This window comes from Aricia agestis, chromosome Z, assembly GCF_905147365.1.
Source record: "Aricia agestis chromosome Z, ilAriAges1.1, whole genome shotgun sequence".
In the NCBI taxonomy this organism is placed as follows: domain Eukaryota; kingdom Metazoa; phylum Arthropoda; class Insecta; order Lepidoptera; family Lycaenidae; genus Aricia; species Aricia agestis.
The window spans coordinates 31,281,805-31,570,162 of NC_056428.1; the positions used below are offsets into that span (position 1 = coordinate 31,281,805).

The 288,358-nt window shown below is 35.9% G+C and overlaps 2 protein-coding genes and 1 long non-coding RNA gene across 4 annotated transcripts; 2 read left to right on the forward strand and 1 right to left on the reverse strand.

Annotated features, from left to right (window-relative positions):
* Positions 1 to 87,924: 87,924 nt before the first annotated feature.
* On the forward strand, positions 87,925 to 239,410 carry LOC121738849 (adenylate cyclase type 6-like). 2 transcript variants are annotated; one of them, XM_042131104.1, is made up of 29 exons: positions 87,925 to 88,286; positions 105,812 to 106,009; positions 149,594 to 149,690; positions 172,912 to 173,054; positions 186,771 to 186,958; positions 187,742 to 187,905; positions 192,011 to 192,131; positions 195,088 to 195,244; positions 196,840 to 196,989; positions 201,620 to 201,741; positions 202,559 to 202,651; positions 209,172 to 209,318; positions 211,503 to 211,661; positions 212,876 to 213,020; positions 215,156 to 215,253; positions 219,932 to 220,088; positions 226,537 to 226,634; positions 226,961 to 227,045; positions 227,247 to 227,363; positions 229,342 to 229,419; positions 231,838 to 231,998; positions 232,866 to 233,005; positions 233,724 to 233,833; positions 235,083 to 235,302; positions 235,621 to 235,752; positions 236,036 to 236,160; positions 236,577 to 236,729; positions 236,974 to 237,106; positions 238,056 to 239,410. In XM_042131104.1, the coding sequence occupies exons 1-29, from the start codon at positions 88,182 to 88,184 to the stop codon at positions 238,436 to 238,438; spliced, it is 4,179 nt and encodes a 1,392-aa protein (XP_041987038.1). In that variant the 5' UTR covers positions 87,925 to 88,181; the 3' UTR covers positions 238,439 to 239,410. The 2 variants fall into 2 exon arrangements, with proteins under 2 accessions (XP_041987038.1, XP_041987039.1); XM_042131105.1 differs by lacking the exons at positions 236,036 to 236,160; positions 238,056 to 239,410 and having other exon boundaries at positions 236,974 to 237,017.
* On the reverse strand, positions 214,716 to 230,670 carry LOC121738856. The gene is made up of 3 exons (XR_006037349.1): positions 230,656 to 230,670; positions 225,368 to 225,370; positions 214,716 to 214,813 (listed from the first exon to the last, which is right to left on the reverse strand). It is a non-coding gene; the product is annotated as an uncharacterized LOC121738856 (long non-coding RNA).
* A 16,264-nt stretch (positions 239,411 to 255,674) lies between the features above and the next one.
* Positions 255,675 to 283,830, forward strand: LOC121738853 (alpha-tubulin N-acetyltransferase 1-like). The gene is made up of 7 exons (XM_042131114.1): positions 255,675 to 256,012; positions 258,388 to 258,540; positions 270,929 to 271,100; positions 276,431 to 276,585; positions 279,502 to 279,583; positions 280,435 to 280,490; positions 282,665 to 283,830. The coding sequence occupies exons 1-7, from the start codon at positions 255,909 to 255,911 to the stop codon at positions 282,963 to 282,965; spliced, it is 1,023 nt and encodes a 340-aa protein (XP_041987048.1). The 5' UTR covers positions 255,675 to 255,908; the 3' UTR covers positions 282,966 to 283,830.
* The last annotated feature ends 4,528 nt before the right edge of the window (positions 283,831 to 288,358 follow it).

The following is a 288,358-nucleotide window of genomic DNA, read 5'->3' on the forward strand; positions in this document are numbered from 1 at the left end:
GGAATTGATTTCATCCTGTCTGTCTATCCACATCAAACAGTAACAAGGAAGAAGATAATTGGAAGTGTTAATTATAATAATAATTAAATTATAATGAAGTTGGTAAGTTTAGTATTTCATTACCCGCGCGCAATTTGATATTACGAGCTATAATTTTGATGTTCAACTGCAATAAAATGAGATTAAAAATATTTTGCAATATTCGTTTTAAAACAGAATTTTCGTGTACTTTTATTATTTGAAAAACCTACATTTCGTATTGCGCGAGGTCCTTATATTTTTCTGGCATCCATTACACGGTAGGTTTTGCTGTCAGTTTTACCACAGTCATGACTGTGATTGTTGAATAACCTACCGTTTAATGCAGTTACTGATGGTTGCATGAAATTATTGACGAAAATCTGGATATATCTTGATTTTTGCTTCATGTAACCATACAGATGGGCAATGAAAAATTTCCCGAAAGGAAAGAAAAGAAAAAAAAAATTTACAATATATTTTTCCAATTATTCAAATATTTTTCCAAATTGAAATGTCAATCAAGATTATGTATCCAACAATTCCGTACCCAAAGGGTAAAAACGGGACCCTATTATTGAGACTTCGATATCTGTCAGTCTGTCCGTCTGTCTTTCTGTTGCCACTATAACAACAATTAATACTAAAAACAAAATAAATTAAATATTTAAGGAGGGCTCCCATACAACAAACGTGATTTTTCAAACATTCGTGACTGATGGGTAACCATCAGTCACGAATTTTGAGTGAGTGTTGTCACATCTGACAAAATAGAAAAAAAATTAGAAATGTATACCGTACCTTCGAAAATTTTGGCTTTGACTGACATTTAAAACTGAAGAGAACTGAGTGACCGTCTAATACCATTCGTCAGTCCATCAGTCACCATGAGTCAAACATAACTCATGATTGACGGAATTGACTGTCGCTTGCATGATAGTATAATAGATGGATGGAAGCTTTTTTAATTTTCACTTTTCCTGAGCGCGTAGTTCGATAAGGGATTAGAATTAGGAAAAATTGTATTTAATCTAATTTATAGAGAATTTTATAAGCTTTAATTTCATCATAGAATACTTTTTGCTACAATGAATCGTTTTTTAGTTATTGGCAAAAAACTAAAAATTGAAACCTTTGACGCCCCTCCCCTCTCCGGCTCATCTCCTAGACGTCAGGACTTTTAGTATCTTTTGTCCTTAACTACCCTGATAAGTTTCTGCAGAAATTGCTTAGGTTCCCACTTCCCGCTCACGCATTCTACAACTACTTTGTTGATTGAGCTATTACGAGTCATGATGTTATCGTATGGATGGATGGATGGCAACAGAATTACATAATCTGTGAAAATTTCAACTTTCTAGCTATTACCGTTCTTGAGTTACAGCCTGGAGACATACAGACAGACAGACGGACTGACATTGAAGTCTTAGTAATAGGGTCCCGTTTTTACCCTTTGGGTACGGAACCCAAAAAATGAGGATTTTATGTAGAGCTAGAGTTTCCCAAACTTATTTTGTCTACCGCCCAATTTAAGATCAAATTATATTGAGCGCCCATGGAGCGCCCCCTCTGTTTCAATTTAAAATGCATCCTGATAAAATTAATCAACCCCATGCCTCTACACAACGCCCCATTTTTTTTCTGGTCCCACACCGCCCCCCTTCAGACCTTCAGCGCCCACAACGCGTGTTATCGCCCACTTTGGTAAAGGCTGAGCTAGATGATGAAGTAGGTATAGGTAAGCTTTGATTATATACTACCCTAGGTAAGTTACAAAGTTTTCTCAAATTATGAGGGAAGAAATGAGTTATTGTTCTTATGTTATAAAATGTTAGCTGTATCCACTCCATCTGTTTATATCTTTAAATATTACAGTAATCTTCCTTCGTGCAATGTTATTATTCGTCGGAATAAAATTATCTATTTTTAAAAAGAAACTAGTTGACCTCCGTCACACGTACCAAAAAATCTAGCTGGCCTTCGTCATCCTCACTTCTTGTACAACAATACACAGTTATATGCAGTAAACTGTTTTATTTTATTCAACTAGCTGTGCCCCGCGGTGTTACCCGCGATTTATTAGGTAAACTAAATTGTGTTTTAATAGGTAAATAGTTATTGGAAATTAGAGACAAAATGAATTAAGTTTCATCATCGAAAATCGGATGATTCGGAATAAATTTTTGATGACTGAGAGATGGAAGTTGATTATCCTGTCATATGCTATTGTTTTTAACCGACTTCCAAAACGAAGGAGATAAAAATATATATTTTATGTTCAGATGTGATTTTTTTATAATTTATGATTAACTTCGCTGTCTGTGAAACGATTTCCAACATTTCGCAGTGTAAAGGACTGTGACACGGAGGACGGGACGAACGGGCGGCACATCTATACTTATATTATAAAGCGGAAGAGTTTGTTTGTTTAAATGCGCTAATGTCTTAACTGCTGATCCAATAAAAACAATCAGCACTAACGACGCGTGTCGTACACTATGATCTTTTACGTAGTCTACTTCTTGTCTGTACCAAATAACATAAAAATTGCTCCGGTAGATCGCGAGATAAGCCCTTTCAAATAATTTCCCCCGTTTTTTCCACATTCTCCTATTAGTCTTAGCGTGATAAAATATAGCTGATAGCTGTCCTCAATAAATGGGCTATCTATTATCTAACACTGAAATAATTTTTCAAATCGGACCAGTAGTTCCTGAGATTAGCGCGTTCATGTTAAGCCCTTTCAAATAATTTTCCCCGTTATTCCCACATTTTCCTCTATTTCTTCGCTCGTATTAGTCTTAGCGTGATAAAATATGGCCTATAGCCTTCCTCGATAAATGGGCTATCTAACGCTGAAATAATCATCAAAATCCGTTGCGTAGTTTTAAAAATTAAAGGGAACAAAGGAACATAAGGAAAAAAGCGACTTTGTTTTATAAGATGTACTATACAGGATGTAGCAAAACTATGTGATAATACTTAAGCGTGTGTACATGTTCCTCGTAGAGAGTTCAGTGTAAAAGTAGCAGTGCAGAAAGACCAAATATTTTTTCACTTTTGCATGGGCAAGCGCCCCAGTGTTGAGAGTTACCCCATACAAAAGTGAAAAAAATGTTGGTCTTCAAGAGCTGCTACTTTCACACTGAACTCTCTACAAGGAAGTCTCTTAAGGGTGTGCACGTGACACAGCCTTAAGGTGACTCCACGTTAAAGTAAAAAATCGTTTTGGATATATTTTAGATCAATTGTCGCGTAATTTAAAAACCATAAACATATTTCACATAAGCTATGGGAAAATAACAAATTAAAGTGTATGCTTGAACTAATCTATGTACAAATTTTGAAAGCTTAAATCACTCTCCTCTGTTGGCAAAATTATTAGAATCCCTGTTTTTACAGAGGTCTTTTTGATTAATTATTCTGTGTTATAAACGTTGACCAATCGTGTTATGCTATGGGCAATTCAAAGATAAAGACATTATGAATACTGACAATGAACTTTAATTTCTTAGCTTTAGTCATTGTTGAGAAAAATCGATATCGCTTCAGTCAAGTTATCAAGGCGTCACCTTAAGTATTATCAGTTATTACTTTGTTTTGTTACACCTTGTATATTATGCAGATGGTGGACCTTAGTAATTTGTTCGCGTTAAGAGGAGTCCACACCACCATTTTTCCATACAAACGTTGTCCCCTGTTTCCTCCCTGGATAATGCCGGTAGAGTTATGATTTTTTTCCTGAATATCTATGGCCACTATTAGCATGTCCCTATGTTTTCTTTTTTTTCATAATTTTATTATAAAAAAAGATAAGAGCGTTCAAAAACCCAAAAAAATGGCCAGATTTTCCTCTGTGTTCAAACACCCAGAAAACAAAACTGGCTAAAATATACAAAAAAAGGAAAACATAAGAACATAGCTCAAGCCTTGCTTTAATTTTTAATGAAAAAAGTACTTAAATCGGTTAAGTTTTGGAGAAGGAATCAGCGGACAACGAATCGAAGATTTTCTGTTCTTTTATTAGAACTTTTGTCGTGTTGTCTTTATCGCGCTCTGCGGTGGGAGACTTGAGATTGGTGAGACAGCAATACATTTTCAAATACCTATTTTCAATTTCTCTCGCCCCTGGTGTATCCTCTTAAGTCGAACCCGGCCGACGGATCATGAGCATGACCATTACGCGCTTGCGCTGCGCTGTTTCGCCGAGTGAGTGAGTTTACCAATCCCCTACCCTATTCCTTTCCCTACCCTCCCCTATTACCCTATTCCCTCTTAAAAGGCCGGCAACGCACTTGCAGCTCTTCTGATGCTGCGAGTGTCTATGGGCGACGGAAGTTGCTTTCCATCAGGTGACCCATTTGCTCGTTTGCCCCCTTATTTCATTAAAAAAAACATCAAATTGCCAATTAATATAACCCGTTCAAATGACGTTGGTCCGCTATTTGCCTATGAATTAATTTCTTAGATAAATAATAATCATAAATGGTGGTACAGTGCGAGTTTCTTACGCCGATTCTTCTCACAATGTTAGTTCTTGAACCTGTCAAGTGGTAGCTGTGTCTTGTAGTTAGATTATATAATTCTATAATATTAAATTGATTGAAAACTATGGTTATAAACTAAGGGCCTGTTTCACTACTTCCTGATAAGTACCGGATAGGCTATTCACCACTTAACTTGACAGACAAAGTATGGAGAATCTGTCAAATAAGTTGTGGATAGCCTATCTGGCACTTATCAGTAAGTAGTGACAGTGGTGTCCGTGTCTTAGTTCCTCATGTTTAAACCATGGCAAAAAATATTTTTACCGTACTTAGGTATACCTAAGTATTAATATATTGTATTCTGTGCTCTGTGGTATACCACAGAGCACAGAATACAATATATTAATACTACTTATACTACAGATCCGCGATTCTGGAGTTCGGCATGTACGGTATAAGTATTTTAGAGTTCCGGAAAAGATAACAAATTGTCTTGTAAAAAGTACAATTCCAGCCAAAATAGTGCAGTACACATACGGTTTCTCAATAATATACGAATTTCTAATTTGAAATAAGAAAATACAGAGTATCTTAGTATTATGTACACAATAAACACAATCGCGATAATCGTTCAAAATCGATATCAGCATACTACTGAACATATCGACGGGTGAAAGCGGAAGTGGCGTAACTTGAATTTTGGCCAAAATCACTTTTTAATTGATTGTTGTATAAAAAAAATTCTGCGTCGAATGGTCGATATCTCGTTTTTCTACGATAAATTCTAGTAAATATACGACCATGGATTTTTCCATGGTCGTATATTTACTAGAATTTATCGTAGAAAAACGAGATATCGACCATTCGACGCAGAATTTTTTTTATACAACAATCAATTAAAAAGTGATTTTGGCCAAAATTCAAGTTACGCCACTTCCGCTTTCACCCGTCGACCACCTTTTAGCACAGACCTTAAAAAAAATTGTCGTAACTAGACGAAAAACTGCAATTTTTGGATAAAAGATAGATACGACAATGCGTGAGAAATTAGAAAAAGATACGATACAGGTTTTTTAACGCTCGAATTTGATTTGAATGAGTTACGACATTTCTGTCGCCTAAAATACAACATTCCCAAGGATACGACAATTTCGCTGCGGGAAATATTGTGTACTTTTATAGATACGACAATTTATTTCATACTTATTTCACAGGTATGAAAAAGTTATTACATTTTAAACACATAATTTTAATCTTAAACCTATACTTACAACCAACGAATATAGTTGAGTTATGTGTACAGAGATAAGTAACGACATTTCATTTCCCTCCCGCCCCTCTAAGATACCTTCGCTGGCGCTCAATATACGCCGGTCTTAACGCCTTTTAGTTGATGCGCGAGCGTCGATTTGAGAAAACGATTTTGTTGCTGTATTCTTAACACTATTGTATCAATGCACGTTTATTCGTGTCATAAATGAAGCTTAATCAAGTGTAGTGAAAGCAGAGTGGGCCTTTTTTTGATGGGCAGGGCAACCCATCATGGGTGCCCCGGGTTGAGGGTGTGCCTCAGTTAAGCTGAATAACCCCGGGAGTATGTGGGACTATTACCCACTAAAACCACCTGCGGTTTGTCTTCAGCCGTATACGGAGGGATATCCTGGACTTCCTCCAAAATAAGGGAACGCTTTGGCAAACTGAAGCATTCCCCTCGGCGCCGAGACTAGCTAAGCCGGTCAGGTTCCCATCCTAAACCAGGGCCCCGGATTAGACAGAAAATTGGAGGTTCGCGTAACGACGCCTCCGTACTCCCATCCTACGCCAGCGGAACGGAGGATGGATCATCCTCTCGCACGCAAGGACGGTTTCACAGAAAGGGACCGCCGCCTGCCAGGCCTCATCGCTCTCGAGCATGCAGCGAACCATGCTCGAGAGCGAGAGGTCTCACCCAAGCTCCGCCAAAAATCATGGTGCTGCATGGTCCAACAAACGCACACCTCGAGATTGTACTGGGACGTGCCCTCCGCAGCACCGCACTCATGGCAGGCTGGCGTTGGCTCCCTTCTGGCGACATTACACAAGTACGCACCGAAACATCCGTGTCCAGTGAGTACCTGTGCAAGGCGGAAGGTGAGGGGTTTTCTCTTGCGGTGCCGCAAGAACTGGATGCAGAGCCTGAGCAGTACGTTAACCGTACTGGGCCTGCGCCAGGCCCTCACCCCACCTCCTCAACAGCCACTGCTATCCCAGCTTTCGGACCCGCCGAAGCTCCTTCCAATGTAGGTCTTCGCCCCGTGACCTCTCTGAAATGAGGAGGTGCAACTCGGAAGAGACCGTCGCAACAAGCTCCCACGCCGGGTTTTCCATCAGGGCAGTGGCTGCCACCCAAGACGCTCACCGCAAATACCCGCTGCGCTCTTCGCAGCTGGGCCTCTCGTATATTCTAACGAGCGGTGAGGGAATCTGCCCAAATTGGGGCACCGTACAGGGCTATACTCTGAGAGACTCCGGAAAAAAGCCGCTTGCAGACTTTGATGGGCTTTCCTATATTAAGCAGAGGCCGGCCCAGCGCTGACGCCACCCTCACGATCTTCGGTCCCAACTGTTGGAAATGTGGGCTGAAGGTCCACCTCCCGTCCAGGATGAGTCCAAGACATCTAAGCGTCGCACTCATCCAGACCTCTATCTCTCCGATAAGGAGTCGTGCTCCGGGTGGGGGACCTCTCCACCCGGGTCCGCGGAAGAGTAGGGTTTCGGGCTTGCTTAGGCGTACCCGAAGCCCAAGCCACTCTATGCGGCTAACAATGAGGGATGCTCCCACCTCAGCCAGCCGCGCAGCCTCCTCGAAGGTCTTCTCTCGGAATATGACATAGGTGTGGTCGCAGTAACAGACGAGCACCGTGCCCGAGAGAAGAGCACACCGCAGGACCCAGTCGAAGCAAGAAACATCCAGAAGCGAACCTTGTGGGACACCGCACTCGACTTTCCTCCTCTCTAAGGACCCCTACCCGTCCTCGTAGAAAGCAGAGTGGGCCGGCTTCTATTGTGTTGAAAAAGTGTGCTCCAGAGTTGGCTCCGGTCTAAACACGTATTTTTCGTTTCTTCTACACTTCTGGCATTATCCCGGCTTCTTGAAAGACAGCTTTGGTGTACCTAGTGATGGGTAATTTTCCGAAAAATTTCAAAGCTCGGAAATTTTTCAATTTATTTTTCTGAAAAATGTAAAAAATGGAAAAATAATGGAAAAATATTTATTTACTGAAATTATTAGTTTATATGAAATAGTAAATAGTAATAATCGGCCAAGTGCGAGTTGAACTCGCACACGAAGGGTTCCGTGCCATTATAGAGCAAAAATAGTAAAAAATTGTGTTTTTTTATGGGAGCCCCTCTTAATTATTTATTTTATTAAAATTTTATTATTAATCACGTTTGTTGTATGGGAGCCCTCCCAAAAAAATTAATTTATTTTGTTTTTAGTATTTGTTGTTATAGCGGCAACATAAATACATAATCTGTTAAAAATTTCAACGCTCTAGCTATTACCGTTCTTGAGTTACAGCCTGGAGACAGACGGACAGACGGACAGAGATCGAAGTCTCAGTAATAGGGTCCCGTTTTTACCCTTTGGGTACGGAATTGTTGGATACATAATCTTGGTTGACATTTCAATTTGGAAAAATATTTGAAAAATTGGAAAAATACATTGTAAATTTTTCTTTTTTCTTTTCTTTTCTTTCGGAATTCTTTCCATTACCCATCTGTAGGTGTACCCGATCCCCAAAACAGGTGACCGCTCATATCCTTCCAACTACAGACCAATCGTTATAACCTCGGTCTTCTCACAGATTATGGAATCCATTATCAAAAGCCAGCTCTTTCGATACTTGGGCGGCTTGGGATTACTAAGCGATAAACAGTACGGGTTCCGAAAGGGTTGCTCGGCTGGTGATCTCTTGGCGTACCTAACTCATCGTTGGGCTCAGGTGATTGAGTCAAAGGGAGAGACATTGGCTGTTAGTTTGGACATTACAAAGGCCTTTGATCGGGTTTGGCAAAAAGCGCTGCAATCAAAGCTTCCATAATATAGGCTCCTCGAGAATTTATACAAATGGGTCACAATTTTCTTAGCAGATCTATGACATGTTACAGACCAACGGCATTAATTGCTATGCAATCATAGTACAGTTGATTCCCTATATACCAGCTCCCCCTTATTTTTCTAAATGTCATTGTGAGTCGAAACAAACTTGTGTCTGAAATAGAGAATTCACAGGAGAAAGTCTCTGAATAGGATCGACGTTACTTATTCCAATTCAACCCCGCCAAGATACAAGTTTACACGTTCACCACTAAAAAGTCACCAATAGTCATATATCTCCTTATTTTCAAGGTACCTCTTTTACAATCTCCCCCAGCATTGAAATACTTGGCGTAAATATATCGAGCTAAGTCCAGTTCCGGTGTCATCTAGAGGGTGAAGCCAAGCTAGCCTCGAAAAAGCTTGGTGTTTTTAACAGAGCGAGACAGTATTCCAGTCCGGGCTAACGTCTACAACTCTACAATTGGACAGGGGCGCCAAATACCAACTACTCCCTTTGGATCGTATCCAACGAAGAGCCGCTTGAAGTGTTGACTGCCATAGTATTTCAAACAGGCTTGACCCCTTGGAATTACGCCGAGACGTATTTTGCACTCTGATTCCTCTATCGGCTGTATCACAGGGAGTGCTCCTGCAACTTTTCGCCATCATTCTTCACGGTGTAAGACTGCCACTCATAACCTTAATGAGTGGCAGTCTTCCACCGTGCGTTTTTCACGTAATTTTCTGCTGCTCACATGTAAAATTCCCTGTTTATTTTCTTATATTATAAACAAATAACAGTAAATAATCGTATTATTTCTTATAATATAATGTTATAATGACATTCTTTTAAAACAAACAATTCATTCACTTTAAGATACAACATTCCATTATAACAACGTCTGTCACCGATTTTGCACTTAAACCAAAAGTTGTAATGCAATTTAATTAAGTAAACAAGATACGGCGAAATGAAATTTGTAGCGGCATGTCATATTTGAGATACGACAGATCCGTCGCTCAAAAAAAAAATGCTTTTTTTAAGTTGTCTATACATTTCCTCTCAAAGATACAACATTTCTGCTGCATAAAATAGAAAAATACTTTGTCGTAACTTGTTAAAAATCAATGAAATATCAACTTTAGAACAATTTGAAGAAACTCATCGTATAGGCCTCAGATTAATATAAATACGTTCCAATTTTTAACTTTCTATGTTGATAAATATAGAAGTTATGAATTTTTTAAAAAGTTTTTTGGCTCTACTGTAAAGTTGGGTTTTTCGAGATACACCACTTCTGCTTTCACCCGTCGATATTAATATAGTTAGTCATCATGCAGATTCCTCTATTTGAAAATACTTAAACTTGTTACTAAGTTAAGATAAGATATCACCAATAATAATTGGACATGAGTGAGTATAGATATTGATATATTGACAACGAATGTTGGTTCGATAATGTTGATAAACCTATCAGAGAATGATTATTATCTAGATTCTAGTGGCTTATATTTCGATTACTTTGTATCCTACTAATATTATAAAGGCAAAAGTTTGGATGAATATTTACTTTATTTTAATATTATTAATTATTATTGAAGTACAAATATAATTAAGGATATTGTGAAAATTTTAAGTGCCTAGCTGTTTTATTAATTAAAGGTAAAAATCACGTTTCTTGTATGGAAGCCCCCCTGTAATATTATCTTTATTTTATATAGCGCACATCATCTAAAATCTAGATCAGCCTTTTCCAAAGTGGGCGATAGCGCCCCCTTGTCGGCGCTGAAGGTTTTCAGCGCCGCGGGGTAAAGGGGGGCGATGTAGGATCCAGAAAAAAAATAGGGGCGTTTTTTTGAGGCTTGGGGCTAAGGTATTAATTATATATTCTGTGGTTGGGGGTGATTTATTTCATCTGGATGCATTTTAAATTTGAAAAATGGGGGCGCTAAAACATATTTTGTTCCCAAAGTGGGCAGTAGACAAAATAAGTTTGCTAACCCCTGGTCTAGATTATAAATATTATAAATTCGACATACCTGAGTAATGAGTATGGCAGAATATTTTATAATATTATATTATGTAGCGTCCCGCCCAGGTTTTAAATTACAATAACTAATAAACAATGCATAATATTATTAATGAGGTCGAAAATCGAAATAACATAGTTATTTCGCTAGTCAACAGTTACAATAATGTTGGGGAATAATAATTGACAGATATAAGCAATATCTCATTTATATTCATAGTATTTCGTATATTGTAATCCATACCAATCCTATTTATATTAAGCTGCGTATCCATTTGATGCAGACTCAAGGCAAGCCAGCCGCTCGACCCGAGGCCGCACAAGTGGAGACGCTGCCTCAACCTGAGCCAGCGTCTCCACTTCCTCTCTCCACTACCTCGGTTTGCCTCAAGTCGAGGCTGCTCTAAAATGTATAGGCGCCTTTAGAAACGCTAACTCTGTTACTCTTTCACGTAAAAACTACTGAATGGATTTATTTTTTAATTAAACTTCAAGAATAATAAATAAGCTACGAATCCGAAAGTGTCTGTCTATCTGTCTGTTACCTCTTCAAGCCCAAACCGCCAAACCGATTTTGCTGAAACTTGGTATTCTGCATACCGAATTTCAGCATTTTTTTTTTAATGAAATAACGGGGCAAACGAGCAAACGGGTCACAAAAAGCAACTTCCGTCGCCCATGGACACTCGCAGCATCAGAAGAGCTGCAGGTGCGTTGCCGGCCTTTTAAGAGGGAATAGGGTAATAGGGAAGGGTAGGGATGGGAAGGGAAGGGAATAGGGGAGGGTAGGAAAGGGAATAGGGTAGGGGATTGGGCCTCCGGTAAACTCACTCACTCGGCGAAACACAGCGCAAGTGCTGTTTCACGCCGGTTTTCTGTGAGAACGTGGTATTTCTCCAGTCGAGCCGGCCCATTCGTGTCGAAGCATGGCTCTCCCACGTCAAAATCAAATCGAAATCCCAGCAAAGTCCCAAAATGATTCTAAGGAAAGATCAATGTTTTGTCCCGTAAGACGTACGGTTCCCGCGCTGTAAACGAACTATGGCACAACGGAGTTGCAGGTAATGTAATAAACGCGAAGCTAGCCTCTTCACCATTCTTCACTCTTCGGCACAACATTTAGAAATTTCTCGCTTGTTCGGATTCCGTATAAAGTAATGCAATTTCCAAACAAGCCCACCAAGTGATTCTCAAGTTCAATTCACGCGGAAGCTGAATTTTTATGCGTTGCGATTAAATCATGAATACATAAAATTTCAAGGAACACATACTATAACTTTATGAATCTTTATAAATATGAAAAAATCGTAATCATAATGAAATTAACAATTTAAAGATTACGATTAAGATTAGGGTTCCGTAGCCAAATGGCAAAAAACGGAACCCTTATAGATTCGTCATGTTTGTATGTCTGTCTGTCTGTCTGTCTGTCTGTCTGTCTGTCTGTCCGTCTGTCCGTCTGTCCGTCCGTATGTCACAGCCACTTTCCTCCGAAACTATAAGAGCTATACTATTAAAAATTGGTAAGTAGATGTAGTCTGTAAACCGCATTAAGATTTTGATATAAAAATTGAGAAATTATTAAAAATTTTAGGGGTCCCCATAGGTACAAGTGAAACAAAAAAATTTATTTTTCATCTAACCTATACGTGTGAGGTATCTATGGATAGGTCTTCAAAAATTATATTGAGGTTTCTCATGTCATTTTTTTCTAACCTGAATAGTTTGCGAGAGAGACTCTTCCAAAGTGGAAAAATTCGTGTCGCCCCCCCCTCTATCTAACTCCTAAAGTAGGGGCATGATAAGTCTAAAAATAATATATGATGTACATTACTATAAAAACTACCAACGAAAATTGCTTTGAACGAGATCTAGCAAGTAGTTTTTTTTTATACGTCATAAATGGTAAACCTTAAATTAATTTTCATTAAATCAACTGAAATATAAAAATAAATCAAAAACCTTTTAATTTCATTAAAATAAACTTTATTACTGCTGCCGTGGCTCATCGCAAAAATCCGCCTCCATACAATTTGTATGGAAGCGGATGCGCGTATCGCCCACTGTCGGGGCGCAGCGGATTTCCGCTTCCATACAAATTGTATGGAGGCGGATTTTTGCGCTGAGCCCCGGCACGCTGAGCCCCGGCACGGCCCGTCTCAGTGTGCTCACTCCTTTAAGGGTGAGGTCACACTGAAACGAAACGTGACGTTAAAACGCAATGTATTATTATAATTTTAGTAGCGATTCAAAATTGAACTATATTAACTACAACAATAATTTTAGGTAGGTAGTAAATAGTAATACAAGAATAGCACTCGGACCATCACAGTCTTTACTTCTCTTCCATATCCTTTAATTACTAACAATGAGACGTGTCACGTGGCGCTATATAACGAAACATAAAAGCTTGTCGCGAGACTTAACAATCTACAACATTTAATTACTATAATAAAATAAAAAATATAATAGATATCAGTTTACTCAGTTAAGTTCGCACTTACTAGTTTATTATTAACAAATCACGCGACAAGCTTTTATTATCATGCAAATTGTATAATATATTGAGGTTATAACTAAATAGTTAGAATTTTTAAGGGGAAATTTATTTTATTTTTAAAGTAAGTATTTAAATAAAAGCTTCTTTCAAAAAGTTTTTTGCTTATAATTTATTTTTTACAATGCGACGGTCCAAGACATTTTGCCATAAGATGACTAAATTCTTATGCCCAGCTTACATTATTATAATCCAGTAATCTAATCCAGCATTGGATTGCTATAACTGGAATAATGTAAACGGGTAAGTACTAAAATGCAATGTAATGAATTGCATTCCAGTGCATTCCAGTACCCGTTTACATTATTCCAGTAAGAATCCAACGAAGGATTGGATCCAGCGTTGATTTGCCTGACCTCGTTCAGCGCAACGATTCTATTGGTTCTTGTAAAACACATTCTTCGCAACGCATTAGCTTAGCTTAGCTCACCTCCGGTAGAAACGCAGCCTTATAATCCAAATCATAGGTAAAATTTCAGACGTTGAAAATTTAGACCATAGCGAAAACGAAGCATAAATATTTTTACACAAAACTGTTACAGTTCATAGGACTGAGAAATAAATATGAGCAGAAAATAAACTTTTAACTTGAGGCACAAGTTCCCGTTAAAAAGGAAATTGAAAATGTATGGCGTTTCCTATTCAACGTGGTTTCCAACATAAAGGGATGTGTTGTTATTTCTAAGTATTCCCAAGAGAAGTTTTAATGCGGGCTAAACTAGAGATTAGTCAACTTCCGTCGTAGTGTGATAGCAAAATAGTTTCTATAGCGGATAAGGTAAATAGAAGTTAAGATTGTGGCCTAGCGGGCTAATCTCGTTACTATCGGTGAAAACATCCTGATTCCATTTTTAAATTATAAGTATCCTAGCCTCTGAAAAAATGGTTAAAATCGATTCAATATTGTTATACTTCTCGCAATTTTTAAATCTGTAATAATGCTGTACAGGGCCAAATATCTACATAAATCAACGATGTATTTAAATTATGCAATTGGATAAGGTAATTTAAATACATTGTTGAAATTGTAATGCTGTATTTATTAAAATTGCTTCGAAAATCAGCCATTATTTGTCGTAAAAAGAAACGACAAAAAATGTTATTGTGGGATATCCATAAGAGATAGACATAATATATACCATCGCGGAGTTTTGTAGACCTTTTCAATGTGTACAATACTTGGTAGTCTTGGTACATTATTTTGATAATGTAGGGTTCTCATAGGGTTCAGCCTGCGTTTGCAATTTAAGCGGAAAAAAAATGTAATTATTTACGACATCACATTAGAAACCCCAACAATAAGAGTATTTCTCCACTGTTTAATGAATGTTATTATACCTATAACCTTCCCCTTGAATCACTCTATCTATTAAAGAAAACCACATCAAAATCCGTTGCGTAGTTTTAAAGATTAAAGAGAACAAAGGGACATGAGGGAAAAAAGCGACTTTGTTTTATAATATTATGTATAATTGTATGTTTCGTTATATAGCGCCACGTGACACGTCTCATTGTTAGTAATTAAAGGATATGGAAGAGAAGTAAAGACTGTGATGGTCCGAGTGCTATTCTTGTATTACTATTTACTACCTACCTAAAATTATTGTTGTAGTTAATATAGTTCAATTTTGAATCGCTACTAAAATTATAATAATACATCGCGTTTTAACGTCACGTTTCGTTTCAGTGTGACCTCACCCTTAAATGAGTGAGCACACTGAGACGGGCCGTGCCGGGGCTCAGCGTGCCGGGGCTCAGCGCAAAAATCCGCCTCCATACAATTTGTATGGAAGCGGAAATCCACACAGTGGGCGATACGCGCATCCACTTCCATACAAATTGTATGGAGTCGGATTTTTGCGATGAGCCACGGCACGCTGAGCCCCGGCACGGCCCGTCTCAGTGTGCTCACTCCTTAAGGTAACCTATTTCGAGTCGTACGAAAATAAAAGTTCAAAGTAATTGATTGCTCGATTAGAATTCAGTGTTTGAACGGTAAAATACACTAGACGTTACTTTGTTTGTTTTGCTTTTATTATGTATGCGTCAACACATACGTTTTATTTTTACTGGTGGTTTTCTGCGACTTCGTTTTTTTATGAAGTAACGCAAACGCAAAAGCAAACGAGCAAACGGGTCACCTGATGGAAATCAACTTCCGTCGCCCATGGACACTCGCAGCATCAGAAGAGCTGCAGGTGCGTTGCCGGCCTTTTAAGAGGGTAATAGGGGAGGGTAGGGATGGGAAGGGAAGGGAACAGGGGAGGGTAGGAAAGGGAATAGAGTAAGGGATTAGGCCTCCGGTAAACTCACTCACTCGGCGAAACACAGCGCAAGCACTTTTTCACGCCGGTTTTCTGTGAGAGCGTGGTATTTCTCCGGTCGAGCCGGCCCATTCGTGCCGAAGCATGTCTCTCCCACGTTTAAGCATGTTTAAGGAGTTATTGTGGGGTTTGTTTAGAAATGGTTTAAAGTTATAATAATTTGTTTGTTCGACTAAAAGACTATGTCTATCTACGGACTGCGTATTTTATTCGTAGGTATTTTAGTAAGTGTGAGGCCCGCCACTAAGGCTTCTTACAGACGAACGGCACTTGTCGACGGTAGTCGGCGACTGCCGTCGACTGCCGTCGACGCGTGCCGTTCGTCTGTAAGTGCTATAACGCCATGTACGGTATAGAGATAGATCGTAATCTACAACTACTAGATGAGTACCATACCATTGAACTATATTTTGTAAGTTCGGTGACTATTTGCACCCACTGTCAGTATTAAGAATGCCGATTTTTAGAACGCCTTAGTATAATATAATTTATTCAGTCTTATAACATATTAAGAATACCATTGCTTGGCTGATCACATTTTATATTTATATCAAGATACCGCATGTTTCAATTTGTCAGTCAAATTAAATTACGAATATAATAATGAGTTACGTATACATATTATAGTATCTACATTTTTGATGATTCAACTAGACAATAAAATTACGGTTTTGCTACACGTGTGTGTACTCAAACCAATCTTTTCCGTCGTTCCCAATTAATAAGACGGTTTTTAAACCTAGCATTATCTATACTAATATTATAAATGCGAAAGTATCTCTGTCTGTCTGTCTGTCTGTCTGTCTGTCTGTCTGTCTGTCTGTCTCGCTTTCACGCCAAAACTACTGAACCGATTGCAATGAAATTTTGTACACAGTTATTCTAGAGTCTGAGAAAGGACATAGGCTACATTTTGATGTGGGAAAATATCTTATTTCCATGAAAATATCGATGAAAATTTATTCGCATTGCGCAGGCCAGCGCTCATCCCGGGGGTCCTGGGTTCGAGTCCCGCAGGCGGAACAAGTTTTCAATGTTCCTGGGTCTTGGATGTGTATTAAAATAATACTAATATTATAAATGCGAAAGTATCTCTGTCTGTCTGTCTGTCTGTCTGTCTGTCTGTCTGTCTGTCTGTCTGTCTCGCTTTCACGCCAAAACTACTGAACCGATTGCAATGAAATTTTGTACACAGTTATTCTAGAGTCTGAGAAAGGACATAGGCTACATTTTGATGTGGGAAAATATCTTATTTCCATGAAAATATCGATGAAAATTTATTCGCATTGCGCAGGCCAGCGCTCATCCCGGGGGTCCTGGGTTCGAGTCCCGCAGGCGGAACAAGTTTTCAATGTTCCTGGGTCTTGGATGTGTATTAAAATAATATTTCAAAAATCTTAAATATATTTTATGTATAATATTATAAAAAATCCAGAAATATATCGATGCAATTTAGTTCTAATACGATTCAACAGATGGCGTTTTATTTTTTACTTAAATATATTTTATGTATCTATACTTCTATACTAATCCATACTAATATTATAAATGCGAAAGTATCTCTGTCTGTCTGTCTGTCTCACTTTCACGCCAAAAACTAATATTATAAATGCGAAAGTATCTCTGTCTGTCTGTCTGTCTGTCTGTCTGTCTGTCTGTCTCGCTTTCACGCCAAAACTACTGAACCGATTGCAATGCAATTTTGTACACAGTTATTCTAGAGTCTGAGAAAGGACATAGGCTACATTTTGATGTAGGAAAATATCTTATTTCCATGAAAATATCGATGAAAATTAATTCGCATTGCGCGTGGCCAGCGCTCATCCCGGGGGTCCTGGGTTCGAGTCCCGCAGGCGGAACAAAAAGTTTTCAATGTTCCTGGGTCTTGGATGTGTATTAAAATAATATTTCAAAAATCTTAAATATATTTTATGTATAATATTATAAAAAATCCAGAAATATATCGACGCGATGCAATGAACATTTTAGTTCTAATACGATTCAACAGATGGCGCTTTTTTTTTTACTTCGTTGGAACATAGAACTAATCATACTTATTAGTTATTATGTTTTTGTTTATAATTTTTAATACGTTAGAATATTATGTTTAATAATATTATCACTTGCTATAATAATAATAATCAATCTATCTTATCTTATAGAACTCCTACTGCATTTCTAAGGAGTTCGAGTGTGTTGTGTTGGCCTATATTCCATCCAGAAAATATATCAATGCAATCAACATTTTAATTCTAATATATGAAAACAGATGGCGCTTTATTTTTTACTTCATTATTATAACAGAACTAATCATACCTACTTTATTATATATTATTGTTTTTATTCATAACTAGCTGTTGCCCGCGACTTCGTCCGCGTGGACTTTAGTTTATAGCGCGCGGTGTCAACAAAATGTGTGTCAAATTTAAAAACTTTTTAAAACCCTGGTAAGTGGTACCCCTCTTAGGGCCGCGCTACACCGGAATGGCAGCGCTGAAAGTGCTCGCCTCGCCGCTGCCATTCCGGTGTAGCTCGGCCCTTAATTAATCAAAATACCCAAAAACAGCTGTGCAGTGTGCACATAATCTGTACTAATATTATGAATGCGAAAGTATCTCTGTCTGTCTGTCAGTCTCGCTTTCACGCCAAACGCCAAAACTACCGAACCGATTGTAATGAAATTTTGTATACTGATAGTCTAAAGCCTGAGAAAGGACATAGGCTACTTTTTTACTGGAAAAAAGGGTTGTAAGGGTCGTAAATTTGTTCAAAAAATTCATAATAGATGGCGCCGTGCGTCTTCTACATCGCGCTGACGCTTGCTCAAAAGTCTTTCTATAAGAGGTGGTATCATCTTACATTTAAGTCTCGATTTTTTTCGATTGTTATATCTATTCTACGGTATTAAATAACTCAGTACTTTATCTGTGCAGGCAGTGACGTAACCTTAAGACCAAATTTCACCAACGACTGTTAAAGTTAATGCTCGAATTAGTATCACGTTAGCTGTTTTGTTTTTCATATGAATGAAAGAGAAGACAGGATATTTTAACAAGCTGTTAACACTAACAGACGTTGGTGAAATTGGGGCTAAACCTATCAATGATAAATAGTTTATGGGTAAAGTTGTGTAATTGGGGGGCTAAATAAGCTTTAAAATTTGGCATAATATATAAAGTTTAACATACAAAAATGAAGTACTTATTGTTTGCACACTGCACAGCTGTATTGATTTAAGGGGTACCAGGGTTTTTTTATAAAAGCTTTTGACACCAATTTTGTTGACATCGCGCGCTATAAACTGAAGTCCACGCGGACGAAGTCGCGGGCAACAGCTAGTAATTTATAATAGAAAAGATAAGACGAGACGATGCGCGACAAGAACGCGCAAACAAAGAAAATGTTCAGCGGCGTCATGTTTTTTTGGCATCAAATTGCATCGTTGGGGTCTAGACCGCAATGCGACGCGTAGATGCATTTCTAAATTTCGCCGTGTAGCGGTATGAATTGACCCTTAGACGCCAAGCTCCGTGGAAGTGGTTGAAGTAATTTCATCTATCACTATTTATCTTAAGCTTCCGGGAGTGCTCCCTGTAGTGCTAGCACGGCGAAAAGTAGAAATGAGAAAGTATAGACAAACTGTGGACATAAACTTAAGGTGCCGTTCCGTCCGTTTTGTCGGTCGCGATTAGTCGCGGTAAAGATACCGCGGCTAATCGCGACCGACAAATATTCAATTAAAATGCCACTTTATGACAGACTATAGTATATGTCATAAAGTAAGACGTTATTTGAATTTTTAGGACTATATTCTGCCATAAAGTGGCATTTGAATTGAATTTTTCGGAACGATAAAAGATCGGAACGGCACCTTAAGTTTATCTCCACAGTTTGTGACTATAGTCTGTCATAAAGTGGCATTTTAATTGAATTTTTCGGAACTAAAAAAGTTTGGAAAAGTTTATCTCCACCATCATAGTTAGCATAAGCACGTAGACAAACGAAAGAAACTAAATTTTGACAGTTTTACCGGAAAAACATTGGAGTAAAAGTTTCTTTCGTATCTCGATATCTTTCGCTTTTGAAAATCTATAAGTCAAGCATGACGATCCGCTTTTGACATTTAGTTTCTTGATTCTGTTTTTATTTTTATTATGGCACTTGGCTATAAAACCATAGCCAGTGTCGAGTAAATGGCGGCAAATTCAAAAAATCGATGTATAGCAACCCTGTCTATAGCCGGAATTATAGTTTTGATTTACAAAATACGAATAATAAAGTTCCTTAGTTTTTATTATTACGTATTTCGTAGATCAAAACTATAATTCCGGCTATAGACAAGGTTGCTACACGTCGATTTTTTTAATTTGCCGCCATTTATTCGACACTGGCCATGGTTTTATAGCCGAGGTGCCATAATTAAAAAAAAAGAACCAAGAAACTAAATGTCAAAAAAAAATAATTGCCGTTGCTTTAATGGTTGCTATGGAAAGAGTTTCTTGTCTTTGTCCACTGAAACTGTCGATGGGTGGTGCCATGCTCGGGAATAAGATATGTAGACATGGGAAAGAAACTGCCATTACTTTCTTCCGAAGAATCGACTGGGAAACCCCGTGCTAGCTACGATCTCCACAGTTTGTCTATACTTTTTCATTTCCAGTGGTTACCATGCTAGGGCTACTGGGGTGCTTCCGTATTAAGCCGATTCGTGCTATCAGACATATAACGCCTCCGTGGTCCAGTGGTTAATAGCGTGGCTTGACTGGGAGGTCGTGGGTTCGATTCCCGCGTTGGGAACATGTTATTTCCAAGTTTGGTTAGGACAATGCAGGCTGATCACCTAATTTTCTGACAAGTAAGATGATCCATGCGTCGGATGGGCATGTAAAAAGTCGGTCCTGGGCCTGATCTCTCGCCAGTCGTGTCGGTCTACCACTGGGTTATGAGAGTAAAGAAATAGAGAGTGCTCTTGTGTACTGCGCACACACTTGGGCACTATACAATTACTCCTGCGTACCTGGCCTGGTTTCAATAAAACCGGCCACCATCACTGAAACCGGTGTGGGGGGTATTATTATTATTATTAGACATGATATTATGTACAGAACTACAGACGAAAGACAAATTGGAGACTTTTTAATATCCTCAAGGAGATTTAAGACCTTCAAAGATATTGCAATATTAAGAACAGAGTCTTAGGGCCTGTTTCACCACTTCCTGATATAAGGTTAAGGGGTGAAACAAGCCCTTAGATTCAATAAGTTATGAAATAAACATTGCAGGAGACGATTTTTCTGTTTCCAAACCTTACAGGTCGTTTCTTGCAGCAATTTTGCTAACTTGAACGCAACCGGGAATGGAACCTGTATCTTTACTATATCGAGAGAATTCGCAAAAAGATTTGTTGGTTAACAATAAATATGGGCTTTGGCAATGGGATTTGAATAAGGTTGACTTAGGTGTACATGTCTAAATTAATTCGACCCACACAAAGGCTTGCGTTGAGACTGAGAGTCCTGAATGAGTAAACAAGCGTGTAGAGGGGTCGTTCCAAGCAAACACTTAAGGTAGAGGTGCCTTAACTATATCTCTATTAAAAAACAGAGCGCCCGGCTACCTTTAAGGTACAAGTTTTTTTATGTAATAAGGGGGCAAACGAGCAAACGGGTCACCTGATGGAAAGCAATTTCCGTCGCCCATGGACACTCGCAACATCAAAAGAGCTCAGTGTATTCATAATGCATGAATTGGTAATCTATAGAATATGATTTAGCTATCGTAATTCGTAAGGCATGGATATCTCTTTTTTACTACCCGACTGCCAGGAGGGTTATGTTTTTAGCGCGTATCTTGTATCATATTGTATGTTTGTAATATTCTTTATTACCTCGTATCTTCAGAAACGCTAAGTGGATTTTCACATCGAGGTATCGTTAGATTTGTCTTAATAGCCAGTGTTCTTAGATAGGTGATATTAAAAAAATGGCGGATTTTAGACGATATAGTGTAAGGTAAAAAAAATCTACCATGCATATCGAGTATGGTATCAAAATGAAGGATTTTAAACACTGATTCTAAATATATAACTTTTAGTTTTAAAATTAAATAGAGCGATAAATAATATTAAAAAAAACCCTTAAACTGATTATCGAAATGATTAGATGACTACAAACTAAAAAGTCGCCAATAAAATAAATTACATAATTCAAAAATAAAAAAACCCGACTGCAAAATAATTTTAACTAAAAAGACCGAAACAAGACCTAATTCTGCCGGAGGCGTCTAATCCATGTTTTATTGATTCATATCATTAATCTCTTTCTTAGGACTGCATATTTTTGTCGTCCACTTTCTTTTTCTACATTCTTCGATGTAGTCTTCTATTCATCTTGGCATGAAACTCGTAAGCGAGAGTCGTATCAATTAAAACATGGATTAGACGCCTCCGGCAGAATAAGGTCTTGTTTCGGTCTTTTTAGTTAAAATTGTTTTGCAGTCGGGTTTTTTGATTTTTAATTAATTTATTTTATTGCTCTTTTCTTTTGCGCTTGGTATTTTTATGTGGACAAAGGATGTTATTTTATAGCTGGTAACTTATTTTGGTTATGACATTGTGAACAGATTGCATGTGCGCTGAATAATGCGGGGAACATGAGGTGAGGCTGGTACCAAATCTAATTGTGCGCTGTGGTAAACGAAATAGAAGCCTAACATGGTTAACTTTGATTACATTTAATTATTATTATCACTGGATGACGCCCGCAACTCCGTCGCGCCAAATTTCGTATATCGCGCGGGAACCGTGCATTTTTCCGAGATAAAAAGCATCTTATGTCCTTTTCCGGGACTCAAATCTCCACACCAAATTTCAGTGAAATCAGTTCAGTGGTTTTTGTGTAAAGATGTAACAGATAGACACACTATCGCATTTATAATATTAGTATGGATCATAAGCCTAAACTGTCCAACTGCTAGGCAAAGACTTCCGCCATTCGCAAAAGACTTAAGAGGATTCCACACCGCCCTTTTTTCCATACAAACGTTGTCCCCTGTTTCCTCCCTGGATAATGCTAGTAGAGTTATAATTTTTTTCCTGAATATCTATGGCCACTAATACAATGTCCCTATGTTTTCTTTTTTTTTCATAATTTAATTATTAAATAAGATATGAACGTTCAAAAACCCAAAAAAATGGCCAGATTTTCCACTGTGTTCAAACGTCCAGAAAACAGATTTGGCTAGATTATACAAAAAAAGCAAAACATAGGAACACAGCTCAAGCCTTTTTTTAATCTTTAATGAAAAAAGTACTTAAATCGGTTAAGTTTTGGAGAAGGAATCAGGGGACAACGAATCGTTGATTTTCTGGATTTTCTGCAGTTGTCTCTATCGCGTTCTGCGGTATAGGCTTGAGGTAAGGGAGACAGCTATAGATATTACACGTACTTTTTTTCATTTCTCTAGCCGCTGTTGTATCCTCTTAAATAATTATTATTACATTAGTTATATTTTGTTTACTAATGTAAGAAAAATTGTTACTAATAAATAACTAATACTTATGGATGGATGTATAGTGTCCGAAATAAATGATTATTATTATTATTAATGCAATAAAACTAAGTCATAATTTAGGATATTATGTATATTGTATGTGTCCGTTATAATTGAATTCCCTGTGAATGTTGCAGCGTTAAAAGTGTTACTTTGTTTTTATAATACCTAGCTATTTGACCGAGCTTTGCTCGGTATTCGATAAAACACGAGTAAAATGTCATTTTCTAAAAATGATTCCTAGCTAGATCAATTGATCGCCCCCGAAACGCCCTATATACTAAATTTCATAAAAATCGTTGGAGCCGTGTGGCTGTTTTTAAATGCTCAGAACGCGTCATGGCTTTACTCGATTACCACAACGCGTTGTGGTCGAATAGCACGTCAACCACGACACGAATTTCGCTTTGTGGTATTTCTGTGATTACCAGAACGCGTCGTGGCCGTTTTCACTAGGGCCACGACGCGAAATTAGCGTCGTGGCCGTTTCACTATTACCACAACGCGTTCTGAGCCATTTTTTCGCTCACTGAGCGTTTTCGGTCTTTGAGCGTAACATATATACAAGAATTGCTTGTTTATGGCGCATTTTTACTGGTCGATAGGGCCCGCATACGGGGTGCGGGAGATCATGCCACGACCAATAGACATGCGCCATTCGTTGTCATAGACTCCCCGTATGCTGTATACCGTACGAGTTAACGACTAATGAAAATGCGCCCTTAAAGATAAAAAGTCAAAAGAAAAGATAAGAAGTCAAAAGTGACTCTATTAGCACTGTTACTTCCGTAGTGAATTTTATATAATATAAGGTAAACATAATATTTCATATTATACAACACACCAAATGGTACTTTTGTTACAATCTGTATAATATAGATATTATATTAATGAAGACAATATTAACGTAGACATTTAAATTGCTCCAAAAGTACAACAAAATATCTAAGTAATTAAGATAAGGCTTCGCGAAAATCATATTTTTCTTTTAATTATTAAAGTCTTGTTTATTAGTAAATAATCTAACAGGGCTTTTGTCATATTTCACGTTTCACCTACTTGTTATTAATAAAAGGCGATAAAAACATGGATTATCTCCTCAAAAGGGATGAACAAAAATCGTTGTTACTCTTTTTCGCTTGCGTTCTAAGTAGGTATAAAGTATTGTTACTTTCAGTAATATTACTGTGATCAGTGTTGTGAGCGAAAACTTAATGAAATATTAAAGCAGACATCACTTTAATTAATATCCACTCCGATGAAGATGAGTTCTTTGCATTATGTATACGAATATATTTAGCAATGGCGGATTTCGTAACGAAATCTGTCCGCTTTCAAAGTTCAGTGTTAACGAATCACGGTCACGCTCATATAATATTCCTTTGCTTGTTTGGACCTTACTCCTAGAAATTATTAAAGCTTAGATTAACATCATATTATTGTTATTAAAAACTAGCGGTCCCGACGGGTGTCATCCCGTCATTACTATGAAGATAAAAAAATATACTTACTTAATATAAGCAAAGAACTTTTTGAAAAAAAAAAGCTTTTGCTTAAATACTCTAAAAAAACTTCTTCAAAATTTAGCTATTGAGTTAGAACCTCAATATAATTCATTATTATACGATTTGCATGATAATAAAAGCTTGTCGCGTGATTTTTGAGTAAACTATGTAGTATCAATTTAACAGAGTACATTGATATTATAATAAAATTAAAATAAAATAAATAATAAAATAAATCCCATACAAAAAAACACTATTTTTTCCCTACTTTAGCTCTATAATGGTACGGAACCCTCTGTCCGCGAGTCCGTTTCGCACTTGGCTGATTTTATTTTAAATTGTATGCTTTGGCTTTTTCAAAATATTATTAATAATATAATTTAATTATTAATAATATTTTTTCAAAATATTATTAATAATTAATATTAATAATTGTTTGATTTAATCTAGTTGCCAACAATAATCGACATAAAAATGTAAAGTAAATAGAGATATCAATTTATGTCATAATATTATTACACTTTTCGGGCTTTTCAAGACCCCTGGGCCTGTAGACAAGTGGCAAAGCGCTAACGCTAATGCTAACGGTAGCGCTACAAAATGTATGCGATTTGACAATAATTAAGTCATCGCTTCGCTAGCGAATACTAATGTCAAATCCATACATTTTGTAGCGCTAGCGTTAGCGTTAGCGCTTTGCCACTTGTCTACGGGGGCTGGTGACCGAGCGACGGGACGGCGTAATTTTATTTTTAAAATGCGACCAACCGAGGTTTAAGCTGCGAGACGATTTGGAGATTTTTCGCGTCCCGGTAAAGGTGTATAACAATGGTCCCCAAACACAAATATACAAACATGTTTTAGTCTGGGTTGAAAAATCATGTTCTTCAAAATTAACAATTTTAAAGTCGAAAATTCCACGGCTTTCACGACGACTTTACATTTTTTTTACCGGTGGGTGTGAATTTCCAAATGGTATCACGCGGGCCACAAATAAAGTACGCACGCGGCCCGCGGGCCGCAGGTTGGGGATAGCTGGTCTATAGAATAGCTGTTTTTAACGGAATTTATGGTAAACAAATATTTGCGCAAGAAGTAGTGGGAAACATGAAAATATTTTACTGACTTAGAGAATTCGAGGTCTATACTTCCTAGCTAATAAAGAATGTTTATACTGCGGTTATTCCACAGACATAGATCAATACGTTGTTGACGATTCAACGTTGTTTTCTGCTACTTGGCATTTTAAAAAGTCGCTTGACCGACGGATCTGTATTGGAGTCATCTTGTTCTGTAAATGGTTTTTATTAACCTGGGTTAAATTAACATTGCAATGTCAAGAGGAGTGGAGGACGAGGATACTATGCATTTTTAATTAATGAGCCATTCGAAGGAACAGGCAGCTAAAAACCGCGGGCGCCGAGTCTGTACCTAAATTCTAGTGTAGTAAATAAACTCTGTTCCGTTTAGAATAACTTATAGTATAGAAATTTCCCACGGTTGTTTACTTGATTACGTGAATCGGGAAATTTCTGGAATTCGTCTCGCCATATAAAAAGAGCCGCAGGCAGGCCCGGCAAGTCAGTTCGGTTCGAGCGATCATCAAGGCGATTTCCGAGTGACAACAAGTGATCAATAGTGAGTGAACCAGTGAAACCTTCGACTTGGCTACTACAGTGATAGTGCTACCTAGGACAGTGATAGTGCTTAGTGATTGGACCTAGTGATTAGTGTTTGGACTTAGTGCTAAGTGTTGTGACCTAGTGTGTGCTTGTGTGACCTAGACTTAGTGAATAAAGTCTTCAAGAGAGTCACCAGGTCTTTCTCTCCAAATCCTTCGAACTCTAGCACGTAACAATATTAATTAAATAAAAAAAACATATTTAATAAGCCGGATGTAAGAAAACTAAGGGATAATACTTTAGGGTGTGTATGGGTATCCCATTTGAGTTCGCTGTAAAAGTATGAGCGCTGAAGGCGTTAAAAGTTAAAACTTGAAGAGAAAGATAAACTTTTTTTACTTTTGTATGGGAAAATTGATGTCGCTCGAATGCTCAAGCATATAAATCACAAAAAATATATTTCAGCACTGCTGCTTCCACAGTGAACTCTATACCATAAGGGACACATCCAAATCTTAAAGTATCATCATTCATCACTTAGTTTTGTTACACCCTGTATACGGTCGACTTGAGAAACCTTTTGGAAGTCGGAAGTGCATCACAATTCACAACGCCTCTCATGGGCGTAGCCAGCCTTGGGCTCATGGTGGGGCAGCAGTCAACCGGGGTAGGTTGACTGCTGCCCCACCACCAAAGGTATTTTTTTTGTAACTTGAGCCGTTTGAGCTCTGCGCCTATGCCAATTTGTGAATCTGTTTCAGGTACATAAAATAAACAATTACACACAGGTTCGATATTACAGTTTAATTTATGTATATTCGGTGTTATGAATTACACGTTCTATTAAATGTAATACTTATACAGTCATTCTACGGTAATACGGCTCGCTTTCAAAAGACCGCCGCGCGCCACGATGCGCGTGTAAATCTGCGCGCTTTTTGTTTTGATCACACTTCTTTTCATGTCGACAAATTTTTTTGTGTTACAACTTTCTTATGCCCGGGCCGCACCTGCGTAGTGCTTCGTGCTTAAAACGATACCATTGAACGATCTGCGTGTATCGTCCAATGGTATCGTCTCGTAGCACGAAGTTTCGTACGATAGACGCATGTGCGGCCGTGGCATTATGGATATTAAGTAGTTGAAATTTTTTTTTTTGTTTTGTTAGACACCTTATAAGTTATAGGTCAGAGCCAGGGTGGGGCAAGCGCCCCAGCTTGTCCCAGTGTGGCTACGCCCATGAAGCCTCTCGACGTTTCAATACGAATTGGCCCTAAGATAGCAATTACACCCATATCATAATTATTTGAATACTTTTATAGTTAATCGGTCTCAGCCAGACATCTTATATGAATTAATGGCTAATCATGAATAAACCACATTGTGGTTCTTGACAGCATTGCGCACAGTACAGAAGCCTATACTCCGGTATACCGATTCTACTATTCCAAAGAAATATTATTTATTTCTATTTTTTTATTATTCTATGTCAAACAAACGATGATATACGAGGGATGAGGAAATTTTTTGATGATTGATAGGAAACGGTCAACGGACTGGATCCAACAAGGAGTACGAGTGCTTTAATTATGCATTAATGTTGCATAAAATTATAAAACTATAATATTCGGGGAAATATTTTTCTGACCATAAAAAGACATAGAAAAAATCCTTTTCATTAATACTCAATGTGGTTGTGTTTTGGTGGTGGATGGTGGGTTCACATATATTTTTCCTCGGAATATCTTTGAACCGAGACCTAAGTAAAATTGCCAACGCCAATTAAAAACCGCGGGCGTAGGACCCTCGTAGTCGGACTCAATCTTTATGAATTAGTCTTAATTAAACTTCGAAGTGAAGCAATGGTTAAAAATTAATTTTAATGTGAGGGGAGTTCAATTATTCGAGATTGGGAACATTAAAATGAAATCTGGCTGGAGGTCCACGGCTCATGCGCGAAGCAACATATAAATCGGAAGGACGGGCGAGTCCGCCTCATTCGCGCGCTTACCGTCCGCCTGCTCGGACGTATTATCGGTGTTCCGAAGTTGAGCTGCGAGCGATCGTGTCTCCTCTGTGAACATTGACGGTAGGTGTAAAATTGAGATTTTTCTTGCTTGATTTTTATTGTTGTTTATTTTTGGTTCTTTATTAAGTACATACTGTATGACCATAATGTTTTCAAATTTTTTATTTGATTTTTAGTTATTGTGATGTAATTATTTTATTATTCTTTTTTTTTATTATTTCTTGTATATTCTTTTGTATTAAAAAAATACACACCAATATTAATTTGTTTTTTTTTGTTCAAGTTTCCCTTTATATTTTTCTCCTTTTTTGCAACACTTTTTTTAGCACGAAATATTGTAATAATGATGTACATTGCTCCTATTATTATCAATGGACATAGAAATGTGAACAAAACTTTTCTCTTAATAAAGTTAAAAAAAAGCTTTGAAAATGTCAGTATTGGAAAGGGTATTTTAAATGTACCTACAGCTAGGTATCTTTCTGCAACTAGGTTCTATTAGATATTTTGTTATTTTATCCTTCCATGTAGTTTTATGGTGGCATCATAAACATTTACATAAAAGAACACGATATTTTGTGCACCGTGCAGCAGATATATTTAGATACGTTTTTTGGGGTTCCGTACCCAAAGGATAAAAACGGTACCCTATTACTAAGACTTCAATGTCTGTCCGTCAGTTCCTCTGTCTGTCAGTCTCGAGGCTGTATCACAAGAACTACTATAATATAATAGCAAGACTCCTGATTTTTTTTAAAACAAGCTAAAATTCTGAATATTTAAGGGCTCCCTTTTGCTCGATCATTTATCAATACGGCAACAGGTAGGCACTTAACCCTCGGTTGGTCGCACTGAAATAACGCCGTTGGTTGAAAGCCCGAAAATTAAATGACATAAAAATGGCATAAATTTATATACTTCTTAACTTTTTTCTGTAAATTATTGTTATATATTTCAATATTAATCAGTTTTAATAAAAAAATAATTCTATTTTGAATACTTAAAACCAAAACTCACAATTTATAAATAGAAGTAAAAAAAATCAAGTGGAAACCGTAATAATGGAAAATTAAAAAAAAATCAACAATTTTAAAACTGTAGTAAAACGTGTAGATAACTGAAATAACAGTTAAATTTCCCAAACTTAGATAGGAATTTAAAAAGCTAAGTCCAAATAACATAATTGATAATATTATAAACTATTGAATATTAAAGATTGACAAATTTTCAGCACCAAAACCTTATAAGTATATTTTATACATTTTCCTGTTCTAATACTTTAAAAGTATGATAAATGTACTGACAATTAATTGCTAATAGTCTACATAGCAAAATACTCGTTTCTGGAAAAGTGCGTCTAAATCTTCTATATAAAACAAAAATATTAAAGAACCAACACACGAACATTTTCATTGATTTATTTTAAAATACAGGGAAAATCACAAAAGAAATCCATTTCGGTGTGAAAATTGTACGACAATATCAAATCAAATTTAGTTAACGGCTGGTCACCTGGTCACCTGGTCACACACAATACATGCATGCGAGCTAAAATTAGTGGCAATTATATCGAAATATAATTCTTTTAGAAAGCTATCTAAAGAACGGAGTTGCTACGACTCATTTAAATAATTTAGTTTTTTCTCGTTTTCGCAAACTCCGGGCTTTTAAAGACCCCACGCGACCAACCGAGGGTTAAAATATTGAGGCACTTGAAATAAAATCCTCAATTTTAGAGGTATTTTCACTTTAATAGTAAATAATAAAATTTAAATAAAATTAATAATTCCCATTAAAAAAACAATGTTTTGCCTATTTTTTCCTGTATAAGGGTATGGTGCGAGTCCAACAGCTTAAACTTGGCCGATTTTTTGGTTAAATAATATTATATATTTTTATCAAATACATATATATATATAAAATTCTCGTGTCACAGTATTTGCCCGCGAACTCCTTCAAAACAGTTAACCGATTTTAATGAAATTTTGTATGTACGTTCGTAAGGCCTGAGAATAGTTTTTTATCTTCTCTTTATATTGATGCCTACTAAAAATAAATTATTTGGCAAAACAACATTTACCGGGTCAGCTTGTGATATTTATAAGGAAAAACTTAAGGCTTCTGAGCTGTGTCTTTATAAAATCGAATTCGCTTGACACGTATACGCGAGTGGGCGCGTGCTAGAGTATTATTTTGTTTTGCTAATACATCAAATTATGCACAGTATTTGTATCCGATTCGGAAAGTCTTTGTATCAAGATTCCAGATGATATTCTCTATCCATACTAGTATTATAATATTAATAATAATAATAATAATGATTTATTTTCTCACCACAAGATTCAATTACATAATTAACTTAGACTATAATATAACAATCTTAGGTTGTTGTGGGAGACTGGTGCCTAAACTGGGCGTGAGCCTGTATTTCAGGACACCAGGCCTCAATCCCAAATATACACTTTACACAGTCTTGATGTACTGTAATGTACTAATATTATAAATGCGCAAGTGCATTTATAACCTCTTCACGCTTAAGCCGTTGAACCGAATTTGCTAAAATTTGGCATGGAGATAATTTGAGTCCCGGGAAAGGAAATAAGATAGTTTTTATTAGTTTCTGTGCGATAAAAGAATTTTGGCGCAACGGAGTTGCGGACATCATCTAGTTACAAATAAAGACATAAGCAGCATAAAAAGTTAGTTGTCATTGCCTGTAATACGACTGTTCCAATGCGCCGGACATTCGGACAAACACAAGTAGACGTTGTACTCAGTATAAAATATTTTTTATTAATATAATAAAAATAATAACTCAGTTGAATGCACCGTTTTGGAAAGAAATTGAAAATTAATTGGTATGACAGACGGTCGGACAGACAGAGTTACAACTTACACGAGAGGGTCATAGCCAATTTTATCCAAAACTGCTCGACCGAATAAGTCGTGATTTGGTACACATAATTATGTAAATTGATGATTCGAACACGGATGTGTAACGTAAATTATAAACTTGAAGGCCACTTTGGGGGGGGGGGGGGGGGGGGGGGAATGTAAATTAAAAAAAAAAAGAAGAAAATGACGCACACCCCGGAGGGGGGGGGGGGGGAGGGTAAAAAAAAAAGAAGAAAATGAGGGGAGGGTAGATTTAATTATTATAATATAAGTATTATATTCAATAGTTTAAATATATAAGTTATATTTAAACTATCGAATATTAAACATTGATATATTTTGTGCAACAAGACTTTACGTCCGTACAGACATTTAATTTCTCATAACTACCAAAGAAATAATCATCATCTACTTCGTCTGGTAGTAAAATATGCAAAAAAGTGTGTCTGAAGCTTGTTAAAATTTATTTTAAACAATATTAACCAACATACGAAATTTTTTATTGATTTATTATTAAGTTATATGTTTATTAAGTTATGTATAAAGTTTAATTAAAATCTGTTCAGTAGTTTTTGCGTGAAAGAGTAACAAACATCCATACATCCAAACAAACTTTGCCTTTATAATATTAGTAGGAAGGATAAGGATCTAAATGCGGTAAATTACGGAATCTCCGTAGGGAAGGCCTACGGCCTTAAGCGCAATAATTTCTGCGTATTTCGCATTAAAATCAATTTTACGTTTTCATCAATTATATTCATAAATTATATCTCTAATCTTATATATATAAAATTCATGTGTCACAATGTTAGGCCGCGTACTCCTCTGAAACGGCTTTACTGATTTTAACCAAATTTCATATGCATATTCAGTGGGTCTGAGAATCGGCCACTGGGTACTTTTTATATTGATAAGTGCATTTGTTGAATAAATAATAGTAAATTGTTACAACACGAGTCTGACGGCGACCATTGATTGTGTGACGGGATAGCGATGGACGTTGTCATGGTAACATACTTATTTAGTCACTTTAATAAAATAATATGGGTGAAATACTTAATTTATATTATGGCAAAGCAACGTTTGCCGGGACAGCTAGTTTTATATATAAAATTCTCGTGTCACAATGTTAGGCCGCGTATTCCTCCGAAACGGCTTTACTGATTTTAACCAAATTTCATATGCATATTCAGTGGGTTTGAGAATCGGCTACTGGGTACTTTTTATATTAATAAGTGCATTTGTTGAATAAATGATGGTAAATTATTACAACTCCAGATTGACGGCGACCATTGTTTATGCGACGGGATAGCGATGGACGTTGCTATGGTAACATACTTATTTAGTCACTTCAATAAAATAATATGGGCGAAATACTTTATATGGCAAAGAAACGTTTGCCGGGACAGCTAGTATTATATAATATTTTCTATTGCCCAGATGAGACCATTCATTTTAGATTACGCCTTGTTTAAAATAATTACACCTTAAAGTTGTTTAAAATATTAATTTAGCTTAATTATGTTCAATTATTCAATCTAGAATCTAATTAGGCTGGTAATTATTAAGACCCCACAGTTTATTACACAAAAAATTTGTATTGTTTGGGAATAACAATAAATATTTTTTGTTAAAAATAAATTCATTTTAAATTATTTACTCAGTGAAACAAAAGGTTCGAAATAAATGAACTTGATACTTTTAAGGCTTCAGTCTGGAATCAGCGGGAAGCGGGACTGGAGCGGCGGCGGCGCGTTCCAATGTATTATAGATTTATATGGACAAGCCTCGAAAGCTAGATGCCTACGCGCGCCGCCGCCGCCGCCGCGCAGCCGTGCCTCGCCGCGGCGATGGCATATCCATAATTTAAATCTACATTGGAACGCGTCGCTACCGCGCCGCCGTCGCTCTCGCCCCGCTGTCCGCTGGTTTCGAGAAAGAAGCCTAAAACTGTCGCATCGCCTCCTAAAATATAAAACTCCTTTTAAAACAAATAAATCACAATGAAAAACGGGCACGTACCGTTTTTAGAAAGGATGTGCTTGTTTCTACAATTTAAAACAGAAAAATTGGCCAAGTGCGTGTCGGATTTGCGCATGAAGGGTTCCGTACCAGTTAAGAGTAAAAACAGGTCAATTTTCTTTATATGGGAGCTCCCCTTAAATATTTATTTAATTTTATTATTAATTATTGTATTATACCTAAAGACGTCATACGAACAGATAAACAGATAGACGGGCCTACTGCGAAATCTTATTAATAGGGTCCCGTTTTTACTCTTTGGGCATGGAACCCTAAAAATTATTCATTTTAATTATTATACCCGTAGAATCGAAATGAAAATTACTATCACAATATACAATATGCAAGACTAATGCTTCGGCAAGAATGGGCCGGCTCGTTCGGATAATTATTACGGACACTTAAAAAACTGGCGCAAAACTACGTCTAATATTGTATTGGTGACTTCATTGCTTATGATCATAATAATTATTTTGATGTTTGGACTTTTTAAACATAATTTATAATTATGATAACGCCCGTAATTCCGTTGCGCCAACATTCGTATATCGCGCGGGAAGCTGTACATTTTTTCGGGATAAAAAGTATCGTTTGTCCTTTCCCGGGACTCATAGTATCTCCATACGAAATTTTATCAAAATCGGTTCAGCGGTTTGGGTGTGAAGAGGTAACCGACAGACAGACGGACACATTTTTAAATGTTATAATATTAGTATGGATTAAAAGTTTTAGTATGTGATTAGACCCGACGTACGGAATTTTTTTGTAAAAAAATGACTGGATAAAAATTATTTGGATTTGATTTGATACAATTTCTACCATAAAGGTACCTAATTAACTAGGTATGTCCATCACATTAATCTTAGTCCAATAGGCAATAACCGATTAAAATTCAATTAGATTTGCCTTTTGTCTGAGTCAAGCCCTTCGGATGGGACCATAGATTCTGGACCTGAATAAGGTATAGCTGTGTTTGCAAAAATATAAATTAAAAAAATATTATAAGGGATTCGAGTTTTTTCTACTAAATTACTCGACCACTGAGCGATTGAAGCAAAGATTATTTTTAATAATAATAATACACGATAGTATACTATTATAATTAACACAATAATTTAGTAGTTAATAGTAGCATCATTATGCCATTAATAGTAGGTATCAGTAAAATATAAGAGTAGAATCTACTTTTTACTTAAGTATCTAAATTATTTTAGCTCAGGTACGGGAGCCCTAGAACATTTTTTTATTACTATCAAGCTAATATTTTGTGAGTAGCTTTATTTTGATAAGACGAACAACTTTTTTATCTGCGAATAATCTTGAAAGTGGTAGCTAACAGAAATAGAAATAGAAATAGAAATAGCGGATTCCTAACGATCAGATTTTTTGTATATTGATAGATTAATAGTCATTTAAGAGTAGGTAACCTTGTCCTACAAACAAAACAGTCCATATTTTAGGACCATCAATTCAAAGTATAAAATCCTTTCTATCTCTGTTAGCTACCACTTTCGAAATTATTTGCAAATAAAAATGTTGTTGGTCTTATCATAATGAGCTACTCACAAAAAATTAGCTTCATAGTAATAAAAAAAATGTTCTAGGGCTCCCGCGGTACTAGTATGTAAAGTAGGTATGCTACGTTTCCTGACGGCTAACGCGTGACATAACTCGATGAAATTACGAAGTTCTGCCATCTAAGTATCTATTATCCAATTTCTCTGATAGTACAACGTACACTCAAAATAATAAACATTAAAAGAATTCGCTGGAGGGGAATAATCAGGAGAGCTTTCGGTGACAAAGAACAGTCATCAATATTTGTCAAATGAGATTGATGGTCCTCAACACACAATAGGCCCAGAGTAAATAATATACAGCTTTAGTCAGTAGAATACCTTCTCACTTGATTGCCGAATCGGGTGCACGGACACAAAAGCATAATCTGCACCTTTATAAGTTACTAGATGTTTCGCGCGGCCTCTCCCGCGTAATTTAATAATTTCACGGAAACCATATTTTTCCGCAAAAAATAGCCTATGTCCCTTCACGTTGCCTATTATTCATGTGTGATTCTTCGCTCCTATTAGTCTTAGCGTGATAGATATAGCCTATAGAATACCTTCCTCGATAACTGGGCTATCTAACACTGAAATAATTTTTCAAATCGGACCAGTAGTTCCTGAGATTAGCGCGTTCAAACAAACAAACTCTTCCGCTTTATAAATTTATAATACTCGTAAGTATAAAGATAATACATATTATAGAGAGGTAAAGCTGATGGTTTATGTCCGTCTCGTTGCAGGAGTTTTATTTCAAGTATACGGCTGAGTTAGACTACTGTATATAATATTTATTTTATGCAATAGGTGTACGATATATCGACGCTGTTTGGAGAAGCTAATGTTATTTGTTTTTACGTCTGATTTTATCAATACCCATATTTGCAATATCACAATTTAATTGCTTCCACAATAGGAGATCTCTTACTTAAATTGGATGACCAATAAATGCACAGCAGTCTCAAAATAATATAAATGAAAATTTACAGATTAGTAATTTTATTATTATTTTACAAATTGATAAATTGACTGATAAAATAGAACCTTGATTTAAACCACCAAAGTAGCCTTGCATCTTAAAATTGTAATTTACAAAGTAAAAAAGTAAAAATGTCAAAATGAAGACCACTCGAGAGTTTCAGCAATAATCGGAATTCCGTTTTAGGGTTCTGTAATCAACAAAACTTGGTCGACTACTGTACCCTAAAACGGAACCCTAACCAGCTAATTTTTTGTATATTGGTAGGTTAATAGTAATTTAATTTAAGAGTAACCTTGTCCTATAAATAAAACAATCCATATTTTAGGGCCATCAAGTCAAAGTATGAAATCCTTTCTCCTTATTGGCTACCACTTTCGAGATTTTTCAAAAATAAAAATATGTTGTTCGTCTTATCAAAATTTAGCTACTCACAAAAAATTTGCTTGTTAGTAATCACAAAAAAATTTGTTGTAGGGCTCCCTCACTACTCGTATTCATTGAATGACACTTGCCTGCTTAGCATACGCCAACGAGATATCTCAGTCTCGAGATAATTAAAAACTACTCGTCTCATAATGACAAAATCTCGACATTATCTCGACAAAACTCTATAAAAATGTGTTATTCGATGATAGATCTACGTGAGAAAAGTTGTCATGCTAGGGTCAATAGAGATGAAGAGGCAAACCATCAAACATCGAGAAAACATGTAGAGTGAGATATCTCGTTGGCGTATGCTAGGCAGGCATGACTATGACTCTCTCGTGTATCTCTGTTTATCCGACCGTCTGTCATAGCCAATTTTATCCAAAACTGCCTGACCGAATTAGTTGAGATTTAGTACACATAATATGATGTAAATTGATGATTCAAACATGGATAAATAAATTAATTATTATAAACATGAAGGCCAGTTTTGGGGGGTAAATAAAAAAAAAGAAACAAAATATTGCAAACAATATCGTCTTGACCAGTACAAAAGTAAGCTAAGACTTAAGGGGCCGAACGATTTTCCCATAGATATTATTAAAATATCTGACACCTAATATCGAAATATTAAGTATAATGAAGACCATTGGACAAAATATAAGTCCAATAAGTCCAACAGCTCCAGCTGCAGCAGTAAACAAAAGGTCCAGTATAAAAGTACCGACTTCACCTTTAATTCGACGAAGTGAAACCCGCTATACATAGAATTTCGAGGTGTGATTTTAGAGAATGATTCAATGTATAATCGGCTAGACGTAAACTTTCGGCATAATTATAGGTATGATATGAGAGCAGATTTGTCCAAATTATTATTCAGTCGCATGATTCAGATAGTTGAAAATTAATAACTATCGCTAAAGTGTAACTTAAATCACTATAAATATATTTAATAACATAATTTAAAAACGTATCCTGCAAACGATCGACTTTGGTTTACACTTTTCAATTTTTCATATTATTCTTTGAAACATATAAAATAAGTATAGCAGTTTTTTTTTTTTTTTTTTTTTTATAAAAAGTAGAAGAGTTTTTAGAGAGAACCTCAATAAAATATGGAATAATTTACGAGCTAGAATTTTTAAAAATAAACAATACGTTTACGCCCACTATTTAGGGTCGAATTAAGGGTGAGGAAAATGGGGGAAAATTAACCATGTCCCCAATTTTCAGGCCCAGTATTTTAGAAATAAGGGCGTCCCTTATTTCTTAAATACTGGGCCTAAAAATTTGAAAAAAAAAAACACACACAGAATAGTTCTATACCTACCTATAGATTACTGGATAACATATCTATGATATTTAATAGGATAACAAAGTCTATGGTGTTTAAAGTAACACCGTATAACGAGTACAAATGCTAATATATCGCTGACTGGTCGCATGAAATACATTTAAAAATAGCATACTGCATATCAACAGTAACAAGAAGAGTTTAAAAATAAATTATACCTTTTTATAAAGAAAATATACTATTCCTCACTTTTGTCATATACATATCTTGGTGGTGGCGTGAAATTATTGAAAAAACTATACGATTAGCAAATAAAATGGATAAATTATTAAACTCGTTCGTATTTGGTGGCAGAGTGCGCTGAAACTGTAAGTGATATCGCTTTTGTGTGTATGAGACAGCGTTGCTAGATTTTTTTGTGCCAAGTCGGGACTTTGGAACTTTTTGAGTGAAAAAACGGGATTCTTCGGTCAAAAGCGGGACAAAGTAAAAATAGGTATAAAATCAAAAGTTATTTTGAATTCTATCTTTTTATTTGCGTTAAAATAACGTTTACGCGACAGTAGATAACTAAAGTAGCCGAAGAAAATCCACCCCTCTACCTCTTATCTTCATTACGCACCTTTCTTTCTCAGCACGCTGCGCGTACGTTCGGGCTTTCCCCGAAAAGCGGGACTGAGCCTGTCCCGCGCGGGACATTCAATTTTGATGAAAAAATCGGGACGTCCCGCCAAAATCGGGACGTCTGGCAACGCTGGTATGAGAGGTTTATAGTATCAATGCATATTTCGTTCCTACATACTTTTTATGTATCGAGTATTACTACGTTTCGGGACATATTCGAGGGCGCGGGGAGGGTGACGCACACCCCGGAGGGGAGAGGGGGGAGGGTAGATTAAATTTATCTTTACTCTGTTACCTACATGTCCTGATAGATAAAAGTCGTACATTATTTTTGCCAAATTTTCCATACATTTGAATTTAATTTTTTTTAACTATATTGTATATGACGGTGCGACCGCGCCGCTATCTACACATTTGCTTGTGAACTGTGATCTCGCGGTGTGGTGTCACTGGTGGCCAAGCCACGCGTTCGTGCCGCTGCACGTAACAGTGTCTATCCAGCCTTATATTCACCTTTCAGTAAATTACAAGAGACATTCAGGGGCGTTTGAAGTTCAATAGTTACCCTCCCTTTGTGGCAGTAATGTTCTTAATGAGGATCAATACTATCATTCCCTTTTATATGTTTGTTTACAAAGATCGCGGAGTTTTCAGACGTTTTTCCTAACGCACACTCATACAACTTATCTCACATCAACATTAGCTTGAACGAAATTAATTACATTAGGGTCCAGTTGCGCTTGTCTGGGTTAAAGTTAATCCTTGGTTGAAATTCTCTCTTTCGTTGGATATGAAAGAGAAAGGATGATGTTGAAAGGATTAGCAATACAGATTGGCAGCAGTCAAATCAATGTAAAAACGGCAAGGAGTCGGACGTACACAGGAAAAAGACCAGTGAAAAGTGAAAACACGTTTTGTTTTATGGGGTATATGCTGGTATATGTATAATATTTAAACTAGCTGACCCGGCAAACGTTGTTTTGCCATATGAATTCTTATTTCTAGTATCAGGCCTAACGAATATACATATAAAATGTCATTAAAATCGGTTTGAGCCGTTTTGGAGGAGTTCCCGCACAAACAATGTGACCCGAGAATTTTATATATTAGATATTAATATTAATATTTTAATATCTTCATAGTAGAAATAATATTATATCAGTGTAAGTTTTATCTATTTTATATTACTACGAATGTGCCTGGTGATACAAGAAACACAAAACACGATAAACCTACGAATAATAGAGAAACTTAAATATATTTTTAATGTTTTCTAAAATTATTAAGGACGAGGCAAAGTTCTCATAATGACTGAATGAAAGAAGGGCATTGTTATCTTATCTTATATCTTTAAACGAGCAATTCTTGTATATATACAGGATGTTACAAAAATAAGTGATAATACTTTATGGTGCGTACGTGTTCCTTGTAGAGAGTTCAATGTGAAAGTAGCAGCGCTGAAAGACCAAATTTTTTTTTTCACCTTCTCACTCCAACGATTTTCATGAAATTTAGTATATAGGGAGTTTCGGGGGCGATAAATCGATCTAGCTAGGAATCATTTTTATAAAATGTCATTTTATTTGTGCTTTATCGAATACCGAGCAAAGCTCGGTCAAATAGCTAGTTACATTAATAACAGGATAAATGAAACGTGATCTCGCATAGTAATTATTATTGTGTTCAAAAGAGTGTAGGTATGACAAAAGTTTACTTATTTAAATTTATATAAACTGTGATTTATCGAATACCTAAGCAATAATTTGATCATTTTCAAATATGCTTACTTACTTATTTCAAGTAAGTTGACCAAACTACTTTCCGAATAAAATCATAATAATCGGCCAAGTGCGAGTCGAATTCGCGCACTAAGGGTTACGTACCGTTTTAGAGCAAAAAACGTCCAAAAATTGTGTTTTTTGTATAGGATCCCCGTTACATTTTTATTTTATTTTAATATTATAATTAATTATTTTATTACAGTTCATATATTCCATATAGAAATTATATTAATTGTTACATAAGCGGCAACAGAAATGCGCTTCTATGAAAATTCACAGTCTAGCTATAGCGCTTCTTGAGATACAGACTAGAGGCGGACAGACAGACAAACGGACAGACAGACGGACAGATAACGAAGTCTAAGTAATAGCAACCCTAAAAATGGACGACTTCAATAAATACGTACTTATTCTTTGCAGTCTTCAGAGCACTGAGCAGGCATACATTTTTGCCGCGCGTACATCCCCCGTCTTACGAATTTTCGATCAGTTCACGTGTCCTGATGAGAGTTTAACTATTTTACCCATTCCAAAAATGCGCACAACATCGCTTAAGAACGTTCTCTACTTTAAACAAAACAAAATCTCAAGTACAATAAAGTAACGCGAGTCGTAAATGTAAAAAAACGTAATGCAATCTATTTTAGTCCATCAAACTCTTTTAAACGAATTGAGCGAACCCCGAAGTGCCTTTTTGCGTGAAGTTGATAAAATCTTAGATGGTTTTCTGACGGCAACTTTGCGCTTTTAACATGAAACTAAATAGCATTAAGGCATTAGCAAAAGGCTTTCTGCTCTACCTTACTTGATGTTATAAGCAGTTTTTATAATAGTTGGGGAGGGTAAGAGGGGATTTCTGGACAAGCTCGAGCGTGTCAGATTAAGCTTGTATAGGCTTCCGACATGTGTCTAATTATCATGGTATAGAAATTAGATTTCTCAGGTGGTGTGTTATTTTTTTTTTTAAGTATTGAAATGTCATCGGATCTGTCAGATTAAGATAGGGGATGTTTAGTATATCCCAAAGAAGCTTTCATATAAAGCACTGACGATTGAAAGGTAAGGTAAGCCTGTAGGAACATTTTAAAATATAAAAAAGTACCTGGATGACCGAGCTTTGCTCGGTATAGCAAACACTCATTTTAACCTAATGCAAAAAAACCTACTAGGTCTCCATGACGCTCGAGTGACTACACAAATAGCACCCTCCCCTCCCCTACTATAAGCATTTTACAGGAATTTTGCTACACGGTAATATCATGAAATGATATTAAATTTTGCTGGTATTTTTATACCTGGTTATGTTTAAAAGTGTTTCAAATGTGTCTCTGTCCATCTGCCTTACAGTACACAATTTTGAAAGTCTAGACAGGTTTTTTCCTAAAAAAGTTGATTTTTTCACAAATTGTGTATATCTGTTGCCGCTACACCAATACTAAAAAAATAATTAATATTTAAGGGGGGATATTAAATATTAATATTATTAATATTTAATATCCCAATTCCCGTACAACAAACGTGACTGAACTTGAATTTTTCTCAAAATCCTTAGTTATATTATGTATAATTTAATATTTAATAATAATATTAAAATAAAATTAAAAATTAAGGGGGGCTCCAATACAAATTGGAGCTGATACTTTGACAGTGAACTCCATATAAGGGACACATTCACATCCTGAAGTTATTATCACTCGTATCACTCAGTTTTGTTACATTTGTTTATTAGTAATTAGTATGGAATAGATAATTTATTTTAAGTAGACCGTATATTCTTTGTATATCGGAGAGTACCAAGATTGTGTCGGTCAGCTTATCCCCGTGATCTCCTAAGCTCGGGGATTACGTACAGCCTCGTCAATATCCCAAACAAACATTAATAGAGTGGTTCTACGCCTAGACTGTATCATTCTATCGACCTTGTATACTTTTTAGGGTTCCGTACCCAAAGGGTAAAAACGGGACCTATTATTGAGACTTTGATGTCTGTCCCTCTGTCTCCAGGTTGTAACTCAAGAACGGTACTTAATAGCTAGAGAGCTGAAATTTTCACAGATTGTGTATTTCTGTTTGCCGCTATAACAACAAATAATAAAAATAAAAGAAAATATATTTAAGGTGGTCCCATTACAACAAACGTATTTTTTTGCAATTTTTTGCTTGGTGTCCATGATGGCAACAGGTAAACCTGAAATGTTCACAAAATACTCATATTTATAATTTAATAATTAATAATATTTGTTAATTAAAGAAATAGTTAAGGAATGCTCCCATTCAAGAAACACAATTTTTGCCTATCTTTGCTGTATACAGAACCCTTCGTGAGCGAGTCTAACGCACACTTGGCCGATTTTTATGTACTTTATGTCAGTGTTTTTCTTTTTTGATGATGCGACCCCCTGGTATAACCTGGTATGACCTCCTAGGGTATCTTGGCCCACACGCTGAAAAACACTGCTTGTTATAATATTTTTTACTTCACTAAACTTCACTTACCGCCGTACTCAGAGACATTTAATTATGATTAACCTTAAATTTAATAAAGAGTTTGACAGATAATGTATGGAGCTTATGTCAAAATTTTGAATTAATTACAATTAAGTAATTAATGTTCCACTCTGAGTGCGGCAGTAAATGACTTTCGCAACTCCGTTGCGTCAAAAGTCGTTTAACGCGCGGCAACTGTACATTTTTCTTATATATTATAGAAAAAAGTATCTTATTATGTAATTTTCCGGGTCTTAAAGTATCTCCATATAATTTTTATATAAAAATTATATTATATAAAAATTATATGGATGTAACAAAACAAAGTGAGAAATTGATAATACTTCAGAGTGTTAAGTGTCCCTCATGTTGAGTTCAATGTGAAAATAGCAGCGCTGAAAGAGCATTTTTTTTGCGTTTTGTATGGGCATTGGGCAATGGGCAAGCACATCAACGTAATGACTTCACCCATACAAAAAAAGTTACTCTCTCAGCGCGGCTACTTTCACACTGACCTCTACAGGCAACTCATAATATACACCCTAAAATATTATCACTTCGGTTTGTAACACTCTGTATAGCTAATAATCTGAAAACAATGTACTCCTGTAGATATATTTTTATTGCAAAATTGAATCTCTATAAATCATCAAAATTAGTTATATAACAGACCGAAAGACATAATATTATTATATTGTTAGCATGTATTACTATATTTCGGTATATTCGACAACAGCTGCATGCATCTCAGAGTAAATATTCTAAAATCTAACTTTTTGTGTAGAGTAATTGTAGAAGTTGATTCATAGGTAGATTGGTGAACCTACGTTATTTTGTATCTTACAATACTTAAACGTAATTTACGTTATTTACTCAGGTAATATAGTAAACATGTAACCAATTTACACGTTTTATTGTAACGTCGTCTTACAAATAAACTCCTAAAAACCTTTTAAAAGCATGAAATACAAACACATGCTCATTTAAAAGGGGTTTTAGATGTAAAGAGGGGTAAGAGGATTTTAATTTTCTCGTTTCCGGCACAGACAGACATTCCGACGGAAATGGTCCAGGGATTTCGCTGTTCATTATGACATTGAAACAAGTCATGTTATGATGTGCTAACATTTATGACTTCTCTAAAAACAAACGCGTAAAAAAATTATATAGCCGTGGCACGCGCGCGCAGAAATTCGATTATCGTGACGGAACCGTGTATTTTTCTGAAATAAAACATAATATCTTACGTCCTTCCCCAGGACTCAGAGAATCTGCATACCAAGTTTCATGTAAATAGGTTCAGCAGTTTAAGCGTGAAGAGGAAACAGACAGTCAAACACAATTTCGCAATTATAATATTCATGTAGATAGTTATAACTTATGACTATATTTATTTTAGAAAATCTTCTAAGCAATCCAAACTAATATTATAAATGCAAAAGTCTATCTGTCTGTCTGTCCATTTGTCTGTCTGTCTGTCTGTTACCTCTTCACGCTCAAACTGCTGAACCGATTTTGCTGAAATTTGGCATGGAGATACTTTGAGTCCCAACAAAGGAGGGTTTTTATCCCGGAAAAATGTACGGTTCCCGCGCGATAAACGAGTTTTGGCGCAACCGAGTTGCGGGCGTCATCTACTACTTAATGAGAAACACAGTTAAAGCAGTAAAGTTTACATAATATTATTTTCTGCAGTCTGCACTAATCTTGCACGTTTAATTTTTGTAGACGTAATAAAAATGTAAAAATGGAACTGCAAAAGTTTTGAAAAGCCAAAAACGTGTACACTGACACTCCACTCCACAGAATCTATTTTTAAAACTCGGTTTAAGTTGGACATTTTTATCTAAATCCAGACGGCCTTTAAATGCCGTTCTGAAATAGAGCCGTATTTATATTTTTAACCGACTCCCAAAAAGGAGGTCTGTTTAAATATTTTTTTTGTTATATTAGTTGACGCCCGTAACTCCCGGTGTTGCACCAAAATTTGTTTTTCGCGCGGGAACCGTCCATTTTCCCGAGACGAAATCTATCCATGTGTTTTTACAAAAGTATTCCTTGGCATTAAAGTATCTCCATAGCAGATTTCATCTTAATCGGTTCAGCCGCTTAAACGTGATTAAGTAAAAGACATACACACTTTACCGTCAATGCACACCCTTACAATAATTTGTTAGGAGCGAAACTGGTAAAAAAATGCAGTATTATAATATATTGCAGAAGTATAGAAAAATATACAGCGATCATTACTTTCCTTTTAGAGCAAGATTTTCCTTTTGAAATAAAAGGGGAAACAATGAAGATTAATGACATAAACATATTATACGATAAAAGAATTTTACATAACCTACATTTTGTATGCTTATCGTCTCATCACAAAATAAATAAGTAAAATACAGTAGAATCAGCCATGTTCTTTTTAACCCATATATAATATACGTGGGGGAGCTTCGGCACGAATGGGCTGGTTCGACCGGAGAAATACCACGTTCTCACAGAAAACCGGCGTGAAACAGCACTTGCGCTGTCTTTCGCCGAGTGAGTGAATTTACCGGAGGCCCAATCCCCTACCCTTTTCCCTTCGCTACTCTCCCCTATTCCCTTCCCTTCTCTTCCCTACCCTCCCCTATTACCCTATTCCCTCTTAAAAGGCCGGCAACGCACTTGCAGCTCTTCTAATGCTGCGAGTGTCCATGGGCGACGGAAGTTGCTTTCCACGAGGTGACCCGTTTTCTCGTTTGCCCCCTTATTTCATAAAAAAAAACCCCGACCAAAAAGGGGAGTGTTATTATTTTATATCTACTGGATGACGCCCTCAAAATGCGAAAGTGTGTCAGTCTGTCTGTCTGTTACCTCTCCACGCCCAAACCACTGAACCGATATTGCTGAAATTTAGTAGATACCTAGTCCCAGGAAAGGACATAGGATACTTACTTTTTATCTCGAAAAATGTACGGTTTCCGCGCGATAAACGAATTTTGGCGCAACGGAGTTGCGGGCGTCATCTAGTACAGACTATTTCGAAAAGGTCGGAACAGAAGGCGCTATAACTAGCACTTACGGTAAATAATCCGACCAAAATCCGACAAGTTGCACACGTCACGTTCTTTGAGAGTGTAGTCTTTGGCAAGAGGAACGAACTACAATCATGCTGAACAACCTATATTGTAAATGGATGGAATATTTGAACGCCTCCGTGGTCTAGTGGTATAGAGCGCGGCTCTTGACTCGGAGGTCGTGGGTTCGATTCCTGCGTTTGAAACATATTATTTCCAAGTTTGGTTAGGACAATGCAGGCTGATCACCTGATTGTCTGATAAGTAAGATGATCCATGCGTCGGATGGGCATGTAAAAAGTCGATCTTGCGCCTGATCTCTCGCCGGTCGTGTCGGTCTTCCGTCCCACTGGGTTATGAGAGTAAAGGAATAGAGAGTGCTCTGGTGTACTGCGCACACACTTGGGCACTATAAAATTACTCCTGCGTTTGGCCTGGTTTCAATGAAACCGGTCACCGTCACAGAAACCGGTGTGGGAGCTATTATTGTAAATGGAGTCACTTACTACCAGATCTCGTGGACAGCGCTAGGAACTTTCGTGCTTTCAAGCGTTTTTGTCACAGTTACGTCTTATTATTCGCGAAGGTCAAACACAAACTGCAATATTCTACTGTAACTTTATATCTGCTTCCTCCACTCACGTCTTCAATTACTAATTAAGCAACGCGTTACGTTACCTAAATCCCATGTATCATCGAAGAAATTAATTTTTGATTTGAGGCGGAACTGTAGTTCCGCCTCAAACCATTTGGTCGGAATATGTCATTTACTTAGCCTCAGCTTTTAGGCGTGAAGAGGTTTAACAGACAGATAAACAGACACACTTTCGCATTTATAATAATAGTTATTAGTATGGATAATTTACAAGATTTATCTAGAGAAACACAAATCCATAAACATCTAAAAAGCTCTTACGTTGAATAACAGTACGAGGATGCTTCTAATGGATTTCGACAGGTGTAATCCATACATTGACAGTTTTCTATAGAAAAACAAAGATAAAACCATTAGCTCCTGATCATATTTGATATTGTACATGATATTATTCTAAGACGAATAATAATAATCTTTGTAACGTAATACAACATCGAAAACACCTTTTACTCGGAGCTAACCTTTGTAATAAACCTATTAGTCGCCCCTTTGTTAAACGTTTGTATTATATTGTCAAATGTTATACCTACTATATTATATTATTATATGTATGCTATAGTATGCGTAGGAAGACCAGACGCCATAGCCAAAATCCCTTTCGTTAAAAACGATGACAAAATTCGTTATCAAAATGTATGGGATTTGACATTAGTCTTCGCATGCGAAATGTCATTTAACGATTACTTATGTCAAACCGCATACATTTTGATAAAGAATTTCGTCATCGTTTTCGATCGTAATTTGTCTAAGAGGCTTGGGGCTGTAGCCAAAATACATTTCGTTAACAACGATTACGAAATTCGTCATCAAAATGTATGCTATTTGACATTAGTCTTCGAAAGCGAAATGTAATTAAGCGATGACTTATGTCAAACCGCATATTTTTTGATGACTAATTAAGTCATCGTTTTTAACGAAAGATACTTTGTCTAAGAGGCTCTAGTCTTTGCCGATAAAGAAAAGTGGATGTTTTACACCGACACATTGTTACAACATTACGTTGTTCGCAACATCGTTTATCACACCGCAGACCTACATTTTGCGATTTATACGTTACATATTATCACAATAATATGACTCACCAAATTTCAAACTTCAAAATATAACCTCTAAATCAGATTTCTTTGAGAATAGTTTATCGGTTTAAGCATAGAGGTGTTTTATATAGCACTGTATTTAAGTTGTGCTTTAACATAGTAATTTTAACTTATATAGATGTGTTATCACCAGTCAGTCAAGGCAGAGTCAAGGTGTGACGACGCCAGCTCTCACAAAGCTCGGCTATTAGCTGGTATATTTTTAAATTAGAGTTCAAGAGCACTTATAAGTTTTTAGCGAGCAATTCTCGCGTATGAATCTTAAAAAATCCCGAAGAGTGTAAGCTCGCCACTAAGTGGAGGCGACCGTCGAGGCGACAGTCGAGGGAGGCCCTTTGCCTGATATTTCAACGCTCCTCCAACATTTAGGCCAAGGATTTATTGAGTAGTCCAGACGCATCTTATAATTATTGTAATTGTCCGTGCTCTAACGAAATATCATTTGTAGCGAAGACTGCACATTCTTTCGAGATAAAAACAGTCCTTAGATATCCTTTCAAGATACTCCCACTATGTTCACGCGAAATTCATAAAATCTGATCAAAGGCAGCAGCAGATAGGCAACTAGGGACTGTGTATTTGTATGACAAACATACACAATTTCTAAATAATAATGGATACGAAGAAAGATTTGATATTATGTTTTGGCATATTATGTACTACTTATACTTTTTGCATGTTACATACTATACATATAATATGGTTACATACTGGATAATAATTTGGGTACCTGTAGGATATACAGTGTGTTAGTGAAACCATCAAATGAGTCCGACAAAATGAACAACTTTTTCTATGAGAACAATGCTGGGAACTCAAAAAAAAATGCCGTCTTCATACCCATACGGATGCCCGGATCGGCAATTTGTATGGGTATGAAGACGAATTTTTTTGAGTATCCAGCATTGTTCTCATAAAAAAAGTTGTTCATTTTAACGGGCTCATTTGATGGTTTCAAGGATAACGGTGTTTACACTAACATCTTGTATAATAGATACACGGTCTACAATATACAGGGTGTAACAAAAATAAGTAATAATACTTTAGGGTGTGTACGTGTTCCTTGTAGAGAGTTCACTGTGAAAGTAGCAGCGCTGAAAGACCAAAATTTTTTTTCACTTTTGTTTGGGGAAATTCGTGACGCTCGGGCCCTTGCCCATACAAAAGTGAAAAAAAATTTCGTCTTTCAGCGCTGCTACTTTCACAGTGAGCTCTCTATAAGGAACACGTACACATCCTAAAGTATTATCACTTATTTTTGTTACACACTGTATATTTTGTATGTTTCAACAACATAAAAACGTTAACAAGTAATTTGAGCAGCAATGCCCTACAAAATCAGATATGAAATTTACTTCCTTGGAAAATTATGTCCTACTCAAGTTCCTCTTGACTCTTGACGGAAATTAAAAAAAGTTTATGAATCGTTGTTAAAGCGAGTAGGTTGCCGTAGAAATATAGCAGTAAACTTATTTAATTATTTGTTTTCTTTCGTACTTTTTAATTCCTCGATTCACTTTCCTTGAACTGTTTCCAATATATATTTTTTAAAAGATTGAATTTATCGTAATAAGGCATTTATCTTCTTATACATAAAATTCTCATGTCACATTGTTAGGCCGCGTACTCCTCCGAAACGGCTTTACTGATTTTAACCAAATTTTGTATGCATATTCGGTGGGTCTGAGAATCGGCTACTGGGTACTTTTTATATTGATAAGTGCATTTGTTGAATAAATAATAGTAAATTATTACAACTCGAGACTGACGGCGACCATTGTGTGGGCGACGGGATAGCGATGAACGTTGCTATGGTAACATACTTATTTAGTCACTTCAATAAAATGATATTGGCGAAATAGGTACTTTTTTATGAAATAAGGGGGCAAACGAGCAATCGGGTCACCTGATGGAAAGCAACTTCCTTCGCTCATGGACACTAGCAGCATCAGAAGAGCTGAAGGTGCGTAATAGGGTAGGTGCGTAGTAGGGAAGGAAGTAGGGGAGGGTAGGAAAGGGAAAAGGGGAGGGTAGGGAAGGATATAGGAGAGGATAGGGTAGGGAAAAGGGTAAGGGATTGGGCTTGATTTTATATTATGGCAAAGCAACGTTTGCCGGGTTACGCTATAAATTAATTTATTAATACAGAAAAAGTACCTAATCTGTACCAAAAAGTAGGTCAATTTTAAAATTAAATACGGAAATTAATACCTATAAGCGAAAGTACTAAATATTACAAATAAGAAAAATTCTCCCTATTTTCGTCAGTTAGGTCTTCACACCAAAACAGATGGATCGGATTAAGGTACGAAAATTTTTTCAGTCTCAGGAAAGAACAAAAGATAATTTTGATAAATAATTTTGATCACCACAAAAATGTACGGATTCTGCGCTATGGAAATCAACATAATATTATTATAGTAGCTTAAGAAATATGAAGTCAAAGTGAAGAATAACGTCTTCAGAATAATCAGATAAAGTATTTAAAAATACTTAAGAGTTGGTTCGTTATAATTGAAGCTTTAGCTCGGAAATAGCTTGCTTCATTCTAGATTACGTGAGTTAGTGACGTATCGCTGCCTCTGTGTTCATGTGAACGAGCTAAGACCACAGCCTAGTGAAAACGGACAGAGGTACAGCTTGTGCAGCTTTATTATTAACGTTAATTTAATCAAGATTTTGACTTCAGCTTCATATTGTTTCTGGAAAAGACTTCATTAAAGTTAGGTTAGGTTAGGTTAGGTCTCTGAGGGCAGCCGATTAGTTTAAATTTGATTTTACTACTTCAAGCATAACTGTGTTCTCCTGGGCCAAGGCACTTAACTTACATAATAGATATATTTTCTGTCGAATACTTCATTTAATTAACGTTGGATAATCATCAAAATCTGTCTCTGTAGTGTAGCCGATTGCTTTAAAGGTTTCACTATTTCAAGCATAACAATGTGTGCTACTAGGCCAATATATTAAACCACGTAGGTATCAAAGAAGTTGATTGATAGGCCATAATTTGGCCGCTTTACGTCAAAACCAGCTGTATGACCACGACTAACATTGAATTATTGACCTAACCCCACCCGTAAGTCCGCTATCTGCATAATATTATGAATCAATTTCTTCGACGGTACATAGTAGAGAATATGTACACGTGTATGTTTGTATACTGCACTCGGGCTAACTTGTCGCTAGCGGTCATTGACTCACTGTCAAAAACTTGTCATTTTCCATATAAAACCACGATTGACAATATCTGACACTTCATTGTCAATCGCGGTTTATATGGAAAATGACAAGTTTTTGACAGGGAGTCAACGACCGCTAGCGACAAGTTAGCCCGAGTGAAGTATAGTAGTGAAATTGGGAGTTCTCTACATAAGTCATAAGTTTTTACTCTATGCTGTTGACATTCTGAAGTGTTTCGACGTCTTAAACGGTATAAAATCATCTACAGCGAAATTTTTTTGTTTTGTTGCTTGAGATAGAATTAAAGACTCTTTAGTCGGTAGGAACCCTTAAAGTCACCACAAAAATCAGACTTTGAGGTGGTCTAGCAGTGGGAAGCCACTGCCATCCGGCAGAGGAAGACGAGATTCCTATAACAGTTATACTGAAGAAAATAAGATAAAAAATCAAAAATTATTATAGAAGGTTAAGTAGACCTTCAGAACTGGCTACCTCCTAATGTAGCCGCGACCGAAACTCTATAATTTCTGGTCATTCTTATCTCAAGATGCGTATTTCTTGTATGAATTTGACAGATGACATGTCACGCAATTGTAGTCGGTCAATTCAAGTTTGCGTTGCGGTCTGAATTGACCCTTATACCTAGCATATTATACATATATATGTATACTAGATGTCCCGCGCGGCTTCGCCCGCGTAAATTAGGATTTTTACGGAAACCGTACATTTTCCCATAAAAAATAGCTTATGCCCCTACTCCCTTCACGTGGTCTACTCTATATCTGTGCCAAATATTGCCATAAAAATTGCTCTAAACCCTTTGTAATATTTCCCCCGTTTTCCCCACATTTTCCTGAGTTTCTTCGGTCGAATTAGTCTTAGCGTGAATTATTACGCTAAGATAGAGATATAGCCTATAGCCTTACTCGATAAATGAGCTATCTAACACTTAAATAAGTTTTTAAATCGGACTACATTCCTGAGATTAGCGCGTTCAAGCAAACATACTCTTCAGGTTTATAATCGTCCCAATATTATTATAAACCTGAAGAGTATGTTAATATATGTATAATATGGTAGTGATGATGATGATGAATGTAATTTGCATAGTAGCATATGTTTTCCGTTCTTAATACAACGCCAAAACTCCCAAACTTGTATCTATAAAGAATCAGGAGTTCTCTTAGCACCCTCCGAACCACGGTATACCAGGTACACCTCGGTGCAAAATCTTACTTGTTGGTAGCATATGCTTAGAATACTTCTCACGAAACCGAAGTTACCACATGTTTCCCTATAAATATTGAGGAGTTCCCTCATTACTTATGGATCCTTCATCAGATCACCACTTTTGGGAATATAATACTAAATTGAGATGATACCCTATATACCAAAAGAAAAATTTTGAAAATCGGTTAACAAATGGCGGAGTAATCGTTGACCATAAAAAAACGAACTTAACACCTCCCCCATTTTGAAAGTCGGTTAAAATTGTAGCCTATGTGTTATTCTGATGTATAAGCTATATTATTGTAAAGTTTCATTAAAATCCGTTCTGTAGTTTTTGCGTGAAAGAGTAACAAACATCCATACATCCAAACAAACTTTCGCCTTTATAATATTTCTCCTTATAAATAAGAAATTAATTGAAAAAACATTTTCCAGTAGACCAAACTGTAAATCTAAACCATTCTCGAATCTCCACGAACACACACAAAAAATTTCATCAAAATTGGTCCAGTCGTTTAGGAGGAGTTCAGTCACATACACACGCACACAAGAAATATATATATTAAGATATAATTCTTTCAAATTTATTCGATTATTTTAACTGATATTCCTATCCAAGTATCCACACACAAAAGCGGTATATTTTAATTTTTAAGGCGTGAAAACCGCTTACTGTTAATTTTTAATAGGCTTAAAATATTTAATGGTGTTTGAATCGATTTGAAATCCGATTATGATATAAAATCTACATGATCCACAAAATACGTTAATTGAAAATTAAATTATCCATCCCTAATCGGTTGTTAATTTAGATGTAAGTAGTTTACAAAACTAATCGTTATATTTGGTAATATTATAATTTTTACACTTTGTAACAAAACTGAGATAATATAAGTATGTATGTGTATTGTGATGTGTGTACCTTAAATACGAGTTTTTGTTAATGTGGAAGGGCTGAAAGAGTTAATTTATAGTACCTGGATGACACACAAACACTCATTGACTTCGTGTTATTTAAAAACACCATCTGCTGGTCGTTAAAACAATTAGTTGCGGAAGACCGGCGCTGAATATGCCCCTGGGTGTACCAGCACATGCCGAGCATGAGCCAATTTGCGGCTGCAATTTGGAATTGTCTTGTTTTAAAGTATGTGTGCATGTATCATTAATGTAGTTGCAAATAAACTTTATTATTATTATTATTATTATTAGTTGCTCACAAAATAGTATAATTATTCGCCAATAGATGTCAGGAAGAAGAGTCATATTTTTCAATTTATCGAATATCGAGATCGAGATTCCGAGATTCCATATATATATATATATATATATATATATATATATATATATATATATATATATATATATATATATAATTGTAATCTCGGAATCGGCACCAACGATTTTCATGTAATTTAGTATATAGGGGGTTTCGGGAGCGATAAATCGATCTAGCTAGGAATCTTTTTCAGAAAATGTCTTTTTATGCGTGTTTTATCGATAATCGATAAATTGAAAAATATGACTCTTCTTCCTGACATCTATTGGCGCAAAATAATACTATTTTGTGAGCAACTAATTGTTTTAACGACCAGCAGATGGCGTTATTAAGTAACACGAAGTCAATGAGTGTTTGGTATACCAAGCAAAGTTCGGTCATCCAGGTACTAATAATAATATATGTTTTTTTGATATCACAAAACGTCTAGTTAATTTTTTACACCTTATAATAATGGATTTGGCCTTTCTCACACAATTTGTAACTCATACATTTTATAGCAGATTTCTTTCAAAATAAATCACACCCGCTCGCTTGAAATATGAGTTCAAAGTGTCCAATATAACATTCAAGTAAAAAATAAATTACAGTTACAGACATTTTTACGCATCAGTTACGGTAGAAACGAACGCAATCTTTCCGCGGGTCGAAATGAAAAAGTTATGAAATTATCAGACCATCTGTCAGTTCTCACGGAATTTATCAACCTCGATGCGTTCATTATTACGACGTCCCTAAAATATTCCAATACCAGCAGGCGTAGCATGGTCACCACAGAAACGGTTTCTTTCGACGGAAGAAGAGACAAAGTGACATGACAAGACAATGTGACAGGCAATGGAAATTCGCCATTTTGTCGATAAAATATGTCAGTATGTCGAGTCTTTCTCATATCTACTGTTGTTATACTAGCTAGCCTTGCAACAGGCGTAACAAGTCACCAGAGAAACTGTTTCTTTCGACGGAAGAATAGACAAAGTGACAGTTAGACAATGGAAATCCGCCATTTTGTCGATAAAATCTATCAGTATGTCGATTCTTTCCCATGTCTACTGTTGTTATGCAAGGCCCTGCAGGAAGTGGCAGAGGGGACGTACTAGAACTACATGTGGCAGCTCATGCAAAGGACATTGAGTACTAGTTTCGGGTTAGCCACATGAGTTCGCAGCATAACATTATTATGTAAGTATTGTAAAACTTACTTAATATCGTCTTATAATAATTTTTAACTTTTTTGTTTGTATACTTAGTGACCGACAAGAAAAGCCTAATATGTAGTTCCTTGTCACCGACTGCTAGATTCCATGGTTTATCTCCGAAGATCTCGATCATGTCTAAAATATAATATTGTATGGCTAAAATCTTACCTGATAAATGATTTATTCAATGGTGAAACCCCATTTAAATAGCATACACATCTTTTAAGAAAATCTTTGACATATACAAACATAACACTTCTTTTTTAGGGTTCCGTACCCAAAGGGTAAAAACGGGACCCTATTACTGAGACTTTGAGTCTGTCTGTATGTCCGTCTGTCACCAAGCTGTAACTCAAGAACGGTAATAGCTAGAGAGTTGAAATTTTCACAGATTATGTTTTTCTGTTGCCGCTATAACAAAAAATACTAAAAACAAAATAAATTAAATATTTAAGGGTTGCTCCCCCTAAATTTTTTATTTTAAAATAAAATAAAAAGTTTAGGGGGGCTCCCATACAAAAATACAAATTTTGGCCTAATTTTGCTCTACAATGGTACGGAACCTTCGTGCGCGAGTCCGACTCGCACTTGGCTGGTTTTTTATGTTTTATTTATATCTTTTCCGTTTTTATCTTTTTATTTTCTTTTTTATGTAATTTTTCTTTTAATACTTTCTTACATGGCTAATACATCGCATTGTCTTTTATTTCTTACAATATTCTTATTCTCTATTCCCCTTACTAATAAACGTTGTATAAGCTTTGAATAGTTATACAGTGTTTTGTTCCTGTCACACAAGTTACATTTTTAATTGGATTGAAGAAGACAAAACACTGTATAATTACTATTCAAAAATTATACAGGGTTTATTAGTAAGGGGGTTAGTCTTTACAATATTCTTTTGTTTTCTTATTTACATTTTTACATTTTACTTGTTCATTATGTCAATACATTATATTTATTACACATGTAATTCGTCATAACAATCATTATTATAATATGTAAGTAATTAGGTTATTCAAAATAATACGTACTCGGAGCCTCTAATTACTTTATAATAGTTGAGTCATTTATTATAAAATGTCAAATAAGCCGCTTGTTTACGTTTTATTGAAAATAATTGGTTCTGTGTACAAGTCGCTTGTGGACACTATACTGACAGAATTTATTAAACGGCTATTATTGGTTTTAAATTAATTCTCTTTTAACGGGAAAGCCAAATTTGGAAAATCTTTACATTTATATGAAAAAATATGTAAGGGGCTCCTCTTTAAATATTAACTTTATTTTATTTTTAGTATTTGATGTTATAGCGGCAACAGATATACACAATCTGTGAAAATTTCAGTAGTCTAGCTACACGGTTTTTGAGTTACAGCCCGGAGACAGACAGATGGACAGACAGACATCGAAGTCTCATGAATAGGGTCCCGTTTTCACCCTTTGGGTACGGAACCTTTAAAAGCTGATGAAAGTCGATGAATCCTGGTAAAAACGGGTTGTAATTAAAAATTGTACTGTGTGTGTTGTGACTGTACAAAGACTGTTGCGTCTTCAATGGAGTGAAAATCGAAAAAAATTGCGAGATGAAAACTAAAACATGTCCTGTTCCGGGACTCCCTCAACTAACGCGCGCGCAATTAATCACTGGCAGATGTCGGACCTGTGCAATGAGGGTGTTTGAATTTAAATTAAGGGGGCGACTAACCCTAAAGTGTCAATTTTATAATTCATTTTTATACTTGAAATTAAGCCCCGAATTGTTTCATTTTCTAAAATTAGATTCTACATTATATTTCCGAGAATTCGATCTGAGCAAAAACACGATATCTTAAAATTTTCTCGATAGAAAAAAAATCACAAAGATGCAGCTAATTTTCACGAATGTTTCATTTATTGCCATAACCGTGCATTGAACTAAGTTAATAAAACATTGTATAAAATTCTATAATTGAGAGATCGACCTAGCGGATTTTTAAAATCGAGCCGGATCGGATCAAGTTATTGAGAAAAAACTAATTTGCCGATGAATCCGCGTACGTACCTGGCATATGAAAGACGGGCGTGAGTGTGAAGAGAGAAGGACGATGTTTAATTTTTGGGGATAGTCGCCCTCTTAAGGTATGTTACGATCAGTCTGATATAAACATTTTAATTTTTATTCATTTATTTAAGTATATAAGGAATACATACACATCCTAAAGTATTATCATAATCTTAGTTTTGTTACACCCTGTATATTTTGTATAAAAAGTTATCGCGGTGAAAAGTGGCCCGATTCATGTTTCCTGTGAGCTCAATGAGTGAGCGCAATGCGTCTGCTATCGATTCGACACCGGTGCCAGATATCCGCTGTGCCAAGGGCGAAATTTCGTTTTTATCGTGACCTACCGATCTCCTAGCCTGTTACACAAATGGGTCGGCAGAATAATGTCCTGGAGTCAAGGTTCCGTTGGCGAAATTTGCCTACAATATTTGGCGTTAAAAATAACAAACAACACATAGAGTTCCACGAACAAAAAAGTACTAACTGTTGATGTATGATGTTTGGGGTTTGCCATAAAACTTATAAAAATATTCATGTCCACACTTAGTACACAATACTATGAAAGAAATAAATAGAATACTATAAATAAAATATGAAAAATGCATCCATCTCACTGCTTGTCTCCTGTACCTACAGTGTACTGTCTGTTTTTTAGGGTTCCTTACCCAAAGAGTAAAAACGGGACCCTATTACTAAGACTTCGCTGTCTGTCTGTCCGTCTGTCTGTCTGTATATCTGTCTCCAGGCTGTAACTCAAGAACCGCTATAGCTAGACTTCTGATTTTTTTACAGATTATGTATATCTGTTGCCGCTATAACAATAAATACTAAAAATAAAATAAAATAAATATTTAAGAGGGGCTTCTATACAAGAAACGTGATTTTTTGGCCCTTTTCGCTCGTTATCAATAAGGGAACCTGCTAGGCACTTAAAATTTTCACAAAATTCTTGATTACATTTGCATTGCATGCAGGTAGATATTATGACGTAGGCATCCGCTAAGAAAGGATTTTGATCAATTCCAACTCCAAGTGGTTAAAATACGGGATGAAAGTTTGTATATAATAATACTTCTTAACGCGAGCGAAGCCGCGGGCAAAAGCTCGTTAATAATAAAATTAAAATAAAGTAAATATTTAAGGGGGGTACAAAAAAACACAAATTTTTGCGAGTACGACTCGCACTTGGCCGATTATTGAACTCTTTGGATTGAAGCTGCTGAACCAATTTTTATGAAATTTCGCATTGTGGTATATTCGGCATATCAACATTCTAAGCAATGACTTTTCATCAATGTATCATTTTCTGCCTACCTAGCATACGCCAAAGAGATATCTCACTCTACATGTTTTTTTCGATGTTTGATGGTTTTTCTCTTCATCTCCATTGACTCTAGCATGACAAACATTTTTTCTCGCGTAGATCTATCATCGAAATAACACATTTTTATAGAGTTTTGTCGAGATAATGTCGATATTTTGACATTATGAGACGAGAAGTTTTTAATTATCTTGAGAGTGAGATATCTCGTTGGCGTATGCTAGGCAGGCTGGAAAGCATGCAGTTTTCACCTTCCGTTTGGGTACAAATATTAAATCTAATGTGTCACGTGCTTGGTTATTATTTTAGGAAAGAAAATAGCGATAAGAACATAGACATAATATATACTGTCGTAATATTATGTCTATGGATAAGAAATAACGCGCGAAAATGTCATAAGTACTTGTATTTTTTTTTCTTATTATGGCACTTCGGTTATATAACCATGGCCAGTGTCAAGTATTAATGGCGGGAAAACAATATTCATATGTAAAATTTTCTGCATCGTTTCTCTTTATCATCAGGTCAAAAGTCTGAGTAAAAGTCAATACAGTCAAGGAGTCAAATCGATCAATTCAAAGTGGTAGACGCTTTACTGAAACTTTCGATGGAGTTTTAGAGGGAACTCAAAATAGCACGTTTCTGGATATTGCATCACTTTAATACACCTGTGCATGATAATAAATATGTAATGGTTAATATTCTACCAATATTACACATTAAAAACCCAGTTAACACAATTTTGGGAAAATAATACAATAACGCAACATCACTCTTTCACATTCCCGGCAAAACTCCGTCATACTTGACAGGTATTCTCTAAGCTTTTTATTATGCACGATGGTGAATGGTATTCATTTATATTTTGGCCTTTCTAAAATTGAACCAAAATTTACCTTTCTGGGACATGATTATTTTGTATTGTTTTAGGAGACGCCCTGAGCAACGAATCAAGTAAAAACTTCAGTTATAGTTAAAATGGGTACATGATAATTCACCCCGTCAAACTAACTTATTCCTTTCCATTTAAAAAGTTACATTGAAAATTAGCTATGTAGGATTAGATGATTGCCTTATAATGCGGAGAACTCTCTGAAAATTTAATTTTTCGAATATTGATTTTTTGCCTACCACAATGGAAGTATTTGGAACCGACGCAAACAAATTTTTGCAGCGTCTTTCCAGTCTATTACTACATCATTATAGCCAGGAATGAGTGTTAAAACTACTTTAGGGGGTAAATACTTTCTGTATGTGTACCTTTTACAGAGTTCCCTGTGAAAGAAGCAGTGTCAAAACAGAGACTTTCCTGTTCTGCGTTTCTACGAGAAATAATTTTGTATGATATTCCCCGTACTTTTTGCATGAAAATAATTTAATACATCTTCCAGAACAGAATTCACAACCTATACGAGTAAACACGGATCCATAATTTTTAAAAATTAAGGTTAACAATGAAGCAATAATTAAATTCGATTAAAATATAAATTGTAATCAGTACTGCGATACACACTCCTTGCTCGATGGGAGTTTTAAGTTATCACATGAAATAAGGTTTGCTCCTTTCCTGCGAGGAACGTCGAGAGTCGAGACGCTTACATCAGTGCTGCTATGTGTTCAACGGCAATGCTAAAAATGACCACCTACAAGTATTACAGCTTAAAAGTCAATAATTCAATATGAAAATAATAATCGACTCAGAACTCAGAAGTATTTACGTTACGTTGTCCACCTACAGAAAAGTTATAACGTGTCCTGAAAAGAACAGAAAAAAAACCTTCAAAAAAGAAATGAAATCCCACCAAAAACATAAAATGTAAAAGGAGCCAAGCAAAATATTGCATAGCTATTCAATACTTCTGTCGTAAAAAGCCAGTTGCAAAGCCACCATAATGATTATTAAACAAAAAAGCAATATATTGATACGTTTACTGAATGTTGATTTAAATAGCAAAATAATTTGCATAGCATGAGTAGAATCTATTACTGACATATTTTTGGCCGTAATATCTATTACTATTAAGAGGTCTAAATATAACTTTAAAAAATCATGTAATTGATGAGTACGCCATGTACGAGTAAGTGTGGTATTATAGGTATTTTTAGTACTTAAAAGGTCTTGTGAAAATCTTTCTAGATGCTAATTTAAATATAAATATTAGTAAAAATAAAATAAAATGCAGAGGAAATCTCTGTTAATATAAGAAGAAATTCAATCTACATATTGCATAAACCGGCCCTAGGTTTGTCGTAAGATTTGACTTATTGATATCACTCATGTATATTCAGCGCCGCGAAATTGTACGAATATCGGGTAAAAGGGCGAGTGCTCACTTGTGTCTGACTTTGAACACAATATATTTTAGGGTCAGCTCAGACCGCAACGTGACGCGTAGATGCCGTGAGATGCGTTTCTTAATTAAAGACATGAGTGGATGAAGCCGGTAAGTGACATTTTAAAACGTAGGGACAATTACTCAAATTTTCCCTTATAATATGATCAAATCTTGTACCTACTTACCTACTTCTTATAGTATGTAGCCACCCTTTAAACTTAATTCGATTAGTCGGCGTCAACAAATAATGAAAAAATAATTTTCCCCGTTTTCCCATATTTTCCACTGATTCTTCGCTCCTATTGGTCAATTGGCGCCGTGACGCGTATAATCATAGCCTATAGAGTCACGATATTAAATACATAATGTAGTATCCCCTTGGCTGTCCATGCCCATAAATGCGCCAGCTCACAGCTGCTGGCGTTTTGCAAAATCGGCGCCAGCTACTGGCCGATTTTTGCCGCCGTATTTTATTTGCAGAAATGACTGTTAAAAACTGTGTATATCCTGCTCAAACTTGCAAAACATACGGAGAGTAAGACAAGGATAGAATATACCATCACATGTCAAACATGTTCCCGCCGCACAGTGGATCGAACATCGAGTTTCATTGATATAGGAACTTGAGTTTCCAGATGTCATTTTTTTAGGCTGAAATATGTTCTCCTAGTTGTTATTACATAACAAAATGTAAAAAGACTCAACTACGTGTAATAATAAAGGAGTTATAATTTTTTAAAGAAATTTTTGTATGGAGCCGACAGGAAAAATGAGCATATCTCTGGAATCGCATGGTTGGCCGTTATATCCTCACACACTATTATACTACTAATTATTACTCACATTTTGGCATATTTTATATTACGGCACCATTTGCGATTTTTTATCTAAAATTCATCAAAATTAAAAATATTTATTCTATTAGTATTTGTTGCAAAAGTTTATGCTGTGGTTAAATGAGGTATTTTTAATAATATTTTAATACCATAGGATCACATAATTGGCCAAGTGTGAGTCGGACTCGTGCACGAAGGGTTCCGTACAATTATAAAGCAAAATTAAGCCATAAATTGTGTTTTTTCTATGAGAGTCCCACTTAATTTTATATTTTAGTGTAATATTATAGTTAAATATTAAAGTACACATATAACTAAGGATTGTATAAAAAATTCAAGAACCTATCTATTGCCATTACTGATATCTAAGAGCAAAAAAGTCCAAAAAATCACGTTTGTTGTATGGGAGCCTCCCTTAAATATTAATTTTATTTTGTTTTTTGGGTTCCGTAGTCAACAAGGAACCCTTACAGTTTCAGTCTGTCCATCCGTCTGTCCGGTCTGTCTGTCCGTCTGTCTGTCTGTATATCCGCGGTTTTGCTCAGAGACTATAGGACCTACAAATCTGTAATGGGGGCTACCGTTTTTTTGCTCATTAGATTGCGCAACTTCCGACTAAGGTCCGAAGTATAGCTATTAAAGTCGACTTTATAATAATCTAGAAACCCATTTATTGATTTAATTAAATTTAAATTATATCTCCTTATGTTTGCTATTTTTTAATAACCATAAGGTTATTAAAAAAATAGCAAATAGCAAAAATATTATTTTTTTTTTCTTAATTTCACTCTCGTTTATGTTTTGTAACGTATTTAGCCGTTAACTAAGTGGTAAGTGAGAATGTTCTGCTACTGTAAATAAAACTTGTCGGAGATCGAAATTTTGATTTCTATGTACCGTATTTTGAAAGTGGTCGTTCTAGTTCATTAATAAATTAATGCATACACGATGTTCGAATAAAATAAATAATATTTAATATACTATAAGATTGTAAAAGTGAATTAACATTATTCCTATTAGAATCTGAAAAAATCTAATTAATATCAAATTCTATCTCAAAACATGTCCTGTCAAACCCGGTCTGTTACGCATACCGGGAAATGGTTTGACATGTAGGAAAAATGTAAATTGTGACAGCTGACAGATAAGGGGGTAAGCTGAGCCATTGTGAAGCGAACAGAGCGAAAGTAGGTAAAAATTGTGTTTTTTGTATGGGAACTCCCCTTAAATATTTATTTGATTTTAATTTTATAATAAATTGTGAAAATAATAATATAATTAAAGATTTTGTGAATATTTCAAGTGCCATTTATTCCATTTATAATATTATTAATTATCATAAATTGATTATGAGCAAAGAAGGCCAAAAAAATCACGCTTGTATATGAGCCCCCCTTATATACTTATATTTTCAAAGTGCCGATAAGTGCCGACTGGACGTCAAAAAGATGAAAAAAAATGGTTCTGTTGTCATGTATAACAGGTGTCTTTATACCACGCAGACCGCAGTGTTACTGAAAATTACATCTCGCTTGCTCAGCCCTTTGTTTCTCTATTCCGCTAGGTATATTAACTTTATGGTTTTTCATTTTTGGTGGGATCTCTCTTTTCAATTTTGTAATGACGTACACGTCATTCAAAGTTTAAGCATTTTTTACTATTATGAACGAGTACGTAGTATAGGAGTATTTACTAAAAAATATTGAAAACTTATAATAAATATAGGTACATTTTATCATAATAATATCTTGGATGGAAATCTCTCGGTGGCGTCACAAATCGTAGCCTATTACAATGTAATACTTGGAGAAAACAGTTTGAGCCCCATTTTAAATTTAAATTCCCTTCAGGATGTTGATAGAATCAGACGACAGTCTATATTTAGACAATTTATTAGTTCGCTATTTCCATAGTAATAGTAGGTCAGGTCTCGAGGTACGATTTTAAATATTAGATTATGTTGTAGGGGCGTCTTTCACGATAGATTTTTAGGAGCCTCTTCATTGTAAAATTAATGAAATAATCAAATTACAAAAAGTCGTCCCATTCTCTCAAATTACTTACTAAACGAATGGTCACCTTAGTTAATTTGCCATGTAACCAGTTGGTTAAGCGTCGTCTGACTGTAGTGTTGAACGTTGCAGTCAATAAGTCGGCTAAACGACGTATAGACGTGTGATTGAATGGCGTTGTTCAAATGGCTATCTTTTTGATTGAACGGCTATTTTAACCAGTTAGCTGCGACAGTGCGACATGTTTATTGTGTTCACACAGACATAACAGGGGAAAGCAACCTTGCATTAAACAACTGACATTTACCTCATCCCTAGCCATTATCCTAACCCTTACCTTCTTCCTTGTATTATTTGAGATTTTTTATTCCCTATTGTACAGTAATAGCTTATTATAAAAAGAAAATAGGACCCCATTGTGTATTACATCCTCTATTTTGTTTGCTCTCGGTCTAATACGATGCCGCACAATGTTCGCCGACGTAGAAAACACTTGTGTCTCGACGTTGTATTGTCAGTTGATAAAATTGGACTGATACCGTGAAGCTTTTAAAAGGGATTCTCGTATAGGGAATGTTTAATGAAAGTTAAGTATCCGTGGTCCTCCGAGTACAATGGATAATGAAAAATGAATAACATTCTTCGTAACATTTTTATTCACAGCTGATTGATACTAATATTTGGTAAAGGCAATTAAATTAAAATTTTTACATATTATCTATGCATATAATATAATAAAACTGTAGAAATGAAAATTCTGTACTTACATTAAATATATTTAAAAAATAATAAGCGGGGGTGTCACTACATCGCTATAGAAGCCAAAACTGTGGTTAGTTTTTGTCTGTCTGTCTGTTTGTATGTTCCAGCATCATACGAAAACTACTGATCCGATTTGCATACGGTTTTCACAGATATATTTGTCTTTTTCCAACATCTGTGTATAAATTTTTTTCTCCCACCCCTTTAAGGGGATCAAAGAGGGTGTCAGATTTTATATCAAACTTTTTCTTGAATGGACTTACTTCATAATATTATTTACTGTGTTTTCCAACTTAATATCTGGTGTGTAAAAAAAATTCCACCCACCCCTCTAAGGGGACAGAAGAGGGGGTAAGATTTTGTATCAAACTTTTTTCTTAAACACGAAAACTACTGATCCGATTGTAATACGGTTTTTGCAGATATAGTTGTCTTCTTCCAACTTAACATCTGGTGTACAAAATCTCTCTCTGTCCGTCTGCTTGCCTGTCTTTCTATCTGTCTGATAATGTGGTGTGGTGCTGGTGAGCAAGTATTTATACCTCGGATACCTCTGATACCCGATAACTTCCCGTTCAAATTCAAACGCTTACAGTTCCATATATTAAGTGTATGTTTCGCCATGACATTAATAAGGCGCAAGGGCAAACATTGGGTGCTGCAGGGTTAGATCTGTCCACCAGCTGTTTTTCGCATGGTCAACTGTATGTGGCTCTTTCACTCGTCAGCGACGCAAATAGTCTATTTGTATTTTTGCATCAGACAGTACTACCAATAACGTTGTATATGTGTCGCAGCCGACTGGTCTAAATAGCCGTTCAATCAAACAGCTAGCCCTTTGACTGAACAACGCCATTCAATCACACGGCCATACGTCGTTTAGCCGACTTGTTGACTACAACGTTCAACACTACAGCTAGACGACGCTTAGCCAACTGGTTTGTTTTTGTTTTGGCGGGGGGCTGCGCCTCTCGATCCCCCCTTTTATTTGAGGACGGTCGCCGGCTGCTGCCGCAGCACGCTCGCTGCGCTCGCTCGGCTCCCTCTGTGTTGTGGTCTAAGTTCTAACCTAACCTAACCAACTTTTGGACTTTCTGGATTGTGTTTGTTTTTGTTTTGACGGGGGGCTATGCCCCCCGAACCCCCCTTTCGGGAGAGGCTACGTCCATCCATTTCATAATCCCGTAATTTCTCCTCGAATATTTGTTGAAATTTTAATTAGCTCGTATGTGCCTCCACAATTTTTGTCTCTTTAATAACATTTGTAACTTTTATTAACTACTTCCTTTCCGAAAAACAACCACAAACACCAACAAACACCTGCTAGTTGACGCCATATTGTAAATAAAAGGCACCTAGCGCCACAGCGGTGCGCGCTGAATTACTTCAATTAGACGGCGGCTTTTGAATCAGCTGTAGTGTTGAACGTTTTGAGCGACTAAAATATTCAATATAAAAGCTAGACGTGTGATTGAATGGCGTTGTTCAGTCAAAGGGCTAGCTGTTTGATTGAACGGCTATTTAAACCAGTCGTATAGAGAAGCTCTATGTACCAAATAAGGTGTAATTTGTAACTTATTAATAGCGTTTAGCGTTTTAAATCCTATTTTCTATTATCCATACTTCCATACTAATATTATAAATTGGAAAGTGTGTTTGTTTGTTTGTTTATATTTATTTGTTTGTTTGATTATTTGTCCTCCCTTCACGGCCAAACCAATTGACTTGATTTTTCGCATAAACTTAGTTGTAAAGATGGAGAGCAACATAGGCTACTTTTGGTCTTAGAAAAAAAACATGATCCCAAAGGAGGCTTACGAGATTGTCGAATTTCACGCGAGCGAAGCTGCAGGCAAAAGCTGGTTATGTAATAATCTGGTTCTAAGATCGCTTGTGGGTTACCAGTTACCACACACGGCTTGCAATAAAGGCGTCGTTACATAAAATGTTCATAAGCACGGAATTGCGCGATGTAAGCACAGGAACCGAGCGGTGCAAGCACGGGGACCGCACGGTGTAAGTACGAGAACCGTTCGCACAGAAAGCGAGTGGAACAAGTACAAGACCCGAGCGATACAAGCACAGAAAGCGAGCGGAACCAGCACAGGCACCGAGCGGTGCAAGCATGTGGACCGCACGGTGTAAGTACTAGAACCGTTCGCACAGAAAGCGAGCGCAACAAGTACAAGATGCGAGCGATACAAGCACAGTAAGGTGTAAAACCGCGGCAACCGCACGGCTCAAGTTCAGAAACCGAGCGGCACGGGGACAGTAAGGTGTAAAACCGCGGAAACCGCGCATTTCAAGTACAAGAACCTAGCGGTACAAGCATTGTGAATTCACGGCGTATACGCGCGATTTCTGTTGTCGGAATTTAAGCTCTAAAACTAAAACGCACGCAGTAGAGTTAAATCTACGTAATTAAAACAATATTATGACTGGATATTCCTAGAGATACACAAACAAGCCAATTCCCATGGCAAATATTAAACAGACTGCGAACGGAGGGTAGTGGAATAATTACTAATGGAGGTTCATCTGTAGCAATATGGTAATGGCGATGGATTAAATTGGGATGGCGTTAAGATTCGATTCCCGGATTTCGCATAATACTACTTAAGCCAACTTTTTAAATCTTAATGGACTTAAAATGAGTAAAATGAGTGAATTACAGCTGCCGTCCGCCATGCCATCGTTGTCTGTACCTACTGATAGATAAATTATTAGCCGACATATTGTAATGATAATTAATAGTACAGACTAGTGTAGCATTTTAATGGTGACAAAATATTATAAAATAAGATTCAGATACGGTTTTGCTCGATCGAGCAATAACGTCGAGCAAAATGTGGCTCGGGCTTTCGTCTACACATTCAGCATTGCTGAATAAAGGCGCTAGTGTGCATTGTGAAGACGACGGGGCGGGCCGGTCAACATCGTCTGTGGCTACCCGTGCCGTGTTACCAAAGCACACGCCGTCTGCGTTACTGCATGTAAACTGGTTTGTGTGTGGCGGCGCATGCCCGCGACTACCAGCCGTGGACGCCGGGCAGCCGCGGACATGCGCCGCCAGTGCCCGCCGGGCACCTGCGGCGCGGTCTTTTTGCCCACCGTGTGCGTTGGTAATATAGGATTACCTTTGTGCTTTCGTTCGCGGCGAAACTGACCGCTCCGCCCCGTCCCATCGTCTGCAAAGCGCCTTAAGGCGGGGATTAATCTCAATCCAAAACGATAACTTTGCACACAACCAAAGACCAAGCGCATATAAGATTAATTTTAGCTTAGCATAAAACTGTAGTCACTCGAGCGGATCTTCTCTATTTTTCATGTTTTTTTTTAAATATCTTTGGAAATAAACATTAAAAAACAAAATTGTTCGGTTAAAGAGTTTTTAATATAGACTTACTAACAATTTATTCAAATAAAATGTATAATTATCCTAGTTAATACTTATATTTCGATGAAATAGATTTTTATCGGAGGTGAGTTTGTAAATTAATTACAACCAAAGTATTACGTTTTATTAAAATGTTTATGGTTTAAGGTACTTTAAATATTGTGCTTTATATCTCATATTTTTTAAAACTTCGTTATTATATTGGAACTAGGTAAACCGAAAGTCGCGGAATAACAAATTGGGGTTTATCCTCGCCTTAATCGATATATTTCATTCCATCAAGCCGGCTCGATGCGAGCCTTCAAGTTGGCTCGATGCGAGCCTTCGAGCTGTGAGTTTTGCGGTCCACACAGTAATTATTACTCGATTTGGAGTAAAACTATCGAGCAAAACCGCATTGTGAGTACTTAGCAGAACAGGTAAAAAATAAAACCAAGTCAAAAGCCCACCTCAAATAACAAAGTCAATCAACGAGAACGAAGACAGTCTCGTAATTAACGTTGTCAAAATGTCTTTGTCGTAACATTTCATACTTTGTAATGGAATTTGGCGTTGCCGCGTCGACGAATTCTAACTAAATACAAAACGAGACCCATTATATTATTGGAACACCTCAATTTTAAACAGTTGAAGATTTCTGATTATTTTTAGTACTTACCCTTTTTGTCTGCAGGAAAAAAGTTATGTATAAAGAAGAAAAATTGCACTCTAGAGTTGCCGGCAGATATGACAAAGAAACAGCGGGGAATTTTGTCGCGCAGTAGTAAAGGGAGTCTAATATTACTTCACTTTCTACGCTGCGCCGACTGTCTAATCCTCGTCTTACGAATTTTGAATCAGATCAATTCATTGTCTGTTCATCTCTCTCTAGAACCTCTATAGCTAGACTTCTGAAATTTTCACAGATTGTGTATAATAAAATATTGTGTTGCCGTTATAACAACAAAATCTAAAAACAAAATAATATTATTATTTAAGTGGGGTTCACATTCAACGGGCCTTTTTTGCTCTATATCGCCGGTACGAAATCCTTCGTGCGCGAGTCCAACTCGCACTTGGCCGATTTTTTATCCATAAAAAATAAGCCTTTGGGAGATATATTTATTCTGGTGTATGGTATATGTTTTAGTCAAATCTAATCAGCGAGCAGCTCTTGCGTCAACGTCCCAACTCCCAGCTGACGCCATATTTTAAGATTTGGAAAATCAATAAAATATATTTTGGGTATATCGATGAACAGTTGGTTAAGTACAGACACATACAGGTTGTAATAAAACTAAGTGATAATAATTTCCAGTTAGGTCCCAAACATCGCAGTTAATTCTTTCAAAACTCATACAATTGCTTTATAGGTAAAACTTTTTGTAATCCTACCCATAAAACATTCTTAATGGGGTGAGAATGTAACAAAGAAAAAACAGTCTTTGTTGTACAATTTTCTAAAATAAGATTCGACAAATGAAGGTAAAGTAGATAACTAATAATTAGAAAATTTTCGTTTTTTTTAATAAATGGAAGTCTGAGGACCGGAAAATAGTTTAAAATAAAAAATGACGATTTAATGTATAGCCAGATATATTAGCCAGATGATGAAGTTGGTAAGTTACAAGGTTTGTTGAAAATTTTAAGGGGAAAAAGGAGTAATTAACGGTATAATATGTTAATTATCCTCTTCATCCGCTTATGTCTTAAAATCTGTTTGTATCCACGAAAATAAAGCAAGTCTTAATCCTCAGAAGATACTATGGAGCCAAGTGGAGCCTTAATCCGGTTATTAAGGCTTCATTGTAGATTACCAGCCGGATTAATTTTGTCAAAGGATGTGCTGCTACATTGCTCCGTATCGTCTAGTCCACAGTACTGTAACGCTTATACAAAACTTTGACGGTATTTGCGAGGTGTTTGGACAAACTTTAGTCTTTACAACTAGCCGTCTTTGTAACACTAATAAACATTAGGTATGTTTTTTTGTAGTCGTTTTCAAGTTTTGTTGATGAGATAATAGATCTGAATAGCAAATTTAAGCAGCTCATTTATAATAATACTAGACTTTCCGCGCGGCTTCGCCCGCATAAATGAGGAATTTTACGGAAACCGTACATTTTCCCGCAAAAAAGTGACTATGTCCCTTCCCTTGGTTACTCTACATCTGTGCCAAATAACTTAGATTTCATCCAGTAGTTCGCGAGATAAACGGCTTAAAATAATTTTCTCGGTTTTTTCCACATTTTCCTCTGTTTCTTCGCTTCTATTAGTCTTAGATAGCCTACAGCCTTCCTCAATAAATGGGCTATCTAACTAAATCGGACCAGTAGTTCCCGAGATTAGCATGTTCAAACAAAACAAACAAACTCTTCCACATTGTGATTATTATTAGTATAGATTATAATATTAGTATAGACGAGTATTTTTATCTTTTATGGTTGTTTAGGTTCTTATTTGATAACTAGATATTATGGCCCACAACTCTTTGCGCCAAAATTCGTTTATAGCGCGGGAACAGCGCATTTTGCCGAGATAAAAAGTATCCTATGTCCTTTGCCGGGACTCAAAGTATCTCCATAGTCCATACTAAGTTGCAACAAAATCGGTTCAGTGATTTGGGCGTGCATACTGTTGAGGTAACAGACAGATGCACAGACACACTTTCGTATAATTTATAATATTAAGTAGTTATTTACATTTGAAATGTTGAATTTTTCAATTTGGTTGCTGTTTTCCCTGTTTTCATTCATATTTTACAATCTAATTACGTTCTTAGATCTTAAATGATTATACTACTAACTAACTGATTGCTCCTCATAACTGCTTAAAAAACCTTTCAGTCAACAAAAATCAAAATTTTAAATAAAGAATACAACATTAATTTGAAAACAATAGATTGAACCAAGACAACCGGTACCGTGCAACGTTAAGAATCATTTTGGCTGAAACAAAAGAATAATTGTTTACAGTGTTGCGCGAGCAGTCATAGCGGATGCGCGTGTCCTTTCTAAGGCGAACCGTCGTGTTTTGTTTACGCGTGATCTTTTACCTACGCACAAGTGTCTAATATAACGCAAATAGGGTATCTCCTGGTAACAGGAGACCCTATATTTTAAAATGTATTCTACCCCAACGTATTCAAACCCCCCAATGTCTCAAAACCCCACAACGTCTCAATACCCCTCAATGTCTCATCAATTACCTACTGAAACTCAAGTGCCCCAAGCTTCGAATGTCTCAAGTTATGCGAACGTGACATCCACAACAGTTTTCCCCAAAAAGGATCAAGCCATTATCTTGGACTCAATCGAAGGAGTAACCCTCAGGGAGTACCTAATTGCGCTGTCATCTATTACACCAGCTTCAACTATACGGTTTATATCCCGCATATCAAATGCTCGAATATGTATTTATTTGGATAGCAAGAAAACCGCAGATTACCTTATCGAAGAAAAGAAAAACGTAATTCTAAATAAGAATTTACTTGAAATAAAATCACTAATCAGCAGAAATAAAAGAATAGTATTATCGAATGTTTGCCCTGTTATACCTAATAAAATCATAGAACAAAAATTTGAAGAGTTTAAAATAAAAATTTTGTCTCCTATTACGTTTATGAAGATTGGTGTGAGTGATCCAGGCTTTTCCCACATTATGAGCTTTAGAAGACAGTTATACGTTAGCCCTGAGGATGAATCACGTCTTCCGGAATCAATTCAACTATCCTACGAAGGGACCAACTATTGGATATACATCTCTAATGACAGCTTGAAATGTTTTTCATGTAACTCAATGGGCCACTTAGCGAAAAATTGTCCCCAGAATGCAGCAATATCACAAGCTGATTCCGGCATAAAAGAAACTGAGATTAATAATCAATTGGAGGAAGAAATTAATCAAATATTTGAAAGAAACGATGACCGTGTATCGGACAAGATATCCACTGTCCAAAATAATATAATAGAACCACCATCTCAATCAATTACATTGTCTCTAAAAGGTAAAAAACGTATTCATTCTTCAACTACTAGTGATTTATCGATACCAGATAATATACAGTTGAAACAGTTCGAAAAGGAGCAAGATTCTGATATCATGGAATCGGAAACCGACGGCACGGAAAGCAATGTTTCTATGGATGATATTACAGTTAAATCGAAACCGAAGAAGAAGTTAAAAAAAGAGGATAAGAGAACTGAAGACGAAGTTTGGAAAGATATCGAAAGAAATATGGCAGAAATAAATAGCGACAATTCATTCCCTATCAATTTAGATCAATTTATTAGTTTATTGGATAATGTAAAAGGAAAACAGAATGTAAAAGAATTAACTTATGACTATACAAATAACATTCACGGTTTAATTAAAATGTGTAATAAAATTCATAGTAAGTTAAATAAGAGCTTAAAAAATAGGTGCTCTCGTTTATCTAAGAAATTACATGAAATATTGATTAGTGACTCGACAAAACCTACATTATAAGATAATTAGTAATAATAAACTAGGTTGATATACTTATATTTAAAAAACAGATTGTTTAAGTTTACATATTTATTATATTATATTCAATAATTTCATGGATTTAATACAGTGGAATGTAAATGGTTACTTTAAAAGATTGGAGAATATTAAACTATTGATTAATCGTTTAAGTCCAACATGCATATGTTTACAGGAAACAAACTTTACTTCAAATTACTGTGCTTCTATTAATGGGTATGTACACTTTTTTAAAAACCGTTTACAAAGTAATAGGGCTAGTGGCGGCGTTGCAATATTTATCAAATCGTATACTTTTCCAGAATTAATTGATATAAACACTAACTTAGAAGCAGTTATAATTAAAATTAAATTTCCTTTCACTGTTACTATATGCAATATATACCTTCCCAATAGCTGCACACTTAGTTTAGGTGATTTAAATAATTTACTTAGTCAATTAACTCCCCCTTTCATAGTTATGGGTGATTTTAATAGCCACCATTTTTATTGGGGATCCGATAAATGTGACACCAGAGGTAGATTAATAGCTCAATGGCTCGATGACCATAATGATTTGTTATTGTTAAACAATGGACAACCTACACATTTCAATAGTAATAATGGTAGCATGAGCAATATAGATTTAACTTTGGCTTCACGAGATATATCATCATATTTTGAATGGAACGCCTTAGATGACCTATATGACAGTGACCATTTCCCAATTTTTATTAAAACGTTAATTAATCAAAATTCACAACATGAAATGTGGTTACCAAAAAAATGGAAATACGATAAAGCTGATTGGTTAATGTTTTCCGAAATAGTTAATCAAAATATTCTAGAATTATCATCTTTAATTTCTTTGCCTCACTGTTCTATTAATGACATTGTTGGAAAATTTACTAAAATTATTTTAGAAGCAGCGAACTTGTCCATACCTAAGTCTACTGGTCGCATGAGAAATAGTAATTTACCTTGGTGGGACGATGCTTGTAGAATTGCTCTAAGGGCAACAAAAAAGGCCTTTAAACTTTTTAAAAAACACGCAAAAAATGACCCCCATTCATTGTATAAAATTGACTACAAAAAAAAGAGAGCTTTTTATAGGAGACTTTTAAAAAATAATAAAAAGAAGTATTGGGAAAAATGGGTATCCTCAATAAATAATCGAACGCTTATTGGCGATGTTTGGAAAAAGGTACATATTCTTAATAAGTGCAATATTAGGCTTGATAAAATTGTCCTTGAGAAACCGAATGGCTCATTTGCATCTGACCCAAAGGAAATATCTAATATTTTAGCAACTACTTTTGCGACCAACTCTTCCTCCTCCAATTACGATGACTATTTCATTCAGTACAAAAATTTAGAGGAAAGTGAACACAATTTTGATTTTTCAGATAATTCTGATTCAATTAATAGTATTATTTCAATGAACGAAATGAGACTAGTGTTATCTCAAGTAGGAAATTCAAGTCCAGGACCTGATAACGTTTCAAATATTATAATAAAACATTTACCGGAAAGTGCCCTAAGTTTTTTACTTCTGTTATATAATTTTATTTGGCAAAAACAAGTTTTTCCTGACAGTTGGAGAGAAGCCTTAGTGGTTCCAATATTGAAACCTGGTAAAATTCCAAAATTGAATACCAGCTATAGACCTATTGCCCTAACATGTAATATGTGTAAAATATTAGAGAAAATTATTGCCAAAAGAATGAGATGGTACGTTGAAAAAAATAACTATTTATCCCCTTTTCAATACGGATTTCGCCAATTTAGATCCACTACAGACCTTTTGATGAATATTGAGAGTGAAGTTATTGATAGTATTGCTAATGAATTTTTTATGGTAATAGTTGCGCTTGACATAGAAAAAGCGTATGAAATGACATGGAGACATAAAGTTTTAAAATCACTGCAAAAGATAAATATTAATGGAAATACTTTAGCATTCGTTAAAAATTTTCTTACAGCGAGATCAATTAAAGTAAGAATTAATGACACATTATCAAACCCTGTTTCCATAGAAAATGGTCTTCCACAGGGCTCGGTGATTAGTGTTTTATTGTTTTTAATTACAATTAATGACATTTTCTCTTATATAATAAGTCCTGTTAAAGGATTCTTATTTGTTGACGACCTAACGTTGACATGTTTTGGTAGAACATTAAAACCTATATTTACATTAATACAAAAAACCTTAGACAGTTTACAACAATGGGCCGAAAAATCTGGTTTTAAATTTTCCATTACTAAATCTGAATTCTTAATTTTAACTAAGAAGAGAAATAAAACAAGAAATTTAAGGTTAATTTTAAATAATGCACAAATTAAAGAAGTTAAAAATTTAAAAATACTTGGTTTGACTTTTGATCGGAAATTAACATGGGTAACTCATATAAATAAACTTAAATCTGAATGCTACAAGAGACTGAATGTTATTAAGGTTTTGTCATCGATTTCTTGGGGCTCTGAACGAAAATGTTTAATAAATATTTATAATGCTTTTATTCGACAAAAATTTGACTATGGATGTATCATCTACGATTCCGCAAAGAACAGAACTTTGAATTCTTTAGACAGTATTCAAAACACTGCTCTCCGCCTATGCATAGGTGCGTTTAAGACTAGTCCTATAAAAAGTATTTTAGCTGAAGCCGGAGAAATGCCTTTAGAAATAAGAAGAAAGCAATTAGTAATCGTATATACTGTTAACATACTATCTCAGCCTCAAAATCCTATTTACAATTATTTTACAAAGTTTTCATCAGTAGATGCAGTGTATCGTTTGCAATCTAGTCTTCCCCAACCCTTACGCATAAGATCTGCTAAATATCTGGAGGAAGTTAACCTTAGTATCCCAGCTATATTAAATAAGAAAATATTGTCATGTGCTCCCTGGGAAAATCATGAATTTCCTATTAATTTGGAACTGGCAAACAATCTTAAGGATAATACACCGCGTGAAGTTTATATAAATATTTATAATGAGATTAATAGTAAATATAAAAACAGTAAACTTTTCTTTACTGATGGGTCAGTTGTGAATGAGAGATCGGGTTTTTCAATAGTATCAAATAATTGTTGTTATCGATATAGAATTGGAGACTACCACTCTATTTTTAGTTGTGAATCATTAGCTGTACTCAAAACTTTAGAAATTATATTTAATGAACCTAATTCTATAATGTACTTAATTTATTCGGACTCTAAATCATGTCTTACAGCTTTGCAGAATAATAATAATAATAACCCATTAATAATTGAAATTAAAGAAAAAATGTTAAACCTCCTGAATAATAACTTCAACTTTCAAATTGTATGGATCCCGAGTCACATAGGAATAACTGGGAATGAATTGGCGGACTCTGAAGCCAGAAATGCAATAAATGAAAATGAAATTTACACAGAAATAAATTCACCCCCTTCAGAAATACAAAAATACTGCAAATATAAGGTTAAAATTTTTTGGGATGATTATTGGAAAACTGATAACACTAGTAAATTAATAAATATTAGAAATTCTATTTTTGAAGAGTCCCCCATTTCATTCAGCAGAAAAGATCAAGTTGTAATAACGAGACTTCGCATTGGACACACTAACTTCTCACACATACATTTAATAACAAAAGATGAAAAGAATAAATGTAGGTGTGGGCAAGATATGAGTGTCTCTCATCTTTTAGTGGAATGCTCAGCTTACAATAGAGAAAAACAATTATCTTGTTTACCAAATAGTCTTAAGGAATGTTTAAATAAAAATGGCTGTGATCAGACCTTAACATTTTTGAAAATGATTGATGTTTATAAATTAGTTTAGATGTGCCTATTTGTTACATTTTAAGTTCTATTGTCTTCTATTGTTAATTATTGTGGTCGTTAATGACCTTTGTTGTTAAAAAGCGACCTTAAATAAATAAATTAAAAAAAAAAAAAAAAAAAAAAAATTGTTTAATCTGTTTGGCTGCAAATTGTTTTGTTTCGAATTGGCCTGAGGCGAAGTACAGTATCTTGTGTCTTGATTAAAATCTCAGAGAAAATCTTGGTCAAAAATGAAGGTGGGCTAAGATGCTGTTCGTAACTTTGATAAGTTTCTCGTTAAATTAAATAGAATTATATTGGGAACACAATAAGGACGCCCACGCCCATCGGTGATTTCATTTACGCGCACTCGTTCGAATATTATGTTGTTTAATGTTGTTTGGTAATGAAATAAAAAGTTGCCGAGATTAAGATTTTTCTTATATTTTCTTATAGACAAAAGTAAAAAGTATCTATATACCTGAATACGGCTCTTTGGAGTGAGGTTGTTGACAGTTTAAAAAGGTTTTACAGTTTGTATTTAAGAGATAGAATAAACACATTTAAATGATTCCATCCAAATATTAACGCAGTTATATTCTTTAGATGATTTAGAACAAAACATTAAAAAAATTGGGGGTTAGGACACTAATATTTAAAAAAACTAGGCCTTTACATCCGTTATGGATGATCTATACAGTATTTTTCAGAGCGAAGTAACTACTCCTCAAATACTATAGTGCCTGGGATTCGATTTTTAAATGTCCGTATGGTAAGCGCATACGGCATTCTCGCATCATAGTCGGCCTAGTCCAGAGGAAAAAACTAGTCAATACGTCTGGGACCAACTATGTGCGTGTTTCCTCACGATGTTTTTCCTTCACCGTACGAGCGTCCGTATTATGTACTTGAGATCAGAAAATGTCTCATAGGCCTCCACCCGGGTTGGAATCTGCACCCTCTAAGAGTGCGAACCAAAGGTCTACCCATTAGGCCACGGACGCTCACTAATATTTAACAGCGACTATAATTTATATAAAATACCTACTTGTGTCAAAAAAGATTTTTCGTCAGCATTTTTTTCACAAGTATACTTACTTTTTGATTGGTTAACCATTAATAAAATGCAACAATAACAACTAATTTTCTTATATAAAAATCGAGTATTGGAGTTGGAAAATTGAACAAAAGAATCTCCATTATTGTAGACCGTGTTTGCTTGAGCAATTAGTAGTAAATTACTGAGACGGTGCAGTTTTTCTAAACCACTCTGAACGCCCCTGGGTGCTCAGACTTTCTACAATAAACAATAATTACGTCCAAGAACCTAGTAAAATCTCTCATAGAATTACAAAGAGGATATTAATTGGAAATAGAGACAGGACAAGACCTAAATTTGTCGAGTGCCCACACCATTATTGCTGAACGATTAGATACGTAATATTATCTTAATATATATATTTCTTGTGTGCGTGTGTATGTGACTGAACTCCTCCTAAACGACTGGACCCATTTTGATGAAATTTTTTGTGTGTGTTCGTGGAGATTCGAGAATGGTTTAGATTTACAGTTTGGTCTACTGGAAAATGTTTTTTCAATTAATTTCTTATTTATAAGGAGTTGTTGATTTTGGAATGTTTTACATTAGATCCGGATGGACGTTGCCATGGTGACATAATTATTTAGTCACTGCAATAATAATATGGGCGAAATACTTTATATGGCAAAACAACGTTTGCCGGAACAGCTAGTGTTATATAAATCTATTTGGTCTGTGTGAAATTTTATGAACTGTGTCGTGGTTTGAATCACAGATTAAAGTGGTCTACGTTGAATGTTTAACCAATCACACAGTAACAATACTGTTGAAAAGAAAATCCTGACACAAGTTATAACAGTGTTGCAACAATAGACATAACGACCAGTAGTTCTACTGCAAAGAGACGGACAGGTTTCAATATCTGTCAAATTCGTCGGGTTTCACTAGGATTATGAACGGAATGTGCCTCGCGCTGGCTGATATAATTTATTTTTAAATATTAAAAATAAAGATTTCAAAATTGGATTCTGACAATTTTAATCACATGTGCCAAAACACAAACAACAATACGACCAAAGAGGAACACGTCCAGCGAATATGTCATAGTTTTAAATTCGTAACAAGTTAACAACCCTAGCGACGATTTTCGTCATAATACGTCAAATTAAAAAATTTCAACATCAGTTCTAAGTCGGTATACTCTATCATTCTGTCTACTCTGGTGTTGCGTTAATATTTTGACGTTAGCCAATATCAAAATTTATGATTACTTGACAATCCTGGGAAAAACCCGCTGAAAACTGAAACCGGGTATAAAATTTTATAGGGTGTACCATTATTGTTTAATACTTCAATCATGCATAATACACAGTGGTAATGCATTAGGATGTATATGTCCTTTATACAGAGTTTACCGTGAAAACAGCAGCGCTGAAAAATATTTTTAAAGTTCTATAGAGCAAACTCGTGATGTTGGTAGGGCGCTTGCAAATACAAATCACAAACAAAATGCTGTTTCAGCGGTACTGCTTTTACAGTACACTTTAAATGAGGACACATACACACCCTAAAGTATTATCACTTTGTTTTGTATCACCCTTTATATTTCGTTAAAGCGTGATTGTGCTAAGGATTTAACGTCACCCGTCATTTCAAGCATTTTCATTTAATATCGCCATAAGAGTAGCTTTTGATGTTAATAGCTCAGAGAATTAAGGGTAGTAAATAGGATACATCGTTATACGTTTTATGCCCGTTTACATTGTTAACATTATGTTTCAATATAGAGCTCATAAAGGAAATTATCTACGCGTTTCTTTTTATATTACTTAATCGACTAAGTAGAGGAGCGGTATGAGTTTGAAGTGTCTGTCTGTGTGTCCGTGGCATCGTCGCATCGTCACGACGTGGGAGAGCCATGCTTCGGTGCGAATGGGCCGGCTCGACCGGAGAAATACCACGTTCTCACAGAAAACCGGCGTGAAACAGCGCTTGCGCTGTGTTTCGCCGAGTGAGTGAGTTTACCGGAGGCCCAATCCCCTACCCTATTCCCTTCCCTAACCTCCCCATTCCCTTCTCTTTCCCTATTACCCTATTCCCTCTTAAAAGGCCGACAACGCACCTGCAGCTCTTCTGATGCTGCGAGTGTCCATGGGCGACGGAAGTTGCTTTCCATCAGGTGACCCGTTTGCTCGTTTGCCCCCTTATTTAGGGTGGACCGATTTTGATGTTTTTTTCTGAATATGTAAGAATCGTATATCGCTAAAAGAAATTATGTCACGTTGCGCGTTCGTCTCGTTGCATTCAGATGTGAATCCTGCGCTTTGTTTGCTTGTATGTTTGACTATAGCTGGCAAGCACAAGTAACAATTTTCTCCGCATTTTACACGAAAAATAAACTCATCGACTATCGCCGATACTTTCTCCAAGTTGGAATACAGCGACATATTCAAAAAGCAAGTTAAATCATATTATAAGGGGCCAAAATTCAATAAGGTAAAGATGTTTGAGTCAAATAAGGCTTGACGGGGGAAACAGCTGAGTAGCTCAGTTGATTCCAACGTAAGTCACTTATACGGAGACACGGTTTTATTTGATTACACTACTAGATAGTTTACTTTGGTGTGTCTATTTTAGGGGTTTTGGGGTGGCACAGTGTGATAAAAACCTCGATTTTGTTTCACAACGTTTTTATTTCAAAATACTATAGTTGATAGCTATATAAACATTAGAGTAAAACTCCGAGATCGATATTCTTTGTAGTTATTTTTTTAAAGAGTGTCAAAGTTGGCGTTTTTCTGGGTAAAAAATTTGCATAAAAATTAATAAAAAAAAACTAATCAAGTAACATTAATTTTGTTTATACCAATTAAACAAGCACTTAATACTTGACTTTTTCTCCGAATTTGGTTAACCTACTGTGATCAAGTGGGCAGATATTTATTTATTTAGTAATTTTAGTTTTTTATTTTTTATTTCGCGATTAGATCGAATTAGAAAAAGTTTTAAGCATGAAATGATAGTGTGAGTAATCTTTTATCAATGTTATCAAAAATCACACTCTAATAACCTCTGTGTCAGAAGTAATATCCAATTCAATTTTTTTTTTATAAAAATTCGGATTTTTTATACCTAGGGTTGTCACTAAAGTTGATATTTTATTTTCCCCGACTACATCAGAAGGTGATTACTGATTAGATACTGTTTGAGCATATAAAATCATTAATTTACGTCATATTTTTTCACTTTTTAGATTTTTTATTATTAGACCTACCTAAACGTGATCCTGATATTTTTTGTATAGGATATCGATTGCGAATTTGCGTATCAATCGGATAAATCAAACAAGAGACCTTTAGTGACAACCTTAGGTACAAAAAATCCGAATTTTTATTAAAAAAAATTTAAATACGATATAACTTCTGACACAGAGGTTATTAGAGTGTGATTTTTGATAACATTGATAAAGAATTACTCACACTATCATTTCATGCTTAAAACTTTTTCTAATTCGATCTAATCGCGAAATTTAAAATAAAAAACTAAAATTACTAAATAAATAAATATCTCCCTACTTAATCACAGTAGGTTAACCAAATTCGGAGAAAAAGTAAAGTATTAAGTGCTTGTTCAATTGGTATATACAAAATTAATGTTACTTGATTAGTTTTTTTTTAATTAATTTTTATGCAAATTTTTGACCCGGAAAAACGCCAACTTTGACACTCTTTAAAAAAATAACTACAAAGAATATCGATCTCGGAGTTTTACTCTAATGTTTATATAGCTATCAACTATAGTATTTTGAAAGAAAAACGCGGTGAAACAAAATCGAGGTTTTTATCACACTGTGGGTGGTTAAAAATTTTAGCGTTATACGCGACAAGGCTTAGCATGGTCACCATAGAAAGGTTTATTCTTAAGGTAAAGTGGAGAAATCTGTCAGTTTGTCCGCAAAAACCGTCAGCGTTTCTATTTTTTCGTATTTCTACTGTGGTCATGTTGTGTGGATCGAATAATTGTAAGGCGAAGTAGAGTTGAAAGGCGGCGCGTCTTCAGAGGGGGAGTAATTAAGGAGGATTACTTCTTCTTATATTATTACTAGTTGACCCGGCAAACGTTATTTTGCCATATTAATTATTTCTGTATCATTACAAAAAGTAGATAAAAAACCTATTCTCTGGCCTAACGAATGTACCGTCGAGGAAGTTGATTCCTATGCAATTGTCAGACCAAAGTTATTTGGTCGAATATGTCAATTCAATGTTAATAGTGATCTGTCAGCTGGGTTTGACATAACGCAACTAAACTACTTAGGTCCCCGATTTGTATAGGAATCAACTTCTCTGATAGTACATAACATACAAAATTTCATTAAAATCGGTTGAGCTGTTTTGGAGTAGTTTGCGAACAAATTATTACTACTCTAGTGTGTGATTACTGATTACGAATTTATGGTCTAACGTCTGACATAATTTATAACTGACATTTGACATTTTCAATCAATACATAGCTTTTTGTGTAACTTCAAATGTATGAGCTAAAACCAAATGGGCTATTTAAAAAAAAAAAATATTTCCCTATTTGAGGGACCTTTCATGTTTCAATGTTTTGATCCATCATTATCATCGTACATGAGGCGTCGTATTTATGGAGCTCAGATCAAACATCGCGTTGCTCATTAAAAATGTTACCACAGTGTAAACATCATACAGTAGAACGGGTCAGTTCATATAGCAACATAATATAGGGGTTATGCGATAAGTTATATTTTTAAATCACTCTTTAAAAGCATATTTATTTAATACACTTTTCTGCTGATGTTATAATAGCAGGCTCATTTAAAAATGTGTCCCAATGCCAATATGTTCCATAGTGATCTGACCCTATATCGGCCGTGTACTTTGGCTGCGTTTCCACTGAAGCGGAGCGGAGCTTAGCGGTGCCGAATAGACCAATCACCACGCTCGAAATCTTCGCTGTCATTCCGCTGGAATAGCACAATTGGTCAATTCGGGCACCGCTAAGCTCCGCTCCAGTCCGCTTCAGCGGAAACGCAGCTTTAATCTCGTTCAGGGATTTTTCGACTCTACAAGTTTTACTCGCGATACTATCCAGTATTGCGAGTAAAACTTGCGAGTGTTCAGCTATCTTACTCCTGACAGAATCAGAATCGAATCGAAAATTTAATCAGCTCGATCTCAAAGCTTTTGCTACTTCCGAGTTCCGACATAATAATATAATATACTAGCGCAGAATCGTGCTACGGCTCAATTTGGAACTAATTCGATCTCAAAGACTTTTCCCACTCCTCACAGCTGCACTAGCGCACGATCGTGCTGCGGCTCAATTTGGAACTAATTCGATCTCAACGGTTTTTCCCACTCCTCACAGCTGTACTAGCGCACGATCGTGCTGCGGCTCAATTTGGAAAGTGCAAAGATTTACTGTATAATGTTTATACTGTGAAAATACTAAGTATACCACTTAGACATTGCGTACGTAATTGTACCATCTCTGAGGCGCTTAGTACATACATGAATATTTATGAACGATTTACATCAGTCATCACATACAAAACAACAGCTTACATGAACACTCGGCGATAGAATTATACGCTTTTTTATTCCAAAAAACCAAATTTTCAGAATATAATTTCACTGTACTATCTCCAATGTAAAGTTCTGTGTTTCTCAGAAACCTTAAAATATTTATGGTTTTTCCATAGAAGACAGAGCGAACTATTAATAATGGAATATATTATATACAACTTGTATTATTTATATAGAACTACAATTGGTGCAAGCACTCTTTCAAACTCTACCTTATATATCTACCTACCAAAACAAAAAGACTCACATATATAAGTAAACACCTGAGCTCCGTACGTTTTGCGCGGTGTTAATGAAACAAAAATATCTCGTGCTGCTCTAACAGTAGGTATAATACTTTCCGTATGTTTTTAAAATACGCAATGTATAGCTAGGATACTTTAAACGGGTAAGGTACACGGGTACCTTGTTAAACCTTTTTAGAACAATACTCGTAAGCTCAGTTCAGTCAATTAAAAAGCTTCAAAATTAATCTAATTACAGACAGATAGATACCTACGATTCGATTCTCTTTATAACTTTAAAGTGCTAAGTTAATTTAAAAATATATTATTTTATCCTGAGCTTCGAATTTAATAACATCATGTTAACATCAAAACAGCATATTATTAGCATATTTTCATATTTATTTTTCGTGTACCTACTCATTATAATTTATAGACGGAACGTCGCTTCGCCCGCGTAAATTAGATATTTCACAGACAAATTAGACCACAAAAATAGTCTATGATCCTTCACGTGGTCTACTTCTTATCTGTGCCAAATAACAGAAAAATTGCTCCAGTAGTTCGTGAGATAAGCCCTTTCAAATAATTTCCTCCGTTTTTTCCACTTTTTCCTCTATTTCTTTGCTCCTATTAGTCATTGCGTAATAAAGTATAGCCTTTAGCCTTCCTGGACAAATGGGCTATCTAACTCTGATTTTTTTTTTAAATCGGACCAGTAGTCCCTAAGATTAGCGCGTTCAAACAAACAACAGCTCTTCCGCTTTATAATGTTATACTAGATTAAAACCATTTCAATTTATCTGAAAGAAAACATTAATAATTAACAAGTTATTTTAAAAGACACTCCTCATTATAATATACTTCATGCCTCCAAGCTTTCACAATTCAGACCAAATTGGGTGCAAAATGGTCCCAATAAAATTTTGCTTACACGTTGCCTAAAAGCGTTTCTCGTTTCTTCAGCCCATGACAAAGCTAATTTGCATTCAGATGATACCAATTTTAGCCAGTGTTAGCACTGGTGATTTCGTATGTACATAAACGCCATAATTTTCACTTCAAATGACAATTTATGCTTATATTAACAATTACTAGCTGTCCCGGCAAATGTTGTTTTGCCATATAAAGTATTTTGTCCATATTATTTTATTGAAGTGTCTAAATAAGTTTATTTAACCATGGCAACGTCCATCGATATCCCGTCGCACAAAAAATGGTGGCCGTCAGTCTCGAGTTGTGATAATTAACTATTATTAATTATTCAACAAATGCACTTATCAATATAAAAAGTAGATGTTGTCCGATTCTCCACCCTAGCCGATATGCTCGCTGAGATTCACGAAAATCGGTCGAGCCGTTTCAGAGGAGTTCAACCACGCACACCGTGACACGAGACTTTTATAATAATTATTATATTAGATTATTATCAGATGATATTTTTTTGCAATTTAAACCACGATCAAAATATTTCTCTACCAACAACAATGTTTACTCCGATGGATTTTCGACACGAAAATAATTATTAAATGTCACGAACTTTGATCGAGGCAATTAAAAATTTAAAACGAACAGTTTCGAAAAGGCTAACAATTTTTGAACATTGTACGCCTATGTTGCCCAGAAAATATTTTATATGAAACGTGTCGTATATTACAATGATAAAAAATATTACATTTCCATACTATTCTATATAGTATAAGATCTGTAGATATTATTTTGGCTTCATATCTACCAAAATGGCGGAAATTTTTCTTAGCAATTTGCGTATTGACGCGGGGCAATTTGATTAAAAGTAATGCCCGCTCCGCTGTGAGATAATGGGGTGACATCTTGTATTATATTAAATACGTTCAATTGTATGGATAAGGATTTCATTTTGTAAGAAACTTGCATATTTTGTTCCCTGCTTCGCTCGCGTGAATAGTATTTATGGATTTGATCGCCATGGACGCGCGGTGGATTTTTCAAAAGCTCTCTTTTCAAAATGTAGAATTTTTCATAGCTACGACACTTTCAGAGAACGTGTTTTTTTTGGATTTGGATTTGAATATTTAAAATGAGTCCTTTAATATCTTAATAATAATATCTATGGACGCTTCACACCACGTCAGTCTGGCCCCGTGCTAAGTACCAGAAGGACTTGTGTTACGAGTACCAGACAACGGAAATATATCTAATCTTTTTATACATATATATTTAAGATTTTTATTAAATGATACACATATTTAATACACATCCATGACCCAGGAACTTTAAAAACTTTTAGTTCCGTCGGTGGGATTCGAACCTGCGACCCCCGGCTTGAGCTACAACAGCCCACCAACTCAACAGAGCCACTGAGATCGTCAAAACCTTTAAATCCAAAAGTGAACAGAAAATGTATGAATTTTATTTTAAAATCTTTGATGTGTGACTACTTAAGTGATCAGTCTCTGGGTGCGTCCGTTTGATCCAAAAGTGGTCCTTACGCCGGATCTGTCAGCGATCAAAAGCTTGCTTCAATTTTCCACGATCAAAAATCTATTATATTTTATTTATCCTATCCTAAGTCCTTGCCACAAAAAAAATGTATAAAACACTTATTCAAATTCAAATTGTTTATTTCAGACAGCGCATAATTATAGTCCATATTAAAAATTATATAAATCCCAATAAATGCACAACATAAAATACCTGACTACAAATTACGTGCATGCATTATTATATTCTTGTTCTTTTCTATCAAACAACCCTAGTCATCACACATGAACCAATTTTTAACCGGCTTCCAAAAAGGAGGAGGTTATAATATGTTCGGCTGTTGAGTTTTTTTTAAATTTAATATTGGAAAAGTTAAATTACAGATAAAATATAGCAGACCTTGATCAAGCTACACGATGTTTATATCGTCGTATCCTACAAATAAGGGCGCTGTTGCAAAAACCCTACTTTACAGGAGAAGGTTTTTTGTGTTTATTTCAAAATATTGTTAGACAACTTTTAGAAATTAATTATGAAATTATCGCATGACTACGTAGCGGTTGCTATGAAATTTTAAATGAGACGTTTAATTTGATAAACCAAAATTTAATTTGGTAAACCAAAAAAAAAAAACAATATAAATAGGCATATGGAAAAAAAACAAATATTAAATTAATAATATGGAACGTTTTATAATATTAATTCTCAACCCTTCAGAATTGAGAACCAATAGTTATTGTGATTGCTTTCAAGCAATCACAATAACTATTGGTTTCCTTCAACTTGTAAAAATAAAACATATAACGTGATGAGACTTTACAGTTTTATGCCAGTAATTTTAAATTACCAAATAATATTATAACTAACGACTCTGACTGTTATAATATTGGTTAACTTTTATGACAATTAGATTATCCAAGAGCCAGCGATAGACAGCCTTTTGTCATTTTATAAAAGCTGAAAGTTTTCCTGTATGAACAAACAGCAACTATAGAATTTCGATCGCGTTTAGGAAGTATCCAGTTTTGAAGGTCTACCTAGCCTTCGATACAATGTAAAGCGCTTTTTTTTTCTTACTTCTTTCGGAAATGTAGGCATCTCATCTCAGAATGCCTTAATTATTCCCTAAAATGCCAAAAGTATTACACTTTAAGGCGGTATGGCAGTGGGAAGTAACTGGCTATAATATATATGGCTATAATAAGTTGTCTGGAAATAGGGAGCAATTGTCATAAGGATCCGTCAGTGGGAGACGAGATTCGAGAGAGAGAGAGAGTGGGAGAGAGGAAAAAAAATTACCTTAAATTTTATCGAAGGTACGGTAGACTTTCAAAATTGGATACTCCTAAAGTATCCGCGACCGAAGCTCTATAATAGTTGGTTGTCGTTCTTACCTCTATATGAGTTACTAGCTTTTGCCCCCGGATTCGATCGCGTGAAATTAAAAAATCGCGTGAAACACGAGTATTTTAGGAGCATTATGTTTTTCAAAAACCAAAAGTAGCCTTTGTTACTCTTCATTCTTTCGACTTAGTATGTGCTAAAAATCATGTCGATTAGTTAATTCGCTAGGGCGTGAAGGAAGGACAAACAAACATACTTTCCCATTTATATATAGTATAATTTATATATAATATATAGTATAGCATAATGATTATAGGTAAAAAAAAACTCTGGTTTAGCTTATGAGTAGTTACAATATGACGGAGCGGTGCCTATTCTATTTCAACATCAGCTTAGCATGATAACGCTAATATTTTGTATTCTTAATCAAATTCTTTTATGAGACGATATACGACATCCCTCGTGTCCTTTTGCAAGAGTTTGATGACCGATGATACATCATCAGCACAGCTCAAGAGATGTACTCAAAATTTTGGGTACGTTCAGTTACTCAGAGTTCGTCCAATAAACCAAAAAAATTAATGGTAACAAAAAAAAGTTTCGTTACACTCACTCTCGATACACCAAAAGCTCTTTTCCTAAATTAAAAAAAAAAGAAACTTTTTTTTCAATTCTTTCAGGCACCGGGGACTGTTTTCGTTTTCTAGATCCTAAAAATACAAAAAAAAAAACTCAAATTATATTGTGGAATATTATTTTATATTTAAATATTCTTGTAGCACACTACCTTTAACTATTTTTCTATACGGCGGAAAAAGCCACAAAGTTCACTGTGGCTTTTTAACAAAATTAAAACAAAACATTATAAACTTTCGATTATATACTTTTCGAAATGTTTAGAATATAAAAGGCAAATTCATTTAATAATTTTTCCAATAATAACTGTTCAACTAAAGAAAAATTAACGAAATAAATTTCGTACATAGAAAAAGGCAACAAAACCCATTAGGGCAAACGATTCCCACTAGTACTAAGAGACGATTCCGTGGAAAAAGGCCACAGACGCAATAGTGTCTTTTTTCCAGGAAATTACTTTAAAGAATGTAAAATATTTTTTATACTTACTGTGTGTTCCCTTTTACGGTTAGCACAAAGTAATTTAAACAAAAGACAATGCAATGACGCATACGTGAGTTCGCGGAGTAAGGGCGTGGTGGCGCGAGCGCCTCGTCCCCGCCCCGCGCGTCCTTTCACGCACTCCAAGAAAACGGTCACTGAAGCCTTTGTTGCTTTTTTCGCCGGGGAATTTAAGAGCTAGCAAATGTGGCATTTTTTAAAACTTAATTTACTGGTTATTAAAATTAACTTTTTACTATTTTTTACACTGAAGGATATAGATAATGAGCTGCCGATTTCGATTTTGCAATAAAAATAAAAAGCCATAGTGACCAGGGCGCCCTTATTCTTAGGATACGACGATATAAGTTATATAACTTCATTAGTAAGGGGGCTGGTGTGTACATTTTTATTCGTAATGGGGCTCAAGGTATTATTACGATACATCATTAGTATTAAATTATCAATTTGTATGACAGTGTTTACAAGGTGTATTAGTCCATTCATACCGGATATTATTAGGTGTAATATCATTAGAGCATGACAGGCACACTGTGTTGGTTATTGGATAACTACCACGTCGATTTACTATATTAGGGCTGATGTGCATTGTGCATCCTCAGGATTAGTTCACATCGCAACGTGAAGCAGCGATGAAACTTAAAAATATTTGTGATGGATACTTATCATGCTGTACAAGTAGTTTTTGCCTCTTGTAGATCGGTCACAATCTTAGTTAATTCTTTGAAATAAACTCATTTTGATAGCGACTTTGATGCAACTTAAATCCATGCGAAAGACCAAGATCGGGACGGAGGCCCGCCGTATGTCATTCCCAATGATTGATGAGAAAGAACAGTTTGGAAACTGCCATAATATCTAAAATTGATCTTTACGAACTCAGCTGTAGTTAAATCGTGTGATATAAGTTTTATTAAATTATCTTTCTTTTGTTTCAGATGCGTGTGGATTGAACTAATTCGTGAAGGTGCATAAACAGTTCAGTGCATTAAGTTCGTGAACCTGGTGCATTAACTGTTGTTCTGTACATACAATTCGTGAATTTAGTGTATAAACTAACGTTTAGTGTAAGGTGTATATAATAGGTACCATTCTGTGTATAAATCTTAGTGTATAGATATAACTAATAACTATATAACTTTCTGTATAAAAATAGTGCGTAGTGAATAACTTTCTGTACATTCGTTAAACTAGTGTATTAAGTATTAGTGTATAAAATGTACATAAACCTACTTTTCCTCTTGTATTTTCAGACATTAGTGTTTATTAGTGTTTGTTCCGTGACTTTACGCGTGTTATTTGTTGTGTGAAGATGTAAAGATTTTTCGCTGCTAGTGATACTTATGGCGCACGGACGCATAGTGTTTGAAGGGTTGTGAAATTGACTATTGTGCAACCATGTCGCAGCCAATGAAGCGATCCTTCAGTTCGGAAGGTGGTGCCACCTCCAAACGGGACTGGAAAATGAGACTCAGTCTTCGCAGCCGTAGCGGGCATAGTGTGGTACGTATAATAGATTCTAGAACCTTTATTGCAGGATATAACATGTATAGTTTAAGTTGCGATTGCGATACAGTTCCCGCAAGGTAAACGAATTTCGGCATAACCGACAGCGGGCGTCATATTCTACTTTATTCTAGTAATATAACAATGCCACGGATTTCAGTAAAGTAGTGCTACTGCCAGGTATAGTCTGTCAAAAAAGTGAAGAAATTAAAAAGTGTCAACATCGTAGTGTACTTTTTTACAGACTATAACAGTACTACATCTACGATGGAAACGATCTTTCGTTTCCACCGTAGATGAAGTTACCTGGTTTTTAAGACACTTCCATCAGGAACCAATTAACTTGCAACGGAATGAATGAATGAAAAACTTTGTTCGGTAAATCAATAGATGAACATTAAAATAATCAAGAACATTTAAATTATTATTAAGGTCTTACCAAACTGGCACCTACTCAGTATGTTGCGAACACAGTTCGCAACGCTGCGCTGGTTTTCAGTAAGCGCCAAAATAATAAAAAATAATAAAAAATAAAACAAAAATATTTATTTAACATTTAAGCATTTGACAATATTTTGATACGTAAGCACAAAAAAAAAAATAAGTAAAGCTCATTTAAAAATAACAAAACTAATAACAGAATATAACGACAGCGTTTTATATAAGTTTAATAAAAAACTAATAAAAACTTACAGATTTGTGTTGAAATATAACATTTTAATATTATCTTGTAATATGCGAAAAGCTATCATTCTGTGCTATTATGTTAAGTACGGTTTTGCTCGATAGTTTTACTCGAAATCGAGCAAAAACCACCGTGTGGACCACAAAACTGACAGCTCGAAGGCTCGCATCGAGCCAGTTTGAAGGCTCGACTCGAGCCGGCGCGACAAATTTTTTGGCACGGTTACTCTTCCTTAGTTTTTATTATTCGTAGCTAATTTCCTTCGAACTGGAGTAAAACTATCGAGCAATGCTGAATGTGTGGACGAAAGTCCGAGCCGTGGTTTTTACTCTACGTGATTGCTCGATCGAGCAAAACTGTATGTGAGTACTTACACTTAGATTCGCAGTTCGCATTCGAAATATGTGATGTTACATTATTATTTCATAACGTCGATGTTCAACGTAATCGCCCTATACTAACTTTAAAGCGGCTTGAGCGCGAGCCAAAGTACTTAAATTACGCTTATTTTATACGCAAAGTAGCACTTTAGTATACTGTATACTCAACGAGCAAGTTGCTACAAGTTCAATGCATATTTGTGATATTTTGTAACAGTATTTACCTACGAATAATAAAAGCTAGAAAAGTAACTCCGTCAAAAAACATGCTCTACAATACTTGTCAGAAATGTGTACCTAAGGTACATTTCAATACATTTTGCGGCCATTACAATGTGCGACCGGCCAAACGGTATACGTTCCTTAGTTTTTAGGGTTCCGTACCCAAAGGGTAAAAACGGGACCCTTTTACTGTGACCTCGATGTCTGTCTGTCTGTCTGTCCGTCTGTCTGCCTGTCTGTCTCCAGGCTGTAACTTAATTACCGCAAACCAGACTTCTGACATTTTCACAGATTGTGTATTTCTTTCGAGTTTCGACTCGTGTAATGTCTATTCCATTCATTATGATCGGCGATTCTATAAAGAAACGATAAAGAAAACGTCTTGGCTACCAGGCTCAGGATTTTTTACATGCCCATTCGACGCAATAGTTTGTGTCGGCTGATCAAAAACCAGGTGATCAGCCAGCATGGTCCTATAGAAACAATCATTTTCCCAGCAGCGCTGGAATCGAACCCATGACCTCGACGCATCGTGATTCGTGCCAAAAGCTGTAAACTACACTTCACCAATTGGCGTGTTTGAAATGTCCGTTATGAGACATTTTGCGTTTGAAGCGCTCAAATTGAGTTTTGGTATTCGTTTAGTGCACGCGTCGTAAAGTTGGACATCGATAACACTCGGGTAACGTTATGAATTGATATTTTTACACCCTCGTCCGGTTGTCTTTAAATGTGAAATGACGTTAGTCGTTACCAAAATGTGCCTAATGGTAATGTTGGATGGATAGAAATACGGAAAAAGGTACCGTTGGGTGCCGTTGGTTCGACACTAAGCGTGTTTACACACGCGCCGCAGCGGCAGCGGCGATTTTTTTATTTCGGCGAAAAACGCTGCTGCTGCGGCGCGGTGTGTAAACACGCTTAGGCTCGTGTCATACCAAAATGAGGATCGGTAGGTACGGTAATCGATGCAAATAATAATGTCAAACGGTGTCATTTGACATTTCAATCGTATATCACATGGTATCGTCAATTCGATAGACATTTAATACGCGGTTACTCATACTTTAAAATAGATGATATTATTTTTATTTCAAATTACCTATTATTAATTAAAGATCCCAATACTCTTTACCAAGAATCGTTTCGTAGCTTCAAAAAAGTTGCTGCTCCTTTTTTGTTTTGCTCAAGTTTGTTTTTGTGTACCTAGTTCACAAAGCAATATGAATATTTTTTTTGGACCTTTAAAAATATTTGAGTCTTACGAACGTATTATAGCAAACTTTTAAGTAAAATAATAATTATGAGTGAGCATTAAACTGATAACATTATGCTGTGTACTTTAAAGCATGTTAAAGGACATCATCAGAGACATATTTTAACAATTACGTAATTTTAATTTAATGAAGGGTTTTGACGAATGTATAATATGGAGCTAATGTCAAAATCTCCATACAATTTTTAAGCTATTGCATAGTTTATATCGCGGGCTTTGATCGCGACGACCGAATCAAGAAATTCCGTAACGAAAAGCACCTAACATTCGTCTAACGTCGTTCCAGTTCGGCAGACTGCTAGGTGTGGCTCAGGGTGTGGTGCTCGCCACACCGAGCGGCATTATATTTAATTGCATAAAGGTACAAGTTGGAAGGCGGCTACATGAAGTTGCAGCAGACGACGTGTCGTCGCGACACTACTGGTTGTGGTTTCTATGTATTTCTTAAGTAATATTATAATACTATGTATTTCGTAAGCTTCGTAAGACGCATGTGCGGCCGCGGCAATAGAAATTAGAAGTAGATAAACTTATATTATAGAAACCAGTAGTGTCGCGACGACACGGCGTCTGCAGTTGCGGATCGCTCAGTTCCAACTTGAACCTTAAGTTTACCGCGGCAGTCCACGAGTGCTATGCGTATTTTTTGTTAAGTAATCATATTTTATGATCTCTGAGTGCTGCTGTACGCTGCACAACCCTGGATTGACAAACAAAAGTCAAACAGTTACTGAAACATCTCAATTAAGCCATAAAGTCTAGTGCTTTATCCCTTTTCAAACAATTCACAGTCCAAAATAATTTTCATTAACAGTACTATAATCATTAGCATGTACCTACCTAGATAATAATATGTACTAATGATAATACTGTGTAAAGGTATAATTTTTGGTATTAGTTATTTGACTTCTGGTAAAGAGAGTATATATTATTATTATAATAATATCCGGTATAGTTTTTGACTCGAAAATATTTGTGGATGCCGCGCGTAAAACCCAATTGAGAAAATGTAAATATAAGATTAATTAAAACATTATTACAATATACTACAGTATGAATATGCGTAAAGTGTTGCATATTTTATGTTACACTTTAGTTAATTAGTTTTGCTAATTTGTATTCATAAAGGTTACTTCAGTGTTGGTTTAAATCGCAATTTTAATGAAAACTCATAAATTCAAAGTGCACAAAGTACAAACTATGAACTTTGACTAGATCAACTTCATAATCAAATTAAATTTTTCTACTTTATAAAATTTATTCACGAAATGCATATTATTTACAAGTATCCCTTACTAAAAGATGATATAGAAGATATAGAAAAGAGAAGAAAATTATAGTAAAGTAAAGTAAAGTAAAGTAAAAAGTCATTTATTTGCTCAAATTACATATGTTCCTTTATAATTTGTACATAATACAGAAATTCAGGCTGTATGTAACTATGTACATTGTACACATTTAATGTTCTGCTGATACTTAAAATAGGATAACCTGTGCTATAAGTATCAGCTAACAATCAGTAAAGGTTTTCCAAATTCGTTTTACATTAACATAATGTAAGAGCAACTAGGTTAGTACATGTTAGTATGGTTGTGTGTGTGTGTGGTTGTGTGTGTGTGTGTGTGTGTGTGTGTGTGTGTGTGTGTGTGTGTGTGCGTGTGTGTGTTTATGTTCATGAATGTTTAAATCGAATATTGAGATAATATATTCTCAACGGATAGGTCAAATAATACTTTCTGATTCATTGTATGACAGTTTTTGTAGCCATTCTGTAACCTTCTTTTTACAACTATGTAAATTAAGTGTATGAATATTCAGAATTTTATCAATTTTGTTGTAGGTGTAGCGTCCAAGGAAATAGTAAAACCTTTCACTAAAAGTTGTCCTGTGCCTTTTACCTGGGGGAAGTTTTTTGCGCCGTCCAGTCACAGGCAGATTCGATGCATGATATTTAAGGGCAATTTGCAGTATAAATATTTGCCTCACAGAGAGCACTTCGCAGTATTCATAAAGTTCCTTAGTTGGAAATATATATCATGTACAAAATATACATTAATACAATTGCTTTGTCTGTTTACAAAATGTATGATGAAAGCATAATTTTAAAATATTATTAGCTCGATGCACTCCTTCACCATATAAACTATAACTGTGCAAAATTTCATTCACCTACGTTTCTGCATTTTTCGTCAAAAGGGATCCAAAGTTTTTCGCTCGTGTATTAATATAATAATTTTGCTTTTTTTATCAACTTATGCAATCATAAGGTGATAATAAATTATAAACAAAAACTTTTTGAAAATAAGCTTTTATTTAAATAGTCTAAAAAGAATAAAATAAATTTCTCCTTAAAAATTTTAACTTTTATGACAAGCTTTTATTATCATGCAAATTGTATAATACATTGAGGATTTTAACATAAAAGTTAAATTTTTAAGGAGAAATTTATTTTATTCTTTTTAGACTATTTAAATAAAAGCGTTTTTTCAAAAAGTTTTTTGTTTATGATTTATTTTTTGTTGGCTAGACTTCTTAGTCTGTTTGATAGTACATAATTTGTTTTGTTTCAAGAATTTGTTAAAATCTGATCAACTTAAGTCCTTAAGAAATCGTACTCGACTTTGACTAGTGAAAAATCTATATTTAGCGAGTTGTTCTATTCCGTTTATTTCTGCATGACTAAAAAGTTAAATTTCGTTTAACAAAAGAGAGAGTTGCAAAAGTGCATTAAAAATAACTATTCCCGTATCTTAGATGTGCCGTGGTGCCGCTATATTGGATGTAAAATGACATTACATTCGTTTTCGAGTTACTCTCAAAAAGCCCTTCCATTTAATATCCATATTGTAGAATTGCATTGAAAATAACTATTTCGCCGTATTGGATTGTCGGCCATATTGGATTTAGAGTGATGCCACATACCATATCGTGTATTGTCATCCAAACTAAACGTGAATGCAAAATTTCAGCTCAATCGGTTAAATATATCTGCTTCAAAATTGAGTTCCAAGATTTCACCCGAACATACATACTTACATACATACTAGGGTGGAGCGAAAAATGTTTTTTTGATATTCGTTTTGGCATTCCTATATAAAGTTGCTGTTACTGTTCACAAATATTCGTACAAAATTTTATTTAGATCATAATAAATTTAGAGGTGAACGTCAACGTCATGAACTTTAGAGAAATTCGAAAAACTTTGTCAAAAACCACCAACTTCTAATATTTCCAAATTAACGCTGAATTTTATTATGTGTATTCCGTTACGTTCGTAACTGTTTAAGCTTCAATATTGCTCAGATAGATGGGGAGATTGAGGCAGGAGAGGTGATTTCATTGCACTTTTCAATCGTTGTCTGAACGCCATAAAGTGCGCGCTATTATTGTAATTCTGCTTGTGAGAAACAGTGATTTTAAGCACTACTCACAAGAAAATAAACTCCTATATGTAATATTTTTAAATTCCTGTTCACTTATTTTTGATAAAATACTATTTTCGATATAATTTATACCTAGTATTTCTCCTTATTACAGTCATAATATGTCGTCAAAACACGAAAAGAGACATGTTATCCGGTTTTTGGTTTATCGGAGAAGTTACCAGTTTCTCAACTACCAACTCATATTTCTGTTATAAAAATTACATAATTATTAATTAATATGAATCAAAGCTGGACAAAACAACAAAAGAGCCGACAGTTCATCATTCATGATGTATCCCAAAGACTGGCTACGGAAATTTTACATCTGGCGAAAAGCGTCGCTTCCCAAAAAAAGAAGTATATTAGGTATTTACTTGATTAAAGAACTGCAAGAAAAATGATAATAGGCCGCTTAGATATAAATGCGACTAAAAAATATGAAGAAAATAAAAATACAAGACAAAGAATGACTTCGTAACAAAGAGATAATGGATTCTAACCAGACGTCTTGTTCTCGTTCTTTGCATGATGACTTAACATCCGAAAGAACGAGTTCCAGCGATTGTAGCTTCTTCTTGTAGCTTCTACAAGCTAATCAATCGCCAAAATAAGTAGCTGCTCAGCCACCCAAGAAATAGACATTCAATTTTCCATCATTAGCTCTCGTATGCGATCGTACCTGAGTCTCTGACAGAGCAGCTGCTATTATAGCTTTATCTGCTTCTTTATCTGTGTTAAAAGATGTTGATTGTTGGTATTATTATATCAAAGGATTCTAGTGCTGTCATTGATCGTTAAAAATGCGATTAGAAATAATGAAAAACAGATCAGCACACACGATGCAGATCGCAAATATAAAAGTATACGCAGAATTTATTTTGATGGCAGAAAAGGTGGCTGTGATGGTAGAGTTGTGAATATAGTTTTCAAAGGAAATGTTATTCCTTTTATGGAAGAAGTAATTAACAAACTATTGTAGTAGTTTTTTGTTTGAAATGCCTAATTGTGAAATAAAAAAACAATTTAATACCAAACAATCTCCTTTTTTCTGATGATCATTCCTTGATAATATATATTTAAATTTTTTCGATAAAAACATTGATACCACTAACCAGAGCCTGTATTCAAGACCTTTGCTTTATCGATTCTTTATAGAATCGTCGATCAAAATGTATAGAATTGACATTAGACGAGTCGAACGTCAACGTCATATTCGCGAATTTTTAAGACAATTCCATACATTTTGATCGGCGATTCTATAGAAAAGCGATAAAGAAAAGGTCTTGGCTAAGGCATCAGGCTTTTATTTAATGTATTACAATGTAGTTTTTTTACAAGGAACAGCAAATATAGAAAAATACTATTAGTCAAAACTAAACCAATGATACCAAAAAATTCGTATTTTTCGAATTTTCAATTGGGTTGGGGCACCTCATAACATCAAGACAAGAAAACTATATTTTGTATGCAGAATTTACTTATCAAAGAGCAACTTTTTATTGCTATGCCATTAAAAAAAATTAAAAAAAAATCTTCATACATTATCGCTCCACCCTAATGCATACAGAGCAAGTTAAATAAAAGCTTTTAAAAATGCTATGCAATAGCTTTACCGCAGCAGTCCCCGAGTGCCACACGTATTTTTTACACAAACACTTTGAAAGCACCGTGTATAACTTTTCAAAATTACAACACAGTATGGCTCATTTTCATTGGTCGTTAACTCGTTCGTTATACAGCATGCGGGCAGTCCCCGCAGCCGAGATAACGACCAATGAAAGTTACAAGTCGATACGTGTTCGTTACACCGCCTGCGGGGATTGCCCGCATGCTTTATACCGACCGTGATATCGACCAATGAAATTCATCGGTCGATAGACAGGGGTGCGGGACGCGAGTTGCCACGCTTAAACAAGCTTCTGTAAGAATCTCCAGTAGCTAAATAACGTAATGTGAGCGCAAGTTTTAGGCTGGTATAAATAGTCAGTACTCAAGATGCATCTCGGTCTCAAGACACAGTTCAGGCTCTGTGATTGGTTGAGACCGGGTCGCATCTTAAGTACTGACTATTTATACCAGCCTTAATCTTGAAGATAATGCCTCATGAAATTGAGTGTCTTTTTTCTGAAGTCGTGTTTCTATTTTATTTAATAAATCTTCAAATAAGTCATTAGATAATCTAAAAAAATTATCATGATCCTCTACTGTATCACACTCCAAATGCAATTGTAACTCCTTACACAATGTTTTTGACGCGCCATGCCTGTTTCTATTTTTCAGTAAAGTTTGCACCCAAAATCTTTTTCTCTTCTTCTTCAGTGACGCCAATAGTTTATTCTTTAATAAATTACAGACAGTCAAAATTGCTCCGCGTAACATCATTTGTTGTTTCATGGCAAGGAGTCGCCAGTTACAGAAACTAATGAAAACGGTTCCCCGAATGCGGGCCCTGTGGCATGCGTTTCAGAAATCTCCCGCACCCCGCATGCGGGCCCTATCGACTAATGAAAACGGTTCCCCGAATGCGGGCCCTGTGGCATGCGTTTCAGAAATCTCCCGCACCCCGCAAGCGGGCCCTATCGACTAATGAAAACGGTTCCCCGAATGCGGGCCCTGTGGCATGCGTTTCAGAAATCTCCCGCACCCCGCATGCGGGCCCTATCGACCAATGAAAATGAGCCATATAGTTGATGGTTGTCTGGTAGAAACCATTTAAAGCGGTAAGGCCGCCATTTTGCACATTTTATAAAATTGTATTAAATTGTTGTTCTGTTTATTAAAATTTGTGTTGTTTTGTTTTGTGTTATTTTGTATGTTTTTGTGCAAATACTTAATGGATCTATATAAAAATAAAAATAATCAAATAAAATATATTTTGTCAAATCGATCACTTATTTAGGAATTCGGGTGTTTATTATATGGTGAGGGCTTACAAGGGTTTAATCACTCGCTCGTGTAAAACCCACATTTGTCGAAATTTTCATCTGAGATTAACCGACGGAGTGTATCCGTATAACTGAATATCCAGTGAAAACGGATATAAGCCGCCTACGGGAAGCTTAAATAAATTACCTGCAGTAGATTTCCATCTGAACGGAAGCAAATATTGTGCCGTATATGTTTCAGACGTCGATATCTTTCATCATCAACAACGGGATCTGGTAGGGTAATTTTATCGTATCTTTTAAGATGATAATATAATTTAAGGGGAGGGGAGGGTGCTATTCGTGTAGTCACTCGAGCGTCATGGAGACGTTGTAGTTTTTTTTACATTAGGTAAAACTGATAAAAAAGAAAGTTTCTAGGGTTCCGTACCCAAAGGGTAAAAACGGGACCCGTTTACTAAGACATTTTATTGGCCTTTTTTGCTCGATATCAATAATGACAACAGGTCGGCACTTAAAATTTTCACAAAGAACTTAATTATATGTCTAATAAATAATAATAATTTTTTAAAAAAATAAGAGGGGCAGACAAAAAACACAATTTTTGGCCTATTTTTGCTCTACCTCTATAACGGTACGGAAGCCTGCGTGCGCGAGTCCGATTCGCACTTGTTAATTTTAGCTGTGGGTTCAGAAACTGCAGCAATTTTAAAGTTATAGAAAAGAAAATATAATAATTATACAGAAAATTGCTTATTCGGGTAAGTTATAACAAGATTTTAGACAACAAGGACTAAAGGTACAATTCCGTGCATGCGCGGCTTACGACTGTCGCGATGCACGGAGTTGTACCTTAAAACATAAAATATATTCAGCGACATGACATTTCAATTTTCGAAAATAACTTTTTTTTTAACCCACTACGTGAGAAATCTGATTTCTATACTATGATAAACATGTCGAATTAGCTTTATCTGACACTCTCGAGCTTGTCGCGAAATCTTCTCTTCCCCTCCCTAAATATAAGATATTTGAAATATCATTATATTTGTTTATTAACAAATAGAACTTAAAAGACTGTGTCTAATTGACCGTATTAGCGAAAAGTCTTCAATCTGTCCACATTAGTATCGAGTGAGTGGAATATAAAATGCAGTTCCGAGTGGTGGTTAGAGTGTAAATCCGCAGTGAATTCGAGATATCAGTGTGGAGAGACAGCCGTCGCGCTTCAGAGCGCTTCATATTGCCACCCCTTCCGAGATGATCCACAAAAGACTCCATAGGTTTCATAAAATATAAAATTTAATAATAGTCTCTATCCCGGAAAAATATATTGTAACGATTTTATTAAGTTTCATTTTATTTTACTTAATGAAACATACTGAATAAAATAAAACAACATGAATTAAATATACAGCTTTGAGGCCAATTTTTTTTCCATGCGGAGAGTTTCATAATAAATAATATTAAACATTATGTAGATCCTTGGAAGAAAGGCATCAAAACTGTATTGACACATAATATCAATAAACCGATATAAACCGACAATGATGTGGGTACCGGAAGTTTTTTACATTCACAGAAATACCTTTTAAGTTTGTTTATTTTTACCAGACTAGTCAAAAGTATACATTTCTTTGGTACGCGACTAGTTTTTATAGGGGAAACTTCTTTAGCGTTGTGCACTTTTTTGGGGCGGGTAAAAGAAAGTTTGAATTCGCAGATATGCCGTGACGTGATCGAATTCGCTATCAATCCTGGCGTCACAGGAGATGCAGAATACGGTGGAAATGTTTGGTGTGTCAAAACCCTTAATGAAGACTGGCATGTAAAATTCGAATCCGCGCCTGATATCTCGCTAGTCATATCGGGAATTTTTCCCTCTGGAAAGAGAGAATGAGAAAGATGGTGGTCTGCAAAATTTGAATCTACGTCTGATATCTCGCTAGTCACGTCGGGAATTCTTCCCTCTGGAAAAAGAGAATGAGAAAGATAATGGTCATGTGTACTGCACACGTAAGGGTCAATTTATACTAGCGCAGAGTGGTAGTGCATCGAAGCGAATTCCCAAAAACTGAACATGGAAAATTCAACCTTGACTCCAGAGTGTAAATATGTACACATTACTTCTGCGAGACCGATCAGAGTCGGTCGGGCCTTTTAAAATTCTCAGAATAATCTGTGCGCTAACGCTTTGGAGTTAAAGTTGAATTTGTTATGTCCAGTTTTGATAATTCGCTTCGATGTGATTCGACTCTGCGCTAGTATAAATTGACCCTAACAGCTTTGAAATTATTCCTGCGTAGCTGATCTGGTTTTAATTAAACGAACCACTGTCATTGAAACGTGCGTGGAAGGCATAATTACTATCATTAGTTAGGCAGCTACTCATAATTATAATAATATGACTAAATTATACATGATTTAATTAAGTATTTATTTAACCATGAATATTGAATGCATTGAAATATTATCATAAAAGGTTTTGAATGTAGCTGTTACACTCACAAATAACTGCAACGTTATTATAATGTTACTGATGCCTTCAAATTTAAAGCCTTAAAAGTTATGACACATGAAAATAATACTTTAAAAGCTAGAATATTAGCCAGTAATATTTTTTTAATACTTTTTTTTCTTTTTGCATTTTGAATGATTATTATTTTGTTATTTATTGTTTTAGTTTTTTAAGCATATTTTTATAATGCCTCTTCATAGGTCTTATCATTCTATACCATAATTACCTTTTCATTATCAGATTGAGTTCTTCTATTTTACCGACTTCCAAATAGGAACCCTATTAAATTTATAAAGGATGTTTAGTTGTTACACATTATATTGTCATGGTATATTTACAAATAGGTATATGACTTAGTTAAACCATCGATTATATATTTTATCTCAGCTGTTTGTTACCATTGTAACTTGTAACAAACAAACACTACAACTTTCCAAACGCAAATAAAGTCGTCGAAAGAAAGTTATTTATTGAGGAAAAGCTTCTTTTTATTGACACGGAATGGCGAGATAAATATATCGATATAACGATACGTCAGTCGGTTTTTGTGTATGAATGATGATATTTTTATACAGCAATCTAAAAATAGTTTTAAAATGAATGTCCTATCAGAGACGACCTGACGACGACTACGGAGTACGGTGGACCTACGTTATTTCGTCGGGCTATGTTGGGTTATGACGTATGAAGCTAGCAGATTATAAATTATGTTGTCTTGATATAACCAAATAAAGCAGCCCCAACTGCCTATAAAATATTTTTTGTCAATCTCAAAAAAAACGGACCTTTGGAATTTATCAAAAATTCCTACAAGGATTAAAAAAAAATTAGAAAATCGCGGAGCCTTGCGTAGCCGTAACTATTCGTAGGCCGTAGCGGACTGCTCGCGTAGCACGCTTCGTAGCAAGCGCTACGAAACGCGCTACGCAAGCTACAAAAAGTCAACACAAGTTATTTTGTCAGCTTAAATATTATTTACAAAAACGGCAGGATTTGCAATTTAAATATTGCTTAGCAAAATATTAAAAAAATGTTAAAAATTTCATTTATCACCTATGCGAAAAAACCCTGAAAATCAGGCCATGGCTTTAACGGTGGTTTTCCATTTCATACACTGTCATTCAATTTCCCGATGAAATAGATGGATTTGTATGAGAAAATAAGAAATATCTGTACATTTTACATTGCGCGAACACGGATGATCGGATGATAGATAAGCTTCATCTATCAACGTCAGCTAAATTAAAGTATTTGAGCTTTCAGATGCTATCTGAATTACTGTCCCAGCCGAAATAACGGCCGATGATTAATACTAAGTTCGGTAAATTAATATAAATTATCTGTTTGTCACCTGTTTCATCAGTATTATCGAGGGACTTTTGAAGATCACCGTTGGAGGTTGAGTGGATGTTTCTCGCAAGAAAAACAAAATAAAAAATAGTACGGCAGAAAGCATGCTCATCATAATCAATTTCTGCTAAGAACACGTCTTGATCATTTCTTTAACATGGCCTTTTTTTATTTTGCCTATTATTTTACACGACCATTTAAAAATCGGCCAAGTTCGAGTCGGACTTGCGTACGAAGGGTTCCGTACCGTTATAGAGCAAAATAGGCCATTTTTGTATGGAAGCCCTTTTTTCACTTTATTTTAATTTTGTCATGAATTCAAAGTACACATAATAATATAATTAAGGATTTTAATTGCCTGTTTGTTGCCACTATCGATATTGAGCAACAAGTTTGTTGTGTGGACTTCCCCCTTAAGTATTAATTTTATTTTGTTTTTAATATTTGTTATTATAGCGGCAACATAAATACACAATCTGTGAAAATTTCAGAAGTCTAGCCGTTCTTGAGATACAGCCTGGAGCAGACAAACATACAGACAGACGGATAGACAACGAAATTTTAGTAAAAGGGTCCCGTTTTTACATTTTGGGTTCGGAACCCTAAAAATATATTAACTCGGCCCACTCTTTAAACATAGCTACTATGCCACGAGTCACGACAAACAGAAATATTGTCAACTTACAAGTTTTTATCGATGTTTAAAATGCATAAAGTTTATAAGATGCATTAAATAGACTTGAACTTTCAATAAAGCTTTGTGAATTGTGTGTAACGTGTGAAGTAAAGCGTTTCATATTGATATTCGATATTGCACTGCATTTATTATACCTTTGATGTTGAGCCATAATACATACAGACTCTCGAGACCAGTAGTTCAGCTGCCGTATAAAATAAATATTTAATTTCTGTAAAAACCATACATGCTCGAATCGAATAAAAATCGGCAAAGCTATCTTTTCAGGGAATGCGAGCACCTGTTTTGAACTATTTTTGGTTTCTTTCTATTTGGATATGTTATTAATAAAGCCCACGCATTTTATTTTAGACTACATAGTATATACTTTTTAAAGAGCCAAGATTTTATTCTGAGCATCCAATATCTTATATCTTTAACCCATTTTGACCCAAATGAAACTGAGCCGTGGAAAATATGAAATTTCTTTATTAATTTATAGAAACCAATAAAATTATTAGGAAAACACAAAAAACTTTATTTTATTTTATTTTTTATATTAAAAAAAATGCCGTCCTCAAATGGGGCCAATGGGATCAAACGGTGTGAAAATTTTCGATACATTCTTTATGATTATACCGTGTTTTCACACATTTCTCAAGTTGAATTTGACCTTTTTCATGACGTAATGCTAGCCCACCAGAACAACGCAATTGTTGGGACAGTTTTTCGGGAAAGTGACCTTTCATGCTGCAGGTTTGGCAGTACAGATAATATGTATTGCTGATTACAGGATTCTACCGCTTGCATGTCTCAAGTAATGACGACCAAATGCCGCCAAAATTGGAGCTGATTCAATTCTTGTTTTTATTACTTTGATGATGCAGCCACCGTGCGTTTGCCACATCTACATTCAGCTTGTGCGTATACAGTACCTACCAGTTACCACCAATTTTTGTTTCGTATAATAGTGCGAGAAAATCGATTGACCAGTTGACTTGACCCCACGCATATCCTTGTTATAGCATTGATAAAAATGTAGGAAGCTAACGTCCACATTCTTTCAACAGTAATACATCTGTTTACTTTTCCCAGAAGAAAAACGCTGTAATGGCTTGCCCCAATCGCATAGACATTATAATCCATCCGATGTAAAACAAATTCTGATTTAGTTGGTTGAAACGGTATTCAAACTCGTCGTTTTCTTTTTTTTTCATAGCCTTGACGCATACGAGATGACACTTCTCTATACTGCCTTGGCCAACAGTATCAGTTGCAAAATAGCCAGCTTCCCATTGTAGTAATGAAAAACTGGTAAAGAGACACATGGTTGGGAAGGAAATACGACTAAATATATCTTTCCACTATTATTTTCAATCATGGCAACTTCCTGAAGTCCATAGTATTTATCATAGCTATAGAATTTCCTTTAGTTAATTGATTATACGAAATTGGTCGGTGGATAAAAATTGGAATAATTTACATCCAATGTGCCCATTGGCCCCAAATAGGCCCCACTTGTATAAAACTACTCCTAATCTTATAAAGACTAAAGCTTTTCGCACTCATATGTATATTTTTATAGGTTATAGTGTAATGAGCTCTTTCAAGTAAAAAAATATATATGCCTAAAAGAAAAACTTAAAAACATTTCGGATGTTAGAAACAGCTTCAGAAAAATCACTATAAAACACTACGAAGTATATTTATATTATTCCTTCTAAGGATAAGAAAATACACTTTTAGCAAATTGACACTTACAATAAAAATAAGTATAAACTTGAATGACAAAAAATTTAAGTAATTTTAAAAGTATCCTCGTTTGGGCACGGTGGGTCTATATGGGTTAAACGAGCAATTCTTATATATATATATATATATATATATATATATATATATATATATATATATATATATATATATATATATATATATATATATATATATATATATATATATATATATATATATATTTTTATATAAATATATATATAAAATATATATACATTTTCATCGAATACCGAGCAAAGCTCGGTCAAATAGCTAGTTATTATTTAATAAATTATTATAGTAAAGCTTTATGAATGGCAATTGAAAAATATTAATAAATAAATGCTGGCCACATCTCCGTTCGCGTGGTAATTCGTTTATCGCGTGGGAACCTACATTTTCCGTTATAAAACCTCCCTATATACTTACCCGAGATAAAGTAGCACCATAAAAAATTTCATCAAAATTAATCAGCAATTTAAGCTAAAATAAAAGCGTGCCTTTATATTATTCCTGAATTAATCGTGTCAAACTGTTTATACGTGGGAGAGCCATGCTTCGGCACGAATGGACCGGCTCGACCGGAGAAATACCACGTTCTCACAGAAAACCGGCGTGAAACAGCACTTGCGCTGTGTTTCGCCGAGTGAGTGAGTTTGCCGGAGGCCCAATCCCCTCCCCTATTCCCTTCCCTTCCCTTCCCATCCCTACCCTTCCCTATTACCTTATTCCCCCTTAAAAGGCCGGCAACGCACCTGTAGCTCTTCTGATGCTGCGAGTGTCCATGGGCGACGGAAGTTGCTTTCCATCAGGTGACCCGTTTGCTCGTTTGCCCCTTTATCTCATAAAAAAAAATTCCGTAAATAACACTTTATTTACTAATTTAACAATTTAATTATTATCATGGCCTTATTCTGCCTAGGTTCCGAAATAAAACCTAGTATACTGGCGCCTATAGATTATAATAAGTCTATAATGGCATTGCGAAATGGTGCTCAGTAACGAGCATTATTATGCACCGCTCGTGATTTAACATTAAACAAACATCATTAAAATACTCCTATGGGATAACTCCTAGTTAAAATTAATTTACATAAGCATCCACGTTGAATGCTTCGAATTATAATTTTAATAGCCTCGGGGGAAATCATGTTATTCTGTTAGCTTTGTTTGTTATAGGCCAACCTTTTTCACCTTTGTATTTTATTGAATATCATTATTTATATAACGAAACTATAGCGAGTTTCAGTAAATTTGCGGTAAAACGGATAATTAGTAAAGACAATAACTGTTAACAAAATGTTAGCCTAGAGAGGCTTTAATGTTTAATTTGTAATTCAAAATTATTACGTAATAATTTTCAAATTAAACTCTCTCCAGACTTAAACTCTTCATAAGTGGGATATTAAAAGTGCTCTTCGTTTTTTACGCTTCTAAAGAACAGGAATATTATGCTGCTTAACATTTTATGAAGTATATGCAAGCTAAATTATTTTAAGATGAATAACATAATATATAGGTCTGTGTTTCTTCGCAGAATTGAAACTTGTTTCACATACTAATTCAATTTACTATATTCTGCTCCTTGAGATTATATTGGTTCCTACATACCACCACTTTACACGCCCATTCAAGCGATGATAATATTATAATATGTCAGTCTGCACATTTAGGGCATGTTTCACCGGATGCTTCACTGATAAGTGCCGGATAGGCTAACCACAACTTTTTTAAATCTATATTTTATTTGACAATCCACCTCCCTAACTGAGTCAGGGCTTGTTATCTGCTATACATTAATTATTTGCTAATTACTTTAAGTACAGTTTTAAAACCAATAAAATAAATATACCCAGTATAAAAAATAGTAAATACTAATTACAAATATAACCAAATTAGATAAAACAACAAATTAATTAAAATAAAATCCAGTTAAAATTACCAATTAAAATAAAAAAAATCAATTATATACAATAAAATAATTTAACCAAAAATGTTGAAATTATCTGACAGATCCTTCGTACTCTATCTGTCAGATAAGTTGCGGATAGCCTATCAGACATTTATCAGAAAATAGTGAAACAGGCCTTTAACATTTTTAATTTTTTAGTAGATTTATGCTCCATCCGTCGTCTATTTCCACCTCTGTATGCATCGACCTTAAGGGTCAATTGAGACCGAAACGCGACGCGTAGAGGCATTTCTAAATTTGATTTTGATTTCAATTGCGTGAGACATTATGCAAGTCTGTCAACTCAATACAAATTTAGAAATGCATATACGCGTCGCGTTGCGGTCTGAATCGACCCTAAATCCTAATAACTTTGTGTTTCAGGACGCGCTACGCGGGCGGCGCTGTGCGTCACTGCGTTCAGCCGCCACCCCGCTCCGCGCCGACGACTCGGGGCGAAGCACCCCATCCGTACCCCATCGGGCGCTCCCATCCCCCGTTGAGGTGCAACCTCCCAAGAAATCCAACTGGGAGGTCATTGAACATTTCTCCTCCAGCCGGAGCAAGAAGAGCCCCACTTCGGTAAGTTTAGGATTAAGTTACTTTAAGGGTTGATTCGGACCGCAACGCGACGCTTGATTTCTGTACTGATTAATTGACAGATTGGCATGTCGCCTCGCGCAATTGAAATCTGTCAAATCCATAAAAATTTATGCCGCGTCCTGCCTCGCCTCGCCTATCGCGTTGCCGTCTGGCAACGCGACGACTTCAATCGACGACGATCAACCCTTAGAAGAAATAGGGGATCAAGTTTACTTGATCACCTATTTCTTCTAAGGGTTTACCCTCTAGTTGATTTAAGAGTTTTTTTGGAATAATTATTAGGATACATCATACATGTTTTCTATATCGCCTGTAATTTCCATGCTGACGGTCGTCACGAGTACGAAAGAATACTAAGTAATTATTATAATCACCAAAAATTAAAAATATGAAATAAGCCAAATCTTCTTTTAGAACATGATCACAGCTGTAACTCTACTAACTTTCGTAGAAATACAAGTATAATAAAATTACTATCTGTTACTAAGCAAAACGAATTATATTTTTACTACTAAAATAATTGGGTACACGAGTCGAAACAATGCAATAAGAACTTTAGTTTCATAATGATTTTAACCTACAAACCTTTTATTACGTTCATTAGTTTTAAAACTGCTCTATTATTTTTATACTTTTCTATTGTAGCAACAGTAATATTGTTATGATTTGACGACCTCTGTGGCTCAGTGATGGGCGCGTTGGTAGCTCAAGCCGGGGGTCGCGGGTTCGGATCCCGCCGACGGAACAAAAAGTATTCAAAGTTCCTGGGTCATGGATGTGTATTAAATATGTGTATCATATAATAAAAATTTTAAATATATGTATAGTATAAAAGTATTAAATATATTTCCGTTGTCTGATACCTGTCACACAAGTCCATCAGGTACTTACCACGGAACCAGACTGACGTGGTGTGAAGCGTCCATAGATATTATTATTATTATGAATATGTTTTAACGGCGTCGTAGAGATGAAATATCAATTTATTTATAATTTTATCTCTCTACATTGGTTCTAGGGAATGCAATCACGTTCTCGCGAGATCTCGACCTTTTTTGGCGAGATTGATCTCGGACGAAAAAAAGGCGAGATCTCGCGAGTTTGACGAGATTGCACTTGAGCATAAAAACGTCTTATTTGAAGCGCAAACTGACACGGGCGGAGTTGCGATCACGGAGTCAAAACAAAGAGGAGCTGGCCTAAGCAATTACTGTGCACTGTGATTCTCAACTAGGTCCTGAATTTTGACTTCTCGTTGTTTTGTTTGTTATAAAAGAACTATTTTATTACTAAAGGATATTTTGTGTTTGATAGAGCGCTTTTATAATTCTGGACGTCACGTTATCGTGGACGCCGGCTTCCACGATAAAACGTTGGGTGTACGTTAAGTGCTCTTTTGTTTGATTTACGCACCGCGGATGTTTTGTGCGGTTCAGACTTCAGAAGTGTAAAAGTTGTGATGTCCTATAACGTACACGTTAAAAAGTTATCGTTGACGGAAATTCAAAAGCGTCTCCATATATTTCCATACATTTTACTTCTAAAAATGAATGTTAATCTTATATTTACTGATAATATTTATTACTTTTTTTTCGTAATTTATTCAAATATTGTGATTATTTGCAAAAAAACCTATCAAACTGCTAATCTCGCGAGATCTCGAAATTGGCGAGATCTCGCGGTATTGTATTCATAAACTCGCGGGATCTCGCTTGAGCCCCAATCTCGCGAGATTTGCATTCCCTAATTGGTTCTTGATTGGCCAATACAAACTACTAGAGTCGAAGCAATTCGACCTTACTTGCAACGACATTAGGACTGCTACGGGCTACCTATATTTCGTAAAAAATATTGACTTCATCATAGTTTTTTTCAACTCTTGTCTCTGGGACTCAGCTGATCTCAGACTGGCCTTTTAAGCATTGTCTAATGGTATCTAAAATTAAATAAAAAAAACAATAATCCATTTTCAATTTGTCAACTTGTTGTCAACAGACTTCAACCATAAATAAAAGAGTATAATTCGTATGTATAGGCTTGTCACTCAAAAATCTGTCATTTTCCTAGTAGTAGTGTTGTAAGTGTGTGTAACGTTTTATTTGTTAAAAATATATATGAGAAAAGCATAATTTTAAAATAATATTAGCTCGATGCACTCCTTCACCATATAAACTATAACTGTGCGAAATTTCATGCACCCACGTTTCCCCATTTTTTCGTAAAAGGGTTACAAAGTTTTTCTCTCACGTATTTATATTATATATAGATTACGAACGTAGGGTATTATTCGTCGACGCTTGTTTAGGGAACAGCTTTGTAATGATAGTTAACCCTAATTTCCCAACGTAAGGAATGACCTAAATTTGCGCTGAAACGGTTCCAGATCGATAGTAACTGGCCCTTTTAATAAAGTACAACTAACATGTACTTGTTATAAGATGAGAAAAAAATATTGTAATCGCTTACACATCTTTTTAGCCTTGATTAAAAATTAAAAGTATTCTGTAAAAAATCGCTGAAAGCTTTTGTAAGACAATAAACAAAGAGAGTCAATATTTAATTACGATTTTGAAAGGAAAATATTGAAGGAAACTAAGTTTGAGAGAGCTTGTTATAAAATGTTTTATTAATTTAAGAAAATAGATAATATTTTCTTTGGGCTCCAAATGTAACTGAATATTCTAATAATAAAACAATATTTGGCTGAAAATAATATTTCCTTTTAAAGGAATATTCTTCTCTAATAACGAGAAATATTGAGCCCCAATAAAACGTAGATTATTGTGTTTGAATAATTTACCATAGCTGCAAGTTACGTAAAAGTACAAAAAATATTCGTTCGCTCGTGTGCTCGACCGAACGAATATTTTTTTTAATGAACATGATAATTTATATATTATGTAAATAATAACATTATGTTGCGTGTATTTTTTATTATTGCATAAAAATTGAACATTGCGGCTTGTTTAAGCTCTTATCACAAAACGAATTTGATCATCGATTTTCATTACTCTTTGTTATACAAAATACTTCAGGAGAGTGCTATTAAGTATTAAATTATCCATTGCATTGATGATTTATCGATTCTCATTTCCAAACACAAATAAAACATATAAAATACACAATGACGTTGGTAAATTATATTGGCAACTAACATTACAATAATTACTATGAAATACACGTGTTCCGAAATCATAACATTGTCTGATGTGTGTTTGATTTTGGAAGCAGAAATTTCATTAACGATCAGTTATTGTTATCTCTAGCTGTTGCTAATAGATAAAATTATTGAAGATATGAGTGGATGAACACGCGATAACGAACAGTAAAAAACTTGCCGTTTTTTTGTATAAATGGAGGCAAGGCCCGGAAAAATAATTTGAAATTAAAAAACTGTGCCATATAATATTATGTGCAGCCAGATATATTAGCCAGGAGGTGAAGCAGATAATATGTTACAAGGTTTGTTCAAATAATAAAGAAAATAATCGGTCAAGTGCGAGTCGGACTCGCGCACGATGGGTTCCGTACCATTATAGAGCAAAATTAGGTTCCCATACAAAAAATTGTGTTTTTTGTATAGGAACCTCCCTTAATTTTTTATTTTATTTTAATATTATTATTATTATTTAATGATAAAGTACACATAATATAACTGAGGACTTTGAAAAAAATTCATACCTACCTGTTGCCATTATTAATATAGAGCAAAAAAGGCAAAAAAAATCACGTTTGATGTATGGGAGCCCCCCCCCCCCCCCCTTTAATATTAATTTTATTCGGTTTTTAGTATATTTTGTTGTTATAGCGGACACAGACATACACAATCTGTGAAAATTTTAACTCTCTAGCTATTACCGTTCTTAAGTTACAGCCTAAAGACAGACGGACAGACGGACAGACATCGAAGTCTTAGTAATAATGGTCCGGTTTTTACTCTTTGGATACGGAACCCTAAAAATCAGTAAATATCCGTATGTTCCAAAATGTTAGTTATCGTGTTCCTGCACATACGTCTTCAATTATTAATAACTAGATATTTGACCGAGCTTTGCTCGGTATTCGATAAAACACGAATAAAATGACATTGTCTAAAAATGATTCCTAGCTAGATCGATTTATCGCCCCCGAAACCCCCTATACGCTAAATTTCAGGAAAATCGTTGGAGCCGATTCCAAGATTCCAATTATATATATACATATATTATAATTGGAATTCTGTAATCTTTGTCACCTGTATTGATGATGTGGACAAAGGAATGTATGACACAGTGTATTTTTATTGGTAAGGTGATAAACATACATACTGCACCAAACAAATTTGTGGAAACAAATTTCTTTCCGAAATAAATCGTGGTTATTTTAAAAAAATTAACGACAAATCGTAGAAAACCTGGCTGAGCTCACATTTTATGAAAGTTGAAAGAGAAGTTTTGCAAATAGGTAACTTGAGCCACAATAAGAAACCACATTGAAACATCAAACAAGGGTAAGAAACAAGTATACCTTTCCTTAGCTTCTTATTGTTTTATGAAGAAATAACCCGCAAAACAATAACTCCCTGGAACAAAGAAACCGAGAAAACCAAGTTGCGGACACGTTTTTGCAAATAATGCTCATTTCTTTTTAGAATCGGAGGTTCAATCAAATATGTTTAAAAAGCAAAGTGGTTAAGAATTAATTTTTATTTTTTGTTATTAGAAAAGCGGCTAACTAAACGTCTTCTTGTTAATAGCGATTAATGTTGACTGCCTCTATCAGTTTACTGAGCAATAAGGTAAAATTGTATCAGATAAATTTATTTGTAGGCAGATGGTGGACCGGTAACCGATTATTTGATTACCACTGACATAACCCGACCAAATTATTGTGGTCATCCATCCGTCGACGAAACCATTTCTCACATAAAATGGATGAAACTTTTCACTACTAGCTTTCTGTTAGATAGGTTTACTACCAGTGTACCTTTCTGATTCCACTTATGGATCAATCTCATAGATCCAGCCTCCAGGTAAACTATAAGGAGGGATATCCACTAATATTATAAATATAAAAGTTTGTCTGTTACCTCTTCACGTCCAAACCGATGAACCGGTTTCTCTGATGGTAAAGAGATACTTTGAGTGCCGGGAAAGGACATTAGATACTTTTTGTCCCCGAAAATGTACGGTTCCTGCGCGACAATCGAGTTATGGCGTAACCGAGTTACGGGCGTTATCTAGTAGTTTACTGACGGAGACAAAAAGAGATTCAATTTCGTAACGACATAATATCCGGCTCGGCGGGAAAAGAGCTGCAATGTACGTGAGAGGGAAACATATTTTAATGGCCTGATTCTGCCGTTTTGATTCCATAAAATGCTGCTTCGATACGGTTCCAATGCTGTCCCAGACTAACTTGCGCGAGTCTGGGTTAAAGACTAAAGTTAACTCTGAGTTTAATACAGGACTAAATTTAACCTGGGGTGCACCTGGCCTTAGTAAACGAAATCAATATGTAATTAAGTATGTATTAAAATTTAAAAATCACATTCCAATAAAACGTCAAAACAATGAAACTCGTTTTGATTTGTCGAAACTACTTATAATAAAAGCTTTGAAAAATCGGTTGTTTGACCATTCTTTGTCGTGCCTTATAAAACTACTAAAAACTTTAAACTACGTAATATGTTTTCGAAAAAAATTACTCGTCAGTTGCGTACGAAACGGACAGAAACGACCTGGCAACGTAGCAATATTAATATTGAAGTAGGAGAATCAGGACACAGATTAAAAAGTTACGGCGTTATCGACGATTCGAGAAGCGATTGACTTTATGTTATGTTTCAGCTATATCCTAGCAATATTAACATTTTATATAAGCGTTTTCTTAGGATTTATTACGTCTAATAATTTATGACTTGTATGAGCTATTTAAGATATATTCTTAAAAGATTATTTATTATCAATTTAAATTTTCTCACATAAAAAATCGTAATAGGTCGCTTTAAAAATATGATTTCGTTGACAAATAAATATATTATACGTTATTTATAAATAAATATACAAGATTTTAGCTAGTGTAAACACCGTTATCCTTGAAACCATCATAATGAGTCCGTCTAAATAAACAACTTTTTGTATGAGAACAATGCTGGGAACTCAAAAAAATCCGTCTTCACACCCATACAAATTGCCGATCCGGGCATCCGTATGGGTATGAAGACGGCATTTTTTTGAGTTCCCAGCATTGTTCTCATAGAAAAAGTTGTTCGTATTGACGGACTCATTTGATGGTTTCAAGGATAACGGTGTTTACACTAACACATTGTATATCTACTTACGTTCGAATTAAATTAGTTTACAACATGTAACATTATATTTTCAAATATATTATATTATGTTTCAAATATATTATATATTAAATTTTCACTAGATGACGCTCTCAACTCGTTTATCGAGCTGGAACCGTAAATTTTTCTCAAACTATCTCCATACAAAATTTGGGCAAAATCGGTTTTACCTCACTAGTCACTCTAGTTGATTTTTCAAAATAACTTTTTTTTATGAAATTAGGGGGCAAACGAGCTAACGGGTCACCTTTTGGAAAGCAACTTCCGTCGCCCATGGACACTCGCAGCATCAGAAGAGCTGCAGGTGCGTTGCCGGCCTTTTAAGAGAGAATAGGGTAATAGGGGAAGGTAGGGATGGGAAGGAAGTAGGGGAGGGTAGGGAAGGGAATAGGGTAGGGGATTGGGTCTCCGGTAAACTCACTCACTCGGCGAAACACAGCGCTAGCGCTGTTTCACGCCGGTTTTCTGTGAGAACGTGGTATTTCTCCGGTCAAGCCGGCCCATTCGTGCCAAAGCATGGCTCTCCCACGTATGAATATAACTGGTAAAAGTCAAACTATAATCGGGATGACAAAGCAAATTTGCAAAAGTATGCGTCTGCGTAGCTCGAATAGTTAGTGCTTGTTGAAAACTATGTCCTAGGGTTACGTCAATGTAGATAGTTATGTTGACGTGATTCGAGAAGTTTATAAGTGCTTAACAATTTATGCCTGGGTTACACGGTGCGAGTTAACATGAGAGGTGGCTAAGTCAGTTACTGAAGGATAGGTTACACAGTGCGAGTAGCTGAAGTGACAGCAGGCTGCTACTGTGCCTGTGTACTCGCACGAGAGCCTCGGCTCGACTCGCCTCCCTGGGTCACACCATGCAAGCTGCTGACGTTGCGGTAGATAGGTAATCTCCCAATAACATCGCCTAGTCAAGTTTTATCTGTGGTGGGGGAAGGCGAGTGGCGAATGAAAACAAAAAATAGTGTAGTAACCCGCACCCTAGCAAGAAGCAACTGACCCACTCGCACATGAAAGTAACTCGTATGATGCGGTCACACGGTGCAAGTACGCTGCACTTCAGTAACTGACTAGGCCAGCTCGCATGTCAGCTCGCACCGTGTAACCCAGGCATTACTCACAATAACTTTTTGAAGTGAAAACTTCTTTAGCGGCGTTGTTATGGCGAACTCACGTGGACACGTGACCTGCTTAAAATTTCGTAAGACGATGGGAGAGTATGCCGCCGCCGCGCCGCGTCGTAATAGGGTCAATTCAGACCGCAACGCGACGCGTAGATGCGTTTCTAAATTTGTATTGAATATTGCCCCGTCTCTTAAAAACGTGGCAATGTATATACGCCTACAGCTGCTGTTTTCATAATATACAACTTTATCACATATTATACAGAGTGTAACAAAAATAAGTGATAATACTTTAGGGTGTGTATGTGTTCCTTGTAGAGAGTTCACTGTGAAAGTGGCAGCGCTGAAAGACGAAATTTTTTTTTCACTTTTGTATGGGCAAGGGCTCAAGCGTCACGAGTTTCCCCATACAAAAGTGAAAAAAAATTTTGGTCTTTCAGCACTGCTACTTTCACAGTGAACTCTCTACAAGGAACACGTACACACCTTAAAGTATTATCACTTATTTTTGTTACACACTGTATAAGACTGATGCGATAGACACCTAAACGAAATGTTTCTTCATCTTTAAGTAAAGGACCAGAATATCCGCCTCTTTATACCAAAATATATATTTTGTTTGTACCTACTCGATTTCCCATAATAAATCCATCGCATCACCCCCATTTATATACATTTCCGTCACAATATAAATTCACACAGTAAACCATCTTCATAGTATCAACTATTAGTGTGCGTGTGATACACATTAGGGTGTGCAGTGACGGTTCGTCTTTTCAACCAACCAAGTAGGGCAATTGGTAACCCCAAAAATGCGCATTTGGGTGGTACTCAGCCATGTCTGTGTTAATTTATTTGGGTAATCTTTTAAATTACTGTTTTGTCAATGCTCATTAGTCATCATCTTTCAAATTTATCATTGTGTTGCGTGATTTGTTTTCAAGAACAGGTCTGATTTTACTGTATGATATTTATATTGTGTCCCTACCCTTGACCGTAATGTTCACTGAATATTTCGCCGTGGCCCGAAGCCGTGGCCCTAAATTTCATGTTTTGACTGTGTCGAATGGTCTGAATAGAGGGTATAATTTTATTGATGGGGTTATAGCGACGTAAAGCTTTATTATGATAAATTAATGTTTAAATAAATAAATAAATAAATAAAAATTCGTTTATTATCTCACCACATTAAGATCAAATACAATGTTATGTAGTACATACTCAACAAACTTGGCACTGGTTATGTGGGAGACTGGTGCCTAAACTAGGCGTAGCCTGTATTTCAGGACACCAGGATCTCCAAGCAAGGTAAAAGTATTCCAACTACATATTTACAACAAAGCAGTGAAACAATTATCAATGTGTTGCCTATAGGGTAATAGTGTGACAGTATAGTGTGTGTGTGTGCGTGCGTGCGTGCGTGCGTGCGTGCGTGAGTGCGTGCGTGTGTGTGTGTGTGTGTGTGTGTGTGTGTGTGTGTGTGTGTGTGTGTGTGTGTGTGTGTGTGTGTGTGTGTGTGTGTGTGTGTGTGTGTGTGTGTGTGTGTGTGTGTGTGTGTTTGTGTGAGTGTGTGTATTAGTCAGGTACAGTAATGAGAGTTTCAGTGTTTATGTAAGATAGTGTTAGCAGCCATTCATTAACTCTTTTTTTGCATGCTCTCATGGTTAGGGAGTAAATGTTTATTGTCTTATTAATTTTTTTGTACATATCCCCCCAGAAAACTAAAGAAACGATTGGCGAAGCGTGTGTGAAAACGGTGCGTGGTTGCATCAAGGTTATTACGTCTTTTGCAACCGGATGGTGGGATGTAATTAAGGAGGCTATGGTGTTTGAGGACTGCATAGGATATATACAGTTGGCGTACCGTCAATGCTTTTGTTTGCTTATAGAGAGACTCAGTTGGGTAACGGAATGGAAGGCTGTTTGATACTTTGAGGATTGCCCGTTGCGCTCGTTCCAATTGTAACATAGTGTCTTTGTGTGTGCCGCCCCATGTTGATATACAGTACGTGAGTAATGGTTGGCAAAGAGTGAGATAGACCACCCTCCTCAGTCCTCCGTCCGCCACATTTCTTAAGTTTTTAAATATTGGTATCAATTTTCTTATTCGAGACGTAAGCGCCTCTACGTGTGGACGGAAGCTGAGTGAGGGGTCCAAGATAACTCCCAGGTATTTGGTTGAGGTTGTTCTTTCCAGAGGTTCACATGTACATGGCTCAACATGGGGGTTACAAGTGTGTGCGGTGATACTATGGAATGTCAACGAGGGGGGCGTTCGTATCGCGAATGGGATGTATTTGGTTTTTTGGGTGTTAACGGTAAGAATGTTTTTGCGTAACCATTCTACTACAGTGTCGAGGCCACTTTGTGCCGTATTAAAAACGCTAGTCCAGGAATCTGAGTGGAACACGAGAGCCGTATCATCCGCAAACGTGAAAATTTTTCCATCACGTATGTTGAGCGTACACAGATCATTAATGTAGATGAGGAAGAGGGTTGGAGCAATTGCGCTTCCCTGAGGGACGCCATGCGTAGTAGTGCGTTCAGAACTTAGGTACTCATCTACCTTAACACTCTGTGTACGCTCAGTTAGAAAGTCCTCGAACAGTTTGAGCTGGGTTCCTCTTATGCCTATGTGGAACATCTTCTTTAGAAGGATAGGAACCGAGACCGTATCGAAGGCTTTTGCTAGATCTAGAAATATTCCTATGACTTTTTGTCCAACATCAAGCTTTTTTACTATGAAGTCTGTGAGTTCGTGTACTGCTTCACCTGTTGATTTGCCTAGGCGGAATCCATACTGTGATGTGGAAAGAATATTATTGTTTTCTAGGAAGGATATTAATCTAGAGTTCATGATTCGTTCTAATATTTTTGCTAAGGTTGGTAGGACAGCAATTGGTCTGTAATTCGTGATTTGGTCTCTGTTACCCGCCTTGTAAATTGGATGAATAATTGCTCTCTTAAAAGCTTTTGGAAAAATGCCTGTTGAAAGGCACAAATTTAAGACATGAGTTAGGGGTGGAGCAATAACTTCTATGTTATTTTTTATGACCCCTGCTGGTATATTGTCCCAACCCACGGCACAGTTACTTCTTAAGGACATTGCAACTCTTGTAACTTCCTTAACGTCAGTCGGGAGCAGCACCATTGAGTGACAGGGAGTAGGCGTAGTACTATTAGGGCTTTGTGGTGGCTGGGGTATTTTTTCAGCTAGAGTTTTTCCTGTATTGATAAAAAATTCGTTGACTAAGTTCACGGAGTTTTCCGGTGAGGAGGTGAGTGATAGTATATCCGTCGCACTGCTACGATTTTTAGTTCTGTTTGTAATTTTGTTAATGGATTGCCATAACGTTTTCGTATTATTTTTAGAGGCTAGTAGCTCGGTTCTGTAGTATTCTTGCTTCAATTTTTTTAGAATTTTGGTACAAAAATTTCTATAACGTGAGTAGGTGACGGAAAGAGTTTCATTATCGGGGTTTTGTTTTAATTTCTTGTGCATGTTATCTTTGTTTTTTAAACAGCGAAGAAGACCGGGCGTGACCCAAGGTTTTAGAATTTTTTTCCGATTTGCATGTTTTATCTGTTTTGTGTTGGTCTCTATTTTTGAATAAATTAAAGAAACGATCATGTCTGCTGCCGTGTTAGGGTCTTCCGATTCATAGATTGGGGAGAAGTCTGTTTTAGATATGTCAGTAGCAATTTGTTGGTAGTTAAGTTTTGTAGTAATTTTACGAGTCTCTGTCTTTATTAGTTGTGTCGATAGGAACAACATGATGGTATCATGGTCAGTAATGGTAGAATGAGCAACACGCACGTTAGCCGGAAGTTTAGTCTTTAGCATTACATGGTCAAGACAGTTGGTAAGCCGAGTTGGCAGAAGGTGAGCTGGGAGCAATCCAAATGTTGCAAGTAAAGTTAAGTATTGGCTTTTATTCTGATCTTGGGAGTTGTCAGCTATGTTTATATTGAGGTCACCAACTATTATTATATTGTTTGTCCGGTCTATTTTTGTTAAAAAGTCGTTTAATGAGTTAAGAAATGGGGCTATATCTTTTGTCGATGGCGATCTATATATTACCAGTACTTTTGTGTTGTTTTTAAGGGATATTTGCAGGCAGTTTGCGTCTGTTAAAGGAAGCTCACTCACCGTTACTGATAGGTATTTTTTTGTGTAGACGACTACACCGTCATTTTGTAGTCTGTTGTAATTGGTTGTGTAGCAATTATAATCCTGTAACTGCGGTGTAGTCTCGACTCCTCGCTTCCAGCACTCTGTCAAGGCGATCAGATCCCACTGGATTCGGGTTCGGGCAAGAGCGATTTCAAATTCCTGCATATTTTTGTTAATGCTTCGGATATTTTGACAAATTAATTTGAGATTTTTTTGTAGATTTGCTCCAGATGGGATGCAATCGTCCAGATCACAGTAAGCAGAGTCAGCGACGAATGAGGAGTCAATGTCGTTTATAGCTTGGTTTATGTTATCGAATAGTAAATTATGTTTGTGTTACGCGCTGTTATATTATCTCCCGACCATTTATAAAGTATCCCCAGGGATAGATAACTACTATTTTAAAAATTTATGTAAGACTAGACGATGCCCGCAATTTCGTTGCGTCAAAATCCATATATCGCGTGGGAGCTGCACATATTCTCAGGATTCAAAGTATTGTAAATATATCCTTTCCCGGGACTCAAAGTATATTCATACCAAATAACAAGACGTAACAAACAGACAGAATGCTTAGTTTATAATATTACCAGCTGATCCGGCAAATGTTATTTGACCATATAAATTATTTCTAGTATCAATATAAGAAGTAGATAAAAACGTATTCTCATGCCATACAAAATTTCATTAAAATCGGTTGGGCCGTTTAGGAGGCGTTCGCGCACAAACACTGTGACACGAGAATTTTATATAGGTAATATTAGATTATGGAAGTATATAATAATGTAAGTATATTGTCTTGCAAGCTCTTATCAAGGTGGTGAAATTGTAATATGCTATCCAAAATAGCACTTTTGTAAAGTTGGGGGTACCTACAATAGAAATCTCAGAAAGTGTACAAGCACATAAAACATTATACTGATGAAAAGTACTTAGTACGTGAGCTATTACTCACGAAAAAGGAAAAAGGTATGCGACACATACATTTAAGTGACAGAAACACACATCTGTCTCAACCAAACATGTGCACCCATGGGAAATTTACGTAATAAAACCAAGTAACATAGAATATCATTGAATAAAACTCTGCTGACGATAATATACCGGTTCGAGGAAAGTGAAATTTTCTTAAGTAATTTCAGTACATGTATATTATGTGACCAAATTGAAAATACCGTGAGCTCGTAAATTACCTAAGTGATTGATTGTAAATTGATTTTTCGGTTATTTTGATTTTGTGTTAAAAGTAAGTTTCAGGATATACCAAAAATTGTCGTAGGCTTAATTTATACCGGCGCGGCATGGAATGGAAGCGACTTTTTTAAACGAAACTGTACATAGCACATTGAACTTTATGTCAACAGTATAACACACAAATTAAATACGAGCCGACGCGCGTCTTCCGCGGAATTCTCAAGAATTCTCCGGTGTCAATTCGCTCGCATGAGGAGAAATTGACGCTTCCATTCCGCGGCGTGGCCAACGTGAAGAGGCCTCCTCTTAGGCTGCGATCACACCAATAGGCTATTTACCTATGTTTTTTCTTATTGGTAATTAGAAGAACACTCAAAAATAGAAACATTGGTGAAAGAATGACTCTGATATCTTAATTTAACAATTTGAATTTTGAAAATCACATAAAATAAATCTTCCCAAAATGCTCTGTATAAAATGTCAGCACGCTTATGATACGTGACGTCTTGTCACTACGCTTCTGTTTGTACGCATCGGAAGACTTTGTTCGATGGCTATGTTAAATGTTGCGTTTATGAAAGAAAAAAAAATGTGTATTGTTGTTTACAAATTATCTAAAATATATATAAAAAAATCGACGTGACCATCCAACTAAGAAGGCTCATAACAAAAAAATACAAAAGTTACGAAGCTGAAATTTTGGAAATGCTTATTTTGACTTTTATAATATCTTTATTTTATTCAAATAATCAGCTAATCACACCTAATCCACAATACGTTATTACGCTGTTCTATTGAGCTAGTGTGCTTGTTCATAAACGGTGACTGAAAGTCAATTTGGTGTGAACGCAGCCTAAGTTATATTATATAAGCAAGTCGCCAAGGCTTGCGACGCAACGCAGCCTAAGTTATATTATACGTGGGAGAGCCATGCTTCGGAACGAATGGGCCGGCTCGACCGGATAAATACCACGTTCTCACAGAAAACCGGCGTGAAACAGCGCTTGCGCTGTGTTTCGCGAGTGAGTGAGTTTATCGGAGGCCCAATCCCCTACCCTATTCCCTTTCCTACCCTCCCCTATTCCCTTCCCTTCCCTACCCTCCCCTATTACCCTATTCCCTCTTAAAAGGCCGGCAACGCACATGCAGCTCTTCTGATGCTGCGAGTGTCCATGGGCGACGGAAGTTGCTTTCCATCAGGTGACCCGTTTGCTCGTTTGCCCCCTTATTTCATAAAAAAAAAGGCCGAAACCAGAACAAAAGGTAAATCCTTTCCCTGTAGGAACTCTATTTTAATACAAAAAGTAATGAGCCAAAACGTTTACAGGCTTTAAAAATAGAGAAGCACACTAAAGGCACCTAAGACGATGGTGCTATGTAGCCGTCAGGTCTATCGTGTCAATCGTCGTGTAAAACGGCTGTCATATTATGTCACGTAATAGCTTCCACATTTTTATTATTCGTAGTTCTAGTATATTACAATATGTCTGTCTGTCTGTCTACTGTTCCTGTAGTGTCTGTTCCGCCCGCGCTCACCTGCTCTCACCCAAAGCAGGCCCACGCTGTTGGGGTTATTTGAAGACCTCTAGGCCGAACAGGGGCCCCACATGGAGGGCTTGCTTAAGCCCTTTGTCTTCTTGGTATCGCGATGCGCAGGAACTCAGTGCAGTGGGTGGACGCATCCCCATACCGTCACCCAAAGTTCCCTGGCTAAGGCAGAATGTCGTGTCTATTACGACGTCTTCGTCTTGGCCTTTTACTCCGGTGGTCGTGCGCCTCTCGCTGCCTCGTGCGCTCGGTCTCCTCTTTGGTCGAGAATAGAGATGACGCTATGAGCGAATATATGTATATTATATGAAATTCGTGGTTCAAATTAACTTATCAGATTATAAATTGTAACATTTCCAACGGTTTTTCATTTTGCTTTAATTACATTGTTAAAAAATATTCTACTTTATTAGGATCATTTAGGACGGCACAAATTTTTAAAAGCTTTCATATCAGCTATAATTGAGTTATTTAAGGAATTCTGTTCTCACTTAATGAAGCGTTTATGTATTATATGATGGAATTTGTAAAATATGATTTTACCTCGCTCCGTCCCGTGTCGTACAATATGTTAGAGAGTTTTTTACAGGTCGTTGTGTAAGGATAATAAACGGTGAGTTTAGACGTGCGCGTTTTCTGTTGTAGCGTTTGGGAAAACATGTGAGCAGCGCTGAATCCGCACGCACATAAAACGCGCACGTCTGAATGCGCCCTAAGTATCGTAAGCGATGCGATGCTAATAACGTAGATATTATGATTCTCATAATACGCAGTAAATTGGAATAATTAAGCTACGAATAATAAAAACAAAGGAAAAGTAACTCCGTAAGAGATTGTAAGCTTAATATTTAAATATCCTCATCTGTTATATATAAAACTCGCGTGCCGCAATGTTTATTGCCAAACTCTTCCGAAACGAGAGGATCAATTTTGACGAAATTTAGTACGCCATTTGAGTATGTCCAAGAATCGACAACCTATTTTAGATAGACGAAAGACCTTGGCCGGGTTAGTACCTACCATTATATCCATTTTTACTACCATATAAACATCCAATTGGCTTTTGGTCCTTAAATTGTAATCATTAATCAATTTAATCACACACTAACTGATTTCAAATCGCAAAATAATTTTACAAAAAAAGCGACTCCAAATTTTGTTTCCTTATTAATTATTATTATAAAACCACACGTGAAGCATCCTTGTTCGAAAATAGAAAGGATCATCAAAATCTATTTACGAATGGCGAGGGTAACAGGCATAATATTTAATAATACTGTACCTACGGTCGAATTTCTACCTTCTCCTTTTTTAAAGTGTCGACTATATTTTAATTTAAAAATTACTATACACTACACTATTTTATATTAATTAATAGTTAAAAAATTGGATTAATGTCCGCTATGTTGAATTTAAGTCACGTGATATTTTTTTCGTATTCCTGACAGCAAACCCTTTCATTTGATACCCATTTCATGGGGATACATTTCAAATAGCTTGTCCGCCATCTTGGGGAGACCGCCATAATAATATATTGTAATGACGTTTCTTAGCTAGTCAATAGTCATCTATAATTATCATTAGAACTCTGAGCGTGTGCAAAATTTCATCCTAATCAAAGACCGGGAAGTGGGTCAAATTAAGATTCCAAGATTTTCTTATATGACATAATATTGGCTTGTAATTAACTGATCACCAGAAATAGTAACATTTCACAGACAAAAATTTTATCATTTTAATGATAAACAAAGATCTTAAAACCAAAAATAGTAAATGATCACCAACGTTATACTCGCATTTTAATGTAAAATGATCAACAAAGATTTATTTATGGAGTAATTTTGCATAAATAGGATAGCGAGATGCTATCCTATTTATGCAAAATTACTCCATACGAGTATAATTCATTGTTAAACCAAAAGTAGTAAACGATCACCAAAATTAGTAAATGATCACCAACATTATACTCGTACGTTAGCATTTTAATGTAAAATTATAACCAAATATATTTTCATTTAGCAATCCCATTAAAGAGAAGAAGACAGACAGACGGACAGACAGATATCGAAGTCTTAGTAATAGAGTCCCGTTTCTACCCTTTGGGTATGGAACCCAAAAACGGGACCCTATTACTGAGACTTTGATGTCTGTCCGTCTGTCCGTCCGTCTGTCTTTCTCCAGGCTGTATCTCAAGAATCGCTACAGCTAGACTTCTGAAAATTTCACAGATTGTGTATATCTGTTGCCGCTATAACAACAAAACTACTACTACTAAAAACAAAATAAAATTATTATTTAAGGGGGGCTTCCATACAACAAACGTGATTTTTTGTTCGATATCAATAACGCCAACCGGTAGGCATGTTGATATTTTCGCAAACGCCTTAGTTATATGTGTTCTTCAATAATTAATAATAATATTAAAATAAAAAACACAATTTTAGGTCTAATTTTGCTCTATAAGGGTACGGAACCCTCCATGTCCGACTCATACTTGGCCGATTATTTTGTTAATAATATACTTACATTTTTTGTCAATCGTAGTGATTTATTTGGGCAGAAATATCGCATTGATTTGCTCACAAGGATTTGGTGATATTTACTATATTTGGTGATCATTTACTATATTAATTTTGTTGAACATTTACTATATTTGGTGGTCATTTACTATATTTGGTGATCATTTACTTTATTTGGTGATCATTTACTATATTTGGTGGTCATTTACTTTTGGTGGTCATTTACTTTATTTGGCGTTTGATTACAATTTAAAGTGTTGTCATGACTAAAATAGCTAATATAAATAATAATAGGTATTGCAATTTTAGACTTTATTTTTTTGGTGTTAAGTATCTTTTTTTGGTAAACAAGTTTAGGGTTTTAGTGCATTTTTTGGTGGTCATTATATTTATTCCCCATAATATTTAGTTACAAGTGAAGCTAATAAAAAGCGTGTAAAATTACCAATTTTGCATAAAAATGTGTTACAACGCAACAAATAAATAGGCAATGTACACTCCAAATAAATGTTCTTCGGCTACTCTCGTCTTTTCTGATACACGTCACGAAGTTTCCATCCATTCAGAATATTATTTTCCCAACATGGCATCAGAGATGTTTCTACTTTGCGTGTATTGTTATTCAACTTGTATTGAACAAGTTGTGGACTTCTTTTGCCGAATAATTTAAATATGTTTGGAGACTAGAGTTACTAGTTTTTCGTGACGTAGGTCTTTCCTACTTGGTTATGAATCAAATTCTCTGATAGTAGATGTTTGAGCACAAATAAAACACAATATTACTTGCACTTTTTCCACTATACTCATTAACTAGCTGTTGCCCGCGACTTCGTCCGCGTTAGCATAGTATAATAACAGAGATAGATAATTTTCTCCTTTTTATGGTCCCTTACTCAAAGAGTAAAAACGGGACCCGATCACAAAGATAAAATATCAGCTTGTCCGTCTGTCCATGTCCAGGCTGTACTATTTTGTTATAAGCAACATTTCCGTATATTTAGTTTAGGTTTGAATAAATTCACTTTTAATGAATAACTTACTTTGTTCCTAAAATAGTAGAATGATAACAACTCCACACTAAAGACGCGACACCCTTTGGTTTAAAGCAACATTTTCAGGAGCGGGGGAGGGGGGAGGGCTAAGCCCCCCAAAGAATGGGCCGGGGGCTAAGAGTTTAGTTTAGGTTAGAATAAATGCACTTTTAATTAATAACTTAGTTTGTTCCTAATAAAGGAGAATTAAATCTCAACATTAACGCCGCGATACAGTTTTGTTTTAAGCAACATTTCCAGGAGAGGGGCTGCGCCCCCCCCCAAACTCGAAATCTTTATGTTTAGCTTATATCAGAATAATTTCACTTTCTTAGTATGTTCCTAATAAATGAAAATGAAAACTCAACACTAACGCCGTGACACAGTTTTGTTTTAGCAACATTTCCAGGAGAGGGGCTGCGCCCCCCCCCCCCAAGTAGGGGCCAGGATCAAACTTGAAATCTTTATGTTTAGCTTAGGTTAGAATAATTTCACTTTTAATTAATAACTTAGTATGTTCCTAATTAGGAAGAATGAAAACTCAACACTAACGCTGCGACACAGTTTTGTTTTTAGCAACATTTCCAGGAGCGGGGGGGTTTGGGGGGGTGCAGCCCCTCAAAGTAGGGGCCAGGATCAAACTCTAAATCTTTATGTTTAGCTTACGTCAGAATAATTTCACTTTTAATTAATAACTTAGTATGTTCCTAATAAATGAGAATGAAAACTTAACACTAACACGGCGACACTGTTTTGTTTTAGCAACATTTCCAGGAGCGGGGGTGGGTTTGGGGGGGCGCAGCCCCACCAAGTAGGGGCCAGGATCAAACTCGAAATCTTTATGTTTAGCTTAGGTAAGAATAATTTCACTTTTAATTAATAACTTAGTATGTTTTTCATTAGAAAGAATGAAATCTCAACTCTTACTCTGCGACACAGTTTTGTTTTTAGCAACATTTCCAGGAGCGGGGGGGTTTGGGGGGGCTGCGCCCCCCCAAGTAGAGGCCGTGGGGCAAACTCGGAATCTCGATGTTTAGCTTACGTCATTTTTTCACTTTTAATTAATAACTTAGTATGTTCCTAATATATGAGAATGAAAACTCAACACTAACGCCGCGACACAGTTTTGTTTTAGCAACATTTCAAGTACGGGCCAGGATCAAACTCGAAATCTTTATGTTTAGCTTACGGCAGAATAATTTCACTTTTAGTTAATAACTTAGTATGTTCCTAATAAATGAGAATGAAAACTCAACACTAACACCGCGACACAGTTTTGTTTTAGCAACATTTCCAGGAGCGGGGGCCAATATCAAACTCGAAATCTTTGTGTTTAGCTTAGGTAAGAATAATTTCACTTTTAATTAATAACTTAGTATGTTTTTAGTTACGAATAATGAAATCTCAACACTTACTCTGCGACATAGTTTTGTCATCACTTATTTTATCCCCATTGGGGTTGAATTTGTCAAAATCCTATTTAAGTTAACTTTCATCTCCTATTTCATCTCCTAGTACCCCTAAGGGGAGAAATTCTACCCTTAACTACCCTTAGGGGTGGAATTTATTAAAATCCTTTCTTAGGGGATGCTTACGCCATAGTAGCTTTATGCATGCAAAGTCTCAGTCCGATCGGTTTAAAATTGACAAAGTTTCATACAAACTTTCATCCCCTATTTTACCCCCTTAGGGGGAGAATTTTTTGAAATCCTTTCTTAGGGGATGCTTACGTCATAGTAGCTTTACGCATGCAAAGTCTCAGCCCGATCGGTTAAAAATTGACAAAGTTTCATACAAACTTTCATCCCCTATTTTACCCCCGTAGGGGGAGAATTTTTTAAAATCCTTTCTTAGGGGATGCTTACGCTTTAGTAGCTTCATGCATACAAAGTCTCAGCCCGATCGGTTAAAAATTGACAAAGTTTCATACAAACTTTCATCCCCTATTTTACCCACTTAGGGTGAGAATTTTTTAAAATCCTTTCTTAGCGGATGCCTGCGTCATAACATCTACCTGCACACCAAATTTCAGCCCGATCCGTCTAGTGGTTTGGGCTGTGCGTTGATAGATCACTATGTCAATCAGTCAGTCACTTTGAGTTATATATATAGAAGATTACTACAAATTTAACTTAAACACGACCGCTTTCGATATAAATCATCATCAGGTGTTTTATCGAAACCGGTCGTGTTTAAGTTAAATTTGTAGTAATTAATGAATATAGTGGAAAAAGTGCTAGTAATATTGTGTTTTATTTGTGTTTAAAATGAATTTCCACCAAGTACCGACAGTACAATCAATTATATAATATAGTACATGTTTGACTCCGATAGTCACTTACCATCAAAAGTTCGTTCGTCTATGTTTTCAAAAAAGTGCACAAATTTGTAACAACAAAAGCGAAATGTATTCAAGGGATCAAGGGAGGGCTAAGAATTATCAGAGTCTATTAACTCCACGTTTTAACGTCCCACATTAGCACAAATTACACATTTATGTTTTGCTGAAATACGCGGAAAACAACGCCCGGTGTGAATGCAATTGTGACCTCTAAAATACTGGATCTAAGTCATATTTTTGTTTGAATTACATCCCAGTGAATAATTATTTCATAATTTCAAGATATTCTCCTTCCTTCTCCTTTATACCTGAAGAAATTAAGAACACAAGACCTTTCGACACAGAGTTTATTTCTACAATTATAGAGGTTAAACAAGCAAAGAAACTACAAAAATAAAGGATTAGATACTTTAATTCCTGTAAGAACAAAAGTATTATTTTTTTAAAACCAAAACAAAATCATTAATAATTGTTTATTTGCAGACCGAAGTTTATAATTATCACTACTACCTGGGAGGCATACTTATGCTTGGAGTTTTAAAAGTGTTTACTTCAATAGCACAGAAATTCTTCGTTTTTCGGGACTTAAGATTGACATAGTTACTTCCCTTTTTTCGCCCAAAATCTCGCAATAATTATTTGTGCAACGATACAAGAGCCATATTATTGTCATTAATTAGGGTTGCCACCCGTACTTTATTATAATGTATTGTACGTTATTTCAGGCAATTGTACTTTGTACTTTACGAAAATATAAAGTACGCAAAACTACTTTATTTCAAACTAGATTACCCGATGAACCTCGTATCACCTATCTCTCGAGTTTTACAGAAACTATCAAAGTACAGAATTCATTTTTATTGATACTTACAGATAATTTCATAAATTGTACTTTATTTTTATACTGTGTTACATGTTTTTTTTCTCACCTAAAGAAGCCAATGTACTTTATTTGCAAAAAATAAAGGTGACATTCATGACTAACAACACTAGATGACACCCGCAACTCCGTTGCGCCTAAATTTGTTTATAGCGCTGGAACCGTACATTTCTGCTGGATGAAAATTATTCTATGTCCTTTCCTTGGACTCAAAGTATCTCCATGACAAATTTCAGCGAAATTGGTTCAGCGGTTTGGCCGTGAAGAGGTAACAAATAGACAGACAGACAAACAGACAGACACACTTTCGCATTTATAATATTATAGTAAGTATATATAGTATATAGTATAATGCGAAAGTGTGTATGCTTACTGCTTAGTATGGATTATTAGAAAATAGCAGCTGATGATTGGAAAACTTATTACCGGAACGTTTAATACACTTGTTATTAGTGGGTTGTGTGTTGTAGTTGACCGTTTATTTATTCTAATGAAAAGGCTTTCATCCAATGAATAGATTTCTAGCCACGATTTTATAAAAGCACGTTCACAATTTCATCGCGTCATGTATTGAGTAATGAATTCTTTCACAGATTTTATTTACTTTCCACTCCAAGTTTTTCTTTTGTGTACGTGCTATGAAAAACACTGATATTTTGATTCAGTGTTATTATTGATTTTGAAGAATTCTTTGGAGGTTTCTTACAGACCGAAAAAAGATAAATTCTGTAGTTGTTTTCAGAATAATGAAATGTTAATTATGATTGTTATGCGGCTGCTAAACTTCAAAACCTAGTAAGGGCCTAAAAGAAATTTTACAGGAGAGCGCATAAACGGGTGACTAACCCAAAATTCTCAATTTTATAATTCATTTTTATACTTACTTGAAAATAAGCCCCGATTTATGTCATTTTCTAAAATTAGATACTAGATTAATATTTTCTAGAGTTCGATCTGAGCAAAAACACGATATCTTAAAATTTTCGCGATGGAAGAAATCACAAAGATGCATCAAATTTTCACGAATTTTTCATTTATTGCCATAACCGTGCATTGAACTAAGTTAATATTAAATTTTAGCACGTTGTATAAAATTCTATTATTTAGAAACCAACCTAGCGGATTTTTAAAATGTTGAATATTTATCGAGTTATTGAGAAAAAACCAATTTGGCGATGAATCCGCGTCGTCCCATTTCACATGGCATAATATGAAAGACGGGTGTGAATGTGAAGAGCGAAGGACGATGTTTAATTTTTTAGGTTAGTAGCCCTCTTAAGTCAGTAATCAGTACACTTTCTCGGTATCAAACTTTAAATATTTCAACTTTTAGTGACTTTTTAGCGCTGGTGTTATTGTATTTGATAGGAACCTAGTATGGTAGGAAGTTATTGCAATAAAACGATTTTTGTAACAATACTTTTTTCAAAAATTACCTTACTAGGTTTTGAAATGGAGCAGCCGTATGGTATAATGGTATTGACTATTATAGGAAACAATTAACTGAGCAGCTATAACTAAGCCTAACTAAAGCATTGTATTCAGAATCAATTCAAATATTACCTTCGCTCCGCTAAGACACGAGAGAGCGGAGGAAGCGTTTAGACTAGAATTTAGAATCTATTTCAGTTCTAATTTTAATCAAAACTTACTTTTTTTTTTTTTTAATATGAGTTATCTAAGTTACTGCAAGTGATGCTCTAGGCCAGCGGTAGGCAACAGGCGGACCGCGGTCCGTTTGGTCGAATCTCGGACCGCGAAATATTGTACTAATGTATTTTATACCAAGATTACCAAGTATCAATTAATACATAGATAAGGTATATGTATACCTTTCATTATTAAAATAATATTTTTAAGCTACATAGGACAAGTGTGTTGTTTTTGAACCTCGTTAAAATTTTCCCACAGTATCCGGACCCAACCTAAAATTACTTGCTGACACCTGCTCTAGGCTCATAAGTCATAGCCCAATCTAAAAGTTTGACAATGCAGGCATATTAAGTTCACAAAATTATTTTATCATAATATTCTTATATCTGCAGACTGTACCTTTTGGAGTTATCTAAACTCTACAGAGAAACGACACGTTATGAGACATTTTTTTCGCTTTTATATCATATCACTAAGTTGCGATTCTTTTACTTTCATTTATATTAATATAGTTTTTAAGTCCTAAGTATGAGTCGTAATGGCCTGAAATAAATATTATTTTATAATTTGGTCATTTGGCTGTGTAATGTCCTGTTGCTGACGCTCGTCTTGTGGCCACACATTTAACGCCTCGTGTATTATTAACAAAGACCTTCCAATAATACATATTGGCAAGACGTTGCGCTTCCCGAAATGAGCCATCAGACATATTGGCAACTGTCATCCATTCACCTCGTATTATTACAATAGATCATGCAATAGGATCTATTTGATGGTTATATTGATTCTCGATACAGCTTCAGGCAATTGTAACAATGTATAAGCATGATTCTGGTATTATGTCTAGATCAATACAAGATGGTCGTAGTCATTGAAGCAAAGCTTATTTGTCCATCTAATTCAGTATATAATTCTGGTTCAAACCTCTTCGTGATAAATATCAGTTAAAAGATAATTACAAAACTCAAATTCCACGGGTTAGTTCACATAGAAGAATTTAAACTGTCTTTTTAGGGTTCCATACCCAAAGGGTAAAAAAAGGTATGACTGCGACTTCGATGACGGTCCGTCTGTCTGTCTGTATCACAAAAACCGCTGTAGCCAGACTTCCGAAATTTTAACAGATTGTGTATTATCTGTTGCCACTTGCCGCTATAATAACAAAATGTACTAAAAAGTAAAAACAAAGCAAATTAAATCTCTAAGGGAGACTCCCATACAACAAACGTGATATTTTTTTGCTATTTAGTATTTTTTACTCGAGACTTGTACTTCTGTATATAATTCTGGTTCAAACCTCTTCGTGATAAATATCAGTTAAAAGATAATTACAAAGCTCAAATTCTACGGGTTAGTTCACATAGAATAATTTAAACTGTCTTTTTAGGGAGCCGTACCCAAAGGGTAAAAAAGGGACCCTATGACTGCGACGTCGATGACGGTCCGTCTGTCTGTCTGTATCACAAAAACCGCTGTAGCTAAACTTCCGAAATTTTAACAGATTGTGTATTATCTGTTGCCACTTGCCGCTATAATAACAAAATGTACTAAAAAGTAAAAACAAAGCAAATTAAATCTCTAAGGGAGACTCCCATACAACAAACGTGATATTTTTGCTATTTAGTATTTTTTACTCGAGACTTGTACTAATATTATGGTTTCTGTGCTCGAGAGCAATAGGTAATGTCAACAGGTAGACACTTAACCTATCAACCCCCATAAGGACACTGCACCGGCGACCGCGACAACAATAGAATAACAATAGATTTCCAAGAATCCGCGATCGAAGGATTAAAATATTTACTAAATCTTTAATTATATTCTTACTTTAATATTTAATAATAAACATTAAATAAATATTTAAGGAAGGCTCTCTCCAAAAACACATTTATTTTACCTTCACTCTATAGCGATACTGAACCCTTCGTGCGCGAATCCAACTCGCACCTTGCCGATTTTTTTTACTAAAGAAGAATGTCCTCCGCGGTGTTGAGCTGCCTGAATATAAAAATGCATCACACCGCCTTGGCACCTTGCAATGTGAACTGATCATTACTTGTTCCAAAAGTAGTGCTTACAAATCAATAAAATCAATGGTAGATTCTTTTATTTTACATATACGGGACCCTGGAACGAGTTGTAAATATCCCAAAAGGTAGGTCCCTAAGTAAATAGAGACCCTTGCAATCAACTCAGGGAGCCGCCAACTCAAACACCAATCATGCCATTTCATCCAATTAACCACCTCAAATGTCTAAACTTTGAAGGGCATTTATGATTTTTGATATTAAATTACTTATTATATTAATAATATCTGACAACAATTTTTAATAATAAAACGTCTAGCCATGGCCGGCAGGGGGGTACCAGGGGGTGCCCTTGCACCCCTTGGGAATCTCGGGATCAACAGGAATTATAAAAAGCATTTTGTAACCCTATTACCATGCCGTACAACGATAGTTCGTAATGTTTTGGAACTAAATGTTTTATGTTGACGTAAATAGACAGTCACTGTTGTTCGTAAAAAGTGAAAAGAAAAGAACAGAAAGAAAACTAAAATCTGCACCCCTTGGAAATTATTTCTGCCGGCGCCCATGCTTTTAGCTTAATTATTTAGCTAGAAGTTTTAATAATTATTTGGATTACAGCTTCTTAAAACAAAATGTTGTTACAGTTAAAGATCCTTAAACACATCTGCACCTTATCGCCTATCTTTTATCAGAGAAAACAGCACAGTAGTGACCCCGTCAAAACAAGTTTAATCTGCCTACTTAAAACTAAGCTATTATAATGTTACGGAACATGGTATACGGACACGTAGTGCCATCTAGCGACAAACCAGCAAAACTTACCGAGGGAACACAGGCAACATAAATCCCCTACTCAATACTAGATGGCGTTAGGTGCGCTAGTACATACTCGAATAGACTGTGCTCGAACTTTCTAGAAGTGTCTTGTTTACGTGTTTACCGGTTTATTTTGTTTATGTGTTTACGTGTTTAGTTGTTTATGTTTATTGTGGTACATGCTCGAGCCTCCTAGAAAGTTCCCACGGTTGTTTACTTGTTTACGTGAATCGGGAACTTTCTGGAATTCGTCTCGCCATATAAAAAGCCGCAGGCAGGCCCGGCAGTTCAGTTCGATCTGAGCGATCTTCGAGGCGACAACAAGTGATCAATAGTGAGTGAACCAGTGAAACCTGCGACTTGGCTACGACCTAGGACAGTGATAGTGCTTAGTGATTGGACCTAGTGATTAGTGTTTGGACTTAGTGCTAAGTGTTGTGACCTAGTGTTTAGTGCAGTGTTAATTAAGTCTTCAAGAGAGTCACCAGGTATTTCTCTCCAAATCCTCGAACCCTTGCACGTAACAATAATATTGCTAAATGATTTGAAGAGGGAATCTTATACTATAATGAGACAATCTCATATACTTAACAATTTTTTTTATATATATTTTAATCGGATTTCAAGTGCAAGTGATAAAGTTTTTTTTTTAATTAAGTATAAATTTTAGGACAGAAAAACGATCTAGCGTTATCCCTGCGAAACCGCCCATTTTTATGTCTTTTTAAATCCGAGAGAAGCTCGGTCTCTCAGGCACTGTTATATTAGCAAATGATATACGTTTTTCATGAAACAGGCTTAGCTTATTTATCGTATCCCAGTTGGGAGATAAATTCGGTTGGAAACCTAAAGCGGTCAGGATTTGCATATGTAACAGCCGCGCCGATGTTAAAAGTACAAACATTCAGGGACCAATTTACCTTTATAATCTCCACCAGTCATTTCAACATTTGTTATAAGTAACCTATGAAACATTTATTGCTTTTATAAAGTATTCTAAGCACTACGTTTTGATTAAAATATTATATTAGGTTGGGGAAAAAGTTTCTTCGCATTTTATATAAAAATTCAAAAGGTTTTTCTTTTTTTATATCTAAAGTTTATTTACAATTAACTAAAGTATATAGGCGCCATTATGTACGATAACTTTTTGCCATCTTGTTGGTAGGGACATGATCCCATTGCTATAAAAATTTTCGGGCTTCTGATGAAAAAACTGCGATAAGTGGTTTTGGCAGTCCTCTTGTGATGTCAACCTGACACTGCCTAAGGAATTCTGCAGCAACCGAAACAGGTAGAAATCTGAAGGTCAGGACAATACGGCGGATGCATTAACACCTTCGAGCCAAACTCCCGTAATTTTTGCTGAGTGGCTAAAGATGTGTGAGGTCTAGCGTTATCGTGGTGAAAAACCACACCCCTTCTGTTGAGTAATTCCGGCCGCTTTCCCTCAACTTCTTGCTTTAATCTCATCTCAGTTCGATGGTCCTGCCTGGCGGAAATAGCTCATAATGAATAATGCCCTTCCAATCTCACCACACACACAGCATCCCTTGTTGCGAGCTAACCCGGGTTTCGCCACAGTCTGTGAAGCCTGACCGGCCTTTGACCACAATCTTTTTCGCACGTTCTTGTCGTACGTGATGCACTTTTCATCACCAGTTATCAGCTTCTTCAAAAATGGTTCGGTTTCATTACGTCGTAATAAAGAATCACAAATGAGTACACGGTTCATTAGGTTTATTTCAGTGAGCTCATGAGGCACCCAAATATCGAGCTTTTTTGTGTACCCAGCTTTTTTCAAATGCGCCAAAACCATTTTGTAGTCAATCTCCAGTTCTTCAGCTACATCTTAACTTACTATAATATGCCGATCTTGCTCCACTTTTTCTCGATACCGACTACGTTTAGTATGCCAAATCTTACAGCGCCTCTAGCGGTCACTTGCGGAACTAAAATCGCAATACTAAAAATTTACGTAGTCGGTATCGAGTATCGATAAAAACTATAGCTGTAAACTCATGGTAGAGCTATAGAAGCTCTAACCTACTACTCGACATAGTAGTTGTGACCTTAGACAGTAAAGAACTAAACCCCCAAATATAGCATACATATTTTAGTTCTGTACATCAAAGCGAGGCCCGGTTTTACCCTACATAGCAGCCTAATGAGTCATTGTTAATTGCATTTTGGAGCGCCCGCTTTTAGCACAAATTAGATGCGACTACATCACTCAGACGTGTCTACCAACTTAATTTATTCCGGGTGTAGAAATAATAGTTCAGTTTAATGAAGTGGTTGAATTGGTAACCGAGGAGGAAATACTTCAATTTGTGATGTGCGATTCAATCCTACAGTGATATATTTTATTTGTGACCGTAGTTTTTTTTTTTGTACAATTGAGGCCATTTATGGGCTTTTCGCCCTTATTTTTTGTTATTGTAATACCTAATATATGTTTTAGTCCCATAAAAGTTATGAACTGAGTTATGAATGCAGTCATATTCTTTAGATCATTTAGAACAAGACTGCATTAATATTTTTTTAAATGTAATTTAGTACACAAATGATTAACAGCGACCGAATATCATGGCAGAAATCTTAAAAATAATGACATTATTAACACAGTAAAATTATACTCAGCTCTATAATACTTGAGATAAAACTGGCTCGATATTGGGACAAGCTGTACGAATTTTGCGTGATAAGGATTGTTTTGCTACTTCGTTAAATGAAATTACGGTAATGTGTGCTTGCGCTCCATTCAGTCTTGAAGGAGATGGTCTAAGCTGTATATTAACTAAATCAATATAATTATTGATAATTGAATTTCCACAAGGAATCCTCGCACGTTTGATTGAACGTCTTTGTAACATTAGCCCGGTTTCCGATACAGTTGAGTATTCGACGCATTCACTTGTCTGTACCAATCAATTCGTGATACCTATTCACTCGGTTTTCGATGATGGACAGCAAGCATCAACCTCAATTTATCCTTCCGAATGCATCGCCCCTGGGATTTCAGGTGGGTCGTTCGCTGTTTCATACCATACATGTTTCATACCACGGTATGAAACAGCGAGGACTGTTTTTGAATTGCCCGATTCATCCGGTGGTTCGAAACAGCGAAGACCTATTATTATGAATTAGTCAATTCGGACCGCAGTGTAGATGATTGTATTATTACACACTCCTTTGAGTTCAGCTCAAAATAATTGAGAAATCAAAAAAAAAAAAAAATTATTAAGACCAAACTAAACTGGCACCGTCTTTAATTTTTGGCTCCTTAAATCAATAATAATTATTATAGATGTTTCTATGTTATTGGAGAAAGTCCAAATACAACTGAAATCACAAAATTTAACGATTACTTTGTTAATATGTGGCTGCAAATTAACATATTATTATCAAAATTTGTGCAGCCGTTGGGTTGCCAATTAAAAAAAAAAAAAGATCATTAATGGACGGTGCTTCCAGTCAAAGAAAAGGTAGGGCTAACCTAACCCAACGGCTGCACATTCTATACGTTTGGTACTCTAAGTTGGGTTAAAATATTTTCAGCTTATTATCTCGATATTGCAACATTTAATTGCTATTTTCTAACATTAGATTATAATTGAAATGATCTTACATGTTGTACAACACAGAATAATCAATCAAAAATACCTCTGTAAAAAAAGGGATTCTAATTTTGCCAACAGAGGAGAGTTGTGTGTTTAGTATACAAAAAACACATTTGACAACTTGACGCTCCGCTTCGCAGTCGCCTGGTCGCGTAGGTTTGGCCTTAGCTTAAATCACTCTCCTCTGTTGGCAAAATTAGAATCCCTTTTTTTACAGAGGTATTTTTGATTGATTATTCTGTGTTGTGATTATCATGTTATTCTATGGGTAATTCATGATGAATACTGACAATGAACTTTAATTTCTTAGCTTTAGTCATCGATATCGCTACAGCCAAATTATTAAGGCGTCGCCTTAATCGGGCAATTCAAAAACAGTCCTGTTGCTGCTGTTTCATACCGCGGTATGAAACATGTGTGGTATGAACAGCGAACGACCCTCGCTTCGAACGAACGAATTTCAGATATAATCAACTTACCTGATGGCCGACCACTCGGTTAAAATCAAGTGTCATCTCGCGCTCCAGAAACGTTGACGTGATGGAATCACCAAAAACGATATTGATTAAATTTGCGGATATATGCAACGAATGTGGACGTCAGATATTAATTTGGTTTTAGGGTCAATACTCAATTCAGACTTCAACCCGACGAGTAGATTACCGAATTGACAGACTTCAATTGCGTGAGACGTCATATAAGTATGTCCATTCAATACAAATTAAGGGCCAATTCAGACCGCAACGCGACGCGTAGATGCATTTCTAAATTTATATGGATTTGACAGATTCATAAGATGTCTCACGCTCACGAAATCTATCAAATCATCATGCATATCAAGCATGCGAGAAGCATGCGCCAGCAAAGCTGTGGTCAAGCATGCACGTTTGGTAGGCGCCTTAGTTACCTGTCAATTTTAATACAACGTGTACGTTGTCGTTGGCATGATTTTGACTTGCGCAACAAAAGGTTTTGCAGCGCTTTCGATAGATATCACGCCGAACACGACCAGTATTGTTAGTCTGTAGCCATGATCTGACGGCTAGGCTTGACGACGAACGTAAATTACGTAAATGCGCCATCTTCCGATGATTCAACTTGTCTGACAGTACAAAGAAGCAGGCAAAAGTTTACAGAATCAGTCCAGTGGAGAAGAAATGAAAAGTTCCGCAACAAATACCGTGACACGAACATTTTATACATATTAGATTCTCTATTATCTAGATCATTGATTCTCAAAGTGGTCCAGGTGGACCCTCAGGGGTCCACGGAAGCCCGACAGGGGTCTACGCTTGCGTGGAAAAAAAATGGGGGTCCACAAGTCGTTAACGGGGGTCTATAAAAATGTATTTCATGACCCGCCTTGTCTTCTCCTATTGAATTTAGGCAGCCAATGCAATAAGAACCTCAGAGATTGTTTTTGTAAGAACTTGCATATATTCCATATTCAGAAAGAGTGTGTCAAGACTCGCCGATGCCGCGCTGCCCGCCCGCCTTGTTATCTCTATAAGCCTTGCTAGCTACGCGGGAACTACGTGCTAGAACTGAAAGCTATATCGTGGAAACGTGCCACTTTTCTGAATAATTACTCAAGTGACGTACTCAATAGACGAGCCATTCAATAATATTTTTCTTTGTAATCTTGACGCGTGTTTTTAAAAATAGCCTAACTTGGCGCTTTTGTAGAATAATCACTATTATCATTGACGTGTTCAAAACTTCATGTTACGTACCATTGGTTTGCCATCTCTGGCATAGGAGGTTAATTTATTGAAAAGCACAGCGACTATTATTAAAATAATAGCAAGTTTCATGGATGAGTTTGGGGGGGGGGGGGGTCCAGGGAGTCCGCAGTATGCACCAAGACCTTAAAAGTGGGCCACGACACAAAGGAGTTTGGGAACCTCTGATCTAGATCCTTAAGAAAGCTTTTCCTTAACCACGTAAGCGTATCGTAGATAATAAAGATCGAACGAAGTTTGTACGGAACGGCAATGTCTCAACCCTCAATCTTCCGTCTCGTGAAAAATATGTTCATTGCTTTAGGTTGTATTAAAAGGTTTAGTGTTACGTCATAAGGAACTAGAATGTTAAGTATTTGGCCGGTAATTAAAAGTGACGTTATGTTCTTGTATTTTCCCCTAAGTAATTTTATGTTTTCAATATTACTAGAGATCGCCCAATGGTCGAAATTCGACCTTACTTGCAACGACATTAAGACTACTACCTATATTTTGTAAAAAAATATTGACTATATCATATTTTTTTCAACTTTTCAACTAGTATCTAAGATTCTATAAAAAAAAAAACTATAATCCATTTTCAATTTGTCACCTTGTTGTCAACAGACTTCAACCATAAAAAAGAGAGTATAATTCGTAAGTATAGGCTTGTCACTCAAAAATCTGTCATTTTTCCTAGTGTGTGTGTTGTAGTGTGTGTAATGTTTTATTTGTTAAAAAAATGTATGATAAAAGCATAATTTCAAAATAATATTAGCTCGAAGCACTCCTTCACCATATAAACTATAACTCTGCAAAATTTCATTCACCTGCGTTTCCTCATTTTTCGTCAAAAAGGATACAAAGTTTTTGGCTCACGTATTAATATATAGATATATAGGTTGGGGAAATAGTACATAACGCACCTAGGCTAGGGCAGGAAAATAAGAAATGTCTCAAATCACGTCATGTAATAATTGTTGGTCGAGGCGAAGCCGAGGTCAACAAACATATTATTGTGATCTGATTTTTCTTATTTATTGCCCATGATGCGTATACTATTTTTCTCATCGACGGAGGCGGAAAACGGCAACATCGGTAAGCGCAGCGGTAAGAAAGTTGACGTTTTCCGCCCGGAGGTGAGAAAGTCTTTTCGCATTATAGTATTCATATAAAGCTTGTCATAAAATCTCTTGGGATATACCAATTGAATCAGGCTGATTTTGGTATCATTAAAAAGTTTTTATTCAACAGAAGACAATTCCAAATTCAAATTAGGTAAATGTGAGATTTTCATTTGTTTTTCTTATTGGTTAAATGAGTGATTTTAATTAATTGTAAATGAAGAAATTCGATACACTTTTTTATCACAAAAAAGGTAAAAATGCAACACAAGCCGCGAAAAAGTGATGTTTATCACAGTATCTGTTAAAGAGGATATAAACTACGTAACGTATCTGTGAGAGTAGCGCAAATTTGAAATTTGGTTTAAGCGTTTTCAATCCGGAAATTTTGATTTCAAAGATGCATGTCGCTCACCAGAGCGACACGCATCTTTGAAATCAAAATTTCAACATTTCCGTAACAGTGTGACCAGACACCAGTCTGGTCACCCTGTTACGGACAAAACTGATGCCATTTTTGAAAAAGTGGAGCAAGATCGGCATATTAGTAGTTACGATGTAGCTGAAGAACTGGGGATTGACCACAAAACGGTTTTGGCGCATTTGAAAAAAGCTGGGTACACAAAAAAGCTCGATATTTTGGTGCCTCATGAGCTTATTGAAAGAAACCTAATAAAGCGTGTACTCATTTGTGATTCTTTATTACGACGTAACCATTTTTGAAGAAGCTGATAACTGGTGATGATAAGTGGATCACGTACGACAAGAACGTGCGAAAAAGATCGTGGTCAAAGGCCGGTCAGCCCGGGTTAACTCGCAACAAGGTGATGCTGTGTGTGTGGTGGGCTTGGAAGGGCATTATTCATTATGAGCTGTTACCGCCAGGCAGGATTCTGAACTGTACTACGAACACCTGATGAGATTAAAGCAAGAAGTTGAGAGAAAGCGGCCGGAATTAATCAACAGAAGAGGTGTGGTTTTTTACTATGATAACGCTAGACCTCACACAATATGTTTAGCCACTCAGCAAAAATTACGGGAGTTTCGCTGAGAGGTGCATCCGCCGTATAGTCCTGACCTTGCACCTTCAGATTTCCACCTATTTCGGTCGCTGCAGAATTCCTTAGGCAGTATCAGGTTGACATCACAAGAGGACTGCCAAAACCACTTATCGCAGATTTTTCATCAGAAGCCCGAAAATTTTTATAGCAATGGGATCATGTCTCTTCCAACAAGATGGCAAAAAGTTATCGAACAAAATGGCACCTATATACTTTAGTCAATTGTTAATAAACTTTATAAAAAACCTTTTGAATTTTTATATTATAAAATGCGAAGAAACTTTTTCCCCAACCTAATAATTATAGTACATACTGAAGATTTTTGCAGGACGGTTGGACTGTCCTTATGTTAATCACTGTGGAGCTGTGTCCCATGGATTAACAAAATTGTTCATAACTTCATAATACACAGCTGTTAGCTTCTATTTTGTTAAATTAAATCATAATTTGTAATTTTTTAAAATACTAACATTAGCTTCAATTGGGCCAAATACAGTTTGAAAATAAAAAAATATTATTAATATTAAAGTACAAATTAAGCTTTAGACGTTTTGAAGTTTTGTTTTTTTTTTCAAATTAATTCAATAAAGATAAGATGTATGGAGTCTGGTCCAAATTTCCACCGCTAACGCTAAATAGTAAAATTATCTACTAAATACTGAATCATTATAACCAGGCCGCAGTCAAAAATACCCTGTCAGTGAAAAGTTGAAAATGGCTGAATGAAAAGTCATGTTTTTTACCATTTTGTATGAAAAATATTGTAGATGTAATAAAAATGTATTGAGTTTGTTGCAAATGTCCAACCAATAACACTTACGTAATGGTCTGCTAAATATGAAATCATTATAACTGGATCGCAACCAAAATTATCCTGTAAGTAAAAAGTTATGACGGAATGAAAAAGTTTTCTACCGTTTTATTCCATAAAATAGTGTTAATATGATCCATTGCACTTTTTAACTACTCAATCTATGTTATGTCATGCCGTTTGGCATTTCCTATTGGGTTTTCACTGAAATATATGAATATCAATATCAATATTTTCGCTCTGAAAAATATTTTTTCATATGGTTATAACTTTTTACTGACAGCTTATTTTTAATTTGTCTCATAATGAAAGTTACTCTATATTTAATGGACAATAAGTCAATATGGGTCTCGTTAGTGGTGGAAATTTGGACCACTTCACTTCATTCTCCTTTCGGCAACGTATCCAATTTCCGCAGAACATAGAGAAGCCATTGAAGTTACGTAAGTATTTTTGCACATTAGCGTTGGATGTATAATATTCGGGACGCGCGTTTCTAAAAAAACAAGGGATAAACTTTGCTCTCATTTTTGTTTTGCGCTTTTTTGGATATTTCATAAAATTTCTCCACATTATAGAACATAACCAGCCTTTGTTGAGGTCTTAAATTATTTCTACATTCACCGCAAATTGCACGGAAGGGTGTGGAGAAACAAGAAAATTTTCACGAAACATGCCACATTTCTTGTGTATTTAGATGTTAATTTACAAGTTTTTGCTTCTCTACGACCTTCCGACAATTTTTGAGCAAGAAAAACATTTTTGTATTCACAAACAGCTTGGACCCCTTGGAATTACGCCGAGATGTATCTACACTCTGCATCCTCTATACGGGGGTATCACGGGGAGTGCTCTGAGGAATTGTTCGGAATCATACCACCTGCTTCGCCGCACCTTAACTTTTCGCCATCGTCCCGAAAAATATACCATCCTCATCATCTTGATGAGTGGCAGACTTCCATCGTGCATTTCTCGCGGTAACTTTCTGCCGCGCACTGTGAAACTCTGGAACAAACTGTCACCGGCAGTATTTCCGGATCTATACGACCTGCAAACCTTCAAGAAAAGAGCGTATTCCCTCTTAAAAGGCTGGCAATGCACCTGCAGCTCTTCTGATGTTGCGAGTGTCCATGGGCGACGGTAGTTGCTTTCCATCAGGCGACCCGTTTGCTCGTTTGCCCCCTTATTTCATAAAAATAAAAAGATCGCCCAATAGTCAAAATTCGACCTCAAATAAAAAATTAAATTATAAGTTTCAAATTTAGTCCATTAAAATGTTACAATTTTAGGACCGAATATTGCATTTATTAGAGGACGCAATTTTATTTTTGGGATATGACGTGTCAATAGAAGCTTAACCTCAAGTTTGTGGGGTCGCCACCCTTGTCCCCCGGCCACCATCTTGAAAAAAGAGGGTGACAACACTATTTTCGCTAAGTATATCCCGGAGACTACACGTCTTAGAAAAAATTTGTAAAATCATAATTTGTTGCAAATTGTTTTGCCTACAAAATATATGTTTATATAACTTTTCACCCTAAATTAAAAAAAGTAAAAGTCATAAGCAAAAAAGTGAGATTTTTTTTAAGTTTTCTTATTACTTTTTAACTTTGTTTAAGACTCAATTCACACCGGAACGGCAGAGGCGAGGCGAGCAGTTTCAGTGTCATATGATTTTAAACTTTATCTTCATTATTGTAATACGTAGTATCGCTTGAGAAATCGCCGCCGCCGGCGGCCGCAAGAGGCCACGAGCGGCCACGAGCGGCCACGAGCGTCCACGGGCGGCCGTAGATTTCTCAAGCGATACTACGTATTACAATAATGAAGATAAAGTTTAAAATCATATGACACTGAAACTGCTCGCCTCGCCTCTGCCATTCCGGTTTGAATTGAGTCTTATACATTTTACAAAAAAATTACCTCAGGCCAACCTTGTAGATGATCTTTTGAGAAAAATATCCCCCAATCCCACCCGATCTCATGAAATTAATTTTCTGCAGATGCAAAGGAAACTGTGGAAGCATGTGTGGCTGCAGAAAAGCTGGCCTAAAACGTTCTACAGTATGCCTACTATTCTGTAGAGTGTAGACATTTCAAGCCTGCTTTTCTGCGGCCACAGTCGACAGCAAGGGTCACCAATTAGTTTCGATCGGGGTCTATTTTAAGAAATAAAATGACCTTCACGGTCCTTACTGTATAAAAAATAAACAATGTAATTACGGAAATTACAAAAGTATTTATTTACATAGAAAATAGAAAATTTCAGCAAAATCAGTTCGGCGGTTTGGGCGCGAAGAGGTAACAGACAGACAGACACACTTTCGCATTTTTAATATTAGTATAAGTAGATTATTATGCGCATTTCTGAAAGAAAGAAGAAAGGATAAACAGAGAAAATATAATGTAACGGCGTAAAAGTAGACCATTATAGCTATACAAATAGGTATTAACCAATGAGATATTTAAGTTTAAATTATTTTTATTATAGCCGTGATAACGGCAAGGGACTTTTTAAAATTGGAATGAATGTAATATAAATGCCTGAACTTCAGGACCAAAAAATTTAGGACCGTACTAAGACATTATGTAAAATTGAAAACAAGATGAGGTTTTTAAGAAATGATGATGTAGCATCATATTTTGTACTATAGTACACTGTTATTTGTTCTATAGATAGGTACCACATAATACGTAACATTTTATTATAATATTTCTTTTTGTTTACTTATAATATACTTAGATAACGTTTTTTAGGGTTCCGTAGTCAACAAAGAACCCTTATAGTTTCGGTCTGTCCGTCCGTCCGGCCATCTGTCTGTCCGCGGTTTTGCTCAGAGACTAAAGGACCTACAAAGCTGTTTCGGCATGAATGCACATATTAATGATGCCGACAAAATCGTATATAAAATCATAAAAAAATATTTGTTTTATGGTACTTTCCCTACTCATCAAGCGAGGTGTCATTGAATTATTATTATTATTATTATTATCAGCCTACAGTGTCCCACTGCTGGGCAAAGGCCTCCCCTCTCTCTTTCCAAAGTTCACGATCCTGTGAAGTTGTTGGCCACTCTTTATCAAACGCATCTAGTTCGTCGCGCCACCTTTTCTTGGGTCGGCCTCTGTTACGCCGTCATTGAATAGGTTTTAAAAAAAATATTACGAATATTCATAGATCATTTTCCGATTTAGTGGAAAAAATCGTTAGAGTCCAGTGTCTCCCCCTTTTACCATCTTAACGGTTGCTTCTGGAAATGTGAAAAAATTCACGGGAGCAGGAAATATGCTGAATTTAAAAGAAAAACTATTTCGGCTAAGAAGACTTCATAAGGTATGGAGTAATAGTCGATCAACTAAAAAAAATGTATTCAGTGAAGGGTGAAGTATAAAGGTACAAGTTGGAAGCCGGCTACATGAAGCGACGGCAGACGACGTGTCGTCGCGACTCGTGACACTACTGATTTCTTTGTATTTCTATGAAATACCTTCCGCAGCTAGCGACACGAAGCTAGCGACCTTTTTAGGGTTCCGTAGCCAAATGGCAAAAAACGGAACCCTTATAGATTCGTCATGTCTGTCTGTCTGTCTGTCTGTCCGTCCGTATGTCACAGCCACTTTCCTCCGAAACTATAAGAGCTATACTATTGAAAATTGGTAAGTATATGTAGTCTGTAAACCGCATTAATATTTTGATACAAAAATGGAAAAATTATTAAAAATTTTAGGGGTCCCCATAGGTACAACTGGAACAAAAAAAAATTTTTTCATCTAACCTATACGTGTGGGGTATTTATGGATAAGTCTTCAAAAATCATATTGATGTTTCTCGTGTCATTTTTTTCTAACCTGAATAGTTTGCGAGAGAGACTCTTCCAAAGTGGTAAAATGTGTGTTCCTCCCCCTCTAACTTCTAAAGTAGGGGCATGATAAGTCTAAAAATAATATATGATGTATATCTTATCTTATATCTTCAAATGAGCAATTCTTGTATATAAATATATAATTGGAATCTCGGAATCGGCTCCAACGATTTTTATGAAATTTAGTATATAGGGGGTTTCGGGGGCGATAAATCGATCTAGCTAGGAATCATTCTTAGAAAATGTCATTTTATTCGTGTTTTATCGAACACCGAGCCAAGCTCGGTCAAATAGCTAGTTATATCTTTAAACGAGCAATTCTTGTATATATATATATATATATATATATATATATATATATATATATATATATATATATATATATATATATATATATATATATATATATATATATATATATATATATATATATATATATATATATATATATATATATATATATATATATATATATAGATGGCGATAAATCGATCTAGCTAGGAATCATTTTCAGAAAATGTCTTTTTATTCGTGTTTTATCGATAATCGATAAACTGAAAAATATGACTCTTCCTGACATCTATTGGCGAATAATAATACTATTTTGTTAGCAACTAATTGTTTTAACAACCAGCAGCTGGCGTTATTAAGTAACACGAAGTCAATGAGTGTTTGCTATACCGAGCAAAGCTCGGTCATCCAGGTACTTACTATAAAAACTACCAACGAAAATTGGTTTGAACGATATCTAGCAAGTACTTTTTTTTATACGTCATAAATGGTAAACCTTAAACCAATAAAAATTTTTTTTTTTTTATCTAACCTCTACGTGTGGGATATCTATGGATAGGTCTTTAAAAATCATATTGAAGTTTCTTCTATAATGTTTTTGTAACCTGAATAGTTTGCGAGACCCCCTCTAACTTCTAAAGTATGATAAGTCTAAAAATAATATATGATGTACATTACTATAAAAACTACCAACGAAAATTGGTTTGAACGAGATCTAGCAAGTAGTGTTTTTTATACGTCATAAATGGTAAACCTTAAATTAATTTTCGTTAAATCAACTGAAATATAAAAATAAATCAAAAACCTTTTAATTTCATTAAAATAAACCTTCTTACTGCTGCGGAACCCTTCATGGGCGAGTCCAACTCGCACTTGGCCGCTTTTTTATATATTATTTTCTTTATTTTCTTTATTAGGAACAATAAACAGTTACATGTTAAAACTTAGTTATTACAATTACCTATGGTTTAGATTTCTATTACCATTTGGTAAACACATAACCCACACCATTGTTCGCATATTAAAAACGGAAAGCACAGCGTATATATGGATAAAAATATGTGACAGTAAATGTTTTTATATAAATTAGTAATTGGACTTAATGCTATTTTCTATTACTTTCATTAAGGGGGCGACTAACCCTAAATTGTCGAATAATATCCATAAATCTAAATTATTTTTCCCAGGATCAGACAGCGAAAACATGATATCTTAAAATTTTATATATTTCATATATTGCCATAACGGTGCATTAAACTGAGTAATTATACATTTTATTACATTGCATAAAATTCTATCATTGAGAATCAGACCTAGCTGATTTAAAAAATGTTGTATATTTATCGAGTTATTGAGAAAAAAGTAAAAAACTAATTTCGCGATGAATCCGCGTCGTCCTTTTTCACCTGGCATATGAAAGACGGGCGTGAGTGTGAAGAGAGAAGGAAGGGATTAAGGTTTGATTTTTTGCGTTAGTCACCCTCTTCATATGCTAATTTTGATGTCACAGTATACTATTTGTTATTGCTTTGCTATTTGCTAAAAACGCGGCATCGTGAATTATCAGTTCGCGCCGCACCGCTCGCGTCGAGTATTTTATCACATCGAGTGAAAAATAGCAATTCTCCGCAATGGTTAACAGCGCGGACGTGAATTTATTATCATAATTGCAGACTATATTGCTGCGCAGGATAATATTAGCAATCGTATTTTTAGCAAGTACGATTAATTTTATTATTTTTAATGGGCATTTAACAATTAATTATAATTGCCAATGCTATTTTTACCAACACCAATATAATAGGGGGCGACTAACCCTAAAACGTCGATCTTATAATTCATTTTTATACTTGAAAATAAGCCCCGAATTGTTTCATTTTCTAAAACTAGATACTACACTATATTTCCGAGAATTCGATCTGAGCAAAAACGCGATATCTTAAAATTTTCTCGATAGAAAAAAATCACAAAGATGCATCTAATTTTCACGAATTTTTTATTTATTGCCATAACCGTGCATTGAACTAAGTTAATATTTTAACACTTTGTATAAAATTCTATCATTGGGAGATCGACCTAGCGGATTTTTAAAATGTTGTATATTTATCGAGTTATTGAGAAAAAACTAATTTGGCGATGAATTCGCGTCGTTCTTTTTCACCTGGCATATGAAAGACGGGCGTGAGTGTGAAGAGAGAAGGACGATGTTTGATTTTTGGGGTTAGGTTGTTATTAGTGTAAAACACGTTATAAAAGCAATCTTTGTATAAATGTACATTCATTGACCATACAAAAATTATCAAAAACTAGCGGTACTACGGAACCGTATATTGCACGTGGCCCGACACGCACTTGGCCGGTTTTACTTTTATGTGGAGTTTTTCTTGTAAGTTAATTTTATATGCACTATGTAATGTATTGAAATACAAATATGGCTACCATCCAAACTTACGTACGCAGTGCGCACGTACATTTTTGCACTTGGCCGTTTAGTTGACTGAACAAACCGCCAACGTAAACCATTCTAGTTTTCTTTCAAAATGTATCAAACGTTCTGCAGTCATAAACTACAAAGCTTCTGAGCTCCGATACATAAATCAGAGGACTCTAAAAACTGTGACGTAATCTCTGATCCCAAAGCTTTGAACTACCTACGCGTCAGTGCCGCGCGGGACGCGGGACGCGATACGGGAGCGTCTGCAACGCGAAACTGGGCGTGCACACCTGCGCGACTCCGGTGCGAACCGTCTTTCATTTGTCAATGAACAGTAACTGGAGACGCGCGACTTTAAATCTTGTGCAAATTATGCTAAATTGTTTTGGTAATGTAATCCTCATACTTAACATCAGAGTCGGTTGGGAGGTACTAAGCTTCCTTTTGATTTGGAAGGTGCAGAGGAATAAAGCACGTCCACAATGGTCTAGTCCATAGACTTATAATATGTCGTAGTCTAGTCGAATTAATTTAAATATCATGACACAATCTATCTAATGTCAACAAATCAAATAATCATAAACTAAAGAGTTGTAGTAGAGTTGAACAAAATAATATAAAAAAAGGTTTTAAAAAGAAGTCAAGTTATGTACACTTCAAAACACGATTGACATCTTGACGTTCACGTTCCGCTTTGCCGACGCGAACATCCCGCGTTGCGGTCGCGCAGGTGTGCACAGCGCCACAAGATTAGCTCGCGCCAGCGTCGCACCCGCGAGCGTCGCTCCCGCTAGCGTCTACTGCGCGCTTTTCCTTTTCGTAGTCGCTATGGTCGCGTAGGTTTGGCCTAAGCCTAAGGTTGCCAGGCTTAAAAGAATTAAGGTGATCGCTCATTTAGCAGCACGCACGCACCGAACGCGCAGCATTTTAGAATAGGCATGATGACTATTTTTTTTCTTGATGGTAATTAAAGGACCTTTTCGAAATATGAACATCGGTGACAGAATAACTGTGTTAGATAAAAGACTTTCCAAGATAGAACGATCTCATAAACTCGGTACTCTTGGTACTCGATTATGACGTCACCGTAGAGTAGCTTAATGTAGGCATCGCTACCGCGACTTTGTTAGATAGGCGATAGTTACATTAATTATTGCGTATATAAAAGTGTTTTCATAACAAAAGTTGCTTTAAATTACATACGTTATCGAATGGTATACAAATATTAGGACATTTATAAAAAAAATACTCTACTATCCAACTTTGAATGCGCATAACAGAGATTATTTTTCCGACCCAAATATCGACCAATAGAATTGCACCATTCGACGTCACGTGGTACAACCTACATGGTATTATACTGATTATTTTTCCGACCCAAATATCGACCAATAGAATTGCACCATTCGACGTCACGTGGTACAACCTACATGGTATTATACTGATAATTTTTTGAAAATTTTCTCTGGTAGTTGCTATATATAAAAAACAAATTCTAATTCTATTGGCCGACATTTGGGACGGAAAAATAATCCCCCGAATACCACACGAGCTTCAAAATTATCTGGCATTTCCCTCAAGGTTCCCTGCAAACAAATAAAGTCGTCAAGTTTTTCAGGAAAAATCACTCGTTTGCAACGAACCTATCGGGAAATACCCGATAATTTTGAAGCTCTTGTGGTATTATAAGTGAAAATGCATAAGCTGTAAAGCTGAAATTTCACAAGTGCTTATTTTTTACTCTTTGATTTGCAAATATTTGTCAACACCCCCATTCATTGTATGAAATGATGTGAAACCTCGGCCAACGCATATTCGTCCGCACCGTACGCACCGCATTTTGTGCACTATAGCCTCTGAAATAATTATTAAAATCGATAGCCTATGATCCTTCACGTGGTCTAATTCTTATCTGTGCCAAATAACATAAAAATTGCACCAGTAGTTCGCGAGATAAGCCCTTTCAAATAATTTCCCCCGTTTTTCCCACATTCTCCTATTAGTCTTAGCGTCATCAAATATAGCCTATAGCCTTCCTCAATAAATGGGCTATCTAATTTTTCAAATCGGACCAGTAGTTCCTGAGATTAGCGCGTTCAAGTTAGCCCTTTCAAATAATTTTCCCCGTTTTTCCACATTTTCCCCTATTTCTTCGCTCCTATTTCATATTATTAATCTTAGCGTGATAAAATATAGCCTATATCCTTCCTCGATAAATGGGCTATCTAACACTGAAAGATTCATCAAAATCCGGTACGTAGTTTTAAAGATTAAAGGGAACAAAGGGACATGAGGGAAAAAAGCTACTTTGTTCTATAATATGTATAGATTGTATAGAAAATGACAAGTTTTTGACAGGGTTTCAAACACCCCTACCGCCATCGGTTGAGCCGTTTTGAAGGAGTTCGCGCACAAACACTGTGACACGAGAATTTTATATATTAGATAGAGATAAAGGTATTTAAAATGGTGAGCTTCATCATAATTTCAGGCCACACGGAAACGTATATCGATGGTGACAATCATGGTTATTCATCTACCTCAACGTGGAAAAAAAAACGCTTACGTTTACGTAACATTGAAACAAAATAATAATATATTGAACGCAATTTACATTCGCGGGTTTTTTGCGTGTACAAAAACTAAAAAGTACGATTTCAAATGTTTGTTTTAATCAGTCAAACAACGTTGTTTTTTCCAGTTTCAAACAAATTGTTTCAAAAGCGTATTTATAGTCATGAATTTTATTTCGGTCACACCACTCGTTGGTTTGTACAAAATTAATTTCGTGACTTTAAATACATTTTTTTAGTAATCTACCAGTCAATATAATCAAGTGTCAACCCTGCCACTTCTACAGTGAACCCTATACAGGGGACCCATACGCGGTACGCCCTCTAAAGTACACACACTGTTACCCCCTGTATATTTTTCTCGTACACTCAACAAAACTTAACAAAAATAATTAATACAATATTTTTTTTAGGTGGAGGCTGAAGGAACGGGGCCGTCGACGTCGGCGTCGCTTCCTCTGTGCCCGGCCGGAAAACCTGATAACGAAATAATACCCCTGATTGAAGGAGGTAAGTAACGATTCACCACAAGCAGCCATGGCTAGGCCAGGTTTAATTCTAGATGACGCTCGCAGCGTTTTGTAATATTTTTCGGTACTACAAAGGTATTTTGAAAACACTGAAAAGAATTTACAGTCTCGTTATTCTGAAATTTAATTTTCAGCAAAAAATTTAGCAAACTCGGTTCAGCGGCGTGAAGAGGTAAGAGACAGACAGATACACTTTCGCATTTATACAAATATTAGTATGGAAGAATAACATTCACTTGATCAAATAACACGTCTGCCATCCTATGTATCAATGTCTCCGACAGTACATATTACAGTAAGGGTGATACGTTTTGATATTCAAGAGGTAAAAAGTTCATTAATATCAGCATGTTTTCCATTACCAGTCGAAAGCATGTAGTTATACGAGCAATAAGCATACTTGGTACTGCATGTCACGTCCGCGCAGCCAATATTAAAATACCAGCGACGACTTTTCTACAAAAAATATATTTCTACTGTGATTCATTTATTTAAAGTCTTTTATAAGTCTATTTAGTTTACAAGAACAATAGCCTCTTTCCAATTAAGGTATGTACGCAGCGGCATATTACGTTTTTTGGAGTTACCAGTACTTTGATAGTAAAATTCTGCGTCCCTAACTATTTTGGTTCTGGTTGCCTTGCAATAATGAAATCACTAGGCACCACCGGAGTCAAACCACAAACTTTTTTCGGAATGTCAGAGTCAAACAACATACTTTTACGAAAACTCGGAATTAAAAACAAACTTTTTAACGAAAAGTCGGAATCGGCTAACTTTTTTACGTACAACGTTACTCAAAAGAGGATATAATATGGGATATTTGTATATAACTAGCATGGAGTAATTACCAAGTCAAATATCACCTTTGCGTTTTCACCACATGCCAATATATGAGTGTACCTTGCATCACGATCCTTTGATTCCAGACTAAGCTCCAAAACTTAATCTAAATCGGAATTATTCAGTGAGTTGGGAATCCAGATAAATTGGAAATTGGCAGACTTGGTGGTTTCTGTTGCTTTGAGTTAATATTTTAGATCAATATTTGGCATCGGTGCTAATCAACGTTATTTCAACATCAGTCTGTAACTTGAATGATGTTCCTAGTTATTACCTTAGGGTCAATCCACAATAACGTCTTGACATAAACAGAAAAAGCGTGACTACGCTTGAAATTTCAATTTTGTATTGCTATCATGCATCTTTGCGTCTCATTTTTTTCAGTGCGAAATAAAATTATTAATATAATGTTATAGCTTTTCTTCAGTATTGGTATCAGTAAAGAGAATTAAAAACAATATTATTCTCATTTTAGAATTTGTCATATTCCTCTTCTCTCTCTTCAAAAATACTTAGTACATAAAGGTATACCTGCGACCAATGGAGGGGAGGCGTCCGCATAGAAGGAAAAAAGTTAAATAATCTCCGATATGCTGATGACACTACTCTCTTGGCTGCAAATGAAGTCGAGATGCAAGAACTTTTGGAGAGAATGGAGCAAATCAGCAATACCCTAGGCCTCTCTATTAACAAAAGGAAAACCAAAATAATGATCATAGATAGAGGAAACTCACTACCATTGACTGGCGCTCTAAAACTAGAAGTGGTTAGCGAATTCGTATACCTTGGGTCCACTATCACGAACAACGGCTCCTGTGAACCAGACATACGTAGGAGAATCGGGATGGCTAAGAGTGCCATGTCTCAAATGCATAAAACCTGGCGTGACAGGAAGATTTCGCTAATAACCAAGACGAAACTTGTGCACACGCTCATATTCTCCATCTTTCTTTATGGATCTGAGACATGGACTCTGAAGTCTGCAGACCGCAGACGTATCGACGCCTTCGAGATGTGGTGCTGGAGAAAAATGCTCCGAATTCCATGGACTGCATTCAGAACCAACGCATCCATTCTGGCTCAACTAAATATAAAAACAAGGCTCTCTACCATCTGCCTCAAACGCATTTTAGAATATTTCGGACACATAGCCAGAAAAAAAGGAGACAATCTTAAAAAACTGATGGTAACTGGCAAGATTGAGGGAAAAATACCACGAGGTCGCAGTCCCATGCGTTGGTCCGATCAAATCCGCACCACACTTGAGTCCACCGTCTACGACGCTCTTCGAGTGGCCGAGGATAGGAACAGCTGGCGTAAGACCATTAGAAGGAAGGTCATGGAAGGGGGAGGTCACGACCCTCAGACATGAGGAACACGACTGGAGGAGGAAAGGTATACCTACCTACCTAATTTACTGACTATGGCAAATTGCATTGTATAGCAAAACAGAGTGTTCCAGGTATGTTCTGTGAACGAAAGCATAATTTTAAGTGATTTAAATAGCGCTCAAGTTCCTAGCAAGTTGTATAACAATTATTGCATTCATAATGTTAGAGTTGAAATGAAAACTGAACACAATGGGGGCTTCAGAATAGAGAGTTCTACTAAGTTTTGTTTCTCATACAGTGAAAGTAATATTTTAAATTGCTATATTATTTTGTACTCTTGAATGCTTTACGTTTTAAATATTTTTATCAAATACTTACTCACAAATAAGTTTACAAGAAATTGAATTCTATTATCGGCAACTTTTTAATTGATAATATACCTTGAACGCTAAACAAAGGCACATGTTGTAATGACTAATGACACAGTCCACACTAGTAAGGCTGCCAATGCTATTACCAGTGTACTTTGTGAAAATACCTTTGTTCCTGTCATTGGAAGATGTGTAACTGAATTAAATAATTTTATCTTTTACCAGCTGTCCTGGCAAACGTTTCTTTGCCATATAAAGTATTTCGCCCGTATTATTTTATTGAAGTGACTAAATAAGTATGTCACCATGGCAACGTCCATCGCTATCCCGTCGCACAAACAATGGTTGCCGTCAGTCTCGAGTTGTAATAATTTACTATTATTTATTCAAAAAATGCACCTATCATTATAAAAAGTAGCCAGTAGCCGATTCTCAGACCTACTGAATATGCATATAAAATTTGGTAAAAATCAGTAAAGCCGTTTCGGAGGAATACGGTAACTAACATTGTGGCACGAGAATATTATATAATACATTTAAAGATAATATTTTATCTATTTATCTAATTCTGTACCAACTTAATCCACACACTCCATCTGTGCTAGCACAGGACAACGTATTATTCCATCTTTATTCTAGACCACCCGAATCTTATCTACATTAGCGTCATTATAAATAACAGCTTAAAGTCCCAAAAAGCAGTTGTTGTACGCGCGTATTTCTGTATTTTGATTTTTGAGGGAGTTTCATTAATTATTCGTAACACTTTTGCATTAAATAGTGGGCTTTGAACTCCGTGTTGGTAAGTTCTTATACATACTTTTGGTGAAAATCACTAGAACAAGCAAAATTATGTAGTGAAAAATCTTGTTAGCTAAATGTTTTTGTAAGGTACCTACGTCATTTTTAGCGATTCTAAGAAAAAAGGTAGGAAAGCTCTATCACATTATCTTTGTGCGGTAAAAATTAATTAGTTATGACTTTTCTTAATTACGCACCAAAGGAAGCCGGTCCACGGCAACAATAAAATTTATCTTTACAAGATACGTTTTACGAATATTAAACGTGAATAACGTTTACTTTAATAAAATATTCATAAAGTATTGCTCAACTTTGATACTTATCTGATTTGTCCCTGGATATAACAAGAATTCTGGGCTTCCGTACTTGAAAGGAAACATCAATACGTGAGAGAGCCATGCTTCGGCACGAATGGGTCGGCTCGACCGGATAATTACCACGTTCTCACAGAAAACCGGCGTGAAACAGCGCTTGCGCTGTGTTTCGCCGAGTGAGTGACTTTACCGGAGGCCCAATTCCCTAAACCCTACCCTATCCCCTTCCCTACCCTCAACTATTCCCTTCCCTTCCCTAGCCTCCCCTATTACCCTATTCCCTCTTAAAAGGCCGGCAACGCACTTGCAGCTCTTCTGATGCTGCGAGTGTTAATGGGCGACGGAAGTTGCTTTCCTTCGGGTGACCCGTTTGCTCGTTTGCCCCTTTATTTCATTAAAAAAAAATTAAAATTATAAAGTAGCTGAACGGTTAGAAATAATTTATTAGAGAGCTTAAAGTCTATTCGACCTCTGTGGCTCAGTGGGTGGGCTGCGCGATAAACTAGTTTGGCGCAACGGAGTTGCAGGCGTCATCTAATAATGTACCATCGAGGAAGTTGATTCCTATGCAATTGACAGACCAACGTTATTTGGCCGGAATACCTATGTCATTTCAATGTAAGTTGTGATCTGTCGACTGGGTATGAGTTATGACATAACGCGACCAAATTACTTAGGTCTGCCTAGGAATCAACTTCTCTGATGGTACAAATCATCCACAACGGTAGCAAAGGCCTTGTTTTTTGTTTTGCTAGTATGAATACGGTTCTATGAAATACAGAGAGACGATACGAAGTCGAAGAGGGATCAGATGACGTGTAATAAATTTTAATCTCGTCATTTACACTTCAATATTAGTGCGCACGATCCCAGTTCGTATAACGGCGTTATTGAAAGCTTATATCGGGATCAATGAGACTTATCCCTTCATAATTGAGTGTTTTGCTATCGACGAATTGGATTTTGATTCCCTTTAAGTGAATGGTTATTGGTAATTGATTTTGGTGTACCTCTTTGGTAACCTCGACGACACGCACGTTCACGACCAATGGCGTAGCTTTAGAAAGCTTCAATTTATATTTTGTTAGTGGGTAATCCGTTATTTAGAAACCGATATAATATATAAAAAAATGTACAGGTACACATTTCAATACATTTGCAATATTTAGGTGACCTTGAGCGGTACTAGGCTGACGTTACATGAGATCTGTCATGTAACGTCAGCGGAAATTTGGTTCCTTTTGATCTGAAAAGGAACCAAATTTCCTTTTTTTCATTCTTAGTTTTTATTATTCGTAGCTCAACTCATAAAATATTAGCATATGTGTTAGTCCATAACATAACCTATGTTAGTATTGTTGTATAATTCTAGGAACCAAAAATATAAATGCCCTAAAAAATAAAGGCTTACCTACACTCCTGAGTGCCGAAAGAAGTAAATTAATCGAAACGCAGTTAGGCATACATTTTCGTCGTAGAGTATTAAAGATACATCGTAATAACCCCCTCGGTTATGAACTTATGACTTCTTCGCTGCACCAGTCTACTCTCTTACGAATTTTTGAGTATATCCCGTGTTTTTACTCTTGTTGCGAGATTAAGGTTTTGTCTAATCATAATAAGGGTTCCTTGTTGACTACCGAACCCTAAAAAGTGCACAATGGCGCTAAATAAGCTTTTTTTTAATTAAATAAGGGGGCAAACGAGCAAACGTGTCACCTGATGGAAAGGAACTTCCGTCGCCCATGGACACTCGCAACATCAGAAGAGTTGCAGGTGCGTTGCCGGCTTTTTAAGAGAGAATAGGGTAATAGGGGAGGGTAGGGATGGGAAGGGAAGGGAATAGAGGAGGGTAGGGAAGGAAATAGGGTATTGGATTGGGCCTCCGGTAAACTCACTCACTCGGCGAATCACATTGCAAGCGCTGTTTCACGCCGGTTTTCTGTGAGAACGTGAAAACGTGTGAGAACGTATTTCTCCGGTCGAGCCGGCCCATTCGTGCCGAAGCATGGCTCTCCCTCGTCTAAACTTTTTCAATTCAAGAATACAATCGTCAGCTTGCATAGTGCTAGGACAACGTAACTCGTAAGTCGTAACTTTACACTCTACAGCATAGGTTCCCAAACTTATTTTGTCTACCGCCCACTTTAAGAACAAATTAATAATTATATTTTAGCGCCCCCATAGTTTCAATTTAATCCTCGATCGTGGAAAAATCAGACTTGTAGATACTTATTGTTATCTTAGCTTATCTATTATTGTCTTGAAGCATTAAAATGCATCCAGATGAAATAAATCACCCCCCAAGCCTTAACACAACGCCCCCATTTTTTTCTGGCTCCCACAGCCCCTTCAGACCTTCAGCGCCCACAAGGGGGCGTTATCGCCCACTTTGGGAAAGGCTACAGTGAAAGGTGTAGAAACTGTTGCAAATTCCTCGTGGTATTGTTTTAATTTCCGCGCTCTGTTATGTAAATCTCACATTATATTACTCGCCGCAAGGCTAATGTGAGATTTAGGTTGTTTTGAATCGTGTTATTTGGCACAATTTGCTTTTTTTTTTTTTCTTTTTTCTCGAATTGGATAGAATTTTATCTATAGATTATTTCTGTCGTTTTCTTTTTATGAATTACAGCTCCAAGTTGTCGAAATTAACAGCAATTCTTTGCCCATTTTCTCTAAAATTTTGGCGAGTTACATATTTTTTTACTCAACTATTTCATATTAAAGTGGTAAAAAGTAATTCCAACATTGTATAGACGACTTTCTCAACAGTACATTGTATTTTTTTCATACCGTTAAGACGTCAATACAATCCATAAACAGGTGATATTCTAAACCTTTTACAGCAAAAATCACAAAACTGTCGCGGGTTTGAGTTTATTTAAAGATACTTAAAAAAAAAACTAGCTGCAAAATTAGATTATAATTGAAATGATCTTACATGTTGTGCATTAAAACTTATAGAAATACTGTATTTTAACTGTTAAATCACGTCTGTTAATCAGCGAAATCGGCAAAATTTCGTATACGGACTCTTAAATTAAACGCTAGAATATACCTAACGTTAATTTATTACGGTATAAATTATAATTAACTAGGTGTACGCATGGTTCAATATTTGGCTAAAATTTCATTTCGGCTAACTTGATAACATGATTCAGTTTCAGTGTGAAACTATGGGTCAGTTCACACCCCAACGATATGTTCGCGACAGTGCACAACAGGCTAATTGATATTTTGATTTTGTATGGCTTTCAAGTATCGCCAGTATCAGCCAAACGATCGCGTCGATTTTATGAGTTACTTTGTTTTGCCATTTGCCTTGTTTCGGTTATAGACATGTTGGCCGATTCTCAGACCTACCGAAAAGCGCCAGCCTAATTGTATTTATGAGCGAGAAAAAGAAGAACGGTCGTATATTTTCAACTCAGCGTTATGGGTTTGGGGTCCTAAAGGCAAAATCAACGCGTAAACATTACGCGCGAGCGAACATGCGCTTTCTGAAGGTATTTTAACTGGTAATTTGTAAAATTTTCACCCTTTGTCACGAGCAAATGTAGCAGAAAATATTATGGAACGCAATTATGCAGAGGCACACGCCACAAAGCGCAACTTAATTCAGTTTGCTGTTGAGTAGTCCTTTGGCTTTTAACTTTTTTCTATTGTGCTCTATACTTCGTTAATTTATTATTACTACGATATTCATTTTTACCTTCGTTAATGTATTATTATCCTAACTTACGGTGCTCAGTCTTGGTCTTTGACCGACTTACAGAAGTCCCGGCTCGGAGTTTGTCAAAGAGCTATGGAGCGCAGCTTTTTATGTGTCAAAAGGATTGACCGTATTCGAAACACCGCTCTGCACTCCAAGACAAGAATAATGGATGTGGGTAGAAAAGCTGCTGGTCTAAAGTGGAGCTGGGCAGGGCACGTCGCCCGCATGCACCCGGACAGATGGGCGCGTCTAGTTACGGAGTGGCTACCGAAAGGTCGGCGAAACAGGGGCGGACCCAAGAAAAGGTGGCGCGACGAACTAGACGCTGTTGATAAAGAGTGGCCAAACACTGCAAAGGATAGAGACATGTGGAAGGAAAGAGGGGACGCCTTTGCTCAGCAATGGGACACAAACGGCTAATTAGAATAGAATAGAATAATGTATTATTACATTTTTATCCTAACTTGAATAATGTATCGGTGGCTATATTGTTACTTGTGCTATTCATAAATTATTTGGAAAGCACGACGGCTGCACTATTTTCATTTAAGTCTACGTACTTTGACTGTTCTTTATACGTCTATGTTCGAAACATACCTACTTAATTATACTAGAGATCGTCCAATGGTCGAAATTCGACCTTAGTTTCCTAGTGTGTGTGTTGTAGTGTAATATTTTATTTGTTAAAAAAATGTATGATAACAGCATAATTTCAAAATAATATTAGCTCGATGCACTCCTTCACCATATAAACTATAACTGTGCAAAATTTCATTCACCTACGTTTGCCCATTTTTCGTCAAAAGGGGTACAAAGTTTTTGGCTCACGTATTATTATATACTTAGATTTCAATTCCCCCAAATTGCTGCGATCAGTAGAAAGTCGTTACTTAGTACTCACATAAAAACTAAGGCATTCTATAACTAGGTGTTTCGTATTTCATCATTTAATTATATTCTCGGAGCAATCCAATAGGGTTGTGCCGTCCTTGTTATTCGATTCTACGTACCGGGGACGCTAATTATTTTAATGACGCCATTTCAACGTACATTTTCTTGGCTTTTTTCCTTCGTCTGGAGAATGAATAATGTATGTCCATTTAATACACTTTTTATGCTCAACAGTACAAATATGAAACTAAAACAATTGATCCTTATTTGGTCAAAAAGTAATTTGGATCTCAATTCTTAATTTAAATTACAACTTTTCGCTCATCTCACGTGTCCTGTTTAACATTTTTATACAACCAAAAAAGTGAAAAAATCACAACAAAAACAATCTTACTTACTTTTAAAGCGTTGCAGTAGGGAGTTTCATTCAAACAATATTGAGCGGCTCGAGGCGATACGGTGCCGATCCCTTTCCGAGTTGATATGTGTGCTGTGACCTTAAATCCACACTTGACTTTATCTTGTAACTATCTGTTAATCCACCTTGTAACGATCTGTTAATCTACACAGAAATTAGACTAATCTATAATGAAGGAGCTCGATAGTTGAAATTCGTAGATCAAGTAAATATCTCACGTGCCGATCTCGTCTCGGAATCTTGTACGTATTCAATAGAGAGAAGAGGTTTTATCTTGAATTCAATATACTCAATTTGTTTGTACTTGTATCTATCCATACCTACTTTAATATTATAAATGCGAAAGTGTGTCTTTCTGTCTGTCTGTTACCTCTTTACGCCCAAACCGCTGAACGAATTTTGCTGAAATTTGGTATGGAGATACTTTGAGTCTCGGGAATGGTCACAGGAATTTTTATCCCGGAAAAAATGTACTACGGCAAAGGCAAAGGATGATATTGAATAGGTTGTTTGCTTGGAAAATACTTTGCTGATTTTGATGAGAATAAGACGTATAATTATTATTATTTGTGTAGGTGGTATAAACCCAGTTTGTAAGGTTTAAAGAAAAAGTCAATCAAGAAAAATATTCATCACTGAGACATAGTGGTTTTAGGGTTCCGTACCCAAAGGTTAAAAACGGGGCCCTATTACTGAGACTTCGATGTCTGTCCGTCTGTCTGTCTCCAGGCTGTAACTCAATAACCGCTATAGCTAGACTTCTGAATTTTTTCACAGATTGTTTATTTCTGTTAAAAATAAAATAAATATTTAAGGGGGGCTAGTATATAATCAACGTTATTTTTTTGGCATTTTTTGCTCGTAATCAATAATGCGAAATCTATATCTATTATCTATATCTTCTATATCTATCTATATCTATACTTATAATAAAATCGTAGAGATAAAAATTTTGTACATTGAAAATAAACTTGAAAAAATGAGTCAGGGGCATGTTAGAAGAGTAAAAGAACACATTTTAACTGTTTTTGAAATTTTTGTTTCTCTGTCTGTTTGTCTGTTTGTACAGGCTAATCCCTGAATCCGCTGGACCGATTTCAATGAAATTTGGCATGATGATACCTTCGTGTTTTTAAATATAGATAAAAAAAGTAGATGGGTGTTCAATTTTCTAAATCTCGATTTTAATAACATACATTCACGCGGACGAAGTTGCGGGCAACAGCTTGTTATATATAATACAAACTCCTTAGTTATATTATGTAAGTCTACTTTAATAATCAATAATAATATTGAAATAAAATAAAAATTTAAGTTTTTAATATTTTTTTTATTTAATAATTATTATATTAAATTCAAAGCCCACAGCATGACTAATAACAAAATGGCCAAGCCAGCCATACAATAACACAATTTTTGGTATATTTTTTCTCTATATCGGTACGAAACCCTTCGTGCGCGAGTCCGACTCGCGCACGTCCTGGTAGTGAAATATATTTTGTCATTTTAGAAGTACAATCCGATTACTTCAGAAATATTCCAGTGAATTAAAAAACACGAAACCTTGATACAAACGCCGAGAATTTGAAATTCAGTTTCTGTTGCGTGTAAAGCAATAACCGCGGCCTGAAAATTCTTGAAAAATTTTGACAGCGAATGGACAAAAGTCCAGCGCGGGAAAGCGCGCTGAAAAAAGAGACAAATAATTACATTTACACGTTGCTAGACATGGGTACAAGGATAGATGACAAATTGAAATACTAATCCCACCAAAAACATTTTCATGTAAAAATGTTGCCAAGACGATAACATAATATAGTTCGTGGTGTCAAAAGTAGTGAGATCTCATGTAGAGCCAAGTTTCTAACCTTACATAGTCATCCCTACATCTAAAAACTCTTACACATTAGTCAAAATCTGTAGCCTGGTCATTTTGTTACGGTAAATATAAAAGTTATTAAGTACATACAACAGAAAAGGAATAAATAATAATTATTATATTAAATTCACAGCCTATAGCATGACTAATAACAAAATGGCCAAGCCACCCATTTTGACTAATATGGAGAGTTTTTAGATTCTTCTCGTGCAGCTGACACATTATATCAAGTATTTTGCTGCGACTTAAGTGTAAAATTAAGGTTTTTAGATTTAGAGCTAAGTATGTAAGGTTAGAAACTTGGCTCTAAATGAGATCTCACTACTTTTTGACACCACGAACTATTTTATGTTCTCGTCTTGGCAACATTTTTACATGAAAATGTTTTTGGTTGATGGTGGGATTTCATTTCTTTTTGTAAGTTTTTATGAAACTAAGGGGCAAAAGAGCATGTGCACTCTCAATATTAGAAAAGTTGCAAGTGCTTTGCCAGTGGCGGCTAAGCTAAAGTGGGATTGGGCTGGCCACGTTAGCCGTATGCATCCCGACCGCTGGGCAAAGATACCTGAAGATGAAAGACGCAACCTTGGCCGGTCTAGGAAAAAATGGCGCGATGAGCTGGAGGCGTACCAGCCGGGCTGGCCAACGGTGGCGCTGGAGCGAGACAAGTGGAAGACCTTGGGGGAGGCCTTTGCCCAGCGGTGGGATAGCATAGGCTAACAAAAACAAGCGCTTTGCCAGCCTTTAAGAGGGGATCGGTTATATAAAATTAGGGGACAAACGAGCAAACAGGTCACCTGATGGAAAGTAACTAACGTCGCCGAGTTGCCAGTCTTTAAGAGAGAAAAGGCTTAATTGAGGGAATAGGGAAAGGGGAATAGGAAAAAGGGATATCCCTATTTTTATTAGTTCTCTTTCCCTTTTTTATGAAATTACGGGGCAAACAAGCAGACGGGTCACCTGACGGAAAGCAACTGCCGTCGCCCATGGACACTGTAACATCAGAAGAGTTGCAAGTGCGTGTCCAGCCTTTTATGAAGGAATAGGCTAAGGGAATAAGCCTTATGCTTATTCCCTTAGCCTATTCTATTGTAAATAAAAAAATATATATTTATTTATTTATTTTTATTTAAGTGCTGTTTCACACCGGTTTTCTGTGAGTCTGTGGTCTCTCAAGACTAACACGTATTTTTAGGGTTCCGTACCCTAAGGGTAAAAACGGGACCCAATTACTTAGACTTCGTTGTCTGTCCGTCTGTCTGTCTGTCTCCAGGCTGTAACTGAAGAACTATAATAGCTAGAGAGTTGAAATTTTCACACTTTATCCATACTAATATTATAAATGCGAAAGTATCTCTGTCTGTCTGTCTGTCTTGCTTTCACGCCAAAACTACTGAACCGATTGCAATGAAATTTTGTATACAGTTATTCTAGAGTCTGAGAAAGGACATATGCTACATTTTGATGTGGGAAAATATCTTATTTCCATGAAAATATCGATGAAATGAATTCGCATTGCGCGGGGCCAGCGCTCATCCCGGGGGTCCTGGGTTCGAGTCCCGCAGGCGGAACAAAAAGTTTTCAATGTTCCTGGGTCTTGGATGTGTATTAAAATAAAATTTCAAAAATCTTAAACATATTTTATGTATAATACTAGCTGTTGCCCGCGACTTCGTCCGCGTGGACTTTAGTTTATAGCGCGCGGTGTCAACAAAATTTGTGTCAAATTTAAAAACTTTAAAACCCTGGTAAGTGCTTCCGGTGTAGCGCGGCCCTTAATTAATCAAAATACCCAAAAACAGCTATGCAGTGTGCACATAATTTATACTAATATTATAAATGCGAAAGTATCTCTGTCTGTCTGTCTGTCTGTCTGGCAGTCTCGCTTTCACGCCAAACGCCAAAAGTATCTCTGTCTGTCTGTCTGTCTGTCAGTCTCGCTTTCACGCCAAACGCCAAAGCTTCCGAACCGATTGTAATGAAATTTTGTATACAGATAGTCTAAAGCCTGAGAAAGGACATAGGCTACTTTTTTACTGGAAAAAAGGGTTGTAAGGGGGTGAAAATGCGTAAATTTGTTCAAATTAAGTTAGTTCCAACAATTCATAATAGATGGCGCCGTGCGTCTTCTACATCGCACTGACGCTTGCTCAAAAGTCTTTCTATAAAACGTGGTATCATCTTTTTAAGTTTCGATTTTTTTCGATTGTTATATCTATTCTACGGTATTAAATAACTCAGTACTTTATCTGTGCAGTGACGTAACCTTAAATCTATCAATGATAAATAGTTTATGGGTAAAGTTGTGTAATTGGAGGGCTAAATAAGCTTTAAAATTTGGCATAAAATATAAAGTTTTATATAAAAAAATGAAATACTTATTGTGTGCACACTGCACAGCTGTATTGATTTAAGGGGTACCAGGGTTTTTTTATAAAAGCTTTTGACACCAATTTTGTTGACATCGCGCGCTATAAACTGAAGTCCACGCGGACGAAGTCGCGGGCAACAGCTAGTAATTTATATAGCGCATCTTCGCCGGGGCACTACCGTGCACCCAGATTCGAAGTCAAGAAAGCGAAGGCGTTTGCGATTCCCTAATAACATTTCTAGAAAAAAAAAAATGGGCCTATTAAAATTGTCGAATGTGATTTAATTAAATAGCGCGATTTAAATACGGACATAAAAAAAATTGCGGGCAATATGTGTATGTAGTATGTAGCCACATATTGCCCGCAATTTCTTTTATACAATAAACTCTCGCCAATATTATCAAGCGGCAGGAAGAAACAATAAAGGTTACCGGAAAATTTTGCACAAAATCCTGGGCTTGATTAAGTAGTAAATTGGCAAATTGACGTCATAAGTAACCTTTAAAAGCGATTTTAAGCATCAAATCGTCATTACAGCACCCTTTGAGCATTACGAGGAAAGAGGCTTCTCTGTATTAAGGAAGCATCGAATTTCCTCATAATAATGAAAAGTTTACGAGTTAATTTATTTTACGACAGGTATTTTAACGGTCAAAATGATTCCCTGGGTGAGTAAAACTTTATCTCTTTAAATCTAGTTATTTTAGGGTTCTGTTGCGTTCTGGACAGATCTGGAAATATTACATTACGTACCTACAGGTCGATTGATAACCTCCTTTCTTACTGAAATCGGTTAAAAACTAGCAAGCCGTGAGTACGTTTACCCGGTTTTAAAATTTTCCTGTTTGCCAAGTAGCTCCTCCAAAGTATTGTGAGATGAGCTTGAAAGTTTAGACAGAATGTAAGTTTATATAGAGAGCGTCTATTACTGATTCCTCTGACCGGACGAGAGAGTTTTATCCCCAGATAATTAGTTAACTTACAGTTAACTTACCTAATTTACGGTAAGTTAACAGACTCTTTGTTACCAGTCTAATTTCAAACTGAATTTTTATAACCTCTCATCATATTTTAGACGCTGACATGGACAGCTTTAAGAGGATTCCACACCGCCATTTTTTCCATACAAACGTTGTCCCCTGTTTCCTCCCTGGATAATGCTAGTAGAGTTATAATTTTTTTCCTGAATATCTACGGCCACTAATACAATGTCCCTATGTTTTCTTTTTTTTTCATAATTTAATTATTAAATAAGATATGAACGTTCAAAAACCCAAAAAAATAACCAGATTTTCCACTGTGTTCAAACGTCCAGAAAACAGATTTGGATGGATTATACAAAAAAAGCAAAACATAGGAACACAGCTCAAGCCTTTTTTTAATCTTTAATGAAAAAAGTACTTAAATCGGTTTAAGTTTTGGAGAAGGAATCAGGGGACAACGAATCGTTGATTTTCTGGATTTTCTGCAGTTGTCTCTATCGCGTTCTGCGGTATAGGCTTGAGGTAAGGGAGACAGCTATAGATATTATACGTACTTTTTTTTCATTTCTCTAGCCACTGTGGTATCCTCTTAAGGTGGGCGATGCGCTGAAGTTTATAAAGACGGTGTATTATAATAGGTTGGGGAAAAAGTTTTTTTTGCATTATAGTATGTATGAACTTGTCATAAAATCTCTTGGGATATACCAATTATTGTATCTGGCTGATTTTGGTATCATTAAAAAGGTTTAATTATACAGAAGACAATTCCAAATTTAAATTGGAATTGTCTTCTGTAGTGTCTTCAGTAAATGTGAGATTTTCATTTCTTTTTCTTATTATTAAAATCTGTGGTTAAAATGAGTGATTTTAATGAATAAATTCGATATTTTTTTTTTATTTTAATTAAAAAATTTTATTACAAAAAACTAAAAAGGTAAAAATGCAACAAAAGCCGCGAAAAAAATTTGTGATGTTTATGGACCTAATGCAAAAAAGTGGAGCAGGATCGGCATATTAGTAGAACAGTTATGATGTAGCTGAATAATTGGGGATTGATCACAAAACGGTTTTGGCGCATTTGAAAAAAGCTGGGCGTGTAGTGTGTACCCAGTTTCTTTCAAATGACGTAATGAAACCGAACCATTTTTGAAGAAGCTGATATACTGTTGATGAAAAGTGGATCACGTACGACAAGAACGTGCGAAAAAGATCGTGGTTAGAGGCCGGTCAGCCCGGGTTATCTCGCAACAAGGTGATGCTGTGTGTGTGGTGGGATTGGAAGGGCATTATTCATTATGAGCTGTTACCGCCAGGCAGGACCATCGATTCTAAGCTGTACTGCGAAAATTGATGAGATTAAAGCAAGAAGTTGACAGAAAGCGGCCGGAATTAATCAACAGAAGGGGTGTCGTTTTTCACCATGAAGTTAACAATATTTTGAATAAGAACATAATGTCCAAAAAATAAAATGATTAATAATAATTATTAGTATTTAATATAACTATGTACTGTTATAAACCTTTCTAAATGAAAGCTTCAAAATATTTGCTCGATATTGTTGTCTACGTGAATTTAATTTGATGTAAATGATCTCAACTCTGAATAAATCCCAACGATGCGAGTTGTGGAATTCCTCGCGCGTTCCTCTCAAAAACTTCCCCGTTCAAAATATAATCCGTGCCGAAGAATTGTTCTCACGTTACAGCAATTAAAGGAAAGTTAGGCTTGTGCTTGGTTTTCCCACACACGTGCAATACACTTTTTCCCTTTTTTTCATAATGAGACAGCCCAAATGAGACTCGGATTCAATAATTATACGTGTCAGCTAATAAGCACTTACCGCGTGTTGGTTGACCAACAACTTCGCGTTTTTCGAATGAAAATCGACCGGTTATTGTGAAATCCGCTTTATAAAATCCATATTTTATGAAATCTTATTGTGTATTGAGCTGTTTTGTATCACAATTAAATTTCTGCTTCGGCCCCTCTTGGCCAAGGTAACGGGATCCCACGCAAGGGTCAATAAAGGTTTCGTTCCCTTACGTCAGACCTTCTGTTCGAACCCTAGGGACCTCTAACCCGACCCTATACGAGATACTGTAAATCCTTAATACATTAACTTACATATTCCCCCGCCTGATAATTAAGCCCCTTGATTATATTGCAGGAACCAAATACCTCTACATAGATTTAATTATTTCGAACCTATGATATTTCTTTTGAAGGGAATTATAAAGGTTTGACCTCTGGAGCATTTGAGCACAAAATAACCTTTCAGAGAATCCGATGCGGCAACCCCTTATAGACACTTTATGTATTGCCCGTTTTCTCCATTTAGTTACGATGGCAACAAAAACCTTTCAACTTTTAATAAATTGTGTCCTCTCTCTTAAGTTATTTCTATTATTATAAAAAACTCGTTCCGATTAAATAAAAAATTTTAATTAAAACTCTTCAGAAGCGGTAAAGTAATAATATAATGTTTCAAAATGTGATAGAATTTTTACTCGTAATAAAATCAATAAAGTCTTACATAATTAATTATTTTAGTACATTTAAGTTTAAATAGTACGAGTAGCATAGAGGAATACACATAATATTATGTAAAATTGGTCCATAGTAGTAGGTACTTTATTTCATAAAAGAATATTTTAGCTATTTAATCAGTTCAATGTTAATAATTACTTATTATTATTGTGAACTGTCAGCTGGGTTTGACATAACGCGACCAAATTACGTAGGTCCCCCATCTGCTGCTGCCGAATCAACTTCCCTGATAGTGCATCATTTCTGTGTCTAGTATTCAGGACTATTTCCGAGTACAAAATGTAAGACAAGTTTCAATATTCTAATATTAGCTACGAACGTTTTGGTAGAAAACACTTTCCGAGACTTTTCGTATTTATTTTCTACTAGCTGTTGCCCGCGACTTCGTCCGCGTCAACATAGTATAATAACAAAGATGGATAGTCCGCTAACAAATATGAAAAAAGTAAAATATAGCCTCCTCCTTTTTGGAAGTCGGTTAAAAAGTAGCCTAAGTTACACCTTATTACATGAGCTATCTACCAAAAAAGTCCCGGCAAAATAGCTCCAGCCGTTTCAGAGATTAGCCAGAACAAACAGACAGACAGACATACAGACAAAAATTGTAAAAAATCTTGTTTTGGTGTATGGAGCGTATATAGATTCATATTATGCATGTAGTAAAAAACGGTTCATCAATATTACAAACAGACACTCCAATTTTATTTATATGTATGTATAGAATATGTATAGATGTATAGATTAGATAGTTAACACGCGAAGCAGCTCTCAATTCTCAGTAAACCATCGAACGAATTTGATCCGTTTTAGTTCGATTCACTAACTCTCTCCAATTAACGATTGGTCCAATTTCATTCTTCACGGAACGGGAACCTCCACGTCACATGCTACAATGAACCCTTTGTTTTACTTCTGGATTGTACGCGAAAATCCATGAATTCTTCGGGCCTTGGTCAGATTTTTTTAACGAAACTTTTGACGATTACCTATACAGTGTGTAACAAAAATAAGTGATAGTACTTTAGGGTGTGTACTTGTTGCTACAAGCAACAAGTACACTGTGCACTTTTGTATGAGCAAAGGCCCGAGCGTCTTGAGTTTCCCCATCCAAAAGTGAAAAAAAAGTTGGTCTTTCAGTGCTGCTACTTTCACAGTGAACTCTCTACAAGGAACACGTACACACCCTAAAGTATTACCACTTATTTTTGTTACACTCTGTATACGAATGTTGTGTTGTATTGTTACACTCCATTGATACTAACTTTTAGCAACATTTACAACATATTGTGTCAATTAATCGGTGTGATATTATGTTATAGCTCCAATCTGTTTTCGACTCCGATCTGTTTTCGATGCTGTCTCGTTATAATGTAAGACGTGATAAGAAACAGGCGTCACGGTGATAAACTGTGCGTAGAAAAGTGCAAAACAGAAATGATGCTAAAAAGTGTCTATTGTATGGGACCTAAAATTTACAATAAGATTCCAAAGCATTTGAAAGATCTTAATGTAAACCTGTTTAAAAGAAAACTTAAAAATCTCTTGACAGAAAAATGCTATTACACAATTGATGAATATCTAAATGACACTTTTTATTAATAATATTATTTTAGTTATAATTACTACGATGACCAAAATCTATAGGTACTTAAATAATTTTAATCAATTGACATGTATACTCACAATGACTATTTTTTAATAATTATAATTATTATTTTATTTAATGAATTGTTTTTTTATGACTTGCTTTTACTTATGAATTGTTATTTATTGTTTTTTATTTTAAGATTATTTGATTGACTCTATACTTTATTATTTTTACCTGACAAATTGTTATTTCTATTATGATTAAATTATTCTTATATATTTAGACTTGAAAGCATGTAAATGAGTTAACGTTGAATATTATTAAAATGTTAAGTTTCACACACCATTTTAATGGTATAATGTAAGCACAAACTAGACATAAGATAACACCTTTATAAACTACATTATGTGAATAAATGATTTGATTTGATTTGATTTGATATAATAAAACTACAAAATGGTAGTGTCAGTAATATTCAACATTCGATTATTTATCTTGCCTTCCTTGGAAAGTCGTATTTTCAGTAACAGCTGTATTCAAATGTTAGAACACTATCGTTCAATTCTTCAAGTTAAAGTTACTTACTAATATTAAAGATTTCAATCGTTTCTACGAGTACCTATAGACTGTTGCGCAAAAATCAAACGATATGATTGCAATATTTGCTAATATATTTATGCGTTTATATAGAAAGAACTACTTATCTGGGGGCACGGCAGTGCCCCCGCCAAGTCGAGCAAAAAAGCGACACGGCCGTACCATACTTTTCTCGAACCAATTCAGGCTCTTTTTGACCCCATAACTTCGTTGTGGATAAACCAACAAGCCTGAATTTTCAGTTGCTAAGCAAGCATTGTATAGACACGGTATATTTAATTTTATTAAATTTGAACGAGTAGTTTAAGAGCTGTAACTTGTTAAAGTTTCTTAATTTTGTCACTGACTGACTGACTGACTGACTGACCTTTGAACTTGACCCTTCAAACTTAGAATATAAACTTAGAACACAAATGTGTTTAGTGTCTAAATCAAGGAAAAATTCAAATATTACAAAATTTCTGTCCAGTTTTCTAGATACACTAACTTCGTAGTCCATTGTGATCTGCCCCTTTAAAGGAGTACTTACAGTTCGATAACTAAAGGCGCGAGTGGGACAGGCCTGATTATACTTTCGATGGCCGCCGCGACCAGGGCCGCAGCCTGGCCGCTAGTGCGCGCCCGGGCCCCGGGCTAAGGAAAATCAGAAGCGCCAGTGAATATTAATATACCTAATATTATAAACTCCTTTCGAAAAAATCAAAAACCTTAAATAAGGTAATATATCTTTTGAGTAACAAACAACCTATTACTCAAAAGATTTAGAGTTTGTATAATTTTATAATGTACCCCCACTTCAGACAATCAATATTTGATTAGGACTATTGTCGGCCAGCATTGAGGGTGAAAATGGGAAATTGAATAAGAATTCAATAAGAGCTTTTTGGTGTCTCAAGTGGAGGACTCAACCACGTAGATAAAATATACAGTGTTAGTACCTACCGAAGGCCATAGTTAGCTGTAGTGGCTTAAGGTTAAATAGTTGTATTACTAAAATGGTACCTAGAATCATAATCTGAACATTACAATAATTAAAATTTACAATATTATTTTACTTTTAAAAATCAAAATGCAATTAATTAGATGTTATTTTGGCCATTTTGGCACATAGTACGTACGTATATTGTTTTAATTCAATTTACTTAAGTGTTACTTTTAGGGGTCCGCTCACACCAAATCATACGTAACGTAACGCGACGACGGGACCATGAATGTCTGCATGATAGCTATACGAAATTGAATTTTCACCCGGCTATATTTTGCATTACGACATGGGTGATAAATAAAAGTACATCGCAATGTCTCACCTTATTTTAGTTAGGTTTCGGTGTGAGCCCTCAATTTAACAAAAACTCTACTCTAAAGAGATATTATCTAAGGGTCGGTTTAAAAATTAACAATACAGTCTCATTTAAAATCTAAAACTTGGATCGTTATAAACCGTTAACAGTTTCAACAAATTCTAAAAGTCGCGAGTTGTTCCGTTTCGAGTAAATTATAATTAAGTTTTGTCGAGTTTAAAAAAAATAAGGTGGTGTTCTCGTCCGCCCTTGCTCTTATCGTTAAGTACTAGCTTTAATTTTTAGGGTTCCGTAGCCAAATGGCAAAAAAGGGACCCTTATAGATTCGTCATGTCTGTCTGTCTGTCTGTCTGTCCGTCCGTATGTCACAGCCATTTTTCTCCAAAACTATAAGAGCTATACTGTTGAAACTTGGTAAGTAGATGTAATCTGTGAACCCCATTAAGATTTTGATACAAAAATGAAAAATTATTAAAAATTTTAGGGGTCCCCATAGGTACAACTGAATCCAAAAATATATTTTATTTCATCTAAGCTATGCGTGTGAGGTATCTATAGATAGGTCTTAAAAATTATATTGAGGTTTCTAATATCATTTTTTTAACCTGAATAGTTTGCGAGAGAGACTCTTCCAAAGTGGTAAAATGTGTGTCACCCCCCCTTCTAATTTGTAAAGTAGGAACATGATAAGTCTAAAAAAAATATATGATGTACATTACTATAAAAACTACCAACGAAAATTGGTTTGAACAAGATCTAGCAAGTAGTTTTTTTATACGTCATAAATGGTAAACCTTAAATTAACTTTCATTAAATCAACTGAAACATAAAAATAAATCGAAAACCTTTTAATTTCATAAAAAATAAACCTTATTGTTGGTGTGGAAGTGACTTTCACAGCAACAATAAGGTTTATTTTTTTTAATTAATTTTTATTTTGCCGGCCAAGCGCGAGTTGAACTCGTCCATGAAGGGTTCCACAGTGGAACCCTTCATGGGCGAGTTCAACTCGTGCTTGGCCGGTTTTTTACTTTAGTCAGGGTATAAAATGAAAGAGAAACATGTCTTAAAAGAAATGCATCTTTAACAAATTGTCATTTAATACGAGTATCTGTTTAATTCTACTAGTACTGATACTGACACTAGTATAACTGATACTATACTCCACTCGGGCTAACTTGTCGCTAGCGGTCATTGCCTACTTGTCAAAAACTTGTCATTTTCCATATAAAACCACGATAAACAATATCTGACACTTCATTGTCAATCGCCGTTTATATGGAAAATGACAAGTTTTTGACAGGGAGTCAATAACCGCTAGCGACAAGTTAGCTCGAGTGGAGTATACTATACTCGAACTTAAACTCTGAATCAGTACTACTGATTCAGAGTTTAACTTCGAACGAATTGATTATTAAATCGTAATCGATAAGAATTCGATCTTTTAGTCCAATTCTAATAGTTTAGTACATTTTATAAAATAGTAGGCGTCTACTTCCAAGTTTATTTCAATATGAAATTGAAATTAAAAAACTTTTGAAATATTCGTGAAAGTCCATAGAAAGTTTATGGGGTGAGAAAATTTAGGAGGTGATATGATGTCCACACACATAATTTCCTAAAAACATACTTAATATATTGTTACAGCTATTTAGTTCATTAGTGCGAAATCGTTGGTAACAAAATTGGTTCTATGGATCAAATGTACTTATCGTGAAATATATTGAAATCCGTTCAGCCGTTTGGAGAGCTTATCGGAAGATACCCAAATATATATTCAAATAAAACTTCGTACCGCCGCGTGAATTATGTATGTACATAATATGTAGTGCCTGAGTGGTCCAGAGGTTAAGAGTGCGGTTAAGAGAGTCCGAGGTCTTGAGGTAGATTCAGCTTGAGGCAGAGTCATTATACACGTATGACGTAGCGCGCAGGCAATATACCCTAAAGCGGGGAATTCACTACCGGGCTGCCCGCGGGCCGCCCAGTCTGGCACAAGTCTGCCGTTTGCCCCTATTGAACACACACAGAACAGGCAAGTCAGTCGAATAGATAGGGAGCTGCAGCTCGGTCGTGGGTACTATGTGATTAGCTTTGTCCAAACTGTACCATTTTTTGTTCATCAAGGGCATGCGTTATAGCGCAGTCAACATCGCACGTGAGGCATGTCCGCGGCGCTTATGACACTTTCCTTTCCAACGCGGGTGAATTTTGACGCATTCAATTATTATTGGAATATGCCAAACGAAAGTTGAATAAAAAGATGATGACGAAAATTGAAGATGAAATTGCATAATGTGGACATATCTATTTTACGACGCAGAACTAAAATCCAATATCTCATCAATGAAATCCGTTTGGAAGTAAAAATCAATTTTATGCCCTTTGTGCCACAAAGTCGACGACGCCACCTGTGAGGGGAAAGGATTTGCAGCACAAAGAATAATCATAAAAGTCACAGCGAAATATCTGATTTTCATTCGCTCAAAAGCCGAGTAACGAGTAGAAAAAATATGCGCATAGGTAGGTACTAGGTGGTACGTTCTAAGCGCAATATGTTAGCTAAGACTGAAATCCGTACTAATATTATTAATGCGAATGTGCCTGTCTGTCTGTTACCTCTTCAGGCTTAAAGCGCTAAATCGGTTTTGATGGAATTTGGTGTGGAGATACCTTGAGTCAAAGTATCCCCGCAGCTTTTATAGGAACGGACATAGGATACTTTTTATCCAGAAAATTGGTGGTTTAGGTTTAGGTAGAGTTGCGAGTATCAAAATATAGATATTGAGGATATAGATACTAACAAGGTTAACCTGGTACCTATGGGTCAGTACCTACTTTTTTTACTATGTAATATATTGTATAGCTATATAATATATACTTACATACATATTACATAGTAAAAAAGAGCGTGTGTGCCGAGCACCAGGGCTTGGAAACCAAATGGAAACCTATATTTATTGAACTGGTTTGACGAAATTATCCACGGAACTTTTTGGAAAAGGTTTCGTTTGTTTGACGACAAAATAATATGATATCATTATAAGGTATTTTAAATATCTTTGTTTTAGCAATCATATCAATCTGTCTTTTTTTCTTACTTTTATAGTTCTCAGTGATTTGCTAGTGGAAAACAACCTATTTCTCAAATCATTTTCATTACCTTAATAAACGTGATAAGTCATAATAATAATAATAAATATCTGTTGGGTAAAGCCATGTTTGTACAGGATTCGTTTTGTTCCAGATCCTCGAAATGAGGCGTCCGGCGCGGCACCCGGCGAGGAGGAGGAGGACGAGGACGAGGAGGTGTGCTGGAACCGCATGGTCAACCACTGTCCGGGCCCCGTCCGAGTGCTGTGTGACTCACAGAGATTCGAGAACCTCCATGTAAGCCTACACACATAAACAGGCGCGGCACCTGGCGAGCAGGAGGAGGACGAGGAGGTGTGCTGGATGATGCAGGTTACGTTGGAATATGTCAATTACTTATAAGTTAGAAATGCATAGCCGTGAGATGAATTTCTGAAATTGTTTTGGATTGACAAGCTTTAATTTAATTTTCATTCATTAATTGCATGAGACGTCATGCAGCAGTGGCCCTAAAGGTGTCTCTGCACATAGTCTATGCTGGCCCAATACGATCCACTAAAAGCCATCGCTATTGTGTAGACGGGGTAATGGTGTATAATGGCGGGCCATCGTCCGCCATTATACATAGTGTGAGACAGAAGCCTAGAATTACTTGATACCCAAAATGTCGGTATCGTGGAGCAATGAAAGAACTTTCAATTTTATTGATTTACTAGATCACGACCGCAACTCCGTTTCGCAAAAATTTGTTTTTCGTCCGCGAAACGTACATTTTGTAAACACCAAGGCGTGATCGTGGTCTACAGTTGTCGATGGCCAGCAGTTGGCCGTAGCCCATAGAGAAATACGACCAATAAATGTGTTTTAATAAGTAAGAAAAGAAAAACACTGCAGTGATTAGTAGAGTCGCAGAACTTGTTCTGTAATTACGTAACCGGTCACGAAGATAAAGTTCCAATCTAAATTACATTCGTATACTCGAGTATTCTCCGTGTAGAGCAAAGCTATTACCTATTTAGATTTTCTGCTTTGGTTTTTTATTAAAGTTTGACTCAGTTTGAAATTCTTCACATAGATAACATTTTAAACTTTTGCGTTGCATTATAATTAAACTTTTTTAATCGGGACTTAACGCGACTTATTTAAGTAGTGTACTCGTAGTAGCATTACAACTTAAATAAGTCGCGTTAAGTCCCGATTAAAAAAGTTTAATCCTTCACATAGGTAATTAATAATTATAAGACGTTTCATGTTATTGATAGTAAGTACTGTTTGGTCTCATTGACTGAATATTATGTACTTATGAAATACAAGCTGTCCTGGCTAAACATTGTTTGGCCATATAAAGTAAGCTGTTGCCCGCGACTTCGTCCGCGTGGACTTTAGTTTATAGCGCGCGATGTCAACAAAATTTGTGTCAAATTTAAAAACTTTTTAAAACCCTGGTAACTGGTACCCCTCTTAGGGTCGCGCTACACCGGAATGGCAGCGCTGAAAGTGCTCGCCTCGCCGCTGCCATTCCGGTGTAGCGCGGCCCTTAATTAATCAAAATACCCAAAAACAGCTGTGCAGTGTGCACATAATCTATACTAATATTATAATTGCGAAAGTATCTCTGTCTGTCTGTCTGTCTGTCAGTCTCGCTTTCACGCCAAACGCCAAAACTACCAAACCGATTGTAATGAAATTTTGTATACAGATAGTCTAAAGCCTGAGAAAGGACATAGGCTACTTTTTTACTGAAAAAAGGGTTGTAAGGGGGTGAAAATGCGTAAATTTGTTCAAATTAAGTTAGTTCCAAAAATTCATAATAGATGGCGCCGTGCGTCTTCTACATCGCGCTGACGCTTGCTCAAAAGTCTTTCTATAAGAGGTGGTATCATCTTCTATCTAAGTTTCGATTTTTTTCGATTGTTGATCTATTCTACGGTAGGTATTAAATAACTCAGTACTTTATCTGTGCAGTGACGTAACCTTAAACCTATCAATGATAAACAGTTTATGGGTAAAGTTGTGTAATAAGCCGCCGTTCGTTGTTTTGTTCCGTTCTTGGATGTGTACTCGTATTAAAATAATATTTCAAAAATCTTAAATATACTTAATGTATAATATTATAAAAATTCCAGAAATATATCGATGCAATGAACATATTAGTTCTAATACGATTCAACAGATGGCGTTTTATTTTTTACTTCATTGTAACATAGAACTAATCATACTTATTAGTTATTATGTTTTTGTTTATAGTTTTTAATACGTTAGAATATTATGTTTAATAATATTATCACTTGGTATAATAATAATCAATCTATCTTATCTTATAGAACTCCTACTGCATTTCTAATATATTATGTGAGAAGTTGACAACAGAAGGCGCTCTAAAATAAAGGAGTTCGAGTGTACCGTGTTGGCCTATATTCCATCCAGAAAATATTATATCAATGCAATCAACATTTTAATTCTATTATATGAAAACAGATGGCGTTTTATTTTTACTTTATTATTGTAACAGAACTAATCATATATCTACTTTATTATATATTGTTTTTATTCATAACTAGCTGTTGCCCGCGACTTCGTCCGCGTGGACTTTAGTTTATAGCGCGCGGTGTCAACAAAATTTGTGTCATGAAACGTAACGAATTAATGCAGTAGCGATACAATATTAAAAATATAATTTTAATTTTGTATTATCAACTGCCAAGCCAGAACGTGCCTCGTTTCGTCTTATTTTGAATGTTGACGATCATTCTACTTTTTCTACCGTATTAGGCCAGAATTCTGCCTAAAGTAAACACCATGGCAGCGCAAACAGTCATTTGCAAAATTAATCATCCAAGTGACTACAGTCGAAAATGTCCTCGATGACAGGGGTTAACGAGTTTCGCGGCGTTTTGCATATTTTATCCGATTTAAATGAGACAGATATCAAATCGATCCCATTTGAGAAGATAAAAGTACGCCGGGAACAATTAATGTGCTCTTAACACGTTTTACGAATTTTGAGGTGTTTTGACCGGAGTTGTCTATTTTCTAACGTTTTTACTTTTTTCATAGGCTAACGTCAAAATACTTATTATTATTTCTTAGATAACGTACGCGCAGGTTGTATTGTTTGTCTGTATATCTCTAAAAGCGAGAAATCTAAAAAGAGGAGGGAATACCGCGGGAAAGATTATGAGTTATGACATAGTTACTTTAAGTTGCGAAAAAATGTCGATTACCGAATGATCGGCGATTGCGATTTGCGGGCAAACAGCTATGATGTAAATATTAAATTGAATAAAACACCCTAAAAAAAGATCCCTCTGTTCCGTAGATACGATCGTCCTTCGATTATATTTTATACAGTAATCCATACTAATATTATAAATGCGAAAGTGTGTTTGTCTGTCTATCTACCTGTTACCTCTTCACGCCCAAACCGCTGAACCGATGTAGATACTTTGATTCCCGGGTAAGGATATAGGATAATTTTATCCCTGAAAAATGTACGGTTCTCGCGTGATATTCGAATTTTAGCGCAACTGAGTTGCGGGCGTTATCTTGCTAGACCTAAATAATAGATATAAATAATAGTTGCTGAGTAAATAAACTATGCATAATATCTCCAGTGCATTCAATACAAACATTCAACTCAAATCCAGGCGCATTTCCCACAAAGGGCCGCACAGCGGGGAATAGACTGGGTTTAGCAGGTTTTGTTCATGTTACATTGTAATTATTATAACAGTAGGTCGATTCTGGCAAATTTACTACATAATGTGGCTACTCCTCATCTGCTCATGATGGACCATTACTTACGTTTATAGGTGGTTAAGTAGAGAGCGTATTCCCTCTTAAAAAGCCGGCAACGTAGCTGCAGGCTGGAGCTCTCCGGACGTTGCGAGTGTCCATGAGCGACGTAGTTGCTTTCCATCGGGTGACCCGTTTGTTCATTTTATAAAAAAAGTATAAACGTCTTTGATGTATAGAGATATACCCCCTTACTTATAAACGTTGTATAAGCTTTGAATAGTTAGGTATACAGTGTTTTGTTCCTGTCACACAAGTGACACTTTTAATTGGATTGAAGAAGACAAAACACTGTATAACTATTTAAAGCTTATACAGCGTTTATTAGTAAGGGGGTTAATAGATAAGGAATCATTTGAATTTAGATGAATAATCTAATACTTAAAAGTTTCTAAACTGCTCTTGTAATATTTTAATTTCTAACATCAATTTTCTATTGGCACTGTCTTTTGTGACAGTTTCTGTATGATCGGTTAAGGACGCTATCACATAAATTATTACAAAAAAATTAGCAGGTCAGTAGTTCAGTACGAATATCGACGTTAACAATATGAGCGCGCCTTGTACAGTGGCGGTTACGATACGGCGAAAATGTATGAAGAAATTTCAGAGCGTTTCTTATTTTTCTTATAAATGGAAATATTATTTATTTTTATATAAAATATTTAGCTATTCGTACAGGGGACTAAATAAGCAACAATTTGTATATTTATTTTCCTTAGTTCAGTGTATTCAGCTATAATGGTACCTAATCAAACCCCATTTTTTAATCTTTTGCGATTATTGTGATGGTTAAAACGTATTTATGTGAAAATTTTGTATGCGGCTATAAATTTTTTATGGTGTAGACGTGGAGATGAATATAATATTATCTTTCATTTGAAACCAAAATATCCTCGCAGTGTGACTCCTAATTCTTTAAAATGGTACCTGAAAATCGCTGATATTTGAGAAAAATGTGATAGCGTCCTTAAAAGCTTTACTTATAATATAATCAAATTACTTTAAAATGTAATGTAAATAATTGAGTCGAGTTTTCTTTAAGAGTAAGAATCTATTAAATAACAATATTATAAAATACTAGCTGTTCCGGCAAACATTGTTTTGGCATAAGTATAAAGTGTTTCGCCCATATTATTTTATTGAAGTGACTTAATAAGTATGTCACCATGGCAACGTCCATCGCTATCCCGTCGCACAAACAATGGTCGCCGTCAGTCTCGAGTTGTAATAATTTACTATTATTTATTCAACAAAATATGCACTTATCATATTAATATTAATACGCAAACGAAAAACTTTGTAACGAAAAAAAAATAAAATATCCACAGCCGAACATATTTAACCTCCTCCTTTTTGGAAGTCGGTTAAAAATGGGGAAACGTAGGTGCATGAAATTTTGTTCAGTTATAGATTATATGGTGAAGGAGTGCATCGAACTAATATTATTTTGAAATTATGCTTTTATCATATATTTTTTTTAACAAATAAAACATACACACACTACAACACACACACATGAGAAATGACAGATTTTTGAGTGACAAGCCTATACATACGAATTATACTCTTTTATTTATGGTTGAAGTCTGTTGACAACAAGTTGACAAATTGAAAATATATTATAGTTTTTTTTATTGAATCTAAGATACTAATAAACAATGCTTACACCAGTCTGAGATCAGAGACAAGAGTTGAAAAAAAAATGATAAAGTCAATATTTTTTACAAAATATAGGTAGTAGTCCTAATGTCATTGAAACTAAGGTCGAATTTCGACCATTGGGCGATCTCTAGTCATATAAAAATAGATGTTGTCCGACTCTCAACCCTAACCGATATGCTCGCTAAGATTCACGAAAATCGGTCGAGCCGTTTCAGAGGAGTTCAATCACGCACCCCGTGACAGGAGACTTTTATTTATAATATTAGATTAGTATTAGATGTATAAATATTTATATACTTTTTTTATGAAATAAGGGGGCAAACGAGCAAACGGGTCACCTGATGGAAAGCAACTTCCGTCGCCCATGGACACTCGCAGCATCAGAAGAGCTGCAGGTGCGTTGCCGGCCTTTTAAGAGGGAATAGGGTAATAGGGGAGGGTAGGGATGGGAAGGGAATAGGGTAGAGTAGGGAAGGGAATAGGGTAGGGGATTGGGCCTCCGGTAAACTCACTCACTCGGCGAAACACAGCGCAAGCGTTGTTACACGCCGGTTTTCTGTGAGAAGGTGGTATTTCTCCGGTCGAGCCGGCCCATTCGTGCCGAAGCATGGCTCTCCCACGTATATTAGTATGGTAATACATGTACTGACAACAAAACGCTATGCCCGCAGCCATATTATAATATCCTATATTGAAAATATATAATTTAAGAATTTAATATTAAATGTTTCTGTAAAAATATTTTGACACAAAATTAATTTAATTTTCGTACTAAGTTTATTGTACAAAATTGTATCTATTCAGAATTCAGATCATCTCAAATGGAAACTCTAATTAGTTCACTGAGTTATTTAATTTTGTTTGTAATTATCGTCTTTCCTTGGTATTGAAGTTACACAATTTTCCCATTTAAAAATATAAAACGTATGAAATATTATATTCTAATTTAGGCGCTCTCAAGAGTTTCATAGGAATTAATATTACCTAAATTTAAATATTCGGGCACATAATAGATTTTCGTTTTAGGCGGGCAGATTTTAGGCGGTTTTAGAAAATATCGCACGGTTTTACATGCGGCTTACTGCGATAGACTAGAGTAAGCTTAGACTCGCACGAAATTAAAGCTTTGTTTTACTGAAATTGAATAGACGAATAAAAAAATGCACTATAAAATAGAAAACTAGTTTTCGATACTCTGCAGCTTTCGTAGTTTAAATTTTAATTCCGAAATGCACATTTTTCCGGAAAACACTATTCAAGTTGAACAAGGTTTTCTGTTTACTACAGCATAATATTATGGGCCCTCGGTAGGTAATAACAATTTTCAATAAAAAATGTTGTGTCAATTTACAAGGACTAGAGATCGTCCAATGGTCGAAATTTGACCTTAGTTTCAACGACATTAGGACTACTACCTATATTTTGTAAAAAAAATATTGACTTTATCATATTTTTTTCAACTCTTGTCTCTGGGACTCAGCTGATCTCAGACTGGCCGTGTAAGCATTGTCTAATAGTATCTAAGAGTCAATAAAAAAAAACTATAATTCATTTTCAATTTGTCACCTTGTTGTCAGCAGACTTCAACCATAAATAAAAGAGTATAATTCGTATGTATAGGCTTGTCACTCAAAAATCTGTCTGTGTTGTAGTGTGTGTCATGTTTTATTTCTTAAAAATATGTATGATAAAAGCATAATTTCAAAATAATATTAGCTCGACGCACTCCTTCACCATATAAACTATAACTGTGCAAAATTTCATTCACCTACGTTTCCCCATTTTTCGTCAAAAAAGATACAAAGTTTTTGGCTCACGTATTAAATTATAATAATATAGATTTACTAGCTATTGCCCGCGACTTCGTCCGCGTGGACTTTAGTTTATAGCGCACGGTGTCAACAAAATTTGTCTCAAATTTAAAAACTTTTTAAAACCCTGGTAAGTGGTACCCCTCTTAGGGCCGCGCTACACCGGAATGGCAGCGCTAAAAGTGTTCGCCTCGCCGCTGCCATTCCGGTGTAGCGCGCTGCGCGGCCCTTAATTAATCAAAATACCCAAAAACAGCTGTGCAGTGTGCACATAATCTATACTAATATTATAAATGCGAAAGTATCTCTGTCTTTCTGTCTGTCTGTCAGTCTCGCTTTCACGCCAAACGCCAAAACTACCGAACCGATTGTAATGAAATTTTGTATACAGATAGTCTAAAGCCTGAGAAAGGACATAGGCTACTTTTTTACTGAAAAAAGGGTTGTCAGGGGGTGAAAATGCGTAAATTTGTTCAAATTAAGTTAGTTCCAAAAATTCATAATAGATGGCGCCGTGCGTCTTCTACATCGCGCTGACGCTTGCTCAAAAGTATTTCTATAAGAGGTGGTATCATCTTACATTTAAGTTTCAATTTTTTTCGATTGTTATATCTATTGTACGGTATTAAATAACTCAGTACTTTATCTGTGCAGTGACGTAACCTTAAACCTATCAATGATAAATAGTTTATGGGTAAAGTTGTGTAATTGGGGGGCTAAATAAGCTTTAAAATTTGGCATAAAATATAAAGTTTAATATAAAAAAATGAAATACTTATTGTGTGCACACTGCACAGCTGTATTGATTTAAGGGGTACCAGGGTTTTTTTATAAAAGCTTTTGACACCAATTTTGTTGACATCGCGCTTTATAAACTGAAGTCCACGCGGACGAAGTCGCGGGCAACAGCTAGTAACTAATAAGTATGCCGTATGATTAGTTCTATGTTACAATGGAGTAAAAAATAAAACGCCATCGTATTAGAACTAAAATGTTCATTGCATCGATATATTTCTGGATTTTTTATAATATTATACATAAAATATATTTAAGTAAAAAATAAAACGCCATCTGTTTTTATATATTAGAATTAAAATGTTGATTGCATTGATATATTTTCTGGATGGAATATAGGCCAACACGGTACACTTGAACTCCTTTATTTTAGAGCGCCTTCTGTCGTCAACTTGACACATATATTAGAAATGCAGTAGGAGTTCTATAAGATAAGATAGATTGATTATTATTATACCAAGTGATATTATTATTAAACATAATATTCTAACGTATTAAAAACTATAAACAAAAACATAATAACTAATAAGTATGATTAGTTCTATGTTACAATAAAGTAAAAAATAAAACGCCATCTGTTTTCATATATTAGAATTAAAATGTTGATTGCATTGATATATTTTCTGGATGGAATATAGGCCAACACGGTACACTTGAACTCCTTTATTTTAGAGCGCCTTCTGTCGTCAACTTGACACATATATTAGAAATGCAGTAGGAGTTCTATAAGATAAGATAGATTGATTATTATTATACTAAGTGATAATATTATTAAACATAATATTCTAACGTATTAAAAACTATAAACAAAAACATAATAACTAATAAGTATGATTAGTTCTATGTTACAATGAAGTAAAAAATAAAACGCCATCTGTTGAATCGTATTAGAACTAAAATGTTCATTGCATCGATATATTCCTGGATTTTTTATAATATTATACATAAAATATATTTAAGATTTTTGAAATTTTATTTTAATACACATCCAAGACCCAGGAACATTTAAAACTTTTTGTTCCGCCTGCGGGACTCGAACCCAGGACCCCCGGGATGAGCGCTGGCCACGCGCAATGCGAATTCATTTTCATCGATATTTTCATGGAAATAAGATATTTTCCCACATCAAAATGTAGCCTATGTCCTTTCTCAGACTCTAGAATAACTGTGTACAAAATTTCATTGCAATCGGTTCAGTAGTTTTGGCGTGAAAGCGAGACAGACAGACAGACAGACAGAGATACTTTCGCATTTATAATATTATATAGTATGGATTAATTTACAAACAAAATCCTCTCAGCAAACGTTTTAATACCTTGTTTGTAACTCGTCAATTAAAAATAAAATCGGCCAAGTGCGAGGCGGGCTTACGCACGAAGGATTCCGTACCTATTATTATACAGGGTCGTGACAAAACTAAGTGATAATACTTTAGGGTGTGTAGTATGTACGTGTCCCTTATATAAAGTTCTGTGTGTATCACTGTGAAAGGAGCAGCGATGAAAGAACAGACTTTTTTGGGAATCTTTAAGTCATGATAAATGCATGAGCATTTTCCCATACAAAGTTTTTGAAAAAGTTGATCTTTCAGTTCTGCTACTTTCATTGTGAACTCTATTCAAGGGACACATAACAATTCATTTTAGCAACCAAAACCAAAATCAAATCAGCCAAGTGCGTGTCAGGCCACGCGCAGTATAGGGTTCCGTAGTACCGCTAATTTTTAATAATTTTCGTATCGTCCATGAATGTACATTTATAACGTGTTTTAAACTAGTAACAACAGTATCTCAGTTATGTTCAAAAGAATTTGAACGTAAAGTTCCTTTATACTTCGCCGAGTACCTTTTTTTTAGTTGATCGACTATAACTCAATAACTTTTGAAGTCTTCTTAGCCGTGATAGTTTTCCTTTTAAATTCAGCATATTTACTATTCATGTGAATTTTTTCACATTTCTAGAAGCAACCGTTTAGCTGGTAGAAGGGAGGGACACTGGACTCTAACGAATTTTTCCACTTAAAAACTTTATAGGTATTTCACAAATCCCTATATCGAAAAATGATCTGTGAATACTCGTAATATTTTACAAAAACCTATCCAACGACACCCCACAAGGACCGCGCTTGATGTGTAGGGGAGGTACCATAAAAAAATATTTTTTTAAGATTTTATATACCGTTTTGTCGGCATCCTTAATATCTGCATTCATGCCGAATTACAGCTTTGTAGGACCTACAGTATCTGAGTAAAACCGCGGACAGACCGACAGACGGACAGACAGACGGACAGACAGACGGACGGACAGACCAAAACTATAAGGGTTCCTTGTTGACTACGGAACCCTAAAAAGTATCGGTATTTATTCTGTTGGTGAGGTAAATAAACGTGAGAGAAACAACAGTTGGGCGACAACGATTTATTTACATGGGCGCTTTTGTACGCTAGTTTTGGCACGAAATAACTCAATATGTATTTACACGGGGAGTTTTAAATTTCAGCACGGGATCATGAGAGATTTACACTAATCTAAATTCACAGGCAATGGAACAGCAAAAAATGGAAAGGGCGTAAGCGATAAAATGATCTTTGTCGCGTAATTTAAAAACCATAAATACATTTCATATAAGCTATAAGCAAATTATAGTGGATGATGAATACTGACAATGAACTTTAATTTCTTAGCTTTAGTCATTGCTGAGAAAAATCGATATCGCTACAGTCAAATTATCAAGGCGTCGCGTCGCCTTAAGAGGGCGCCTTAAAGCAAAATATCAAACATCGTCCTTATCTCTTCACACTCACACCCGTCTTTCATATGCCATGTAGAAAAATACGACGTGGAACCAGCGCCAAGTTAGTTTTTTCATAATAACTCTATTTATCATTTAAAACACAACATTTAAAAAATCCCCTAGTACGGTCCCGCCCGCGACTTCGTCCGCGTCAGCAAAATGTGATAAAAAAAGAAAATGAAAAAGAGATACATTTTCCTCTTCCTTACCCAAATAGTAAAAACCGGCCAAGTGCGAGTTGGACTCGCCCATGAAGGGTTCCGCAGCAGCAATAAGGTATATTTCTATGAATGGTTTTCGATTTATTTTTATATTTCAGTTGATTTAATGAAGTTAAATTATTAAGGTTTACTATATATTGTGACGTATAAAAAACTATTTGCTAGATATCGTTCAAACCAATTTTCGTTGGTAGTTTTTATAGTAATGTACATCATATATATTTTTTAGAATTATCATGCCCCTACTTCAGAAGTTAGAGGGGGGGGGGGGGGGGGGGACCACACATTTTACCACTTTGGAAGAGTTTCTCTCGCAAACTATTCAGGTTAGAAAAAATGATATTAGAAACCTAAATATGATTTTTGAAGACCTATCCATAGATACCCCAACGCATAGGTTAGATGAAAAAAAAAATTTTTGTGTCACTTGTACCTATGGGGACCCCTAACATTTTTAATAATTTTTCCCTTTTTTTATCAAAATCTCAATGCGGTTCACAGAATACATGTACTTAGCAAGTTTCAATAGTGTAGCTCTTATAGTTTCGGAGAAAAGTGGCTGTGACATATGGACGGACAGGCAGACAGACAGACAGACGGACAGACAGACAGACCTAACGAATCTATAAGGGTTCCGTATTTTGCAATTTGGCTACGGAACCCTAAAAATGGGATCTTGTAAAGTGTCTGATCACTTTTCATGAACCTAAAGTTGTAGATAAAAACGCCAATACTGTATAGAAAATCTTAAGGATAACGAATAAGAGTTAAATTATAGCTGTGAAAATTTATCTCTTTTTCATTTTCTTTTTTTATCACATTTTGCTGACGCGGACGAAGTCGCGGGCAACAGCTAGTTTCTGTTTCGATACAAATTTTAAGGAGTCCCGTCGAATTCTCATGGATTGCATCATCAAATCACCACTTTAGTGATCATGTTACCAAATTCGGGCTACATCTGATACAACAACAAAAGGATTTTGGAAATCGGTCTACAAACGACGGAATTGTCCGCGAACCAATATAAAAAAAGTGAAAAATATCCTCCTCCTTATCGGAAGTCGGTTAAAAAGTAGCCTAAGTTATGCCTTACTGTATCAGCTATGTGCCTAAAAAAGTCCCATCAAAATTGCTCCAGCCATTTCAGAGATTAGCCGGAACAAACAGACAGACAGACATACATACAGACAAAAATTGTAAAAAGTTTTGTTTTGGTGTATGTACCCTATATACATTAATATGCATCTAGTAAAAACGGTTCTTTCAATATTACAAACAGACTCCAATTTTATTTATATGAATAGATGTATAGATGTATAGATGTATACAGGGTGTAACAAAAATAAGTGATAATACTTTAGGGTGTGTACGTGTTCCTTGTAGAGAGTTCACTGTGAAAGTAGCAGCGCTGAAAGACCAAAAAATTTTTTCACTTTTGTATGGGGAAACTCGTGACGCTCGGGCCCTTGCCCATACAAAAGTGAAAAAAAAAATTCGTCTTTCAGAGCTGCTACTTTCAGAGTTAACTCTCTACAAGGAACACGTACACACCCTAAAGTATTATCACTAGTTTTTGTTACACACTGTAGATATACAAGGTGTAAGTATAACAAAACTTAGTGATAATACTTTAGGGTGTGAATGGATTCTCCATAATATAGAGTTCACTGTGAAAGTAGCAACGCTGAAAGACCTTTTTTTTCACTTTTGTGTGGGGAAACTCGTGACGCTGAGGCGCTTGCCAATACAAAAGTGAAAAAAAATGATTTTGCTGAAATTTGGTATAGCGATACTTTGAGTCCCGGAAAAGGGCATAGCATACTTTTTATCCCGAAAAATGTACGGTTCCCGCGCGATAAACGAGTTTTGGCGCAACGGAGTCGCGGGCATCATCTAGTAAGTACTTATGTTATAATTAAGTATTCATTATTCACCCACATAGATCTCTGAAGGGAGATGAATACTTGAAATTTAGCGAGAATTAAGTGAATTACTTCGATTCAATTAAACTGAATGGGAACAGTTAATTAGCTGTCTGTCTGTTAGAAGTATGACAGAATCATTTTAGTCTTGAATCGTTCTTTCTGTTCTAATCAAGTGCAGGTTCAAAACGAACAAGATCTCTCTGAAAAGATGATTTCGGACGAAATCTCAAATCTAGAATTTGCGATTGTGCGCGTTGTTTTAAAATCTACACCTTTGAACTGCCAGTTTCATACAGCTTTCATAACAAAAAATGTCGTAGTCTCTTACAACCCCTTTTCGCTATACTTAGGGCCTGTTTCACCACTTTCTGATAAGGCTATCCACCAATTTACTTGACAGATCAAGTATGGAGAATCTGTCAAAAAAGTTGTGAATAGCCTATTAGGCACTTTATCAGAAAGTGGTGAAACAGGCCCTTATTCTTTTTTCCTACTTGTATCTTTATTGCCCCAATATAAAATACTTGCCCCACTAAGCTACCAAGATCAATCATAACAACATTTTATCGGATCCCCTCAACCATATTTAGACATCCTTCCAGGTAAAATAATTATGTAGTTAAAAAAACTAAAAAAAAACACGCTTTTTAATTTTTTTGTGTGCAAAAATTTTAACAAATTATTGCATTGTCATTGGCTTAAGTTTTGAATTAGACTCTGGAGATAGGTAAATATCGTGCTCAAAGATTCCATTACATACAAACAGCCTGGGTTAATTCAGACCGCAACGCGACGAGGCGAGGCGAGGCGCGGCGCGGTCTAAAGTATGGATTTAACAGATTTCAATTGAGTGAGAACTGAGGTGAGAACTGAGACGTCTTGCGAATCTGTCAAATCTATATAAATTTAGAAATGCATCTACGCGTTGCGTTGCGGTCTGAATCAACTCTAAGCTAATAAAATGGTGTTTAAAACCAAACCAAACTGAGCATATCCCTTTCTTCCAGGTGGAGATGCTCTATCAGCGGTACTTTCTGCGTATGAATCAGACCAACATGACCCATCTGCTTGGTCTACTACTCGGAGTGACGGCGGCGCTCCTCTGCGTGCAAGTGCGAACGCTGCTCATCACACAGAACTTTCTGACCGGACTTATACCCTCTAATATGACGTACACCGAAGAAGACTTTTACAAGTAAGTACTATAATAATAATTAGTATTAGGGTCAATTTATATTAGCGCAGAGTCGAAGCGCATCGAAGCGCATCGAAGTATCAAAACTGAACATAGCAAATCCAACCTTAACTCCAAAGCGTTAACGCACACATTACATCTGAGAATTTTAAAAGGCGCGCGGCGCATCTGCGTGAACTCGTGCGCATGCGCCCGACCAACGCTGGTTGATCTCGCAGAAGTAATGTGTGCGTTACGTGCTTGAGTTAAGGTTGAATTTTCTGTGTACAGTTTTTTGGAATTCGCTTCGCTGCGCTACGACTCTGCGCTAATATAAATTGACTCTTAGAGACCGTATCTGAGACCTTTTGCTTAATTGCTAAAGATCTCATATACGGTCTCTCAGATCTCTTAGTATTTCCGGACCAATGCAACCTGCAAACCTTCAAGAAGAGAGCGTATTCCCTTTAGGATCAATTCAGACCGCATCGCGACGCGTAGGTGCATTTCTGTACTGATTTGACAGATCTCAATTGCGGGAGACGTCTAGCAAAGTCAAGTCCATACAAATTTAGAAATGCATCACGCGTCACGATCTGACTTGACCCTAAGGGTCAATTCAGAACGCAACGCGCGGGCGGAGTCAGCGCGCGCGGCGTGTTTCTCCAAACGGACAATTAGAGGTTCTATGCTAAAATTACATAAAGCTTATTTTCCTACATTTTCACAAATACCGCGTACGCGCAGAAAACGCGCACGTCCGAACGCGCTCTGCGAGAACGGATTTTTAATTCCCCCTTGCAGCTACCGAAACAACTTGACGTCAGACATGTCGTCAGTGACGTCACCGTTTCACGACTACCAGGAATATAACGCGACCGTGGTGAAGAGGCTGTACTATGAGAAGGAGAAGATGGCACACATCATCAACATCGTCATCCTGGGCATCACGGCCTTGGTTTACACATGTAAGTTAAGTTGAATGCTTAGTAGATTTTTAAAGCTTCCCGTGTGGGCTTTTCCAGTCCACCTCAAGGGACGACCGAGAAAAGCTTGCATGTTTTGATGAGTCTGCGAGACGCGGACAACCGTTGGTAGAGCTGCGGTGGGTTGATCGTGCCTACTGGCGGCCATACACCATGCTTCCTATCGTCCAATCGGCATGACGCTTCCGATTGGATCTGTTAGAACTGACAGTGTGTGGGAGTGGTATGGCATGACAGTTGTACTTGACGGCACAATCCACTCCCACACACTGTCAGTTCTAACTGATCCAATCGGTAGCGTCATGCCGATTGGACGATAGGAAGCATGGTGTATGGCCGCCATAATCGGGGAGTGAAGCACCATGGGGTCTTAGTGGGTAGATCCTCGGAGAGTCCCACATACCCCGGCCGATGTGCCGAAAAAACTTACCGCACTGTTGCCGCACTCAGAGTGGAACATTAATTTAGTACTGTAATTAATTTTAATAAATTGAAGGTTAATCATAATAAGTCAAATATTTCTCTGAGTATACGGCCGTTAACATTGAAATTTTTTTGAGCTGAAAGGCTGATTTTAGTGTTTGCGCCAAAGAAAAGACATTCGACGTTGTAGTGAATACGGAAATTCTCATAATAATATATTATTGTAAAGTATAATATCCCTTCAACTGTTGACCGCGCTCTAGGAGCGCGATGTCAAAAATGCGCGCATCTGTTGAAGAGCGCTCTCCTGGAGTCCGAGTACCTACCTCAATTCGCTGTTGGAACCTTAGTAGGTACCTAAGTATCTTTCACGAAGGTACCCCAGTTTTATTATAAGGCCTTAAAATAACAGGTATCATTCAGATCGTAAGCTAATTACAATAATTAATTTAGGAAATAAATTACATCTGAAGATGCAAATTCAATGAGGATACCATTTAGTAAAGTCAATTTGTTGCTGATAAAAAATGAATCTTAATTATTCAAAACAAAGTGCCCCAAGTAAAATTAGGGAACACGACGAGAATTATTTTATATTGAGTATTACAGAAAGGTTTCAAAGAATTTAATTCACTTTGAAACTTGAATATTTTCAGGAAAGGCTTTTTAAAATATTTACTTTTCATCAGAGCAAAAAGGGTACATTTTTTAAAATTGTAATAGATTTAAAGGAGGCTGTGAAATAAGCCTGTTAGTACTATGTAATGCATGCGGAGAAGGGCAGGTATTGTACCTACATGAAAGTAATACAAAATTGAAGTCTAGTTAAACCATTTTCAAAATCACGTCCACGGGCAAAATAGTACAGTCGTCGTGAAAGTCGTGAAGAATTTTCTACTTTTAAATTGCAAATTTTGAAGAACGTTAATTTTTTAAGGCACTGATTTAAAGGGGCAGTTGTAAATTGCAGTTTTGGTAAGTTAAAAATTATAAATGGCACGTTTAATAACAAGTTTAGCAGTTAAATTTAAGCAGTAAAGTAAACAAAAATGAGTTGTAAAAAATAATGAAATGGATCATTGAAAACATTATTGAACAGTAAAATAATTAAATGAGTGGTAAAAATTGGTTACGTGTGGGCAGTAACAAATCGGAATTTTTCAGTAAGTAATCTCATTCTAAACAATGAGGTAGTAAAATATAATAAAATCGGCCAAGTGCGAGTCGAACTCGCCCATGGGGGGTTCCGTACCGTTATAAAGCGAAAGTTAAACGGTCGCCGGCTGCTGCCACAGTACGCTCGCTGCGCTCGCTTGGCTTCCTCTGTATTGTGGTCTAAGTTCTAACCTAACCTAACCTAATCTTGGACTTTCTGGATTGTGTTTGTTTTTGTTTTGGAGGGGGTTTGCGCCCTCCGAACCCCCCTTTCGGGGGGGCTGCGCCCCTCCCGTCCCCCTGCTACGGTATCCGTAGGCCTTCTGTTAAATCATTATCGAACCACTCATCCCATCATTTTGACCGCTCATTCATTTATCGAACCGCTCATTCCATCATTTTTACCGCTCATTCAGCTATTGCACTGCTCAATTATTTTTTATTTCTGTCCATGTTTTACAGTCGCAATAATTAATCAACCGCCATAAAATTAAATAGCTGCTCAATATTTTTTTCAACTGATCATAATAACATCTCAAATAAATAACTGCTCAAAAAATTAGTTCCCATTTTTTAACCTTAAAATAATTGAAGTTGCGACGGAAAACGTGTTGGTGGCTCTTATAAAAAAAGGTGAGTATCACTGATTTAAATTGTTCGTAAACTTCAACTATCTCGCTCTATTTCCATACAAAATATCACCATCTCATTTTTATTCATATGGAAACCTGAGGAAAGCGTGGCCGACGAGATTTGGTGACGCCATCCACGGCCAACTACATTTTTACAATATTTTAGAAGGAAACAAAAGAACGCGAAGAACACGCATCAACCCGCTTCTGAAAAAAAATCTTAAGGCATTAATAAAAGGACAAGAAAAAACGTTGTTATACATTGTAATACTGGAAGAATATAAACGTTATATCGCTGTTCGCATTTTCATTCGAAAAGAACACCTAACAACGTATTTCTTAATTTCACATCAGCAGGTTTAGCTTGACCACGGTGGGAATGCAAAAGAATAGAAATAGTGACAAAATTTAGGCACAAAAAGATTTTCTTTGTCAATCTGTCGCTTTGTCCATTCTTTTGTAGATATTTTGAAAGTGGCAATGGGGTCAATTGAAACCGCAACGCGACGCGTAGATGCATTTCTGAAGCTTTTTCCATACTGTGCCTTTTTCTGTTCGTCAAGGGCATGCGTTATAGCGAAATCAACAGCGAACGTGAGGCATGCCCGCGAAGCAGGCAGCGACGCGAAGCTGACAGACACTGCAACTGAACAAAAATGACAATGTTGTAGTTGCGTTCGTTGATTGCATTCAATTATTGAATGCGTAAAAACGAAAGTTGAATGAAAGAAGATGACAGAAATTGAAGACTAAAGCGCATAGTGTGGACATAGCTTATATATATTTGTCATTTGACTTCAATGGGGATTGTCCATTTTTTTTTAAATTTTGCTCATTACAAAAATATTTCGAGGAATAAGGTCAGTGATCGTTTTTAGGGTTCCGTACCTCAAAAGGAAAAAACGGAACCCTTATAGGATCACTTTGTTGTCCGTCTGTCCGTCCGTCCGTCTGTCAAGACCCTTTTTCTCAGGAACGCGTGGAGGTATGAAGCTGAAATTTATATCAATTACTCAGGTCTACTGTCCCTTGAAGCTGTGAAAAAATCAAACTTCTAAGCCAACGCAATCAAAAGATACAGCCGTTTATGCAGCAAATTTTCGACACTTGCAAGGGAATCAAAACCTACAGGGTGCTTCCCGTGAACTCAGAATCTTGAAATTTGGTACGAAGCAACGTCTTATAGCATAGATAAAGGAAAAATTACGAAAACCATAAATTTTTAGTTACATCACATAATATATTTTTTTTTTAATAATTTTAAACTTACTACCCATTTCCTCATAAACGCGTAGAGGTATTAAATTGAAATTCATACCAAATACTCAGGTCTATAATACCTTTAAGCTGTCGGAACCCTCAGTGCGCGAGTCCGACTCGCACTTGGCCGGTTTTTTCTGTATATAAACGAAAAAAATACCCATTAGTTACTTATATTTTTGAACAAATACGTTTAACCTTTGTTTGACCTTCAATGGCGTTAAATTAGCAATAAATTCGACCAACATTACGTTTCGAACTTTTGGTAAGCTTCTCGTATCAGCTTTCACATGATGAGAACTTGCATTTGACGAACCAGCCATTATAAATAAGATTGAAAGGAAATTTAAAACATACTGCAGAGGTCAATTGGCCGCCGATGATGACGTCAGAGCGAAACTTTAAAAATTTATTGAGAAAAAACTAGCCAATGATTTTCAAAAATATTTAATTTATATTCTTAAGATACCCTATTTTAACGAAAAAAAAGTACATGTAATTTTTTTTGACAATTTGCGTGAGACGTCAATTCAATACAAAAGGCATTCACGTGTTGCGTTGCGGTCTTGGCCCGTGTACAGAGTACCTACCGACGTATGACGTTTTTGTTTGCACAGGTCTACTAGCCTGCCTCAGCCGACCAGCAATGAATGAGATCTACTTGCTGACAATATCATACGTTGTGCTAGCAACCTTTCTTCTGATTGACCTGTCTCTTGCCGGAACATCAGTATTGAGGTAAATATTGTTAATTCTGTTGAGCACAGCAAAAAAAATGGATCCGATAATTTCCCTGCAATAACAGTCAATAATCTTAAAACATACAGTTTAAATTACAACAATAAATCTAACACGAATGAAGTATATATTATATAATGCCATTATATTTTTACTAGCTGTTACCCGCGACTTCGTCCGCGTGGACGATAGCTATATATAGCTACTAGCGACCCGCCCCGGCTTCGCACTGGTATAAAATAAATTATGGCCTAAGTCACTGAAAAAATGCTTAAAATCGATTCAGTAGTTTGATTTTAAATAATTTATATTCATTACTACCCGTGGCCCGCATTGGTCGGTACTGCCGCAAAAGCTACTTACGTCCCGCAATTTTTAAATCTGTAATATCTTCGAAAATATTAAAAAAAAAATTAAAATCGTAATAATTATGCTGTAAAGGGCCATAATCAATAATGTATTTAAAGTATTTAATTGAATAAGCATTATTGCCGTATTGGTTAAAATCGCTTCCAAAATTAGCCATTATTTGAAGTTAAAAGTAAATGACAAAAAAATATGTTATTGTGGGATATATCCATAAGAGATATACTTATACGTGGGAGAGCCATGCTTCGGCACGAATGGGCCGGCTCGACCGGAGAAATACCACATTCTCACAGAAAACCGGCGTAAAACAGCGCTTACGTTGTGTTTCGCCGAGTGAGTTTACCGGAGGCCCAATCCCCTACCCTAATCCCTTCCCTACCCTCCCCTATTCCCTTCCCTTCCCTTCCCATCCCTGCCCTCCCCTATTACCCTATTCCCTCTTAAAAGGCCGGTAACGCACCTGCAGCTCTTCTGATGCTGCGAGTGTCCATGGGCGACGGAAGTTGCTTTCCATCAGGTGACCCGTTTGCTCGTTTGCCCCCTTATTTCATAAAAAAAAAACCATCGCGGAGTTTTCTGTAGACCTTTTCAATGTGTACAATGCGCACCCCTGCATTGGTACTTGTACTATTATCTATTCTGTGGCATTGGTAGCGCCCACTTCGAAACGGGCGTAAATCGCAATATTTTAATTTCGCCATAACTTCTAAACCAAACGTCCAATTTTAATCATTCAAATAGCAAATATAATCTACATAAACTGTACTTAGTGATGAAATTATTTATTTTGATAAGGATTTTTAACATGAGTAAAATAAATGCGTTTAAATATAGTCCAAAAAAAAAATAAAGATTTTTAAATAAAAATATGGTTTTTGTGCCTCACTTGACATAGATAGGTATATTGTGTCGCGGACATTTTTGTAGATATTTATAAGATCTACATTTACTTAGAACATTGTATAGTTCTATCTTTTATAGTTTAGGCAGCGTACGCAAAATAAGTAAATTTTCTGGTTGTTTCCGAAAAACTGAAATATCTTACGGAACCCTATATTCTCCAAAATAAAAAGTAGCCTATGTTACTCGTAAATAATGTAGCTTTCGAATGGTGAAAGAATTTTTAAAATCGGTCCAGTAGTTTTTGAGCCTATTCATTACAATTAAACAAACAAACAAACAAACAAAGTTTACCTCTTTATAATATTAGTATAGATAATTATAGCTTATAGCCTTCCTGAGATTAGCGCGTTCAAACAAACAAACAAACTCTTACGCTTTATAATATTACTATCTAGATTTAGATGTACTGACATAAAATGTTGGTTGAGAAAAATACAGAGAGATAACTAACTGTTTAACAAAATATATGAAGCAAAATACGAATGCTATATTATTAGGTACTTATATCGAAAGGGCAAACTAGCATTAAATAAAATAAATAATCGCATTTAATTAATTTATTCCATAGTTGCAGTTTAATCTATCAAAATGAATGTTATACATTGCTTTCAAAGTTGTTGATTGAGATCAACTGAAAACACTAACATAAAAGTTGAGTTAATATTAAAGTTTGCGAAGTTGTAAAAGGTCATTAAAATGGACCTGCGAAGTTGGCAAGGCTTTGAAAACCATTTGCAACATCAGAAACAAACAGCGGCTATTGTTGTGGACAGCTTTGTTTAATTTTAAATGTTTAAAGGAGCGGAGTATTAACTCCAACAATTATGTGCCTCTTTGTATGAAAGTTGAACTGACTACAATATTAATAGTTTCTGCTCAAATAAACAGTTGTGACCTTTTATTTCCGACAGCTTACCTTTGCGTAGTCACAGCGTAGTAGTTACAAAGGAGAAGATACCTACTCATGGATTGTAGATACTGATTTCTATTGACACCTAGTATTATGGTATAATATATGACACCTAGTATTATGATAGATGATATATTAAATACACCGAGTGATTGAGTGAGAGTGAGGAAATTGATTCCTAGGCAGTTGACAGACCAACGTCATTTGGTAAGATAATGTCAATTCAATGTTAAATTTTGTGATCTATCGGTTGAGTTTTTGACGTGGGAGAGCCATGCTTCGGCACGAATGGGCCGGCTCGACCGGAGAAATACCACGTCCTCACAGAAAACCGGCGTGAAACAGCGCTTCCGCTGTGTTTCGCCGAGTGAGTGAGTTTACCGGAGGCCCAATCCTTTTCCTTTCCCTACCCTCCCCTATTCCTTTCCCTTCCCATCCCTACCCTCCCCTATTACCCTATTCCCTCTTAAAAGGCCGGCAACGCACCTGCAGCTCTTCTGATGCTGCGAGTGTCCATGGGCGACGGAAGTTGCTTTCCATCAGGTGACCCGTTTGCTCGTTTGCCACCTTATTTCATAAAAAAAAAAAACGCGACCAAACTACGTACAGACTACAGAGTATAGACAGAGTAGTTATGTCTATTGTGCTACGTAGGTCCCCCATCTGCCTAGGAATCAACTTCTCTGATAAATGATAATACAAAAAAGTATATTTTTTTGTCATGACAAACTTTGTCTTTTTCGGGTCATTTTCTCTTCAAATCTCTGTCCGCAGATCCCTGAACGTAAGCGCCGGCGCATGCGCACTCTTCACCTACGTGACTTACGCGACTCTACCTGTGAGGCTCCACGAGGCCACACTCGGCGGTCTGGCCCTAGCCGCCGTCAACATCGGTGCCAACCTGATGCTGAACAAGAACAATGATACAGAGGTAAAGAACAAACTGGAGAACCTTCTTTAAGAACAAACTGAAGTGACATCTTTAAGAACAAACTGAAGTAACTTCTTTAAAAACAAACTGAAGTAACGTCTTTATTAAAGGAGTCTGGTAATAAACTCAAACTTAAAAATGTTTATTTTGAATACATTTTTTCAAATATTCTCAGAACGTCGGGACTGTACTGGTGCCTACCACCGGTTCGGGAACTAACCCGGCGAGAAGAACCGGCGTAAGAAACTCGCACGGGGCCATCTTTTATTAAAGATAGAAAATTACAAAAAAAATTTATTAAATTACAGTTTCATTATGACTAAATAAAATACAACGAGTGTACAATACATATTATACAGAAACAGCTCTGCAGGGGGCGACCTTATTCCCATGGTGTACTATCATTCATGAAATCAGTTTCGGAAAACATAATCTATATATATAAAACTCAAAGGTGACTGACTGATTGACATAGTGATCTATCAACGCACAGCCCAAACCAATGGACGGATCGGGCTGAAATTTGGCATGCGGGTAGATGTTATGACGTAGGCATCAGCTAAGAAAGGATTTTGATAAATTCCAACCCCAAGGGGTTTAAAAAGGGTATGAAAGTTTGTATATAATAATACTTCTTAACGCGAGCGAAGCCGCGGGCAAAAGCTCGTAAAATTACATAATTAGATGACATCCGCTGCGCCCCGCAACTTCTTTGCGACAAAATTCGTTTCTCGCGCAGGAACTGTAAATTTTTTTCAAGATGAAAAATATATATCCTATGTCCTTTTCCGAGACTCAAGGCAAGATACCATACCATCCATACCTTTCAGAAAAATCGGTTCAGCGGTTTGGACGTGAAGAGGTAGCAAATAGACAGACAAATCTAGGCATTTTTAAATTGTAATATTAGTATGGTCTAGCTATGTATGCCCATCGGATTTTATGAAAATTTTAATAGATATCAAAATTGATCGTCTTTTAGATCAAATCATATAGAGAAAGCACGGTATATTATATTATAGTCCTGTGGTCTGAGTTGATTCCATAAAGTTAATATACCTAGCGGAATAGAGCAACAATCTCGAGCTGTCAAACGAAACCGAAATTGGTTTCATCTGTGTGTAAAAATATGTGTACGTATACACTTACACAAGCATGATTGAACGTGATTTCTATGAGATTAAATTGTCAACGTGCGGCACGTGCCGACTGGACGTCAAAAAAAGAGAGCTGCTGTTATGTATCACACGTCTCTTTTTACCACGCAGTGTTACGGATAGTGACATCTCTCTTGCTCAGGCCTTTGTTTCTCTATTCCGCTAGGTTAATAACTTTATGGTTGATTCATAGGCAGTTGAAGGATCAGAAGTAGGCAGATGAATCCGACGAAATGACGTAGGTCATTTCGTCGGATTATAACTTAATGTACGACGTCATTCCGTCAGCTGGGTTGGAAAAATCGCAACCAAAATAAGTTGATCCGCCATCTGCCTATGAATCAACTATCAGATTATTTAAAACAAGAGAGAACTTATTTCTCTGATAGTACATGAAAGTACAGAATATAATATATCTAATTCCAGCATTTTTTCCAGATCTACACCAGTCTTGCAACCCTCATCGCATGCAACATCGCTGGCATAATGACACACTACCCTCGCGAACTGGCCCAGCGCCGCGCCTTCCTCGAGACCAGGGACTGCGTTGAGGCACGACTGGTTACACAGCGGGAGAACCAGCAACAGGTTAGCTTACCTATATTTCTTTCTAAAGGCCGAATGTATGAATCTCCACAAATCACCACCTCGGTTGGCCTTGTTGCTCTCCTTCTAAAGGCCGAATGTATAAATCTCCACAACTCACCACCTAGGCTGTCCTTGTTGCTCTCTTTCTAAAGGCCGAATGTATAAATCTCCACAACTCACCACCTAGGCTGGCCTTGTTGCTCTCTTTCTAAAGGCCGAATGTATAAATCTCCACAACTCGCCACATCTTCACAACCAAGCATGATGAAAACAGCTGTTCTACAATCTAGCAAAGAATTTACTAAATTTAAAACCTTTTTTTACCGTTCAATTAAGAGTTTCATTAACGTAACGTTGAAAAAAAACAAATAAAATTTCTATGTGTCACAAAATGGGCGTTATGATAATATAGAATTTTCCACGCGGCTCGCAAGCACTTGACCGATTTTTTAACTGTGAAATATGCCGAGATAGATGACCCATTTAGGAGCGAAAAACGAAGGTCAAAAGGGTAATATGATAGGTTTTTATTTTCCCGCCATCGCTCTCGCTAGGTCCACACTTTTAAAAGTGTTACCCGTAAATATTAAATTAGAATTAAATAAAACTTAAAAGCTTTTAAAATGGGGACCGAATCAAGACTGATGACTGTGGAATACCTGCACTGATAATATAATTCGATAAAGTTGTGTTCTTAAACAATGGTGGCCCAGACATTTTGGCGTCAGGATGTGGTCGCAACGCATTTTGAACTTTACAAGATATCGTGTAAAAATAAGTCAAGTTTAAGTGTCAAACCAAGTAGTAGGTCCATAAACATATTAAGATGGTATCTGTATCATATCTATGTAAGTATCTATTAGTAAATAAAAATGAATTTTATTTTTTTTAGTCTCCCTAAAACTCCAGAACGGCTGAACCGATTTGGCTGATTTTAGTCTTGAAATATTTGTGATAGCAAGGGAAGTTTTATATTGGGATGGAGGTGATACATAGTCACTGGGCCATCTAGTGTTTATAATAATCATATTTTGTTTGTCAAATGTGTAAAGTAAATAAATAATGTCAAATTAAATAGGGAACACAATTAATTTTAACTAACGGAAAATTATACGGAAACTCGAAAGCATAAAGACCACAAATTTATATTAATTTTCCAGCTGCTTACCTTCCACAAACCTCGCGTTGTTTAATATTAAAGATCAAACATAACTTTTCATAATGGTTTATGATTATTGTTTAAGGTGACGCCGTGTTAAAGTAAAAAACCGTGTTGGATATGTTTTAGATCCCTCTCGCCCTCTCAAAGAAAACAAGAAATGGAACAGCAAAAAATGGAAAGGGCGTAAGCAACAAAATGGTTTTTGTCGCGTAATTTAAAAACCATAAATACATTTCATATAAGCTATGGGCAAATTAAAGTGTATCTATGTACAAATTTTGGAAGCTTAAATCACTCTCCTCTATTGGCAAAATAGGAATCCCATTTTTTTCAATTTCTTTTATTGATTATTTTGTGTTACTAGATGACGCCCGCAACTCCGTTGCGCAAAAATTAGTTTATCGCGTGGGAACCGTACATTTTCCCGGGATAAAAAGTATCCTGTCCTTTCCCGGGACTCAGAGTATCTCTGTACCAAATTTCGGCCCAATCGGTTCAGCCATTTAGGCGTGAAGAGGTAACAGACAGACAGACAGACACACTTTCGCATTTATAATATTAGTATGGATAAAAGTTGACCAATCGTGTTATGCAATGGGTAATTCAAAGACAAAGACATGATGAATACTGACAATGAACTTTAGTTTCTTAGCTTTAGTCATTGCTAAGAAAAATCGATATCGCAACAGCCAAATTTTCAAGGCGTCACCTTAAGTATTAATTTTAATTCCATTAGCTTTGTCTGTAAGTATACGGTAAAATTAAAATATTATGATTTTTAACATTCCGTATCTATATATTCAAGAACTTTATTTCTACATAGTAGACGCATGGCAACAGTAATATAAGTATTGCTATACATATAGATTTAATCTTTAGATACGTTTAAAAAAAATGCTAGCCGTTTTCCCGGAAAAGTATTCGACCTATAAATCAAAATAATAATTTGAAGTAGGTAGGTAGGTAGCTTACCACCGTGCACCGTTTAATATTTTACAGCAGAGTGTTATAATATAATAATAATAATAATAGCTCCCAAACCGGTTTCGGTGACGGTGGCCGGTTTCATTGAAACCAGGCTAGCTACGCAAGAGTAATTTTATAGTCCCCAAGTGTGTGCGCAGTACGCAAGAGCACTCTCTATTCCTTTACTCTCATCCCAGTGGGACGGAAGACCGACACGACCGGCGAGAGATTAGGCGCAGGACCGACTTTTTAAATGCCCATCCGACGCATGGATCATCTTACTTGTCAGACAATCTGATCACCTGGATCAGCCTGCATTGTCCTAACCAAACTTGGAAATAACATGTTTCAACGCGGGAATCGAACCCACGACCTCCGAGTCAAGATACGACCAAGATGCGACCGCGCTCTATACCACTGGACCACGGAGGCGCTAAATAATATTATATTATTCAATATTCATCGCTAAAGTGTATTCACCAATTGAGGATCCTTTTACAAAGACACACATTACAACTTAGTACATTAACAGTTCCTAAAGTTAATTAGGCTACAATCTGAAACGAAACATCTTTTGACATGAGTGGTACCTTTGCAAAACTTGTTTAAAGTTTATCAATTTAATATAATATATCAAGTTCAAGTCGGTTTCAAAGTAGCTATTATGCTCATACAACAAGTTATGTTTGTGTAACTCGTCAAACAGCCGTAACTTGAGTTTGTTATGTAGGTATTACTGATAACCAACGTGGGATCGGATTCCTCATTATGGTTAAATGGATAAACTATTTTGACCCGTAACTTCTAAAATCTCTAGAGATCCCGAAGTTGGAAGTTATAAGTATAAGAACGATTGTTACAAAATAATATTACTTGCTTAAGGCGGGGATTAATCTCAATCAAAAACGATAACCTTGCACACTTATAATATAGATTTACTAACAATTTATTCAAATAAAATGTACAATTATCCTAGTTAATACTTATATTTCGATGAAATAGAGTTTTTTCGGAGGTGAGTTTGTAAATTAATTACAGCCAAAGTATTATTAAAATGTTTATGGTTTAAGGTATTTTAAATATTGTGCTTCATATCTCATATTTTTTAACACTTCGTTATTATATTGGAACTAGGTAAACCGGGAGTCACGGAATAACAAATTGGGGTTTATCCTCGCCTTAATAAGCCGGCGCTAAAGTTCTGGTATAATGAAGTTTTGTTTCTTTTTAACCGCCTTCCAAAAAGGAAGATTCCTGAATTCGACCGTACATATTAGTTATGTTACTGTTTATTACGATACAAACAATCTCACTGCTAGCACGCATTCAGTCGGCACTCGGCTGCGGTTTATTCGTGCTAAAATCTATACCTACGTATTACACAAAAATGCCACACATATTTCGCAATTCCGAAATTAGCAGATGTAATTAAGCTGCAGTGAATCACACGGCGGATAATCGCAGGCGTGCCCAGCCAACCAAACACGCGTTCTCTCATTAAATACGGGCACTATATCAAATATGCGCTTTGCGATTGCGCGACGTTTGCGATTTGATTTTTTATAAGTTTCACTAAGGACTGAATACAGTCGAATGACACTAATATTCTCTGCGCAAAGTCTACAATTTGTACTATCGAATAAATTATTGATATACTTTGATTGAGTTATGTCAATTCAGTAGTGGTGGTGATGTGGCAGCTGGGCTTAGGACCAAATTATTTAATCGAAATTGAACCCTTGTACGACAAAGCGAGAAAGGTAATTTACAGGGTAAAGGGCGAGGCTTTAGAGGTTTACTTTGAACGAAAAGCACACTCTTTGATTTCTCTATTACGAAATCAGACCCTGGCTTAAGTCTAGTACTTTTCCAGTAAACTATCATCATGTTCTATGGAACATGATAATGAACTACTAGATAGACTAGAGACATAAATTAAACTAGAGAGATAGAGCTAGAGAGAGATATAAGACTAGAGAGATATATGTATATGACTACAAACTGTAACCTAGGCTCGATGCAATACATGGTAGAGCCATGCTTCGGCACGAATGGTCCGGCTCGAACGGAGAAATACCACGGGCTCACAGAAAACCGGCGTGAAACAGCGCTTGCGCTGTGTTTCGCCGAGTGAGTGAGTTTACCGGAGGCCCAATCCCCTACCCTATTCCCTTCCCTACCCATTCCCTATTCCCTTCGTTACTCTCACCTATTCCCTCTTAAAAGGCCGGCAACGCACCTGCAGCTCTTTTGATGTTGTAAGTGTCCATGGGCGACGGAGGTTGCTTTCCATTAGGTGAACCGTTTGCTCGTTTGCCCCCTTATTTCATTTAAAACGTTACCAAAATCAGATATAGCATCAGTATAATATCATGTACCTATAATGTATTGTATATTGCCTATTGAGCTGTTTTCACACTCCTGCCTCTGCCTAACTGGGGTCCGATGCGCAAATTCATGTTTGTAATTAGGATTGCAATGTAATGACTGTCTTTCACTTAGGAACGCCTCTTACTATCGGTGCTGCCCCGCCATGTCGCCATGGAGATGAAAGCTGACATCGCGAGCCAACCGCGTCAGGAACAGTTCCACAAGATCTACATACAGCGATACGAGAACGTCAGGTAAGTTGAAATAAAAAAATAAAATAAAAAATCGGCCAAGCGCGATTCGGACTCGCGCACCAAGGGTTTCGTAGCGTAATGCTCGGGCCACACTAACGAGAAATGCCGTTAATCATCGCGATAATGCTAAAACTTGTTAAAGCATTATCGCCTTTAATTAGTGGCATGTAAATAAAGGCGATAATGCTATAACATGTTTTAGAATTAACGCGATAATTAACGGCGTTTCTCGTTAGTGTGGCCCGAACAGAATAGAGGAAAAATAGGCCAAAAAGTGTGTTTTTGTACGGGGCTCCCGTACCAGAACACAATTTTTTTAAACCTCTTTTATTTTATTTAAATATTATTTTTAATTATGTAACTTAGATATACATGTATAACTAAGGCCTTTATAAAAAAATTCAGACAGAATTGTATCTAATTTTTTTTTTTCAAATTCTAAACTCTTGTGGCTTAGAAATGTTTTTAGTGCTTTTTGGTCTTTCGATAACCTACACGCATGGATTATAATAATATATCAGTGTACTGCAAATTGCAATAGGTATTTGGGCTTAAGAAGCTGTACTTAACGATCACTATAATTGTCGTAAGTTCTAATTCAACACTTTCAAAATGTCCTTGTTGAATTTTGAAAAATTTAGCTACTTCCTCGGGCACCCCTAGGATCATAATATCAAAGGATTTTCGTGGTTGGTTACCACTATTGATCCTGGCGACACAGGAGATGCAGTGGTGGGAATGTGTGGTGGGCTATTTTCCCGTTAAAAAAGGGTTCATGTTTTTAATACTATTGTGTAACTACTTTATGTTTCTACAGCATTTTGTTCGCGGATATCTGCGGATTCACCTCCCTCTCCGACCAGTGCACCGCCGAGGAGCTGGTTCGACTCCTCAATGAACTATTTGCCAGGTAATAAATGCTCTATTGAAGGTACTTTTTCTTGTAGCTGTTCCGTACTTGTCATTTAGTTTTTTATACCTTGAGTCATCCTTGATTGATCGCACACTTGTAATAGTTTATAATTATGAAGAATGCCGATTTTTTTCTATCTAAATAACTTATTAAAATAAATATCTTATTAAATCTTTTTTTTATTATTTGTTAGAATTAGTTATGATCTAATTTCGACCACTAGGCGGCCACTAATCCATACTAATATTATAAATGCGAAAGTATCTCTGTCTGTTTGTCTGTCTGTCTGTCTGTCTGTCTGTCTTGCTTTCACGCCAAAACTACTGAACCGATTGCAACGAAATTTTGTACACAGTTATTCTAGAGTCTGAGAAAGGACATAGGCTACATTTTGATGTGGGAAAATATCTTATTTCCATGAAAATTTCGATGAAAATGAATTCGCATTGCGCGTGGCCAGCGCTCATCCCGGGGGTCCTGGGTTCGAGTCCCGCAGGCGGAACAAAAAGTTTTCAATTTTCCTGGGTCTTGGATGTGTATTAAAATAAAATTTCAAAAATCTTAAACATATTTTATGTATAATATTATAAAAAATCCAGAAATATATAGATGGAATGAACATTTTAGTTCTAATACGATTCAACAGATGGCGTTTTATTTTTTACTTTATTGTAACATAGAACTAATCATACTTATTAGTTAGTATGTTTTTGTTTATAGTTTTTAATACGTTAGAATATGATGTTTAATAATATTATAATATTATTATATATATACTAGCTGTGGACGTGGACTTTAGTTTATAGCGGCCGGTGTCAACAAAATTTGTGTCAAATTTAAAAACTTTTTAAAACCCTGGTAAGTGGTACCCCTCTTAGGGCCGCGCTACACCGGAATGGCAGCGCTGAAAGTGCTCGCCTCGCCGCTGCCATTCCGGTGTAGCGCGGCCCTTAATTAATCAAAATACCCAAAAACAGCTGTGCAGTGTGCACATAATCTATACTAATATTATAAATGCGAAAGTATCTCTGTCTGTCTGTCAGTCTCGCTTTCACGCCAAACGCCAAAACTACCGAACCGATTGTAATGAAATTTTGTATACAGATAGTCTAAAGCCTGAGAAAGGACATAGGCTACTTTTTTACTGGAAAAAAGGATTGTAAGGGTCGTAAATTTGTTCAAAAAATTCATAATAGATGGCGCCGTGCGTCTTCTACATCGCGCTGACGCTTGCTCAAAAGTCTTTCTATAAGAGGTGGTATCATCTTACATTTAAGTCTCGATTTTTTTTCGATTGTTATATCTATTCTACGGTATTAAATAACTCAATACTTTATCCGTGCAAGCAGTGACGTAACCTTAAGACCAAATTTCACCAACGACTGTTAAAGTTAATGATCGAATTAGTATCACGTTAGCTGTTTCGTTTTTCATATGAATGAAAGAGAAGACAGGACATTTTAACAAGCTGTTAACACTAACAGACGTTGGTGAAATTGGGGCTAAACCTATCAATGATAAATAGTTTATGGGTAAAGTTGTGTAATTGGGGGGCTAAATATTCTTTGAAATTTGGCATAAAATATAAAGTTTAATATAAAAAATAAAGTACTTATTGTGTGCACACTACACAGCTGTATTGATTTAAGGGGTACCAGGGTTTTTTTATAAAAGCTTTTGACACCAATTTTGTTGACATCGCGCGCTATAAACTGAAGTCCACGCGGACGAAGTCGCGGGCAACAGCTAGTAACTAATATGAAGTTGACCGTAAAAAAATTCTTCTGTACCACCCCATTTTATAAAGGTAAAATACCTGAATTTGTACATTTTAAATCCTAATAAAATCATGATGAGATAAATGAAACATGATAAAATAATTTGTCTACTCACTTTGCCGCTATCCCCAAGCGAATCATTGTCATCTTGCAAATTTAATTTTGGAAATTCGATTAACGCCAGGAATCAAAGTAACAAATTTTGACAGATCATTTGTTTGCCAGGCATACCGTCGCCCGTGAGCCGTGGCTTCATTTTGAAATTTCCTGCATTTTGAATTTCCTCGGAAGCGAAAAATATAATAACGTGGCCACTCACCTGCTGTTAAGTTTGGAATTTACGTTACGTTTGTTGAAATTATATATTTTTAAGATTCTTGACTGCTAGATGCAGCTAGGTAATAATAATTATTAGTGAGCTGGCTTTGTGGGACAAGGTGTGAAGATGCTGTACCGTACTAGTACATAAAAATAAATAATATGCTTCTCAAAATAATTTATAAAGTTAGACGTGTTTTGTTTCTCAATGGTTAGGTCACTTACTGCCGCACTCAAAGTAGAGCATTAATTACTTAATTGTAATTAATTCAACATTTTGACATAAGCCCCATACATATCTGTATAAGTCTTCATTAAATTGAAGGTTAATCATAATTAAATGTCTCTGAGTACGGTGGTTTGTTAGGTACGGCGTAATTTGGTGGAATTAATAATGTTTCCTCATATTGTGTCAAAAGCACTAATAGTAGGGGAGCGGAGGGTGCTAATTTTGTAGTCACACAGTTTTTTACATTAGGTATAACTGATAAGTACAAAAATCATAAGAACGTTTTTTATTTTAGCTGTGGGTTCAGAAACTGCAGCTATTTTAAAGTTCTGAAAAATAAAATATATATTTAGAAATTGCTTATTTAGGTAAATTATAAATATATTTTAGACAACAAGGACTAAATCATTTAGTTTAGTGCAAAATAAAACATTTGCGAAGCTTATGGAAGCTTCTTTGGGGTATACTAAACATCCTCTATCTTAATCTGACAGATCCGATGACATTTCAATATTCAAAAAAAAAAATTACCCACCACGTAAGAAATCGGATGATTTCTATACCATGATAACTAGACACATGTTGGAAGCCTATACAAGCTTAATCTGATACGCTCGAGCTTGTCCTGAAATCCCCTCTTCCCCTCCCCAACTATAAAAAGCAGTGATTTTCAATTAACAATTTTTGTACATTTCACTTAAGGTAATAATGTTCATTTCTGGCTACCTACTATTCTTGTTATAAACAATTCACAACTTGTAATAGCTTACCCTTGGGGAAAAAGTTCAGGTTACTTTAACAGGTTTGTTTTACAAATTGTTATTTTTTTCCTTAGCAAAGCTAGCAGTTGTTTTTTATTAATTTCAGGTTTTCTGTTTTTCTAATTTGTAACCTTTTCTCACTTGAGTCTTCTTTTTAACCGACTTGCAAAAAGGAGGAGGTTTATATGGTATTAATATGTTCGTATGTTTCTATTTTTTTATTAATACTTATAAGTAATTTATCATTAAATACGCATTTTTAAACTTCTTTTTCTTTCATAATTTCCTAAACCTATAGTAAAAAAAAAGCGACATCGATTACCAGATTGTTGATAAAATTTGCCACTAATATATACATTAAAAATAAATTTAACACTTATAATATTTTCACATGGATGCAAGTGAATATGCATGATAACTAAGGATGACTCTCAAAATATACATGGCACACGCTAGTATAAAATTCAATTCTATCGAAAATTGAAACCTACTCGAATTCCCATAAAGCATATTTCATTGACCATAGCCTCAAAATGTTACAGGTATTACGTCATACCTGTTACATAATATCAAATAAAAAGCCATTGACTATAATATTATACCTATGAAGATGGTAGGTTGGATTATGGTTGATAAGAATGATATAATATAATAATCATTGTTTTTATCATTAGTTTGCGTTTTTGTTTTTTATGGAGAAAACCAAATAGGAGTATAATACTTAGTACAATCTTAAATCTTGTTGCCTCTGGCTTTTTTCTGTACGGCTCACCCATTTTGTATAGCCTGGTCACTGCTCAGACCTTTTACTTCCTAAAAGGTAATTTTCAAGTATTAGTATTGAAACCCAGTGCCTATTTTGCTGAGGCACTTAATTAACTGCTAGCATTAATTTTCATGCAGATGGATTCGCTGAATAGCTACATTGATCGTTTTTACTGACTGTCTCTTCAAATCCACTAGAGAATATGGAAAAATCCGATTCATCTCAATCGAAGTATTGAGCACTAAAGTGATATTGAGCATTCGCGGCTATGCGATTACACTACAGCCATCGAAAAAGATTAATAAATCCAGTCAAATGGAATATTTTACAATTTATTTCAGTCAAAAGCTTGTTAAACGAATTAAAATTTAATATGGCCTCGATGGATTTAAAACGAAATATTCCATTCGAAAAATCGAATGAAAATTAATGTTATCATCAAAACAATTTGTTTTCATGTTATAGGCACAGGTTTTGATGTAGGTATTATAATTTAAAATATAATATACTTGCTCCACGGACAAAGCTTTCGTTATAATAAGGATTAACATTACGAGCATAGTACCTCAGCTTCCTCTTTTGTCTTGTATTTAGTAATTTTTATCCTTACATCTTGCTATCACAATAGATTATCAGCAACTCTCAATCTTTTTATACTAAAGTTATGGGCAAATAAATCTCAGTGTGAATATTCTTCAAACCTTTGTTATCTGATACCTCGTTTGATGGTCGTAAATTTTCAGTGACTTTATTGCACCATTCCAGTACATAATGTATACTGGTTTTACGTCCAAGTAATGAGGTCACCAATCCTGCTTTGTTTTAGGGGCTACTGAATAGTGATAGTAAAAAAGATTCCATAATAAATTTTACATCAAAAAACGTAACTTAAACGTAAGCAAGTTTTGTAATGATTTCTGAGGTTTACGTTGATTACTTTACGTTTACGTAATGTTTTAGACAGTTATGGATTTTTTCGTGGATCATAATAATTTTTAACGGCCGCAGTCATATTAGAGGAGGGGAGGGTGCTCTTTTTGTAGTCACTCGAGCGTCAAGGAGACTTAGTACTTAGTAGGTTTTGTACATTAGATAAAACTGATTAAAAAATAATAAGAGCTTTTTTAGCGGTGGGTTCAGAATCTGCAGCCATTTTAAAGTTTTGAAAAAGAAAATAAGTAGGTATATTAAGAAAATTACTTACTTATATAAGTTTGTTATAATTATAAATATATTTTAGACAGCAAGGACTCAATCATTTAGTTTAGTGCAAAATAAAATATCTGCGAAGCTTAGTTAGGAAAATATGAAGCTTTACTTTTTTATATTTTAAAATGTACCTACAGGCTTACCAAACCTTTGAATCGTCAGTGCTTTATATGGAAGCTCTTTGGGGTATACTAAACATCCAGTATCTTAATCTGACAGATCCGATGACATTTCAATGTTAAAAAAATATTTTTTTTAACCCACCACATGAGAAATTTGATTTCTATTTGATTTCTATACCAGCTCGTTGGGGTTCCATTATAGGGTTCTGTAATCAACATAACTTGGGTGACTACTGAACCCTAAAACGGAACCCTAACAAGCTGATTTTTGTATGTTGATAGATTAATAGTTATATTATTTAAGAATAACATTGTCCTACAAATAGAACAATCCATATTTTAGGACCATCAAATCAAAGTATGAAATCCTTTTTATCTCTGTTAGCTACCACTTTCAAGATTTTTCGCAGATAAAAATGTTGTTCGTCTTATCAAAATGAAGCTACTCACAAAAAATTTGCTTGATAGAATTATAAAAGAAGTTCTAGGGCGTACTAAAATAAAATTTTGTAACAAAAGGGATCGTTTAATTAATTAACAAGGTACGAATAAAATATCGAAATACCTGTCAACAAAATTGATGGACAGTGTGAAATTGATATTGCCTGTATTTAATTACCATTTATTAATTACCTGCAGGCTTTATTAACGAATATAATGAGAGTAGTCGCTTATAATGACACGTGTACAATTGACGACCTCTGTGGCTTAGTGGTTTAGCGTGTGGTATAGCTCAAGACGGGGGTCGCGGTTTCGAATCCCGCCGACGGAATCAAAAGTTGTCGATGTTCATATAAATATGTGTTAAGTATATTCCCGTTGTCAGGTAGCCGGTAGGTTACAAAACACTATTTACACAAGTCCTTCAGGCACTTAGGACAGGGCCAGACTGACGTGGTATATTATTATTTTTATTACAATATTTTGATACGTAATAGTAAATAAATGCTTTCTACATATCAGTATAGCTACCCTTTTTTAAGGTTTCGTACCCAAAGGGTAAAAACGAGACCCTAATTTATTATTACTAATAACAAGTTTTAGGACTTCGTTGTCTGTCCGTCTGTCTGTCTCCAGGCTGTATCTCAAGAACCGCCATAGCTAGATTTGTGAGATTTTCACAATAATCTTTATTATATATCAGTAAATAGTAAGTCTTTGGGCGTTTGTGCACTACACGGAATTTTCAAATCCGGCGCGGCGCGGCAATTCGATTTCCTACCTTATTTATATGGCAAACGTGAAAGTTACGAACGCCGGAGGTAAAATTCCGTGTGGTGCATAAACGCCCTTTAGTGGTAAGGGGGTAATTTGATGCGGTTATTTTTGCGCAGATTCGACCGACTGGCTGCCGAACACCACTGCCTCCGCATCAAGCTGCTGGGTGACTGCTACTATTGCGTGTCTGGCCTGCCGGAAGCCCGCGATGATCATGCCAAGTGCTGTGTGGAGATGGGGCTTGACATGATTGACGCTATTGCGTAAGTATATTATACTGTACACACGACTATAAACCGCGATTGACAATGAAGTGTCAGATATTACCAATCGTGGTTTTATAATATGGAAAATGACAAGTTTTTGACAGGGAGTCAACGACCGCTAGCGACAATTTAGCCCGAGTGGAGTATAGCCGCATACACACGTTTTCCACATTCGATTTCCGAATTCGTTTTTCGTGTTCGGAATTCCGTGAGACTAGCGCAAACGTTTTTTTCACGGGTTGCATTTGGAACGTACTAATATATAAGTACAGGGTTGGAATTCGTGTAGTTCAGATAAAAGCGAACGTGTGCGTCAGTTAGTACATTTTCAAGTGATATGCAAAGACATTCGGAATTCCGAACACGGAACACGAAGTTGGAAATCGTATGCGGAGAACGTGCTTATGCGGTCGGCGTCGGCCTAATCAAGAACGAGGCCCACAATAATTTGTCAATTTTATACAAAGTTTGTAATTTTATATGAAGTTTTAAGTTCCCCACACATTAGCAGTTCGCCGGCAGGCCGTCGCCTAAAAGCTAATCGGAAAAGACCACAGACTCACAGTTCCCCTGACGATTTTGTAGATTTTGTATCGACGGTCAATGGGTGTCAGGCAGCCTGCCGACCAGGCCATTTAGCCAAAACTTAGACGAGTCGAACGTCAACGTCATATTAACGAACGCTTATGTCAATTCCATACATTTTCATCAGCGATTCTATAACGAAGCGAAAACGAAAAGATTTTGGCTCACCCCCCTGAGCCTGCAGGCGGACTGTTAATGTATGGGACCCTTTAGTAATAGGTTTTGAGTACAACTCGCATTGTTTTTAGAACTACTTAATTGCTAGAATATTTAATTGCTCAGGGCATTTTACTTAATATTCAGAACAATAATATTATCATATTTTCATTTACTTATACCGAAGTTTCAATAAAATAACTGGAAAAACTTACGAATAAAAATAAATATACGAAATAATTGGTCGACGAACCGAAATGATATTTTAATTTACTCCCATAAACATGTGCAACTGAAAATTTTTATTGAAACATAAAAAATTTACGAGACGACAATCCATCGGGCGAGTAAATATTTCATGAAATGTCTGAATAAATTTTATGAAATATTCGAATAAGTAAGAGTACGATGCAATAAATATTGCAATTTTGAACGATGTTTGTTTATTTACACCCCGATTTCAGCTCTCCGTTTGAAGTTGGGCCAGTTTGCTGTATTTATTTACAGGAAATATTGAATATTATATTGGTGCTTTCGTATATCGGTATTGAAACAATCCACTAAACTTGAATATTGAATTAAAGCATAATATCTGAATTGTGATGTGTCGCTTCTTTGATATCCAAGCTGGCATCTCAATAATGATACAAAGGGAAAGGCAAGAGTGGTATGGTATTATGTCATATTATGTGCGACTTTGTATTCAATACAAATGTGTCTTCCCTGGTCCCTACCCCATTATCCTTTCGGGCATTTCGTTCTTAATTACATTCATACGTAAACTGATATTTTATCTAAAACTGGGCTAAAGTAATTGCGATTTCAAAACAAGGACAACTTTTCAATCTGTGACCTTAGATTGCAAAGTTGTTTTGAATTTGTGTTAGGTACATAGTTAATTCTATTACGAGTATTGCGTTGTTATTTACTGAGTAATTTCTGATTGTAGAAAGTTTTAAAGAAACATAATATTATTGATCTCATTGGTCAATTTTATCACGGCAAATTTTAAAGTAGGTACCTACGGTAAAACAAGGGATCATCTATTTTATATCGATATAATATTTCCGTTTTCTAGCACCCGAACCACAAGTCCTTCACTTGAAGGAACTTGTGGTTCGGGTGCTTACTTACCGCTAGACTATTACGGCTAATACAACACGTTAGCGTCCATAGATAGATTTTATATTATTATGATTTCTATTATGTATTTATTATCATTTTCGAATTCAAACTTTGAGTTTGAGTCGACAAAGCTTACTTGGTTATTCGACAAAAATGGGATAAGTCATAAGACGCAATGTTACATTTTTAGGTCTACTGGTTAGATTTGGTTTACTGGGTATTGTACGTTATTGATGTTGTATAATGTATATTCTCAATAGCCGGTTTCGCCGAGCGATCTGCGGCCTATAGTTAAAGGTTTTTCACTGTTTTCAGCCTGGTACGCGAGGTGATGGCAGTGAACGTGAACATGCGCGTTGGCATCCACACTGGGCGGGTCCACTGCGTCGTCCTCGGGCTCAGGAAGTGGCAGTTCGATGTGTGGTCCAATGACGTCACCCTCGCCAACTACATGGAGAGCGGAGGCGTGGCTGGGTAAGCTTAGATCAGTGTATTTAATTTTTTTTTACGATGCGACCCCCTTACTTTTTTATAACGTACCTACAGAGAAGTTGATTTATTATAGGCAACCGCGAACCTACGTACATATTATTATTTTAGTCGCGTTATGTCAAGGCTCTCCGACAGATCATAGCTGGTCAATACTCAATACACTTGAAACAATCATCTACAATAAGCTAGCTGCCAAGCTGCTTGTTCGTCTCGGAACCCCTTATCATTGGATTGTCATAATCCGACCAATTGACGTAGTACACATGTGTATATTTGTGAATATAATATTATCCTAATTCATAAGCACTGCTATTATTATTGTCCATTGACGCGTCTCGTTTCGGCGTGGTCTATATCTTAATCTTTTTCATCATCGTTGCTACTTTTATGCAAAGAATTCTATTTAACTTTTATGTATAAGAAGTTATTTTTCCGTTTCATCGAGTACCTACACAAGTTTCAAGATGTTTTCAACGTTTTAGTTTGATTGAACATTACTCAGTGCTCGAGTTGCAACATAGTAAAGTGGGTTCTTAAAGAATCAATTTTAAGTTTTTTTAACATGCAGAAAGTGTTTGTGCAGGGGTGTTATAACTTTTACGTCTATGAGTGCTTGTATGTGGGTGTGCATGTCCAATGTTATACATCTGTGTATACAGGGTGTAACGAAACTAAGTGATAATACTTTAGGGTGTGTATGGACTATGGGTCCCCTATAATATAGAGTTCACTGTAAAAGTAGCAGCTCTGAAAAAGTAACTTTTTTTTCACCTTTGTATGAAAAAATTCATGACGCGCGGGCGCTTGTTTGTTGTCTTGCAACGCTGCTACTTTCACAGTGACTCTATACAGTCAGGAACACAATATACACACCTTAAAGTATTATCACTTAGTTTTGTTACACCTTTGTTAATATTTTTTATTAAGTAAGTAAATAATTAATTTAAGACATATAAGTGGATGATTTAGATTTTTTTCCCTAATTTGAACACTTCTTACGCTTCATCGTCTGGCTAAGATATCTTAAAATTCTCATTTTTTTTTTGTTTAAAATAATTTTCCCAGGCCTTTATACAAAAAAATGATTTCTAAATCGTTAATTACTTACTTCATTTTCTACTCACCTCTTTGATTAGAGAGTGGGGAAGAAACAATTTTTGTCAGAGTTTTTTTTTATGTTTTTTTTTTTATCGTAGACGTGTCCACATCACGAAGGAGACGCTGAACTGCCTGGGCGATGACTACAAGGTGGAGCCTGGCAATGGTGGCCAACGGAACGCGTATCTGAAAGACCACAATATCGAGACCTACCTGATTGTCCCAGATGATACCAGCCGAGTGGTAAGCATGACAGTTTTAGTACCAATAGAGATGATTAATCATGTGGATATTATTTGGTCAGGTTGAAATGCCAAAATGGGAATAATAAAAAAATATTAACGATTGAACAAAAAATATTAACTATACCAGCCTTACCCAAAGTGGGCGATAACGCCCCCTTCATAATTTTGGGAACCTCTGGTCTAGACTCTACATTCTAGAACATAAGGTCGGTAATTTATATTTTTCTACTTGTAGTTTTTTTAAGCAGCTATTTGTATACGTTTTTCTTTACTCATAATATAAAATACCATTAAATTTAAGATTCTATAAAAACAATAAGCTATAACCGTAGATGGTATCGTTGTTACATTTACCACTTTTACGTGTAAAGGAAATAGACTTTTAAAAAGCCGTAAAGTGTAATGAAATCGGAAAAGTATTACGGTCACGTAAAACAAAATTGTGAAGATAATAAAAATAAAATTTAACCGACAAAATATAATTGAATCATAAAATGTAGTCTATCAAAAGAAGTCCAATCCACAATACTTCGTTTTATTTCGAAGTGCTATTAAGTAGTATTTATTATAGTAACTATTATTTTTGAAAAGTCTGCACCCTTGAGTTTTTACACTCTTAAAAATAAGAAACCTATCTAGTTTAACTAATTTTACGACAAAACCCTTTATCAGCTAAGGTTCAACTTCCATATTATGATATACCATGTTTTCTCCTTGTTTGTCAAGCGAATTTTCTAAGACGGCGTCCACAAATTACGTGAGGTGTTTAAGGGGGGAGGGGATCGAGTCAAATCTCATCTAATCTTACGTAGGAGAGAGCGGGCGTCTTGGCAAATCTCACGTAATTTTTTTTCTCATGTTCCAAAAAAAAAAAAACTATTTTGGTCCATTTCATCCAGATTGTATGTATGCTTAAGATTTAATCGTAAGCGTAATCGTAATACGATTAAGATCATTCACTTATTCATTCGAAATAAAATAATTTCATTCATACGTATTATGTTGACGTTAATATTATACATATCTATCGACTGTCTAACAATCCAATACGCGTTCACGTAAGAAACCCAAATTTTGAAAAATCTCACCGGGGGGGGAGGGTCTGGAAATTTAAAAAACACCTCACGTAATTTGTGGATGCACCCTAACACATCAAACAAAGAAAAAATATTGTATAATTAAAACTGTATAGTGTTACATACATCTTCATAATAATTATGGTATTAAAGCTATAATAATTAGCTAATTGGAACATTAAATGAACGTCATGACGGTGTTTTTATTAAATTACATTTTCTAAGTATTAGGGATCCTTAATCCTTATTTCCTACCCTGCATTTTAATGTATGCTGTCCATACAAATGTACCGTATTTTTTTGTTAATTGCACGAGACCCTGGCGTATTAAGCCCCTTGAAGTTGCCCGTAGATGATCATACCCTCGTAATTAAGGCCTTTTCATGCTGAGATAGTCTAATATTTAAAAAAAAATCCTTAAGTAAATCGATTATAAAAATAAGAATAACTTTCTTGATTCGGTCGCCGCACTCAAAGCCCGTGGCCGCGATAAAAGCTATGCCAGGGATCATCTGTAGCCCTAGCACGGCCACCAGCTTCTACTGGTGGCCGTGCTAGGGCTACTGGACCGCCAACCCATGGTGTGCGGACAAAGCATTTTCGAAGATGAACTTCGTAAAAATAAACGGTCTCGACTTACTGATCAACATCTCCAGGATTTCATATCAATAGCTTACACCAATTTCACTTCAAACATCAGAGAGATAACAATTAGCTACAAAATAGGTATTCACTTTTCTCATTGATATCTAAATGATGATGAAAAAACACCTTTGTAATTTCCGTAATTACTTACCTACCTTTGTTTAATTTTTTTTTATGAAATGTGCGGACCGCGAACTTCATTTCAATTCTTAAAATGGACCCCGAGCGAAACTAATTGGTGACCCCTGAGCTATGCAATAGCTTAAAACCATACTTATTAATTATTATTAAAATTTAATGCCACGAAGAATTGCATTATTTTATAAATGTCGCCAGTATATTTTATATACAAATGTCTTTAATAAAAAAAAGAAATGAATCTTGTACAATATTTAATTTTTTCATGATTCAGGATAAAAAGCCCCAGCACAGTTTCTCCATCAACGGCAACGTTTCGAAGGAGATGCGCGTCATGGGCCATGGCTCGCAGCACGGCAAACATTCCTCCAAGTAAGTGTTCAGCTGCGCACACATTTAGACGTGGCTCAGCGAGACGGGCCGCATTTTTCATACTAGTTGATGAATAATCACCCGTACCCGGTCTGAAAAATGGAAATTGCGCCCCGCCCCTCTGCGCCCCGGCGCGGCGGGCGACCCGACGGCCGACACAATGTGCGCGAAACCCTAAGGTTGGTTAAGGACTTGTTCCACACTTACTAAAATCATTGTTATTCAAAGTGTCAAATTGCGAAAATAAACAAATGAATTTTGCGCATAAACGAAAACGTTCAAAGACTAATTTTGTATAATTAGTTAGTTTTTGTACAAAATAAACGGTCCTTTCCAACTGTTGATACTGAATTTAAGGGTAAAGCGTTTAAACCCGCTGTTAAACGCTCGTTAAATAATAACAAACCATCAACAAATCAAATAATCTGAAGTGCAAAGTATAATTAACTCGAAAAGGGGCTTATCACTTGTACAGTACTCGATTTCACTCCCTTCTTCGCCACAGTATAAATATAGTATTATTTAATACGCCATAGTATACGGTTTTAACACTAGACCCGAGACTGAGTCGGTCACACACTCACAATCTTTCAGATAACTTTCAAGAACAATAAATTATTATGTTGGAACTTGGAAGCGCTTTAACTGTATTTCACGAGTTTCATTAAAAATACGATAAAGTTACTCTACTGTAAATTGTTTGTATTGTGTGTTTACTGCTATTTTATACATTTTAAGGAAATGTTTTTTATTGTCTTCTAAAAATAATCAGTACCTACCTTTCAGGGTAAAAGATTTTAGTTAAAATGTTTTCAATTTACATTTTATCTTCATTCTTATTACTTTATTCAAAATACTCGTGCTTCTTTCTCGAGCCAAGTACTTGAGGAAATTAAAGGCCTGATTACACCTATCGAGTGTAGTGGCCAGACAGTGCCCTCGGCCGAGCTCTCGGTATGTATAATATTATAATAATATTGTATGATAAAATAACCGACTAATTATTTTTTATTACTGTCCTATGTCCATACTCCATATTTTACTGTCGCGATAATATATTTTTTTCAACTGATCATAATAACATCTCGAATATAACAGCTCAAAAATTAGTTCCCTAATAATATTAATACTAGCTGTTTGACCAAGCTTTGCTCGGTATTCGATGAAACACGAATAAAATGACATTTTCTAAAAATGATTCCTAGCTAGATCGATTTATCGCCCCCGAAACCCCCTATATACTTAAATAAATTTCATTCAGGAGCCGATTCCGAGATTCCAATTATATATATATATATATATATATATATATATATATATATATATATATATATACAAGAATTGCTCGTTTAAATATATAAGATATAGATGTGTCTCGTATCTCTAAGGGTCGATTTATTAGCGCAGAGTCGAAGCGCATCGAAGCGAGTTATTAAAACTGAACATAACAAATTCAACCTTAACTCCAAAGTGTTAACGCAATTTATTACTTCTGAGAATTTAAAAAGGCGCGCGGATCCGCGCGAATTCGCGTGAATGCGCCCGACCAACGCTGATTGGCCTCGCAGAAGTAATGTACCATCGAGGAAGTTGATTCCTATGCAATTGACAGACCAACGTTATTTGGTCGAATATGTCAATTCAATGTTAATTGTGATCTGTCGGCTGGGTTTGACGTAACGTGACCAAACTACTTAGGTCCCCGATTTGCATAGGAATCAACTTCTCTGATAGTACATGCGTTACGCTCTGGATTTAAGGTTGAATTTTCTGTGTTCAGTTTTTGGGAATTCGCTTCGCTTCGACTCTGCGCTATTATAAATTGACCCTAACGCTAAAGGCCATAGAGTACTCTCATCCGTAGGCTCATCCACACTTACACTTTTTTGACATTTTTGAGCGCAGCTGGATTTTGTTAACCGTTTCATGGACTCAGGTCCTGGGTCGAGTCTGCGGCGCCCATACAGTCGGCATGGCCGCGCCATGTCTGTCGTCTGCGATCTCCCTTACCTATTCGTATTCTGAGTGTCAAAAATATATTGTTGGTATAAAATCAAAATCAAAAATATTTATTTCCAAGTAGGTTTATACGTGGGAGAGCCATGCTTCGGCACGAATGGGCCGGCTCGACCGGATAAATACCACGTTCTCACAGAAAACCGGCGTGAAACAGCGCTTGCGCTGTGTTTCGCCGAGTGAGTGAGTTTACCGGAGGCCCAATCCCCTAACCCCTACCCTATTCTCTTCCCTACCCTCAACTATTCCCTTCCCTTCCCTACCCTCCGCTATTACCCTATTCCCTCTTAAAAGGCCGGCAACGCACTTGCAGCTCTTCTGATGCTGCGAGTGTTCATGGGCGACGGAAGTTGCTTTCCATCAGGTGACCCGTTTGCTCGTTTGCCCCCTTATTTCATTAAAAAAGGTTAACAAAGTTAACTCTTTTAGAACGTCGTGTCTACATGAGGCCTACCACCGGTTCGGGAACTACCCCGCCGAGAAGAACCGGCGTAAGAAACTCGCAATATAGTACATACACTGCTAGCTTCAAAGTCTAATACTTTAGGGTGTCTGGCAGCTGTCAAAAATGCCCGGCACTGGAAGACGAGATTCCTCCACTTACCGCGAAGAATACACTCTTTTTCGAAGGTTACGTAGCCGAGGAAGGTCTGGCAGGCAGGCTCTTGGTCCAGTATTAACACAGTAAATTATTATATTAACATTTAAGTACTCTAATATGATGATTGATGAATAGGAATCATAATTGGTATTCAATTTAATAATATTATGTAAGTACTTGTACATTACGATATCAAATTGTTGAACCAATATATTTTGGGTAATGAATTTTGATAAATGCGGTTTTCTTCGATTCATCATTAATTAAACAATAATTATTATTATGTGGCGCCAGCAAATATATTTCAACATTTTCAACGTAATAATAAACATACAACAACAACAACATAATTTGTTAATGTTTAGATTTCTAATTGTGGAAACATGTTAATAGTGCATAGAAATTAATCAGCTTTAATTTTAATTTATGTTTTTCACTGTATGTTTTCCGTGCGAATAAAAATAAAAATAAAAAATAAAATACCTTTCATACTTTGATATGTTAGGTGTTGCGTTATGTGATATTAAATCATTATTAAATTTGTGGTAAGTGCGTCATCAAATTGCAAAGTTGTTTTTTTTTTGGGAACAAATAAAGAATACGGATAATATGAGAAAAAGTTTAAATACTTTCATAATGTTTCGTAATAATGTTTTTTTTTTTTGTACTTAATTATAAAAAAGAACAAAATGTAATGTACCTACATTTAATACATGAGATAGATTACTTAGATTAAAAAAATTTTATAAAATGAAAATTTTGTTTCTAAATAAACAAAGCAAGCCATTTTCCGGCCGTTGAATAAACCATAAGAAACACTTAGGTACAGCGTTTCTAAGAAGCACAGAAAAATAAAATTAAACTTCTCTTTGAGTAAACCAACTCGCACTTTAAAAAACAATTATAACTCAGAAATGGAACCAAAATTATCGCAACGACTCTTAGCATTCTAGAAGAAGAAATAGAACACTAGAAAATTGAAGAGAGTCTTTTCATAATTACCGCCCGACAAAAGGCAACACAGGCTTTGTGACATGGTCTCTTTGAAAGCTCAGTAACACGCAATACAAACTTTCAGTAGAAAGAAAAATGTATGAGCATAAACTTAATGTGTGGGAGTAGATATTTACTTGTCATTGTCTAAATTGATCCTTCAAATATTGTTCAAGAAGTTTTAGTTACAGAGTGTAACAAAACTAAATTTAGTGATATAGCAGCCCTGAAAGAGTAATTTTTTTTTGTGTTTTTTTATGGGCAAGCGCCTCAGCGTCAGGAATTTCCTCTACAAAAGTTGTTAAAAAAAGTTTATTTAAAATATGACTGTAACACGGACAGTCATCAATTCAGCCCATCACTGTCATACCGACGAAAAGAATGACTGGTCATTTTTTATCGTGTTCTTTCCGGCCATCAGTAAGAGTGATGGACTGAACTGAAGCCAGACTGACCGTTTAACCCTAGTCCTGAACTGATACCAGACTGTCCGTGTAACCCTAGTCTCACTGGACTGATGCCAGACTGTCCGTGTAACCCTAGTCTGAGTAAACTGATGCCAGACTATCCGTGTAACCCTAGTCTGAGTGAACTGATGCCAGACTGTCCGTGTAACGGGTGTAACCCTAGTTTGACTGAACTGATGCCAGACTGTCCGTGTAACCCTTGTCTGATTGATCTGATGCCAGACTGTCCGTGTAACGGGTGTAACCTGTAACCCTAGTTTGACTGAACTGATGCCAGACTGTCCGTGTAACCCTTGTCTGAGTGAACTGATGCCAGACTGTCCGTGTAACGGGTGTAACCCTAGTTTGACTGAACTGATGCCAGACTGTCCGTGTAACCCTTGTCTGAGTGAACTGATGCCAGACTGTCCGTGTAACCCTTGTCTGAGTGAGCTGATGCCAGACTGTCCGTGTAACGGGTGTAACCCTAGTTTGACTGAACTGATGCCAGACTGTCCGTGTAACCCTAGTTTGACTGAACTGATGCCAGACTGTCCGTGTAACCCTAGTTTGGCTGAACCGATGTCAGACTGTCCATGTAACCCTACTCACCTACTTCCAGGATCGGTTCAGACAACACGAATGAGAACAAGAAGCCCGAGGATGAGGTGAACGAGTACCTGATGAAGGCGATCGACGCACGCTCCATCGACCGCCTCCGAAGTGAGCACTGCAGGCCCTTCACACTCACCTTCAGGGACACCAACTTGGAGCGCAAGGTGAGATTCATGAATTAAATAATAGTATAAAAAAATATTTAAGAAACTAAAAAAGCACGCTTTTTGAAGTAAAACTTCTTTACGCATGCTGGCAAATGCGGTGACGAGAGCGTTACGAAAAGTATGATCGAACAAGGCGAACGGAGACGGGAGAGGTGCGCGCGCGCATCTTCTTCTTCTTCTTTCAATTATATAAATACATAATACAATATATACCTATTTGAAGCTCAAGAACTTTTACTTCAGTTCACGCTCATTTGTTTTTCCAAAATTTTAACAAATTATTGCATTGTCATTGGCTCATAATTATACGTACTTATGCAAAGTTTCAAATTAATTAGACTACTGGAGATACATACCTACAGCCCGAATATAAGACCGACTTCAAAATTACACGTAATTGAGAATTAAAATTCCCTATCTCAAAGACTACTGAACCAATTGTTGTCCTCTTATTCCTCCTTCAAAATAGAGCCTATCTAATTACTTTTTTTTTTATATCTTCAGCAGGGAACGGTGAGTCTATGCCTCTACGTTTTTATTTTATCTTAAAGATCTTTCTTTGTTTTATGGTCGGTGAATTGGCGGGGTACGGGGCAGTCATTTTTTGCGATCTTTGAAGGGTCATGTTTTTTTATTTATAAGTATATTTAGAAAAATCAAATGTAGAGACATAGCTTTAATATATCTCTATATTGTATAAACAAATTGTCTAGACGCATAATTATTGTCCATGGAGTTAATTGGGGAATACGTTTGTATGGAAAAACAGTGTCAGCGTTCCCTCTTAAGGCCATCCCTTGAGCAAACGACCTTGACCATACATTTACCGCCTAGCCGAGGTCGCACCAAAAACAGCAGTTATCAATTAATGACAAAAAAATTACGCATACCTATATAATATAGGTACAAGGTGTAACAAAACTAAGTGATAATACTTCAGGGTGTGTATGAGTCCCCTGTTTTGAGTTCACTGTGAAGGTAGCAGCGCTGAAAGAGCAACTTTATTTTTACTTTTGTTTGCGCAAATTCCTGACGCTTAGGCGCTTGCCCGTACAAATTACGCAAAAAAAATTGAGCTTTTAGCGCTGATACTTTCACAGATAAGTCTATTATATGACAAGGAATACGTAGTACACACCCTAAAGTATTGTCACGGCCGGCCACCGGTATAAATAGTCAGTACTCAAGATGCATCTCGGTCTCAAGACACGGTTCAGGCTTTGTGATTGGTTGGCTGTCAAAATTTGGAATAATCACCGAGCCGAACCGCGTCTTGAGACCGAGATGCATCTTGAGTAAGTACTGACTATTTATACCGGCATTGTATTTTAAATTAAACTCGGGTGGGCGGCGCAACTAGGTCTATTCCGCCCACAGTTGAAATAGAAGCAACAATCAAAGGGCAAAATAATAACGACCCGACTACTCAAACTACACCTGGTAAAACATAATATTATTATTATATTATTATGTATTTATTCCCGGTCGTAAATCTGATGAAATTTATTATTAATTGTCTCGCCCGTTGAAAAGTGATAACTATTATAAATAAGAAACTGTGCTTCTGTCTGTCTCTTCACGCCCAAACCGCTGAACCAATTTGCTGTAATTTGTGTAATTTGGAAACGCAGATACTTCGAGTCCCGGGAAAGAACAATGGATACTTTTTATCCTGGAAAAATGTACGGTACCCGCGCGATCAACGAACTACGGAGTTGTGGACGCCATCTAGTCAGATCTTCTATCTATATATATAAAACTCAAAGGTGACTGACTGACTGATTGACATAGTGATCTATCAACGCACAGCCTAAACCATTGGACGAATCGGGCTGAAATTTGACATGCAGGTAGATGTTATGACGTAAGCAACCGCTAAGAAAGGATTTTGATAAATTCCAACCCCAAGGGGTTCAAATAGGGGATGAAAGTTTGTATATAATAATACTTCCTAACGCGAGCGAAGCCGCGGGCAAAAGCTCGTCTCTAATAATATTTAAATACTTACTCGTATAAAATGCTCGTGTCACACAGTTTTTGTGCGCTAACTCTTCCAAAACGGCTCAACCGATTTTAATGAAATTTTGTATGTACATTCGTTAGGCCTGAGAATAGGATTTTATCTACTTTTTTATCTTTGATTATATACACGTCGATATAATCAAAGTTTTTTATATTGATACTAGAAACAATTTATGTGGCAAAACAACGTTTGCTGGGTCAGCTAGTAATTCATAATTTCCTGTGATAAAACCAAGCTTGATCGATTTTTTTCCAAAAAAATATTTAGTTCAAACATGGAAATGTGGAAAATAATTTTGAATACTCGTAAATTATAACGCAGAAATGCATGGTTTTGGTTGCCATAGTAAGTAGGTATTCGAGCGCAACGGAATTGCGAGCAACATCAGCTAGATTCTAGAACAATAAAATCCATCCATCCATGTCTTCGTTAGCCTTTATTACTTGTTTCGAGGGACTAACAAGACATTTCTAATAATTCAATAGTAGCAATAGTTTCTGCTCCAAACAATCAGAGCGAAGTATTGTCAACACAATCAACCAGAACTAATACAAGTTTGAATTGTTCTAGTTCGAGCTATTTGAAATGTATCGCGCAGTATCTAAAGTAATTTATTGAAAACCTAAAATATTTCATAGGGTATTTATAGATTACAAAGTGATTTGAATAACTAGTGTTTTAAAATTTGCAGCAAATAAGAGTACTTTTCACGACCTCTGTGGCTCAGTGGTTATACGTGTGGTCAGCGCTCAAACCGGGGGTCACGGGTTCGAATCCCGCCGACGGAACAAAAAGTTTTCAATGTTCCTGGGTCATGGGTGTGTAGGTAGTAGGTACTAAATATTATGTGTATCATAATATAATAAAAATCTTAAATATATAATATTATGTACAGTATGGTATAGTATAAAAGTATTTAATATAATATTATGTATTTCTGTTGTCTGGTCCTATAACACAAGTCCTTCAGGCCTCACCACCGAGCTAATACAAAGGGCCACACTGACGTGGTGTGAAGCGTCCATAGATATATTATAATATTACTGATCATTACAGTTTTCACAAGAATAATTCACAGAATATGATGTCTTTGCATTGGTCCATTCCATGATTAGTGATTACTTACGTGTAGACGGGCATATTCTTGTTGAGATATGAATTATGATAGATAGCCATAATTGCAAAGGCATATTGTATAATATTATAAACGTCGATAATGTGCTAAAATAGACAAATAATAATTATGTTTATATTATACACTTGTAATAGCTTGTAATGGTCATGGCTACGAGTATCGGGCCAACTGAGCCGTTAAATTCACACTCAATCATGGCACAGATAACTAAATAGTTAATTACTACGTAATACGTGTCATGGAACACGCCTAACGTAGAGAGAAAGCTTCAACGTTCCTAGTCTACACTCTACAGCAGGAGTTCCCAATCTTTTTCAGCCTGCGGCGCAGTTACACTATATTTTGTCACGGCGCGACTCTACCTAGCTATTATAAAAAGATACATAAATAAACACCTTTATTGATTTAAGTTAGGTTAAGCAGGTAATTTGTTATTGGTATTGGTGATGGAGGATCGCCTGACGGCGCCCCTCTTGCATTTCCACGGCGCACCGGGGCGCCGCGGCGCACACTTTGGGAACCCCTGCTCTACAGCATAAAATGTTTATTATTAAAAACGTAATTAAGGCTTTTTCATAAGCCAGGATTTTTACATACGAAAGTCAGCATTGCGTCTATTTAACAACGTTGTAATTTATCTTAATTTAATTCCTTTATGTGCCCGAACTTCAAGCTCAGTAATTAGGTACTATATTGCCCGTTTCTGCGCATGTTAATAATTATAATAATTATACCGGTGCTTTTCAACTTTAGTAGTGATATAAATATTTTGAGCCTACCATTGCTTTATTTTTTTTTAATCCTTATTATCATTATCATTATTTTGCACCCATGTGAGCTGTGAACTCTGCGAGGTTGCAATCTACAGGTTACAAAATATAGGTTATGAATAAGGCTCAATAATTTGTACCGGCCCGGAATGGAATGGAAGCTAATTTTTGCAAAGGACATAGCACAATGAACTTTATGTCAACATGTATAACACACAAATTAAATATGAGATAATTTTTTTTATGAAATAACGAGCAATCAACAAACAAATCACGTGATGGAAAGCAACTTCCGTCGCCCATGGACACTCGCAGCATCACGCAAATTGGACGCGAATTCTGGAGAATTCCGCGGAAGACGCGCGTATCGCAAATTAAAATATAATGCGATTGGCTACGCGATCGGCCTAAAATAATCTCGTTCTCGATGGACGCGGTCGTTGGTGGACACAGCCTCATTCAGGTATTTCTAATTGGTAGCCAAATTCTGATTCGATTATACTTGCACACTCAATCAAGAGTTATGATTTGTATTCGTCATAAAGATTTTCATGCTCGATGAAATAAAGCTCACAATCGTTGCTATTTTATTTAATTTGATACTTTGCAGCATTCAACATAATATTATAAGTATAGATTGTATTGCAACGTTCATGTACGAAAAGTTTTACTAGTCTACCTGCGACCAGCGGGGCTAAAATGGTTGCTTTGAAGCAGGGCCCCCGCTACCATGTGTGCAATGTGTGCAATGCACACGGGCGCCATCCTCTAGGAGCGCCAAATCGCCATCTTTAGGGGCCCCAAAACCGAGAACCCAAAAAACTTACCTAAAGGGGCGCCAAAATCCTTTTTTTGCACACAGGCGCCAGTAGCCCTTACGGGGGCAGGGCCCCCGTAAGGGCTACTGGCGCCTTTGAAGAATCATGATATGAATCATTTTTCTAAAACCGCAAAATGCAACTCTGCTTGCAAATCATTTCTGTACTTATCTTTGTACTGATTTGACATTTGTCAGTTTGACAGTTTTGACAAGTCATTTGCTGAATTGATTGAGAGGAATTACTAAATGTGACCATTTTAGCCCCGCTGCTTTGGATTTATGTATAGGCATTAGGCAGTACAGGCATTGGCCTATGGGCAACAGCGTCCTATCCCTATGGCGTCCTAGGATGGCGGCAAAGTTCGTTCATAGGGGCGGCAAAATTTAAGTGAAATACGATACGTTCGGCCTAAAATACTCATAAAAAATACATAAAATAAATCCGGCCCTGCCTGCGACCCGATAAAAAGTGTCTGCGTACCTTTGGACTTCATAATTTATCGTTTAAATGTTTTATTCCAGTTGTACTCACTGTCGCGTAAAGTTACAGTTATTTGAAAAGAAAAATTGGGTGCCGAGGGAGGGTTGACAAAGTTGAAAAAGTAAATTAGACTCTTTATTCCCAAACAAGGAGATTGTGAATGTAATCTGTTTATGGAAACTTTGGGAAATTAACAACCGTGGAGAGCGGAAAATGGGTAAAGTTATAAATCGATAAGTATATTTTGTTTTACTTTTGTCGTCGCGTTGATGATTACTAATTAACCACAGTACCACACATAATTATCATATTTATAAAGTAGGTACTTAACTAATAAGTCAAGTAGAAGTTGGTTCTTCATTTCGCGCATTGGCCAACCACACGATCGATCTGCTACTTCTGTAAAGTCAGTAGGTAGATTACAATAATAAATTTAGGTTATTAGTTATAACTATTACCACAGAATATATTATATTAGCGTATCACTAACAATTTCTTAGGTCGACTAAATTATAAGCGAATTTCAGTACAATTTTATTGGACTAAACTATTATTACTAAACTCAGTAAGTACAGAACAAAAACTTAGAACCATGAAAGTTTTCCGACTTTTTGTATAACCGAAGGATAGACTAGTTAGTCAGGTTAGCGTTAATCAATAAATGTATATAATATTTATAACTCTATCATAAGTTGCTCCACTTCGGTAAAATTGGGAAGCTTTATTAATATTTCAGGGTCTTCTCACGATTATTGCCCTAGGTCTGTAATTATTAAGTTGTTTTCGCCACATTTTTGTTTATATGATTGAATATTCTGGAATATTCTAGGTATCTACGAATAATAAATGCTGTAGTTTTAGTTACTTGTCACACTAGGTCGGTCAAAAAATTATTACCAAGCCAATTTTACAGTAGCTAGAGCCATATTTGAGCGTTGAAAAGTTATTTGAATTAACCTACGAATAACCACATTGTGGTTAACCCAGACAATCGCAAATAAGCCTTACACTAGAGTACTTACTCGTAATTTATGTATGTAATTTATGTAGGTTGTCAATGACCGCTACAGCCAGAATTTCGCGATTTGAGAAATTCGTAGTTCCCTAGACCTCCTCGGCGCGGCGCCTTGAAACACGATGACGTTGTCGGAAAGGCGCTTCTTGGTGATATGTATTTCGATGGTTATAATTATTATTTGTGTATGTTTGTCCACAGTACATTGCAGAGAGAGACCGAATGCTGAAGGTTTACTTCATGTGTACCTCTGTCGTGTACTTCCTGGTTGTCATCATTCAACTACTAGTCTTTACAATGTAAGTTCACTTTTTTATAATCACTACTAGGCAAAGGCATTTTTAAAGTTTTTTTCGGGCAAATCGCCAGCTGGTATCATTGTCCAGTTCGTACATATGTATTTACACAGAATAATAATATTAATAAATTACGCATTTTGAATTTTAGGGTCAATTCAGACCGCAACGCGACTTGACGTTGAAAACGATAAAAACCTCAGAACAGGAAAATAAGAAAACGCTCAAAATGCGTCCTGTTTTTAGCGTTTTGATCATATTTAACGTCAAGTGGAACGCGGGGTGTACGTGGTTGAAGTCCAATAATGTGTGTCGTTTTCATTTTGCAGTACACCATATACAGTGGCTACTATTGTTGTATTCGGCTTCATCATCTTCCTAGTGAGTTACCTGGTCGTCTCAATCAACTTTAAGGTTAGTATAAAAAGCTACAGCGTGTTGGCTAAATTATTTAATATCTTTGCTATCTTATAAGACGTAGCAATAGTAATTTCTTTCTAAACAAAATATATGGAAGCGGATGTCAAGTTAATTTCTGCGTGTTGTACCTACTGCATTTCTTTTTAATTGTGTATTTTTTATGTTCTATTTTTAAATGCGAATTTTTTAATTTAGCGCACTCGGCCAAGAATCAAGCGACTCGCTGCGTTCACTCACAACAACCGATCCATGGCGCAAGTGATGTCTATCCTTGTAGTCATTGCTGTGATTCTACAAATCGAAATTGTTATGGTGAGTTCTTTTTAGTTTTTTTTTTTTTTTTTTTTAAAGAAGGCAGGTAACTTTAGCCCTGACGTCACTGCGACCCATGAGGAAAGTTCTTTTTAGTGCTCTCAATACTAATTCTTCTTCCTACTACCAAAAACTTTATCGGGGATCATATTCTGTTAGGCGTATTTTTCTTTAGTTGGTTACAAGAATATTTTTTTTTGTATTGCGAATAAACATTTACGTTAATAAATAATGAGAGTAAATACTTTGGCGCAATTGTAAGGGACCAGATCAGTAATGATATAAATTTTGACTGTTGTGAACGACTGAATTCGCTTCCCAGAACTCATTATATTATGGAGCCACTCCTAGCTACTTAAATATCATAAAAAGGTAATGCGTATAGAAAAATAGAACACAACAAATCATTATACCGGCTACCAGATTGTCCGTAAAAGCGGTCCTCAACACGACTTCAATCATAGATAAATCGGAGTAGGTAATATATTTTACCGTCTCTACCGAGGACCAATCACGCAGTGGGGCGCACAATATTGCGGCTCGAGTGAGCAGAGATTTTCGTATGACGTCACTGATTAACTTATGATTAAATTAGCAACAGTTTCTATATTTTCCTTTGCATCCCTTGAAATATGTAATTCCGATATACATTAGAATACTTATTTTTGTTATTTATTCACAACAGTAATTAACAGTATCGAATGGAACTATAATGGATAATTTAATATTATAGGCGTTTTTCTTCCTCCTAATACCAGATTGTCAATCCCCGGCTAGTGAAAATTATTTAAATATCAAAACAATTAAGTTTTTAGTTTTTTATAAAAATTAATAATTAAGTAAATAATTAATATCATCTTTTAGTATATTTTGGTATCCCTCTTTGTTCATTAAACTCAATCTCTATAAATAATATTTCATGGGGGAGTACAGGGCAGGGGTTGACTCGCTGATCGCTCATTTAAGCCGCCAATTCCTCAGAACTTCCTACGTCAGCATTCAGCAATAACTATGTACAGGGTATATTTAAGTTAAGTGAAAAAATATAAACGTGCCATGTTCAATAAAACTTAACTCGCGATAAAACCTTTTTGGGTTGAAAGATATTTTATTTTGCTTCATTTTATTTCCAAAGCTCGTCCCCAGAATGAGACAAAGCGTAAACTTATTAGTCTGTCAACTTGACAGCTACAGACACCGCCGCGCCGGCACTTTTACGTAAACGCGTAAATTCATAATGCTAGTCCTCGACTTTTTACGTGTTCACTCTCGCCTTGACACCGTAATTAATTTATTAGTGTGTCGACGAAATGGTGGAGAAAAAGAACATAATATTGAGAAACTTTTTGGCAGTCGAGTAACCTATCAACTGCCAAGCGGCACCCGGGTGCCGCATAACAATTGAAATTACAGAAGAAGCTTGCAGAAAGTCATCACCCTGTTGAAGCAGTGGGGTCCAATGAAGGTAGATAGAAGAATAGATAGAAGAGAATATAGATAGGCGAAAGATCTCCACAAGCTTCTAGCGGTGACCATAGAGTATAGACCACATAAATGTGAAACGTCTCCATATATGAAGAAGTCTTTTCAAAATGAAACAAGGCCTTATCGAGGCCCAAAGTATCTCCATAACAATTTTTCCCAAAGCGGCAGCATTGAATCTGTAAACACAGATAGATACGTACTGTCACATTTATAATCACTTGTAATAGAATGAATATTACTCTTTCCATCCATGCCCCAAACCCCAATTCCCAAGCTGCACGATTTCACATTTTTTTTCCTGAAACTCTTTACACGTGAATCCTAACCTAAACCAACCAGGGGGCCTATTATGAGCTCTTAAATCCATTCACTTTACGTCCTTATACTCGTCCTTATACAGTCAGTATAAGGACGTAAAGTGAATGGATTTAAGAGCTCATAATAGGCCCCCAGGAATTGTTTTTAACAAATTATTACGATGTACCTATTCCAGGGACTCTACCTACAATCGAATCAGGCCAACGAGACCATCGTTGCTGGTGCTCTCTTCTGCCCACACGATATCAACGAGGTATACTATTATTTTCCTATTGAAATAACCTCCCCCTCCCCCCCTTAAAGATATACCAGGGGTTCCCAAACTGTGTGCCGTGGAAAGGCAATGAATGAGTCGATCCTCCAACATTATCCATAACCACAAATATTACACATAAAATAAAATTCTAATATGAATAATTATAGAAAGCAGGCAGATGATTAAATATTTGTTTATTATTATTTACCTGCTTAACCTAACTATAATCATTGAAGATGTTTATTGATGTATCTTTTTGTAATTGCTAGGTAGAGTACGGCGCCGTGAGTCCGTGACAAAAGATTGACTTGTAAGTGCGCCACAGGCTGAATAAGATTGGGAACCGCTGACTTATGTAACAACCAATTTACTGTTACAACACTTCTGAAATGTTATTTCGAGATATTATTAAGGCCAATCCAGCAACAACTAGGGGAAGCCAGCCCAAAGTGGCCATAGGAGGCAAAGTGGCCACCCTTAATATTTCGGTTATTTGTGAAGGCAGTGCGACGTTGCCGCTCTTACGCATTGTGAACATCCCGGCCCGCCCCGCGCAGTGACGCGGGAGCGGTTGGGGAAGGCGCGCGCTTGTTGTGACTAAAACATTAGAATTGCACGTTTTATTAAAAAAATGCAAGGTAAATTCTTCCTGTTTTCATTTTTTTTTTTGTATGTTTGAATGCTTCTGTTGTCCCGGTGTCGTTTCTTATCTATTAAGCTTTATGTATATTGTTTTTATTCTTGAGTATGATAAAAAATGTGAGAGAAAATTATGTTTAAAACAGAACTGTTCCCAAAGGGCAAAGTGGACCGGGCAAAGCGGCCACCTGGCCGCTTTGCCCGGTCCACCATTATATATAGTTTTCTATGATAATTTTTATATTTAAATTTTTTTATAATATCTATGGACGTTTCACACCACGTCAGTCTGGCCCCGTGCTATGTACTTTAAGGACTTGTGTTTCAGGTACCAGACAACGGAAATATATTTAATAATTATATGATATATTTTTAAGATTTTATTATAACATACACATATTTAATACAACACATCCATGATCCGGGAACATTGAAAACTTTTTGTTCCATCGATGGGATTCGAACTTGCGACCCCCAGCTTGAGCGCTGGCAACACGCTCAACTACTGAGCCACAAAGATCATCAAATTTAAATTGTTAATTTGTTTTTAATAAATACCTTTTTTACTACCTACCTTTTTTGTATTCATTTTACCAAAAAATTACATTTAAATATAAGAAAAAAAATCCATTTCTTGTGAACATTTGGGCTGGCCACTTTGCCCTTACCCCTATGGCCGCTTTAGGCGGGCCCTCGGGCAAAGCGGTTTTTTGACAGATTGTCGTAATATGTAAATCATGAGCTAATTTTAAGATTAGGGTCAATATGAATTATACATAACAGAAATATAATAAATACACTATCTGGTAGTACATTTTTTATTTTTAAATATATAATATTTCGTCTTTTTTTTAAATTGGCAGTTAAGGTGGCCACTTTGGGCTGGCTTCCCCTACTCGGAAAATTAATAAACAATCCACACCCACACAAGAGTTTAGTGAATTGGTCTCAAATAAATCTCGTTTTAAATCCAATTGATATGCGATACGCTCTGACAAAGATTTTAAAAGCATTTCAAGTACGACGAACTAAAGCTGATGAAAATTGAATTCGATAAGTGAAATCGGCAAATGAAATTGGTCGTGTATTTTTCGCAGATTTACTGTGTATTTTGCGTAAAACTGCCTATTAAACGCACTTTACGAGTTTAAACTACAGAAAAGTCTGTAAATGATACTATAATAAATTAATAAGTATACCTACGATTAGGTCTATAGAAATCCACCTGTAGTTAAAATGTTTCTTTTGCATATATTTTAGGTGTATGCTTGCATGATAAAATAAAACAAAATTTTGCCGCATTTCACATTCACATCACTGGTACTTATACACAATTTACGAAAATCGCTTCATCACTTTCTTCAGACTTTAAGTTTTTTATAGAGAAACCGACAATGAGAAAAATTTGAACTAATGATTATTATCCATTTTAGTTTGCATGTAATTTGGCAAATATTCCGTTCCTTTAGCTTTAGGAAAGTTCCCTGGGCCTGTAGACAAGTGTCAAAGCGCTAACGCTGACGCTAACGCTAGCGCTACAAAATGTATGCGATTTGACAATAATTAAGTCATCGCTTCGCTAGCGAATACTAATGTCAAATCCATACATTTTGTAGCGCTAGCGTTAGCGTTAGCGTTTTGCCACTTGTCTACGGCGGCAGGCCATTTTGTACGATCAACAATGATCTAACTAAGTATGTAATCTAAAACTTTTCCATTTTACCAGAGGGTTAATGGTTATTACTTACTTATTATATTATGTGTTTCTGTCATCAGTACTACCTACAGCTGACCCTGATTGCAATGTGCCTGTGCGCGGTCCACCAAATTCTCATCACGATGATCAAGACCATCATTTTCATCATCATCACTGCGACATACATCACACTGACCGTACAGAAGCACCTGTTCTACCAAGGCCACTTCTACAGCTATCAGTAAGTCATTTAGCTCTCAGTAAAAAAAGTCATCGACCCAATCGAGAACGAAGCGTCTGTATTAAAAGCGTTTTACTACTATAATATTATAATTGACGAATATGAAAACCGCTTTAGGGTCAGTCCCAATTGCATCGTGACGTGACGATGCGATGCTTTTTAAATGAGGCAACTAGACAACATGACGAATTCGGACAGGCAAGCTAACAAACACGGGCGGTTTGAGATTGCCAGTTCAATGTGTATCTTTTTGGTTTTTTAGGGTTCCGTAACCAAAGGGTAAAAACGGGACATTATTACTGAGACTTCGTTGTCTGTCTGTCTGTCTGTCTCCAGGCTGTATTTCAAGAACCGCTATAGCTAGACTCCTGAAATTTGTGTATATCTGTTGCTGCTATAACAATAAATACTGAAAACAAAATAAAATAATATTCCCATACAACAAACGTGATTTTTTTCGGGCCTATTAAATTTTTTATGTGTATTTTAATACTTAATAACAATATTAAAATAAAATAAAATTTTAAGGGGGCTCCGATAGAAACAACACAATTTTTAGCCCATTTTTGCTCTGTATCGGTACGGAACCCTTCGTGCGCGAGTCCGACTCGCACTTGGCCGATTTTTATTTGAGAAAATTATGTTTTTTAAGAGCTCCTTTAAAAGCGTATCACATCGACGCGTCACGTTAAACTATAATATTAATTGCATTACTTAATGGTTTTTTTTTCTAAACACGAATATATTATAAAAAATATAGTATATTATAATTTGTACCTTTTCTAATCATTTAAAACGCTTAAAGGTTTATTTCAAGTAAGTACTTACGTCTTACATATTTCATTTATATTTTTAACTTCTCTCTAGGCATCAATGCGAGGTGGACTGGAATCAGCAATGGACGAACATCGTCATTTCCATGGGCGCGCTAGTCGCTCTGATGCTGCACTCCCAGCAGACCGAGAGCACATACAGACTGGACTTCATCTGGAAACTCCAGGCGAATGGTAATTAGTAATTACTATTGTATATATTTGGGAAAAGGAAAAGAAAATTTGGCGAGAATGCTTCGTAAAGTAATTTTTGGGGAGAAAAAAATTTACATTGACTCATATGAAAAAGAAAAGTAACCTGTTGCTTGCAAACAGTTAAGAAGTAGGTACTTAATTTAGTTTTGGGTAGGTAATTTAGGGACATCTCGGGTCTTGTGGTAGTAAAGTTCTGCTTGGGCCTTGGGGTAAGTTCAGCAAAAAGACGCGACGTGAAAGTGATTAAAAATTAAACTTATTCGCTCGACAAAAAATTACACAACAATAATACCTATTACCTCCTCAGGCATATAGTATTAAGTATATTTTTTTTTCCCGTGGTGCTTCCCCCTCTTGTTCGGACATTAATTTTCATTACAATTTGGCTGTCTTCCGCTTTGCTTGGGGAGGGAAATTGGATATCTCCTACTCCTCCTACCTTTCTTCTGATTAATTTCGTTGCGGGTCCCAAGACAGATTTATCTTTTCCCTCGGGTTGGTTGCCACTGTTGATCCTGGCGACACAGGAGTTGCAGTGGTGGGAATGTGTGGCGGGCCTTTTGCCCGTTTAAAAAAAATACCTATTACCTTTCATTCATCTCTTCATAATATTATACGCTTGTTACGTCGTGTTTCGTCACTTACATAATTACGGCTAACTTTCTTAATGAATATAACAGAAAAATGATAATTCCAGACGAGAAGGAAGATATGGAACACCTGGAGGCGTACAACAGGAAACTGCTCGCCAACATCTTGCCCGAGCATGTCGCACAACACTTTCTCTGCAGCGACAAGAATATTGATGTAAATATTATATTTACTTAACTTTTTTGCATAATGGTTCACATTTTCTTTAAATTCTCTTGTCAATTCCCATGTTTCCCGATCGTAGCACCTCGATATGGCAGACACAGTAGATTTTCAATTACTGTTATGCGGCAGCCGGCTGCCGCTTGGAGATTGACGGGTTAATTATTCGTGTAGGATTTTCTTTACTTTCCCGATCCAACTATAACAACTAGAAACGCGTTACTAACGCCATCTATCGGAAATAACATTGTATCAGTAACTTTATGAGTTTATGAGTTATGACCCTACAGATTTTTTTTCCTGTTCTGAGTATGACCCCGTCAAGAACGCAGTTTCTTAACCGACTTAAAAAAAGGAGGTTATCAATTCGACGCGTATGTATGTCATAATATTACCAGAACTGCCCAATTTTCGTACTTAGGTATATGTTAGTCTAATATCAGCGTCTGAACAAATGTGCCAAATTTCAAAAGACGTGTATTTATGTATGTAAGTATGTATGTGAGACGTATTATGTACGTATGTATGTTGTATGTTTGTGTTCATATATCTCTGGAATCACCACTCCGATTTCAGTAATTCTTTTTTTGTTGTACTAGTATTACTCAACTTAGGGAATAGTGCAAGTTTCATCAATATGGAGATAGGGAGTTTTAATTCTCAATTAAGTACGTACAATTTTGAAGTCGGTTTCATCTTTTTAAAATACAGTTATTGTGTAAGTACTGAACTTGGCGTGAATTTAAATCTTGAATATTAGATATTTTTCGTCTATAATTTATTATTATTAATTATTATTAATTCTTACTTTTTTATTCAGTACAACCACAAGTCACAACCGTTTAGATTTTAGAACATGTTGATAACGCCATCTGTCGAAAATAACAAACAGTTTCTTTTGGAGCACTCGAAGCGAAAAGCGTCCTATTACCGTCGTATTCTACAGAGTGTAACAAAACTAAGTGATAATACTTTAAGATGTGTACGATACCCTGTAAATAATTCACTGTAAAAGTGGCCGCGCTGTAATAGTAACTTTTTTAAAACTTTAATTGTAAGGGGAAACTCACGCTGGAGCGTTTGCACATACAAATCACAAAAAAATACTTTTTCAGAGCTGCACTTTCACACTGAACTCTATTATAAAGAACACATACACCCCCTAAAGTATTGTCGCTTAGTTTTGTTACACCCTGGATATTATGACAAAATTAATTTATTTTTGTTCAACGACCTTTCTCAGGAGCTCTACCACGAGCAGTGCGACTCTGTGTGCGTGATGTTCGCCTCGATCCCAAACTTCTCTGAGTTCTACGTGGAGTTGGAAGGCAACAACGAGGGAGTAGAATGCCTGAGGCTGCTGAACGAGATCATTGCGGACTTCGACGAGATCCTCGCTGAAGAGGACTTCAAGTATATTGAGAAGATCAAGAGCACTGGTGCAACGTATATGGCTGCGTCAGGTAATATTATAGTCCCAAAGCTATTTTTCATCTGAGAAAAGGTGGCCTATATCAAAGACCAGATCATGATACCATAGTAATTGTAACCATAAAGTTAATATACCTAGCGGAATAGAGAAACAAAGGCCTGAGCAAGAGAGATGTCACTATCAGTAACACTGCGTGGTAAAAAGAGACGTGTGATACGTGACAGCAGCATTCTTTTTTTGACGTCCAGTCGGCACGTGCCGCACGTTGACAATTTTGGTCTTATTAATTGCAAAGGTACCTGTAAAGAAAATCAGACCGAAATAGTCATCCTGTTCCTACCATTTCCAGGCCTCACGGCAGCAACTCGCGACCTCCGCGGGTACCGCCACGTCACAGCAATGGCGGACTACGCGCTGCGCTTGCGCCAGCAACTGTCATACGTAAACGAGCACTCATTCAACTGCTTCCGTATCAGAATAGGTAAGGCGTAGCGACGGGTGAAAAATTTAACCACTTTCTACTGTCTTATTTGCTGGCAACTGTATAATTTTTCGTGCAAAGCGATTGTCATTGCGATTTGCTAAGCGAACTCGCATCGCATCCAATTTATTTATTCATCGCATCCAATTTAATTCCAAATAAACTTATTAGCGCCTCGAAAGTTCCTTGCCAAAGTTGTTGACTTTGGTTCAGTCTCAACAATCTTTCGAGAGGCTATTAAGTTTATCGAATATATCTAGAACAAAATGTATTCCATCATTAGGAATCAACATTGGCCCCGTGGTTGCCGGAGTAATCGGTGCCCGCAAGCCCCAGTATGACATATGGGGCAACGCCGTCAATGTTGCGTCCAGAATGGACTCCACTGGCATCGTCGATCACATCCAGGTGAATATACCTATATTCTAAAGTCTTGTTTGTCATGTTTCATGCATTGCGAATCAGTGGTACCACAATAACATTGTTTTAATTTCTCGTTGTAAATGTATTTTGACTTATGTACCTATGCGAAGAATGATTTGGCTATGATAAAGGCGTTTTAATGAACTCTTGGATAAATTTCGACACGATACTACATATTCATATTATGGATTAAATTACCAATAAATACTTACCTCAGCATTCATACAACTTATACCTAAGCATAAATAAAAGTAAAAGGAACTGAAAGACATTAAGTTAGAATTTATAACTGGTTCATAAAATGTTTCTATCGTACTATATTGCAAGCGCGTTCCTCACAACGCGAAGCTAGCGAACTGTCTATTTTGGACATTGGTCACTTATTGCTGTGGCGAATTCAGGTCACACAGGAGGTGTACGAAATTCTGGCGACGCGGGGGTACAAGCTGCGGTGCCGGGGGATGATCGATGTGAAGGGCAAGGGCAACATGCTGACCTTCTTCCTCGAGGGCATCGGAGTGTCCCCGCCTATGCCGGTGACAGACCCCTACCTTGTAAGTACTTACAAAAGATAAAGAAAGATTAAAAAACAAAGAGCCGTGTTACGTTGTCGGAATGAAGGGAGAGACAGTTATGTGGCGCAGCAACGTAGCAATAACACTTCGGTCTAAACATCCAAATACCAAATAAATTAGTAACAGACAAAAAAATAGTTTTTAATTATCTTTATTGCATGAATTATCGCACCTAAGTAACTCGCTGAGCTGGTAATCTGCATAGAACTGCTCAACGTTACAGAATCCGCAGCCGTCAACATCGGGCACTGCACACAACCGTGACGGTGACGGGAACCACCGCACGCTAGAGACACTCTCCGAGAGCCACACGGATGAGGACGCCGGCACCTCGCCCAGACCGTCTATCTCCAGAGGTAGTATCTTTTTTTGTTTGGATTTTTTTTAAGGATGTATATAAGGTCAAATTTAGTACTTAGTACATCCAATTAAATTATGAAAGTACTAAATATGTAAAAAATTTGACACCCAGACACTTATTATTAATTATAATGATTATTTATAATAGATTTTTAAGAAATTATTCGATATTTAATAATTATTGAAAAAAATTGAGATGTAATTTGACCACCGCTATTAAATTATAAACATAATGGTCGCCATGAAACTAGTGTCAGTGTTAGTGACATGTACCAAAATTTGACAGAAGTTGATTTAATTTCTATTATTGCACATGCGCATTGAAAATGACAAAAACATGTCTAATCTAACAGCTGTATCGCCATAACTTTTCGAAGGAAAGTTTTTATCAATTTCAATTTGAAATATTTAACCAGAATTACCGGTAACCCCACTTTTTTTTTGGCTTAAAAAATCGCAAATCGTACAAAGAAACTGATAGCAGTTTTTTAGGAGTTTCTGTTTGTTACAAAGTTCCCAATTCTGACGAATTCTCAAAAATTTTAACACTTCCGGCACGTTTACGTATGATACATGGAAATTTTAAAATGAATTATTTCACTTAACTTGTCGGTAAGGTATTGATTTTTTGGTATCAATCAATGCAGGATGTTTTATTCTACTACATATTTCGAATTTAGGTCAAAATATTTGAATTTGTAAATGTAATATACTTACATGCTTAAAATAACTAATAACAACTATTCGAGTTAGACGGGTATAGCAAAGCAGCTTTACCAGCCCGCCACAAAAGAATATAACTTTTAGTAATGGAAATTAATGGTAACAGAATTTGCTACAGACCAGTGACGAACCTTATGATTTGAACGAGTGGATTCATAAAGTCACTTTTGTGATATACTCGTAAGTTATAGAATAAAACAACATGATACCCAATGATTTCAGGAAACCCCCACGGATCGATGAGTCCGAAACTGAACGGCGGGTCAACATCAGGGGAGAGTCTAGCCAGCGCCGTGCGAGCTCGAGTACTGAGTCGACTCGAACGACCCATCTCACTGACGGACCCGCCCAGCCTGCCCGCGTTCCTATCCCTGCTCTCGACGAGGGCGCATTCGACGGACCTCGACAATGTCTTCTCCGAATCCAAGAAGTTCGGCCTTCGTCGGCCGGTAGCGGAGTCTCGGAGCAGTGGAGAGATCGAAACGCTGCTCGAGGGCGGAGGCCCGCGCCGAGCGACCAGCCTCGCTGACTTCTTGTTCAGGAGGAAGCCACTGAAACTGGACACGACAGCCGTGAACATCATTGAGAATCCGATGAATGTCTAAATTCCCCGAGAAGTTTCCAGACTTTGAAAGTAATTTGAAAAGTTAAGTCTGGAAATTTTGTAACTTTGACACTGCCGTTTGACTAAAAATTATCAACAATGCTCGGCAGTGGAAAGGGAGATAACGATAGGCCGATAGGAATAGAGTTGAAGTAACCTCCAGTCGTTGGTGCCTGGAGTTAATACATTTTCAAAAGCAGCTGTTTAATTAGAAACTAAAGACAAAAGCCAAGGCTTTTTTACCCGGAATTGACTTACTCGGCTACGACACTCACACCGGATTAGACTAACAAGACTGATACAACGAAAACTGACTACAACTTAATACACAGACTAGAAACTGCAATTTACGAATTTATTGAAATAAGGAAAAACGCAAGGTGAATTGGCTACAAATAAGTGAACTGGTTAAAAACTTGTTAAGTTAAATGTACCTATGTGATTAAGACACGGTGAAATGCAGGCGCCAATTTTTAATTGGCAGCTCAGTGCATTAGTGTTTGCTAAAACACCGCCAAAAACAGGTAACATTACGTGTAATATACCTAGTATTATTTTAAAAATGTTTACCTACAGTAGAACAGTTACGATTGTATTATTGAATGTTTATTTAAAGGATATGTATCTCGAATATTATAGTGATTGTCGTATCAAACAAACTTACTTGGTTTTAAAGCAGAGTCTTAGCAAATACTCAGACTGATAAGAGTTATGAATGTAACATTTAAAACCATGTAGGTTTACTTAATGTTATTAGTATAAACGTCTAGGTAATATAATTACGTATTACAGTATTTCTACGGATTATATCTCCAAGTAGTTTGACCCAGAGCTTCTTATTTTCGCTTTCGAGTAATTTGTTGCAATATTTGGGCTGGAAAAGCAAGGGAGTTGATATGCCGGTAAGAAAATCCAATATCAGGTTAGGGTTGTTTTACGTGATGATAAAAATATACTACGCTAATATTACCAAGCCAAAGATTTATTAAATATATAATATAACTTATTAGATTTTATTAAATAAATTATAAAAAAAAAATTAATAAAAGAAAAATTATAAAAATTTATAATCACAGTAGAATTGGTGCGATTTGGCACAATCAAAAAAAGGTTTAGTCTCTCAGAACCAAGTGGTCGTTAGAGAATGAAGAAGAAGGGAAAACCATCAAAAGTCAGAACAATATCTAGAAGGGAAAGGCTAAGTTAAAAGCCAGATAGTTGCCCCAAATTTTCAATAGGGTATGTTGCTGCAATGTTTTCACGCTGACGCTGAAGACGGCAGCACCAGCACAGGCAGTGAACAAAAAGTTTTGTTCGACTTTTTTTTTATTTTTTTATTATTATTATTATTTTTTTATTTGATTTGGGGCCGTCTTTGGGCTTGACAAAATATTCTGATCTTATGGCGTGTGCGGGTTTTAGTCGGATTGTTTACTGCATTTGCTAGTAGAGCCCTCTACTGCAATATTTGCGTTATATTTCTTATTAGATCAGCTATATTTATTTCAATTATTTTATAGTATCCTTTCCAAAAAAAATAAATTCTGACCCAAAAAATGTAAGTGACATACCTACCTCATAAGTACGATATATAAAATATTATTATATACTTACCTAAGCACAACCGGGGCAAACATCCCACCGATGTGACTATCTGACTTTTATATAAGTAATATGAATGAGTTTAATATTACTTTTAATTTGCTCCCCCAAGAAAAACATGAAAGTAAAAAAAAAACATAAAATCGCAAAAAATAACCGTTGAAAAAATATACTTACATGTCGCTGTAATATACTGTATAACGTATACGCCAAATGAGCTTCGTAGTTGTTAGGTATAAGTAGTTAATATATACTATATAAAAGGTAATATAAGAGTAAATATATTACAGCATTATAATATAATATACTTAGGTTTAGCATTGAGCTTTATTGCTCTCTTGGCGTTCTGTATTAGAATTCAGATTATCAAACTGTTTTATGCTAAAACATGTGAAAAGAAGCAAATTTTAAAATGTTGGTTTATAGCTTTGGCATCAAAAACGAATAAAATTTGTTCAACGTTACGTTACGTATATACAATCCTACCTCATGACTTATGAGGTTCTCGGAAAAGAAAATGCTTTTCTTTGGTAGGTATATATTGACTTCGGCTATGGCTTAACTAAAGTTAACTAAAAGAATGTTGTTAGATATAAGTATTAAGATCTATGTGCGATTTTAGGTTTTAGGTTAGGTAGAAAGGTATGCTCGCGGATAGAACCATTGTTCAAGTTACCTTACCCCTCTGCGAGAGGTTAAAAGTGGTTCCGTCAGCAGCTTTACCAATTTCTAATTCAGTATTGCTTGTGAATATACTACGTGAATCGTGATGACATGTTATATTGTTATCGAAGGATCAATCTCAATTATTTAAGAATTCATTGGCATCTATGCGCATTGAATTTTGTAAAATAATTTTAGGTGTACCTATCTACTGTTAGAAGTAAGGAACTACATCTACATCAAGATAAAGACGGTAATATTATTCAGTGAAAATAAGAAAATGGAAAATAGAGTTTTCTTGGACTTAGGCATTAGGCTTAGTCCGAGTGAGATAGAACTATTTTCTGTTTCATCAACATGGATGGAAGTGAAGTGGATAAAATTACCTATCTTATAAAAGTATCGAGTCCAATATTTACCCTTCAAGGGATTGACGTCATTATTAATATTTATTGATGTTTAACATTTATCATTTATTTACTTACCTACGTATAACGTACTATTTATGTAGTTAATATTAAATTTTTCTGCGCCAGAGTCACCTAGTGCTATACACAAAATAAATAAGACTATATCGCTTTTCAAAAGTAGGTAAAAACAATTTTCTATTTAAAATACTTATATTTTTAAATTTTAATCTATCTTGAAGTTAAAAAAAATGTTATATCCGGTAATCTTTAAGATCCGGTATAGGTAAGTACTTATTACTTTTAAACCGCGTTTGTTGAGGAAAAAAAATTGAAACTGGCACATATACAGGACGATCTCACGTTAAGATAATATTATTTATCTCTATTATGAAATCAGCGGGGCTAAAATGGTCGCTTTGAAGAATCATGGTATGAATCATAATATGATTCATTTTTCTAAAATCGCAAAATGTAACTCTGCTTGCAATTCATTTCTGTATTTTTGTACTGATTTAATATGACGTGTCAGTTTGACAGTTTTGACAATTCATTTGCTGAATTGATTGAGAGGAATTGCTAAATGTGACCATTTTAGCCCCGCAGGTCACCCACCGCCCCGCGGTGCGGTGGGTGACCGCGGTACCTAATACCTATATTATAATATTTTCTTTCTCGTAGTCCAAGTTCGTTACTATTGCATAGCAGTCATGAGTCTGGTCAAATTTTGTCATGTTCCTACAAAAAATTCATTTTTATTTTTTTCCGGCAAAATTAAACTATTGGTTTGCTTTGTTTTACTTATAGAAAATGTAAATAATTTTATCCTTTTTTTATATGAAACTTTCCGATTCATGATTCAGAATCTTTATGCTGTTGATACGAGTTCAAAACGAGAAAACTGAAAAAATTAACAATCACTTACTTAAATGATTTCTTTCATTCGTTGCTAGATTACAAAACAATAGTTTTGTATAACCTCAGACAATGTCTTAATTAAAAATTATGATTAATGCAAACTACTTAAATAAGAACTCGTAACATCATAATAGGTATATTATTATTACACAATACACAAGTATACACTATACATGCACATACTTACACAGTATTATTTTTAACATACCCAATTATTTTCTTCGTACTGATTCATTACGAATACTTAACTATTTTAAATTTGTCCTACTTTGATAATATTAAGAAGTACTCAAACTGTATATTTTTAATAAATATCAACTCTTTTCTACTTTTAATTAAAAAAAAATTTTTTAGTAAATGTTGTAAGTACTATTTTTTGATGTTCTTACTTGTCTAGAAATAATTCTATAAAGTTTTGTGCCAACATGTACCTAAGCCTGATTCGAAACAGTATTACCTAATTATTAAATTATCAGAGTTGTTGTTTTAATGTTCATAGAGAAAACGGTTAATGAATTTCATATTGAACCAAATATTTTTAAAGAATTGTAATAGGTATGATAATGTAACTAAACCCAACTCTTGACTCTTCAGGGAGTATTGTAAACTGAGAATATGCATAGATCAGAATATCTGAATATTAAAATTTTATTAAGTACTTTAATGTTATGTGTAATTAAATTATATTATGTACCTACAAGTACCTTAAGTAAGTCTTATTACTAAAGCCAATGACTACATTACAACTTTAAAGTTTATTCATAATATGCATATTCTCATAGCTTTTTGTTCCGTTGTCGGTCAAAATGCAAGGTCCGGATCGTAATCACTAAGTGCATAACTCATAAGCCGTGTACAGTGCACTTGTAAATTGTAACAACCACCGTAAATAGTTACGGTATAGCCCGTTGACAGAACACGTAGAAGTTCCGAGTTCGGTCATCCACCTTTAACTATTTGCTATCACTTATCGCCTACTTTCGGTAACGAGTTCAAGAGACAAGTAGCGCCTATCGTTGTAATGACGAATTTCTACATGTTCGGTGGCCAGGCTATAGAAGGACCGCTACTGTTTTCAACCCGTCGCGTTGGCCGTTCTATCCCCCGCTTAAATAATTTTGAGGTAAAAAATCTAAAGTTAAAAGTAAACGTTTAATAAATTATTATTGTCTACAATTGCTAAGTGATGTGTGCATGAATTACTTAATTTTTTTTTTGAGAATGTATAATTTTTTTTTTTTTATTAAATAGTGCTTACGTACTATTATAATATTATTATAAGAGCTAGTATACAATGGCTTGACATTTTTAATAGGTAGGTTATATTATGTCAATATTTTATCAGAGAGACAGAAATTCATAGAAAAGGATTCTTTTCGACATCCATTAAAGAAAATGTATTATTATTTAGCTTGTCAAAAAAGAGTAGACGCCGAACACAAATTTTAAATAAAGGACATAAAATATGAAAAACTTTATTAAACCAAATATAAAATGTGCCAGAAGATAATATTTGAAGTGTAAAAACGTTGTCAGTGAAATACGAGGCGAAATAAAACCGACTTCAAAATTGTACGTAATTGAGAATTAAATCTCCCTACCTCCAAAACCACTGAACCGATTTCGATGAAACTTGCACTATACCCTTAGTTGAACAATACCTAGTACAACAAAAAAGAATTACTGAAATCGGAATGGTAGTTTCAGAGATATGCGGACACAAACATAAAAAAACATAAAAAACATATATACATACATACATACATACATACATACATACATACCACACATACATACATACATACATACATACATACATACATACATACATACATACATACATACATACATACATACATACATACATACATACATACATAGAGAATAGAGAAAACGGTTAATGAATTTCATATTGAACCAAATATTTTTAAAGAATTGTAATAGGTATGATAATGTAACTAAACCCAACTCTTGACTCTTCAGGGAGTATTGTAAACTGAGAATATGCATAGATCAGAATATCTGAATATTAAAATTTTATTAAGTACTTTAATGTTATGTGTAATTAAATTATATTATGTACCTACAAGTACCTTAAGTAAGTCTTATTACTAAAGCCAATGACTACATTACAACTTTAAAGTTTATTCATAATATGCATATTCTCATAGCTTTTTGTTCCGTTGTCGGTCAAAATGCAAGGTCCGGATCGTAATCACTAAGTGCATAACTCATAAGCCGTGTACAGTGCACTTGTAAATTGTAACAACCACCGTAAATAGTTACGGTATAGCCCGTTGACAGAACACGTAGAAGTTCCGAGTTCGGTCATCCACCTTTAACTATTTGCTATCACTTATCGCCTACTTTCGGTAACGAGTTCAAGAGACAAGTAGCGCCTATCGTTGTAATGACGAATTTCTACATGTTCGGTGGCCAGGCTATAGAAGGACCGCTACTGTTTTCAACCCGTCGCGTTGGCCGTTCTATCCCCCGCTTAAATAATTTTGAGGTAAAAAATCTAAAGTTAAAAGTAAACGTTTAATAAATTATTATTGTCTACAATTGCTAAGTGATGTGTGCATGAATTACTTAATTTTTTTTTTGAGAATGTATAATTTTTTTTTTTTTATTAAATAGTGCTTACGTACTATTATAATATTATTATAAGAGCTAGTATACAATGGCTTGACATTTTTAATAGGTAGGTTATATTATGTCAATATTTTATCAGAGAGACAGAAATTCATAGAAAAGGATTCTTTTCGACATCCATTAAAGAAAATGTATTATTATTTAGCTTGTCAAAAAAGAGTAGACGCCGAACACAAATTTTAAATAAAGGACATAAAATATGAAAAACTTTATTAAACCAAATATAAAATGTGCCAGAAGATAATATTTGAAGTGTAAAAACGTTGTCAGTGAAATACGAGGCGAAATAAAACCGACTTCAAAATTGTACGTAATTGAGAATTAAATCTCCCTACCTCCAAAACCACTGAACCGATTTCGATGAAACTTGCACTATACCCTTAGTTGAACAATACCTAGTACAACAAAAAAGAATTACTGAAATCGGAATGGTAGTTTCAGAGATATGCGGACACAAACATAAAAAAACATAAAAAACATATATACATACATACATACATACATACATACATACATACCACACATACATACATACATACATACATACATACATACATACATACATACATACATACATACATACATACATACATACATACATACATACATACATACATACTTACATACATATTACATACATACATATACATACACTCTTGAAATTTGGCAAGTTTGTTGCCAAATTTCAAGAGTGTTATATTAATATAAGAAATACATCAAGACGAAAATTACTAACTTTTTTTGAGGTCGGTTAAAAATACCATTAGATGCTGATTACGATTAGAAAATTTAGTTCAGCGTCGACTCTTTTTTGACATACGATACCTAACTAATAAACGCATTTAACACATACCTACAAGAGAAATACCTACTTACAGTGTGCGAAGAATCCCAGCTCTCACTTTGATAAAATTTGGCAATTCTATACGTAGAATATTATTACATAATATTATTGTTGTAATTAATGAATGTTATGTAACCGCAGTATTTGTCTTCAAAATAAAATCCAATTTTCCAATTAAGTACTTAAGTAGTTGCCAAAATAATATTTTTATAGTTAATACTAAAGCTTATTATGTAACATCATGAATGATAAACCATTATTTCCTTCAAAATATGTAAAATCTCTCAATGTCTAGTTAATAGTTAAACATTAGTTGATTATTTTGTAACTTACTATCGCTGAATCCAAAATTATAATATTTTAACTAAAAATATATTTTCAATGTCATACATACTTACATAATACCTAATTACTTAAACTATTGTATTTAAGTACTTTTGTAATGGCCTAATGTTGTAGAATAAATATAAGTAGTCTAAGTAATATTTTAGGTGCCTAATCTATTCACTTGTCTAGGTTTCTTAAGTCCACTTTAATCTAGTAGACTAGGGGTGTATTGACGGTACGTCCATTTACCCAACTGGCTAGGCAAGCTCCCAAAACTTACGTAAAAATGTAAGAACTCACCTCCGTTAGGACAGAAGACGACCATTTTTGTATTTTATTTGGAAACTTTTTCTAAAGGCTGTTCCGTCAATACACACCATATAAAGACCGCGACATTATACAATGTATGACAATGTGTAACTGTGTAAAGAAACTAATAATTGATAATACTTTAGGGTGTGCACTGTGCATGTTTCCCTTATATTATTATACAGTTCACTGTGTAGACTGTAGAGTGTTAAAGTAACAACGCTGAATGAGCAAAATTTTTTTGTGATTCTTATGGTCAAGCGCCTCCGCGTCATGAATTTCTCAAATAAAAGTGAATAATAAAGTTACTCTTTCAGCGCTGCTACTTTCACAGCGAACTCTATATATATATATAATATATATTATATAGAGAACCCATACACCCGGCCCTTTAAAGTATTATCACTTAGTTTTGTTACACCCTGTAGAAGTGTAGAACATCTACAGTAACAATTTTTATTACTGTTGATGTGTACGTAGCTAACATGTAACACAATTTCCGCCATATCCATTCAAGACCGCGTGTCCGGTCACAGTCACGCTAGTGTGGACTCACCCTTACGTTTGATGATGAAATTAGGCACCTTTATGATTTATTTTAAGTTGTTATCAAACTATTGAGTACAATCAAAATTGTGACGAAGTATGGTTTAACCTTTAAGTTTTAAGTATACTTGTATTTTTGAACAAACCTTACTGCCGTTTCTCATTATTTACTCAACTGCTGTCAAAAAATGCTACGTACATTGTACCTATACTTAATGTCTACATTTACCCCGTATTGCAATAGTTAATTAGGTTTCTATTTTTTATTAATTACAAGGTCAAGCTCTCAATTTAAGTAGAAAATGTAATTTCAATGCGGCCATATTTTGACCTAAGACTACTAGAATTTAGATACCAGCTGCTGGTCTAGTGTTCCGCAAAAGGTGTGCTGTGGCCAGTAGTTGGTGTGCCTCAAAAAATGTCGTCGTGTATATTCCTAGTTTTTAAGAACCAAAAAAGGGAACATTTTAAGACGATCGACGAAGGGATGAGACCTCAGAGCACCACCACAAGACTGTAGACGCTGATTAATTTGTAGTGTACCTCCAATTATTATTAGAGGTATTGCTCGCTTCTTTAAGTTATGTAGTAGATATTGTATACGTGCACCGATTGCCACCTTTAGTTTTGTCAAACGATGTAGTGCTTGTTGACACAGCGGGAACCGCGCGTTTCCCGTGCAGAGACCGAGCGGTTAGTGTGAACGTTGTCATACAACGCCTTTGCAATAAGCTGCGAGCGGTTTAACTATGTTTGAACAAGCAACGAAAGTTGTTCGCGGCCTACCTACCTAGTATACACTATACTTACAGTCTTGAGAAAAGTTGTCTGTTCTTTACCTCGATTCTACTAATTATAGACTAACACTATATTCAATGCTATATTAAGGCTGGCCCTTTACCCACGTTCTCCGCATACGATTTCCGAATATGTATTATGTATTCGGAAATTCGAATGCTTAGAATTAGTAGAAAATACACCAACTGGCGCACATGTTCGCTTTTTTCCGAACATAGCAAATTCCGCACGTACGTTTCGATTTTTCGAAAGTGCAAGCGCGATCTCGCGATATAAGACGAACGTTTGCGCTAGTCTCTCGGAATTCCAAATACGGAAAACGAATTCGGAAATCGAAATGTTGCCACTTTTTAATTTCTTCACTTTTTTGACAGACTATAATTGAACCAAATGACGGAGGCTCGTCAACTGCCTGAGTCCATTTCTTCGATGGGTACCTTTGAGCGTTGTTCGATCCAGTTCGCGTTGACTATCAAACAGCAAATCATAGCATATTGTGTAACCAGAAGCTAAAGTCTTAAATGTTGGCTTGAATATATTAATATTAATTTTAAAATTAATATTAAAAGGAAATTAGTCCATTTGACTATATCGAGCAGCTGAGGTTCGTTTTGTTATTTTATTTTTTTAAGTTCTTAAAACTATTGCAATAAGGGGCAGGTCTAAATAGAAACTGTATCCATAAGTTACGGTAATTAAAATGTTTGTCGCTCATTCTCTGTAATAGCATATTCTGAATGTTTAATTAAATATTTGGTGTTAATCTGTGCATTTATTTTAATACCTTTTATACGACGTAAACTTATTTAAAGGCGAATGCCCAAAAATGTATGGACCAAAAACCCGTAATCGATTGAAACCATGTATATGTGGCATAGTAGACTACTTATACTGTATCCCAAATACAAAGTCCTTTTTGGATTAAACAATCACCGAGTGTATGGGCGTACCCAGGTTCTAGGCCAGGGGGGGGGGGGGGGCAAATTACTCAGGTTCTGGGCCAGGGGGGGCTGGGCCAGCCCCCCCCCCCCTTCAGGCCAGGCCATTTGTTTGCAATACAATAAATAAATATTTAATTTTTATAGATGATAGTACTAGATAATATACTTAGTGGGGACGTCAACATGATCCGGGGGGGGGGAGCTGCCCCCCCCCCCCCCCTCGGTACACCTATGACCGAGTGTTTGGTAAAGACGGAAGGCCTACCTGTACTGTATGTAGACAACGAGGCAGCTGTACGTCTTGCTGAGAACCCTGAGTTTCACAGAAGGACAAAGCACATACGTATTCGGCACTTTTTTGTGCGAGAGCTAGTGGCGAATGGAACTATAACTGTGAAGAGGATCACTGAGCTGCAGCTGGCAGATATTTTTACAAAGCCTCTTGCTAGGACTCGGTTTAAACATCTGGCGAACTGTCTTGGCCACCACATCTAGAGAAGGTGTTGAGGTAAACCTCTTTAGTGTAAGATGGTGTTGGCCGTTCAGATTTTAGAAGATGTTTATTTCCTATGTTTTTGATATTTCACACCTTGTGAGTTTTTTAAGTGTTCGCTTGATTGTCTAAAGAAAACCAATATATGATTTACTTTATGTACATTGCTTTTTATTAATTTCACAAAGTACTTCATTCCACCGGAGCCGAATTAGGATAGAAAACGACTCCCTGTAAAATAGTTAACTTGAATCAATGAGATAATCGTAGTTATATTCACATAAGATCTTACAGAAAAGAACATATATTATAATCACGGACATATTATAATATTGTTATTAATGTTGATAATATTTAATTGTATTTAGAAATTTTATTCCAGTCTACTTCTTCCATAGCTAGCACGGGGTTTCCCAGTCGATTCTTCGGAAGAAAGTAATGGCAGTTTCTTTCCCATGTCTACATATCTTTTTCCCGAGCATGGCACCACCCATCGACTTGAGTTTCAGTGGACAAAGACAAGAAACTCATTCCATAGCAACCATTATAGCAACGGCAATTATTTTTTTGACATTTAGTTTCTTGGTTCTTTTATTTTTATTATGGCACCTCGGCTATAAAACCATGGCCAGTGTCGAATAAATGGCGGCAAATTCAAAAAATCGACGTGTAGCAACCTTGTCTATAGCCGGAATTATAGTTTTGATCTACGAAATACGAATAATAAAAACTAAGGAACTTTATTATTCTTAGTTTGTAGATCAAAACTATGATTCCGGCTATAGACAGGGTTGCTATACATCGATTTTTTGAATTTGCCGCCATTTACTCGACACTGGCTATGGTTTTATAGCCAAGTGCCATAATAAAAATAAAAACAGAATCAAGAAACTAAATGTAAAAAGCGGATCGTCATGCTTGACTTATAGATTTTCAAAAGCGAAAGATATCGAGATACGAAAGAAATTTTTACTCCAATGTTTTTCCGGTAAAACTGTCAAAATTTAGTTTCTTTCGTTTGTCTACGTGCTTATGCTAACTATGCAGGTGGGTGAAACTTTCGAACAAAAAAAAATTGGGTTCCAAATTTAAACGTAGCAACTAAATTAAGTTGGATAATCTGTGCAATTTTTAAGCACTATCGACTGTGATTGGTTGATAAAAAAGACGAAGAAGAAGTTTAAAACTCAAAGTTCGATTTTCAGTTAGTGAAAATTATTTTGTAGCAACTCTTTCAAAAATTGTAAATTAGTGGATTAATTATTGAAAAACAAAAGGTAAGCCATTGTGAAATGTAAATATAACCGTAAATTGATAAATTGAAGCAAAACATAACTATGTCATACTGTGTTCTAATACAAAGTATGTCATAGTGATTATTTGCATATTTGTATAATAATTTACAACATAAACTATAATAATATGAAAAAGATAGATTATTATTTCATGGAAAATATTATAATGTATCAGTATGTATGCAGTTAATTTCGAAAATGTTAAAATGTGTCTATTGATTTATTGTAGTAATTAATTGCACGTTAAGGTTATGAACTATAATAATTTATGTATGAAAATGTAGTAAATGAAAAACTTTTCATTCATTTCAGATTTTTAGGTCCCTGTACTAGTTTGCAACATTTTAGTCTGCAGGCAATGGTTGTTAAGAAGATTTAAGGAGGAGGAGAAGGAAGGTATGGGATTATGCATAGACATAATATATACTGTCGTAAAGACCACCTGACAACTCGAAAATGCGTGACCATTTTTGATCTGTCAATGTGTGCGTGTGCTAGTGATGTATATTTTACTATCGATAGTATAGTATTTTGCTATCGATAATTTAGTCCGTTCGAGTTATTTTACCTGAGTTTCTATAAGAAATAAATAATATGCAACTTTGATAGATTTGTATTTCAAATTAGTTATCATAAATTTTAATTGGCAAAAAAAGGTGACGATTGAAAAGTAGATACACATTTTCTTTTGGAATGATTTTTCAATCGTCGGATATGTTATGACATGAGGTTCTTATAGGGGTAAATAATTTACACTTAACACATTATAAAGTTACTTATTTATTACTCAGGTAAAATCTATCTGGTAAATCAGTCCTTACATTGAAAGTAAACGTTGAAAGTAAACAACACACATAGTATATTATATTTTATTCTTAAATTAAATACATATTATAAAATATCATAATATTTTATTACAATTATTTTGAACCAACTTCCAAACAGGAGGAGTCTAGACGTTCGCCTGTGGATAAATTTTTATGTATGTTCAACGATTACTCCGCCGTTTATGAACCGATTTTCAAATTTTTTCTTTTGCTGTACATTGTATTGTTCCGAGTAGGTATCATGTTCACAAAAGTGGTGGTCTGGTGATGGAAACAATGAGAAATCGAAGTGACTCCTTGATATTCAAATGGGAACATATGGTCCCAGAAAACGTTCAAAATCTTTCGATTAATAAATTTAAAAAAGTAGTCAAAGAACGTTTTGTGCCAAAGCCAAAATGATTTCATAATTGATGGCACATCTTGGGAGTAGAATGCTGAATGACTGCTTGCAAGGCTACTTCTACGTGACTTACAATTATTATGTATCTATCTATGTTTACATTGTATAATTTTTAGTTACAGCATTGTACATTTTGTTTTAAAAGATATATTTTTTTTCTCACTTTTTTTGGTAAAAAGTGGGCGTGCGAGTTTCTTACGCCGGTTCTTCTCGTCGGCTTAGTTACCGAACCGGTGGTAGGCACCATGTATTCTGAAAATATATTTTATTTTAGATTTGTTCAGAAATAAAGCAATTTTGATTTTGATTTTTTAAAACACCAACTGTAAGTATAGAAAACGTTAAGGACAGCTAAAATGAGTAAAATTATTATTTTTAAACAAAAAATTAAAACCAACTTCCAAGGCAATGACAATAGTAATATTATACTTAAATGAACTAAAAAGTATTAAATAATTCTTATTCTGTACTCAGTATAATTCTGTTCTCAATCTTCATTATTTTGCAATCGGTACCAGCTAACCTAATCGCCAGTTCTCTGACAGAATAGGTATAACAGCAACTTATATACTTAGGACTGGTACCGACTTCAAAATTATGAAGATTGAGTACAGAATAAGGATTATTTAATACTTTTTAGTTCATATAAGTATAATCTTAAATGAACTAAAAAGCATTAATTGCTTATAATTGCTTATTTTTAATAATTGCTTCAGTAACAAGTGCAACAGTATGTCAAACTTACTGGCACAAATAAAGTTGGGATAGCTCCTTTAACCAAAATAGTATTTATTCTAATTTTTCTTTAAAAATTTTCAATGAAATGTTTGCTACATATTGTTGAATTTTTCTTGGGGTTCCAACCAACACGCCCAATTAATTTCAGCCATTTTCATCTTATTAGAGGATCTTGAGGGAATCTGTAAAACAAATGATTATGATATATAAATATAAACCTTCCTCTAGTTTTAGAGTCACTCTATATTATAGTAGTTATATTATATTAGCTATATTATAATATACTATTAGTTAAAATAAGATAATATGTCCTTTTAGTCCGGCCGCACATTATCCGAATTTGTGATCACTAAAATTCGGACGCCCCGCCCCGCTCATACATTTTGACACGTCAGAAATTCTTTTAGTATGATGGGTCTACAACAAAATGTATGAACAGAGTACGTTCCGCCGGGCGTCCGAATTTTTCTGATCAGAAATTTCGTATAATGTGCGGCCGGGTTTAAGGTGATAAATATAAAGGTAAATGATTTTTATTTTAGATTTATGTTATTGTAAAATATCGATAAGCATATCGATAAATTTGATTCAAGCACTAGCGTATATGTAAGAAATTTTGATGAAAAATTTTTCTTCAAAATTTGTGTAATATAGGAACAATAGTACCTTTAGTTACGCATAATATGAAAGTAAAAGGGAGGATTCACAATATTTTATTTGAAATAGAGAACTAAAGACCAGAATATAGCAAAAATAAACACATCGTAGCAATTAGGACATGAAGATTAATTACGGGTGAAATGTATATTTTTCAGGATTATTCCTATGATTTACACTGCAATCACTCACAGCACAAGTTATTATTGTTATATATAATAGTATTTGTTGAAAATAACATACGATTTAAATAATAAATTGCAAATACCGAAAGGGCATAAAAACGATTGACGACTTTTGACGACCTGTCAAATAAAAGTTGTTACAATTTTCATTAGACTGCCTCTCTCTTTTCATCTTGTTATAATTCCATAAAGGATTTTCTTCTCTCTCGCACTCTTTGTTGGTCTTTAGGTATATATTATGTCTATGGGATTATGAGAGGTGCGGCCACTAAGGGAAAATCCTGTGATCAAGTGAGGTGGTATACAGCTGGCCTGAGCCCACGCGATATATTTCAGCTGTCGTATGTACAGGGTGTAACAAAACAAAGTAATAATACTTATGTGTTTATGTATAAAGATGTGCGTCCACTGGATCGGAATCGGAGCGTAAGCAGCGGACGGATTTGTTGCCTAAACCTTGTGGATTAAATCTGTTTTATTGTTTTGTGTTTATTTAGCTATGTACAATATTTTTTATTGAAATAAAACATTTATTTGAGCTCATTTCTTTTTTTTTTTTAATTTTTGGCATGTCTAGAGTGGAAGGTTTTGCACTTACAAATTTTAACTTTAGTTTCAATTTAAAAAAAAAAAAATGTTAATTTTTTTTTCTTCTAAGTCCGACCTCTTGCTACGTAGTATATGACATTCTCTTTGGATCTGATCTGATAACATAGATTATAGAATTGCGAAGAAAAGGTATCTCAGGGTTGCTAGATGCAATTTTACGATTTCCACCAAAATGATTTTTATATTTCCCCAAAATGATACGTTTAAAAAAAAAATCCCCAATCGCTTTGTTACAGAAAGAAAAACCGAATATAAAATTGAAACTACTTTTATTCGATTTAGTAGTTTCAATCACTCGACAGTTAAACAGATACACAACACATGGTCGCTCGCTCGACCAAAGAGACATTTTTTTAAAGGGGTGACAGACGTGCGTGTAAGTACGCGGACTATGGCTCGACGATTTTAGGAGTTAGGCTGGTATAAATGGTCAGTATTTAAGATGCGACCCGGTCTCAAGACACGGTTCGGCACGGCACCGAGATGCATCTTGAGTACTGACTATTTAATATTTATACCAGCCTTAATAGCCTGTGTGTCAGCAAAGAGCCGCGAGCCTGGGGGCATGGTAATCCAGTGTGAGCGATTCTCGTGTGTCACCGACGCGAGCCGAGTAAGTTCGCGAACTTAAAATCCGCGTAATTTAAGTTCGTACGTCTGTCAGGCCTTTTACGCACTCGACCAAACAAACCAAAACAAACAAACAACAAATTTACCAGGAAGTTAATCGAATGAAAAGGACGTTGGTTTCATTTGTTTGTTATATTTTTTAGAAGTGCTAACCCCAAAAAATCCCCATAGTGTATTTATTTTCCGCAAACATTTCCCCAAAGATATACTGAGATACTGTTTCCCCAAATTATCGCCTAGAGTCAAAATTTTCCCCAGAATTGCGAAAAAAACTCCCAATCTGGCAACCCCAGTGTTGTCACATCTACCAACTTTATGGTAGATCTACCTATTTCACCTCCCTTCTACCTATCTACCAACTTCGGTATCAAATCTACCTATTTTTCAAATTTCAACATGTCATTGTTCACATACAAATAATAAACGTTACAGACTCCTCAGATAGCATTTTGGTACATTGAGTCGTCTTGGCAAAATACTTCCTTCGACAGCAATTATGATTTAAGAAAAAATCAGGCCACTACTACACTAGCTGCAGCTGTTCCTGAGTCCGAAGTCTTCTGTAAACATGTTGCAACAATAAAAAAGGAGACCAATCCCCAATGTTTCCTCTGCTTTGTGGATTTGTGAGACAATTACTTGCACTTCCACATAGCAGTGCGTATGTTGAGAGCTAGTTGAGAGACTGTTCTCCTTTGTCAACAATTTAAAGATATGACAGAGAAACCGACCCAGCACTGACACATTGGAAGGTTTGCTTCCACTGACGTCTGACCTCCATTATACAAGTACGCTGGACTTATGATACCCTTTGAAATGACAGCTATTTTTTGTATCTATTTGAAGCGGAATCAGCGCCCCCAATGCGGTGGAAGAGAACAAAATCTGACGTAAAAATGACGTTTGAAAGTCGCCATATTGTCGCTGATAGCAGTAGTGAGAGGACTTGGAACTTATACTAGTGATGACTGATGACAACCAATTACGAATAACCGGCCATTTTCAATTGACGTCAGATTTAATTCTCGTACCCGGCATTGGGGGCGCTAATTCCGCTTCAAATAGGCACAAAAAGCAGGTGGGTATCTTATGTGCAGCGTAGGTACTTGTATAATAGAGGTCAGTGTTTGCTTCATACGAAGAGGTTCATTTCAATTTCAAGGAACGAAGAGCCGAGTGCCGTCACAACAACCAATAAAATTAAACACCATCAATAAAACTCTATGGATATACTCGCATTTTTTATTCTACAAAATTTACTGATATGAGGGTGGTAGATCTACCAATTTTTGATTCTAACGTCTACCTAATTCTACCAATTTTTGGCATGACTTCTACTGATTTTCTAAAATTTGGTGTGGCAACACAGGGCAACCCTGTTTAAGGTGATTCACGCAGGTTTTTCTCTGTGGGTTTTTCGCTTCAGAATTTGTGTACGAGTGAATGGTGTAAATCCTTTTTATTACGATTTAATACAAATTTAGATAAAATATACAATCGAGTCTTCTTCCATTCGTACTATTCGTAATTATAATCTTTCATACGACCTAGTCGCTGCTTTCACATCGTCTTCTAAAGCTTTCGTGCTTTTTGGTAGTTCTAAGTTAATCCAATCTTCCCAAAAATGGAGTGGACGGCACCAGTAAATGACATTTTGTCTGATAAAATCACTAAGTTGAATTATACATTAATCCCACCCTCATTTCAAGGAGATGTGAGAAGCGTAAGGTAAGACCACTTTTTAAATCGCGACAGTACTTATCTTGAACATGAAATCATTAAATTCATGGACGACTCGGCTTATTAACATTTCCAATCATTTTATATGTTTAAAAAAGCCTAGTTACAATTTTAAATAAGATAAGATGAATGTTCTATATGCTCACAATACACAATATTATTTACTACTTAATTAAACAATTTATGTAAATTTCAAGACATTTTTAAAACGGGTATAATACAAAGGCGGCCTGTTTATTTCCAATAAATTGGAAAATAATTGAGTAGAATATACATAAGTATAAATTATAAGAAGCCAGCTTATAGATGAATTATAAACTAATATCATAAAAGTATGCCAAAACTTGTAACTTTGTTTTTTGGGCAATTTTTGTTGAAATCTTTGTTTCAAGTATCACATAACCGTAAAAAGCCAAATTTGATATCTTCCTTCCTAGTCATATCCCCATGGCTGAGGGACTTGACCACCAAAGTTTGCTTCCGGTATAGGGCTCTACACTTGAGCTGGCTGAGCTGATTAAGATCGTCAAATTTAATATATATATAATATTATATGTAATAATAATAGCTCCCACACTGGTTTCGGTGATGGTGGCCGGTTTCATTGAAACCAGGCCAGCTATGCAGGAGTAATTTTATAGTGCCCAAGTATGTGCGCAGTACACAAGAGCACTCTCTATTCCTTTACTCTCATAACCCAGTGGGACGGACGACCAACACGACTGGCGAGAGATCAATATTATATGTAACAATATATTAAAAGGACAACTGTTTTATGTAATAATGCTTCAACTCCCAAGTGGTCAAATTCAACAACGTAAACAATAGATTACCACGAATCCGCAATCGAGGGATTAATAAGAATACTGGTGACTCACAAAGGAGCCATTAATAAAGAAGAAAAAGATTAATAAGAAATTTGCAAAGTACAGTTGACTCTTGTTTACTTGCTTCTGTACTATCCGCTGCACTAAAGACATTTAATCATGATTAAACTTTAATTTAATGAATAGTTTTGACAACATATGTGGAGTTGCTGAACAAAACCGGACAACAAAACAAAACCACACCAGAGTCCACATTTTTAATTGTCTTCTCTTGACCGATCTGTGTTAATCCCTGTTAATTATTATTTCAATCAAAACTGGTTAAAAAGGCTTTAATAAGTACATTTTCAAACAAAATGGGATTAGTTCTAGTAGAAGTAGTAGAATGATACTAGTTTTTTAACCACTATGTAATTTTTTTTCTCGCGGACTAATCCGGTTTTGTTTGCCAGCTCCTCAAATAATGTATGGAGTAATATGGGGCTTATGTCAAAAATATCATTTAATTAAATTTTATTAATGTTTGTCTCTGAGTGCCGTATTATATGACTAGCTGTTGCCCGCGACTTCATCCGCGTGGACTTTAGTTTTTGACCAACTTCCAAAAAGGAGGAGGTAATATGTTCGGCTGTATGTATCTTTTTTTTTATGTATGTTCAACGATTACCTACTCAGCCGTTTGTGGTCCGATTTACAAAATTATTTTTGTGTTGTATAGGGTTTGACTCGAATTTGGTACCATGTTCATAAAAGTGGTGACCTGATGATGGGATCCATGAGATGAGATTTCGCATTTATAATATTAGTATGGATATATTGATACTTTTAAAAAAAGACTCAAACAATATTACTTAGATTTAGCTGCAAACTCTTAAACCCTTACGATTTATCGTCTTCTTCGATTCATATTATTATATTACTTGTATGTATTTATTTTATTCGGTATAAAGTATCTATTATATTTATTTGTGTATTATATTTATTTATTTATATACTAATAGTATCTTATCTTATTTTTATTTTAAATATTTTTAGTTATATTTTATGGTTGCCTGGTAGAGACTGCTTCCAGCAGTAAGGCCGCCAATTCAAACTATTTCTGTTTTTGTAACATGTGTAAATTGTTCTGTTTTGTTTGTTTGAATAAAGAGTTTTTTATTTATTATTTATTATGGATTGCAAGAAGAATATGACGTGATACATTGAAATGATGTTTTTTAAATAATGAGATGTGTATTATTTAGTGTTGAAAATTACTTAAAAAGAAAACTTATTTTGTAATATTTATAAAAATTTTAATCTCGTTCTTATTATTTTATAGACACCAAAAATAATCTACTTAAAAAAAAGTTGACGTTTAGAATTAGTGTTTCTGTGTGCCCAAATAAATATAATATTATTTAGATTAATGTACTTATTACAACTAAGTGTCATGAGAAAATAATATAAATCTACCCAAATCTGCTAATTATGTTTAAATGAGTAATGCATAGTGTATCCAACACAACTTTGCTTTAAATAAAAAATTTCTTACAGGGTTATGCAAGAGAGTCTGTCAAAAGTGATAGATGCTCTCGGTGAACAGTCTACAGCTGCTCAAGGGTTGAGTAAAGTTATCACCACAGCAGACAAGCTGAGGAACACACCAACCCATATCCTGTACTTAATGAAAGATCCCTCGGCAAATGGGTGAGTAAATTCATTAAGTATATAAACAAGTCATATAGATGCCAAAAAGAAACATCCCTTTAACACCAGGGTTGCTGTTTTTGCTGAGTCTTAATGACTAGTGTAAATGTGTAAATGTAATATGTGCCTAGGTAAATTAAAAATAATGCTGTAGTGAAAAAATGGATGTTGCTGGATTTGAATCTATATGCCTTGAATGTTTGTAGTATAATAATAATAATATCTATGGACGTTTCACACCACGTCAGTCTGGCCCCGTGCTAAGTACCTGAAGGACTTGTGTTACGGGTACCAGATAACGGAAATATATTTAATACTTTTAGGCCCACCTGCGCCAGACTGGGTTAACACGCTTAACTCTTAGTTAAATTATACTTCGAATTTAAATTCACATCATGTCTTGCACCACCAAGAGTTAGGAGTTAACCTCGAGTTAATTTTTTAAATTTTTAATTCACCGATGTCGGAGGGTTAAATCAGCTAACTCTGGGTTAGTAATATCAAAACTGAGATTTTTCGGTTATGACTTATGTACTTTGTTGTGTTCAGTAATAGGTACCAATTTTATTTTGTGTTTAACCATTATAAATGATCAGTGGTTGTTATCTGATGATGATGAAGAAATTATCGAATACATTAGTTCGGACTCGTATTACAGAAGGATTGTAGAACGGACCGATCTGTTTAGGGTCCCGTATTTACTCACAAAGAGACAAAGATTTCCATCGAAGATTTCGCCTAGAAAAAGAAACTGTTCTCGTTTTATTAAATAAAATTGAAAATAATTGCAATATACAAAATTAAATGTGCATAAAAAGTAATTCCCTACCAAAGTTTAATAATAATATCATTGGATTAGTGCGTCTTTAGTGAACTCCTTTATAAATAGGTAGACTAGATAAACATTGGACACAAGTGTTTCTTCCCAATTTTTATAATTTTCCGCTTAATTTATTTGCACAAAATATCACAATTCACAACACAATGCGACATAGAACCACGTGTCATTTCAAATCTGACAAAAGGAGATAGCCTTATGTTCGCGCCCTTAGCGCAAACAACAGCGCGACTGTGTTCGCGGCCTTAGCGGGCCCTGGCGGGGCGCGCGGGGCGCGGCTCGCGGACCCCTTTCATCTCACGCTGCGCGGGCGCAGCTACCACTCTTCATCGGGCCGACTCGACAGCTAGTCGTTACCAATTGCTTATTAACTTATATAGAAATATCAAAATATACACGTCAGATACAGTCCGCTTTTCATTAGAAGATTCCCACGCTACCACCTTATTTAAAGTACTGTGGAGCGAGAGAGAGCAGTACACTTAAATTATTCACCATTCGCTCTATCATATTTGGCTGGATGTAAAAAGAATGAATGAACATGACATAAGCCCGGGTTAGTTGACACTGGGATAAATTCTTCTGGTGCTTCTGGTGGTTCATATGTAGTATGAGTTAAAAATTAAAAACGTTAACACCGAGTTATTAAGCCCCGGGTTATTTATTTGACTCTAAAGTTTTGGCGCAAGTGGGCCTTATACTAATACATATATTTAAGATTTTTATTATATATAATACACATATATTTTAATACACATCCATGACCCAGGAACTTTGAAAACTTTTTGTTCCGTCGGCGGGATTCGAACCCGCGACCCCCGGCTTGAGCTATCGACAGCCCACCCACAGAGGTCGTCTATTTTAGGCTAATAGCTTATATTATTCGTAGGGCTTAATTTACAGTGTTGAGTGTACACAATAAACGAATGTACCTAGTTGAAAAGTATGACACATCAAACAATACCAAAACAATGAGGTACAAAAGTAAGGGCTTCCACGCAAAACTGGGAATTCGCATCGCATCGCAAATATCTGCGACAAAACTCATATTAAAAATGACATTGCGATGCGAATTCGCACGAATTCACAGTTTTGTGTGGGAGCCCTAAGAGGTAGTCGCTATCGTGATTGTGAAACAACGAAATTAAGGCAACTTCGTGTTGTTTGCAACTGTGGGCGTGTATATCAACCCCAAACATCTTAGTGTACAATCAATATCCGACGCTAAATGCAAATGGCGCTTTAACGTAGATAGGTGTAAACTTGTTGGTTCCAGACAAAGGCCGCGCATAACTTAACGACGTTCAGCAAAAAATATATAAATAGTTTTCAAATGAGGGTTACTTAATTTTTTTTGCCACCAGGTGGTGTGATGTAGCCGTCAGATCTATCGTGCCTAATAGACATATTATCGTGACACATGACAGTCATGTCGCGCAGTTGACAGCAATTTGATACACGTGGGAGAGCCATGCTTCGGCACGAATGGGCCGGCTCGACCGGAGAAATACCACGTTCTCCCAGAAAACCGGCTTGCACTGTGTTTCGCTGAGTTAGTTAACCGGAGGCCCAATCCCCTACCCTATTCCCTTCCCTCCCCTCCCCTATTACCCTATTCCCCCTTAAAAGGCCGGCAACGCACCTGCAGCTCTTCTGACGCTGCGAGTGTCCATGGGCGACGGAAGTTGATTTCCATCAGGTGACCCGTTTGCTCGTTTGCCCCCTTATTTCATTAAAAAAAAATTGACACGATAGACCGAAGGTACATCGCGGCACCCTGGTGGCAAATAGAATTTCATCAATCCTCATTAGGTCGCCGGTGTACGAGAAACACGCACTGGGTCACGCTATTGGTAGATCAGCAATTAGATCAGTAGATTTGAAACAGAGAAAGATAATATAATATTGTTATGGTATTATTATTATTAAGTATTATTTATTATCATAATATTATAGCTGCGCTCAACCCCCTATAGTTTTGCCGAGTGATCGGAAAGTTGGGCTCGGCCTATTCAGTGTTCTTACTTATGTCATAAGCTAGATGACGCCTGCAACTCCGTTGCGCCAACATCGTTTATGTCCTTTCTCGGGACTAAAAATATTTCCATACCTTTCAACAAAATCGGTTCAGCGGTTTGGGCGTGAAGAGGTGTTATACTTTGAGATAAGGGAAATTAATAATTAATTACATAGGATAGATTTCATTCATTGCGGCAAAATGTAATGTTCCCGATTGAAGAATTTCGGCGCAACTGAGTTCCGACTTGCGGTAATTTTATAATTGAATTAAGTTTTACTCCAAGGTGTTATCCGCAATGCGGATAATTAAGAAAGATTGCATGTTACGCTTCGAATTTCGGCAGCCTGTTAGCTGCTCGTTTTGGGGCAATAAAGTAATTTCGATTGGGTAAATAAGTATTAGACGGAATCGACGTCTACTATAAGCTCTTTTGTCGAACGTTCAGGGCTACAGCTTTGTAACATTAAGGTCGCGATGGAAAGAATTTTATCAACAGAATGCCACAGATTATTATCAGTTTATTATAAGTACAATACTTTCTTTGCGCTCAATAATAGAAATACAAAAAGTTTCTCTTAGTCTGATAGTTTGCTCAGGCCTTTGTTTCTCTATTCCGCTAGGTATATTAACTTTAAAATAGTTATGGATATGTTTTAGATCGCTTGTTTTCTATGAGAGGCCGGGGCGGCCTCTCATAGAAAACAATCTATGTATATCTATAGAACAGCAAGATGCCGAAAATGATTTTACGTATTTTATAGTCGTATTTTCAAAACGTGTCAAATAAATGAGTATTTCAAGTATGACAGCACTTTTCGCCCTACTAGAAGCAGAGTAGACAGAGTACCAGATATAGCTGAATCTTCAGTCTGCCAGAATATTTGAAACTTTTGTAACTGGCACCGACTTCAAAATGATGAAGATTGAGTACAGAAATACCTAGTTGAGTTTTAGCCGAATTCGGAAAAAGGCACTATTAGATAGGAAAAATTATTTAATACTTTTTAGTTAATATATATAAGGATGTTATTATTGTTTTTACCTTGAAAGTCGGTTTTAATTTTTTGTTAAAAATAATAATTTCACTCTTTTTAGTTACCTAGTAAACTATCGCGTACTATACGTAGAATAATTAATACACCTGTATATTATTATACGTATCTTATTACAAGCTCTCCGGTGAGCGAGACACAATAGAATAACAATAGATTTCCAAGAATCCACGATCGAAGGATTAATAGGAGTATAATCAGTAAAACCTTTTCGGAGGAGTAAGGTAACTAGCATTGTGATACGAAAATTTTAAATAATTTATGAAGATAAGAAGATGTACTTATTTATTGTATTAAATATGAATATTATAAGACACTTATTTAAAGGGTCAGTTGTAAATTGCAGTTTTGGTAAGTTAAAAATTATAAATGGCACGTCTAATAACTAGTTTAGCAGTTAAAATTAAACAGTAAAGTAAACAAATATGAGTTGTAAAAAATAATGAAATGGATCATTGAAAACATTATTAAACAGTAAAATAATTAAATGAGCGGTAAAAATTAATGAATGAGCGGTTACGTGCAGTGGGCAGTTACGAATCGGAATTTAACAGTAAGAAATCTTATTCTAAGCAGCTTTTTAAACAATGAGGTGGTAAAATATAATAAAATCGGCCAAGTGCGAGTCGAACTCGCCCATGGAGGGTTCCGTACCGTTATAAAGCGAAAGTAAGACGGTCGCCGGCTGCTGCCGCAGCACGCTCGCTGCGCTCGCTCGGCTCCCTCTGTGTTGTGGTCCAAGTTCTAACCTAACCTAACCTACTCTTGGACTTTATGGATTGTGTTTGTTTTTGTTTTGGCGGGGCGCTGCGCCCCCCGAACCCTCCTTATCCACAGCCGAACATATAACCTCCTCCTTTTTGGAAGTCGGTTAAAAATTCAAATGCAATACTACAAATTGTTTGGCGAAAAAAAAACATAATTCCTTTGCAGTGGTATGGCGGCCATTGGGAACTGTCGGGAATGTATGGCAAGGTGATTTTCGTGAATGGCTACTCGACGATGATTAGCTATGCAAAAATTAGCCTGGTACAAATGGTTCAATTGTTTTATTTAAATTAATGTATTCGCGTCGGTATGGCGGGCTGTAAGCCACACCCGACAAGACGTATGGCATTACGCTACCGCCTACTTCTTTTTTACGACTATCTGAAAATGCAAGCATTTTTGTGGAAAAAATCGTTCGACACTCGTTATTTATCCGACGCGTTCGATTAACGCCCACGCGTTTGGGCCGCCCGCGCCAGTGCGAGCGCTATGACCATAATTTTCCTTTTTGCCTTTACGTAATTAGACTCCTGATTCCTGAAGACCCGCCATACTGGTACAAATTACGAAGAATTTTGTGTCACCATCTCCCGGTCTAATAGTGACACATAATATGATTTCAATTATTGGGAACTGTTGTTTAAAGTGTAACCTGCTCTCAAACTTATTGATAGCTTCTAGATAAAGTTTACACATTTTCTGTCTGTTTGATATTTTAGAATTAAATAAGGGTTCCTTGTTGACTACGGAACTCTGAAAACGTTTATCTCATCTTATTAATAATTGTGATATATTTCATGTCTCGTCCACGTCCCATAAACAATGCTTACGTCATAGCCTCATAAACAATATTGTTGTGTAATGTGTATGGTATTGCATTACCTATTTTAGGCGGTAGCCACGGCGAAGGCTTTTATTCCTGTCAGATGTCTCGTTGATTATTATAGGGAGCTAAGTATAGTGCCTTTCTGTTGTTGTTGACTAAATTAAATAAGCTACGTTCTTCTATTTAGGTTATTTATAAACAAAACACGTGCTTTGCGTTAAGTTAGGCTTGTCTTAAGACAGCACATAAAAATTAATATTATAAATAAAATGAATTTTACATTTTGTTAATCTCGTTAAAAGTTAAAACTTGAGAACTTTTTTTTAGTCTTGAAATATTCGTGGAAATCCAGTGTTTATGTGATACCAAGTTCATCGTGCTATCTAGTACAAAATGTATGTGTTTAGCTGTAGTCTGTGCCAACGTAGTAGCCCAAAGGTACTAATAACGGTTACTTCAATCAGATATAATATGTAGCGAATTGGTCTGACGATGCATTCTAGATGCTCCCTCGGCTGTGACGCACTGTGGTTTTTTACACCCAAACCAACCACTGTGACGCTTTGATGGCGATTGTATTTTATGTATTATGTTACTTGCTGGCGAAATTCATGCTTAATACTATTGTCAGAAAAGGTCAGACACACCGCGACGAAACGAAATGTAAAGACAATGTATTTTATTAATTTACTATTCTACACAAAAAGGTGCATTTTTCTTCAGACATCAGTCGCATACATGTACCTGTGTAGCGCAATGTTAACTCCCTGAAAGTTCAATTAGCAATTAAATTGCATCACCTCGTTGTGTTTTGTCTCGTTACTGTGTGATCTGGCACTTATTAAATTTTTAAAAAGAGTGAGTTTACCGGAGGCCCAATCCCCTACCCCATTCCCTTCCCTACCCTCCCCTATTCCCTTCTACCAAACTATTACCCTATTCCCTCTTAAAAGGCCAACGCACCTGCAGCTCTTCTGATGTTACGAGTGTCCATGGGCGACGGCAGTTGCTTTCCATCAGGTGACCCGTTTGCCCCCTTATTTAATTTTTTTTTCATTAAAAAATGAATTAGGTTCCGACTTCCGAAACTACCAGACCGATTTTCTATTATAATAAATATTAGAATAATACCTTTGCTTTGTGCAAAGGAATCGTCGAGAAAATCTAGTTTAATTAAATATTATTTATATCCTCTGTCGTTTTATACTGTTTGTTGTTTGTATATGAATATTATTCGAAATTTCATATTTTGTAGTAAGTATTTTATGATATTTTTATTCGAAATGAACGTGAGCTTTTATTATCTAAGCGTTTGCTATGCGAAATTGCTAATTTGTCTAGATAATAATTATAATTTTGGTTGTTATTTTTATAACGAGCTTATGAATATTCAAAATGAATTAAACTACCCGTGTAAGTATCATTGTTTATGATACTAGAATAGTAATTTCTTATAATAGACAGATTTATAATATAATCTCTAAAATAAATCCATACTAATTTAAAAGTGCGAAAGTGTGTCTGTCTGCTGCTACTTATTCTCAGTTTACGCTTAAAGCAGCTACGGCGTAGTTTACCGTATATTTAGAGCCTCATTAACATTTAAAAAAATTGTTCATTATACTCATCAGTCATCACTCATGATATCAGCAATAAAGTAATACCAATTTATTAAAAATCAAGCGTATTTTCAGCATCTCCCTAGTATGTATTTACAACACTGACATCCATTATACAGCGTACTTGTATAGTAGAGGTCAGTGATTTACAAATTTATTTTATTTGAAACACACGACAATTGATAGACAATTTCATTTGCTTACATACACAGATATTCCCCGTTTGAATCTTTTTATGTCAATTTTGAACTAAGTTAAGTAAAAAAAAATAGAGGGATGGCCTTAAATGAAATTGTTTGAAGATTGAGTCCCAAAAAAGTACATAACAGGAGAGTTATGTCTGGCAAAACGTCCGGTTTCCCGTGACGAACTTAGACGCCAAGAAGTCGTAATCAACATCTAAATTGGTACATAATATACCTACAAGATGTTAGTGTAAACACCGGTATCCTTGAAACCATCAAACGAGCCCGTCAGAATGAACAACTTTTTCTATGAGAACAATGCAATTCTGGGAACTCAAAAAAATCCGTCTTCATACCCCTACGAATAATAAAAATTAAGGAATATTAACTCCGTTAAAAAACATGTTCTACAATACTTGTCAAAAATGTGTACCTTAGGTACACATTTCAATACATTTGAAATATTTAGGTGACCTTGAGCGGTACTAGGCTGACGTTACATGACAGATCAAAAGGAACCAAATTTCAAACGGTAATAGTATGGGAGTTACGATTCCTTAGTTTTTATTATTCGTAGTCATACCCATACAAATTGCCGATCCGGGCATCCGGGTATGAAGATGGTATTATTTTTTTGAGTTCCCAGCATTGTACTCATAGAAAAAGTTGTTCATTTTGACGGGCTCATTTGATGATTTCAAAGATAACGGTGTTTACACTAACACACTGTATATAAAAAACCCCCGCCAAACAACTTTAAAAAGTAATGAAATAATATTATATTTTACTGACTTTAAGTTTAAATAATTCCTAAGTGTAAAGTGATATTTTAGTCCATAATTGTTGTCACGGTGTGTCGGGGGACCGCCAACAGTCTTTTGCATTTTGTATCGCCATGTCACTGATTGTCTCGATTCGGTGCGCTGAAATTGACCCATAAACTATAATGTTATGTAAAATCAAACATCTACATTAGCGACATACCTTGACAACAATTATGGACTAAAATATCACTTTATACTTAGGAATTATTTTAACTTAAAGTCAGTAATAGGTATATAATATTACTAGCTGTTGCCCGCGACTTCGTCCGCGTGGACTTTAGTTTATAGCGCGCGGTGTCAACAAAATTTGTGTCAAATTTAAAAACTTTTTAAAACCCTGGTAAGTAACCCGGCTACACCGGAATGGCAGCGCTGAAAGTGCTCGCTACGCCGCTGCCATTCCGGTGTAGCGCGGCCCTTAATTAATCAAAATACCCAAAAACAGCTGTGCAGTGTGCACATAATCTATACTAATATTATAAATGCGAAAGTATCTCTGTCTGTCTGTCAGTCTCGCTTTCACGCCAAACGCCAAAACTACCGAACCGATTGTAATGAAATTTTGTATACAGTCTAAAGCCTGAGAAAGGACATAGGCTACTTTTTTACTGGAAAAATGCGTAAATTTGTTCAAATTAAGTTAGTTTAGTAGTCCAAAAATTCATAATAGATGGCGCCGTGCGTCTTCTATATCGCGCTGACGCTTACTCAAAAGTCTTTCTATAAGAAGTGGTATCATCTTACATTTATGTTTCGATTTTTTTCGATTGTTATATCTATTCTACGGTATTAAAAAACTCAGTACTTTATCTGTGCAGTGACGTAAGTCGTAACCTTAAACCTATCAATGATAAATAGTTTATGGGTAAAGTTGTGTAATTGGGGGGCTAAATAAGCTTTAAAATTTGGCACAAAAATAAAGTTTAATTTAAAAAAATGAAATATTATGGCACACTGCACAGCTGTATTGATTTAAGGAGTACCAGGGTTTTTTATAAAAGCTTTTGACACCAATTTTGTTGACATCGCGCTTTATAAACTGAAGTCCACGCGGACGAAGTCGCGGGCAACAGCTAGTACAAAATAATAATAAAAAATGGTCTTTCAGCGCTGCTACTTTTACACTGAACTCTATACATGGGACTCAAACAAACCCTAAAGTATTATCACTTTGTTTTGTTACACTCTGTATTTACTTGGCCATTATTACGTAAGAAATAAGAATACATTACCGTAATGAAACCGTTAAAGATACCTGTGCTAAAATTAGCCTCCATACAAAACGGTCAATTATAGTAAAAGGTGTGCGTCTAATAGTGATTGGTACCTTTACGACACTCGTGTCAGCCACTGCCTTAGTAGGGGAGCCCAGACTGCTATTTTTGTAGATACTCGAGCGCGGTGGAGACCTAGTAGGTTTTGTAGATTAGGTTAAACGGAGAAAAAAATTATATAAGCGTTTTTTTTTTATTTTACCCGTGGGTTAAGGAGCAACAGCAATCTTAAAGTTATGAAAAAGAAAATACATTAAAAAATTGCTTACATAGGTATTTTATTTATTTTGTCGACTGCGACTGTGCGATATAAAATATCTGGGAAGTTTACTTATGAAAATATGAAACTTTTATTTTTGAAATTTGTAAAGTTCCTATTATATGCTTAACGCACCTTTAAATCATCAGTGATGTCTGTGTAAGCTTCTTTGGGGTATTTCCTAACCCACCAACTTAGAAATCTGATTTATTATACCATGACAACTAGAGACACGTGGGAAGCCTATACAAACTTAATCTGACACGCTCGATCATATCGCGAAATCCTTTCTTGGGCTCCCCTACTACCTTTAACCCTGGCGAAACAAGGTTATAGGGGAAGTTATATCAGACTTGTATCAGTGTTACATACGCTAGCGAAGTAACCCCATTTGGAGAGAGGTTATTAATTTTACTTTGTTCTTAATATACTAATTATTTTCACAGACTACGAATACTTAAAAAGGACTGTATTTTTCGATGTGAAAGTAGAAATATTTCAGTAAAAAATTGTTCAGTCGATAAAACCGCGAATCATTATATTCTGTGTTCCTAATAAGTTAATAGCATTAGGACACTTGATACCCAAATCCTATATTATATTTCAGTTTTAATATACGATATCTCCACGATTAACCTAGATTTAGGTCGTCCTCAAGGATGTGTGGAAAGTGGATCGTTTTTGGTGTCCTAAGTATGTTATCCTGTTAATGCGAGTTTAATACGCCGCGCGGGTTCTTCTCGCCGGGTTAGTTCCCGAACCGGTAGCAACAACGTTCGGAAAATGTTTGAAAAAACTTATTCTGATTAAAAAATTTTGACTTTGACTTTGACTTGAATTTGACTTTGAATGCTGTTGTGATAGTTTCTCTACACATTCCGAACCACGAGGCATGTCACTAAATACACTCTAGAAACGTAAAGTATAACGTTTTTTTTGTTATATCGTAACTGCTTTTTTTATCATAGCTGAATATTACTACTGGCTCGACCGATACATTATTATGTGTAGTACATAATATACATTTCCTAAATCGCATTTTTCATTTAGGTCCTAAAACCAATATTGCATAACTATAGTTTGTGCGTTTTATGATGATATGCGTGACACATTATAATTGACAATAGTAGGGAAGTTACCTAACAAAAATTAATCGATACTTAATTTAAAAATATCGAATGACTTCGTAAAGGAATTGCAATCGAAATTAAATTATCGATTTCGTACTAACATTTCAGTGGTGCCGGCGATTTAAGATGGCCGCCCTCTTTTATCGATTTGATTTCGATTCAACAGAGTCAGTCTCTATTGACATAAGTTCCGTTTCATGCATCTGAAATTTTTCAAATGTTTTCGTAACAATAATTTTTCACAGTTAATATTTATAATTTTATATTAATAAGTTAGCATTTAGCAACTTTTAGTTTTTATTCATTTACAATTATAGGAAACATTTGTTTTTGTAGATGGAATATAATTTATTATATTTTGTTTTTTAGGGTTCCGTACCTCAAAAGGAAAAAACGGAACCCTTATAGGATCACTTTGTTGTCCGTCTGTCCGTCTGTCAAGACCCTTTTTCTCAGGAACGCGTGGAGGTATGAAGCTGAAATTTATATCAATTGCTCAGGTCTACTGTCCCTTGAAGCTGTGAAAAAATCAAACTTCTAAGCCAACGCAATCAAAAGATACAGCCGTTTATGCCGCAAATTTTCGACACTTGCAAGGGAATCAAAACCTACAGGGTGCTTCCCGTGAACTCAGAATCTTGAAATTTGGTACGAAGCAACGTCTTATAGCATAGATAAAGGAAAAATTACGAAAACCATAAATTTTTAGTTACATCACATAATATATATTTTTTTAATAATTTTAAACTTACTACCCATTTCCTCATAAACGCGTAGAGGTAATTGAAATTCATACCAAATACTCAGGTCTATAATACCTTTAAGCTGTCGGAACCCTCGGTGCGCGAGTCCGACTCGCACTTGGCCGGTTTTTTTTTTGTTTTTTTGTAAAAATAAACCCGTAGCAAGGAATATGAAAACTGTCACCCATATCATCTTAAAACGCACAAACTATAACATGTTTTCGAGTTGTAACTTAAATTAACTTAGCGAGATTAACAAAATTTAAGAATATTTTTTTTATTTAAATACTAGCTGTTGCCCGCGACTTCGTCCGCGTCAACGAGGATGGATAGTCCGCTAACAAATATGAAAAAAGTAAAATATAACCTCCTCCTTTTTGGAAGTCGGTTAAAAAGTAGCATAAGTTACACTTACACCTTACTACATCAGCTATCTACCAAAAAAAGTGCCGCCAAAATAGCTCCAGCCGTTTCAGAGATTAGCCGGAGCAAACAGACAGACAGACATACAGACAAAAACTGTAAAAAATGTTGTTTTGGTGTATGTAGCGTATAAAGATTCATATGAATATAGTAAAAAACGGTTTTTTCAATATTACAAACAGTTCCAATTTGATTTATATGTATAGATGTATAGATATAGATTGGTGACGCCAGAATTATGTCTCAACTGGAAAATCTGAAAGAATACTGCTTAGCGTATTCTACCTAAATCCTTATTCCTCTTTCACTCGCATTCGCATGTTACGGTCACCAGCGCACACTACAAAATATAAATGAACGAATTCCTAGAAGATAAACTTTAATGGTACTTTATGTATAAAATGTAAGTTTTTTTTCTAAATTCCAGAGGCAAAGGCGAAGTGATAGGTCTGTTGAAGGTGGGCCGCAAACATCTCTTCCTCTTCGACGAGCAAGACAAGGTGAGGGAGGTGGAACCCCTCTGCGTGTTGGACTTCTACATACAGCAGGACCGCCAGCGGCACGGCTTCGGGAAGATCCTGTTCGATTACATGTTGCAGGTACAATACCTTTTTAACACCTTTTTTATTAGCTTGGGCTGTATGTATGTAACGGAATCTTTAAGCACGATTTTTACCCATCCCCAGTAGTCTAATTAATTTGAAACTCTGCAAACGTGTTAGGAGCCAGTGATAATGCAAAATTTATTGAAAAAAAAAACGGGGAGTGGTGACTGCCGTGATAAATGTATTGCATAGCATTTTATCACAATAGACAACTACATTTTATAAACTTATGTAAATATAATTCACATACGTCTAGTCGCAAACACCGTGCCGAAGTCTGGCTACGCCGTACCGCTGTGCCGGTCGGAGTGGAGACTGGAGGGTTAGTTTTTATCGTTCGGAATTTCTTGAATCGGTCGCCGCGCCCAAAAGCCTGCGATAAAAGCTATGCAATAGCTTAAGAGGTAATTAAAACTTTTTAATCGGGACTTAACGCGACTTATTCAAGTAGTAACGAGTACATACATACTTTTTCTCGACGATTCGATTCGATTTCGTTGGTCATGTGGTCACTAGTCGGCACATCTCTATTAAATAATAAAAATATTTTTGTTAAAAAAAGATATACATATTGAAAAACATCAATACATGATAAATAAAACCGGCCAAGTGCGAGTTGGACTCGCCCATGAAGGGTTCCGCAGCAGCAATAAGGTTTATTTTTATGAAATTAAAAGGTGTTTGATTTATTTTTATATTTCAGTCGATTTTATGAAAGTTAAATTAAGGTTTACCATTTATGACGTATAAAAGAACTACTTGTTAGATCTCGGTCAAACCAATTTTCGTTGGTAGTTTTTATAGTAGACATTTTACCATTTTGGAAGAGTCTCTCTCGCAAAAATTTTTTAATAATTTTTCCATTTTTGAATCAAAGTCTTAATGTGGTTCACAGACTACACCTACTTACCAAGTTTTAATAGTATAGCTCTTATAGTTTTTGACAGACAGACATGACGAAATTATAAGGGTTCCGTTTTTTGCCATTTGGCTACGGAACCCTAAAAAGGAAATGGAGGAGGGGTCGCGAAATATTTTTTATTGGACAAAAAAAGTTTAAAAACAATGGGAGAAATAAAAGACAGACAATTTCACTTATAATGTTTGTATGGAATATGGATGGTTGTCGTCACTCGTCACTCGTCACCAATGTGAGATGGTAGAAATTAGAAAGTAAAGATTTTTACATTTGCATGCGCGAACTAGTCCAACTTGAATCGACGCGTATATTTTTATCAGCAGACATCGGATTATATGTATTTGCATATTTGCATAATATGCAAATTGCAAATGCATATAATAATACTATTCACTAAGAAATTTTAATAATAAATGACTCTTCATTGTCTGTGCATATTTCGGCCGTTTTCCCAGCATATTTGCATACATATTTCGGCACTTTGATAGTCCATATAATCCGATGTCTGTTGATCAGTATAAAATTAAAGTAAAAATAGGACGATCCATATTTTAGGACCATTAAATCAAACTATGAAATCCTTTTTATCTCTGTTAGCTACCACTTTCAAGATTTTTCGCAGATAAAGATGTTGTTCGTCTTATCAAAATGAAGCTACTCACAAAAATAGTAATAAAAAATGTTCTACGGAACCCTGACTAGTATACGTATATTTTATAGCAAAATTATCCTTTTCTTTCTTACATTTTTTCCGGGATGAAAAGTATTCTATATCCTTACCCGGGACTCAAAGTATCTTCATCCCACATTTCACCAAAATCGGTTCAGCGGTTTAGGTGTGAAGAGGTAACAGACAGACACACCTTAGAATACACAATAATACTAAGTATGGATTTCTAAAAGACAGATTTTACAAAATACACTATTTTATTTTTTATTTTTATTTAATAAACACTTTCGCATTCATAATATTAATTATTAGTCGAGAGATTTCTCATTCCTCAAGGAGTTCATTGCCAACTCCTAATTTAGAAACGTTTAAGTCCGCGTTGGTAGTTTAAAGTGGATTGATCAATTTCGATCCCTGCTTAGGCTATAAATAAGACTGGCTTTTCTATAAAATTAGTCAGACTATAATTAGGCATAAATTGCATTCCTATAACCTTAAAGAGATTTCTGTATGTGCTGCGAATGACCTTGTAATTATTAAGTTAGAAGCTTCTGTACAAGCTACTATGCCACATAATATTTATTCAGATTGTTTTAACTTAAATAATAATGATATTTTAATGTATACTAATAATATAAATGCGAAAGTGTGTCTGTCTGCTACCTCTTTACGTCCAAACTTGTACTTTACACGCCGATATACTTTTTATTCCGGAACAATGTATGGTTATCGCGATAAAGGTATTTTGGCGCAACGCAACGGAGTTACAGTTGTCATCTAGTCAGTTATAATTTAGTAAATAGACTAGCTGTCCCGGTGAACTTCGTATCACTTTAAAACCTTCCTTGGACTTCTACGATTATTTTAAGACTAAAATCAGCCCAATCCGTTCAGCCGTTTTCGAGTTTTAGCGCGACTAACACATTTGAAAATCCATTTTTATATATAAGATTATGTCCACAATTCCGTTGCGCCACAATTTGTCTATCGCGCGGGAACCGTACGTTTTTCCGGAATAAAAAGTACCCTATGTCCTTTCCCGGGACTCAAGGTATGTCTACACCAAATTTAATCAAAATTGGTTCAGCGGTTTGGACGTGAAGAGGTAACAGACAGAGAGATTTCATTTATAATATTATTAATATGGATTGAAGTTGTTACAGAAACAAAACGCTACTTGGCAATGTGTAAAAGCGATACAAAATGAAAATATCAATTTGGAATTTGGATGATCACATCACCGATTTCCGTTTCGTCTCGTATCTCCCAACTGACCCTAACAGACGACGTCAGAAATCTCAGGATTCCGGGGTTCATAACAAAATATATGAAATTTTTCTGGTCGGGGTGAGGGGCGTTAGGTTTATTTTCGTTACGGAATTTCTTGGTTCGGTCGCCGCGCGCAAAGCCAGTGACAAAGGCTATACAATAGCTTAAAACTACAATAACTTACAACTTGTAACCGCCCTAATAGTTGCTACCGTAGGAGACAGGAGTACGGAAGGAGAGTAGGTACTAGGTAGATACACTAAATTCTAAATCCTAGACTCAAATTTCACATAGTAATAATTTTAATATTTTCTAGGGTGGCACGACCTATCGCTCATTAAAATCTTCTGCGTTGATGAATGCGAACGCTATGCATGCGTTAAGTGGAAGACTGTGGTGGAGACTGGAGTTTTACCGACATTTTATATCGTTAGATATTTGTATAATGTTGAACTTATTTACTGATAAGTATCTAAATAAATATTATTTTAATTTTTTACCGCTTATTGACTCTTCAACACAAATATTGAAATGTGTACCTACTAAGGTACACATTTTTGACAAGTATTGTAGAGCATGTTTTTTGACGGAGTTACCTTTCCTTAGTTTTTAGGGTTCCGTACCCAAAGGGTAAAAACGGGACCCTATTACTAAGACTTGTATGTCTGTCCGTATGTCTGTGTGTCTCCAGGCTGTAACTCAAGAACCGCTATAGCTAGATTTCTGAAATTTTCACAGATTGTGTATATCTGTTGCCGCTACAACAACAAATACTAAAAACAAAATTAAATTAATATTTAACGGGGGCTCCCTTACAACAAACGTGATTTTTTTTGCTATTTTTTGCTCGATATCAATAAATCCAACACATAGGCACTTGAAATATAGACGAAATACTCAGTTATATTTGTACTTTAATAATCAATAATAAAATGTAATAAATTTAATAATTAAGGGGGGCTCCCATACAAAAAAACACAATTTTCAGCCTATTTTTGCTCCATTGAGATACGGAACTCTTCTTGCGCGATTTTAACTCGCACTTGGCCGATTTAATTATTATTCGAAGCGTACATACTACTTTTGGGCTCCCACATATAACCGCGAATTGCGATTAAATACGATGCGATGCGAATTCGCAGTTTTGTGTAGGAGCCCTTTCTGCGTCGCCAGGTTGCAACCCATTAGACTCGTTTCAGTGTGACCTGGCCCTTATATAAAAATTAAAACAAACAATCGTAAAGTTGCTACTTTACGAAACTAAAACTCCTTGAACGCAAGGCCAGTCGCCCACACTCAGGCGTGCTAACTTAGTCGTCATTTGCTAGTAAGTACTTGTGCACGTTTTGTGAAATGCCTCTTAAAAATCGATACACCTACTTTCGATATCATTTGAGGCAAATGCCTCAAATGGTATTTGTTTTCCGACTAATTTCTGGATTTTGATTTTTTTTTTCACTTTTGTATGGGCAAGGGCCCAAGCGTCACGAGTTTCCCTATACAAAAGTGAAACAAAAAATTTGGTCTTTCAGCGGTGCTACTTTCACAATGAACTCTCTACAAGGAACACGTACACACCGTACTTTAAATATAATTTTATTTATTTAATACTTATTACATTTATTAAACTGTTTAAGCTATTGCATAGATTTAATTGCGAACCGTGAGCGCGGCGACCGAATCAAGAAATTCATAACGAAAATAACCTCTCAACTCCGACCGGCATAGCGGTGCGGCGTCAGACGGCTTTCAAGGCGTATGACGTTGTTTCAGTAGTCGGCACGGTGTTGTGCGTGCGACTAGACGTATGCGTGTAGACTAGCTGCTAACTAAAATAGCTTTACTACGGTACACGTATTTTTATTTAAGTAACTAGCTGACCCGGCAAACGTTGTTTTGCCATATTATAAATTATTTCTAATTATAAATAATTTCTGTGACACGAAAATCTTATATATTCTTATAATATCTTTCTGTATATTATCTTTCTGTATTTAGCTACCAAACGCTGTTATGCCACAATAAGTTATTTCGGGTATGAAAGGAAGCATCTACCGCTAATCACACATAACAATCTATATCTTATATATAACATTCTCGTGTCACAATGTTAGTCCTCCGAAACGGCTTTACTTATTTTTACCAAATTTTATATGCATATTCAGTAGGTCTGAGAATCGGCTACTCGGTACTTTTTATATCGATAAGTGCATTTGTTGAATAAATAATAGTAAATTATTACAACTCGAGACTGACGGCGACCGTTGTTTGTGGGACGGGATAGCGATGGACGTTGCCATGGTGACATACTTAATTAGTCACTTCAATAAAATAATATGGGCGAAATACTTTATATTATGGCAAAACAACCTTTGCCGAGACAGCTTTTTTTATATATATTTAATATATTAAGATTTGCTAATAGTTTTTGATTACCCTATTAATAAACTATCCTTTATTTTCCAGGACAACAATGCTGCGGCAAAGGATCTAGCCATCGATGGTCCCTCGCAGAAGATGGAGCAGTTTCTACGGAAGAGCTACGGTATAGAACGTCTCATCCGTCAGAACAACAACTTTGCTGTGGCACCAGAGTTCTTCAGCACCAATACCAATATGAGGTAAGATACGACAATGGTTATGCATATTATTGAGTTACTATAATTAAGAAATCGGCCAAGTGCGACTGTCTAAACACGTCACGCCGAAGATACGCGGCCGAAGTTTGTCAAGATCACGCCTGCAATGTATTTTAAATTACCCATGACACACCATGCCGAAATTACGTCGCGTTTGACGTAATCATGCCGAACTTCAGCCGCGTATTTTCGGCCTAGTGTGTTAAGACACTCTGAATCGCGCACGAAGGGTTCCGTGCCGTTATAGAGCAAAAACTGTGTTTATGTAAATATGCAAGTTGATCATTCATACAAAATGGGATTATTCCGTTTCGAGGAAAATCTTCATAATATAACCAGATTCATTGACTTTATATATTTTATAAAATACCTGTTTGAGACTGTTTTGATTATTCAGAACCTAAAAAAGTAGTACAATATAATAATTGATACAAATAAACTCCCATACAGAAAACACAATTTTTGCTCTATAATGCTACGGAACCCTTCGAGCTCGAGTCCAACTCGCACTTGGCCGATTATTTAACTAAATTATTCACTGTATAACCAAAACTAAATTGTGTAAGAGCAAAAATCATTAGCAATTTCAATTTTTTACTTGCAGCCAAATTCGTAGACGACCTCAACGTACATATTATTAAAATATTAATTTCGCTATTCACCATCAGTGCAAACATTTGCATAATTTAATACATATCGATTTCATATAATACGAAATTCAAAAAAGGGCCCATTTTTAAATTGATTTTATTTATTGTCTATTATAAAGCAAAAAATAAGAAAATAAAAGCGATATACCCAAATAATATAATATTGCCAAATATCAGCATTGCTGAAATTGTTGCGTAATAATAATAAGGTTTCATTAATTTTACTCAATTTTAAAGAATTCTAAAACACATTCCAAAATAAAAGTCAAGTCCATAATAATTGATGTTAAGTCCAAAAATTCAAGTTATGTCCAAAAATTTCATAAAATTTAATTTTGAAATATAATAATATAATACATAATAATTAACTTTTATATGCAAACTTCTTGAAATATCAAAATTCCTTCTACTGAGAAGGAATAAATGAAAGTAAAATCATACTGATTACTGAATCAGTATGATATTTTACTTTCATTTATTTAAGACAATGTCATTTAGAGCACTTACAGACGAACGGCTCTTGTCGACAGCACCATAGACAAGATTTAAGAGAAGAAAAAAAATCTGTAAAAAGATCCAGTGAGTCCAGTGACTGCCGTCTTAAGTTTTGACATTAAAATCGATACATTTATAACGCACATAACAACTCAAGGTTTGATGCAACTATTCATAGGGGACCATCTATAAAGTTTGTCACGCCTAAAGAGGAGGGAGGGGGTCGACAAAGTGATACGCCACCTGTGACAAGGGGGGAGGGGTTCTAGAAATCATGAAAACGACGAAAGACGTACTTTATGGATGGTCCAAAGTGATTAAAGTCGTTAAACAGTAACCTAACCGCACTCGGGTACATTTAATTATTAAACTTTAATTAATGGCTTTTAAATTGACAGAAAATGTATGGAGTTTATGTAAAAACTTTGAATTTTTCTTGAATATGTTTAAGGAGGGCTGACAGAGTTGCAAATTGATATTAATTAATCGCAATGCGATGCGACGTTACAGTATAGTCGCGTTTAGTAGTAAGTAATCAGTGTAAATGTTAAAACGACTGATTGTATCTGGTTATTGTGATCGCGTTAAGCGTTGTTAATTGTACTGATGATTTACTACAAGCTTATAACGCGAATACGGGGTATACTTCTCGTCACAAAATATACATTATACAATCACGATTACAAAAATAGCACTTCCATATTTTAAGTGTCTAGACTCTAAACACATTAGACCGAAAATACGCGGCCGGAGTTCGGCATGATTACGCCAGCAATGCGTTACGCCATTTGGTGCTACTAATATAATATATTCTGTGGTTACGCATACAATATAATGCGACATAATTTCGGCATAGTGTTTCATCACTCATCAGTAATTTAAAATACATTGCAGGCGTAATCAGGCCGAACTTCGGCCGCGTTTTTTCGGCCTAGTGTGTTTAGACACTTAAAGTACTGTTACACAATATTTTATTGAAAAAATCGTTTTACATTTCTCACAATTTCCCATAAATGACTGTAATTCGTGAGTGACTTAAATACTGTTAAATGTTTTTTAAATAATATTCATAACATTTCAGTTACGTGTATAATGAAAGCACGAATGTCGTGAGAACTGAAACAATCCCAATCGTAAAACATAATGATGTATTATTTCGTTATTTTAAGTAAAATAAAGCATTAACGACTTGTTAAATGTTTTCTTCGAGAGTGTTAACAATCAACATTGTTGACCTTTAGTATTTGAACTGCTTGGGATTAAAAGAACTGAAAGAGTAGCCGCTCATTTCATGATTACCATCATAATTTCATAATATTATCTAATTATGTAATAACTTATTAATTAATTAGGTATTGACCTACCACATCCAGCTGGACTTGATGTCCATCCTATATTAAATATACAAGAAAATCCTAGAAAATGTAAATATACAATATACTATCAGAAAAGTTGATTTTTAGGTAGATGGCACACCTATTGAGCGATAAGGCTTTAAATGATCGTGGCGAAAAAGGAACTAACGCTGCCATCATACAAAAACGCCATTTTTGATAGTTCTCCTTTACCAGCAGCGCCATCACCCACGTTCGTTTAAAGCCTTGTCGCACTTTAGTAATGGATTGACATAACCCAACCAAATGACGTTGGTTCGTCAACTGCCTAGAAATCAATTTCTTCGTTGGTACACTGTCCCTGCATGTGGTATGTCAGTGCGTATCATCAATGTACTAATGTGTCGCGGTGGTGACAGTTCGGGTCGGTCCACACCGGCGGTGACACCCGCAGCCGTCGGCCGCTTCGCCGCGCCGAAACCACACTCCTCCATTGCCAATGTACGTATACCTCTTACTAATACAAATAAACCAAGAGAAAGGGCCAACCAGACCTTCGTTTGTATAAAATTGTATAAAAGCTGAAAATTTATCTGTACATTTCCTCTATGCAGGGTGTAACAAAACTGAGTGATAATACTTTAGGGCGTGTACGTGTTCCTCGTAGAGAGTTCACTGTGAAAATAGGAGCGATGAAAGACCAACTTTTTCCGTTTTGTATGGGGAAACTCGTGACGCTGGGAGTTGGGACACTTGCCCATACAAAATTGAGAAAAAATTGGCCTTTCAGCGCTGCTACTTTCACAATGAACTGTCGACAAGGAAAACGTACACACCCTAAAATATTGTTTTGTTACACCATGTAGAAGTAAGAACGACTAGCCAATATGAAGTTTCGTTCGCGGTTACTTTAGGAGGTACCAAATGGTTAAGGTCTACATAACCTTCCTTAAAATGTGAAGGTCATTTTTTTTCTTATTTTCTTCGGGACTACTACTTGTCTAAGAAAATTAGTTTCAAAATCGTCGATCAGACCGAATAATTCATGTAGTTTTGAAAGCTGGTACAGTTTTTCCTAAAGGTGTTCAGATGAATATACTAAAAGTCCCCGAGGGGGTTGAGGAGGGGGGGGGGGAATAATATTCTTCTCCTTTTCTAATGGGTTTAGTCTTACTATTTTTTTTCATTTTCATTATTTTTGAAGGTATCGGCACTGGCCTAGATAGGGAATTTTAAATTTTAATTCTTAATTACTTACAATTTTGTAGTCGGGTTTAGTAGGGCATAACTAGTAATAATTAATAAGTTTACCTTTTATTTTAACCTCAAAACTAATCCTAATGATATTTTAGGTCATTCACGGAGGTGCTAAACCAAATATAGGAGTTTTCAAAAATACACCCAATGGGTAAGGATTTCTAAATTTAATTTTCTGTGCCTTTTTTTTCTTTGTTTTATTTTGTTTAATTTTTTTTTTGCTTCTTTTCAGCTTCGGCCGTAGGCTAATGTATTTTGAATAATGTTATACTTACCTACTTTTGCCTGAAATTGTAAAATACACAAATTCACAAATATTTATGTAATTGCAAGACTTTTTTGTTTTTAAAATATAATTTATTGATTCTTTTATAATTTAAATAGACAATATTATTTGGTTGTAAATTCGATTTGGTGACATGAATAACTAAGTTGAAAGATTTGGTGATTATGATATTATGTATATTAAGAAAACTATTTGGTATTATAAAAGCCCCTTACTATTAAAATTATTTGTACATTAAAAAACATACAACGTATGCTTCCATTGTTTGCTGCCTTCGTCTACAGTCTGTCAAGAAAGATTAGACGCAGTACAAAATTTCCAAAACGTACCTAATCACGCTCAAAAGGTGGTTTTTTCTCTTTGTATTTCCACAGAAAACGTTTATTACACTTTAAATATTATCACCTTCCACATTTTTATCTCGATTTAATAAGACTTTCATATTCTTATGTGATTTCAAAATTGTGTACAGCATCTACTCTTTTTTAGTTTGACAATCTATAATACAACATGTCTTCTCTCATGTACTGGGGCAGACCACCTGCATAAGTAGTATCATCAAATATTTTAAACACAAAAAAAACTTTAGAAAGACGACATGTCTTTGTCAAGCATATTGAAAACAGCGAACATATTAAAGACAGCGGCGGGGCTAAAATGGTCGCTTTGGAGAATCACATTAGGAATCATAATATGATTCATTTTTTTAAATCGCAAAATGCAAGTCTGCTTGAAATTCATGTCTACAACTCGACAAGTATTTAAATGAACGTGTCGAAAAAAGGAACTAACGCTGCCATCATACATTTTTGACAGTTATCCTTTACGAGCAGCGCCACCGCCCACGTTCATATTTAACCTTGTCGCACTGTAGTAATTCGTACTAATTTGACATTTGTCAGTTTGACAGTTTTGACAATTCATTTGCTGAATTGATTGAGAGGAATTGCTAAATGTTACCATTTTAGCCCCGCAGACCTTGAATAGTTATAAATTATAAGATTATGCTGTGTCTTATCTTATTAGTAAGGGCCGCACCACGCCGGCGGCCGTAGACTTCTCAAGCGATACTATATATTACAGTAATGAAGATAAAGTTTAAAATCATATGACGCTGAAAGTGCTCGCCTCGCCGCTGCCATTCCGGTGTACGTGGCCCTTAGGGTACTAACCAGGGGCGGAGCTACCGCTATATATGCCGTTTCAATTATACGGGGCCCCAGCTTTAGCAAAAATTATAGTAACTCTTCATTATTAAAGGTAACAAGGCTGAAGGCGACCTCACTTTAGCCAAACAAATTTTCATACGGGGCCCTGCAACGGCACACCATTCTTCTGGTACTCTAGCTAGTAGCTAAGCTTCTACAACTTATTTGTATAAACAATTTTATTGATAAGGGGCCTTTTATTAGGGCAGCATATTATTTTGGCATCTTTTTACATTAAATTAGCACAATTTTCTTTTTGCTTGTTTAGAAGACGTAGTTAACTTTATATATTATTATGTGGCTATTAGGATGTATGTTTTGACCATAAAGTTAATATACCTACTAGGTACTTATATTAACATTATGGTTTTGACCAATGTTTTATATCATTGATTATTTTCTGTTATTTAAAAGACCAATGTAGTTATATAATATTACGACTACGAAACTTGATGTGAATATTAAGTGAGATTTAAAATAGGTCTTTTAAATTTCTTATCTCTAGTTTGCTTTAAATTTTCACTTTTTATTATTTAACAAATTATAATATTAAATTGTATTTTTAAAAGACACATTATATTTTAGCGATGCACTGTGATAATTATTATTTGCTTCTTTAATGATTTGCATATTATACTTAAATGTTTTTTAGCTTTAAGAATATTAATTGTACCAAAATAAAATCTTTGTAATGAGTATTGTCTTCAAAGTTATTTGTAACATCAATTATGTACCTCATGAAAGTATCACATACAAATATTAATTTAACTAACAGCTAGTGACAAAATAATTGTACTTATACCAAAAAGTTTACATTATTATCTGTATAAGGCACGCGTCTCACGCGGCTTCGCCCGAGCACGAACGTCGGCGTGCGCCTCGACGTGAGCCGGAACCGGAAGTTCCGGAACCCGAGCCGGAAGTTCCGGAACCCGAGCCGGAGGAAGCTCATGAGGGAGAGGAGCCGGAGAAGATAAGCCCCGAGCGGCCGTCGACCCTGTCGGTAGAGCCGATAGCCGAAGCCGAGCCCGGTGCACCATCTCCCGCCGGCTCCACTATGTCCCGTCGCGACTCTCAACTCACCGACCGCGGGTACTTCGACGTTAAGTTCTACCACAACAAGCTCTGGTAAAGCCCTACCAAAAGATACTTTGCTACGGTTCTACCGCGAGCTTCGGTAGATTTCTACCAAAAATTTTGGTGTATTTACCAAAATTAATTTTGGTAAATTTCTACCAAAATTAAATTTGGTAGATTCTACCGTAATGCTTCGGTAGACAATTTACTCTCGTTAATTCCATCCGCTTCTCTGATTTTTCATCTGTATTTAAACGATGGCATTTTAAATTGATTTAGTAGCGCCTATTCATTATACAGCAGCATTTTTACTTAGTACAGGGTGTGAAAGTTGGATTTTCGAAGTATGCACGAGCAAAGCATGTAGAGAATCCATTTTATCGCCCTGTATGTAGCATATTGTTATTTATTTTAGAAGGCAGCGTACCAAACAAGAACGTGGCGAAGTTAGGTACCGACTACCGTGTAGCAAATTTTGTAACTTTACACTCTTTTAAAAGCTTTCAGATAAGGATAACTAGGTACCTTTTAGACTGTATACACTCTTGTTTGGTCGAAATGGTATTTTTAAATATCTTCTAAAAATAAGAACTGTGTTAGATCGAATGTTTTAATGTTATAATGGGGGAGGTGGGCGAGCTGAGCTTTTCAAAAAACCATAACATTGAACAAACTTTCTGATGAGCTATCGTCAAAACATGAACTAATAGGTGTTGAATAAACTCGAAACTAAGCGTAATACCATGAAATTATTATCCTTTGATCCTCGTTCATACTACCTACTCGTAATGATAAAGACGAAGTTCAGTCAGTTTTGGGGCTAAGGAAAAAATAGTAGTGAGCTCGGACATGTGTGGTTTATAGGGTTCCGTACCCAAAGGGTAAAAACAGGACCCTATTACTAAGACTTCGATATCTGTCCGTCTGTCTGTCTGTCTCCAGGCTGTAACTCAAGAGCCGCTTTAGCTAGACTCCTGAAAATTTCACAAATTGTGTAGTTGTATATGTTGCCGCTATAAAAACAAATACTTTTTTAGTATAAATTCATCAGTAATAAATTCAATATTTAAACGGGCTCTCATACAGCAAACGTGATTTTTTTGTTATTATTTGCTCGATATAAATAACGGCAACAACACATAGGCACGAGAAATATTCACAAAATACTCAATTGTATTTGTACTTTAATAAATTATAATAAAATTTAAAAAAATAAAATGTTTATGGAGGGCTTCCATACAAAAACAAAATTTTCAGCCTATTTTTGCTCTATTGTGATTTGTGGTACGGAACCCTTCGTGCGCGAGTCTAACTCGCACTTGGCCGATTTTAATTTTAACATTACTTTTTGACTATCACGGATCATAAAAATAGATTATCAAAAAATAAAAAAGCGATAAAATTATATAATAAGCGATAAAATATGTTTTATTTAAAAGCTCCTACTACGAGTATTACTCCCACTGTCCTAACTTCTGCCAGCTGATCTGTATTACTTATATTATTTCTTAGTATTAACGACGATGAAATAAAATTATAGGTATGCTTCACTGTCACCACCTTCCTCTCTAAAAAGTAAACTTATTATTATTAATTATTGTTGTTTCTCGAGTAAACATAATTTGTATATCTACTTACTTAAATTCTAGAATTAGAGTTTAAATTAGAACCTTCCAGAAAAACATTCCCATTGCTAACATTTTTGCACTATCTCTAGAAATTTGGTAAAAACTGAATGTTGTGTTGAATGTGTCCTGTAAGTAATATTTAATTGAAAATGTAATAATTTATTGTAAGAGTAAGCGACAGTATTCTTAACTACTTATTATTGTAAAGCATTGTTAATTTATCACAAAACTTGTCGGTGGATTCGAGTTGTGAAAGTTGTTTTGTTGCTAAGTTTGAAGGAGTTTTTTAAAAAGTATTTTTATTTGTGCTGACTAGGTCGTTGGTATAAGTGTAACACATAAAAGCGTAGGTCGATTGCTTTTAGCGTTTCGACAGTGTATTGTGAACGTTAGTAAGCTTCTACTTGATATTCGACGAGGTCGAAGCGGAGAATATTACTCAAACGTTGTATTGTGATTTTGTTTTATTAATAAATGATTCGCTATTCTTAAATTATTTTATTACCTGGCTGAGTTTGTTAAACTAATATGACGTATTCTGTGGCTGAGTGAGCTCGGAGTATTGGGAACAGCGACCACATAGCCTCTAAACGCCTAATGCAAGGCGAATACTTTCAGACAATATGTAAGACTTACGGCCATGGGCGTACCCAGGTTCTGGGCCAGGGGGGGGGGGGGGGGGGGGGGGGGCAAATTACCCAGGTTCTGGTGCCAGGGGGTGGGGGGGGCAAATTACCCAGGTTCTGGGCCAGGGGGGGGCAGCTGCCCCCCCCCCTGGATCATGTTGACGTCCCCCCCTCGGGACGCCCATGCTTACGGCCGTTCCCAATATTTGATCTATCTCTGGTTTTGCCCTACTAGAGATAGGAATAGCTCACAATTGACATAAAATATATGTCTATAATATCTAATGTGAGCTATTCCTATCTCTAGTAGGGCAAAACCAGAGATAGATCAAATATTGGGAATGGCCGTTATAGGTCTTACTTTAGATTATGATAGCGAAATCTGTCTTAGTATCGACCACATCCGTGACCCATGTACATCTCGTGCGTTTCATACAAAATATTTTTTTACTGTCAAGAATCAATTTATTCAGACTGAATCCATGACGAAAGCATTTGACATAAGTCATATCCCTTTCTATCAAATACAAATTAGTAATGCTTTTCCTTTCTTCCGTTATCGTCACGCGTCACTAGTGATGTGATACCGACTATCTTTCAGAGGTATATTTTTTTTTATCGAAAATCGTAACAAAGTGTGATATGCTCAAGTCATTTTGACTAGAACTGTTGTTAAACAACTGATTAATGATTATAATTTATAGCGTATAGCTATACGTGGGAGAGCCATGCTTCGGCACGAATGGGCCGGCTCGACCGAAGAAATACCACGTTCTGATAGAAAACCGGCGTGAAACAGCGCTTGCGCTGTGTTTCGCCGAGTGAGTGAGTTTACCGGAGGCCCAATCCCCTATTCCCTACCCTATTCTCTTCCCTTCCCTTCCCTACCCTTCCCTATTCCCTCTTAAAAGGCCGGCAACGCACCTGCAGCTCTTCTGATGCCGCGAGTGTCCATGGGCGACGGAAGTTGCTTTCCATCAGGTGACCCGTTTGCTCGTTTGCCCCCTTATCTCATAAAAAAGAAGCAATAAAAATTGTCGACGATTACTGAGCTCTGCTACTGCAGAGCTCTGTTGCCAACACTGTTTTTGCCAATTTTAGTAAGAGAAATATGGATAAACCATCCATCTACTAGTACTACTACTATCTACCCATCACAGAGCGTTGTTTTTTGTCGGCGTTGCGAAGCAATCATGAAATCTTATCTTGAATGCGTAAAGAAAGTAACTAAGTAAAGATTTTTAGTCACTAAAACTTCAAGCAGTTTTATTGGCGAACAAATATTTTTAGAAATAAATTTCTAAAAATATTATGGTTGCCTGGTAGAGACTGCTTCCAGCAGTAAGGCCGCCAATTCAAACTATTTCTGTTTTTGTAACGTGTGTAAATTGATCTGTTTTGTTTGTTTGAATAAAGAGTTTTTTATTTTTTTATTTATTATTCCATCAATTTTATTGTGACTTAGAAATCATGTGGCGGAATTAGCAAGTCAAATAATCTATACTAATAATAAATATAAAGCTGAAGTGTTTGTTTGTTGTTTGAACGCGCTGATCTCAGAAACTACTGGACCGATTTAAATTTTTTCTCAGTATTAATCAAGGAATGCTTTATTATATATCCTATGTAGCCTATATTATATTATCACGCTAAGACCAATAGGAGCGGAGCACCAATGAAGAATGTTTCAAAATCGGGTGATTTTTCCTATTGTGCTGCGTAAACGATAAAAATTTCGCAAAAATCATATTATAATATTACAGAATTTTTGCTCTTTAAAAGTTAAAAAAAAGTATAATTTTTTTTTAAATATACTTAGGTAAGTATAGGTACTTTTTTAATTAATATAATCCGAAGACGTTTTTGTATATTTTTAGAAGCTTGCCACAATTAATAAAAGTCTTTTCTTCATTCTATACCTACTTTAAATAATTATGTACTGGTTTTTTTTTATTTCTTTTGACTTGTCAAAAGAAATAAAAAAACTTCTCGTACTTCCCATCACTAGTTCTGATTTATGACATGCCGTGAATTTGAATTGGCCAATCGTAATGCATTTCTTACCTCTCCCCCCGCGTCGCTTACCTCAGCACATTGACACAATAATTTGTTAAGAGAAATCAAAACATTAGGCGTCTATTGGGTTATGTGGTCGCTGATTGGGAAGGATTTGCAATCCGGATAATTCGAAATTCGACAAAAACCGGATTTTATAGACAACGGTTACACGCTCAGTCTGGCATCAGTTCAGTCCACTGTCCATCGATCTGAGACTGACACCAGAACATTGACAGTGTCTAAACACACTTGGCCGAAGTTCCGTGGCGGAAATTCCGCTTAATTAAGTCAGCAATGTCAAACGCATACAATATAAAGGGCCCCCGAGACGATCAAACGGTTTGATTCAAACCTTACGTGTTTGATGCAACCGTTTGATGTCGGTTTGAATGGTTTGTCAAACGACACTGCGCAGTTTCATTCAATACGCGCTGTCGAGTAGGTACACGTCTTGTGATGCAGAAGATGCTCTAGAGTCTAGACTCTAGAGTTCAGATTATAGAACGAGGATTGCGATTTTCTTATCTTATGTTTATAACGTTTGATCAAACGCGTCGGAACACGATCAAACGGAGCGTCAAACACAACGAAAATATGAAATTACATCACACAAGCTTCAAACACGTAAATGTTTGACAAACAGTTCAAACTAGCTTTGTAAACGATCAAATCGGTTTGAATCATAGACTTAATATATACTGGTTTGAATCAAACCAAAATTTACGTGAGTCAAACCGTTTGATCGTCTTCGGGGCCCTTAACGCGACGGGATTTCGGCATAGTGTAACATCGGTAACTTAAAATACATTGCAGGCGGAATCATGCGGATGTATTTTTAAATAATTACCGATTACATTTCCGCAGTGGAACTCCGGCATAGTGTGTTTAGTCACTAAGAAACTATAGGTAGGTACCTAGGTATGGACCATAAAGTTAATATACCTAGCGGAATAGAGAAACAAGGGCCTGAGCAAGAAAGACGTCACTATCAGTAACACTGCGTAGTAAAAAGAGACGTGTGATACATGACAGCAGCACTCTTTTTTTGACGTCCAGTCGGCACGTGCCGCACGTTGACAATTTAATCTCATAGAATTCATGTTCAATCATGCTTGTGTAAGTGTATACGTACCAGC

What these genes read in the sequence shown, in the direction of transcription:
- LOC121738853 (XM_042131114.1), top strand. Translation starts at nt 255,909, where the DNA reads ATGGAGTGGACGGCACCAGTAAATGACATTTTGTCTGATAAAATCACT. An exon ending in GGAGATGTGAGAAGCGTAAG is followed by an intron (nt 256,013 to 258,387) that starts GTAAGACCACTT and finishes AATTTCTTACAG; the next exon opens with GGTTATGCAAGAGAGTCTGT. An exon ending in TGTTCGATTACATGTTGCAG is followed by an intron (nt 271,101 to 276,430) that starts GTACAATACCTT and finishes TTTATTTTCCAG; the next exon opens with GACAACAATGCTGCGGCAAA.
- LOC121738849 (XM_042131104.1), top strand. Translation starts at nt 88,182, where the DNA reads ATGTCGCAGCCAATGAAGCGATCCTTCAGTTCGGAAGGTGGTGCCACC. An exon ending in AGCGGGAGAACCAGCAACAG is followed by an intron (nt 196,990 to 201,619) that starts GTTAGCTTACCT and finishes TCTTTCACTTAG; the next exon opens with GAACGCCTCTTACTATCGGT. An exon ending in CAACTACTAGTCTTTACAAT is followed by an intron (nt 226,635 to 226,960) that starts GTAAGTTCACTT and finishes TTCATTTTGCAG; the next exon opens with TACACCATATACAGTGGCTA.